Source organism: Papio anubis, chromosome 2 (genome assembly GCF_008728515.1).
Source record: "Papio anubis isolate 15944 chromosome 2, Panubis1.0, whole genome shotgun sequence".
Lineage (NCBI taxonomy): Eukaryota > Metazoa > Chordata > Mammalia > Primates > Cercopithecidae > Papio > Papio anubis.
The window spans coordinates 45,017,395-45,236,093 of record NC_044977.1 but is presented as its reverse complement, the minus strand read 5'-3'; the positions used below and the strand labels follow the sequence as shown (position 1 = coordinate 45,236,093).

Here is a 218,699-nt window from a genome sequence, read left to right as displayed (position 1 = left end):
CTGCAGCCTCCACCTCCTGGGCTCAAGTCATCCTTCCGCCTCAGCTTCCCGAGTAGCTGGGACTACAGGCAGGCACCACCACACCTGGCTAGTTTTGTTTATTTTTTTGTAGAGGTGGGATTTCACTATATTGCCCAGGCTGGTCTTGAATTCAAGCTGGCCTCTTCCTTCGGCCTCCCAAAGCGCTGGGATTACAGATGTGAGCCACCATGCCCAGCAATGTAAAAGGACTTTTAAAACATCCTACCTTGTTTTGGTTCTGCCTGGATGGACCAGTGTTTCACTCCAGCCCTCCCCCAGCAGTGTCCCAGGCACGAGTCGACTGCCTGCCAGTGCCCTGTCCTCACACTGAAGGGAGGGTCCCTCTGCACTATGCACAAAGGTGAGCTCCTGACTGGGACCAGAGTTAGGGACCTCCAGATGGGGCTGGTCCTGGAAGAGTAGACAGGAGTGAGGCTCTAGGCTGCGAATCAGGGGACTCTGAAGTCACATTCAGGCCTGGTTGGACTCCTGGCTCCACCTCTTACAAGTTACATGACTTGTCAGTTACTTACCTTTGCTGAGCCTCAGATTCTTCAGGGCAAAGTGTAGATAGCACCTGCTTTGCAGATATATTATATTAGATACAATTGGCCAGGTGCGGTGACTCACACTTGTAATCCCAGCACTTTGGGAAGCCGAGGCAGGCGGATCACTTGAGGTCAGGAGTTTGAGACCAGCCTGGCCAATATGGTGAAACCCCATCTCTACTAAAAATACAAAAAATTAGCTGGGTGTGGTGGCGCATGCCTGTAGTCCCAGCTACTCTGGAGGCTGAGGCAGGAGAATCACTTGAACCCGGGAAGTGGAGGTTGCAGTGTGCTAGAATTGTGTCACTGCACTCCAGCCTGGGTGACAGAGCAAGATCCTGTCTTAAAAAGAAAAGAAAAAGAAAAAAGAAAGAAATGTTATATTAGATACAATAATGACAATAATGCATGTCAAGTGTGCCTGGTAGGTATGTGCTGGGTAAATAGCGTTGGCTATTGTTCAGTTGAGTAAGGGATCTGGGACATCTCACAGAATCATGGAATGTTGTTGCTGGTGGTTCCATAAGATCATAGGCTAGTTCTCTTAAATAACCAAATGTCTTGCTTTACCCATGTGAATGAAAATAACAAATTCTTTTTTAAGGTCTAGAGAAGTGACTCCGTGTTCCCAACACACTAATTATTTAAAATGTCCTTTTTACAAGGAGTGGTCTCTATTAAAAAAAAATCCTCCCTGGAACTCCTCCCATAGCCAATCTAGGGACCCTGGGTGCTTCCTAGTCATGGTTACTTCACCTCCCTGAGAAGAAACAAAGAGGCCTAAAAGGCCACTCTTTGTCATGGCTGCAGCCAACAAGCGGTTGGCCAATAGTGAACCATGGCCACTTGGGAACTGTCTTGAGGGCAGGGACCTTGTCTCTGCAGGAAGCTTCCAGGCTACTGAGGCCTGCCTCTCATGCCACAGCGGTTTCTTGGGGCTCAAAATGGGTACAAGGACTCCTCTGCACGGTTGTATTTAGCCTAGATCTAGCCTGGGCTCCGTGGCCACAGAGTTTTGGAGACTGAGCTCTTTGAACTCATGCACACACCGTGGGTCACAAGCCAGGCTCCGGCCAGCTTGGGCCAGTTCTCCCCATGATTCAGGAGAAGGAGCTCCAAGAACTCTCCCCATGATTCAGGAGAAGGAGCTCCAAGAACTGTTGGCATCGCCTTGAAGTGAGAGGCTGTCCCTCACCACAGTTGCCAGCAAAAACTAAAATGGCAACTCAGTGATGCCGCAAGTCTCCCTTCTAACTAACCAGGACCAGCTCACCCCAGTCCAGAGCTGCTTCCTGCCCTCCCAGCACTTCCAATTTCAATTCCCAAAGCCCCAGAGCAGGTCCTTCCTCTCCTGTCCCAAGGGCTGTCTCATTTCCTGTCCTGATTCCTCTTCCCAGAGGGCCTCCCATTTGCTGAGGAGAAACCACCCTCCTGTTACCCTCATAGGTATTTAGATGAGAAAACTGAAGCCTGAGAGAGGAAAGGTAACTTTGCCAAATGCATGCAGCTGGTTAGCAGGTGAAACCACATGTCCTGACACCCACTTTAGAGCACTTTCCCCCACCATAGTGGGCCCAGATTTAAATAGGAACATTGGGAGAAGAGGCAGGGGTCAGGGGTCAGGGGTCAGACAGGTGGGTAAATCAGGGTGCTGAGGAGAGTGGTTCTGGCAGCTGAGTGAGTCTGCCATTGGTAACGGGCGGAAATGAGTGAGGGCCGATGCCTGCGGGATGCTGGGTTTTCATTTTAGAAGGAACTTCCCTTATGAGCTGTGCAATTAGGCGCTCAATGAATCAGAAATACTTCTTTGAGGATTACAAGGAAATACCCAGTGCTGGCCCATGGGCTGTAGGGCTGTTTAAAAACGAAAACCAAAACCATGAAGTGTGGGGGCTGTGAATTTCACTCATTTGCATGTGAGCTGCCATTAGTTTGTAGATTCTCTTTTAGAGCACTAACTAGGTGCACATAAAATTAAATTAACTAATTAACGCAAATGTCTGCAACTGCTCTCAGGATGATCACTCACGGAGGGAGCACCCCTAGCAACTTTTAGACCAGGCTCTCCTTTTCCCAGACAGCTGTGTAAATGTGGGGCTACAAAAAGCACAAAGACCAACGTGAACTCAACAACGCCATCCCAGAAGCCCCCATGCAGACGGTGCGGCCAACAGAGGGATCAGAAGCCAGAGACCCTATCAGTGATGACCTTGCTAAGGCCTGACCCCTCCCTGCTGGAAAATCTTAGACCCTTTCCTAGGATACTCCTTCCTTATTGGAACGGGGAGCAGCGTAGAATACCTGCATCAAGATGCTTGGGTACAGGTGAGCAATGAGGGAATTTACTACGACTTGGAGTGTCTCGGGGTTGCAGGGTCAGGCAATCCAGCTGCTCAGAGCATTTCATCCTAGACTCTAACGGAAGAAATCTAGAGAAGGGAGCTGTTGCTTGAGGTGCCAGCTCCTTCCACCTTCAGGCGGTGAATCTCCAAGTGTGGCACTTCAAGTGTGGTACCGGGCCTGCAGAATCTGCTCCACCTGGGATCTTGTTAGAAAGGTAAATGCTCAGCCCCAACCAGACCTGCTGACTCAGAAACGGGGTGGGGCCCACCGCCCTGTGTTTTAACAAGCACTCCAGGTGATTTGGATGCACGCTGCAGTTTGAGAATCTCTGCCCTAAGGCATCCTGGGGCTGTAGTATTAATAATAATAGTTTTGTGGCTAAGGGTGTGGACTTTCTGCAGACAGATCTGTAATCCCAATACTGGCTTCGCTTTGGGCGGGTCTTGGGTGAGACCAAGGGTGCAGACTGGAAGGAGGCCCATGCTCTCTGGGTCACACAGACAGACGGGCACCCGACAGCGAGGGCCTCACCTGTCTCATCCCAGTCCCAGCCCTGTCTTCCCACTGGAGAGGTGTGTGACCTTGGAGCCTACAGAACTAAGGTCTGGTTCTGTTGGTCTGCGGGTGGGGCCTAGGAATGTGCTTTTTTTTTTTTTCCCCCGAGACCGAGTCTCGCTCAGTCACCCAGGCTGGATCTCAGCTCACTGCAAGCTCCGCCTCCCGGGTTCACGCCAATTCTCCTGCCTCAGCCTCCCAAGTAGCTGGGACTACAGGCGCCCGCCACCACGCCCAGCTAATTTTTTGTATTTTTAGTAGAGATGGGATTTCACCGTGTTAGCCAGGATGGTCTCGATCTCCTGACCTCGTGATCCGCCCGCCTAGGCCTCCCAAAGTGCTGGGATTACAGGCGTGAGCCACCGCGCCCGGCCGGAATGTGCATTTGAAGAGCTCCCCAGTTATTCTGATGGTCAGCCAACCTTGGAAATTGCTGAGTTAACCTCTCTGAACCTCAGTTTTCTAACTTGTAAAAAGGGGTAGCTTGTAAAAAAGGGTATCTGTAGAGCCCTAATTAGGGGAAAGGAGTCAGGCTGGTGGGATCAGGGGAAAGCAAAAAGAAAAAGCAGGTAAGCTATGAGTCTGCCTTTCTTCATGGTCCAGGACACATAGTCCTCCTGTGCAGATAACTCACAATCTTGCTGCACCCAACTGTCACCAGACACCTGCAGGTTAGCTCACTGCAACATTGGTGTTATCAGCACTGCACAGCCCTGTTCAGCACACAGCACAAGCACCATCCTATAAGTCTCCAGCAAGCCTTTATCTCCTTGTAGTCAGCTCCTCTCTTGCTAACTTGCTCATTGCTTTCTTGCAACTTATTTTCATACTTTCTCTAATAAATCTGCCTTTCTTTACCTACAACTGACTTGGTAAATTCTTCTTACTGCCCGTACCACCAGCCCCAGTAGTCACTGATCTGTGACAGTATCAACCCCCTGGGAGTTGTTTTGGGGTTAAATAAAATAGTGAATGTACAGCATTTAGCATCATTCCACAGTGATTGCAAGGGAACAGTAACCAGAGGGCTGGGAGAGGTTCCCAAACACTGGTGGGATCTCACCCCCAGCTAGTATCTGGGCTGTTGATACCATCACGAGAAGAAATTCAAGGATGAGTCAGAAAATAGTGAAAATACAGAGATATATTGCAAAGTGAAGGCACACACTCAAGAAAGGGGAGTGTGGGCAGACTCAAAAGGGTCACACTAGGAGGTTTGGGGTTTCTACCTTTATGGGTTTCTTTAACAAAGGGTGGAATATTCATGAAAATTCCTGGAAAAAGGTGGAGATTTCTTGGAACTATGGTGCTACCCATTTTTATACTAAATATGGGTGTTCCGGGAACAGTCATGGCACTAGTGGGTGTCTGATTTGTATGTGAATGAGCAGATGAGGTTCTAGGAGAAATCTAGGTCAAATCCAGTGCCATGTTGGGTCCAGTCAGTCTTAGCCAGCTGGTTTTCAGTGTTTTATCAGTTTCTAGCTTCTGCAGCTATTTCAACAGTTTCCTTTTGGTTAGTCATGTGAAATTGCTGCCTGACATTTTCTCTTCTCCTAGGACCACCCCGTATTATAACTTTCTCAGGAGGAACTCCCTGGGTTGTAGTGTGAGACTGCCAAAAGGGCCTGGGTTCATCCCAGCATTTTTGTGATCTTGATCCACCTTAGCCTTTCAGCCTGTGGGCAAGGAGGTGTGAGGGGTTGGCAACCCTTTTTTTACTGGGAATCTCGTTTCAGATTCCTATGGTAGGCCGTGGGATGGTCTGAGGCCTCTCCAGAAGAGGAGCTTGAAGTTGTCTGACCTAATGCCATTCTGCAGAGGCCTGGGGATACAGGGCAGGCTGTCCACTGAGCCCAGGCAGGAAAGTCAGTGTTGCTGTTGACTCGAAACATGAGTCAAAATGAAAGGAGAGAGAGCAAACATTTGTGGAATACAGCTCAGCACAGATTCACTCATGCTCTTCATTTCATTGAACTCTCCTAACTATCTGTGAAGTAGGTATAATTATTTATTATCATCCTCCACATTTTACAGATGAAGACACTGAGGTCAGAGTGGTCCACCTGCTCCAAAGCCAGGTTCTTTGCCTTACACTGGTGGTGTTCAAATCGCGTTCTGCAGAACCAAAGGCATTTACATCATTTTAGGGCTCACTATGGAAGGCAGGAAAGAGGCCCCAGGTCTCTTCAACTAGGGCATAGCCTCTAGCTAGTTTAAGCCTTCAAATAAAATTCTGCCAGGATTTTTCAGTATTGAAAAAAATTTGAAAAATTATTGCTCCGTGCAATACGTCTTCTGCCTGATGTCTAGCCAATCCTCGACTCAGTGTCATGGGATCTGAACATGAGGTTCTTGGGGCTTCAGATTTAACTGAGGACTAATGTGAAAGATATGACATTTAAGTGATTGTGAAACAGAGTTCCCATACATCCTACTTTTTTTAAAAAAATAAATAGAGATGAGGTCTTGCTATGTTGCCCAGTCTGGTCTAAAACTCCTGGGCTCAAGTGATCCTCCCGCCTTGACGTCCCAAAGTGCTGGGATTACAGGCATGAGCCCCCATGCCCAGCCAATACACCTTAAATTTTAAAAAGAAAATTTAAAGAACCAGTTCTACATCTTTTGTAGTTTTCAGGCAGATCAGGGATATAAAAAGGTAGTAGTTTGTGAAGAGGGAGAATGCCTTGCAAAGAGATTTCCTTGGAGAGATCTGTGGCCATACTGAATCCCCCATTCCCCCTAGTGGGAAGGAAGGGAGGTGCTATCTACTGTGCCTAAAACCTAGTGGGAAAGGCTTCCATGTGTCAACTGAAGAATGGAGGTTCATAAATTTGGAAAGGAGAATTTCATTTCTCATAAAGTGTTGCAGCCTGCAGGGTGGACATGTTGAGAGGCCGGGAAATGTAGCCTCCAACCAGAAGCTGGAAACACACTTTGAGGGTGGGAACAATAAGACAGGGATTTATGCTGACCAAGGTGGCTAAATCTACATATTCAATAAACTATAGGAGGAATCATGAATATTTATAAAAGGAGAAATGTATGCATATTCAATTGAGCTTCATGCCCCCTCATGCATCCCTTGTACAAAAAATGGCAGACTTAGCATGACCTGAGGTGGAGTTTATGGTGCTCTGATATGAAAAGGTGAAGCAGAGGACACAAAAACCCTCTGTGCATGTCCTCTGTAGACTGGCCAGGTTGGGGGTCCCTTATTAAGCAGAAAAGGAGGGGCAGTGCCGGGCGGTTGAGCCTTTTTTTTTCTTTCCTCTAGAAAAACCAGAAAAGAATTGATGGAATCTTTTGAAAGGGCTGGCTTCCGTTTAGCCCTTAGGGAAGAAAGCCAATAGGCGGTTAGTGGGGAAGGGGGTATAACAAGGCGTGTTCAACCTCCCATCCTGCCAGGGCAGGGAACTCAAATTCCAAAGTTTCTCTGGGGTTCCCTTGGCCAAGAGATGGTTCATTCAGTTGGTGGGGCTTGGAATTTTATTTCTCATATGGGGCGACTTGCGGAGCTTACCAAGTGTTTCAGTTACCTGTTGCTGCAAAAACACACACACATACACACACACACACATTACTACAAAAATTAGTGCCTTAAAACAATAATTATTGGCCAGGTGCAGTGGCTCACACCTGTAATCCCGGCACTTTGGGAGGCCGAGGCAGCAGGAGGATCACCTGAGGTCAAGAGTTTGAGACCAGCCTGACCAACATGGTGAAACCCCATCTCTACTAAAGATACAAAAATTATCCAGGCGTGGTGGCAGGCACCTGTAGTCCCAGCTACTTGGAAGGCTGAGACACAAGAATCGCTTGAACCCAGGAGGCAAAGGTTGCAGTGAGCCGAGATTACACCATTGCACTGCAGCCTGGGCAACAGAGGGAGACTCCATCTCAAAAAAAGAAAAAAAGAAAAAGAAAAAAAACCAATTATTGATTTGCTCACAATTTTACAATTGGGTTCAGTGGGGACAATTTGTCTCTGCTCCACATGGTGTGGGCTCCACAACGGCTCCCTCACATTTGGTGCTGGCTGATGGCTGGAAGGTTGGCTGGGATTGTTGGCTGAGGGGCTTGGCCCTTCCTCATGTGGCTGCCTGGGCTTCCTCACAACATGGAGGCTGGCTTCCAATTGGGAGAAGCAGGAAGCTGCCAACCCTCCTGAGAATGAAAATAAACTTTTAATCTGGGGAATGTGAGCCTCCTCTAAATTGTCAGGCCCAGAGAGGCATAGGAATGAGGCAGCCATTGTATCCCACATCCCCCTTAAGCTAAGCTGCTTGTAGTGTGGGCTCTAGACTGCCTGTCACCAGAAGTAGTTATAAATTTCTTTTTCTTTTCTTTTCTTTCTTTTTTTTTTTTTTTGAGAGGGAGTCTCACTCTATTGCCCAGCCTGGTGTGCAGTGGTATGACCTTGGCTCACTGCAACCTCCGTCTCCCAGGTTCAAGCGATTCTCCTGTCTCAGCCTCCTGAGTATCTGGGATCACAGGCATGTGCCACCACGCCTGGCTAATTTTTGTATTTTTAGTAGAGATGGGGTTTTGCCATGTTGGCCAGGCAGGTCTCGAACTCCTGACTTCAGGTGATCCACCCACTTTGGCTTCCCAAAGTGTTGGGCGTACAGGCGTGAGCCACCATGCCTGGCCTGAAAGTAGCTATAAATTAATCTAACAATGTGGCACAATGGACACCATTACTCATACTCTGTAGTTTAACCATGTATGTCCAAACACCAATCAATCTTATTTCAGTAAACCAATGAGAATTCCTGACAAGCAGTTTTGTATCAGCCCACTCCTTGTCACCCTTTTTTGCCTTTAAAAGCCTGCTTGTAACAAAGGTTGAACAGAGCTCAGCTCCACGGTGTCTTGGGTCTGAGTCTTCCAGGCAGCTGTTCTCATCTTGGCTCAAATACACTCTTTAAAACATTATATTTTGTGCGTCAGCCTCTTCCTTGAGGTCAACGCTCTTAAAGGTTAGAAGTGGCGCGGAGTCACTTCCACCAATGCTGTTGGTTAAGCAGCCACAGGCTAGCTCAGATTCAAGGGGGGATGTTATAGACTCCACTTCTGGATAGCTGGGTATTATGCATGTAACAGAGGGAGGAACTGATGGTGGCTGTCTTTGGAGACAATGATCACACGATCACACCAGGAGGCCTCTGGTGTTGAGGGGGTGCACAGGAGCCTGGGGCCTGATTCCCTTCTCCAGCGTATGACAGACAGATGAGCTGACTTAAGCTTTGTAGGACAGCCAAAGGCTTGCTGGTATCTTAGGATCATCTCAGATTTCACTTCATTTCATTGGAACAGTGTTAAAAGAAAATCCTTATCCAAATTGAATTTAACAGAATGTAATTGAGCAAAGAATGATTTACGAATCAGGCAGTCCCTGAGCCAGAGTAGGCTCAGAGAGACTCCACTGCAACCACGTGGTGGAAGAAGATTTCTGGACAGAAAAAGGAAAGTTACATACAGAAAACAGATGGGACGTACAGAAATAGCTGGATTGGTTACAGCTTGGCATTTGCCTTATTTGAACATGGTTTCAACAGTTGGCCCCCTTTGATTGGCCAAAACTTGGTGATTGGCACAAGAGTAGACTACAGTCTGCTTACACCTTCATTTAGATTATAGTTCACTATGTCCAGAGAAACCTTTAGGCAGAACTTAAAAAATGTAAGGAGGTAATTTTAGGCTAAACTTGATTTAACAATTCTTCCTTTTTGGTCATCCTGTCAATTGGGAGAGGGTGACCAAAACTTAAGTCATTGATGTCACTATCACTATCGTAACTGTACTTACTTGGTTTTGAAACCTACTGGGAATTAGTGGAACAGTGGGTTTTATAAGGTGGGAACAAGGACTTCAGGCTATTTTTTGTAAGAGTTAGAATAGAGGGTACCTCCTTGTGCTGGAATGTCCTGTTTACCGGAGAAAAACAAAATCTGGTCTGTTCTAGGAGCTATCATGTTTCCTTAAAGTCTTAGTCTGATTATGTCACATTTAGCATGAGTGACTCCATTTTGGTTTGATCTGGTCTGATGGGGCCCAGTGGATGAGCTTAGTCCAAAACAATGGCCTCCCATAATTTTGTTTAAAATTTCCCTGCTTTTGGTCATGTTCTCACTTAGGTGAGAGTGTGAGCAAAACTTAGGGCCTTAGCACCACTCTGTGACCAGTCATTCTGGGTTTCTGGTCTCAGCATATCATTCGTAGGTTACAGTGCCCTCATAGTCACACAGTTCTTTCAGCTCTTGTCATTCCAGTTGAAAAGAGAGCACTTGACATTCTAGAGATGACTGCATGCAAACATTTAAAACTTTTGAGAGAATATAGTCAGGAGGATAATACCAAGAGTTTAGAGTATGCTCCCTAGCCAAGGTTCCCATGAACCAAACCAATTAAAATAAAATAGATCAAAGAATGAGCTAAAGAGTCTACTCACTTTAACCAAGCAGCCTGTTCATTAATCCCCTGCAACTGAATCTCTGTAATACCTGATTTATTTCTCCATGGGCAACAAGAAGTGCCAGTAATGGCACAGATACTATGCTGCTTGGCCAGTAAGTAATCTAGAACAATTCTATTATTTAGGATAACTTTCACAAGAGAATTTTTTTTAATGTTTATTTTAAGTTCAGGGGTACACACAAGAAAATTTAAAGTCTGGCCATGTGGTGGCTCACACCTGTAATCCCAGCACTTTGGGTGGCCAAGACAGGCGGATCACCTGGCCAACATGGTGAAACCCTGTCTGTACTAAAAATACCAAAATTAGCCAGACATGGTGGCACATGCCTGTAGTCCCAGCTACTCGGGAGGCTGAGGCACAAGGATTGTTTGAACCTGGCAGGTAGAGGTTGCAGTGAGCTGAGATCACACCATTGCACTCCAGCCTGGGTGACAGAGTGAGACTCTGTCTCAAAAAAACAAAAAACAAAGTCTGATGTGTAACTATAGCTGATATGGTTTGGATTTGTGTCCCTGTCCAAATCTCATGTTTGAATTCTAATCCCCAATGATGGAGGAAGGACCTGGCAGGAGGTGGTTAGATCATGGGGGCAGACTTCACCCTTGCTGTTCTCATGATAATGAATGAGTTCTCATGAGATCTGGTTGTTTAAAAGTGTATGGCACCTCCCCCTTCTCTCTCTTCCTCCAGCTCTGGCCATGTAAGATGTGCCTCCTTCCTCTTCCCCTTCCGCCATGATCATAAGTTTCCTAAGGTCTCCCAGCCATGTTTCCTGTACAGCCTGTGGAACCGTGAGCCAACTAAACCTCTTTTCTTTATAAATTACCCCTTCTCAGGTAGTTCTTTGTAGCAATTCTATTGTACTAATATAATAGCCTTTCCATTAGAACCTGCTATAGAGCCTATCATGAAGGGTAAATTTCTAATCATTGCTTCATATACTCCAAATTATGGAAAAAAAGAGACGTAACAAATGATGCCCATCTAGAAAAACAAAGACCTCCTGGCAATGTCCTCTTTAACCCATGGTGTAGGTTAGGAAGAGTGGATCAATGTTCTGTTTCTGACTGATGATGAGGCAACAAATGTACCATTAAAATTTCTGTATACTTTGGGCCTTCATCTTCCATCTATCAAGGCATAAGATTGTGCATGTATAAGGCTGGCTGCAAAATCCTTCACAAATAAAAGTATACCCCATGAGTGTACACAACAGACTACCTTTTCACTTCTACTGTTCATAGAGGCAAAGCAAAGGAAAAAATGGACAGATAAGAGTCTGATGATAGTAGAGAAGTCTTGATTCATGATCTTGGGAAAAAGCTGTCCGAGTCAAGGATGCTGTCTTCTTCTGGGGAGAAACTTTCCTGAGTGTAGAAGGGCCTTTCTGAGTTGTGAGATAATGAATCCAAGGTTCAAGGTCCTGAAGTTTTGCTGCAGTGTGGATGGCAAGGGCAGTTTTTTTCTGATGTTCTCAGAACCTGAACCCATCTTCAGGTCCTATATTGTGAAGAAGTTGATTGTCCTCAGTCAGAGGACCATGAAAAGCCCTCTCTACGTGGTAAAAATACACTTTGGCATAATGAGCTGCTGTTATAACATCTTGATTGTCTCCCCAGGAATGTGGGTTTGACAAACCAAATATTGGTCATAAACTACTTTTGGAATGTATTTATTGTTTATTTTTTATAGAGACAGGGTCTCACTATGTTGCCCAGGCTGGCCTCGAACTCCTGGGCCTATGATACTCCCTCTTTGGCCTTCCAAATTGTTGGGATTATAGGTGTGAGCCACTGTGCCTGGCCTTTTTTAGCAATTTGGAACAGTCACCACACCAATATCTGTATTTTTAATTTGGATCGTTTTTTCTCTTCCATGATGAGTCACAAAATGCAGAGCTTTTAATAATGAAAGCTTTAAGGACTCAGGAAGGACAAGGAAGCCATCCAGAGTCTCCATAAGTCCATACTTAACATTGTATTTATGTCCTCTTAATTACCAGTTATTTTTCCAATTTAGGTACATAGCACTGATAACTGGTGGGTTATCATAGGTAATTTCACTTGGACCATGGAGTTCATTCAAATTGTATATCTAAATAATTTGTGAACTGGCTTTGTGTGAAAATCTGGCAAAGTATTTTCTTGGTATTCAATTAATTTTTGTCCTGCTTGGTTTGGCAGCTTCATGAACCAGTTACTCTCTTTATTAAGAGTTCTGGGAATTCTTACCCAGTACAAATGATATGATCTAAAGTTATCAGAAACCTGTATTCAAGAGTTCTTTTTACAATCCTTTCCATCCTTTAATGAACCTCCTTAAAGACTCAATACTTGGCCAGGCACCATGGCTCATGCCTGTAATCCCAGCATTTTGTGAGGCCAAGGCGGGCAGATCACTTGAGGCCAGAAGTTTGAGACCAGCCTAGCCAACATGGTGAAATCCAGTCTCTACTAAAAAATACAAACTTTTCCCAGGTGTGGCGGCTCACACCTATAGTCCCAGCTACTTGGGAGGCTGAGGTTGCAGTGAGCCAAGATCATGCTGCTGCACTCTAGCCTAGGCAACAGAGCAAGACCCTGTCTCAAAAACAAAACAAAACAAAACAAAAAACTCAATACCCTAGGATTTTTGCATGCTTCTGAAGTTTAATTAAGCAGTTAATTGTGGAAATGACTTTAAATGGTCATAGTTAAAGACACAATTGACAAGAAAATTTGGTTATATCTGTGGCCTACAAAAACTTAACATAATGACCATAATTATGGCTGATAGCATATACCCAGACATATTAGAATTTTAGAAATCCCATATAATTTTGGAACAGATATTAATAACATATTCATTTAAATATAACTTGAAGAAGATTAAACATCTTTTTTTTAAACATCATTTCTTATTTGACAATGCTTCCCATGTAATTTAATATGTAAAATAATCCTTTGTATCTCTCTTTTGGATGCTTTGGGCAACTTCTGTAGCATCCCAAAGTTAGAGGTCAAAAAAGACTTAATTTTGAAGCTGACACTTGATTTTGAGAAGCCTATTAAATATGTCAAAAGTTTAAAACATTTGACCAAAACAGCATCATGGGTCACTGTGAAATAATAGTCATTTATTTAGCCAAAGTGATAATTAAAAGATTTTTTTAAAAACCCAAAACCTGTAGTCTTAGATACAGTAGACTCAGTTTTCCAAACAACCAAAAGACCTGAGAAAGACAGTATGAGACAGAATCTTCTTCTCTCTTCTCTCTCTTTATTCTTTTTGCAGTTTACTCAAAGGATGAACAAAAATGTTTTACTGTATCTTATTAATACTACATGAAATTTTTGTTCAAAAGAGAAAACAAAATTTTACTTTTATATTAGTGAATTATCAATACTAAAGCTAATTTTAATACAACTATACAAATAAATTTATCAAATCTATAGTCTTTTAACCATACAAGATTTTTATTTTTTATTTTTTATTTTTTGAGATGGCATCTCACTCTGTCGCCCAGGCTGGAGTGCAGTGGCGTGATCTTGGCTCACTGCAAGTTCCGCCTCCTAGGTTCATGCCATTCTCCTGCCTCAGCCTCCTAAGTAGCTGGGACTACAGGCACCTGCCACCACGCCCGGCTAATTTTTTATATTTTTAGTAGAGACAGGGTTTCACCACGTTAGCCAGGATGGTCTCGATCTCCTGACCTTGTGATCCGCCCATCTCAGCCTCCCAAAGTGCTGGGATTATAGGCGTGAGCCACCGCGCCCAGCCTACCATACAAGATTTTTATAAATATTTTATGTTTTATATTTTCCCCCAACTTCCTATATTTATTTAGTTTTATCTATTTTTCACTGCTTTAATTTGAAACCTTTAAGTAACTCCAAACTAGACGAAATTTTTTTAACAAACACATATTTTTATGCCTTTATAACTTTTCTCATCAAAGCATATCTTGCTTTTGCTTATAAACTCTGTATACAGAATTGTTTATCTCATATCTAGTAGTATTAGTTACATATATTAACTACAGTTTTAACACTTAGTAACCTGGGCTGGGTGTGATGGCTCACACCTGTAATCCCAGCACTTTTGGAGACCAAGGTGGGTGGATTACCTGAGGTCAGAAGTTTGAGACCAGCCTGGCCAACACGTTGAAATCCTGTCTCTACTAAAAATACAAAAATTAGCCAGGCGTGGTAGAGCGCGTCTGTAATCCCAGCTACTCAGGAGGCTGAGGCAAGACAATCGCTTGAACACAGGAGGTGGAGGTTGCAGTGAGCCAAGATTGCACCACTGCACTCCAGCCTGGGCAACAGAGGGATGCTCTGTCTCAAAAACAACAGCAACAACAACAACAACTACAAAAACAAAACAAAACAAAAAACTTAGTAACCTTAATTTCTAGTGAAAACCCTATAAAGTAATTTTTTTTGAATTTTTAAAATGTTTTAATTTTTTCGACAGCATCTCCCTCTGTCGCCCAGGCTGGAGTGCAGTGGCATAATATCGGCTCACTGCAGCCTCTGCCTCCAGGTTCAAGCCATTCTCCTGCCTCAGCCTCCTGAGTAGCTATGATTACAGGTGCCCGCCACCATGCCTGGCTAATTTTTTGTATTTTTAGTAGAGATGGGGTTTCACCATATTGGCCAGGATGGTTTTGAATTCCTGACCTCAAGTGATCCACATCCCTTGGCTCCCAAAGTGTTGGGATTGCAGGCATGAGCCACTGTGCTTGGACCCTAGAAAGTAATTTTGAACTCTTTTATATCGGTATTTGTAGAGAAAAACCATTTTATAATTTTTTAGAAAGATACTTCTTTAAATTGTTGTTTATTAACAGATCTAAATTTATATTTAACTTTTCTGAAACCATATTAATAATTCATATAATAATTCATATTTTAGTATTTTAACCTCACTGCAACCTCCGCCACCCAGGTTCAAGCAATTCTCGTGCCTCTGCCTCCCGAGTAGCTGGGATTACAGGCAGGAGCCACTGTGCCTGGCCTTTTTTTTTTTTTTTAAGACAGTGTCTTGTTCTGTCACCCAGGCTGGAGTGCAGTGGTGCTCTCTGCTCACTGCAACCTCCGCCTCCTGGGTTCAAGTGATTCTCCTGCCACAGCCTCCCAAGTAACTGGGATTACAGGTGCCAGCCTACTACCCCTGGCTAATTTTTGTATTTTTTAGTAGAGACAGGGTTTCACCATGTTGGCCAGGCTGGTCTTGAACTCCTGATCTTGAGTGATCTGCCTGTCTCAGTCTCCCAAAATGCTGGGATTACAGGCATTAGGCATCACGTCCAGCTACTATACCTAAGGGATCCAACCTCTCCCAAAATAGCCAATAGGCGTGCAGGGGAAGCAGGGAAGAAGGGGCATATTGGACTTGCTTCTGCCTTGTAGCTGCTGGTCCAGGCACTGAGAGCACCCCTCCAGACCTCAGCATGGCCCCCTATCCAGACTCGTGAAGGTAGAGGCTCGCTCTAAACCAGAAACATAAGCTCACAGTCAAATCAAGCATCTAATTATATTTAATGATCATTTTGAAGCCATTTTTATTTTACCAACAATTTAAAAACTATCATTATTTACCAGATATTATCACATATACATAACACATCTAGACACACAAACACACAGAAACAGTCTTAGAGCTGTCATAAAGCTAGCTTTTTTTATTTGCTGGCTTTTAAATAGCTTTTCTTTTCCCCATTCAGACTATCAGTCTTCCAATTATCTGTTTCATTGCCCTAAGCAATTATTAACCAGGCAAAAAGTTTGCATTTCTAAAGAGACAACTCAGGTAAAACAAAAAAAAAATTATATTTCATAAGCACAGAGCTAAGATTTTAGGACTAAATATTATATCATTATTTGCTTAAACTAAGGAAAAACACAGTGCTCATGTAAAAGTTCAATCCAGACAAGATGGCCAGAAAAGCACCTTATACAAACATATGACTTCCAATGTAAACTTAAAACAGTGGTAAGAGTTTCTAATGTACATAGGCAGACATCTTCAAAAATTGAGATTTCCTTAATAGATGTAATTTTCTTTTACAAAACGGTTTCAAAATAGCCAGTTAAATTCCAGAAAGATGTATTTTAGTTTAGTTTAGTTTAGTTTAGTTTAGTTTAGTTTAGTTTAGTTTTTTGAGACAGAGTCACGCTTTGTCAGTCACCCAGGCTGGATCACAGTGGCGCCATCTCCACTCGCTGCAGCCTCCACCTCCTGGGTTCAAGCAATTCTCGTGCCTCAGCCACCTGAGTTGCTGGGATTACAGGTGTGTGCCGCCACACCAGCTAATTTACGTAATAGTAGTAGAGAATAATAGAGATAGGGTTTCGCCATGTTGGCCAGGCTGGTCTTGAACTCCTGACCTCATGTGATCTGCCTGCCTCGGCCTCTGAAAGTGCTGGGATTACAGGTGTGAGCCACCGCCCCCAGCCCAGAATGGTGGATTTTAGTTCAATAAGTGTTCTTTTTAATTTAGTCACTGTTTTTTAGCTAAAATTTACTGAGTTCAGGGTGAAACCCATTAAGGAATGAGGCAAAAAAAAAAAAAAAAAGCATTCTCTATATGTGGACTCAGTGTGAATAAATCTGAAAAAGAAGCCTTGCCTCTTATAAACACTTTATCTAGATTCGATTTTTTTCACCTTTGAGGTGGGATGGTAACTAAGCTAACAGATTAGCGGATTTAATTTTTCTTATCAGTTAGTTGTTTAAGCTTTTATTTGCCTTTTATAAAGAGTCTTTAAATACAAATATTAAAATCTCTTTAGAAGTTTTTTGGCTGGGCGTGGTGGCTTATGCCTATAATCCCAGCACTTCGGGAGGCCAAGGCAGGCAGATCACTTGAGGTCGAAGTTCGAGACCAGCCTGGCCAACATAACAAAACCCCATCTCTACTAAAAATAAAAAAATTAGCCAGGCGTGGTGGGGCATGCCTTGTAATCCCAGCTACTCTGGAGGCTGAGGCAGGAGAATCTCTTGAACCTTGGAAGGAGAGGTTTCAGTGAGCCAAGGTCATGCCACTGCACTCGAGCCTAGGCAATGGAGTGAGATACTCTGTCTCAAAAAAAAAAGAAAAGAAAAAAAACTGTATAGTAGCTTCTGCATATCAGTAAGCACCCCTAGATGAGACAACTTTGGAAGACCTCATTTTCAAACGCACTTCTTCCAGTGCAGTATTGTTTGTTTGTTTCTTTGTTTTTGTTTTCTAGAGAGATGGGGTCTCACTATGTTGCCAGGTTGGTCTCGAACTCCTCGACTCAAGCTATCCTTCCAAAAGTGCTGGGATTACAGCCTGAGCCACCACTCCTGGCCCAGTATTGTTTATTTGGAATGTTCTACTGTAACTTATCTTTAGTAAGATTTCATCATTTCCTAAGCCTTTGTTGCTTTCCTGGCCTAATACTTATGCATGTATAAACTGGAAGGTACTCAATTCTTCAAAAATTAAGGATCCAGTTTTTACCTAAAATATTGACTTTGGCTCTCAGATCCTCTCGACCAACTTTGCCAGTGATTTTTCCTAACCTAAGCATGCAAGAAGGAAGAAACAGAGGGGGTAGAACACAAAAATCCCCAAGAATTTCCAAAAGCTGAAGTTTACACCACCTGCAGTATTGGCACTTACTACCAGTTTCTTTCTGACCCAGTCAGAAGTCTATAAAAGGCCTCTAACTGGATCCAAGCCAGTTATTGATCAGATCCAATTCAATCCTAGACCCAATCCAATTTCTGTCATGACTTCCAAACCCAGTTTGGATCAGAAATTTTCTCAAACAAACTCAGAGAGCTCAAAGCACAAGTTCGTGGAGCTTCTGAATCTGAGGGAGAACTTACCACGATCCCCAGTTGCCGTGAGAGAGAGCAATGGACATAGTGGGCCCAGGGGGTACCTCGCTTGGTCACTCAGTGCTCTTAGGGGTTGCTGGAAGCTCTACATCAGATCCCACTTCTGACACCATCTGTTAAAGGAAAATCCTTGGCTAAATTAAATTTAACAGATTTAATTGAGCAAAGAGCAATTTGTGAATCAGGCAGCCTCTCGAGCTAGACTCAGAGAGACTCTACCACAGCGATGTGGTAGAAGAAGATTTTGGGACAGAAAAAAGGAAAGTTACATTCTGTACTGAGGTATGGAAACAGCCCAATTGGTTACAGCTTGACATTTGCCTTATTTGAACACAGTTTGAACAGTTGGCCCCCTTTGATGGCCAAAACTGGGTGATTGGAACAAGAGTAGAATACATTCTGTTTACACCTTCATTTAGGTTATAGTTCATTATGTACAGAGAAACCTTTAGGCTGAATTTAAAATATGTAAGGAGGCAGCTTTAGGGTAAACTTGATTTAACAAAAGGGTAGTGTGAATATTTCTCATGGGTCAAAAAGTGGGCAAAGGCCAGGTCTGGTGGCTCACACCTATAATCCCAGCACTTTGGGAGGCTGAGGTGGGAGGATTGCTTGAGGCCAGGCATTTGAGACCAGCCTCAGCAGCATTGCAAGACTCTGTCTCTAGAAAATCAAAAAATTAGCCGGATGTGGTGGCACACACCTATAGTTCCAGCTATTCAGGAAACTGAGGCATGAGAATCACTTGAGCCAAAAAATTTTAGGCTGCAGTGAGATATTAATCATGCCACTGCACTCCGGCCTGGGCAATAAAGTGAGATCCTGTCTTTTAAAAAAACAAAGTGAGCCAAGCTGAAGAGCGAACCTTTGAGGCCCAAGTAGCAAGACGCTGGGAGTAAAGATGTCACAAGAAACCATTCAGAAACAGACGCACCACCCTGGCCAAGGAATTGTGGAAGAAAGATCCCAGGGACGGGAGTCTCTGAGCAATCTACAAAGCATCCAAACAGAAAGTCAGTTTGAATTCTCTGCCAACCCAGAGAGTGCAAAGCCAGCTGGCCAAGTGGCATGTGCCCAGCCCCTTACCTCCTCTCCTGCCCTTTCCCTCACCTGGTGATGATGGAAACAGCGCTATGGAAGGAGAGAGGAGGAGACTGGATTGGAGGAAGAAACCGATGGTCACCCCTTTCTCAGAGACAGCAGCATCAACTACAAGTGTCTGCAGCAAGAGAGGGAGAAACCTTTCCTTCACATGAAGACTCAAGAGTTACTTATATTGAATTGAGACTGTCTTTCTGACTTAAAGTGACTGAAAGCCTCTCGATGACCTGAATCGGAGCCTGCTGCGCTTTCATTCTGTAGCAGAAGAAACGCTTCCCACCCTGCCTCAGGTTCAAAAGGGTAGTGGGAGACCAGGCATGGTGACTCACGCCTGTAATCCCAGCACTTTGGGAGGCCAAGGTGGGCAGATCACTTGAGGGCAGGAGTTCAAGACCAGCCTGGCCAACATGGTGAAACACTGTCTCTACTAGAAATACGAAAATTAGCTGGGCACAGTGGCATGTGCCTGTACTTCCAGCTACTCGGGAGACTGAGGCAGGAAAATCCCTTGAACCCAGGAGGTGGAGGCTGCAGTGGCTGCAGTGAGCTGAGATTGCACCACTGCACTCCAGCCTGGGGAACAGAGTGACACTCTGTCTCAAAAACAACAGTAACAAGAAAAAAAAGGAGGGGGGTAATGGGAGGCAAGAGATAGTTTTTTATTTCATCACAAGGCATGCTTGTTCAGCATACAGATACAATCAAGGAACGGAACTACTGAAAACTGTGGGCCCAGGACTGCGCATTGCATCCCCACAGCTGGGACACTGCCACCACCCCAGAGGCCCAAAGGCCACAATGTGAAACCAATGAAACCCTAGGATGATGCAGGTCATTTGTTCCTACGACCCTTCTTTGCTGAGGGCAGAGAGGCTCACCCGAAATTTCACCAAGATCCTGGGACAGGATTCAAGGTGGAGAGGATTTTAATTTCCCTGAGGGCCTTGTGTCCATCAGATAGAAGCTATCTCCAGCCCTCTGGAGTCTCGCCCTGGCCTGGAGGTCTCTTACATTTCTGCCCGCCTGGGTCTCAGGTCTGGAAATGACAGCACACCTCCATCTGGGGCAGCTGCACCCACAGGCCAAGATCTGGATTCCTGGCTGCTGTATTGACAGCTGTGGTTATGAGGTCAATCAGATTGAGGGTAGTTGGTAGTAAGGAAATGCCGGATACATTAATAAAATACCCATGAGAGCAGAATCTATTCCTTGGCATAAGAGCAGAATCTCTTGCCGGGAGGAGGCAGCTGGAACATGTGGCTCTAACGTGGAGCTGGAACCTTATCCTCTTCCTAGGAGTCTCTCTTCACCGACCCCTGACTCCCACACCTGCTTCACACTTTGATCCTCTGTCCCAAGGGTGAATATGTAACCTTTTTCTTATCATCCAGACAGTAGAGACAAGGCTACCCTACTTAAACAAGGTTTTAACAAAAGCTTAAGACACAACTGAGAACACAGTGATATGAAAGTGGCAGTCTGAGCTGGGCACCGTGACTCACACCTGTAATCCCAGCAGTTTGGGAGGCCAAGGTGGGAAGATTGCTTGAGCCCAGGAGTTTAAAAGATGAGCTTGGGCAACATATGAGACCCCACCTACAAAAAATAAAAAAAATCAGCCAGGTGTGGCGACACACACCTGGCGTCCCAGCTACTTGGGAGGCTGAGGTAGGAGGATCACTTGAGTCCAGGAGATCGAGGCTGCAGTGAGCCATAATCACGCCACTGCACTCCAGCCTGGGCAACAGAGCAAGAACCTGTCTCAAAAAAACAAAAAACAACAACAAAAAAAGGAAAATCTTGCTCACAAGGCAGGACTTGCTTTGTGACTCTCTCCAGAGGTCCCTCTCTCTCATCTGTACCTCCAAAATCCACAGACTGACAACCACCTTGACCCCCTCTACTAAGGCAGTCGAAAGTTGGGACAATGAGGCCAGTAGAGGGAAGTGGATTCCCCACTTCAACCTGTTGAGGGCCTCATTTAATGATCCAGGTCCTTAGATGAAGGACCTCCTCTTCTTCCCAGGGTATTAGCTGAGGAATTGCATCCTTTCAGGGAAGTCCCATGGATTGGGCTGCCCCTGTTCCCACCCCTAAGGATCTCTGGATGGGTGTTCTGTGGTATAATATAGAGCATCCTTGGTCTTTGCTTAGATTCCTATCACAGAGCACCTAAAACGCTTGGGTGTTCCTGACAGGAGTGTCTTTTGTTATTCTTTATTTCTTTTATTTTTCCTTTGTTCTTCTTCTTCTTCTTCTTTTCTGGAGACAGAGTCTCGCTCTGTTGCCCAGGCTGGAGTGCAGTGGCACAAACAAACATGGCTCACTGCAGCCTCGACCTCCTGGGCTACAGCAATCCCCCTGGCTCAGTCTCTCGAATAGCTGGGACTACAGGCACACGCCACCACACCTGGTTAATTTTTGTATTTTTGAAGAGATGGAGTTTCTCTATGTTGTCTAGGCTGGTCCCGAACTCCTGAGCTCAAGGGACCCTCCCACCTTGGCCTCCCAAAGCATTGGGATTTCAGGCATGAGCCACTGTATCTGGCCCCTTTGTTATTCTTAATGAGCGCCTTTTCATCATCCACAGACAGCACTCTAAGAGTCTTGCTCATGAAGGATGTGACCTCCAATTTCAGGAGAATACATCTTTCCCCAAATGATCTTGTGCCTTGCATCCAACCTTAAACGCCTATGGACAGCCTGGCCCAGCCCTAAATCTAACCAGAGGAGTTGCACAACACCAGCCCTCTGCCATTTAGAGCTGCCTTAACCCACCCTGGACTTTTGAAAGCCAAAAGTCCTAGCCAGAGAAAGGGCCAACTGAATAAGGACTGAGTTTCCAGGATAAATGACTCAATGTGCAGAAGTTCCTAGAGATGCTTGCTCTCTCAGGGAACTTGTTGCAAATGGGGGGTTTCAAGCCTTTCATATAGAGCCTTGTGACTGTAGAGAGGTCAGCCCTGCCAAGTGCCTGCCACCCAGACATGCTCTCCCTGGGACTTTAGGTAGGTCATGACCAATCATGAGCCCTAGAGCTTAAAAGATCCTTTAGCTCTTGCCTAATGTGGTCACCCCTGATGTTTGTACTTGTGTAGAACAGTAGCTTTCTCTGCTGTCTGTACAGGAAGTCCTACTCACAAATGTTCGCAAGGCAATGTTAAAAACACCTGTCAACCAAAGCTGACGTAGACCCTCTTCTCTATATGTTAGAAGAATATATGATGTTCTATTCCAGTACGTATAACATTGGAAAGAAGCAATTTACTCATCTAGACTTGGAGACTCTGGCTCAACATCAAATTAAAATCTTGATATGTCTGTGGAGGGTGGGGATTAGGTGGGGAGGTCCAGGGTAGCTTGCCGAGAGATACTCAAATAGGGTAAATACAGCCCATCCACCCGAGCACCAATTTTTTTAGAAGTTTTAAAGGGGAAAACACATTTTTATCTATAAACACATTACGAAACAGACTGTAAAATTCACATGAACTTTAAATATAAATTGCAAATTTTCAAAGAAATTTTTAGCTTACAGCTGGCCTTTTTGGGCTACAACCTCTTCTCACCCGCCCCCAGCTGGTGTTCACGTGAGGGTGCTTTTGTGCAAAGCTGGAGAAGCACGGGATGTGAAGGGCCTTCTCAGAGGCAGAGCTCTGCAGATGAACCAGAAGACCGCACCCGAACCCCCGTTCAGCTGCGTGGCATAAACACCTTCCCCTGATTAGGAGCTGATGCCTCACGGTGAGCTTGGATGACAAGTTCATAGAGAGCCATCCACGTGAATGGGTTTAATGGGATTTCTTTAGCAATTGTTTAAAGATAGTCTTTAGCGTCCCTCAATACGCTTTCCAGGAGGATACACAGAATAAATTCCTGCTTGACTTTTAGATCCCAGATAAAACTGCTCCCGCAGAAGAATTAGAATTTCTTTGTCTTATTGGACAATACAAATTATGTAACTTACTGTGTTTCTTTGTGCTTCATTGCCAGACATCTTAGAAGCAAATCTCTTTGTCTTTTAATACGTTCGGTCCTGGTGCCGGAAAATGCCTGCTTCTTCTGTCACCTTCGGCTGGACTCTGCTTTCCCTCTCCTGTATGTCATGTCCTGTTCTGGGCTGTAAATAGCCAGCCCACGAAGCAAGCAGGGCACACATTTTAATGTATATATTTTTTTCAATCAACTTTTAAATGAACATGACCAATTTATAAACAAAATTCACAACCAAGGCAAAAAACACAGACTCTAAGACAAGTCAAGCATTAAACAGAAACAGCTGATTTATTTATTTATTTATTTATTTATTTATTTATTTATTTATTCAAGACGGAGTTTCACTCTTGTTTTCCAGGCTGATATCCAATGGCATGATCTCGGCTCACTGCAACCTCTGCCTCCTGGGTTCGAGCAATTCTCCTGCCTCAGCCTCTGGGGTAGCTGGGATCTCAGGTACCCACCACCATGCCCAGCTAATTTTTGTGTGTGTGTGTGTGTTTTTAGTAGAGACAGATTTTCACCATGTTGGCCAGGCTGGTCTCGAACTCCCAACCCCAGGTGACCCACCTGCCTTGGCCTCCCAAAGTGCTGGGATTACAGGTGTGAGCCACCGCGCCCGGCCGGTATTTTTTAAGAAAGGAAAATCTATGCAAATTTACATTGTTTTGCTATTTTTTAAAACTGCCGGCTGGGGGAGGAGGTTCATACTGTAATCCAAGCACTTTGGGAGGCTGAGTTGGGAGGATCACTTGAGCCCAGGAGTTCGAGACCAGCCTGGGCAACATAATGAGACCTCCATCGTTACAAAAAAAAAAAAAATGAGCTGATTGTGGTGGCTCGAGCCACCTGGAGTCCCAGCTGCTTGGGAGGCTGAGGCAGGAGGATTGCTTGAGCTGAGGACGTTGAGGCTGCAATGAGCTATGATTGTGTCACCGTACTCCAACCTGGGTGACAGAGTGGAAAAAAAAATTTTAATGCTGCAATGAGTACCTACGTGCATAATTTTCTGATTGGTTCTTTAAGATATATTTCTAAAGTGAAATTATTGCCCATGTGGTGTGACTATTTTCAAGGACAAATTAATTTTCCATGTCTGTTAGGATGCTGTGAGTTGTAAGAGAGGCAGCATAGCACAGTGGCTGAATCTGTGGACTCTGGACTGCCTGGATGCAAATTCTGGTTCCACTACTGAGTAGAATTAACGGCAGATTGTCTACCCTTGAATTCACCTCAGGAGCTAATGGTAAATATAGGAGTCTACTCAGCAAAACATAGAATAGAAAAGAAAGAGCAAGGGAACATAAAAACTAGAAAGCATAAAAGAAAATGAGAGGCCGGGCACGATGGCTCACGCCTGTAATCCCAGCACTTTGGAAGGCTGAGGCGGGCGGATCACGAGGTCAGGAGGTCGAGACCATCCTGGCTAACACGGTGAAACCCCATCTCTACTAAAAAATACAAAAAACTAGCCAGGCATGGTGGCGGGCGCCTGTAGTCCCAGCTACTCAGGAGGCTGAGGCAGGAGAATGGCGCGAACCAGGGAGGTGGAGCTTGCAGTGAGCCGAGATCGCGCCACTGCACTCCAGCCTGGTAGACAGTGTGAGACTCCGCCTCAAAAAAATAAAATAAAATGAGAGAAGCAAAAAACCATCATGAATATAAATGTAGATTAGATAAACTTGCCTAGTAAAAGACAATGATTCTCAAACTGGCTCAAAAGTCAAATGAGACTGAATGCTTTCTCACCTTCAGTTAACTCACTCTTTATGGCTGGGTGCAGTTGGGCACACTTGTAATCCCAGCACTTTGGGAGGCTGGGGCAGATCACTTGAGCCCATGAGTTTGAGACCAGCCCTCCCTGGCACCATAGCAAGACCCTGTCTCTACAAAAATCAAAAGAAAATAATAAAACAAATAGTCAGGTGTGGTGGTACATGGCTGTAGTCCCAGCTCTCAGGAGACTAAGGTAGGAGGATCCCTTGAGCTCAGGCGTTTGAGGCTGTGATGAGCTATGATCATGTCACTGCTCCATCCTGGGCAATAGAACAAGACCTTATGTCTAAAAATTACAAACAAAACCCCCTAATTCTTTACCATAATATCTGGTCACCACACCCAATTTACCACGGCCACTCACTGCTTTCATCATGGTGACCAAGGTCATTTAGGTGGTCACTAAATCTAGTGGAATCTTTTCAGCCCTTGTCTTTCTTAACCCTTAGAAAATATTTCATGCTATTAGCCACACCTTTCCTCTTAACACAAGCTCTTCTCCTGGCCTCTTTTTTTTATTTTTTTATTTTTATTTTTGAGATGAAGTGTTGTTTTGTCACCCAGGCTAGAATGCAGTGGCGCTATCTTGACTCACTGCAACCTCTGCCTCCTGGGTTCAAGTGATTCTCCTGCCTCAGCCTCCCAAGTAGCTGGGACTATAGGTGCATGCCACCACACCTAACTAATTTTTGTATTTTTAGTAGAGATGGGGCTTCTTCATGTTGGCCAGGCTGGTCTCGAACTCCTGGCCTCAAGTAATTGGCCTGCCTCGGTCTCCCAAAGTGCTGGGATTACAGGTGTGAACCACTGTGCTCAGCCTTACTGGCTTCTTAAAGATGCATGTTCTCTGAATTTCTTTTCTCTGGAAAAGAAGCAATTGGAAAGAAGCCATTTACTCATCTAGACTTGGAGAGTCTTAAAAATCTTTTTCCTTTGCCCATCCCTTAAATGTTAGTGCTGCTCCTCAGGGTTCTCTCCTAGGTGCTTTTCTCTCTCCCTGTATATATGCTTTCTGGGAGCTCTCAACCATTCTCAGAGTTTCCATTATAACCCATATACTGATGAATCCCAAGTCTAGAATTCCAGCCCAGACCTCTCTCCTGGGCTCCAGATCTATATAGTCAAATGCATAATGGATATTTCCATTTAGGAGTTTTGTAGGAACCTCAAGCTCAGCATTACCCAGCTGAACTCATAATTTCTTCTATATGTTTCTGCCGTTACTAGTAAATGGCACCACCTGGTTTTCTAAAGTCAGAAACCAGAGAGCCAGCTTTGACTCCCCTCTCCCCTGCCACCCACGTCAAATGAATCAGCCTCTCCTAAATATATTTTTCCAGTCTATTTGCTTCTTTACATTCTCATTGCCAATACCCTCTTCTTGCCCACCACCCTTCCACGCCTGGGCTATTGACTCACTTCCTAATGATCTCCCTACCTTTAATTATGCTAGGCTATAATCCAATGTCCATTGTGCTCCAGATATCTTCTATAGCAAAAAAACTTGGCCATGACCCTCCCATACTGAAAATTCTTCAGTGGCAAGGCCCTTTCTGAGCTGCCACTGAATTTCTTTCATCTTGAGTTTGCCTTGCTCTCTCTCACATTCAGATCTTTGAACATGCTGTTCTCCCTCCTTAAAATATTGTTCTGCTTTTCTTTTCTTAGCTTAACTCCTCTCATTTTCAGGTCTCAGATTAAATGTCACTTTCTCAGGTTAGGTTTCCTGGCCATGTGCTTCCTTATCACCTGTATTTCTTTTCTCTACCACCCATCACAAAAGTATTGAAATTTCATACTTAATTGTCTTTCCCTGTCAGACCACAAGGGCCATGTAGATGGGAACTGTGTTCATCTTTTTCATCACCATGTACCTTGGCACCTAGTGCTGTGCCTAGTAATCATTAAGTGCTCAATAAACAGTTACTGAATGCGGGCTGGGCGTGGTGGCTCATGGGTGTAGTCCCAGCACTTTGGGAGGCCAAGTTGGGCAGATGGCTTGAGCCCAGCCAGGAGTTCAAGACTGGCCTGGGGAACATGGCAAAAGCCCCTCTTTACAAAAAAAAAAAAAAACTAGCCCTACAGGTGCACGTACCTGTAGTCTCAGCTACTTGGGAGGCTCAAGAGGGAGGATTGCTTGAGCCCGGGAGGGGAAGGCTGCAGTGAGCCATGATTGTACCACTGCACTCCAGCCTAGGTGACAGTGAGACCCTGTATCAAAAAAAAAAAAAAAAAGTCATTAAATTCGTGGGCACATGCACACGCACACGAATGCACCCTTTTCACATTGCTTATAATGGCAAAAAAGAAAAAAGTCTGGAAAATGCTTAACTTTCCAACATGAGGGTATATATGGTAAGTGAAGTGTGATCCTTCATATGTTGAATTATCCATGCAGTCCAGTCATAGAAATATCATGAAAACAGATAGTTAATGACACATAGAAAGATGTTTCTCATCTATTGCTAGGAGAAAACAACAGTATTGTATATATAAATATATAAGTATAATTTCGTTCTATTTTTGCCCTTATGTTTTTAATTTCCCTTAGAATTCTTCATCTTATCCATCTACCATTCGATTTATTTTGTTCTTTTTCTTCTCTGCTTGTTTTCTTCGTATGGCTGACTGCTCATGTTTTATGAAAGACATCTCTTCTTCCATTCTGTTGAAGATGTCAAACAATTTTCCAACATTTTCTTGTATCCTGCAGTAGTCTGCATTTTCAGGAATTATCCCCTTCCTCTTGCTCTTCAGGGAGGAAGAGATTTGTCCTTTCTCCTATTCAGTAGCATTTTGTCATGGGCTCAATTTTTTTTCTCTTTTTACTTACTTGGCATGAATGAAACAAAATTGTCCAGCTTGGCCCCTCACTCTCTGCTTGGGAGATAATAGCATCCTTTTCTTAGATCAACAGCTTGAGAGGAGGTTGGTGTGAATGGTTCCCAGTCAAACTCTGAGTTCTAGAGGACTCTAACACAGCTTTGCTTGCAGAGGTGGCATCTCCTTCGACACCTACTGCCTGGTTCTTCAATTCTGTGACCCCATATCGTGCATAACAACTTCAACTCCTTTTCCATTAAGAGGAGTCAGGGCTTCTAGGGGAAATGGCTGATTCCAGGTCTGGGTAGGAAATACACAAGATAAACCTGAATGTCTTTGAGTACCAGATAGTGAGGATTATTCATCAAAAGGACTCAGGAACCAACTTGAAGGGATTCCACTGGCCAATGATGGATAATTTGAGTGTCAGTGAGATAATTGCAATGGATTGAAACATGAAAGAATTAAGTCCATACATTCATCAGTATTCCCCTCCCAAAACAAAAACCCTAGTTAGGTTCTGTGGGAACATGTTAGAGGCCAACTCATTATTTTGAAAATTGATAGCTAAAGGTAAGAAATCAAGTGTTTACATCACCGTTCCTATGTGAACTTTATCACTGAGAAGCCATATACAGATTGTGGGGAAGTTTCTCCTTATAGAAGTATTACAGGTGATAAATGAAGAAGGAAGGATAGTGTTAGAACTGTTTTGCAACCCCTAACGTATAATGAATCTAGGCTTTGATCGTCAAGAGCTACCATCATCACGAAAAAGAGACATAACTAGACATTAAGGGACTTCTGGTGGAAGAAAACAGCAGCATCTATGAAGTAGTCTTGCCAAAAATATCTGACAAACCTGATCAAGCCCCTAGATTCAACTCCCATTTTACAGGAAATTCAGAGGTAGAGGAACATGTTAAACATTTCACCACTAGCAATATGAGTATGCAGTCATCAAAATCCAGACTGTGGGAAACTCTATAGGACAAACAACTTTCTCTCTTTAACAAATAATTTGCCAGGAGAAAAAATGATTTTATATATATATATATATATATATATATATATATATATATATATATTTGAGAGAAATGGTAGAAGGGGAACGTATAGAGACTTAAAAGATCCTCGGGCATGGTGGCTCACACCTGTAATCCCAGCACTTTGGAAGGCCAAGGCAGCCAGATCTCTTGAGCCCAGGAGTTCAAGACCAGCCTGGGCAACATGGTGAAACTCCATCTCTACAAAAAATATTAAAAAGTAGCCAGGTGTGGTGATGCACACCTGTGGTCCCAGCTACCCAGGAGGCTGACGTCAGAGGATCTCCTGAGCCTGGGATGTTGAGGCTGCAGTGAGCAGAGATTGTGCAACACACTCCAGCCTGGGCAACAGAGCGAGACCCTTTAAAAAAAAAAAAAGATTCTCAATGTATGTGAACCTTATTTGGATTCTGGTTCAAGCAATTAAAAAGTATAGTTATTAAATGAGTGAAAAATTTGAGCACTAACTGGATTTTTTTTTTTCCAAAATTAACCTTGTGCTAGCTCGTGTATTTTTTTTTTAATATTAAGAAATTTGGCTGGGTGCTGTGGCTCACACCTATAACCCCAGCACTTCGGGAGGCTGAGGCCGGTGGATCGCCTGAGCTCAGGAGTTGGAGACCAGTCTGGGAAACATGGTAAGACCCTGTCTCTATAAAAAATAAATAAAATAGAAAAAAGAGAAATTATGTTAACTGTTGGGGTGATAAAGGTATTGTGTAATGTAAAAAAATATTTTTAAAGATAACTGCAAAACTATTTATAGATGAAATGGTACAATGTTTGGAGCCTGTTTCAAATTGAATGGGGAGTACTAAATGGATTATAAAAGAAACCAGATTGACGATGAGTTGATAATTATTGAACTGGGTGATGGGAGCACAGAGGTTCATTATACTATTTTGCTAATTTTGTATACCTGATGTTCTCTATAATAAAAAGTTTTAAAAATTGAATTTGTTTTAAAAATGCAATAAACCCCTAATACCTGACTCCCGATGAAACACTGCTTCTGTCCCTCTAGTACTACGGAATCCTGCTTACACTTCATGTCCTACAGTGGGTTACCATTTGACCACAGTTTCGTTCTTCATTCAGCACTTCAATTGCCTTGAAAATCCTTTATATTTCCTGTGAAAGAAGTAATTAAGATATTATGTATTTACCTTGTAGAGTGATTCTTATGTATATTAGCATTTGAATAACACTTAGATAAACTAAAGGAAGATGCAATACCTTGGAATAATTTTCCACTTGTTTTCCTGGCACCATTTTTTCTGTTTTCATTAGTAGTATTTTTTTGTAGAGACCGAGTCTCACTATGCTGTTCAGGCTGGTCCCAAACTCCTGGGCTCAAGGGATCCTCCTGTCTTGGCCTCCCAAAGTGCTGGGATTACAGGCGTGAGACACCATGCCAGGCCAACTTTTTCTTGATTCTCCTCTTACCTATTGGCCACTTCTTCACTGCTGGAGTGTCCCAGGGTTTAATCCTGGGAGTCCCAGATTTAAACTGATGGGTCCCAGATTTGTATCTTTAGCCCAGAATCAATCCATGACCTGTGGTCTCATTGATCTAACTGCTTACTTGATACGTCCAGTTGGGATTCTAACAGGCTCTCAAATTAACACATTTGAAGGAATTCCTAATTTCTGCACATTCCCCAATTTGCTCCTCCCTGAGTGTTTCTTTTTCCTATAACTGCTCTGTCGCTCAGGCTGGAGTGCAGTGGTGGGAACATAGCTCGCTGCAGCCTCAGCCTCCTGGGCTCAATCAATCCTGCCTCAGCCTCTTGAGTAGCTGGGACCACAGGTGTACGCTCCCATGGCTGCCTAATTTTTAATTTTTTTGTAGAGACAGGGTCTTACCATGTTGCCCAGGCTGGTCGTGAACTCCTGGGCTAAAGCAATATGCCTGCCTCGGCCTCCTGAAGTGCTGAGATTTCCGGCTTGAACTACCGTGGTTGGCCTTGGCTTTGAATTTTTTCAATAGTTTTCAACTAAGTTTGGGCAACTTGGTGAGATCCCATCTCTGAAAAAAAAAAAAAAAAAAAAATCAGCTAGGCATGGTGGCATGCACTTGTGGTCCTAGCTACTAAGGAAGCTAAGGTGGGAGGATCACTCAAGCCCAGGAGGTTGAGACTGCAGTGAGCTGTGATTGTGCCGCTGCCCTCCAGCCTGGGTGACAGAGTAAGACCCTGTCTAAAAATCTCAAAAAACAAACAAACAAACAAAACCCACACACAAAACAACAGTTTTCAAGTGGTCTCATGGGCTTTCCTTGTTGCCTCCACTGACAGTCACTCAAACCTAGCAACCCAGGTGTGGTGGCTCACACCTATAATCCCAGCAATTTGGGAGGCTGAAGTGGGAGAATCACTTGAGACCAGGAGTTTGAGACCAGCCTGGAACGCAGTGAGACCCTGTCCATAAAAAATAAGCTGGGCACAGTGGTGTGAGCCTGTAGGACCAGCTACTCAGGAGGCTGAGGCTACTTAGGGGCTGAAAATCCCTTTAGGTCAGGAGTTCAAGGCTGCAGTGAACTATGACTGTGCCGTGGCACTGCAGCCTCTGTGACAGAGGGAGATCCCATCTCTAAAACAAACAAACAAACAAAAAAAACCAAAACCACACCCCCCAAAAAAAAAAAAAAAAACACAAAAAACTAGCAACGAATGTGATCTTACATCAGATTACATTGCTCCTCTTCTCCAAATCTGCCCATGTAGACTTTTACTCTATCTTAGAGTAAAATTCAAAGTCTTAAAATGATTTACAAAGCCCTTCAACTTATTGTGCAGTGAACCCCATTGCCCTCAACAACTAACCCTGTCACCATGTGCCTTGCTAGTCTCTGCTTCACTGACTTTCTTCAGCTCCACTGACTTTACTGCTGTTCCTTGAACATGCCAAGAACACTCCCACCCCAAGACCTCTATTTTCTTCACTCCTCTGCTCAAACGTCACCTTATAACCTCCCACCACCCACAACTACACTTACACCTACACACACACACACACACACACACACACACTTCTCAGCGCTTCCCCTCCCATTTACCTTGCCTTATTTTGTTCTGTAACACTTATCCTCCACTATACTCTACATTTCTTATTTATTTATTATCTTTTTTCTCTACTGGAATGTAAAGTCCTTAAGAATGGGAAATTTGTTTTGTTCACTGCTGTATTCCCAAAGTAGTGCTTGACATGTAGAGAGAGCCTCAAAATATTTATTGAATGGATAAATTGATGAAGAAAGTGATATGGTTTGGCTGTGTCCCCACCTAAATCTCATCTTGAATTGTAGCTTCCATAATCCCCATGTGTTGAGGGAGGGACCCAGTGGATAGTCAGTGAATCATGGGGGCAGGTTTTTCCCATGCTGTTCTTGTGATCGTGATAGTGAATAAGTCTCACAAGATCTGATGGTTTTATAAAGGATAGTTCACCTGCACACCCTGTCTTGCCTGCTGCCATGTAAGACATGCCTTTGCTCCTCCTGTACCTTCCACAATGATTGTGAGGCCTCCCCAGCCATGTGGAACTGTGAGTCTATTAAACCTCTGCTTCTTTATAAATTACCCAGTTTCAGGTATGTCTTTATTAGCAGCATGAGAATAGACGAATACAGGAAGGAACAAGAAGAAAGCCTAAATGCAGATGGGTAGCTCCTAAATATCTAAGATACCCATTGAATCGCAGCAGTGGTGCGTGATGGGTGGGAAGTCTGGAAGTCTTCTTGCTCATCTGCAGGTTGAAGCTGCCATGTTGTGGTACTTCCTATGGGGAAGTCCACACTGCAAGGAACAAGGGATATTCACCCCAACTCTTGCACAACTGAATCTTACCAACAACCACCTGAGTGAGGGAGGAAGACGTGTCCTTCCTAGTTGAGCTTTGAGATGACTACAGCTTTTTAAGAAATTCATTTGGGAGACTCACCTACTCTGTGCCTGGATTCCTGTCCCCTGGAAACTGGAGATAATAAATGTATGTTTTTGTTGTTGTTTGGTTTTTTTTTAGATGGAGTTTCGCTCTTGTTGCCCAGGCTGGAGTGCAATGGCACAATCTCGGCTCACTGCAACCTCCGCCTCCTGGGTTCAAGCGATTCTCCTGCCTCAGCCTCCCGAGTAGCTGGGACCACAGGCATGCACCACCAAGCCTGGCTAATTTTTTTTTTTTTTTTTTTTTTTAAAGTAGAGACGGGGTTTCTCCGTGTTGGTCAGGCTGGTCTCAAACTCCTGACCTCAGGTGATCCACCAGCCTTGGCCTCCCAAAGTGCTGGGATTACAGGCGTGAGCCACCCCACCTGGCCTGTATGTTGTTTTAATCCACTAAGTTTTGGAGTAATTTGTTAGGTAGCAATACTTAATTAATACAGAGTTTGGTCTACTGACTGGACCATAAGTTCCTTGCAAGCAGTAACTGTTTACTCAGCACTTGTCAGATGAATATGTTTTAAGTGTTTGAATGACTTAGAGTTTTCAATACTCTGCGTCTGCATGTATTTTAGGGGGAAGTTGAGAAAAGCTGCCTCAGGCGGCTGCTAACCAGATGCTACTTTAAATGTACTGTCTGTCTCTCAGCCTTGCCTCTCCGTCCCTAATCTATCATCCCACTGGATTGAACTTCCCAGGGGTTGTGATAATGTGGAACACTTTGAAGTTTCCTCAGTAAGTGATCACTTTCCACCCCATGTAGGATGTGGATTTCAGAGCTAGGGATATGCAGGGAGGGAATATCATCCCAATAACAATGGCCCCTTGATTAGAAATGTGAATGCTGCTCCTCTTAAAACATTGACTTGTAGTTAACAATCACGGTTATTGTTGGAAATCAAGCTGGTTGAATATTTCCCTCTTCAGTTAAGATGCATATCCCTAGAGGTATGATCCATAGGGAAACAATCTTCCTAGGCGAATTAATGCATGGATGGGACTTTTCTAGAGCCACCCACGAGGCTAGCATTCAGGTCTCCAGCATTTAATTCCTCATTTTGAATCTCGGCCAGAGATGGTGAGAAATATAAGAGACCCAACATATTAACTACTGGGTCCCAGCATCTGATCTTTCCATGTGCACACTGACACAGGCAACACCTACCCTGAGCCGAAGTGAATTCCTTTCATCAGAAAGCTGACTGAGCCTCAAAGTAAAAATTCCTTATTGTACCAGTCAGAGACTCGGGGAGAACTGCTCAGCTCTGCCCAGTCACACAGTTAGTGCCAGCCTACAGGGGGAGCTAAAATTCACTGGGTGTAGCTTTCCCTTTTGTAACAAGGCCCCTCTAGGGGGGTGATGTGAGAGCCGAGGAGAAAGAGGACCAAGGCAGAATCTTGTCATCAAATCCCACATTCTAGATTCTAGAAAGGATTTCTACTCTTCTTGGGTGTGTTCTAGGGCCCCAGCGATGGGGAGAATGCAGCTGCTTGGCTTTTTTTAAACTCAAACTTGTATGCTTCTCCAGCAGATGATTGCTAATACTGCTAAGGCTGGACAAGCCTCGTTCTAATTTTTTGAGTTACCAATAAAATGTTTTTGCCAAGCTACCTTCTTTGAGGAGGAGAGGGGCTTAATGATGCCTCACCCAGCTGGGCAGAGCGGGGTGCTATATGACTGGTAAAACTGGAATTGTGCAAGGAAAGGGGGCTTGGCCTTGAAATCTGGGCAAAATAAATGTATTAGAGAGGGGCTCTCCCTGGAGGGAAGTTGGTTAGTTAGGAGGGACATTAATATGGTTAGCAGCAGGGAATCCCTGGGTTCTGGGAGGCAGCTCTGCAGAAGGGGACTTTTATGATGCTCAGGCTGAAGGGAGTGGAAGTTGGAGGACTCTGCCAATGAGAGAGGCTGGTAACTTAGAAGGAGATCCAAGGCTTCTTATAGATTGACTTGTCTTTGTTCTGGCCACCCTGTTCCTCCCAGGGTCAATGTGTGAAGATGTCTGCAAGGCCTTCCGCTGGTATCTGAGCTCTTCTTTGAAGCTCTGGGGAAACCAGAATATGGACATAAATCTTTTAGTTAGTTGTTAAGTGACCTTGGTAGTCACTGGAGTTCTAGCAGAGCTCTGAGTATCATTTCATTCATTTACTCATTTATTCATCCAATGAATACATTTATCGAGCATCCACTTTGTGTCAGGCATTTTTCTGAGCTTTGAAGTTACAAAGATGGACAAGACCCATAAGGCCTGTGTCTTCATGGGGTTTTCTTTTGTGGGGGGTGACAAGGGTCTAGCACCATGCGAAATGGTGAATCTGCTGGCTTATGGGTTCCTACGGGCAGTTATATTTCAGTAGTCATGTGGGTGTGATTTTCCCAGTTGACAGCTCTTCTGGAATATAAGCAGCTGCAATCAGCATATCAAAAAGCCTCCCTAATGAAGTGCTGTCTCTTGGCTGAGACTTTGAAAGCTTCAGAGAAAGATGTTTTTATCTAGGCAGAGGGAAACTGTGTCTTGGCAAGGGGCATCCAAGGGAACCTCAAAACACCTGCAGGTGATTTTAGCTTGAGCAGAAAATCCTACTTTTGTCATTAGAGATGTAAAAATATCCCTCGAACTCCACCCCACTCTCAGCCCACCATGAGAGTTGGGTGCAGCGGACCTGAGACACAAGGTTCACTGAGGATCAAAGCAACAGGTTATCAAGAATTCATCCGTTTGTTCTGGAACAGTGTTTTGGAATATGATAATACTATGAATCCTCTAGAAACCAAGTAAACTGGCTTGGTCTGAAATAGCTTCTGAGGGGAATATGGGTCATATTTGACTATTGTGACTCTTAATTCCTCAAAAACAGTCTCTCACCCCTGGCTCCACACTGGAATGGCCCATGGCATTTAAAAACTTATTGATGGCCAGGTGCGGTGGCTCACTCCTGTAATCCCAGCACTTTGGGAGACTGAGGTGGGTGGATTGCTTGAGTCCAGGAGTTCGAGACCAGCCTGGGCAACATAGTAGAACCCTGTCTCTACTAAAAATACAAAAATTAGCCTGGCACGGTGGCATGAGCCTGTAGTCCCCACTACTTGGGAGGCTGAGGTAGGAGGATCACCTGAGCCTGGGAGGTCAAGGCCACAGTGAGCCATGATTGTGCCACTGCACTTCAGCCTGGGTGACAGAGTGAGACCCTGTCTCAAAAAAAAAAAAAAAAAAAATTATGCAGGAGTCCAATCCTGGCCCAATTAAATCAGTAGCTATGAGTGTGAGGCCTAGAATTACCTTATTTTTTTTTTTGGAGGCTGTTTGATGCTGATGTGCAGCAAGAGTGGGGAACCACTGCTCTAGACAACTCTAGATTGGAGGCAGACCTTTTTCTTTCAGAGAGCAAAGGTAAGTTAAACAGGCACTTGTACATGTTGGGAGGACTCTCAATCTAACCAGTAAATTGGTCAATAGGTCTACATTTGAAAAACAAATTTCCAAAGTGCAAGTCATTTTTCATATGGCTAGAAATCTTTAAAATTGTAAAAGCAAAACTTTATGTCCAAAGCAGCTTTGAAGTTTGAAATTGAAAGCTGGCAGGCTATGTCACCCTACAGAAGGGAATATTTAAAATTCCTGGAGAGCATGTCAGAATTTCAAAGGATAATAATAATAGTTGAAAGCTGACTGATGTCTAGAGCCAAGCAAGCAGCGAGGCTTAACAGGATCATAGTCACCAAAAAATTCCAGACCCTCTCTGTGTCTTCTTCATAGAAATAGGCAATTAAGCAGTTGGAAGGCAAGCCTCCTACCCAACAAAAGAATTCCTTCTGGAACATCTCTCCTGGAGGGCCAGATAATCTCTGCTAGAACAATTTAGGTAAAGAGGCACTTACCATTTTCCTAGAACAGTCTGCACTACTTTAGTGTAGTGGGGTTAGTATAGGAAGGGTATCCCTTCTGTTGAGTTGAAAACAGCACGTGTATCTCACCAGTCCTTGTTCTGCCCTAATCCAGAGTTGGAGTTTCTACAACAACCACGTCTATCCACGTCCACTCACTAGTTCTTTCTTCTCTAGCCTGTGTCCTCAGTTTCTCTGACCATTCTTGGTATAAGATGGTTTCCAGATTCCTCACCAGCTGGGTGTTCTCCTAAATCTGTCACCGTCCTTCTTAAATATGACACCCAGAACCAAACACTGGGTTTGAAATATCAGATGCATCACGAAGGGCTGGGGCAAGATTCAGACGCAGAAGAACCCAGGCTAGCTGCCCTGTAATTAGAAAGGGATCCGGGCCCTGGCCAGGTCAGCGTGGGGACCCTGGCATGGGTTGAGATAGACCTCACAGAGGAACAAATCACCCGTGACCATAACCATGTGGTCAGAAAAGGACAGACAAGATTTAGCACCAATTTGATTGTGTCTAACCGAGGATGCTACCTTGTAATTTTAGTGCTCTGGCAGAGCCCCGCTGGCCACTTGAGGATGCTGGCTGAGAAGTTAGAGGCTCTCATGTCAAACATAAGTGATATGGGGGCCCTGGGTGGTTTCCAGCCAGATGTTAGTGGAACAATCTGGAAGGCAGGGTGGGATTGAGACCGAGAGTGGTGCCCTGCTTCCTTGCCCAGCACATTGGGAAACTCGGTGTTCTTAGAATAGAAAAGAGACAGAGGTAGTGACCCAAATATATTCATCAAAAGCCGCCCCACTTGAGAAGGAAGGGGATAGTTGTCTCAGCTCCCTTGCACACCTGCTCTTTTCTTGTGTTATAGAGTCAGGGCTTTAGAGAACGCTCTGCAGAATACCATATCTGGAAAGAGAAAAGTTCAGGGAGATTTCCAAGGGTAGTAGACCAGAGGAGCTGACATCTAAAGGTGAGGATAAAAGCAAGCACATCGCTTCCTCATGTTGAGACCAGAAAAAAGAATCATAATTAGAAGTGATGTAATCATTTTGCTCGAAAATCATTTCTGCAGTTGTAAGAGTGGAATCTGGAGATTCTCCTCTGGAGTGGCGACGTCGTGTGTCTGACCAGCAGAATAGGCTTCTTTCAGCAAGAAGCTCAGGGGAGGGTCAAGGTTGCAAGTTGTGACAGGGAGGGGACTCTCTCACAAGAGGGGGCCTTTTTGCCTATGTGGCAGCAGCCACTAGCTCTTTGTCATTTGGTTTGTCTAGTCCTCAGCACATCACCACAATGACTATGATAAAAGGCTTCCTGGCTGGGCATGATAGCTCATGCCTATAATCTCAACTCTTTGGAAGGCCAAGGCGGGAGGATGGCTTAAGGCCAGGAGTTCAAGATCAGCCTGGGCAACAAAGTGAGATAATGCTGTCTCTAAAAAAATAAATCCTGATTTTGTGGGTGGTTGATGGCTGATCTGATCTTCTCCTTCCAATGTCACCATCTTCTCTGGAAATGCTCTGAGATGCACAGCAGGCATGAGAAGCAACTACAAAAACTGAGGGCGGGAAGTGGAGGCGACGGGAGGTTGTTTTGTTTCCTTGGTCTGAAATATCTGGATTCTTGAGTCCTCTCATGGCTTGCTTGGCATCTGAAATGATGTGACATTATGGCATTTGGAAACAAAACACAAAAGATTTCCATGAATGAATATTTTCCTTTTAAAGAGAAAAAAAGAAAACCAACCTATTGGTGATGTTATTTTTTTTTAAACTGGAGGAAGTCAACATTTAGCTTGAGTGGATCCCTACAAGCTCTTCTGACAACTCAAAACAGAAGGTCCAGACATTGCCTAGTAAAATCCACATCTCAGAAATTCCAGGGAACACAAAATTCTCATGTTTTAGAGAAGAAGGAAGCGGGTTTGGAAACGGAATCAGTTGAAATGAATGTCAGCCTGCAGGGAATTGTACTGCTTAAGAGAAATCTTAATGTTCTAAACATGTGCAACTATCCAAAATCATGGAGTAGGAAATGTGTTGGTTCATTCATTCATGCAATCATTCACATAACAAATATTTATTGAGGGCCAAGTCTGTGCCCACAGTGTCTCTTTGGTTTCCCAGGTTAGAGGCAGTTCTGTCAGGTGTTCTAAGTCTGTAGGAGGGAGATATTGCATATTCATTAACCTCCTCCTGGGAGGCAGGGTGCCCCTAGGCGATCAGATGCTAGTGAGGCAGATGGAGCCTCATTCTTAGATTTCATAAGTTCTCAGCAGCCTTCACATTTGGAAACACAGTTTACGGAGGGAGATGATCTCACCTGCATGGCAGGGATTGAGGACACCTGAATCCAGGTTTCTTCAACTTTCCTACTTTTTTTTTTTTTTTTTTTTTTTGAGACAGGTCTTACTTTGTCACCCACGCTGGAGTGCAGTGGTGCAATCAAAGCTCACTGTGGCCTCAACCTCTGCACCTGCCAGCTTTCCTACTCTTCACATAAAAATGTCTTTGTATCTTTACTCATTGCCTTCTCTCTTGTTTCAAGAAAGCGATGCCTAAGGCTGACCAAGCAAGGTCATGCCTATAATCTCAGCACTTTGGGAGGCTGAGGCAGGAGCATCACTTGAGGCTGGGAGTTCAAGACCAGCCTATGCAACATAGTGAGACCCCCGTCTTTACAAAAATATGAAAAAATTAGCTGGGCATTGTAGCACATGCCTGTAGTCCTGGCTACTTGGGAGGTTGAGGCAGGAGGATCCCTTGAGCCTAGGGGTTTGAGTCTGCAGTGAGCCATGAACGTGCCACTGCACCCCAGCATTAGTGACAGAGCAAGACCCTATCCCAAAGAAAAAAAGAAGTGCCCAAGGCTAACTTCTCCAACTGAACCTCAATCCCTTCTCACCCCAGTATCATTGGAGCCTTGCCCCATCAACTGTCCTCACCTCTCCAGCATCACCTCTTGGTTTCTCCTGCTCTCCACAAACAAACCTGCTTCCCTGCTTCTCTTGTACAAACTAACTCTCTATTCTGTTACTTCTCAAGCTATCCTGAGTTTCTCTATTTCCAGCAACACCAGCCTTCTCAGATGGTACTTCTTCCCCTCTATTCACTCCATCATCTCCCTGCTAATTTTATAGGTTCACACAAAACTGTAACTCCAAAGGTGACCAATGACCTTTATGACAGAGAGTTATGTCCCAACATCTGTCATCTTCTTTTAGAAATAGAACCCATTATTTTTAGCTGCATAGCAGAGTGCCCAGTTAAAGATTGCATTTTCAAGTTTTCCTTGCAGCTAAGTGTTGCCATGTATGTAACTTCTGGGATGTCCTCTGAAAAGAAACGGGACATGCTATTCACTTTTGCTTTTCACCTGCACCCTGGCTAGAATGTAGAGAGATGTCAGGGACAGTCATTTTTGACCTGAAATAGAAACCTCGTGTGCTGAAGATAGTAGAGCAACGAGATATAAGGAGTATGTGTCCCCATCAACGTGGCACTTCCATATTAGCCCTGAACTATTTATGCTGGGCTGTTGTGTGAGGAAGATACACTGCACACTGTTAATTTGGTCTTTATTACAGCAGCCAAATCTGTATCGTTATAGAGTAACCCATATCTTCAACATAAGCTTCTGATTGCCCATTGCAATGACCATTTCTCAGGCTCTCCTGTCCCTGCAGCACTGGATACTGTGGATCCCCTTCCTCCTTCTGCTGCTCCCCTGATATTGCATAATCCGATTCCCTTCAGTGGCTACCCCAGTGCCACCCCTCCTTTATCCATGGCCCTCTTTGGTAAGCTGATCCCAACTCATTATTTGTTCTTCTTCTTCTTCCTTTTTTTTTTTTGAGACAGAGTCTCACTTTGTCGCCCAAGCTGGAGTACAGTGGTGTGATCTTGGCTCACTGAATCTCCGCCTCCTGGGTTCTAGTAATTCTCCTGCCTCAGCCTCCCAAGAAGCTGGGATTACAGGTGTGCATGCCATCACGCCCAGCTAATCTTTTGTATTTTTAGTAGAGACGGGGTTTTGCCATGTTGGCCAGGCTGGTCTCAAACTCCTGACCTCAGGTGATCCACCCGCCTCAGCCTCCCAAAGTGCTGGGATTACAGGCATGAACCAGCACACCCGGCCCCAATTCATCATTTTAATCCTTCCTTCAGACCTCATTAGCACTGCTCCTGGACCAGTGCAAAGAGCACAGAGCAGCATGGCCTGATGGCTAAGAGCACAGACCGCCCCACTTGAATCCCAGCTCTGCCACCTACCCACTGTGGGCTCTTGGGCAAGTTACTTAATCTCTCCTTGCCCCAGTTTTCTCATTTATAAAAGGGGGATAATAAGAGTACTAATCTCAAATGGCTGTTGTAAAGAGTAGATGAGTTCATGGATACACAGTTTTCAGACAAAGCCTGGCACCTGGAAAGTTCTATGTCAAATGTTAGCTCTTGCTGTTGTTGGTGTTCACATCTGAGGACGCAGGTCCCAGTCCCTGAACATGGCTGGCCCAGACGTTACCTTGGAGCCACAGTCAGGTCATGGTGCTTTGGCGGCTAGAAATGAGATTGGATTTCTAAGCCTGCCTGATTCCTGATCTATTTGCTGCTCTGGCCTCTGGCAATTACAAGATGATTTTACTCCCCTCTGTGTCAATGACTTTTGGATGCCTCCATTTTTGTAGTTGCTTCTCATGTCTGCTCTGTATTCAGATCATTTCCAGAGAAGATGATGACATTGGAAGGAGACAATTACCCGCCTCTAGTCCTGACCCTTCACTCAAGCCCCAGGGCTGCCTCAAACAATCCATGGCCATGGCACCTTCAGCCTCTCCTTTGCATCACTGTCAGAGCTGTCCAGGTGGGTTCTGCTTGGTTGTGGGAATCACAGGCCTTGGACTATGGGGATGACTTGATGAGATAGTTCCCACATGGCCCTGAGAATTTTTACTGGGAAGCATCTCTTTCCTTCACCTGGATGATGGTGCTATAGGACTTGTGCAGATTAGGAAGGAAACCCCTGGTTTCAGAATCAGACTGACCTTAATTCAAGTCCAAGCTACCCACTAGCATTGGGCAAATTATTGTACTCAGAGTCTAATAACACACAACTCAGAAACACGTTAGCAAAAATTAGATACATGTAGATAATGCACACAGGAAACATTGCACATAGGAGGCATTCAATAAATTTCTTCTCTTCTGTTAAAAAGTATTGTTTGTTCTGTTTACATTTACTTATGTTTTGCATTTTTTTTTTCCTGTAAAACTTACATGTGGGGCCTGAGCGTTCCAATTTGCTTGTTGCCCTTACCTGTAGGGGAAACGGACCTTAGCAGGTTTGGTATCCAGTGCAGCAACCCAAAACTATTGCAATTAAATGAATGAATTTATATCAAACTGACTCCAGAAATGAGTTTTTAAATTTAAATTTAATTTAATTTTCGTAGAGATGACTGCGGGTGGGGGCGGGGGTGTGGTCTTGCTATGTTGCCCAGGCTGGTTTCAAACTCCTGGCCTCAAGTGATCCTCCCACCTTAGCCTTCCAAAGCGCTGGGCAGAAATGAGCTGAAGTGGCCCTTTTATTTATTTGTATTTTATTTACTTATTTTTGAGACGGAGTCTCGCTCTGTCGTTAGTCTGGAGTGCGGTGGCACAATCTCAGCTCACTGCAACCTCCACCTCCTGGGTTCATGCAATTCTCCTGCCTCAGTCTCCTGAGTAGCTGGGATTACAGGCATGCTCCACCACACCCAGCTAATTTTGTATTTTTAGTAGAGACAGGGTTTCACCATGTTGGTCAGGCTGGTCTCGAACTCCTGACCTCAGGTGATCCACCCACCTCGGCCTACCAAAGTGCTGGAATTACAGGCGTGAGCCACTGCGCCCGAATGGTAGTCAGTTTTTCATCTGATTATACAGAGCCAGCCCAGAAAGAGGTTTGCTTTTTTGCTTTTTTTTTTTTTTTTTTTAATAGGGATTGTTCCTGAAAGGTAGGTCACTGTCATCTAGCTCTGTTTCTTCATGCTTCTGAAGTCTCATGACCGATGCTGCAGTGGGGAAAGTAAGCAGTTGCCTCTGAAAACAACCACGCATAGATCCAAAAGAAGTCAAACAGGTTCTTGTCTCTTTCAACAAATAAGTGCATGACTTCCTTAATAAAAATAAACTAGCTGCCTCCACATTGGCAGTGGAGGTAGCCTCCAAATATTGTACGAGGTGTACTTATACCAAAAAAAATTTATTGTTGATCTGAAATTCAATTTTAACTGGACATCCTGCATTTTATCTGGCAATCATAACTAGGAAGCAAGGAAAAGTGGTGGTGATGGTAGGTTCTGTGTGAGAAGAAGGGAGAGGAAAACGTGGACGACGTGGGCAGGGCCAGTGCCCACTTGTGAAATAAACAGGATTTTTGTGGACAGACGATTTTAGTAAGTGAAGCAGTACACTCTTGCTGGGTTTGAGTCCAAGACTCTGAGCCATCGAGGGCTGGTGGGTTTTGAGTTCTCTTCTGCTTTTGAGATCGTGCCTGACAGAGGTCCTTTTCACCCCACTGTCCTCAGAGAATGAGACTCTTCATGCCAGCCCAGATCTGTTTGTTCTCTGAAGAACAAACATTCTGAGAAATGGAACATTGAGAGGAAAAAGAAGAGATATGCAGTGAAATGCCTAAAGTATAACCTAATCTGGGCCAAATGTAGCCCACAGGATCCTAAAATGAGACACGTGGGCACCTCCAGCCTCTAATTACACAGTGAGGATGACGCAGATTGGCTACAGCTTGGGTTGCTAGAGAGTACACAAAACCAGACATTTCTTTTCTTATGGGAAGTGGGGAAGCAGTCACTTTGGAGATGATGGGGTGGAGAGAAGGCATGCATTTAATTCTTATCAGCATGAACATGTTTATTTCGACCTAATATAGTTTTTGAGATTTAAAGCATCCAAAACGTCCGTATTTTACAAAATGAAATAAAGATGAAAGAGCTTAACATTGCTAGTTATTAGGGATAATGCAAATTTAAAACACAACAAGATACCACTATCTGCCTTCTAGAGTGGCTAAAATTAAAGTACAAAACAAACAAACAAACAAACAAAAAAACCAGACAGCACCAAGTGCTGACGAGGATTTGGATCAATATGCAAAATGATAGTTACTTTGGGAAAGGCGCTTGGCAATTTCTTACAAAGTTAAACATACAGTTAGCATAGGACCCAGAAATCCTACCCCTGTCGAATGAATAACCCAGAAGTACATCAACTCAACTAGTAACTTGATAAACAAATTGCGGTACCTCTAAACAATGGAATACTACTCAAATGAAAAGGAACAAAGCTACTGATACATGCAACAACTCAAAAGTATCATGTGAATGAAAGAAGCCAGACATAAAAGGCTATATTTCATTTACACAATATTTTGAAAAAGGCAAAAAACTATAGGGGCAGAAAGCAGATTAGTGGTTGTCTGTGGCTGGGTGTGGATGATAATTTTCTACAAAGGCGTATGAGGGAATTTTGTGGGGTAATGAAACTTTGATATCTTGATTGTGGTGGTGGTTATAGAATGGTATCTGCCAAAACTCACTGAATGTATGCTGTAAAAGGATAAATTATATTTTGTGTAAATTATACTTCAATAAACCTGACTTTTTAAATTTTATTTATTTTATTTTTTTTGAGTCTTGCCCTCTCGCCCAGGCTGGAGTGCAGTGGCATGATCTCGGCTCACTGCAACCACTGCCTCCCAGGTTCAAGCGATTCTCATACCTCAGCCTCCCGAGTAGCTGGGACTACAGGCATGCACCACTATGCCCTGATAATTTTTGTATTTTTAGTACAGACGGGGTTTGCCACTTTGGCCAGCCTGGTATCGAACTCCTGACCTCAAGGGATCTGCCCGCCTTTGCCTCCCAAAGTGTTGGGATTACAAGCATGAGCCACTGTGCCCAGCCAATAATCCCGACTTAAAAAAAAAAACAACTAAGGGATTATTTATTTGAGACAGGGTCTTGCTCTGTTGCCCAAGCTGAAGTGCAGTCGTGCAATCATAGCTCACTAAAGCCTCGATCTCCCTGGCCCCAGCAGTCCTCCCACCTTCCAAGTAGCTGGGACTGAAGGCTTGTGCCACCATACCCGGCAAATATATATATATATATACACACACATATATATATACATTTTTTTTTTTTTTGAGACAGAGTCTGGCTCTGTCACCCAGGCTGGAGTGCAGTAGTGCGATCTCTGCTCACCGCAAGCTCTGCCTCCCGGGTTCACGCCATTCTGCCTCAGCCTCCTGAGTAGCTGGGACTACAGGTGCCCGCCACCACGTCCGGCTAATTTTTCTGTATTTTTAGTAGAGATAGGGTTTCACCATGTTAGCCAGGATGGTCTCGATCTCCTGACCTCATGATCCGCCCGCCTCGGCCTCCCAAAGAGCTGGGATTACAGGCATTAGCCACCATGCCTGGCCAATATTTTTTATTTTTAGTGGAGACAGGGTCTCACTATTTTGCCCAAATTGGTCTTGAACTCCTGAGCTCAAGCAGTTCTCCTGCCTTGACCTCCCAAAGTGCTGGGATTTCAGGTGTGAGCCACCATGCCTGGCCCTAAGAGTTTTTCTTAAATATAATATTGCTATCACCTATATTAATGTCAGCTAATATTTATTGAGTATTTAATATGTACTAGTCATTGGGCAGCATATAATACACACACACATATGTGTGTGTGTATGTGTTTACACATAAGATGATTTAAAATATGTTAGACGATTATTATGTATATTAGATTATTTTATACACACATGGATAGATATTAGAGTGATTAGTAGATGAAACTAAGGCTCAGAAAGGTGGAGGAACTTGCTCCGGATCACAGGGGCAGTAAGTGACAGCACTGGGATTTGAGCCCAGTCTCTCTGATTCCAGAGCCATCACAGCTTGCTGCCTTAGTTCAAAGTGTAAGCATAGACAACTCACACATAGCTAGTCAGGGTTTCTCAGCCTTGGCACTATTGACATTTTGGGCTGGATAATTTTTTGTATGGGGAGTATTCTGTGCATTGTAGGATGTTTAGCAGCATCCCTGGTCTCCACCCACTAGATGCCAATAATGCCCCTTCAGATGTAACAACCAAAAATACCTCCAGACATTGCCAAATATACAATGGGGCAAAGCAGTCTCCACACCCAACTAAAAACACTGATATTTTAGTGTTTCTCTTGTGCAAGACTTCCCAAGAGAAGACTCGCGTGGAACCACTGAGAATACGGAAGATCCAGAGAATAAATGTGGTATATTTGGATAGCTGGGTTGATGACTTAATTGTAGCACTTGGGTCCTGGGTAAATCCCTAGAAGTAAATTAATTCTGCGTAAAACTTATGTGAATAAATATTTATGCACATGGACATAGAAACATAAAGATGAAACTATAATGTTTCATGAAAAACACCCATGCCAAAATGCACGTTTTTCCCTCTTATGCAGTCACCCTGGGAGGCTTTATGCTTCTGCCAGAGGTACATCATTCCCCAGGATGGTGCCAGGCCTGCCTTTGCGACCAACCTCTGCTTTGAATTCTCTACCTGTGGCAAGTCTTCCTCCTTTTGGAAACAACTAGAAGTTACCAAGGATGATGAGCAAGTTGGACAATCAAATTAGGTGATCATATTATGTTTTTCTCCCCCAAAGAAGACATGACTGTGAAGAAGTAAGATTGATCTTTCTCTGCAGTTTATTCAATGATTATCATACATTGGCGATTTCTTTAAACAAATCATACAATAATGACACTAGATGCCAGTCCCTGAGTGCTTACAATGTGCCTTGTAGTCTGCAATAATCATCTCATGGAATCATAAGAATTATCTGACCTATCACCATATACAAAAATTAACTCAAAATCATCAACTTCCTAAATGTAAGAGCCAAAATCGGCCAGGCGCAGTGGCTCATGCCTGTAATCCCAGCACTTTGGGAGGCTGAGGCGGGTGGATCACGAGGTCAGGAGATAGAGACCATCCTGGCTAACACGGTGAAACCCCGTCTCTACTGAAAATACAAGAAATTAGCCAGGCATGGTGGCAGGCGCCTGTAGTCCCAGCTACTAGGGAGGCTGAGGCAGGAGAATGGTGTGAACCCGGGAGGTAGAGCTTGCAGTGAGCAGGGATCACGCCACTGCACCCCAGCCTGGGCGACAGAGCGAAACTTCGTCTCAAAAAAAAAAAAAGGAGCTAATATCATAAAACTCTTGGAAGAAAACATCAGTGTAGATCTTTTTGACCTCAGATTAGGTAATAATTTCTTAGATATGACACTCAAAGCATAAGCAATTAAAAACATGTAAGTTGGGGCCAGGAGCAGTGGCTCACGCCTGTAATCCCAACACTTTGGAAGGCCAAGGTGGGCAGATCACCTGAGGTCAGGAGTTCAAGACAAGCCAACATGGCGAAACCTTGTCTCTACTAAAAATACAAAAAATAGCCAGGTGTGGTGGTGGGCGCCTCTAATCCCAGCTACTTGGGAGGGTGAGGCAGGGAGAATTGCTTAAACCTGGGAGTTGGAGGTTGCAATGGGCCAGATAGTGCCGCTGCACTCCAGCCTAGGTGACAGAGTGAGACTCTGTCTCAAAAAATAAAATAAAATAAGTAAAAAAGAAACTACATAAGTTGCCGAAGGTCATATAGTAAGTAAGAGGCCTCGGTAACATTTGAAATCAACCTCCAGGCCACTGGGTCTCAACCAGCAACCAGCAGCATCAGCAATGCCTGGAAATTTGACAGAAATGCACATTATCAGATCCTATCCAAGACCTACTGAATCAGATATTCTGGGGTTCTCAGATTGGGGTGGGGCCTAGTAATTTGCGTTTCAATATGCCTTACAGATAACTGAAGCAGCCAGTTTGAGAAGCACTGTGCTGTGCTAGGTGATACTGCCACTCAGAGTCTAAACTAAGGCAGGTGTGTTAAAGATGAAACCACAAGACAGATTGGAGAATTATTTAGAAAGGTAAGAGCCCTGTGGCCAGGTGCGGTGGCTCACGCCTGTAATCTCAGAACTTTGGGAGGCCAAGGCAGGTGGATCACCTGAGGTCAGGAGTTTGAGACAAGCCTGGCCAATATGGTGAAACCCTATCTCTACTAAAAGTACAAAAATTAGCCGGGTGTGGTGGCAGGCGCCTGTAATCCCAGCTACTCTGTAGGTTGAGGCAAGAGAATTGCTTGAACCCAGGAGACAGAGGTTGCAGTGAGCCAAGGTCACGCCGTTGCACTCCAGCCTGGGCAACAAGAGCGAAGCTCTGTCTCAAAAAGAAAAACAAAAAAAGAAGAAGAACAAGAAGAAGAAAAAGAGTTCTGGCTGGGTGTGCCATAATCTCAGCACTTTGGCAAGCCAAGGCAGGTGGATCACTTGAGGTCAGGAGTTTAAGATCAGCCTGGCCAACATGGTGAAACCCCCATCTCTACTAAAACTAAAAAAATTAGCTGGGCTTGGTGGTGGGTGCCTATAATCCCAGCTACTCAGGAGGCTGAGACAGGAGAATTGCTTGAACCCAGGAGATGGAGGTTGCAGTGAGCCAAGATTGTGTTACTGTACTCCAGCCTGGGCAACAGAGTGAAACTTCATCTCAAAAAAAGAAAGTTAAGGGTTCTGTTTAAAAGGCAGCTGGGATTACAGGCATGTGCCACCATGCCCAGCTAATTTTTGTATTTTTAGTAGAGACGGGATTTCACCATGTTGGCCAGGCTAACTCCTGACCTCAAGTAATCCGCCTACCTTGGCCTCCCAAAGTGCTGGAATTACAGACGTGAGCCACTGTGCCCAGCCAAGTATGTAGTTTCTCTTGGCCTCTTTCCTCTTCTGTAAAATGCTGATACAAGCCTTACCTCTGAGAGTTGTATTACATGAGATTATACAGGTAAAGCTTTTAGCATGTTAAGCCTGGACAAGTAGGGGCTTAATAAAGGGTAGTTTTTTAGGCCCACATCATCTCTCTCCTGGACTCACTACTGGTCTTCTCCATCCCTGATCACCCCACCCAAGCGATTCGTCTCTATCTCTGACCCCAATTATCTAACTTTCAGCTCTCTTACTCCGTTTTGCTCACTGTGCCTGGTTTTCAGTTGTATTGAAGGTTTGGCCCTTTTATTATCTCCCGTTAGCCCCATCCGCTCCCGCACGCTGAATGGGATTTCTCTCCTCTCTGGCTAGACCACAGGTCTGTCCCTTTTGCCAGCGCCATTGATTTCTTGACCCATATTCTTTGCAGTGCTGACCTTAGGAAACTTTGAACTCATTGCGGTTATTTGTTGGCCTTCCCACATTCCACCTGAGCTGCTGGATGCTGCTAGAGAAAGTGACATAACAAGCTGCTCCTTATGGGTCTAATCTCAGAGTCCTCAAGCTGCTCTTAATCTCTTTATTTTCCCCTTTGAATGCAGCCATCTCAAACCTTCTCCAAACTCTTCTGACCTCCTACCACAGCACCTTCCCGCTTCCTCTCAGCAGGTGATCTCGTGGTTTACAGAGGAAATAAAAGCGTCTATTGATTTCCTGTCATTGCTTCCACAGATTGACCTCCATCTACCCTTGTCCTCTCTTCTGCCCCTTTGCCTAATACTTCTATTGTGCTTGGAGCCCCTTTCTTCAGGCCTACGATCGCCCCATACACCTTTTTTTTTTTTGAGACAAGGTTTCACCCTGTCACCTAAGCTGGTGTGATCATAGCTTACTACAGTATGACCTCTTGGGCTCAAGCCATCCTCCCACCTCAGCCTCTCAAGCAGCTGGAACTATAGGCTCACATCACCATGCCCCACTAGTTTTTTCTTGTTTCGTGGAAATGGGGTCCCACTATGTTGCCAGGCTGGTCTCGAACTCCTGAGCTCAAGTGATCCTCCCTCCTAAGCCTTCCAAGGTGCTGGGATTACAAGTATGAGCCACCACACCCAGATGGGCCCAGTAGGGGCTATGCTAATCTTTTCTGTACCGTTCCAATTTTAGTATATGTGCTGCTGAAGCGCACACTCTACTGCCTTTTAAAAATCTTTTTTTAAATTATTCTACCTTAAATTCTAGGGTACAAGTGCACAACGTGCAGGTTTGTTACATAGGTATACATGTGCCATGTTGGTTTGCTGCACCCATCAACTCGTCATCTACATTAGGTATTTCTTCTAATGCTATCTCTCCCCCAGCCCCCCACTCCCCAATACGCCCTGGTGTGTAATGTTCCCCACCCTGTGTCCATGTGTTCTCATTGTTCAACACCCACCTATGAGTGAGAACATGTGGTGTTTGGTTTTCTGTCCTTGTGATAGTTTGCTTAGAATGATGGTTTCCAGCTTCATCCATGTCCCTGCAAAGACATGAACTCATCCTTTTTTATGACTGCATAGTATTCCATGGTGTATATGTACCACATTTTCTTAATCCAGTCTATCATTGATGGACATCTGGGTTGGTTCCAAGTCTTTGTTATTATGAATAGTGCCACAGTAAACATATGTGGGCATGTGTCTTTATCATAGAATGATTAATAATCCTTTGGGCATATGCCCAATAATGGGATTGCTGGGTCAAATGGTATTTCTAGTTCTAGATCCTTGAGGAATCACCACACTGTCTTCCACAATGGTTGAACTAATTTACACTCCCACCAACAGTGTAAAAGCATTCCTAAGTCTCCACATCTTCTCCAGCATCTGTTGTTTCCTGTCTTTTTAATTATTGCCATTCTAACTGGTGTGAGATGGTATCTCATTGTGATTTTGATTTGCATTTCTCTGATGGCCAATGATGAGCATTTTTTCATGTGTCTGTTGGCTGCATAAATGTCTTCTTTTGAGAAGTGTCTGTTCATATCCTTTGCCCACTTTTCGATGGGGTTGTTTGTTTTTTTCTTGTAAATTTGTTTAAGTTCTTTGTAGATTCTGGATATTAGCCCTTTGTCAGATGGATAGATTGCAAAAATTTTCTCCCATTCTGTAGGTTGCCTGTGTGGCAGCTCTGATGGTAGTTTAATTAGATCTCATTTGTCTATTTTGGCTTTTGTTGCCATTGCTTTTGGCGTTTTAGTCATGAAGTCCTTGCCCATGCCTGTGTCCTGAGTGGTATTGCCTAGGTTTTCTTCTGGGGTTTTTATGGTGTTAGGTCTTACATTTAAGTCTTTAATCCATCTTGAGTTACTTTTTGTATACAGTGTAAGGAAGAGATCCAGTTTCTTTCTTTAATCTCTTTTTTCTATACATACTTATCCAATAACTTATTTATTTTTATTTTTACTATTTTCTTTAGAGATAGGGTCTCACTCTGTCTCCTAGGCTGCAGTGCAGTGGCACAATCTTGGCTCACTGCATCCTCCACCTCCCGGGCTCAAGTGATCCTCCCACCTCAACCTCCCGAGTAGCTGGTACTACCTGCGTGCACCACTATACCTGGCTAATTTTTTAAATTTTTGTAGAGACAGCGTTCTTGCTAAGTTGCCCAGGCAGGTCTCAAACTCATGGCCACAAGTGAGCCTCCTTCCTTGGCCTCCCAAACTGCTGGGAGGCATGAACAACCACACCCAGCCCCCAATAACTTTTAAATGCATTTAAATCTCTTTCAAATAATAATCATAATAATAAAACACCATCGACTTTGACTCCATTCCTTCCTGCGGCCACCCTATCACTATCCTTCCCTTTATAGCTAAGCCTCTTCAAAGAATTGTCTGTGCTTGCCACCTCTACTTCTTCCATTCTGATTCACTCTTCAGACCTTCATCATCTGGCTTTGCCTCCACACTCTGCTAAGCCAGCTCTCTCTAAAATAACAAACGCTGCTCCTTGCTGCCAAGTGTCCTGGACGCTTGACCACTCTATGACTTTTAACACTACCGACGCATCCTCTGTAGGAGGCTGTTTCGAAAGCGACTCCTGGTATTCACTCCCTTTTTTAATCCCTTCCTTTTGTGTGGGCTGAGCCTAGTATCTTGCTTCTAATGACTAGAATAAGACAAAAGTGAGATGGAATGACATAGCACTTCCAAGATGAGGTTATAGAAGACTCGCTTACACTCTTTCTTGGATTCTTCTTTCAGGTTTGCTCTGGTGAATGAAGCAAGCTCCCATGTTGTGCGGTGCCCTGTACAGAGATCCCCATGAGAAAGATCTGAGGCCCTCAGTCCAATAGTCCTTAGAAAACTGAATCCTGTCAACAATTGAAACAGTTTGCCAACAGTTTGGAAGAGGATCACTATCTAGAGAAGCCTGCAGATAAGACCACAGCCTTGAGTGACACTTTGATTACATCCTTGTAAGAGACCCTAAAACAGAGGACCCAGTTAGGTAGTGCAGGACCTTGTACCCACAGAAATAGTGTGTGGTGTAACAAGAAATGTATTTGGTCTTGGTCTCTGGTTCTTGGGACAGAGCTCCTAAAGCCCTTGGAATTTCATGAGTTTCTTTTGTTATTCATAATGAAACCTTTTTGGTCACATCTGAGTTTACATTAATGAGGTAACTTGCCCCTAGATAGCCTCAGGATGGGGCTGGTCACCAGAAAGACCAAGTGATTATAAGGTTAGAACTTTCAGGCCTACCAACAGACCTCCTGGAAGGGGGTAGAGATTAAGCTCTTTGAAAACTCTTGCACAACAATAATAGTAGGATGACAGGAGGGTGGTGAACCCCAACTCCACAAGGACAGAGCTCCTATTCTTGGGATCCTTCCAGACTACACCCCATGTATCCCTTCATATGGCTGTTCATCTGTTCTGATTAAAACAACAACAACAACAACAACAAACCAAACTTCATGTAGTGAGCCAAGATTGTGCCACTGCACTCCAGCCTGGGCTGCAGAATGAGACTCTGTCTCAAAAACAAAACAAAACAAAAACTTCAGCCAAATTAAATTTAAAGGAGTTTAATTGAGCAATGAACGATTCACGAATCGGGCAGCTCCCAGAATCACAGCAGATTCACAGAGACTCCAGTGCAGCCACATGGTGGAAGAAGATTTATAGACAAAACAAACAAAAACAAAGGATATGACATACAGAAATCGGCAGTGAGGTACAGAAACAGCTGGATTGATTACAGGTTGGTGTCTGCCTTATTGGAACACAGTTTGAACACTTAGCTATCTATGAATGAAGTATGGCTGCTGGGATTGGCCAAGACTCAGTTATTGTAACAGGCACATACTCCTAAATTAGGTTTTCTTTTTTTCTTTTCTTTCTTTTTTTTTTTTTTTTGAGACAGAGTCTCACTACGACACCCACACTAGAGTAAAATGGAGCAATCTGGGCTCACTGCAACCTCTGCCTCCCAGGTTCAAGCAATTCTCCTGCCTCAGCCTCCTGAGAAGCTGGGACTACAGGTGTGTGCCACCACACCCAGCTAATTTTTGTATTTTTAGTAGAGATGGGGTTTCACCATATTGGCCAGGCTGGTCTCAAACTCCTGACCTCAAGTGATCCGCCCACCTCAGCCTCCTAAAGTTCTGAGATTACAGGCGTGAGCCACCACGGCCGGCCACTCCTAAGTTAGGTTTTCAATTTTGTCTGACTATTAAGCTAGGTTACGGTTCATCCACAAGGACTCAAATATAGAAGTATGGAATCTTTCTCAGGCCATTTTAGTTTGCTTTAGCAGTACCCTTTATGATAAACCATAAATGTAAATAGAGTGTTTTTCTGAGTTCTGTGCCCCATTTTAGAAAATTATTGCACATGAGGAGATGATTGCACCCCAACTTACAGTGGGTGGATCAGAAGCACAAGAGGCCTGGACTTGAGACTGGCATCTTTGGTGGGAGCAGTCTTGTGGGAATGAGCCCCTAACTTGTGGGATCTGACCCAAACTCCAGGTAGATAGTGTCAGAATTGAACTGTAGGACACCCAACTGGTGTCAGAGAATTTTCAGTGTGGAAAAAACCCTGTACACCTGGTGTTAGCAGTGTTCTGTGTGACAGTGTAGAGAGACAGAATGTGTTTTATCAGACAGTGAGATAATAAATGTGTTTTGCTTTCAGCCACTAAATTTTGGGTTATTTTAAATTTATTTTTTGAGACAGAGTCTTGCTCTGTCACCTAGGCTGGAGTGCAGTGGCACGATCTTGGCTCACTGCAACCTCCACCTCCCAGGTTAAAGTGATTCTCTTGCCTCAGTCTCCTGAGTAGCTGGGATTACAGGTGCCCACCACCATGCCTGGCTAATTTTTGTATTTTTAGTAAAGCTGGGATTTCACCATGTTGGTCAGGCTGGTCTCGAACTCCTGACCTCAAGTGATCCTCCTGCCTCAGCCTCCCAAAGTGCTGGGATTACAGGCGTGAGCCACCACGCTTGGCCTTAAAATGTATTTTTAATTGATACATAATAATTATATATAGTTATGAGGCTGGAATAAGTTTTACACAGGAATAGATATTAAATACACCTCCCTTCTTAAAACTACTCTCCCATGAATTTCCACAACTGCTTTTCATCCCAACTCCATCTCTTGCTCTCTTTCCTTTGTGGGCTCTTCTACTATTGCTGTTTTTTAGCTCCTGCTGCTTCTCCAAGGTCTTCTCTTCATCTCTGTATACATTTTCTTGCTGTCTCATCCATTCAAATGCCATCTATAAGCCAGTGATCCCTCAAGTTTATATCTGTGGCTCTCTGGAGGACGAGACCCATATATTCAACTGCCTAAAGGGAATTCCCACCTCGACATTGGTCTCACAAGACACGGACTCAGCACGTCCAAAAAGGAACTTGTCACTTCCCATCAGACCCTGTATCCTTCTGTGTTTCCTGCCTCAATGAGCCACAGTCACCCGGTTGCTCAAACCAGAAACCTGAGAGTTGTCTTTATTTGTTTTTTCAACAAATATTGATGGAGCACCTATAATGTGCCAAACTGCTTTAGGCTCATGGATAGTGACATTCCTGTGGGAGACAGACAATGAGGATAATCGACTATAATAGTATGTTAGAGTGCTGCACACACACACACACATACACACACCCCATACACACATCTCACAATAAGTGCTATGGGGAAAAATTGAGCAGGCAGAAGAATGCATATCAAGGTACATGAGTTGTAATATTAGGTGGTGAGAACAGACCTCTCCAAGAAGGAGACACTTGAAGAAAGAGAGGTCTATGCTATCTGAATATTTGGGAGAAGAGCATTTCAAGAGGGGGCAGTGAGTGCAAATGCCTTGACCAGAGTCTTAACTGGGGGTTTGGGGAACAGCAAGGTGGCCAGTGTGGCTGGAACAGAGAGAGAAAGAGGAAGATTTTTAGTGATGAGGTTAGTGAGGTACCCAAGTCCAGGTCATGGGCAGCATTCTTGGCCATTGTAAGGAGCCTGGGCTTTACTCTGAGTACAACAGGAAGCTGTGGGAGGGTTTGCAGTGGAGAAATCACATGATCACTCTGGTTACTATCTTTAGAGTAGGTTGTAGAGAAACGATTCATCTCATTTTTATCTCTTAACCCCCAAATCCTACTTTTCTCACTAAACCCCATTTATTTCACCTCTTAAATATATCTTGAACCCATCTACTTCTCTTAATTTCTATCGTAACTACCCAAGTCAACAGCATCCTTCATTGAATGATTCGTTCATTCATTCATTCAATGAATACTTACTGAGCAGCTATTATGTTCCAAGCACTATTCCTATTCTCCATGCTTGGAACAAGGCAATGAAAAAAAAAAGAAAAGAAAAAGAAAAGAAAAGAAAAGAAAAAAGAAGAGACTAGCCTGTATGGAGCCTACATTTCTCCCTCGGATTTATTGCTTTTTAAAGAACTTGACTTCTCTTAAGTTGTCTTAGGAACTTATTTGGTTACTTGCTCATTGTATCCTCTCCTCACCAAAGTGTAAATGTTGTGAGATCAGGCACATTATCAATTTTGTTCACCAGCCATATTCTCAGTGCCTAGAATAGCACCTGTTACATAATATGTACTCAATAAACACTAATTGAATGAATAAAATACTGCAACAGACTCCTAATTGGTCTGTTTCCAGTGAATTTTAAACTTTCTTTGACTTTGACCCACAGTAAGAAAAATATTTTGTGCTGTAACCTAGTAACACTTACACACATGCATGCATGCTTATAGGTGCATATGTAAAATTAAAAGTATTGTTATGTGTGGTGCCATCTGATTGTATGTGAAGCTGTCTGATACTGTTTATTGTATCCTATTATGTTTTACTGAAAAAACCCTGCCAGTTACAACTTTAAGAAAATTTAAAAATAATTTTTTTTGAGACGGGGTCTCACTGTGTTGCCCAGGCTGTGATCATGTGATTTCTCCACTGCAAACCCTCCCACTCTTGAACTCCTGGGCTCAAGTAATCTTCCCATCTCAGCTTTCCCAGTAGCTGGGATTGCAGGTGTGCACAACTGCACCCAGCACAACTTTAAATTTTATTTCAGAATCCACTCATGCGACTTAACCAGAAGTTTGGCAAATACTGTCCTTATCTATTCTCCACAACCAGTGTTCTTTCTAACCTATAAGTATTCTTATGCGACTTCCCTACATAAAAGCTTTCCATGGCAATCTGTCAGCCTCAGGCATTTTTGCCCAAACATCAGTCATTCATGGTTATTCATGTACCAACTATAATCTAGGTAGTATTCTGTCTGTCAGTTGAATTACTTTTGTCACTCAATCTCATCCTAAGCAATAATATAAGATAAGCCATGTGTTGGGTGTATGAAATATATATATATATTTCTATGCATGTTCACTCCATTAACTACGAAAATAAAAAACTGTATTCTGTGTACTATCTAAGATCTTCTTATCATCCAGCCACATTTTGGGAAAGCCTGTTCTTGGGATAAAGGAAGGTCAGATGCCTCAACTAAGTCCACAAGGCACTCTGGAGCTTGCCGGTGCTTTCCACTGCAGTATCAATTTTTTTTTTTCTTTTTTACCACTTCCTGCATGCATTCATTCGGAACGACTCACAGGTCCCTGAACACACTGAGCTCTCTTTGGCACTAGGACTCTGCACATGCCATCTTCTTCCTCTGCTCAGGACTCCACCAGTACCACCCCCTTTCATGTCTCAGCTAAAATGTCACATTGGGGAAGCTGTCCCAGCCCCAGGCTGCATAGGTCCTCCTCCAGTGTCCTCCTCCAGCGTCCGGTGCTCATCTCTACATTAGAATGTATCACCCTGCAGTGAAGCAGCTTATTCACCTGTTTTACTCCACTAACTGATGGTTGTAAGCTTCTGGGCTAGAAGAGTATTTCATTTACCATAGTATTTCTGGTATTTGGTATAGTACCAGATATTCGATAACAATTTGTTTGATGAATAAAAAAACAGATGTACGGATTTCTCAATGGACTGAATATCCCTGACACTCAGCTCATTGCCTGACACATACTAGGTATTCAAAAACTACGATTGAGCAATCGAAAGGAGGGCTCATTCTCACCCTAGTAACATTATCTATTTACTTATTTATTTTTTGAGATAGAGTCTTACTCTGTCACCTAGGCTGGAGTGCAACGGTGATCATAGCTCACTGCAGCCTCGACTGCCCAGGCTCAGGCAACCCTCCCACCTCAGCCCACCAAGTAGCTGGGACCACAGGCATGCACCACCACACCCGGCTAATTTTTTGTATTTATTGTAGAGTTGGGGGTCTCCCTATGTTGCCCAGGCTAATCTTGAACTCCTGGGCTCAAGTGATGCTCCTGCCTTGGCCTCCTGAAGTGCTGGGACTACAGGTGTGAGCCACTCCACCTGGCCATGTTATCTTTTTAAAAAAATTATTCAAGAGGTGATCTCAAGTTCCAATGTCTTTGCCTTTGTGATATTATTCTCTCCTTTCTGCCAGGAAAGAAGTCAGAAATGAGATCAAAATATGTATCTGTGGCGTAAGAGACTTTTGGTTCCTCCAAAAACAAGCCTGCTATGACAGAAGACAAAGTCTGTAGGAAAAATCACAGCCCACTGGGGATTATATCTGTTCTTGTTTCTCCTAACGTGTAGTAGCTATAAAGTAAACATTAAACATCTGAATTAACATTAAACCCATACTTTGTGTATGCTTTCAATATATTTATTGTTACTATGTATTCAGATTTTGATGCCATTATCTTCCTTTTCCGAGGTTCTAGAACACAACTTATGTGATTTTTAAAATTTATTTTTATTTATTTATTTTTTTTTGAGACGGAGTCTTGCTCTGTCGCCCAGGCTGGAGTGCGGTGGCCAGATCTCAGCTCACTGCAAGCTCCGCCTCCCGGGTTTACGCCATTCTCCTACCTCAGCCTCCCGAGTAGCTGGGACTACAGGCGCCCGCCAACCCGCCCGGCTAGTTTTTTTTGCATTTTTTAGTAGAGACGGGGTTTCACTGTGTTAGCCAGGATGGTCTCGATCTCCTGACCTTGTGATCCGCCCGTCTCGGCCTCCCAAAGTGCTGGGATTACAGGCTTGAGCCAACTTATGTGATTTTTAAAGACTGATGGTAACACTGTTTCTTACAACAGTCTGTGCCATAGGTATATATAATAAAGGTTTTATAGCAATTAACTTGTATTCAAATACTTTATTTTTCTTTTCTATAATAGCTCTCCTATCTGGCATTTTGGGGAATGTAGTATTTTGGATAAATGGAGCTTCCAGGATTAATTAACGTTAATCTTGTTAACAGCAAAACATTAAGAGGCTGGGTGTGGTGGCTCACACCTGTAATCCCAGCACTTTAGGAGGCCAAGGAGGGAGGATCACCTGAGGTCAGGAGTTCGAGACCAGCCTGACCAACATGGAGAAACCCCATCTCTATCAAAAAATACAAAATCAGCCAGGCATGGTGGCACATGCCTGTAATCCCAGCTACTCGGGAGGTTGAGGCAGGAGAATTGCTTGAACCTGGGAGGTGAAGGTTGCAGTGAGCTGGGATAGCGCCATTGCATTCCAGCCTGGGCAACAAGAGAGAAACTCTGTCTTAAAAAAATAAATTAAAAAAAAAAAAAAAAAAGGAAACTTTCTCAATATACTGCACACTTCCCTGGCTTTTTAAACAAAATGCCCCAAATATGAACAGTTTTTGCCTACTTGGGGCTCTCCTTTGGGATATCAGTTATTTGGGTGTCCTCCGTACAGGAAGTTTAGGGGTGGGCACAGGCAGACTTAGATGATGTGTGCCCTGAGGCTAGATGGTTAATGACTAACAGTGACAGTGCAACTTATTTTCTTACAAACAAAACGAAACCCCAAATCAGCTATTTTATGCGCTGTCTCGTATGCCCCACCCTACAACCACCCCCTTTTTATTATAAGGGAAAAATGAAGCTTATGTAGCTGCCTAATTTTCTTTGAGAAAGTGCAAAATGGTTACCTTTAGGAAATATCAACTAGTGAAAGAAAAGGTAAAATGGTCTCCTCCCACCAGAAAGTTATCTATTTTATCACTGTCATATCATTCACTACCACTGCTGCATATCATTTTCACCTGATTTTCAACTTGCATTGCTCTTCAACCTTACTTGCTTATATTTTGTTCATGGAGGGTGGAGATTATTCTGCAATCATTACAAGATGTGTGTGTGTTGGAAAGGACTTGCCTCAAAACTTACACTTTTTTAATGATCAGGAGATAAATGCTTCTTTCAATGTGAAAGTCCTGCATAATGTTTGATCTTTGTAAAGAATTTCATGTGTAGATTTTTAGATGTATAAACCTGGTGGAAAAGTATTATTTTGGTATCAGAAAGATACACCAATCTGTAGGCTACATCAGTGTGGGAACCCAAAGCACCCCTGATATCCTTCTATGTGATCACAGCACATAATGCTGAAATTGTCTCACCTTTTATCTGCCTCCTCCATTATTTATTTTATTTCATTTTAAAAATTTTTCTTAAGACAGTGTCTCACTCTGTATGCCCAGGCTGGAGTGCAATGGTGTGATCATAGCTCATTGCAGCCTCAACCTTCCAGGCCCAAGTGATCCTCCCACCTCAGCCTCCCAAATAGCTGGGACTACAGGTGCCACCATGCCCAGCTAATTTTTTGATTTTTTGTAGAGATGGAGTCTCACTATGTTGCCCAGGCCGGCCTCCGGCTCCTGGGCTCAAGCGATCCTCCCACCTCCCAAGGTGCTGTGATTACAGGCATGAGCCACTGTGCCCGGCTTCCTCCATTAGTTTACAGCTTCTCATGAACTTAGAACATGTCTTAATCTTCTTTGAACCCTAACACTGGGTTCTTACATAGCCACATACTTTTCTTCAGGAAGCGTAAAATGGTTGCCTTCGTGGAAAATCAAGTAGGAAAGAAAAGGTAAAACAGCGTTAACCCCAATGCTTAATTATTGTGTCTCTGCCTGTTTTGACCTTTTCCCCATATCTTCCTGTGTCCTCCAAACCATAGCTATTGCACAGCTGATGGGCTTCAGTGCAACCCTGTATCTGTTTTACCCCTTTTGTGGTGCCATTTGTAGCACTTGGCATGTGGGTTTTAAATAAATATTTAAGCCAAATATTGGCAAGTTAAAAGATAGTAATGGAGGGAAAATGAATCCTCTTTCTCTGTGTTGAATTGCTACATATAACAGGGTAGTTTTGACATACTTTGATGAGTCCAGAACTCTCACATGCTGTTTAATTCCAATCATATTAAGACAGTAAAAACAAGAAAGAAAAAAATCATTTTTGCATTATATTGCACCATCTTGGCAATAAGCAAATTGTGAGATCTCTGTAACACTTTGGGATGATACAAATTGTCATTATTTCTCTTATGAAAACCCACAGCTTTAATACATGAATAGTTAACTTGTCTTCATTCTGGTTAAACTTTGGGAAAGAAGAGGTAGGCACTTGATTCACTGGTGTTGGCTGGATAGAAAGTAGCAAGCATCCTTACAATAGACCAATGTCATCAGCTCATCAGCCTTATAAAATTGTTCAGGCAAAGATTATGCTCAGAAATAAAATATCTGAATAATGGCAGGTTTTTTTTTTTTTTTTTTGCAGGTTAATTTTTTTCCTAGTGTCATCTACCTATCGTATACCCTTTTTATTCCCCATGGTAAACATTCTGAGTTATTTTCCCATCTAAATCATTTCTCTCATCACTTTTTTTTTTGTCCTTGTCTAGTTTCTATTCTTTTCCTCACCCCAATCCACTTGTAGAAACTAATGTCTTTTCTCTATTGAATTTTATGTTTAGGAAATTTGCTTCATATTACCTTTAGGTTATTTTAAATAGTAATAATAGCAACTACAATATCAACACCACATAGAACATTTAACTATGTGTCAGTTATTGTTCTGCTTTACATTGCCAGGTGTGGTGGTTCATGCCTGTAATCCCAGTATTTAGGGAGGCCGCGGTGGGAGGCTCACTTTGAGGCCAGGGGTTCAATGTCAGCCTAGGACAATACTGCCAGATTCTATTGCTGCAAAAAATACAAAAACCAGCCAGGCATGGTGGTGCACACTTGCAGTCCCAGGTACTCAGGAGGCTGAGGTGGGAGGATCGCTTGAGCCTGGGAGTTTGAGGCCGCAGTGAACCATGATTGTACCACTGCCTTCCAGGCTGGGCAACAGAGACCCTGTCTCTAAAATAAATAAACACTAAGCTACTCCATGTTATTAATATTTAATAGCCATAACATCCCTAAAAAGAAGGTATTATTCTTAGTTCCATTTGCTAGATGGGGCACTTGATAGCACAGAGAGGTTAAGTAACTAAGATTGCAAAGCCAGTAAGTGGTAGTCAGGATTCAAACCCTGACTTCACTTGACTTCAGCTACAGAATCTGTGGACTTAATCAACAGACTAACCTCTAGGCACTAGTAGATACCATCCTTATATTATTTTATTTTTTCCTTACCCACTAATATCATCCTGGCCCAAGACCTCATTTTCATTCATTCTTGTGTATCTTGGCCTCTCGGTGGTGTCTTCCCTTGTGCTCCTCTAAACCATAGTTATCTCACAGCTGATGAACTTTAGTGCAACCTAGTACCTTCTTTACATGCTTCTAAGAGGTGCAGGGTTTATTGTCTCAAACTCAAGAAACTACCTACACTCTATATCCTAAGTAGGAGACAGTAGGCTATTCATTAATTTTACAATATATCAGTGATCTGGGATGCCCTTTGCGCTCCAGCGGAGGGCTAGGTAAGAGAGAATAAACAAAAAAAGCTAAGAAATTTCTGGCAAATAACCTTTCACCTAGGTCCCCAAACCTTCCATTTCCCCAGGCCTGAAGCATATCTGAAGCAGGAACTCAGGGGGAAACGTCCCAGGAAAAGAACTCCTTTAGAAATAGGAAAAGCCATGTTTTTCTGGGTACAGTAGGAATGATGCAGTAGAGGCAGGTCTAAACTGTAGCAAAGCTATGAATTTAGAGCTTTGCAAAGAAAAGGACAAGTTTATCCTTAAGGTAGAACCAGCTCTGACAAATGGCTAGCGCTGTAGGGAGCCACAAGGATACAGAAGACAGAACTTCCATCTAGTCCTGAGTCTGAGAATATTAGAAAAAAGGAAGCAAAGATGTTACTAGAGGAGGGTATGAAGACCCGGTGAAGTCTTTGCAGGAAACAGATGGAAGCACATTCTTCTCCTGGAAGGAGTGCAAAGACCAAGCCTCAGACCTAATTCCAGAGCCAGAAGAGAGGAAAGAGGCCATAGAGCCCCTGAGAATCTCACTCGTCAGAACAGTGGTTCCAGCCTCTGTGGGTTAGGTAACATCAGGGAAGATATATTGTGGGCTATGGGCTTAAACTGGCCCACAGGCCTGTTTTGTCTGACATGCTTTTGTATTCTTAAAAAAAAATGCAATGAGTTGTCAACATTTAATATTTGGGAGATTTCACCCCAAAACTCAGATTCCTGACTTCTCTTGATTTCCTAAATATCACATTCCCACTTGGAAACCATCAGCTGCAAGTGGCTGTGCCCTTTAGATTTGCTTGAGCTGTGGACCTTTATGTTTAGGTTAAAACATCAATCTCAAAAGTTTACATGCTATATGATTCCACTTACATAACATTTTTGAAATGATGAAAATATAGAGATGGAGAATAGATTAGTGGTTACTAGAGGACAGGCATGGAGTTGGTAGAGCAGTTGCAGTAGGGAGGGGGATTTGTGAATACAAAAAGGTAGTATGAGGGAGTTATTTTGTGGTGATGGAACAGTTCTATGTCCTGATTATAGGAGTGGTTACAAGGATGTGTAAATGAGGCAAAGTTGCACTGAACTACACACACACACACACACACACACACACACACTAAACAGAACACAGGTTAAGAAAATGGCAAATAATACATTCTGTAGTCTAGTAAACAGTAATGTACCGTTGTCGGTTTCCTGGTGTGAAAGTTGTCACAATCAAAATGGAGTCACTAATGTTAAGAAACCCTGACAAATAGAGCTAGGGAAGGCTACGAAAGACAGGGTTCTTACATTTGTATGCCTGATAACAAAAACTATCAAAAAAGACTGCAAAAACCACAACCTTGCACAAAGGCCATCACAACCTTACACAAAAAATACTTCTGCAAGGACATCTGCCCAGCAAATGCCTGTCCAACCTCGGACTGGCGTCACCCTTGTTATTGATCTTTATAGTCAAGGATAATTATTTCAAAACAATTATGTAATCCTTTCCATTTTTTCCTTTAAACACCTTTGTCTATGCAGAGAGTTAACTATGAGATGCATATTTTCATTGCAATGCTCTATTCCCAAATAAACATTTTCTTTTAGAAAGCCTCTCTGTTATTTAGGTTGACACTGGTTTTGATGTCTTACTAGAGCTTTATAAGATGTCACCATTGGGGGAAGCACGGGACTCTGGACTATTTTTGCAACTTCTTGTGAGGCTATAATTATTTCAAAATAAAAAGTTAAAAAAAAAAAAAAGGGAAAGTAAGTAGGCTGAGTACCCATGGGTGGTGTTTAGGGAAATGAGCAAGAGGAGCATGGAAAGCCAACCTGAAGCTGAGAAGTTTCTCCAGTTTAACTTACAAAGGACCTAAACTTGCTTCTCACCATTGCTTCTGCTGTTACTATCCCTGTAGTGCTCTTTATTCTGCCCATTTTAGACAGCTGTTTCTCTATTGCTTCTTCGTTAGGCTGCTGAGCAGAGACCTAGATCTACTCCTAATAGCAAACCAATCAGTTATTAGTTTTCCCACTGCCTAATACTGAGTCGGGTTCCTTGCTGCCAGAGGTGTTTTTTATTACGACATCTGAATTTGATGCCATTGCAGGTGCTAGAAGTTGCCAGAAGGCTGTCCTCCAGATAACTGTCCCTTGGCTCTAACTTGTATCACTGTTTTGTTGCAATTAACATTCAGAATATGCGCAGTCATCTTATTAAAATTTGTATTTTTTAATGGGAAAAGCACACAGAGCGAGCTGATTGTAGAGCTGTGGTTTACTCTTTCTCTTAGTTACCTGTGTCTAAATTAAGCTGAACTTCTGGGCCTTAGCTATTTCTAAACAGGCATCAAAATTTACTAAGGTTAATGCCTGAGGGAACATTAACCTTGCAGACACTAATCTAATTCAGTGTCATCACAAGTGCATAATGCAGGAGTTTGGAGTTTTGCCAAAAAGCACTATTCAAATGAACATTTAGTTGGCAAGGGGTGGGAAGGTGGGTGTGGAAAAGGGAAAGAGGACACCAGAAATGGCTCTATAGATATTTTCATGCCTTTTCTTTTTCCTCTCCCCTCAAAGGTTACGTTTAAGTACCGCAGAGAGGTGCTAAATGGAATCTTCAGATTATTATGAAGAAATCGCAATGAAGGCGTTTTATCCCAACTGCAAGTTCCAGATGCTCACAATTACTCAACATTCACTGAGCATCTTTTATGTTATATGGCTGACCTTGTGCTAAGGTGGGTACACAAAGATGAATAATTGTAAACGATGGCAGTATGCACAAGCACCTCAGGGCGCCTAATGTTAGTTGATGAAGGCACCATTAAGGAGGTCACAATTTGGCTCAAGGGCCCCCAAAGGATGAGACAACTGTGTAATCCTAGCTCTATAGAGATCATTACCAAGTCTTTGCCATACAAAGTTTGGGCTTCAGGTGAAATGAGAAGGGCAAAGTTCTGCCCAAGAGGGTCCAGGGCCGGATCTCTTGATCCGTCTCTATGCCCACACCCTGCATCTTAGCTTGCGGACACTAATAGGGTTTGCCAGTTTCAAGGACGCAGGGCTACGTCTGCCGGAAAAGGTGGCATTTGAAGGTGGTAGAGGCCAACCACTGGAGGTGGCGGCGGAGGACTAGTTAAGAGAGAATAAGTGAAAAAGCCAAGATATTTCTGGCAAATAACCTTTCATCTAGGTCCCCGACCCTTCCATTTCCCCAGGCCTGAAAAGCTCCCGAATCCCCGAGTCCTCCACTTCTCTGAACGCTGGGCATTGGTTAAGGCTGAAGGAGCAGGGAGTCCCCCGCTCTAAGACAGTTCCTCAGTTCCGATCTTTTTCAAACCGCTTTCTTCCCGGGCCCAGCCTGGGGGGCCTGCAGCTCGGGTCCAGCTTCCACGGCCACCCTGGGCTGGTGACACGCAGGCGCCGGAATCGAAGCCACGCTGTGTCCTCCCAGCCAGGTCTCTGCGCCAGACGAGGGCGGGCGCCGCGGAGCGCTTCCCGTGTGCGGGGCTTCCCACAATGCACCGGGCCGGCAGTGGCGGCGACCGCGGCGGCGCTCTAGCTGGGGCATGTCTGCGTCTCTACTGCTCTGGGAGGAGGAAGAGAAGGAGGAAGAGGAGGAGGAGGAGGAGGGGGAGGAAGAGGAGAAAGGCGCAGGGGTGGGAGCTGTTGCCGAAGCTGCCACAGCAAAAGTTCTCCCCCCTCCCCCCTTCCCCTCCTCTCAAGGCCCCTAGAAAGGTTGGAGCTGCCGCCGCCTGCAGTCGGTGACCGCGCGACTCGGCGCCCGCCCGCGGTAAAGCGCTCGGCCTGGCAGGCCCGGGCCCGGGGGAGGGCGGGGGAGGGGGAGGGGGCGGCGCGCGGGGGGAGCGCGCGGCGGTAACGGCCTGACCCCGGGGGGAGCGAGCCGTGGCGAGGCTGGGGGTGGCCAGGGGGCCGGCCGAGGCCGAGGGAAACGCTGGGGCTGGCCGGGGGACGTGAGGAAGCAGGGCGCGGAGGGTGGGTTGGGGGGTTGAGGAGGGATAATGACGGGGGTGGCGGAGGCGAGAAGGCGGCCTCCGAGGCTGGAGGCGGGTGTCAGAGGTAGGGGAGGAGGTGGGATGTTTGCACGGGGAGGACAGAGGGTGCTGGGTGTGGGTGTGAAAAGGCTGGGGAGACACCAGGGCTCTGTCCACCGTGCCTGGTGCAGTGCTTTATGCACCGCAGGCCTCAGTCACTGTTGCTGCCGGAGTGTGCTCTTTGGGAGAAGGGAAGGGCAGGGGTTGGAGAAAAGGGAATGCTTGCAGGAAACGTAGTGGGAGTGCGAACAGGGAGAGGGGCCGGAGGAAAGATGCCGGAGAGGTGGAGGAATGCGGGGAGGTGGCTGTGGAGGAGTCTTGAGGATTCTGGGGGGTGTTCATTGTGCAGATACGTTAGGTATTTCATTATGGAAATAACTGAAGCGTTTCTCAGGGAAGGAAAGAAGGAGATAGGAGTTCCTGTGAATAGAAAGGATCGCGTTTGAAGCAAGAGGGAGTGCTAAATAGTAGAGAAGATGCAGGGAATGCATAATAGAATAGACAGATGTAGTATAATTAATAAATACTGGCCTAAGGACTGAAGAGTTATTCCAGATGGGCCGGGATGGCCTAGTTCCGAACCTGTGTGGGCTCTTCAGTAGATGACATCTGGTAAGTGTGGGTCTGGGCTGTGGTTGGGGTCACTGAGAATTAGATTTTAGTCTGTAGTTTGGTCTGTGACATTTTAGACGTGCACCAATGAATATGAGAACCTCTGAAGCAGACCTTGAGAAAGGGCCGGGCCTGTGGGGATTCCTTAGGCCATGGAGCTTCGATTTTAGAAAATTTGAAGTATTAACACTTACCGGAGGTTGGGTAAATACTATCCTGGCAATTAAAATTAATTGACTTGGTGGTTTTCTTCACTGCCCAGTTTATCTGGTCCAGGAAAATTGGTGCTATTCAGCCTGGATTGCAGTACACAAGATTATAATTAATGGTGGGGGGAATACATGCACATGCTTGGTGGCTCTTCTTTGGATACTTCATTTGTAGCTCAAATTAGTCTAGTTGGCTGGATTGGTTCCATAAATCTGTGGCTGGTGGGAGATCTTCTGCCATTCACAGTTCCTGATGTGAACTGTGAGGGAGTTCTCCAGTGAAGAGAATACTCTCATTGAGGCATAGTGGTATTGAAGAAAACATATCAGCCAGCAAAGTGTGGGCCTGCAGAATGGAGGATCTAGAATATCTGTTTTGGTTTTAGGTTGCAAGGAGGTCAGGACTAGTTATCATAAGGTCTAGGGGAACCTAGGAGACTGGATGACTCTAGAGCCAGGTTGGAGGGAGGATTAGCATCTCTATATCAGGAAATGAACCAAGCTGTCTCTGGATTTGCTGAGCTCACACTAGCCCAGATTTCCAAACGGGAACTCTGGGCTAGAACCATACTCTTAAAAACTACCTGAGTATTATTCACCTTTTATTAAGAAAAAACTATATATACGGCCGGGCGCGGTGGCTCACGCCTGTAATCCCAGCACTTTGGGAGGCCGAGGCGAGTGGATCACCTGAGGTCAGGAGTTTGAGACCAGCCTGGCCAACATGGTGAGGGTCTCAAAACCCTGACCCTCGTGGTGATCCGGCCTACTGCCTCTCAAAGTGCTGGGACACAGGCGCGGAGCCAACGCTGCCCGCCAGATGGTATTTCCATCTTTTTTTTTGAGACAGGGTTTCACTTTGTCCCCTAAGCTGGAGTGCGGTGGCTTGGATCATACCTCACTGCAGCCTTGACCTCCTGGGCTCAAGGGATCTTCCTACCTCAGCCTCTTGAGTAGGTAGAACTATAGGCATGCATCACCATGCCCCGATAATTGTTTAGTTCTGTAGAGATGAGGTCCCCCTATGTTGCCCGGGCTAGGCTCCAACTCCTGGCCTCAAGCAGTCCTTTTGTCTAGGTCTCCCAAGGTGCTGTGGTTACAGGTGTGACACAGTGGCTTGGCCACTATCTTTTAGCGGGACTTATCCCCCCTACACCCCCCACACCCCCCACCCAACCCCTGAGTCTCGCTCTGTCACCCAGGCTGGAGTGCAGTGGCGTGATCTCAGCTCACTGCAACTTCTGCTTCTTGGATTAAAGCGATTCCCCTGCCTCAGCCTCCCGAGTAGCTGGGATTACAGGCATGCGCCACCATGTCCAGCTAATTTTTGTATTTTTAGTAGAGATGGGGTTTCGCCATGTTGGCCAGGCTGATGTCGAACTCTTGGCCTCAAGTGATCCTCCCACCTTGGCCTCTCAAAGTGCTGGGATTACAGGTGTGACCCACCATGCCTTTCTAGGGCTTTTTTTTTTTAAACATAGTATGCTGTACTCAATTGTATTGTCATCATGGCATGAGAGGGCTAGTCTTCCTTCCCTTTTCTCTCACCAGCACTGTATATTATCTGTTCTTTTAATTTTTGTAAGCAGAATGCCCTTAAATATGTCATTATTGTCTTTTACCCTTTAAAATTTTTTTAAAAATTATTTATATTTTTTGAGACGGAGTTTCACTCTTGTTGCCTAGACTGGAGTACAGTGGTGTGATCTCGGCTCACTGCAACCTCCACCTCCCGGGTTCAAGCAATTCTTCTGCCTCAACCTCCCAAGTAGCTGGGACTAAAGGTGCCTGTCACCACCCCTGGCTAATTTTGTATTTTTAATAGAGATGGAGTTTCTCCATGTTGGTGAGGCTGGTCTCGAACTCCTGACCTCAGGTGATCCACTCGCCTTGGCCTCCCAAAGTGCTGGGATTACAGGCGTGAGCCACTGTGCCCAGCCTCTACCCTTTTATTATCAAATTGTTCTGAGGGAACTTATAATGAAAAACAGCCCCTGTCTCACCTGTCTATTGCAGTTCCACTTTACTGAGGCCGCTACTTCTAAGCATTAATTTGTATTTCTTACCATGCTTTTTTCCATGTCTCCAAGTAATAGGCATATAATATTATTTCTTGATTTATCAAAATGACATTATCAGGGAATCAGAAGATGTCTATGAATGTGTCATTGACATTATCCCCTTTCTCCTCCTTTCTGACCTTTGATAGTTATTTTAGTTACTTTATTCGATGTGTTTATATTTTTAAATAATATGCTTAAACCTTGATTTTAGAGTCCAACAATCTTAGGCTGTATCTCTTGACATCCCCATTATATTATAGGGATTTAGCCTAGATACGGCTCTCCTGAAGTAGAAGGAACGTTGACAATTTTACTAAAAATGCTGGATGAGATGATAAAGGGAAGTTTGGATGGACCTATGAGAAAGACCATGTTGTAGGAACCATCTTTGCAGCATAAGATTTGCTTGTTAGAGATGAAGAGGAGTTGCTTGACAGTGATAGTTGTTCATCTTGGAATTAGCAGATTGCAGTATTCTTTGACAGTCTTCTGGAGAGTTTTAGTGTGGGAAATCTGGAAATGCATTAAAATGACCCTTGAATGTTATTTCTAGGCTTCTATGGCATTTTTTTTTTTGAGAGAGAGTCTTGCTCTCACTCAGGCTGGAGTGCAGTGGTGCAATCTCGGCTCACTGCAACCTCCGCCTCCTGGGTTCAAGCAATTCTCCTGCCTCAGCCTCCTGAATAGCTGGGACTACAGGTGCCCATCACCACACCTGGCTAATTTGTCTTTTTAGTAGAGACAGGGTTTCACCTTAGATGGTCTTGATCTCCTGACCTCATAATCTGCCTGCCTTGGCCTCCCAAAATGTTGGGATTACAGGCATGAACCACTTCGCCGTGCCCCCTTTTTTTTTTTTTTGAGACAGGGTCTCACTTTGTCACCCAGGTTGAAGTGCAGTGGCGTGATCTCAGCTCACTGCAGCCTCCACCTGGGCTCAAGCAATCCTCTTACCTCAGCCCCACAAGTAGCTGGGAATACAGGTGTGTGCCTCCACTCTCGGCTAATTTTTTTGTATTTTTTATAGAGACGGGGTTTCGTCGTGTTGCCCAGACTGGTCTTGAGCTCTAGAGCAGAGACTTCCTCTAGTCTCTAGGGAAACTCACAGCAGGTTGATTCTTGGGCTCAAGCGATCTGCTTGCCTCAGCCTCCCAAAGTGCTAGGATTACAGGCGTGAGCCACAGTGCCCGGCCACAATTCTTACGTTTTTATTTTTTGGGGGGGATGGATTGGCATGGACATGTATTTTTTGGGGGATGTGGTAGGGAGAGATGGGGAAATGTGGTAAGAGGAGGATGAGGAAGAGGAACAGGGTTTGATGGAGATGGTGATACATTTTGAGGAGGCTGAAGAAAAGGTAAAGAATTTTAAGGGGATTTGGATATAGTTAATGTGAAGGAGGTTTACCTTATGGTGATGAGACTAAAATTTTTGTCAATTTTAAGGAAATTAGCATGTTTAAGTCACTAATATGTTGGGAATGTGATAGGAAAAAACTATACTGGGCTCGATCTCATATGTTAGGATAGAGTCATAAATTATTAGTGTTCTTGAAATTTGTGTATGAGGTGCAAATCACTGTGGTGGATATTCGGAGAATAAATATTGCTCCACTTCTTTTTGGGAGTCTAAGTAATGGCACCTCTTGAGAGTTTTCCTTACTTTCAGTGGCAACAGTATTCACAAGTAGTTTATGTATTGCTAAATTTTGTATTTGTGACAGTTATTCTCTTTGTTTTGCAAATGGTACATTGTAACCTGTTCTAGAGCAGAGACTTCCTATAGTCTCTAGGGAAACTCACAGCAGGTTGATTCTTAAGTGCTTAATAAATACCTGTTGAATGACTGATAGAAAGTAGTGTTCACTGTTAGCGATAATAGTGGGATTGTATGAAATTGCTGAGTACTGCGCAGGTATTGTAGACAAAATTGTGTGTGTGTGTGTTTGACAGCGTACAGGACAAAAGGGATATCTGACTGGAGAGGACCTTTAGATTTAAGGGAAGAAGTAGAATGGATTAGAATGGAATTGCAACAGTTCTGTAACAACTTCGAAGAGGTGGGACCGGGGGGTCTCTTCTAAATTTGAGACTAGTTTAATCTGGAGTAAAATCTGGTCTGTAGCAGGGTGCTGGTATAATTTAGACTTTTTTATACCTCAGACATAAATGACTGTTTTAGGACTGTCTGATTTAATTCTTTTTTAGGAGAGTAAAAATAACATAAGCTTCTTCTCTCAAGGAAGTTATAGTATTCACAATTTTTTTGTTTTTGAGATGGGGTCTTGCTCTGTTGCCCAGCCTGGGGAGCAGTGGTGTGATCTCAGCTCACTGCAGCCTCTGCCTCCTGGGTTCAAACAATTCTCCTGCCTCAGCCTCCCAAGTAGCCGAGATTACAGGAGCGTGCCACCATGCCTGGCTAATTTTTGTATTTTTGGTAGAGGTGGGATTTCACCATGTTGGCCAGGCTGGTCTTGAACTCCTGACCTCAGGTGATCATCCTACCTTGGCCTCCCAAAGTAGTATTTACATTCTTTTGAGAGAGAAAGACAGTTGTGAAATAATTCAGTAATGGTACAAGATTTCAGAAAGTTGATTTTTAAAAACAAGTATCAAAATTATATCTCTGGATAAGAATTTTTATATTTTGCTGGTCATTTTCAGTAGCAGTGTTCAGAATGTTTTTAGAACGCCTTTCCTGAATTAACTTCTGAGTACAATTCTATACAATTTCCCTATTTATTGAGTACCTATTGTGTGCTGTTGGGGGAAGGGGTCTATAAAGGTAAGAGAAACACGGTCCCTGTCCGCTAGGAGGTCATAATCCCTCTGAGAGGCACACCTTTTTTTTTTTTTTTTTTTCCTGAGATTGCAATATTCTTTGTCTTCTGGAGAGTTTTAGTGTGGGAAATCTGGAAATCTGTTAAAATGACACTAAAATGTTTCCAGGCTTCTATGGCTTTTTTTTTTTTTTTTTTTTTTTTTTTTTTTTTGGCAGGATCTCACTATTACTCAGGCAGGAGTCCAGTGGCGCGATCTTGGCTCACTGCAACCTCAACCTTCTGAGTTCAACTGGTTCTCGTGCCTCAGCCTACCAAGTAGTTGGGACTAGAGGCACACACCACCACCCCTGGCTAATTTTTGTATTTTTAGTAGAGACATGGTTTCACCATGTTGGCCAGGCTGGTCTTGAACTCCTGGCCTCAGGTGATCCACCCGCCTTAGCCTCCCAAAGCACTGGGATTACAGGTGTGAGGCACTGCACCCAGCCCAAGAGGCACACTTTTGTTGTTTGTTTGTTTTTTGAGACGGAGCCTTTCTGTCACCCAGGCTGGAGTGCAGTGGCGCCATCTTGGCTCACTGCAAGCTCTGCCTTCCAGGTTCAAGCGATTCTCCTGCCTCAGTGTCCGAGTAGCTGGGACTACAGGCATGCACTACCACTCCTGGCAATTTTTTGTATTTTTTAGTAGAGATGGGATTTCACCATGTTGACCAGACTGGTGTCCAACTCCTGGCCTCAAGTGATCCACCCACCTTGGCCTCTCAAAGTGCTGCGATTTCAGGCATGAGTTGCCGCCCCAGGCCAAGGGGCACACTTTTAAATAATACATGGTATAATCTTATTCTGAATGGTCTCATTGATGACGGAACTTTTACTTTGAAATTTTGATTTTTAGAAATGCTGAAGGTTAGTCAATTTCAAATAGAGTGAATAAAGAATAGTTTTGCCTTAAATCCAGTTAATCACAGAAATGGGAATAATTTTCTTGGTTGACTTATTAGCTGATTTTGAAAACACTCCCAAGGAGGAAGTTGGGAATATTTTGAACAGGGGTGATAGCTTCACATGTAGTTAGTTAGGCACTACATAAATGTTGGTTGAGTGCATCAGCTGGTTGGATGGATGGAGTGAATAAATGAGTAAGTGGTAGCCTTCCAAAGTAACTTATTTTAAAGAGGACCATACTGATTTGAATATGTAAATAAATTCTTTTTAAAAAATTCATTTTTCTCAGATGAAATAAATTCTGAGGATATTTGTTAATAATTTTATTACCTTGAGCAAGATAGTTTAAGTTCACAAATGAGTTTTACAGACAGTAAGTGCTGTAGGAGTTCAGGGAATGGAGAAATGAACATTGGCTAAGGTTTGGTGAAATGATTTAAGTGAACCATACTTTAGCTTGATATTTGAAAAGATTCCTTAGGGATCTCAGAGAGGAACTAAATGACTCCAAATTTCTCTTGCAGCCCTAAAGTGAACCTAGAATCTGGATCTATTTTTGTATGAATGCTTTCTGCCTGTTTCGTTTTAGCTACTCCTACTGGTTTGTTCCTTTCAGATTCACATTTGTTTGGTAGATGTTGAGCCCCCTGAAACAACTGTGGGGTCTGTTTTCCATCTTTGTATAGTGTAACTTTTAGTTGTTCTTTTATGAGCCTGTACACCACAAATTACTTGGCCTTCATGAGAGAAGAGCATGAGTCAACTTGGCCCTGTTATCCTGGCATTTTCCTGCATGCTTTTCTGAAAGCTGCTTTCTGAATTACGGAATAGAATAGACAGAACTGAGGGCATGTGTCCAGTAGACACAAGCTTGTTGAATGAATGAATGAATGAATGAATGAATGAGATATTTGAAATAATTTAGATCTGAATTGTCTATATGTTTTATGTTTCTTTTTCATTTATTCATAACCTGCCTTTTTCTACAAAGGACTTAATGGGGCTGCCAGACTATACGCACTAGCAGTGAATTGAGATAATTCAAAAAGTCTGGTTAAAGAGATGGTGAAGAAAAGAAAAATCTGTTTAAAGAATATAGATCAATGTGTATGGATGTTAGAGAACTAGGAATAAGGTAGAAGATGAGCAGATGGGGAAGGAAAAGTGGTATCTGATAGAAAGGGTGATTCTGAAGGAAGGAAAAGATTACTGAAATATGACAAGCTATGTTTGGAGGAAAGCATGAGAAGATGGAAGGTAAAGAGGATTATTTGAGAAGGCTGTTCTGAGGAGGAAGATAGTAAGGCTATTTGAAGGATAAGAGTCAACAGAAGGTTGGAATATAGTAGAATCTATTAAATTATGTTGATTTGTAACTGGGGGTTTCAGAAAATAATGGAATGAGTTTTCTTTAATAGATAATGCACATTTGTTATATGCAAAAGCATATAATGCTTTGCTGTCTGGAATAAATCCTTTGGGATTTATATTCTGGTAGGGCAGCTGGGCTTGTGCACAAATACCTGTACTGTAATCACAAATATATCTATGAGTCACAAATATACCAAATATTACTGAATTTAAAAGACAGAAAATGCATTTGATTAGGAGAAAACCCTGAGACATCATTTTAATGGCATAAAAGTGGAATTTTAGCTAGTCTTTGAAGGGATTGATAGGATTCTTTTTTTTTTTTTTTTTTTAAAGTTTTGGATTGATAGGATTTTGATTTGCAAAGATTACTGAAAGAGAGCATTCCTGCCTGAGAGATTAGCATAAGCAAAGCTGTGGAGGTGAGAAGCCCAGGAGATGTGGGGAATGGTAAGTTAGGTTTAAATTTTTAAACTGTGACCTGTAGTAAGAAATACATGTCACATTTCCATCTAATATATGCATGTGTGAATGTTTTTGTGTGGGTAAAACAAAAGTTTCATAATACAGTAACTGTCCTTAAACAATGGTAGATGCAGTTGGATGTTGTCTATTTTGTTTGACTAAAAAGAAAAAAAGCTGGCCAAGGGGGAAGAAAAAAAAAGCTGATTGTTCCTCATTAAACTGATTTCATGACTGACAAAATAATTGATCACAATCTATAGTTTGGAACATATAGAGTTCATGAATAAGGTATAATACAAGGTAGGAGAGTCAGTTGGGGGTGGGTTGAAAATGGATGGCCTTGAAAGCTAAGCTAAGTAGTTTGTATTTGATATGATGTAGTGTTGTGCTTGGTAAGCAAACAGAAGCTGGGTTTTAGTCTTGGCTCTTCTGATTACCCACTGTATGATTATGGAGAATTATTTCCTTTCTGGTTTCCATTTTCTCATCAAATTGATAATCATACTTTCCTGGCAAGGGTTATGGTGAGGATGTGAGAATTAAAGTATGTTAACATAGGATTAAAGTATGTTAGCATGCATCATTAGTGTATAACTGTTGAACTTTTCTGAGTAGAGAATTGAGCCAAGGACTGTATATTAGATAGCTTCACCTGGCTGTAGCTATACCTTACTGGATACATTGTGGGTAATGTGGTGGTAGAGTAAGATTGTATGTGAAAAGACCAGTTAGGAAAAAAAAGCCCAGTTAGGTGGCTACTGGAGAAATTAAGAAGGGCTTGAATTAGTTTGATAGCAGTAAGATTAGAATATGGGAGTGGAATGCAATTGGAGGTAGGGAAGAGGGGAAGATGACTAGAAATGCACTATTTATTTATTTATTTATTATTAATGAATGAACGAACATCAGGCTCTTGATCTGTTGCCCAGGCTGGAGTGCAGTTATGTGAACACGGCAGCTCACTGCAGCCTCTACCTCATGGGCTCAAGTGATCCTCTTGCCTCAGCCTTCTGAGTACCTGGGACCACAGGCATGTGCCACCACGCCTGGCTAATTTTTAATATTTCTTGTAGAGATGTGGTCTCACCATGTTGCCTGGGCTGATCTCAAATTCTTGGGCTCCAGTGATCCCCTCCCTTGGCTTTCCGAAGTGTTGGAATTACAGGTGTGAGCCACCATGCCTGGCTGACTGGAAATTTAGAGTTGTAGAGATATTCAAATGGCAGCAGCTGAAATTGGGTTATATTTTTGGGTAGTTTAGTGGAGTACATTAGAGTATAGTTTCAGTTTCTTTCATGTAGTAGGTGCTCAATTATTTGTTGAATGACAGAAACTAAATATGTGAACTATGGGATGAATTGTGAGTAGAAGCAGTGATGGGTGGATATCAGAAGGAGGGTAAGACTGAAGGATACTTTGATGGACTGCCAGAATTAATTCATTCAGGGAATATTTTTATATTTACTGTGTGCAAGGTTCTATGGTAGGGAGTGTGAAGGATACATGTTTATATATGACACAGTCTGTGTGCTTCAGGAATTTATCCAGGGACAAAATATACACATCCGTCTATGACACAAGTACTATGGCAGGTTTGTTCAGGGTTGGCTTTGTGGAGAAATTAGTGGTATAGCTTAGACCTTGAAGGATAAATAAGATAATAGGCAAAATGGTGAGGGTTGGCCTTCCTAGAAGAAGGAGTGATATGAGTGACAGTGAGCAGAGTTCAGGGTATGTTTAGGGGTTGGTGGTCTAGATTAGCTATAATTTAGGGTTCATGTTGAGGAATGGAGGGAAATAAAACTGGAAAGTAGGCAGACTATCTCAAAATTCAGGCTAACTTGGATTTTGAAAATTTATTGAGATACATACAGTAAAGTGCTCCAATCTTAAGGGTACTTAGGTATAAATTTATGTAGCCACCACCCAGTTCAATATACAGGACATTTCCAACTTCCAGAAGGATGCCTCATGTGCCATTTCCAAGCTGATATCTCATCCAACCAAAAATAACTATTATTCTGACTTTTGTCATACCAGAGTAGTGTTGTGTGTTTTTGAATTTTGTATAAGTGGAACCCAATTTCTGTGTCTAGTTTCTTTTTCTCAAGGAGCATGTCTGTGAGTTTTATCCATGTTATGTTAGGCAGTTGTTTATTCTTTTTCATTGCTGTGTGATATTCCATCATATGAATATACCACAGTAGATTTATCTATTCCATGATTATTGGATGGTTTCAAGTTTTTTGAAGTCTGAGGATTTTTTTTTTTTTTTTGGAGGCAGAGTCTCACTCTGTCACCCAGGCTGGAGTGGTGCGATGTCTGCTCACTGCAACCTCCGCCTTCTGGGTTCAAGCAATTCTGCTGCCTCAGCCTCCTGAGTAGCCAGGATTACAGGCACGTGACCCCCACGCCCAGCTAATGTTTGCATTTTTAGTAGAGACAGGGTTTTGCCGTATTGACCAGGCTGGTCTCAAACTCCTCACCTCAAGTGATCTGCCCACCTCGGTCTCCCAGAATGCTGGGATTACAGGCATGAGCCACCATTCCCGGCTGAAGTCTGAGGAATTTTAACTTAAGTCCGTATGCAGTGGAGAACTGTTGTTGATTTTTGAATGGGTAAGTAAGAGAATATTTAAGAATACTAATCTAGTGACCTTTCTTTTTTTGTAATGAAGAGAACCTGGTGGCTGGGAGACAAAGTTAGGAAAAAGTGTGAAGTAGGCTGGACACAGTGGCTCACGCCTGTAATCTCAGCATTTTGGGAGGCTGAGGAGGGCAGATTGCTTGAGCTCAGGAGTTTGAGACCAACCTGGGCAACATGGCGAAACCTTATCTCTACAAAGATAAAAAAAAATTAGCCGGGCGTGGTGTTACATACCTGTAGTTCCAGCTGCATGGGAGGCTGAGGGAGGAGAATCGCTTGAACCCAGGAGGCAGAGGTTTCAGTAAGCCGAAATCTACACTCCAGCCTGGGTGACAGAATGAGATCCTGTCTCAAAAAAAAAACCAAAAAACAAAAAACAAAAAAAAACCCCAAAAAAAACCCCAAAGTGAAGTATTGAGGATGTAAGTTGGGCCATCATAGTGGGAATAAAAGGAGAGGGATAGATATAAGAAATACCTCAAAGAAAGAATGGGAAGGTTTGATGGCAGATAGGCTTTTGGGAAACAGCAGAGAAAAAAGAAAACTGAAGAAAAGCTCTAGGGCTTTTAATCTGGGTGACTGAGATTGATGGTGCCATTAGTAGAAATTATTAGATCACTTAGCAGAACTGTTTTGGGGTTTTAAGACACATTGACCTGTGTATGAGGCATCAGTACTGGATTGGAGCTAAGAAAAGTCCAATATAGAGTTGGGAATACATACATAGAGTTGATAATTGTAGCTACTAATTCTGGATTGAGTTAGGGCACTGACGGTTATGAAATCATTTGGACTGATAATTGAAGTGTTAATTGAAGTAATAGTTGAAGAATCTAGTTAAAAAGAAATCATTATATATTCCAATTCTAGTTAAAAAGAAATTATTATGTATCCTAATTCCTCGGGAGTAAATTGGATTGTAGGAGAGGGTGATGGTTTAAAGATTATTTTGGGTAGCTGGGGGAAGATAGCCATATGAAGAATGAAAATGTAGAAACAGTGGTGAGGGATGAGACCCTTAGTAGCTAAGAATTATAGGGGGCTCCAGGTCAGAACTTGGGAAGATATCCACAATTTGGACTAGGAAGAGCAGCAGTGATTTCAGATAGAAGAAACAACCAGAGACATCAGAGTAGAATCATGCGCTACAGTGACATAAAGCAAGGTGGATAGCTCAAGTGTCATTGCCAAAAAGAGGGTAAGGACTGGCTGAGCATAGTGGCTCATACCTGTTATTTCAGCACTTTGGGAGGCTGAGGTGGGCATATTGCTTGAGCTCAGGAGTTTGAGACCATCCTGGGCAACATGATGAAACCTCGTCTCTACAAAACATAATAAACTTTGCTGGGTGTGGTGGCTTGCGCTTGTAGTCCCAGCTACTTGGGGGGCTGAGGTGGGAGGATCACTTGAGCCTGGGAGGTGGAGGTTGCAGTGAGCTGGTATCGCACCACTGCACTCCAGCCTGGGTGACAGAGTGAGAGCCCGTCTCAAAAAGAGCAGTTCAGAGACCAGAGTGCATGGGGATTTACTGAGTGGGTTGGAAGAATATGGAAGCAATAAATACAGGAATTGAATAAAGAAGTTTAGTTTGAGAAGGAAGAACAACAACTCTTATTCTAAAACTGGAGGCAAGAAGTAACAGATGGGTGGAGATATAACATTTTAGAAACTGTGAAGAGGATTTGATTACAGGTGGAGAAGGTGTGATTTGAGGGAATTTTATAGAAGGGTTTGAGTATTTGATGAGATTAGGGATTTAAATATGAAAATGATTTGGATTAGTCAATGAGATGGAGAGTTGTATTTAGAATAAATGTGTTGTGGAAGATTTCATAGCTTTCTGGTGGTGCTTAACACCCAGTGCGTGGGTGTGGAGGAAACAGATGGTGAGGATTGTCTATCACTGGGGAGATGCATAGTGAGAATAATGGAAGGTCATGATATTCTGGAGAGGACAGTGTTAAAATGACTGTTGGACAGGTTTAAGTTATATAGGGAGACAATACAGCCAAGTGGAGGTAAAGAGCAGGTCTACAACTAGAATATAAAGTGGTTGTGGATAAAGAAAAGGGGAGTGGTCTCTGAAGTTATAATCCTAGTGGATTGTAAATTTTTTTTTTTTTTCAGACAGGGTCTCACTCTGTCACCCAGGCTGCAGTACAGCGGCATCAGCTCACTGCAGCCTCTGCCTCCCGGGTTCAAGTGATTCTCCTGCCTCAGCCTCCCTAGTAGCTGGGATTACAGGCATGAGCCACCATGTCCGGCTAATTTTCTGTATTTTTAATGGAGACAGGGTTTCACCATGTTGCCCAGGCTGGTGTTGAACTCCTGACCTCAAGTGATCCACCTGCTTTGGCCTCCCAAAGTGTTGGGATTACAGGCCACCACACCTGGCCTAGCACTTTTCAATTGATGACTCTGTTTTCAGTTTCTTTGTGGCTAGCTGAAGTGCAGATGAAGGTTTTAGGAGTTTTTGAAGGTCAGGGTGTAGAAAGTTCTTCAGCATCTTTGTTGAAATCATTGAGAATAATGTCTGAATTTGGGACCAAGTAGAATTGAAGTCATTGGGTAGGGAAAATAGGAGGATATTCTGGAAGTTGGTAGATGTTGCAGAAGGAATGGTTTTAGTGAGTAATGTGACTCCCAAGCGATTTTTTAGTGATAGGATAACAGGGAGTGGCCCTGGGGAGCAAGAAGCAGCAAGTCATTTTTTATCAAGCTGAAGGAGTAGGAGAATGATATAGCTAGTCATGAGAGAAGCAGATTGTCCAGGAGAAGCCAGGTAAGATGAGACAGATGGTCACAATAATTGGGCAAGAGTTGATAGTGATTGGAATCGTTGAGCCATGAGAATTGAGAAAAATAGCTAGATTTGTTACATTTACCAGTTCTCTTATTTATTTTTTTTTCTTTTTGAGACAGGGTCTTCTCTGTTACCTAGGCTAGAGTGCAGTGGTCCAGTCATGGCTCACTGCAGCCTTGCCTCCTGGGCTGAAGCAATTCTCCTGCCTCAGCCTCCTGAGTAGTTGGGATTACGTATGTGTACCACCATATCCGACTTTTCTTTTATATATATATATATTTTTTTTTTTTTCTTAATTTTTAAATTTTTATTTATTTATTTATTTTTAAAGAGATGTGGTCTTCCTGTGTTGCCCAGGCTGGTCTTAAACTTCTGGTCTCAAGTGATCTTCCCTCCTTGGCCTCCCAACAATTTGTTTATAAAATAAATAATACTTGCAAAATCATAACCATTCATTTGTAATATACTTATATGAATTTAGCTGAAAGATATTTGTGGGTTAGAAATGAGACATTGGAAACAAAAGATGAGGTGGACGTGTATTAAAGATAAAGTAAGCCGAATGTGATGGCTCACACCTGTAATCCCAGCGATTTGGGAGGCAGGAGCAGGAAGATCACTTGAACTCAGGAGTTCGAGACCAGCCTGGGCAACATAGGGAAACCCTGTCTCTACATAAAAATAAAAAATTAGCTGGGTATGGTGGTGCACACCTGTAGTTGCAGTTACTCAGGAGGCTGAGGTGGGAGAATCACTTGAGCCCTGAAAGTCAAGGCTTCAGTGAGCCATGATTGAAACACTGCACTCAGTCTGGGCAACAGAGTGAGACCCTTTCTAAAAAAAGAGAAAAGATGAAGGTAAAAGACAAAAGATGTTCTATTGTTGGGTGACAGTAGAACATGGACAAGCTGATAGGATCTAGTAAATAGATGGACTGGAAATGAATGAGAAGGTTGAAGTTGTAGGCATAAGAGAGGAGGGAGTAGCTTGCAGCAGAGAAAATATGGAGAGAACATATGGAAAGGGGTTTAAACAGGCCATGGTTTGTAGGGGTGAGGATATTGACAAGCATCATTAAGTGTAATATTTTTATTAAACTGGGAAGTAGGGAACCCTCATATTCCCTGGGCTTTTGCAGCCCAGGTCCAATTGTGCCAGCTGCACGAGCGGGACTGTGCTGGCGGTGCATTCAGCAGCTGGTGGAGCAGCGGCGTGGAGCTGCGTGGTGGCGGGTGGGCTGCCGCCCGCCTGGGTCCGTGTGCTCTTGGCCCATGGCAGGGCAGGCAGGTGGGCGCGCGCTCCCTGAAGTGAGCAGGAAATAACTGATGTCAGGAACCTATTCTTTCTCTGTGCAAATAAGAACAGTCTATGCCACCCATGATAAAAAGGTGGCAGTATGTCATGCCAGCTTTTAAAAAAATATTGTCAATGATAGAGACCTTGAGATCTCTATTTGTGTGCTTCAAAACCACATCATGTTTTCTGTTGGCAAAAACTTGCATAGGTATAGAGATTCGGGTAAAATGTGGAAGAATGGGGCACATGGTAAGAATGAGATGTCCTAAGGGAACTAAAGTGGACTCTACTTTCTTTTTTGTCTATAATAACTTTAATAATCCTGAAGTGCTGGGATTATAGACATGAGCCACTGTGCATGGCCCCTATCAGAGTTTTTGATGTTCATGGTTCAGAGAGAGAGAGCGCATATTTAATGTAGAAACATGAAATGGCAGTAAGAAAAATATGACAAGGCACAAAATATGTAGTATTGGTGTTCCATCCTAGTGTAGCTTTGCTTCAGGATTAGTTCCAGGATTTAGCCCTGGGCTTTCATCACTTTCTTCCTGCCTTAACTTCTACATCTATTTAGCCACCAAATTTAATAATGAAAGATCTCTGGAGACTCAGAGTGTTGAAGGCCTGAAGAGGGCCCAGGGTTCTCACTTTGCTCAACTCATGAAACTTGGCTGTACCATCATGTAGCAGCCCTGCCTCATTCAGTCTAGAGTTGTTTTTAGGACATGCCTCATACTGGACCTTGTTGAGGGAGAGCATATTCTGAATATTTGGGTGGATTGTGTGGGTTAGGCCAATGATGAGTATCTTAAAGAAGGTGATGGGAAGGATTATAGTAGACATGGAGAGAAGTGTGTTTTAAATGATAACTATATTAATTCAACATAGATAAATGTCTTCACTATACAGGGGTTTGACCTTTGAACATCTGGGGTGGCATGGAGAAGTTTCCCTGTAAAATTGAGAAGAGCCAGTATCCAAGAGATTAGAATGAAGTGCACGCTTGGTGTTCTGCAGGCCCCTGTATATGTGTGCTTGTCATATGTACACACCTGTATATGTAGATACATATAATATTAGAATTTATTTGATTAGATTATATAATTAGTCTTAAGGGAAGTGGGACTACTAGTCCAACTAGTTTTGAGTTATGAATGATTTAAATGAATTGTTACAGAATATTTGGAAAGATCGTTTTCAAGGTTTTGGGGACAGGCCTAGGAAATAGATTTTTCTGTAACTGTGGGGGCTTCTGGAATAGATGCACAAACTTTGACGGTAGTTTGGGGCAAATTTGTGTAAGTTGGAGAGTGTTAGCTTCGAAGAAATGAGAACAGACAATAAAAATGCAGTGTTTGAGAAAGTTATTTATGAATTGATTTGGTAGGAGCTGATAAAAATTATAAAAGTTGTGGAGAGATTTTGAATAGCTAAGTGGGAGATATAATGGAAGTGATTTATGAAGCTTTTCTTTTTCTTTTTCTTTTTTGAGATGGCATCTTGCTCTGTTGCCCAGAGTGGAGTGCAGTGAGGAGATCATGCCTCACTGCAACCTTTGCCTTTTGGGTTCAAGTGATTCTCCTGCCTCAGCCTCCTGAATAACTGGTATTACAGGTACCCACCACCACACCCGGCTAATTTTTTGTATTTGTAGTAAAGATGAGGTTTCATCATTTTGGATAGGCTGGTCTCGAACTCCTGACTTCAAGTGATCCACTCACCTCAGCCTCCCAAAGTCCTGGGATTACAGGCGTGAGTTTCCGCGCCTGTTGATTTATCAGCAAGGCAAGGAAAAACTAAAATGAATAAATTACGGTGTGGAAAAGTTAGAGAGTAAGAGGAAGGATTAAGGCAGAGTCTACTGAAAGATTTCTTACTGTCAGGCTGTGTGATAATACAAAGCTGTGTTCTGTGGTGCTTTGTTGGATACTATTGATAACTGGTTCTTTAAGGAAAGGGATTTAAACAGGCCATGGTTTGTAGGGGTGAGGATATTGACAAGCATCATTAAATGTAATATCTTTATTAAAGAAACTTAGAAGTAGGGAGCCCTGATATTCCCTGGGCTTTTGCAACCCGGGCCCTATTGGGCCAGCTTCGCGGGCGGGACTGTGCTGGCTGTGCGCTTGGCGGCTGTGGAGCAGCGGCGTGGAGCTGCGTGGTGGCCGGTGGGCTGCCGCCCGGCTGGGTCTGTGCGCTCTGGCCCCGTGGATGGGCGAGTGGGCGCTCCCTGAAGTGAGCAGGCCCTGGGGCGGGAAGGACGGGCTTTGCCCACTGTCTGGCGAACCCTGCACGCGTCCTTTTGGGGTGTGTTTGTGTGTCGCGCGCGAGTGTGCCCTGCGCGAGTGTGCCCGTGTGCAGGGAGCAGCACCTTCCATGACTTCCTTTTGTGTGTACGTGCGTGCGTGCGTGTATTTGTGCGCGTGCGCCCATCTGCAGAGAGGAGGCGGAGGGGCGCGGAGAAGGTGGCGCACTTGGGGCCTCGGCGGGGGCGGGGACGGGGACGTCTGCGGCGGCCAGACCTCCCAGACACCGCGCCTTCTGGGTCTGCCCCGCTGGCGCAGTCAGGGCTCCTTCCCTCAGCGGGATGGGAAACTCTGTGAGTGGCTTCTCCGCAGCCACTAACAAGTGTACGCCAGGTAGTGGGGACGGGGGGCAGCCGAAGGCTGATAATGGACACCCGGTTTTCCTCTTACTCCTCTTTTATAAATCTTCTGTTGAACTGCATTGTGTTTACAGTTTCATGTCTGTGAAAAGTTCAGCAGGTAACTTGCTTTACTAGACAGCTTTTTAACTGGGTATTAATAGCAAAAAATGTACACCTGTATCCTTATATTTAAAACCCCTGCCTGTCTAGTGATAAGAACAATCCTAAGGCCTTTCCAGAATTGGGCTGGGGGGCAAACTTTTGCTCTCCAGACTTTGTGAAACACCTTTTATGATGCCAGGAAAGAACTACTTGTGCAGTAGACTGAAAGCTAGAGTTGGAAATGCAAAAGTTGAAGCTCTTTCCAACAGCTTGAATTCAAAACAGCTTTTTGTTTTACATAATAATTGTGATTTGTTGAGTTTACATGAAGAATTTTGCAAAATTAGGCATGGTGTGATTAAAAAAGAGCGTTTCTTAATTTTATAGAGGGCAGTGGTAAAGGCACCACTCAGTTTGGAAATTTCAAGGATGTTAAAATGTTGCTATAAATAAAATCCTATTCAGATTTTTAGATTTAATAAATCTAAAAATATGTTTGCAGTTGTCCTTTGGGTGCAGGAGCGAGTCCTGGGTTTCTCTGTGCTTGTTTCTGGGCAGATTTTCAGTACTGTTAGCATGATACAGGTATAGAACCTTAACCTGACTGAATAATTTGCTTGAGATTACCAGTCTGTTTTAGAGCTGGGAATAGACTCTGGGTTTCTCATGCCCAGTCTGGTGACCAATCCAAGAATAGACTAAGGAAACTGGGTATTTGTCTGTTTGGTGGAAAATATGGCTGAGCCAAAAAGTGAACGTGTGAACGTTTACTTTTCTGTTATAACATTTAAATGTAATTTCTCCCCACTGGATTTTTTTGGCCTTTCTTTAAAAACAGAGGACTTGAGGATATTCCACAGTGTTACTTCTAGTGAGATTCGTACCACATTTACATTTTATTACAACAGGTAGATGCTTACGGTATTTAACTGGGGGAAGATATGTTTTTCATGCGAGTGTTCTCAGTGGTTAGAATAGGGAGTAACTTTAGCACTTTTAGCCTCCTTGAAATGCTAAGAGGAATTAAGTTAATGTCGTTAATCTCTGTTAAAAACCTTTGGACCTCTTTATTGAGGATTCTCTACAAGGCATGGATGGAATACCTACGGATTTCCCCATAGCTTATATACTTTTATTCTCATTGTTACTGCATTAGCCACACAATAATATTTAATTGTTTTCACTAGGCCTCATACAAGAGGGTACCTTTTTTTAGTATGTGAGTTGCAATTTTTTTTTTTTAGAGACTGGGGTCTCGCTGTGTTGAGCAGGCTGGTCTCGAACTCCTGGCCTCAAGCTGTCCTCCTGCCTTGGCCTCCCAAAGTGCTGGGATTACAAGTGTGAGCCACTGTGCCCAGCCTGACCTTTTGTTTTGCTGGAAAACATTCCTATCCTTTCTTATGCCTTTCCTCCTATATTACAAAACAAAAACAGTCTTTTTCCTTTTTCCCTTCTCCAAAAAACCCTGGACATTTTTAATCGAATGCAGTAGTTCTCAAACCAGAGGTGATTTTGTGGAATGTCTGGGGACATTTTTGTTCAGCATGCTGAGGGGGTTCCACCAGCATCTAGTGGGTAGATAAACCTCCTACAATGCATGTGACAGTCCCCATGATAAAGAAATTATCCAGTGCAAAATGTCAGTAGTGCTGATGTTGACAAAACCCTGATCTGATGTATTGAGAATAACATTCTCCCAAATGGTTTAAACCTGTGAAAGTTATTTGTAATGTAATTGATACCGCTATATCATGTATATTATAAATCTTTTTCCAGTGTTGTCATTAGAATGATCATGGGTCAAAGGTTATGAAGTATATATTAGAACATTAGAACACAGGATTGTGGAGCTGGAAGGTTAACAAGTGTAACTCCTTCAGTGTGTAGATGAAGAAATTGAGTTTTGGAGAGATAGTGACTTACCCAAGGTTGGACAGATAATGCAGAGCTCAGGTGTCTTTTTACTTCTACTTCTTAGTTTAAATCATTGCTGAGGGAAAGGGTGTGGCATCACTTTTGCTTCATACAGATAAATTTAATCAAATTACAATTTTAAATAATCGCGTTGTGAGAAATATTCTCTTTCAATGAATTACTTTTTCAGATTCACACATATTTTTGAATTCTTCAGCATGGTATTGTTACCACTGTAAACTTTTCAGTGGCTGCTTTTTAAGAAAATGTCTGAAAAATTTAAAAAGACTACATACACTTTTTAAAACAAAACAGTTAAAGTTAGTTAGCTTAGGCAAAATTTTGAATGCAAACTCAACTAGAATTACTGAAACATCTTAGGATATCTTGAACTTGACACATTTGTTCTGTTGTGTGAGGATCACTAAAGTGGTGAATTATTGTGCTGATTGTAAATGTGTTATAGCAAGGCCCCTTAGTTAATTTTAGAAAAAGATACTGAAACCTTCAGGTGAAATGTAATTGGGGAAATATTAATTGGATATTTAGATGAAATATTTTCAGATTGCTTAAGCAGTGTATTGTCAGAAGAAGTATCAATGGGGTTCTTTTTTAAATTAATTTTTTAAAAAATTGGGCAACACTTAATTCCATAAAATAGAATAAGTGTTCCCTCAATGGGGTTCTTTTATATTTAATTTTTTTTCCTAAAAAAAAAAAAAGCAAAAAAAGTGAACTAAGTTTTCCAGGCTCTGCATGTCTGAGTGTGATTTGTATGGCCCCAGGAGCAGTGGACATCTCCAAAAAGACAATAAGAGCAAAGATTTCCTTAAAAATTTATATTCAACATTTAAATTTTTTAAAATTTTGAAATTTAAAATTTAAATTTTATGTAAAAAATTTATTTAATAGAAAAAACTTAAAATGCATATTAGCATAAAGAAAAATGGAATCAAGAGAAACTGCTTTTAATATGGCTTTCTTATATTTCTATTAACCTTTTATTATGGAAAAACTGAATGAAAAATAGAATATTATGAACTCTCATATAGCAATTAATGGCTAAGCTTATGTCATCTATACCTCCACCTTACCCCTCTCTCCTCTCTCTTTTTTAGTTTTTATATAGAGATGGGGTCTTGCTGTGTTGCCCAGGCTGTTCCAAACTCCTAGGCTCACATGATCTTCCCGCCTTGGCCTCCCAAAGTGCTGGAATTGCAAGCATGAACCACTGAACCTGGCCTCACATGTTAATTGTTTTTTTTTTTTAACTTTATTCTGGGCCATGCACAGTGGCTCATGCCTGTAATCCTTACACTATGGGAGACCAAGGCAGGTGAATCTCTTGAACTCGGAGTTCAAGAACAGCCTGGGAAATATGGCGAAACGGTAGAATTAGTACAGAGTCCTGTGTACCCTTCACCTAGACATCTTAATAAAGTTCTAGTAAGACATCAAAACTAGGAAATTGGCATTGGTATATTACTGCTAACCACACTACAGAATTTGTCATTTTCACTGTTTTTTAACCCCGCACTCATTTTTGTGTGTTTACAGTTCTAGCAGTTTTATCCCATATATAAATTCATGTAACTACCACCAAGACCAAGATCCAGAACTATTGCATCATCACAAAGGAAACTCCTCTTGCTATCCCTTTATATTCCCATCCCATTCCAACACTCCTTGTACCCTGGCAAACTGTTTACTATCCATAGTTTCGTTCTTTCCAGAATGACGTACTTTGTTTATGTATGTATGCTTTGTATACATACTTTGTTTAGCCATTCACTTGTTGAAGAACTTTTAGTATGTTGCAGTATTTTGTTATTATGAATAAAGAGGTTATGAACATTTGTGTACAGGGTTTTTTGTAAACAAAAGTTTTCGTTTCTCTGAGGTAAGTGCCCAAAAGTGGAATTGCTGGGTTGTATGGCAAGTACATGTTTAGTTACTTAAGAAACTTCCAAACTGTCCAAAAATCAGTTGAACATACTTGTGTTGGTCTGTTTTGGGGTTCTCTGTTCTCTTCCATTGATATGTGTGTCTGTCTTCCCTCCAGTACCACGCTGTCTTGATTATTATGGCTTTATAGTAAGTCTTATTGAGTAGAGTGCCTCCTCTCACTTCATTCTTCTCTGTCAAGATTGTTTTAGCTCCTCTGGTTTTGTTGCCTTTCCATATAAATTTTAGAATAATCACATCTGTATCTACAACAGAAATCTTGCTGGGAGTTTGATAGGAATTGAATAAACCTATAGTTGAATTCGAGAATTTTTTTTTTTTATTGTATAGAGGTCCTTCAGTCCATGACCACAGGATAGTTCTCCATTTACTTAGATCTTCCATATTATTTTTGAAGCAAATTCCAGCCATCATATAGTTTTTCTTAAACGGTGTTATTGAGGTATAACTTGTATACCATACAATTCACCCACTTAAGCTGTACAGTTCAGTTGTTTTCACCGTATTTACACAGTCGTACAGCCATCACCATAATCAATTTTAGAACATTTTCATCACCCTAAAAAGAAACTACCCATTAGCAGTCAATTTCCATTCCCTGTTCCTCCTGGTCCCTGGCAACTACTAGTCTACTTTCAGTCTCTAGGACTTTGCCTGGACATTTCATATGAATGGAATCGTAAAGTAGATGGTCTTTTATGTCTGGCGTCTTTTACTTAGTGTAATGTTACATGATGTAGCATGTGTCAGCAGTTGATTCCTTTTTATTGCTGAATAGTAATCTATTATATGGGCTTACCACATTTTTTCTGTATCCATTCATCAGTTGTTGGGTTGTTTCCACTTTTTTTCTTTTTGGCCATTATGAGTGATGCTGCTGTGAACGTCCATGTGCAAGTTTTTATGTGAACATTTGTTTTAATTTCTTTTGTGTATATGTGTATCTAGGAGTGAAAAATTGCTGAGTCATGTGGTACCTCTGTTTAACCATTTGAGTAACTTCCAGACTATGTTTCAAAACAGCTTTACCATTTTACATTTCTATCAGCAGTATATGAGGGTTCCAGTTTCCCCATATCCTCGATAACACTTCTTAGTGGCTTTTTGATTATAGCTATACTGGTGGGTGTGAAGCAGTATTTCATGGTTTGATTAGCATGTCTCTGTTGGCTAATGCTGTGGAGCATCATTTCTTCTGCTTATTGGCCATTTGTATGTATTTTTTGGAGAAATGTCTTCAGATCTTTTGCCTGTTTTTTAGTTGGGTTGTCTTTTTATTGTTGGGTTTTAAGAGTTCTTTATATGTTCTGGATATTAGACTTATCAGTTAAATGATTTGCAGATATCTTCTCCAATTCTGTGGGTTGTTTTCACTTTCTTGATAGTGTCTTTTGAAGCATAACAGTTAAAATTTTCTTATTGTAATAAAAAATACATAACATGAGATCTACCCTTTTAACAAATTTCTAAGTGTGTAATACAGTATTGTTAACTATAAGCACAATGTTGTACAGCAGATCTCTAGAATGTTTTCATTTTGGATAGCTTAAACAACACCCATTGAATAGCAGCTGCTCATTTTTTTTTTTTGAAACATGGTCTTACTCTGTGGCCCAGGTCAGAGTGCAGTGGCGCAGTAACGGATTGCAGTCTCAACCTTCTGGGCTTAAACCAGCCTCTGACCTCAGCCTTCTGAGTAGCTAGGACTACAGGCGCCTGCCACCACGCCTGGCTAATTTTAAAATTTTCTATTATTTTTGTAGAGACTGGGTCTCATTCTGTTGCCCAGGCTAGAGTGGAGTGGTGCGATCACAGCTCACTGTAGTCTTGACCTCTTGGCCTCAAGCGATCCTCCCACCTTGGTCACTCAAAGTGCTGGGATTACAGGTGTGGACCACCACACCCAGCCTCAACTCCGCATTTCTACCTCCCGTCATCCCCTGGCAACCATTGTTTTACTTTCTGCTCCTATGAGATTGACTACTTTATCTTAGATCCCTCATAAAAGTGGAATCATACAGTATTTGGCCTCCTGTGACTGGCTTGTTTCACTTATGTTCTTAAGGTTCATCCATGTTGTCAACGTTACAGAATTTCCTTCTTTTAGGATGAATAATGTTCCATTGTGTGTATGTATACACATATGGACCGCTGCCAGTCCGAGGCCTGTTACAGATTGGGCTGCGCAGCAGGAAGTGAGCGGCAGGTCAGTGAGCATTACTGCCTGAGCTCTGCCTAGTGTCAGATCAGCAGTGGTGTCAGATTCTCTTAGATTCTCTTGGGAGCATGAAGCCTGTTGTTAACAGCGGAATCTATTTTACATGCTCCTTTTGAGAATCTAATGCCTGATGATCTAAGGTGGAACAGTTTCATCCTGAAACCATCCCTGATCCATTGAAAAAATGTCTTCCATGAAACCAGTCCCTGGTGCTAAAAAGGTTGGGGACCACTGCTGTAGTGAACATAAGTGTGAATATTTCCTCAGAAATCCATGGTGGTGGCTCACGCCTGTTATCCTAGCACCTGGGGAAGCTGAGGCCAGGGCGGGCGGGTCATTTGAGGTCAGGAGTTTGAGACCTGCGTGGCCACCATGGTGAAACCCCATCTCTAATAAAAATACAAAAAAATTAGCTGGGCCTGGTGACGCATGCCTGTAGTCTCAGCTACTTGGGAGTCTGAGGTGGGAGAGTCACTTGAACCAGGGAGATGGAGGTTTCAGTAAGCCGAGATTGTGCCACGCCACTGCATCACTGGGTGACAGAGTGAGACTCTATCTCAAAAAAACAAAAAACAAAACAAAACCCAAAACCCATTATCAATTCTTTTGGATAAATATGCAGAAGTGGGATTTCTGGAATGTATAGTAGTTCTTTTTTTAGTTTTGTGAGGAACCTCTGAACTTTAAAAAAAAAAAAAATAGTGTCTGCACCATTTTACGTTCCTATGAACAGTACGCAGGGTTTACACTTTCCCCATCCTTGCCAATACTTGTTATTTTTATTTTTGGATAATGGTTGTTCATACAAGTTCATGTATCTTTTTGGTAGAATGATTTCTTTCTTTTGGATATACACCCAGTAATGGGATTTTGGGGTCGAATAGTAGCTCTGTTTTAAGTTTGTTTGTTTTTTGAGACAGGGTCTGGCTCTGTCATCTGAGCTGTAGTGCAGTTGGTGAGATCATAGCTCACTGCAGCCTCAAACTCCTGGACTCAAGTGATCCTCCCGCCTCAGCCTCCCAAAGTGCTGGGATTACAGGTGTAAACCACCACATCTCGCCTGTTTTAAGTTTTTTGAGAAATCTCCAAACTGTTTTCCACAGTGGCTGAACTAATTTACATTTCCGCCAGCAATATTTAAGTGTTCCGTTTTCTTCACAGCCTCACCAATGTCTGTTAGTTTTTGATTTTTAATAATAGCCATTCTTACTGGTGTAAGAATTACATTCTCATTGTGGTTTTGATTTGCATATTCCTGATGATTACTGATGGTGAGCATCTGCTTATATACCTGTTGGCCTTTTGTATGTTGTCTTTGAATAAATATTTTTTCAGGTCCTTTGCCCATTTAAAATGCAGGCTATTTGTTATTTTTTGCTATTGAGTTGAGGAGTTCCTTATATATTGTGGATTTTAGCCCCTTAGCAGATGTGTAGTTGCAAATATTTTTTCCCATTCCGTAAGTTGCCTGGTTGCTCTGTTGATTGATCTCTTTGCTCTGTACAAACTTTTTAGCTTGATGTAATCTCACTTGTCTGTTTTTACGCTTGTTGCCCATGCTTTTGGTGTCAAATCCTAGAAATCATAGCTGTGTCATGAACCTTTTCTTCCATGTTTTTTCTAGGAGTTTTACAGTTTCAGCTCTTATTAAAGTTTCTAATCTATTTTGAGTTGACTTTTATGTATGGTGTAAAATGAGGGTCAAACTTCAATTCTTTTTCATATAGCTGCCCAGATTTCCCAGTACCATTTATTGAAGAGACTGTTCTTTTCCCGTTGTAGATTCTTGGCACCTTTCTTGAAGATCAATTGCCTCTGTATGCCTGGGTTTATTTCTGGGCTTTCTGTTCTGTTCCATTGGTCTGTATGTCTTGTTTTTATGCCAGTACCATACTGTTTTAATATGTTTTGAAATCAGGAAGTGTGAGGCCTTTAACTTTGTTGTTCTTTTTCAAGATAGTTTTGGCTACACTCAGGGGCTTTTGTGGTTCTCTTTGGGTTTTAGGATTGTTTTTGTGTTCCTGTAAAAAATGCCATTGGGATTTTCATTGAGATTTATTGAATCTGTACATCACTGTGAGTAGTGTGGACATTTTAACATTAAGTCTTCTAATCCATGAACATGGGATATGTTTCCATTTATTTGTGTCTTTAATTTCTTTCATCAGTGTTTTGTAGTTTTCGGTGTGTACAAGTCTTTTGCCTCCTTAGTTAAGTTTATTTTTAAGTATTCTTTTTGATGCTATTGCTGTTGTATAGCTTTTTTTTTTTTTTTAATTGAGACGGGGTCTTGCTTTTTTGCCTGGGCTGAAGTGCAGTGGTGCTATCACAGCTCACTGCAGCCTTGACCTCTCAGGCCTGAGTGATCCTCCTGTCTTAGCCTTCTGACTAGCTGGGACTACAGGTATGTGCCACCACACCAGACTTTTCTTCTGACAGTTTTATAGCTTTAACTGTTACTTATAGGTCTTTAATTCATTTAACTATTTTTTTTTTCTTCCTTAGAGACAGGGTCTTGCTCTGTCACCCAGGCTGGAGTGCAGTGGCACGATCAAAGCTCACTGCAGCCTTGATCTCCCAGGCTCGAGCAATCCTCCAGCTGCAGCCTACTGAGTAGCTGGGACTATGGCATGTGCCACCATGCCCAGCTAATTTTTGTTGTTTTTTTTTTTTTGTAGAAACAACAATTTTTTTTTGGTAGAAAAAATTTTTTTTTTAATTTTTATTTTTAAATTTTTAAAATTAATTTTTTTTTGGAGAGACAACCTTGCCCAGGCTGGTCTCAAGCTCCTGGGCTCAAATAATCCACCTGCATTAGCTGGGATTACAGGCATGAGCCACTGAGCCAGGTCTTCAATCTATTTAGAGTTAATGTTTATATATGGAATGATGAAGGTATCCAATTTCATTCTTTTGCATGTAGATATTCTTTGGTTCTAGCACTGGTTTGTTGAAAAAACTTGTTTCTCTACTTAATTGTCTTGGTGTCAAAAAATTGGTTGACTCAGCCTGGTGCAGTGGGCACACTCCTGTAGCTTCAGCTATTTGGGAGGCTGAGATAGGAGGATCTTTGAGCCCAGGAGTTCGAGTCCAGCCTGGGCAACATAATGAGACCCTGCCTCTATAAAAAGAATACATAAAATTAGGAGGCTGAGGCAGGAGAATTGCTTGAAGCTGGGGAGTGGAGTTTGCAGTGAACTGAGATCATGCCACTGCACTCCAGCCTGGGCGACAGAGCAGGATCCTGTCTCAGAAAAAAACAAAGAAACAAACAAAAAAACATAAAATTTAACAAAAAGGATTGACCATAAATGTAGTTATTTATGTCTGGACTCTAAATTCTATTCCTTGATCTATGTGTTTATCTTCATGCCAGTACCACAGTGTTTTGATTACTGTAGCTTTGTTAGTTTTAAAATCAGAATATATGCATCCTCTAACTTTGTTCTTTTCTTTCAAGATTGTTTTGGATTTTCTTGGTCCTTTGCAATTCCATATGAATTTTAGCATTAGTTTGTCCGTTTCTGCAAAAAAAGATTCTGGGGTTTAGATAGGAGTTGCACTGAATCAGTAGGTGATTTGGTGAAGTATTTTCATCTTAACAGTATGAAATGTTTCAGTCCATGAACATTAGATGTTTGTTTAGGTCTTTGTTAATTTCTTTCAGGGATGTTTTGTAGTTTTCAGTGTACATGTCTTGTACCTGTTTTGTTAAATTTATTACCAAGTACTTTATTATTTTTTTTTTTTGCTGCTATTATGTGTTTATTATTTTCTTAATTTTATTTTTGAATTTTTCATTGCTAGTGTATAGAAATATAGTTGATTTTTGTAAATTTTGAATCCTTGGTGAACTTGTTTATTCTAGTAGCTGTAGTGGATTCCATAGGGTTTTCTATATATATGTCATCTGGAAATAGAGACAGTTTTTTTTTCCCCCCAATATTAATGTCATTTAATTCAGTTTTTTGCTTAATTTACTGTATTGGTCCATTCTCACACTGCTATAAGGAAATACCCAAGACTGGATAATTTATAAAGGAAATAGATTTAATTGGCTGGGGAGGCCTCAAGAAACTTACAAATATGGCAGAAGATGAAGGGGAAATAAGGACCTTCTTCACGTGTTGGCAGGAGAGAGAAGTGCAAGTAGTGGAAATGCCAGATGCTTATGAAACCATCACATCTTGTGAGAACTCATTCACCATCTTGAGAACAGCATGGGGGAACTGTCCCTATGATCCAGTCATCTCCCTCCCTTGACATGTGGGGATTACAGGTCCCTCCCCTGACATGTGGGGATTACAATTCGAGATCAAATTTGGGTGGGGTACAGAACCATTTCAGATCATTTACCTTGCTAGAACCTCTACTATAGTGTTGAATAGAAGTAGTAGCAAGAGCAGACATCCTTGTCTTATTTCTGATCTTAGGGGGAAGCACTTATTATTTTACTTTTAAATATGATATTAGCTTTGATTTTTCATAGATGGCCTTTATCAGGTTGAGGAAGTTCCCTCTCCTAGTTGGGTGTTTTTATTGTGTAAATGGTTTTGTATTTCATCAAATGTTTTTCTTCATCTAAGATGATTTGCCAAAAATAAAAGTTTTTGGCCTTTGTTCTATTGATGTGGTGTATTATATTGATTTTCAAATCTTAAGCCAACTTGCATTTCTGAGATTGGTCATGCATAATCCTTTCTATGTGTTGGTAGATTTGGTTTGTTAGTATTTTGTTGAGGATTTTTGCAGCTACATTTGTAAGAGTTATAGGCTTGTCATTTTCTTTTCTTGTGATGTCTTTGTCTTGTGTTGGTAGTAGTAATGCTGATCTCATAAAATGAATTGAAGAATATTCTCCCCAAGTTTTGGGAAGAGTTTGTGAACAGTTGGTATTAATTCTTCATTAAATGTTTGGTAGAATTCACCAGTGAAGCCATCTGAGCCTGCAGGTTTCTTTGTTTGTTTTTGGCAGCATTTGAGGGGACTTTTAAATTAAGAAGTCAGTTTTATTTAATGGCTATGGGGTTATTTATATTCTCTATTTCATCTTGGTTATGTTTTGCTAGTGTGGTTTTGAGAAGTTGGTGTCAAATTTAAGAGCATAAAATTGTTTGTAATATTCCCTTATATTCTTTTAAAATTGCTATAGGATCTGTACGGATGTCCTCTGTTTCATACCTGATGTTTTGTGTCTTCTCTTTGTCTTTTATTGTTGTTGTTGTTAATTTTGCTAGAGGCTTATTAATTTTTTTGCTTAATTGATTTTCTCTATTTTCCTCTTTTATTTTTTCTTTTAATAATTCCTTCCTTCTTGCTTTGGCTTCATTTTGCTCTTTTTTAGTTTCTTTTGGTAATTCGGTTTCTGGTTTTAGATCTTTCCTCGTTTCTAATATAAGCATTTAGTGCGTCTGATTGTTGTTAGCTGCATCCCATGTATTTTGATATGTGTTTTGTTTTTATTTTCATTTATTTTTATGTATATTTAAAATTTTTGAGACTTCTGTTTTGATCCATGGACTTTTTAAAAGTGTGTTGTTTATTCCGCTATTTAGAGATTTTCCTGTTGTCTTTCTGTTACTGATTTCTAGTTTGAGTAGAGTATGGTTAGAAAATACACTGTTACCATTTCAGTTCTTTTAAGTTTTTTGAGGTTTGTTTTATGGCCTTGGTGAATGTTCCATGGGTGCTTGAAAAAAATGTGTATTCTGCTGTTATTGAGTGGAATATTCTCTGCGTATGTCAATAAGACCCTGTTGGTTGATTGTGCTATTAATGTAGCCACTCTGCTTTAAAAAATTTATTGTTATATCTTTCCATTCTTGTGCTTTTTGTTATGTTGCCAAATTTAAATTTCTTGCAAGCAACATATAATTGGGCCATTAAAAAAAAAAATCTACTCAGGCTGAGAGGAGATCCGGAGCCCAGAGCATCCAGGCCACTGCCCCACCTCCCCTGTGTCCCATCGCCTGCCACCTGCATCCTCAGTCCTCTTCCAACAATCTGCTAAAACATGTTGGATTACTATGAAGTTCTAGGTGTGCAGAGACATACCTTACCCAAGGATACTAAAAAAAATAATGAAAACTGGCACTGAAGTGGCACCCAGATTACATTCCTGAGAATAAAGAAGAAACAGAGAGAAAATTAAAACAAGTGGCTGAGGCATGTGAGGTGCTGTAAGATGCTAAAAGATGGTACATCTATGACAGATATGGCAAAGAAGGATTAAATGGTGGTGGAGGAAGTGGAAGTCATTTTGACAGTCCATTTGAGTTTGGCTTCACATTCTGTAACCCAGATGATGTCTTCAGGGAATTTTTTTTTGTTGGAAGGAACCCATTTTTATTTGACTTCTTTGAAGACCCTTTTGAGGACTTTTTTTTTGGAATAGGGTCCCTGAGGAAGCCAAGGGACAGAGTCATTTTTTCCACATTCAGTGGATTTCCATCTTTTGGAAGTGGATTTTCTTCTTTTGATACAAGATTTGTTACATTCAGGTCACTAGGTCATGGGGGCTTCACTTCATTCTCTTCCGTGTCATTTGGTGGTAGTGAGATGGGCACTTCCAAATTGATATAAGGTTCTACTAAAATGGCTAATGGCAGAAAAATCACTACAAAGATAATTGTTGGGAATGGTCAAGAAGGAATAGAATTTGAGGAAGATGGCCAGTTAAAGTCCTTAACCATACACGGTGAGGAGCAGCTGCTGCAGTTGGGTAACTCAAGTAATTCAATGCGTGCATTTAACAGAACTGTTAAACTATAATAAGCATCATTTGAGGATTAACATCAACTTTTTTTTTTTTTTAACATTTCAGATGAACTCAACTTTCAGTATAATTGTACCAAATCTAAAGTTTGTATAAACAGCTCAACAGAGTCCCCATTTGTCATAGACTTTTGAGTTTATTGTTAGTGTGTCCGGAGTTGGTTCCTGCCCGTGGGTTCGTGGTCTCTCAAACTTCAAGAATGAAGCCACAGACCTTCGCAGTCGGTGAATGTTACAGCTCTTAAAGATGGCACAGACCTAGAGTGAGCAGTAGCACGGTTTATTGTGAAGAGCAAAAGGACAAAGCTTTCACAGTGTAGAAGGGGACCTGAGTGGGTTGCCGCTGCTGGCTGGGGTGGCCAGCTTTTATTCCCTTATTTGTCCCCTCCCACGTTCTGTTTCTGTGCTATCAGAATGCCCTTTTTTCAATCCTCCCTGAGATTGGCTACTTTTAGGATTCTGCTGATTGGTGCGTTTTACAGAGTGCTGATTAGTGCATTTTGCAAAGCACTGATTGGTGCGTTTTACAGAGTGCTGATTGGTGCATTTTACAATCCTCTTTGCTAGCTACAGAGTGCTGATTGGTGAGTTTTTATAGAGCGCTGATTGGTGCATTTTACAATCCTCTTGCTAGCTACAGTGTGCTGATTGGTACATTTTACAGTCCTCTTGTAAGACAGAAAAGTTCTCCAAGTCTCCACTTCCCAGGAAGTCCAGCTAGCTTCACCTCTCATTGGGACCACATAATAGGACCTTTTTTTTTTTTTGTCTTTAAAATTGTAAATCTCTATGTGTGCTTTGCGTTTTTATTAAATGTACTCCAAGGTGAGCCTTGACACTTTAGTCATAGGGAAAGATTGCATACTAAAAAAGACATGTAAAAGCATGGATCTGCTTTTCCATCGTGTTTAAAATGTGAGCCATGTAGTGTTAGCCTGCTGTGAAGTTAACATTGCCAGGAAGAATCTTCTACAGAAATAGTTACATTTCTGGTTTAATATAAATTAAGAATTTTTCTGGTAGTGCATGAATGTTTGTTTCCTTGTCTTCTTGCAGATTACTAGAACCTTTATTTAGGATTCCATCTTGACTTACTTATATTGTTTTGAGTCTATCTCGGTTTTGTAGTGGCAGTTTTGGTTATTATATGCATACGTGACTTAGTCTACTAGTATCAACATTGATACTTCAACAGAAGTGTGGAAACCTGACTTTTATTTTACCTTTCACCTTCTCCAATTTTAAATATGATTGTCTCGCGTATCAGATGATGTTATAACTTTTGTTTCAATCATGAAATATGATTTATAAAACTAACGAAGGAAAAGTCTTGTTTATACCTATATTTCCATTCTTTCTGTTGTTTCTTCTTTGATATTTTGACATTCCTTTTTAAAAAATCATTTTCTTTATGTTCAGCAAATTTCCTTCAGCCAGTCTTTATGGATAGATGTGCTAGAGACTTTTTAAAAAAACTTTTCTTTATTTGAGAATATACTTTTATTTCCTTATTATTTCTGAAGGGCAGTTTCACTGGATATAGAAGTCCCAGTTGGCAGTTGTCTTTTTTCCCAATATTTGAAAAATACTGTGCCACTTTTATTTTTGGCCTCTGTGGTTTGAGATGAGAAACCTGGTGTCATTTGAATTGGTGTTCCCTTATGGGTAATGTGTTGTTTCTCTCTGGCTGCTTTCAAGGTTGTTGTTTTTTTTTTTTTTTTGTCTTTAGTTTTTGAATGTTTAATTATGATGTGTTAGCGTGAATTTCAGTAGGCTTATCAACTCTTTGTATTTGCTTAGCTATTTGGATCTGCAAGTTAGTGTTCCCTAAATTTGAGTATGTTTCAGTCATCATTTCTTCAAGTAGTGTTTGAACCGCACTCTTTCTTTCGTCTTTATGGGACTTTGATTGTGTGAATGTTGGATCTTTTTTTATTGTCCTGTAGTACCCTAAAGCTACTACTTTTTTCAGTTTGTTTTCTTCTCTTGTTCAGATTGGGTGAATTCTAATTTTCTGTCCTCAAGTTCAACGATTCTCTTCCCTGTCATTTCCATTTTTTTCCCCCCCGAAACAGGGTGTGGCTCTGTCACTCAGGCTGGAGTTAGTGGCACAATCTTGGCTCACTGCAACCTCCACCTCCCAGGCTCAAGTCATCCCCCTACCTTAGCGTCCTGAGTAGCTGGGACTACAGGTGTAAAGCCACCACGTCTGGCTAATTTTATATTTTTTGTAGAGATGGTGTTTCGCCATGTTGCCCAGGCTGGTCTTGAACTCCTGAGCTCAGGTGATCCACCCGCCTTGGCCTTCCAAAGTGCTGGGATTACAGACATGAGCCACCATGCCCAGCCCATCTCTATGTTTTTATTGAGCCCACCTTAAAAATGTATTGTAATTTTTAGTTACTTTTTTCTTCTTTTTAGTTTTTATTTGCTTATTTATTTTATTTAATTTTTTTTCTAGGTAGGAGTGCAGTGGTGTGATCACAGCTCACTCTCACTCTGACCTCCCAGGCTCAAGCAATCTTCATACCTTAGCCTGGCAAGTAGCTGGGACTACAGGTGTGTGCCACCATGCCCAGTTAATTTGTAAAAATTTTTTGTAGAGATGGGGTCTCACTGTGTTGCCCACGCTGGTCTTACAACTTCTGTTTCTTTGCTGAGATTTTCCATTTTTTCACTTGTTTCTGGGTAATGTATAATTGTGGAAACATTTTTATTATGGATGTTTTGTGTTTTTTTCACTTGTTGCGGTAGAATTTGTTAATATATTGTTGAAACTTTTGCTTAAAAATTCTTGTCAAATTCCAGCATCTGATTTACTTCTATTTTGGCTTTGGTTGATTTTCTTTTCTCATTTATGGTGTGATTTTCTTAGGTGTTTTTTTGTTACATCATGGACATTTTATCTGTTATCTTAGGAGGCTCTGGGCCCTATTTACATTTTTATTTTAGGAGTGGGCTGTGGTTCCAGTGGCAGTTTAATTTTTAGAGACTTTGCAGTCTACTTGGTTTGTTTGATCCTACTGCAGCACCCACTGGAAGGGGTTTCCCCATGCTGGGTTTCTGATTGTCTACAGATGGGAGAGGATTATGGTGGGACCCACCTACTGGTCTCTTCTTTTCTCCCCTGTCCTGGTAACTTCGGGCAAGTGAAGAGGTTCTTGGCCCAACCTGAGCCACTTGCTATGGCTGGGTCCATGAATTTCTCCTACTTGCTTCTCCATCTCTAGGTGGAAAGCAGAGTCTCAGGCCAAGTAAGGAAGAAGAGTGCTTCCTGTGGTCTTTATTGTCATTTGGGCTTCCAGTTGATCTCCTTCTCCTGATGTTTTCAGGACAACATCAGAGAGTTGTTGCCGTTTGTTTTCGGGGAGGAATCTGACTATCTGAGCTACTTTCTTTTGCTAGATTGGTGGTTGGGAAATGTCAGGTCTGGGTTGTCTTCTTCTGTTGGGTGTGAGGACATGAAACACTCTGCTGCTCTTTTGTTTCTCCATTCCTTGGGTCACAAGTTGGTTTACTGCCTTTTTACCACCTTTGGATTTTCCTTTGCTTGTTATTTCAATGGTTTACAGTTGTGCTTCGTGAGTAGTGGCAGTAGGAGAACAGATCTAGGCCATTTTGTCTGAACTGGAAGTTGAAGTCCCTGCATCATCTCAATCCAGCGAGTTATTTCAGCATTGAAAATAATGGTATATAATTATGTGTTTTGTGAACTTAACATTTATTTTTAATTTTTAATTTTTGTGGGTACATAGTAGGTTATATATTTATGGGGTACATGAGATATTTTGATACAGGCATAATAATCACATCATGGAAAATGGGGTATCCATCTCAAGCATTTATCCTTTGTATTACAAACAATCCAATTATATTATTTCAGTTATTTAAAAATGTACAGCCTTGTTTACTTTTAGGCATTATGTAAAATGTGTGCTTCACTTATAAACCACACTATCTGACCCTCAAAGTTTTTGTGAGGTCAGTCATATCCAGCTCAAGAGGTTGCTAGGGAATAGATGCATACTATTTTCCTGTGCATCTACACATAAACAGAATTTTGTTATTTAGTTAATTAAAGTGAGTTTTTGAATTCTGAGCATTTTCTTCAAAGATGTGTTTAATAGATTGTATTTAAGGTGTTTCAGCTGTTCCCGTAATACGTTACTGCATTTTAGTACTCTTAAACATTTTTCAGAAAAAGACTGAAAATCTTGTATTATGCAACTGATTTATTCTAATTAATAGATTGGAAAAGGTAAGATAAATTGTCATGCTTTTACATTGCCTAGTTTTCTAATGGAGAATAAATTGGCCCCAAATAAGAAAATGTTCACCGTACATTAATAGAAGCTAGTGTTTTTGGCTGGGAATGGTGGCTCACACCTGTAATCTCAGCAACTTGGGAAGCTGAGGTGGAAGGATCACTTGAGGTCAGGAGTTTGAGATCAGCCTGGGGAAATGTAGTGAGACCCCATCACTAAGAACAACAGCAACAACTACAGAATCACTGGGCTCCTTTGCAGCTACTTCTTAGTATTCTCTAATTGATTCTTATGGCAAATCTCAGTTTTCCTAATCAGATTTAAAATTATTCCCTTAGCTCAGGGACTATATGATTTTTTTTTTTTTTTTATGTTTAGGCACACCTCTGCATTGTGTTTAGTGCCTAGGGTAATTCTGGGCATGTATTCTAGACAGAGTAGATCAGATTGGTTCTGGCATTGAATAAGGTGAAAAATATCAAAATATGTACTGGAAATGGAGTATGGCTTTTTGTGGCCCACTTATAAGTTTTTAAATGATCATATTTAATTATATTTCATATTAAAACTAGTAATTCCATTCCTTCTTGTTATTTTTGACTTGTGATAGTATTTTTGTTGCTGTTGTTGTTTTTTTGAGACAGAGTCTCACTCTGTCGCAGAGTCGAGTGCAGTGGCACAATGTTGGCTCACTGCAACCTTTGCCTCCCAGGCTGAAGTGATTCTCATGCCTCAGCCTCCCAAGTAGCTGGGATTACAGGTGGGTACCAGCATGCCTGGCTAACTACTTGTAATAGTATTTTAACATGTTTTTGATCACAAAGAATTGACACTTTAAAAATCAAAGTTAAATGAAGTGTTAAACTTTAATTTTTAAATGGGCATTTCTATATTCTTTTCTAGGGTTCCCTTCATTATTACAATAACTTTGTGTAATAAAAATGATGAGTTTTCTCTGATAATATACATATGTATCTATCATTGTAAATAGCATCTTCATGTCAAAATTTATGTCTATTCGTGTTACGCTGAACTTTAAAGATGTTTACTTTTTTTTCTGATTCCTAGAAGATTGCTAAGAGTAATGTTAAATATATCTTAATTTGAAAATGACCTTACCTGTGGTGTTATGTTAGAGTAGACATTTATTAGGAGGTGGAGGATCTGGTCGATGGCTTTTGTTTTTGATTTGGAGAGAGTCTCACTCTGTTACTCAGGCTGGAGTGCAGTGGTGCAGTCCTAGCTCACTGCAGCCTCAAACTCCTTGACTCAAGTAATCCTCCCACCTCAGCCTTCCTAGTATCTGGGTGGCATGCACCATCTTGCCTGGCTAATTAAAAAAAATTTTTTTTTTGTAGAGATGGTTGCCCAGGCTGGTCTCTATGTTGCCCAGGCTGGTCTCAAACTCCTGGGCTCAAGTGATCCTCCCACCTTGGCCTCCCAAAGTATTGGGATTATAGGCATGAATTGCTGTGCCTGGCCTTAGTTGAAGTCTTTGTCTTGCCACTAAGATGGTGTATAATCTTCGTTACTTAACCTCTTGAACCTGTTTCATCATCTAAAGAACTGAGACAAACAATAGTACTTGCCCAGGTAGTTGTGTGTGAGTGTTTAGAGGGTGGGGAATGAAATGTCACCTGTGAAAGCACTTTGTGAACTCTAAAGTACTTTATCAGAATATGGTTGTTTCATCTTTGAGAAGATTGTTTCAAAGTTTGCCTGGGTGATCTTGATCATCATAGTACAAAATGTATCATGATTGTTTACAAAATGAATGTTTATTCAGTAAAAATTTAAGAATTAAACAGCGTTTCCTTAAGTTTTGTGGCTTACTAACCTTAAAAATTAATTTACGTTATCTGGGAAAGGATTACATAGTTGCTTGTCAGTGCAGCATCCTCACTGTGATAGGGTTAGTTTTGGAATGTTTCTTCTGGAAGCAGGTGATTTAGATTTAAAAGTTCTATCTCTTTAGTGGTTTGTAGTCTAAAGTTTATAAAATGCTTACTTTTGTAGCATTGTTTATAACAATGCTTACTTTTGTAGCATTACTGTTTCTAACATGGATGGACAGTTGGTTTCTTCTTTGATGAATGTTTATTGGTTAGTTGATTTGAAAAGATCAAGGGAAGGTGAAAATTTTCACTTGATGGCTTTATTTTTCTCACTTTGCTAAGCCAAGTTCTATGTATCTGAGTGCTCCTTTGTAGGATTTTCTTTCTCAGCTAAGTGCAGTAACCACACTAATTGCAAAGTTTTAAAGATTGTGACTTGATTTTTTTATTTTTTTGAAAGGTGATTTCTGGCCAGGCACGGTGGCTCATGCTGGTAATCCCACCAGTTTGGGAGGCCAAGGCAGGTGGATCATGAGGTCAGGAGATGGAGAACATCCTGGCCAACATGGTGAAGCCCCATCTCTACTAAAATACAAAAAATCAGCCGGGCATGGTGGTGCGTGCCTGTAGTCCCAGCTGTGCAGTAGGCTGAGGCAGGGGAATCGCTTGAACCTGGGAGGTGGATGTTGCAGTGAGCTGAAATCGTGCCACCACACTCCAGCCTGGTGACAGAGCAAGACTACATCTCAAAAAAAAAAAAAAAAAAAAAGGTGATTTCTGGGGTGGTTGGTTTGAATTTACTGGGCTGTCATCCCTCCTTGGGATAGATATGGTTATGAAAAATATACTATTAGCCCATTCAGATATCATTTAGTTCAAAATATATAAAGTGTAACTCTTTAGGGGGAATCTTAATAACTTTAAATTTCAAAGCAGTTATTATAAATTTAAAGAACACGTTCATCTGTTCTTTGCATTGTCACTCTATAGAGATTCAAAACAAATTCATAGAAATCTCTTGCCTGAAACAAGTTTTTATTCTTTTTAAAACATCATTCAGAAAGCCTCATTAAATCATAAAAGTAAGAACTAATTTAAAAATATAACTTGACTAATGTGTAAATGTATAATGTGTAAAATGTGCTCTAGTTAAAAGATGCTAAAGGACTGTAAGCATTTTTAGTTTCAGATTCTTATACCATGTGTGCTGTAATTTATCTTTTCATTGCTTTGGGCTTTTGATTTAAAGGGCAGAGGTAGCCTTTTTATTTGATAGAGCTCCTGGGAGTATAAATAGTTAAAATGTGTAAGCATTATGCATTTCATTGAAACTTTAAAAATGATTTTCTAGAAAGATTACCTTAATTAACCAAGAACTATGTTCTTTATCAATGAATGACTTTTCAAAGGATGGTCATACTTAGGAGTAACATTAAGGTTTTATTTATTGCCTTAGAAATTTATATTCTTGACAGAATTTTTGTAGGAGTTTCTTCTAACACATCTTTTATCTGGATCTTGCTACGTTAATTCATAAAACTTCATCTTTAGCAATCTTACTTTTCTAGGCAAAGATGACAGTTAAAACATAATTTGGTGGGCTAAAAGTATACTCTGCAAACAACATAAAGATATACTTTGAAAATATTGTATCAGTAGAAACTGTCTACATGAAATGTGAAATATTTGAAAACATGAAATGTGAAATATTTGAAAATACGAAAGAAGCTCTTCCTATCTGTTGCAACGTGCATGCAGTTTTTGTAGCTCTTCTGAAGGAGTGCTTCTGAAATTTGTTACTAGCATTATCTTTAAACAAAGAATGGAAATTAAGTTAGATTGGACTAACCTATTTATGTTGCTAAGAATTATCATGGTGCATTTGATACAGTGTTTCATAAAGTTCATAGTAGACTTATCAGTAGGTTGAATTTCTTTATTGTTAAGACAGTCAAGTCTTTTTCTGGAAATTCTAAGGGTAACGTAATGTTGCCAAACTCCATTTAGGCTGGTTTTGAGACCAAGTTTCACCATTTTATTAGGTTAATGTGACCTTGGGTGACTTTTCTGCATGCCTTAGTGTTGTTATCTATGATTCCATAATTAGAAAGAGAGTGTTGTATGGTGGTTAAGCTTCTAGAGCCTGATTTTCCTGGGAGGAAATTCCAGCTTTACTAATAATTTAAAAAATACTGCATCTCTTATGTGTAAGGCACTGGTTTAGGCACTTGGGATATATCAGTGGATAAAACAGGCAAAAATTTTTTCTCTTGTGTAGCTTATAGTTAGGGCAGGAAAAAAAAACATAAATAAGTCGGTTGTGTAATATGTTAGGAGGTGGGCAGTACTGTGCAAAATGTATAACAGGATAAAAGGGGGATTGAATGTATATGGTGGAATGTTGCAATTTTAAATGGTGTGACTGGAAGAGGCCTCATTAACAAGACTTTAGCAAGACTTTGTAGTAGCTAAAGGTTTTAGTTACAAAGATCTCTCGAGGAAGAGTGTTCCAGACAGAGGAACAGCCAGTGCAGTAGATTCTGCTGCATGCTGGAGATTCTGGGACAATAAGGAGGTCAGGTCACTGCTGCTGGAGTGGAGTGAACAAGGGGAGAGGATAGAAAATGAGGTCTGAAAGATGAGGGTGGATAGTGGTGGAGGTGGTCGTTGATGGGTGGGGGATAAGCACAGTAGTGCATGTAAGGCTTTGTAGACCCTTATAAGGAGTTTGGTTCTGCCTCTTACTACTTTCATATTCTTTGGTAAATTATATAACCTTTTAGTTTTGTCATCTGTAAAATGTGAATAATAACAATACCAATCTCATAGGCTTGTTGTTTTGATTGAGTTAATACCTATAGTGTCCTAGGAACACTACTGAGCAGAGTCCAAAGCATATATTCATTACTTATATATTGCATATATTCTTACATGTGGAATCAACATTAAGAGATCACCTTCTTCCTTTTCTTTTGACAAGGTAGCAAAGGGAGAGTTAATTGATCACTGCTTTGACTTTTCTATGATAAATTGCTTATGCTTCAATTGTATCACATTATTATCACAAACATTTACTCTGTATGTGCTTATCATCCTTGCTAAATTATGAATGCCTTTGGACAGAGACCAGGGTATTTTATTATGTCTTAGGAATCTTAATGTGTTGTAAATATATATCATGTGATAAAAAATGTTGACTAAATTAATGACAAAAATGTTGGCTTAATTAATACATCGGACCACCTGCTAGTAAGTATATTGGAACATTGCCAGTCTATCAAAGCTAAATAGTGGAAGGGTGGTAGCTAATGGCCTCTGCAAAATATTTATGTATTTTATTTCTGTGCCATAATTATTCAAATTGGTATTAGTAGAAAATTTCCTTAAATATTATATAGGTATACAAGTTTGTACCATGTAAAACGAAAAGTCTTTATGTATATTATATATCTATTAATATTTGCTGTCATTGGTTGATAGGAAACAACTACTATCTTGATTGATAGCATAGATACAATAAAACTCTTACTTTAAAATATAATAGTTCCCTACTTACAGTGGTTTGATTTAGGATTTTTTGACTTTATGATGATGCAAAAGGCATAGACATTTAGTTATAGGCATAAACTTGTTACTTATTGGGACATAACCTCTTTATAAGTCAAGGAACATCTGTATATTTTTAGTCTTAATCTGTTTATATCTGCCCAAGTGTTTATAATCAAAGATTATTTAGCCAGCAAAATGTTAAAAGAATTGCTAAGCAGGAATATTCACTGACTGCTGAAGTGGGGTAGTAGGGCAAGGAAAGAGTAAGATCTGAACTGACTTGGGTGGTTGTCCAAGTAATTTTATATCTGCCTTTTTGTATTTGCTTGGTTTCAGTTTCCAGCTTAGTAGGTTCTCTTCTCCCCATTCTTGGTTGAGAGGAGTGGAAGAGGAGAAAGGGGGATAGAGGCTTGAAGACATGAAATTAGTAGATGATGCTAAATGAATTAGGGTTCCAGAGACAGACTATGTGACAGGTGACTTGGGGGTAATTGTGGGTTTACATGGTAGAGGAATGGTTGTGTGGGAAAGACATTCTAGAATTTCTGTTTATAAATTTATACTTTGAGGTTATATTATTTTGTGTGTATGCATGTTTACTTTTCCTTCTTGCTTCACTATTTTATTTTTGTTTTCTTTTTACATATCTAAGTTATATTCTTTGATGTATGACAGCAGTAATCTAGTGCTTTCAATAAAATGTGATGCAAGAAGGTGAGTATGCTTTTTGTGAAAATGTGTTCGACTGAATATTAAGATTTCAAAAACATTTGTCCAGTCTGTAGATGTTACTAGCTCATGATGAGTTGTGTAATAATATCCTGATTGTGGAGTAGATACATCACTTTAAAAAAGACTCATAATGTTAAAATGCATAATGTGAAGACATTTTTTCCCCTTACATAGGTTTTGCAGTGTCCTTTTCTGTTCAATTTTATTCTTGTAATTAGCAATTCTAAAAGTTGGATATAGTAATGTATGTAGCAATATATGTACAGAATATATAATATTTTAATAGAATACTGAACAGCAGCAGTGTAATGCAGAAACAGTTGTTAAAAGAAGAACTTTAGGCAAATTTAGCAGAGCGTACATATCTGTGCAAAGAACTATTCATAAATCAGGCAGCACTCTGAACCAGAAGCGGTTTGGAGAGCTCCACCCAGCAACATAGGCAGGCAGTATTTATACACAGAAAAAGCAAATGACAAGCAGAAATAGCTTGATTGGTTACCTCTTGGCATTTGCCTTATATGGACATAGTCTTATCAGGTGACAGTCTGTAATTGGCTGAGGCTTGGCTACTGTGATTTGCTGAGACTCAGCTACTTGTTACAAAAATATACTCTTAAATTAGGTAGCAGTTTGTTTACATAGTAAGTTAGGTTTTGTTGGCTACCCAGAGGGGCAGCTTTAGACCTAATTTAATTTAACATAATTTTGCTTTACTTTACCCATTTTTAATAGTGTCTAACTTAGTAGTATAGTTTTATAGCTTTTATTATCCTTTTGGTACTCTTGCTATAGAAGTATGTACTTAAAATAACTTTGCATAATTGAGAGGAATGACATATATATGCTTTTGAATGCTTGGCTGCAAAACATTGAGGCAGGCAATTAGAAGCTTAGTAGAAATAAAGTATTTTAAAGTAGATTTTTTTGTAACTAGCTCAATAACAAAGCTACTGACTAGCTAAGTACTGGAAAATGCTAAATTATCAGAAAGACTGTACTGTTTGTAGTTTCTTGATAAAGCATATGTAAATACAACCTTGAGTTGATATACTTGGTTATTTTCTAGAGATTATCAATTTCTAGAAAATACCCTGCTTTTACATTTATGGCTTTTATTGATGTGCAAGGTATTTATGGATCCCTAAACTTGTATTAGGACTGTTACATAAAATGCTTTAGCTATTGTTTCTGAATAAAATTATATTTGGCTTGTTCTTTATTTCTGATAATTCAACTTTCAGTCTTCATTACTTTCATTTAATATACTTGGGAAAAATCCCAGTTACATGAATAAAGTGATCTGTGGTTGGTATCAATGCAGTACCAATGTGGAATGTTAATTTTCTGTGTTAGTCTCTGCTAAAAGGTTGGTTATAGCATAATGTTTAAAAAATATTGATGGACCATTTTAGCGTTATTAAATACCTTTTGCTTTGAACTTTTAAGATGCTTATGTTTGTATTTTCAAAAACTGCATCCTTAATATATTTAGATTTTTTCCGCTGAGGGAAATGTTACTATAAGAGTTTATCAAGAAAATAGTGCTATTTGAGTGTTGGAGAGTGTCAGAATATGATTTTAATGAAACACATTTGTGCTTTCCTTCCTATTTTAGGATATTTAAGATGATTGTCAAGGTTATTGTCCTGACTTCAAAGAAATCTTAATCCTTCACTGGAAGTTAAGTTTGAAAAAGTCCAATTTGTATCTGAGTCATTGTTGTAATATCATTTAGCATTGATGGGTCATTGTACTCAGACGAAGTGTTAGTTGTTACTAATTTTATTTAACAGTATCTACCATGGAAAGAATTTTGTTAAACTTAGGACACTTAAATGTAACAATTTTACCTGACTTTAAGACTGTGTTTAATCCTGATTCTTTTGGGGGATAACCTGTATTTGTGTACTTTTGTAGGATAGAGGGAGGAATCAGCAGTTTGAAAATTCAAGCACGTGATCTGGCGGGATGGGCGTTTGCCTGACATATTTAATGGAGGTAATTCAGCATTGTTTGACTCAATCTTTAATTTTTACCTGTGATAGATGCCCATGTTACTACACATACTTACAATAACTGTTGGGTATAAGTGTGCATTTATGGCCAATCCCTTTTCTTTTTATATTCATATAAATAACATCACTATTATAAATATTATAAATAATATGTAGATATGGACATATGTACATAGAAAATGACATTGTTAATTTTATAAGATGGGGTCCATTATCTTCTCTTAAGATTACTTGCATATCTTCTTTTAGGCCTCATTTCCTTTATGTTAGGAAGGCAAATGATCCTCTCCTTTCTTGTTGGCCTATGTTGGTGCATATATTAAACCTATGCTTTTATCTTTCATACAACGTGAAAGAAATTATCTAACAGTTTTCAAGGAGTTTACATATCTGTCGGTGGCACATACTCATGTCAATTTTTAATGATCATAAAAATTATTCTATTTGTTGTATTTTTAATTTTTTAATTTTTTTTATAGAGACAGGGTCTCAACTGTGTTGCCCAGGCTGGTCCTGAACCCCTGAACTCAAGTAGTCCTCTTGCCTCAGCCTCCCAAAGTGCTAGGATTACAGGTGTGAGTCACTGTACCTGGCCTGATCATAAAAATTCTAAAGTTTCTCTGTGCATTTTAAAATTTGTTTTTTGAGAATTTTTTTGTTTTTTGAGATAGGGTTTTTGCCCTGTTGCCCAGGCTGGAGTACAGTGGTGTGATCTTGGCTCACTGCAACCTCTGTCTACGGGGCTCAAGTGATCCACCCACCTCAGGCCTCCCAAGTAACTGGGACCACAGGCACAGGCCACCCTACCTGGCTAACTTTTGTGGGTTTTTTTGTTGAGATAGCATTTTGCCATGTTGCCCAGGCGGATCTTGAACTTCTGAGCTCAAGCAATCCATCTGCCTTGGCCTCCAAAGTGCTGGGATTATAGACCTGAGCCACTGCGCTCAGCCTGAGAATTCTTTTTCACCTTGTGTATTGAAATTATTTGGAGTTTCAGTGGCCATATTTTAGGATTTTCCTAGTTTTTCCTCATCTTCTGATAATTGTTATGGTCAATATTTTTCACTTCTTTACTCATGTTTATTATATTAGGTGTATACACTTAGGCAATAGAGAATGTTATAACATCGAAAAAAAGCTTTCCAACCCTTTCCTATTCGGTATAATCATTGTATATCCTTGCAGACAATTTCTATACATATACAAGCATTTATGTGTGTGCTTATATTTACACATTTTTTTACACAAATGAGATCACACTATATTATTCAGTAATATTAAAAAAATAAACTTCCACATTTTTGCAAATCATTGCTTCTCATTTTATGCTGCATAGTATTCTAATATTTGGACATATCATAATTTTTCTAACTAGTCATCTACTTATGGATATTTAGCCCCTTTTTTTTTGCTATTGTAAATGATGATGTAGTGAATATTCTTGGGTACACCTTTGCACATATTTAAAAATTTATCTGGCTAGGTGTGGTGGCTTATGCCTGTAATTCCAGCATTTTGGGAGGCCAAGGCAGGTGGATCACTTGAGGTCAGGAGTTCGAGACTAGCTTGGCCAACATGGTGAAACCCCAGCTCTACTAAAAATACAAAAATTAGCCAGGCATGGTGGTGGGTGCCTGTTATCCCAGCTACTCAGGAGACTGAGGCGGAAGAATTGCTTAAACCCAGGAGGCGGAGGTTGTGGTGAGCCAAGATACCACCACTGCATTCCAGCCTGGGCAACAGAGCAAGACTCTGTCTTAAATTAAAAAAAAAAATTATATATATATATATATCTGTAGTATAAATTCTGAAGGGAAAAATCATTGGACTGAAGATTATGTACATTTAACAATTTGGTGGATAAATTGCCTAACTCTAAAAAGAAGGCCAAATATCAGTAGTCTGTGAGAGAGCGGATCTCTGTATCTCTTTGACAACACTAGCTAGTGTCAAACTTTTTAATATTTGTCAGTTTTTTGTTGATTAGCTTTGCTTTTCTTACGAATGAGTTTGAAGATTTTCCCCCTTATTATTGGCCATAATGTATGTTTTCAGTTACCGATTTGGTCATGTGCTTTGCTGTTTTATGGAGCTCTTTATGTTTTTGTATATTAAGGAAAGGAGCCTCTTGCCATTTTTTTTAAGTTTTCCAGTTGACAATTGTATACACTTATGAGGGTGTAATGTTTTTTATTTTTACTTGACACATATATAGTGTATATTTATGGTAACATACATGGTGTACATTTAAATTTTATACACTATTAAAACGTTGTGTAATGATCACATCTGGCTAATTGGAGTATTTTCATCACTTTAAATATTTACCATTTCTTTGTGAGCCTCTTGTCATTTATTAGATTACTTTTGCTCAAGTTTTGCTCATCTTTTGATTTTATTATTTTGCCCAACAGAAGTTTTCATTTTTTATTGTTGAATATAGTAATCTCATCTTCCGTGACTGAGGTGGGCAGTGGAGAACAGTTCTGTGTTAGATTTAAAAGGTCTTTATCATTGATTATAGGGCTCACTTTTCCCTTCAGATTATGGCATCTCTGAATAACATGAATCTCTAACTTATCATACTTCAACTTTTGTTTCTTTTTCTTCTCCTTCGTAAATTAGTTTGGCCAGGTGTCTTTAGGAAGAAAATGAATATACATAAATAATTATCTTTTAAAATATAAATAATAGGTATTGGGACTCATAATGGAAGAAGAGGTATACATTCATAATGACAACTACAAAGATAGAAATGCCTGGGAGCATATTACTTAAAAAAAAATTGAAACTCTATGGAAGAATAAGAAAGAGTATTTGAATCAGTTCACATTTTTTGATAAGATACATATGAAATTCTTCAAATATATATTTAAAGCTATATATTTTAAGTATTGCTTTAGCTGCATCCTGTAAATTTTGATATTTTTCGTTTTCATTCAGTTAAAAATATTTTCTAATTTCCCTTTACATTTTGTCTTTGTTATTTAGAAGTTGGAAGTTTAATTTCCAAATGTTTGTGGATTTCCCAGTTTTTTAGTTGATATCAAATTCAATTCTGGTATGGTTAGAGAACATATAAATGTATTTGTTTATAAGACAGGGTCTTGCTGTGTTGCCCAGGCTGGTCTTGAACTCCGGGGCTTAAGCAATCCGTCCACCTCAGGCTCCTGAAGTGTTGGGATTACAGGCATGAGCCACCTTGTGAGGCTCAGACAACATATTTTTATGACTTCAATCCATTTAAATTTAGTGAGACTTATTTTGTGGCCCAGCATGTGGCCTGTCCTAGAGAATGTTTTAAAACAATATGTATTCTAGTATTGTTTGGTAGTGTTTTCAATATATGCCACTTACGTATAGTTGGTTGATAGTGTGGTTCTGGTCTTCTCTGTCCTTTCTAGTTTTCTGTCTAATTATTATATCACTTATTTAGAGTGAGACATTGAGATCTCCAAATATAATTGTTGAATTTTTAATTTTTCCTTTCAATCGTGTTAGTTACTGCTTCATTATTTTGGGACTCTTTTTAGATGCATACACAATTGTTATATCTTCCTGATGTTTTGACTGTTTATTATTATGAAATGTCTTTCGTTGTCTCTATAGTCTTAAAGTGTGTTTTATCTGATGTTAATATAGCCATTCTGTCTCTTATGGGTACTGCTTCTATAGTATATCCTTTTTTTCCCCGTCCTTTTACTTTCAGTTTTGAATGTAGGATATGTCTTTTGTTGATAGCATATAGTTGGAATTTGTGTTTCTGTCCTTTCTGACAGTCGTTGCCTTTCCATTGGACTATTTAGACCATTCATATTTAATTAGGGATATAGTTGGATTTACATTTGCCATTTTGGTACCTGCTACACACACACACACACACAAAATATATATATATACACACACACACACACATATATAAAAAGATATATATACATATATATAAAGCAAGTATATATAGTGTCATTTCACTATGGTTTATATATGATATGGTCCTTTATATATATATGTATCTACATAGATATAGATAGATATCTCCTATGTTTTTGTTCCTTTGTTTCCTCTATTGCCTTTTGTGTTAAATACTTTTTAGTGTGCCATTTTAATTACTCCAGTGATTTTTTTAACTGTATATTTTTAAAGATATTTTCTTTGTGGTTGCTGTCAGGATTATGCATTTTAACAGGCTGCTTATTATCAGTAAGATAAAGAAACTCCTCCAATGTAGGTCCATTTTCTCTTCTTTATTGTACCGCTATTGTAATATACTTCTCTATATATTATAAACCCAGTAGTACAGTGTTGTGATCATTGCTTTATACATTCTTAGGTGTTTTAAAGGAAGGAAGAAATGAGAAAAATATGTTTATAGAGTCTTTTTTGAATTAACCCACATATTTGCCATTTCTGGTGCTCTTCAATTCTTTCTGTGTATTTAAGTCTGATGTCTTTTCCTTTCAGCTTGATGGGCTTCCTTTGGTGTTTGTTTAAGGCAGGTCTGCTAGCAAAAACAATTGTCTCAATTTTTGGTTATCTGGGAATATTTTTTCATTTTTGAAGGATAGTTTTGCTGCCTTCTTGGTTGACAGCTGTATCTTTCAACTTTTTGAATATGTGATTTCACTGTCTTCTTGTCTCTATTGTTTTTAACTGGAAGTTAGCCACTAATCTCTGCATATGCTGAATCATTATTCTCTTCCTGCTTTCAAGATTTTTCTCCTTGTGTTTGCTTTCAACAAGTTTGACTACGTTGTGTCCAGTTGTAGGTTGCTTTATATTTTCCTACTTTAAATTCATTGTGCTTCTTAGATCTGTAGATTTATTTTCCTTAGAAAAATTAAATTTGGGGCCAGGCATGGTGGCTCATACCTATAATCCCAGCACAGGTGGGGATTTGAGAGGCCAAGGTGGTCACATCACCTGAGGTCAGGAGTTCAAGACCAGCTTGGCCAACATGGTGAAACCCTGTCTCTACAAAAATACAAAAATTAGCCGGGCGTGATGGCGGGTTCCTGTAATCCCAGCTACTTGGGAGGCTGAGGCAGGAGAATCGCTTGAACCTGGGAGGCACAGGTTGCAGTGAGCCGAGATCACACTATTACACTCCAGACTGGGGGACTGAGCGAGACTCCATCTTAAAAAAAAAGAAAGTAAATTTGTCACGTTTTGGCCAATATTTTATTAATTTTTTTTTCTTCCCTTCTTTCCCGGTACTCAAAATGTTGGTAAGCTGGATGTTGTTCCACATGTCTTTGAGGCTCTGTTCATTTTACTTCCATCTTTTTCCACTCTTGTTTTTCAGAGTAGATGGTTTCTATTGATGTATCTTAAAAGTCACTGATTTTCTTTTGCCATAAATCTGTTGAGCCCTTCTGATGAATTTTTTATTTCTGTTACTGTATTCTTAAACTTCAGGATTTCCATTTGGTTCTTTTACATAATTTCTGCATCTTTGTTGAGGATCTCTTATTGGTTGATTGCGGTTTTTCATAATTAAAAAACTTTAAAACATGAGTTCCTTTTAACATATTTAACATATCTATAATAGATATTTTACAAAATATATTGTAACAACTCTGGATTGTGATGAGCCCCTCCCCTTTTATTGTTACTGTTGTCATTTCACTATAGTTTATATATGATACAATCCTATTGAGGAAAAGAAATTTTATTTTGCATGAAAGTGTATCTGGAAAAAGATATACGTGAATATCCAGGAAAATTCTGAAATGTAAGAGTACTGAGAGGTGAATAGCTCTATAAGAATTTGGACTTTTAAAAAAATATGTAAACTGTTGAAATGTTTTTTAAAAAATGAATTAATATACTTTCTGAAGTTCAAAGAGGAAATCATTACTGATATGGATGTAGGTGGGAAAGACTATTCTTTTTGCCTTTGCACCATCCTAAGCTAATGTAAAATCATAGGATCTTTCATGTATCATCTGGTGTCCACACTTCTTGTGAAGGAGTGTTTGCAAACTATTCTTGATAGATAGGAATCTAATATTTTAAGAACCTCCAGGGTAGGAAATTCCATAAAATCTTTAGTCTGTTAACTATGCTCTGAATACTTACTGTCAGGAAGTTTTCTTCCTGTGTATAGCCTATACTCTGTTTTTGTTTTGAATGTGCTAAAAATTTTCCATATATTTTTATCTATCTTTTTTGTCAGCTTTTTCCTGTTGGTGGTAATCTTGCTGATAATATTTAATCTGATTTTATAACCATAATTGCTTCTATTGTTTTTGGCCACTAGAATTTTACGTTGAATTTATATAATAGTTTCTTTTAAGTTTTGGCATGCCATTAGTTCTGTTTGTTTGTAAGGCCTGCCATTGTGTTTCTTCTCTCTTCACTTCATAGACTTTAACAAAGCAGATATGATTAGTGTTTGTAAGTAGTTTCTTAAGTTTTGTTTTTTCTAACCTTTTAGGTCTGTAATTCTCTGAATTTCCTTGAATATCCTGTATCTTTGAGGCTGTAGATTCCACATCTAGGCAATTGTTTTTTGTTTTTTGTTTTTTTTGAGACAGAGTCTCGCTTTGTTGCCCAGACTGGAGTGCAGTGGCGCATTCTCGGCTCACTGCAAGCACTGCTCCCCGGGTTCATGCCATTCTCCTGCCTCAGCCTCCCGAGTAGCTGGGACTATACACGCCCGCCACCACGCCCGGCTAATTTTTGGTATTTTTAGTAGAGATGGGGTTTCATCGTGTTAGCCAGGATGGTCTCGATCTCCTGACCTTGTGATCTGCCTGCCTCGGCCTCCCAAAGTGCTGGGATTACAGGCATGAGCCACCGTGACTGGCCGGCAGTTGTTCTTTGTAAGGCCAAGTTTATTTCTCATTTACCGTCTACTTACTACTATTGCATTTTTTCAATTTCAAACATAAAAACAAGTCAGTACATTGATCATTGAGTCATAACTTACTATATTTAGAAAAAATTTTCACTTCAGTATTCATACCAATTTGCATATATTATATTTGTATAGTATTTTTTCCTACCATTAATAATGTTTGTTGTGTGTGTGTTTATTGTAGGAATTGGATGGCATAAGTGATTAAGGTGGTATTGAGGATTTCTGAAGTCTGTGAAAGGTGGAAACTCAACCATGATTTCTTTTTCAACTCTACAGCATTCCCTTCCTTGAAGTCTTCATTTTTACCTTAGTCTCAGGTAATTTTAATACTTGCATTTCATAATCTTGAATAAATAAGTTTTTTCAAATATGAAGTCATTGTATTTAGCTGCTAGAATTTTATACTGAATTTATATAATAGTTTCTTAAAGTTTTGGTATTTATATTTGGAAGAAACTAGTTTTTTTCTTGAGGAAACAAATTTAAGAGATGAATAATGGTGTCATTTTAGACTCTAACACACACAAAAATGTGTAATCTTAAGTGAAATTGAATTGAGAGTTATTTTCTTGGTTTAACACTTTTTCTCAACAGGATATAGCATTTTTTACCCTCTATCCTGAACACATATACACTCATATTAAATTTCCCAGAATTTTCAAAGAAACTGTTTTCACACTGAGGAAAGTTAGGCATGTTAGTCAAGTTTAATGGTGTTTGCTATATAATTTTTAAAATGTGAAAAAACATATCAGTTTCTATACATCTGTACATGTTGTGTGTATGCCTGCACTAATATAAGGAAGCAGTCTTATAGATAATTCAGTAATCACTTAAGTATATAGGCTTGGCTACTGTGACTGAGGCTTATAAAGGTAGAAATATATTTGAATTTACTTGAAAAGTATGTGTAAACTATCTTGAGAGTATATGGAGGCTGCAGAATCACTATATATCAGGGCTCCTTTGTCTTGCTCTGCTCTTATGTGCAGTTTCTATATTGTGGGTGAGAATGGTTACCATTGTGTCTGCTGATAAGAAGAAAAAGAGAATGGCATTCTGTTTACCTTTAAGAGGAGTTTGTGTATATCACTTTCACTCAGATCCCTTTGGTTTTAACTTTGTCACATGTCACAACCAGCTGCAAAGGAGGCTGGGAAGTAAGTGACTCTGATTTAGGCAGCCATATGTTGCACTTAATTTTTATTACTGGATAAGAAGGAGAGAACAGGTTCTGGGGAGATAGCCAGGTATCTGTCACATTAAGGTTTGAGTCCGATATATTTTCCATTAAAAAGAAGTGCTGTTGATTTAAACAGTTAACTTTTTTGTTGTTGTTCTAGAATGAGTCTTGGTTACTGTATAGTATGTATTAAAAATAACCATTAGCAATCTAGGCATAGTGGTATGTGCCCAGTCCCATCTCATTTAATTGAAAAAAAATTAGGTGTTTAACATTTGTTCATAGTATACAGGGACATTTTGTTTTAAGAAGTTTTTAAAAATATTTTTAAAATATTTCTTTTGATCATGTAAGAATACAGAAACTTTATAGTTTGAATATTAATGTTTGAATTGTTGATATTGGCATAAAATGTAATGGATGCAATAACTAGATCCAACAGAATGTAGGATTCTGCTTTGTGGGAACTTTTTTTTTTTTTTTTTAAACCTTTTTCCTCCCCCTCTTCTTGTTAAGATAAATTATAGCTGTTTCTTAAACTGTTTGAATTTCTGTAAATTTGATATTTTAGTATTTTAAATACTACTATCTTCTTGTTACATTGTTTTACAGAACAGATAATAAATATTTGGAATGCAGAATATGCCTAGATTCTGTTTCATTTGAGAGGGGCTTCAGTGTGGTATAGAAATGCCTATTAACTTTGGCTTATTCAAATATTTATAAATTATTTTTCTGTGGTGAAAAATAGTTTTTTTTTTTTTAACTTTTTAGGTTTTTGAAGTCGTATTATATAAAATGATTATTGTTAGTGTGTAAAGCAGCTATTGAAACAGGTATTTATTTAAACATCCTTTATTGTTGTTAGCACTGATCAGAGAAGCCTTTGTGTCCCATTGTATAAATGATGTTCCTGTTAGGATATTTTGAAATAGTAGTACTTTAAAAATTAACATAGTTTACAAGGTATGTTTTATAGATACAAAATGGTAGTTATACAGAAATATATCTGAAGAGGTCTTTGAATGTACTTAGACAAGAAATAGATTTTGTTTTTTTACTAAGAGATGAAGTAGTTTCTGCTTAGATCAAAACTGTACTTTTCAAGGATGAAAGCAAATGCAAAACTTCTTCAGAATAACAAATAGCAAATTTGTTAAAGGTTCTGGTATTAATCATGGGTTTCATCTCACCAAATGATTTGGAGGCTTATTGATACTTGTATTTCTAATGCTGATATTTTTAAGGTGTAATTTCTCACAGTTAGAAACATAGGTTAGAAATGTTAATATCCAAGTGAATGTAACTGGCATCCTGCAAATAACAAAGTGCTTTGGATCAGAAGTAATTTGTGAAATCTAGCTTTTTTTCTTTTACCTGTTTTCAGAACAGGTTCCTTTGAGTGCCTCTCTTTTGGCTTGCAAGTGAAGTTTCATTTTAGAATGAATAGGTTCTGTTACAAAGTCGGGGGAAGAGGTGTTACTGAATTTGTGAGAATATTTTAAGTTGAAAATTACTCTTTTTATACAGAAGACGATGATTAGGTTCCGAAGCTTGCCTATTATAACCTGCTTTGACTCATAGTTGAAGTTCCATATTATTCAAAAAAGCTTATGGAAAATAATATTACTACCAAACTCAATACATAGAAATGGAGGATCTCTAAGTGGGAAATATTTATTTCTTTCATGCTCAAATGCAGATTAATTAAAGGTAATAAGTGGCACATGGAAGGTCATGTACATTCTGAAAGGGAACTTGGTGCTTTAAAAAATTTTAGAGCATATAGCACAAGCCTTCAAATCTGTTTTCATTTTAAATTGTACAGCCCTCTTTTTTTGATACAGGTGTATCATTAGCACTGACTGGTTTTACATTTATTAGCCATATTTAGGATTATTTTTAAATTTCCAATTGGAAATGGGAAGGTAGAGAGATTTTCCTGGTAAGGCTTTGAGAAAACAGAGGAAGGAAGGTTGCTTAAGAAGATATATTTAAACCCATGAAAAAGAAAGAATGGCTGAGGAGAAATTCACTGAGATATGAGTAACAGATAGAAATTGGAAAACAGAAGGCCGGGCACGGTGGCTCACGCCTGTAATCCCAGCACTTTGGGAGGCTGAGGCGGGTGGATCACAAGGTCAGGAGATCGAGACCACGGTGAAACCCCATCTCTAAAAATACAAAAAATTAGCCGGGCATGGTGGCGGGCACCTGTAGTCCCAGCTGCTCGGGAGGCTGAGGCAGGAGAATGGCATGAACCCGGGAGGCGGAGCTTGCAGTAAGCTGAGATCGCACCACTGCACTCCAGCCTGGGCGACAGAGCGAGACTCCCTCTCAAAAAAAAAAAAAAAAAAAGAAATTGGAAAACAGAAAATGTGGAAAGTGTCGAGTCCTCCCACAGAAGAAAAGGGGATTCTGTGTCAGAACGTTCTCCCATGGTAGCCATGAGATGGAGTAGTCAGCTAAGGACAGTTTGATTGCTTTGCCAAGCCAAGCAATGATGATAGAGAGGCCTTAAGAGCAGGTGGTGAGAGGGCAATAAGAGTTCAACTACTTCCTAATGTGTCCAGGGCCTTTTAAAGTCAGGAAATAGTGTGGTAAGGTAAAAAGTGCATTGAGTCAGCTAAGTCTGGTTTGAAATCCCAGTTTACTTCTTAGCTATGCATCCTTGGGTAAGCCCCAGTTTGTCTGTTAAATGAGGATATGCTGTTACTGTCTTGAGGGTTATTGTAAGTATTAAGTAAGGCAATATATTTAAAGGTGCCCAGCACAGTGTCTTACATTTCAGCACACATTAGTTGTCTTTCCTCTCCAGGTTTTCATAATTTCTGAATTTTAGAATACAGACGTAAACATACTAATTTGGAAAGACCCCATTAATTGTATAAAACTCCCATTAAGAAAACCTCAGCAAGCATTTTTTTTCCCCGATTTTTAATTGGCCCTTGTAGAACAAGGAAGCATTTTTAAGAGCCTTGTATATTTGATTAAAAATGAGTAATAGTACCTAACTTGTCCATTTGTAATGCGTCTGTTAACTTTGTCCTCTGAAGACAAGCCCAGACAGTTCCCCAAGTTTTGGAAATAATTGTCAAAAAAACATTTGTGTTAAAAGCCTGTGTATTTAATTCCTTATTAAAAGCCCTGACCCAAAACTGTTTGCTCTGTTTCAACTTAATATAAATCTGTAAAGCTTAGTTTTTAATTACTTACACGTAATTGATTAGAGACATTAAATTCGAAGATGACCACAAGAAGAGTCAACTATTTCTTCTGGTAGACAGGAGAAAAGTAATGGCAGATAATTTACATTCTTTTTAAGTACCCCTCTGTCACTAGGCTTAAATGACTAGACGGTTACCTAAGTCACTACAGTTAGACTTTTACACAGCTGAACTAAACGTGTCAGTAGGAAGGATGTTAGGTGTGTGTGGGGTTGGGAGTGGGAGCGGGGAGGGGAAATTCAATGGAATTGGAAGTTGTGTTGTGGCCCCCTAAATACCCCTGTAGCCGGTTTCTCTCGCAGAGGGATGGTGATGAGGGAAGAATAAATCATGGAAGCGGGGAAAGAATGCAGAATTTGAAGTAATCTGTGAAAGGGAGATTTAGGAGAAATTGGCCTTAGTTGGTCTCCTTCCTTTCTCTTTCCTGCTCTGTTGTAGTTTTCACCATTCTCTGCTGTGGGTAACTTGAAGTGCAGAGGAAGGATTGCCTCTCATTCTTAGCTGAATTAGCCCTCGGACATCATTGTCCAGCCTGTCTTGGTTCTTAACAGTGCTGCCATTTTGTACTCTGTGGTGTCAGCTGCCTAAGGTCTCTACGAGATAAAGGGTCTTCACAAGGAGCTCAGCGTGGCTTATTACTCCACGTATTTTCTTTTCTCTTCAGTTGGACAGGGGTTCCTTGAAGCTGAAATTAATTGTTTAGTTTTTTTGCCCTTCCAAATCAGTCTTCCATGTGAGTAATAAGATTTAAAGGAAGCATTCTTTCTTTCCTCTTCTGTGTGGTATCCCTAACCCCTGACTTTCCATTAATTATACACACATTTGGATTAGAAAGCAGTTGGCTTTTTGAGGAGTTAACAGGAAGAGACAGTTAATTATTCACATATTAGTGTGGCTTGACTACCTCAGTTTTCTTTCTTTACACTTAGCTGATCCTCCCTAAAAATAATGAAATTAGGGGAGGGATATGACATGTGTTAGCTTTTGAGCTTGGAACCTTTTGTTGTATTTGGATTTTTGAATATGCAGTGAGGCACGTGAGAGCTTTGACTGAGACCACTGAAGAGTTTCAGTGGGAAAGGTTAAAACCGTAATGGCAGAGAAGGGAGGTGCAAGGACAATACAAGTGTGTTTTTTCTACTTTATCTTTTTTTAATTAATAAGTGTAGCTTTGTCCTGTTCCCTTTTTCCATGGACCTGGTAAAATTTCCTGGCCAGAGACAGGTTGAGGTATATGATAGAGGTATGACTCACTTTGTCTTTGAAACATGTCTTAAAATAACACTAAGTCTTTGTTTTAAAATAAAGAAGAAAAACAAGACCTAGAGTCAATTCTGTTACTCATACCCTGTTAGCTTGCTGTAACCTTAAAGAAAGAAAAGATGTTGGTACATGAAAAAGGAATAATAAAAAGTCAAAATTAGTCTTCTTCATGAAGATCCTTTCTTATTTCATTTTCCAAATTCCAGTTAAGTTTCTTACCAGGAAAATATATATATATATATGTGTGTGCGTGTGTATATATGTTTCTCTCTCTCTCTCTCTGTGTGTGTGTGTGTGTGTGTGTGTGTGTGTAGAAAGGATCTTACTATCTACATAGTTGTCCTTGATTTTTTTTCACTTAATATATCTTGGAGAACCAGCACATAAAGCTAACATCATTCCTTTTAATGGCTGCACGTGTTCCATTGTATGGTTGAGTCATAATTAATGTAACAAGTCCCCTGTCTATGGATGCTTAAATATGTTTCCAGTCTTTTCCCATTGAAGGGTTGTAGCAAACATCCTTGTACTTTCTTCTTTGATGAGTGTCTATGAATAAACCCATAAGGTTGTATACTATATATCTCTAGCAGTGAGATTGCTGAATCAAGAGTACATACAGTTTTCATTTTGATAGATATTTCCAAAGCTCAGTTTAAAGCTTTGTCTTATTTAAAACCTTGTATCCATTGATATTGGAGTTTGTTTTGATATCTTAGTACTTTCTGGTATTTTGGGGAAATTTCAGAGTATTTCGAAAACAGTTTCCAGGCCAGACAGTTTAACTCCCAATATATGCCTTAATTTGGGGCCATAGGAATAAGGAACTTATGTAAAAAGGAAGAGAGATTTATTTTTCTTTGCATGTGGTCGGTTTTCAGGAAGATTTTTAAAGAGGTCATTTGTTTTTCATTTGGAGTATTTCCACTTTACTACTTCTGTATCAAGGTGTGCTCTCTTCCTGTTCCAAGTCTCTCACTCTAGCACTTTATGCCTTTTTTCCAAAATATTATCTGTCCCTAGAATACTACTGCTTCCTCAATACTTATTGTTTTGGCTTGATGCTAAGCATACAATTAGGTAAAAAAAAAAAAAAATCACATCAAGCTAAAAATCTTCTGCACAGGAAAAGATATAGTCAACAAAGTGAAGAGACAACCCACAGAATGGGGGAAAATATTTGCAAACTACCCATCTGACAAGGGATTAATAACCAGAATATATAAGGAGCTCAAACAATTCTATAGGAAAAAAAATCTAATAATTCAATCAAAAAATGGACAAAAGATTTCAGTAGACGTTTCTCAAAAGACATGCAAATGGCAGACAGGCATATGAGCATGAAAAGGTGCTCAACATCATTGATCATCAGAGAAATGGAGATCAAAACTACAATGAGATGTCATCTCTAGTTAAAATTGCTTATATCCAAAAGACAGGCAATTACCAGTGCCGGTGAGGATGTGGAGAAAAGGGAACCCTTCTATGCTGTTGGTGGGAATGTAAATTAGTACAGCCACTATGGAGAAAAGTTTGGTGGTTCCTCAAAGAACTAAAAATTGAGCTACCATACGATCTAGCAGTCCCACTGCTGGGCATATACCCCCCCAAAAGGAAATCAGTATATTAAGATATTTGCACTCCTGTGTTTGTTGCAGCACTGTTTACAATAGCTAAGAATTGGAAGCCACCTGAGTGTGTATGAACAGATGAGTGGATAAACAAAATGTACATGTACACAGTGGAGTAGTATTCAGCCATAAAAAAGAATGAGATCCAGTCATTTGCAACAACATGAGTGAAACTGGAGATCACTATGTTAAATGAAATAAGCTAGGCACAGAAAGACAAATGCATGTTCTCACTTATTTGTGGTATCTAAAAATCAAAACAATTGAACTCATGGACATAGAGTTAAAGGATAGTTGCTAGAGGCTGAGAAGGGGAAGGTGGGGATGGTTAATGGGCAAAAAAAAAAAAAAAAGAAAAAAATGAATAAGACCTACTATTTGATAGCACAATAGGATTACTGTAGTCAATAACAACTTGATTGTACATTTAAAAATAAAGAATGTAATTGGGTTGTTTGTAACTCAAAGGGTAAATTCTTGAGGGGATGGATACCCCATTCTCCATGATTTGCTTATTTCACATTGCATGCTTATATCAAAATATCTCATGTACCCCATAAATATATATACTTATGTATATATGCACTGCCCCCAATTTTTTTTTTTTTTTTTTTTTTTTTGAGATGGAGTCTTGCTCTCGCCTGGGCTGGTGTGAAGTGGTTCGATCTCGGCTCACTGCAACCTTCACCTCCTGGGTTCAAATGATTCTTCTCCCTCAGCCTCCTGAGTAGCTGGGGCTACAGGCACCCGCCACCATGCCTAGCTACATTTTTTGTATTTTTAGTGGAGACACGGTTTCACCATGTTGGCCAGGATGGTCTTGATCTCCTGACCTCGTGATCTGCCCGCCTCGGCCTCCCAAAGTGTTGGGATTACAGGCGTGAGCCACTGTGCCCGGCCAATGTTTTATGTATTTAAAACATAAAAACATAGTTATTTTATATATTTAATGATTGTTTCTAAGTTTTCTTTAGTGATTTGTCTGGTAGTGTTCCTGTCAGTTTATTCTTTATTGAATTCATCTCTTCTTATTTTTAAGGTATTTTAATATATTAAGGATATGGAATTTTTGACTGATGTTACAAATACTTTTCACCAATTGATTTTTAAGGATTTCCAAATAAATGGTCAGAATAATCAAATTTTAGCCTTAAGGGAGTGTTTCATTTAGTTTTAGTTTATTTTCTAAGAAATGTGATAAATGAAATTTTTGAAGAGAGCAGATATTTGGTGATGTATGTAACATCTTTGACGTTTATTTTTATTTATTTATTTTTGAGACAGGGTCTTGTTCTGTCACCCAGGCAGAGTGCAGTAGTACAATCACAGCTCACTGCAGCCCCGACCTCCTGGGCTCAAGCCATCCTCCTGCCTCAGTCTCCCAAGTAGCTGGGACCACAGGTGCGTGCCACCATGCCCAGCTAATTATTGTATTTTTATTTTGTAGAGATGGGGTTTTGCCTTGTTGCCCTGGCTGGTCTCACACTCCTGGGCTCATGTGATACGCCTACCTCGGCCTCCTAGATTGTTGGAATTACAGGCATGAGCTACCATACCCAGCAATCTTTGACCTTTAGATTTTAACTTTGCTGCCTTAAAGATTTTGAAAAGTGAAATAAGGTGTTTTGTACAGATATACTGTATATATTCTAGGCTGATAACACCTCGTACCAGGGAAGAAAGATTAGCAAGTTTTGAATTATACATTTGTACATTTTGCTGTTTATGAGGTTGTTTTGAGCTGTTCATTTCAGTAAAGGTTTCTTCGTTAACAATAACCTTAGTAAAGGAAAAAGTATTTTGATTTCAGTAGTGTGTTGGGATTTAGCTTTGGTATTTGACTGCTGAAAACTGTGATCAAAGTTGGTCATTACTTATGTGATTAATTTGGGAAAGAAGTGAGTAAACTGAAATATACTTAACATTTTCATTATGGTAATGACTGCTGTAGTGGTTTTCTGTGTATACCTTTGTGTACATTTTTTATTTCATCAAGATAAATTCCAAAATGTAGAATTCCTTGTTCAAAGAATATGTACATTTTTATAACTTTTGATACATACTACCAAATGACTTTTGAAAGTAGTTGATATAATACATACTTTTATTATCAGTAGATGAGTGTCTTTTTTTAATACTTCAACATTGGATGTATTTTTTAAGAGTCATTATCAGTTTGGTAGTTGAAATATGATAGTGCTGTTTAATGGTAATTTCTTGGATTACTACTGAGACTCTTTTTTTATGTTTAATGACTATTTCTAAATTTTTAAAAATGATTTGCTTCATGATGTTCTCTGTCAGTTTATTCCTTATTGAATTCATCTATATTTTTATTTTTAACACATTTCAATATATTATTAATATATTAAAGAGTACGGATCCCTTGATTGATGTTACAAATACTTTTCCCTAATTTGCTTTTATGTCAGGCTTATTTTTCAATAATAAAGTAGTTAGGATTTTATGCCTTTATATCAAAATGAAAATTTGTGTTTTATTTTACCAGCCTTTGGAAACCGATCTTGGTATTATAATTTTAAAATTGGAGGCAGTTCCAAAGTACATGAATAAAATCTTTGTATTTGACTGTTCAAATTCTTAATTTGAAAATTAAAAAAAATGAAGTAGTCATATGAAACTAATTTACTATGTTTGGTTGCCAAACTTGGTCTTTCTAGGCAGTTATACTTAAGCATGAACATTGACGACAAACTGGAAGGATTGTTTCTTAAATGTGGCGGCATAGACGAAATGCAGTCTTCCAGGACAATGGTTGTAATGGGTGGAGTGTCTGGCCAGTCTACTGTGTCTGGAGAGCTACAGGATTCAGTACTTCAAGATCGAAGTATGCCTCACCAGGAGATCCTTGCTGCAGATGAAGTGTTACAAGAAAGTGAAATGAGACAACAGGATATGATATCACATGATGAACTCATGGTCCACGAGGAGACAGTGAAAAATGATGAGGAGCAGATGGAAACACATGAAAGACTTCCTCAAGGACTACAATATGCACTTAATGTTCCTGTAAGTAATTCCTTTATAGGATACTAAACTTAGAAACATAATTTCTTGTTAAGTAATACTGCAAGTCATCGAAGAAATTTCAGGAAGTGTTTCAGGGATAAATAGTGTTCTTGAATAGATATACTAAAATATTGACATAAATCATATTTGAAAGGCAAAATTAAGTTCTTGTATTATATTATTTTAGAAGCTTATTTCTTTCAGGATAACAGTATTTCTGTATCAGGATTACTTGGGTATTAAATTTTAAATGCTTAATTTTGAAAGATACTTTATTTAACTTCTAGGCATGTCCTTAAAGAGTAAAACATTTGAATCTTCAACATAACTAGAAAAAGATCACACATTCAAGGGTTTTTCCTTCGAATTCTGTAATTCCTGCCTTCTTAAATTTTTCTAATATGCTCTTATTCTCTGTTCTCTTTGTGTTCTCCACTTGCTTGATCTGTTTATCTTTTTAAAGTATATCAGCCCTTTACTTTTTCCTGTCTACCCCAGACATTAAGATGTTTCATAAGCGCCCATATCTTTTTCCTTCTTCTACCTTTATTTTTACCCAGTAATCAGTGAAACCACAACCGTCATGTAAATTCTTGTCTCTTCTTTCTACGATATCAAACCTGGGTTCCTTTCAGTTCATCTAACGTACTTTTTTTTTTATTTAAGACTTTAATATATCCTGCTTGAGATAATACCGTCAGTCATACCTCATACCTGTTTTATAACCTGTAGATATAAGTTGACTTCTTCTTAACTCTAGGTTGAGTCCCTGTGACAGGGACTTGTGATTTACTTGTACGATGTTTCTCTGATAGATTGTAGACTGTAAGGACAGGAGTTTTGTCTTACTTTTCACTGTAGTCCAGGTGTTGGCACATGGTGTGAATGAATGGATAACTACTTGTAGTTGTGCTCTGATATAGACGTTCACCAGCTTTACCTAGCCCATTGCAATAACTTTTTCCTCTTTAGCCTGTTGATGTGATGGATTACATTAATTGATTTTTTTATGTGGAAGCAACTTTCTTACCTGGAATAAATCCTGCTTGTTTGTGGTATATAGTTCTTTTTAAATGTGGTTGGATTTGATTTGATAATATTTTGAGGATTTTTACATTTGTGTTCTTGATAAATATTAGTCTATAGTTTTCCTGATGTCTTTGTCTGTTTTTGGTATTAGGGTAATACTGATCTCATAGAATAAATTAGCAAGTATTCCCTCTGCTTATGTCTTCTGGAAGAGATTGTAGAGAATTAATATAATTTCTTCCTTAAATGTTTGGTAGAATTCACCAGTGAACTGCTTTGGGTCTGGTGCTTTCTGTTTTGGAAGGTTATTGTTGATTTGATTTCTCCTATAAATGTAGGTCTCTTCAGATTATGTAATTCTTCTTGTGTGAGTTTTGACAGATTGTGTCTTTCAAGGAATTGGTCCATTTTGATAAAGTTGTCAAATTTGTGGGAACAAAGTTCATAGTATTCTTTTATTATCCTTTTAATGTCCAGGGGTTTATAGTGATGTCCTCTCTTTCATTTCTGATATTAGTAATTTGTGTTTTCTCTTTTTTGTTTGTTTTAAGACAGTAATTTTAAAAAAATTAAAAATTTTTAAAAAATTACTGTCTTAATTCCTTTTTTTTTTTTTGGTGAAGTATCATTTAACTGAGTTAAATTATATAGGGTTTTTTTGGGTCTGTAATTGATGTACATTTGATTTTAAAAAGACACTGTTTGCCTTATATCAGGACAAAGAAGATTTACATACAACTATCAGCAGAAAAACAAAGTTTCTCTGTGATCTAAGCAGAGGTACTCTTTTCCTTGATCTTAAGAAAATGCAGTATTTTTAGAAGGTAAAGCTATTAAGATTACAGAAGTTTTACCAAAATGTTTTAAGCAAAAACTCTTTAAGAAAAAAGTATGAGTTCTCATTTTCTATTCTTAGCATAAATTTTAATTCTTTCTGGTAGAACCTAAGTCTTCTGAATGCCTGTTAGCATCATCCAAAGCTTGAACTTCTTCTATTTCTGGATTAAAAATTCATTCACAAATGAGCTGTGCAATGCGATCACTTTTTCTGACTTTAAACTTTTCTTTGCCAAAATTAAACAGTACAGCACCAACATTTCCTCAGTAATCTTCGTCTATGACACCAGTTCCTACATCGATAAAGTGTTTTGCAGCCAAGCCAGACCATGGAGCCACTCTTCTATAAAACCCAGAAGGAAGAGCTATCTGAATGCCCATTTTCACTGTAGCTTTCTCCGTAGGTGGTATTGTATCATCGTAGGCACCGTCGAGGTCATAGCCTTTGGGCTGTGTGGATCCCGGAGTCAGGGTTGTGGCCTGCTCAGAGAGTGAGGCAAAACGGAGCTGCATGCTGCCCTCCTCTGCAAACCAGGCCTGTTTGCCGGGGGTAATGATGGGTGTCTCTTCAGAGCAGGGCATGGCAGAGTGAGAATGCGAGCAGAGGAGAGAGCAACAATTTTTAAGTGTCCATTTTAGTAGCGTAAACTATATTGACATTGTTGTACAACAGATCTCTAGAACTTTTTCATCTTGCAAAACTGAAACTGAAACTCATATTCGAATAACTCTGCATTTCCCCCTGCCCAGTGGTAGAGGCTTGCTCATTTTACTGATATTTTCAAAGAAACGGCTTTTGGTTTTCTTGATTTTTTTTTTTTTTTTTTACTCTATTTCCTATTTTCAGTTTCATTTATTTCTACTCTCATTTTTATTATTTTTTTCTGCTTGTTTTGGATTTACTTTGCTCTTCTTGTTTTACTTTCCTAAAGTGGAAATGTATTCATTTTAGATTTTTTGTTTCTAATATATACATTCATACTATAAATTTTCCTCTAAGCACTGCTTTAGATACATTGCACACATGTTGATAGTTGTTTTTATTTTCGTTTAGTTCAATATATTCTAAAATGTCTGTTAAGATTCCTTCTTTGGACTGGGTGTGGTGGCTCACGCCTATAATCTTGGTACTTTGGGAGGCTAAAGTGGGTGGATCACTTGAGCTCAGGAGTTTGAGACCAGCCTGGGCAACACAACAAAACCCCCATCTCTACTAAAAATACAAAAATTAGCCGGGCATGTGGCATGCACTTGTAATCCCGGCTATGTGGGAGACTGAGGCATGAGAATCACTTGAACTCTGGAGGCAGAGGTTGCAGTAAGCCAAGATTGCGCCACTGCACTCCAGCCTGGGTGACAGAGCGAAACTCTGTCTTAAAAAACAAAACAAAACAACAAAAAACAAACTTCTTTGCACCATTATTGTTTAGAAGTGTGTCGTTTAATATCCAGGTATTTTGAAATATTTTCTAGCTACCATTCTGTTATTTAGTTCTAGTTTAATTCTCTTGTGGTCTTAGAGCAGACGCCGTGTGATTGCTATTCTGTTAAGTTTATTAGATTGTGTTTTATGGCCCAGAATGTTGTCCACCTTGGTGAAATGTTATGTGTGAGCTTTTAAAGAGTGCGCATTCTGTTTTTGTTGGATGAGGTAGTCTATAGATTGCAATAGACTGACGTTTTTATTGGACTGACAGTAGCCTGAGCCTTCTCCAGTGTATCTTTCAGATAGTTTCTACTGTCATCTTTCCAAACGAGATGTATACATGTCATTCCCTTACTGAAACTTCTCTAGTGGTTCCTCATTACTAAACAGCTAAAATGTACTTATTTGCATGGGCGGAAATAGCCATCATACTCCTGTCCCTTATCCAACTTTTTTTTAAAAACTGTAGTTCAGCCCCTTTCCCCACCATTTTATGCTTTAAGCATATGAAATTAATTTAGTTGCCTAGGTCCACTATGGTTTTTTTTCTGTTACTTTTGTTAATGTCGTATATGCCTATAATATTATTTATTTGGCAATTTCCTGTTGTTCACGTTTCACCTTAAAAGATTTCTCTTTCTCGTGATTTTCTTTATGGTAACTACAATAACTTTGCATTTCCTTGCTTGCAGGACTGTCTTGTCATTATATTTTAAGATATTTTTTTCTGTATCGTGCCTTTAAATTTTGTGTTTTCAATACCTGGGTTATAGTAGGCAGATTGTTTTTGAGTGAAAATATGCATTCTGTTTTTAATTGAGGAAAAGTTTAAAGTGAAATGCTCAGATTCTGAGTTTGTAGTTTAGAGTTTTGACAACTGCATAAACTTGTATAATCCATAATCCATCAAGACACCAAATGTTTTCGTCATCCTGAGGAGTTTTTTTGTAATTCTTGCCAGTCAATTCCCTCCACAACAATTGTTCTCATATTTTTTCTTCATAAATTGTCGTTGTCCCTTGAGAACCTCATGTAAATGGAGTTATATGTAACTCTTGTGTCTGACTGCTTTTGCACAACATGTTTTGAGATTCATCCATGTTGGTTGAATGTATCAACAGTTCATTCTTTTTCCCTATTGATTAATGTTCAGTCATTTTAATTAATATGTTAAAATTTATTTATTCATTTTCCTTTTTGTGGTTATTTGTGTTGTCTCTTTCAATGATTATGAATAAAGCGGTTAGGAAAATTGTTGTACAAGTCTTTTTTTCATTTCTCTTGGTACATGTTCGTGTAAGTCTTAGTTCTCTTGGGTTTTCATTGATGGACCTAGTGTCTGTCTTTAAATCAGTATCATACTGTTTTGATTGCTGTATCTTTTATAGTAAATATTGAAATCAAGTTGTGTAAGTCCTCCATTTTTGTTGTTCTTTTGTAATGCTGTAGTGACTATGTTAGGACCTTTGCATTTTCATATAAAATATAGAATCCACCCTTTAGGGGTTTTTTTGTTTGTTTTTTTGTTTTTTGTTTGTTTGTTTTTTTGTTTTTTGTTTGTTTTTTTGTTTTTTTAAAGCCAACTGGTTCTGATTGAGGTTGCATTGATTCTGTCTATTGACTTGATACAAACCAACATCTAAACAATAATGGCTCCCAGTCCATGAACGTTGTACACCTTTACTTTTATTGAGGTTTTCTTTATTTCAGCATTGTTCTGTAGTTTTCAGTGTAAAGTTATTGGGCATATTTTGTTAATTTTATCCTTAAGTATTTCATGGTTTTGGTTGGATGCTGTTGTGAATGGTATGTTTTAAAATGTCAAATTCTAATTGTTACTTTCTAGAATATAGAAATGCAGTTGATTCTTTTTATATTGACTATGTGTTCTGTGACTTTGTTATCTTTACTGATTAGTTATAGTAGTTATGTTGTAGATTCCTTAGGTTTCTTCACTATCGTATTGTCCATATGTTTTACTTTCTTTCCAATCTGTATCTCTTTTATTTCTTTTTCTTATTGCACTGTCTGGGGCCTACAAAACAATGATGAATAGAAGCGATGCAAGTAGACATCTTTGCTTTGTTCCAGATCTTAAGGGGACTGCATTTACTCTTTCATCATTAAGAATTATGTTAGAGGCTGGGTGCAGTGACTCATGCCTCTAATCTCAGCACTTTAAGGTGCCAAGGCAGGGAACGGATTGCTTGAGCTAAGGAGTTGAAGACCAGCCTGTGCAACATGGGGAAACCCCATCTCTGCCAAAAAAAAAAGAAAAATTATCTGGGCATGGTGGTGTGCACCTGTAGTTTCAACTACTTGGGAGGCTGAATTGGGAGGATCACCTGAGTCCAGGAGGTGGAGGTTGCAGTGAGCCAAGATCACACCATTGTACTCCAGCCTGGGTTACAGAGTGAGACCCTGTTTCAAAAACGGCATTAGGTATAGGTTTTTCATAGATTACTTTTATTACGTTGAAGTGTTCTTTCTAGTTTTCTGAGACTTTGTCTAAAAAACGTGAATGGATATTTAACTTCAAGTATTTCTTCTGCATTGATTGAAATGATCATATGAATATCCTCTCATTCTCTTAATATAGTGAATTGTGCTGATTTTCAAATATTAAACAGCCCTTGCGTTCCTGAGATAAATCACATGTGGTCATGATGTGTCATCCTTTTTTCTTGTTGAATTCAGTTTACTAATTTAAACATTTGTATGTTTATGAGAGATGTTAGTCCATGGTTTTCTTTTTTTTTTTTTTTTGTAATAGCTATGTCATTTTTAGGTATATTGGCCTCATTTTAAATGGGTTAGGACGTATTTCCTTCTCTATTTTCTGAAAGAGTTTGTGTAAGATTGATATTTCTATCATACATATTTGATAGACTTTACCAGTAAAGCTAATCTAGAGTTGAGTTTTCTTTGTGGGAAAGGTTTTTTTGTTGTTCTTTGGAGACAAGGTCTTGCTCTGTTGCCCAGGCTGGAGTGCAGAGTGCAGGGGCACAGTCACAGCTCACTGTAACCTCAACCTCTTGGGCTTAAATGATCCTCCCACCTCAGCTTCCCAAACAATTGGGACTACAGGCACATGTCATCACACCAGGCTAATTAAAAAAAAATTTTTTTTATAGAGACAGGGTCTCACTATGTTGTCCAGACTTGTTTTGAGCTCCCGGGCTCAAGTGGCCTCCCACCTCAACCTGTGGGAAGGTTTTAAATTACAAATTTTATTTTAAAAACATAAGTAGGCTATTCATACTAAACATTTTTTTTTCTTGAATAAGTTTCAGTAAATTGTATTTTTAAAGGAATTTGTCTATTTCTTAATTGTTTAATTGACCAAAGTTCTATTAATATTTTCTTTTGTTGTTTTAAGGATCAATGGTGATTTCTTTTTTTCTCATTCCTGCTATTGGTACAATAATTTTTCTTTTTCTTGATTAGACTGGGTAGAGATTTATTAGTTTTCGTTGTCTCTTCAAATAATGACATTTCGGTTTTATCGATTTTCACTATTCACTTTAACTTTTGTTCATTTTTACTTTTTATTATTTCCTTCTACTACTTTGGTTTTCATTTGCTCTTCTCATCTTAACTTTTTAAAGTAGAAAGTTTGGTGACTGATTTTAGATATTCATTTTTGACCTAAACATGTGAAGCTCTAAACTTTTCTCAGCATGGCTTTTGATGTATTTTTATCATTTTAATTCAGTTAAAGATACTTTTAAACTTCCTTTATTTCTTTTTGATTCGTGAGTTAATTAGAAGTGTTTTGCTTAATTTCTGAATATTTAAAAATTTTCCAGATACCTTTTCATCACTGATATCTAATGAGTGTGGTTAGAAAATATATGCTGTATGATTTCTGCCCTTTTAAATTTATTGAGACTTGTTTTAGTGCTTGGCATATGATCTATTTGGTGAGCGTTCTGTGTGTCCTTGAAAAGAATGTGTATTCTGGCTATTGTTGGTCGGGTTAGTTTCTAAATGTCAGTTAGGTCAAGTCGTTTAGTTATATTCACTTTTTCTTTTTTCTTTTCTTTTTGTTTTTCTTTTATTTATTTATTTATTTGCCCATGCTGGTGTATGTAGCCTTCACCTCCTGAGCTCAAGTAATCCTCACAACTCAGTCTCCTCAGCTATCTGGTCTGTGGGCACACACCACCATGCCAGGCTAATTTTTAAATTTTTTTTGTAGAGACAGAGTCTCACTATGTTGCCCAGGCTAGTCTCACACTCCTGGGTTCAAGCAATCCTCCTGCTTTCACCTCCCAAAGTACTGGGATTACAGGTGTGAGCCACAATGCCTGTTCACTAATTGTATTCTTTAATTCTTTTATGTACTCAGTGATCCACATGTTCTGTTAGTTACTGGGAGAGAACTGCTAAAGTCCAGCAGTTAAAGTTTGTTAGCCAAAAGACTCAGTTCAAAATTACATGTTACATTTAATTGTCGTGTTCTTCAGTTTTTGTTAGTCTGGGTTAATTCATCACTTTTGGAATTTATATTTTACATTTGTTTAGGAGAATGTCCCTCAGGCCTTACCTGATTTTTTTTCCTCCTTATGATATTTAAGTTAAGCATCTTTGGCAGGAATATTGTAGAAATAGTGCTGTGTTTTCTTCCCATTGCATTCTGACAGGCAGCACCTGAGTTTTATTTGCCGTCATTCAGATGATGGTTCACTTTGATCAATTGACACCTTCCAGGCTTTGCTACTATAAAGTTATTCCTTATCACACTTTATGTGCATCAGTATGGAATTAGGGTTTTTAAAAATTTGCTGGGTTAAAATATATTACTGTGATTATTTTCATATTCAGTTTGTTTAAGATTTGGCTAAAAGAAGCCTTTTCAAGCTGGGTTTTATGTTCTTGGACATACCTTGTCAGTCGTTGAGTACTTCTTTGCTTTTTGGCACATTATGTTCTAGGCTTATCTTGTCCGTTTTCTGCTTCAGTTCTGGAGTCAGCCATTTCTCCATGGACCCCCTAGTTCATTTTAGTGGAGAATGGTATTTAGAAACCAGGGTCTGGGTGCTGAACATGCTGCTCCTTGCAGTTGGGGTATACCTGCTCCCAGGCCTCTCAATGGACAGAGCTAGAGAATGTATGTATGTATGTAATTATATACATTCGTATATAATGCACATATTCCTTTCTATAATAATTTCCATACCTATCAATATTGAAAACCGTAAGTTCCTAATGATACCTCCCATTACAGTCCAATAGAGTACATTAGACGGTGAGAAACCTGGCTTGTTATCTCAGCATATTTACTTATTACCCTAATGCCCGATGCAGATGCTCCTAGGCTTCTAAACCTCACAGGAGTACTTGCTACCCCTGCCCTGTGTGGATACCTTTCTCCTCCTGCATGTGCTTTGACAACTTGAACTAGACCTTAGCTCCAAGTGGACCCCTTCCTTAGGGCACTCTTACTTAGATACACTGCACTGGTCCACACCCACTCTTTGATACCTTCTTCATCCTACTTAGCTTTTGACATCATGCTCCAGGCTGCTCTTTTCCCACAGTCTAGACCCTTCCTTATGCTGCTTGGGCTCCAACACCTCATGCTGAGCTGCCCTTCTATATGGAGAACCACCTCACCCTTCTTGGGCTTTGATATCTTATATTGGGCCTCCTCCCATGTAGAAGCTCTCTTCCTTCTGTCTGGTATCTGACATCTTGCTTGGCCCCAGCTTATGGCTTTAGAACTGACTGGTTCCTGGAGGATAAGAGGATAGGCAAGAGCAGGAAGGGGAAAAGGACAAAATCTATCCTTTTTTATTTTAAAATTATATAGATTTATGGAAGGTGGCAAAAATGGTACAGAGAAGACCCCCTGCATCCTTCATCCAATTTCTCCCAGTTGTTACATTTTATATAAACGTACTGCAATGTCAAAAATCAAGAATTTCACATTGCTACAGTGTATCCCATGTTGAGTACTTTATGCAAGAACCCCTAACTGTTTTTGGCACCAGGGACCAGTTTCCTGGAAGACAGTTTTTCCACGAATGGGGTGGGGGTGGAGATGGTTTCAGGATGATTCAAGAGCATTACATGTATTGTGCACTTTATTTCTGTTGTTATAATATATAATGAAGTAATTATACAACTCGCCATAATGTAGAATCAGTAGGAGCCCTGAGCTTGTTTTCCTGCAACTAGACCGTCCCATATGGGGGTGATGGGAGACAGTGACAGATCATCATCAGGCATTAGGTTCTCATTAAGGAGCAGGCAACCTAGATACCTTGCATGTGCAGTTCACAATAGGGTTTGAGCTCCTATGAGATTTTAATGCTGACAGTGACCCAACAGGAGGTGGAGCTCAGGCATTAATGCGAGCAGTGGGGAGAGTGTGTAAATACAAATGAAGCTTTGCTTGCTCATTGGTTGCTCACCTCCTGCTATGCAGCCAGGTTCCTAACAGGTCCATGGCCTGGGAGTTGGGGACTCCTGTTTTATAGCACGTGTAGATTTGTGTAACCACCAAAGCAATCAAGATACAGAACTAAGCCGGGATAACAAAGGTATCTCTGGTGCTATCTGCTATAGGCACACCTCTTGTCTTCCTTCCACCATTCCTAACCCCTGAATACCCCCGATCTGTTGTTTATCTCTAGAACTTTGTCAGTTTTGAGAATGTTGTATCAATGGAATCCTACAGGATGTGACCTTTTGGACTTGACTGTTTTTTCACTCAACATAATGCTCTTGAGAGTCATCCAGGTTGTTGCATATATCAGTAATTTGTTACTGTTTGTTTTATAGTAGTGTTGCATAGCATCGATGTACCACAGTTTACCATTCACTTATCGAGTTTAGTTGTTTCCAGGTTTTGGTTATTAAAAATAAAGCTGGTGTTAACATTTGCGTGCAGGTTTTTCTGTGAATATAGGTGTTCATATCTCTAGAATAAATACCCTACCATACCGCTATCACCCAGATATAGTCACTCATAAATTTTGGCGTATGTGCTTTATGCTTTTTTGATAAGCATGCCATACATGAGATGGTATTGCTTTTTATGTAGTCTTTTCACTTAACAGTATATTTTGAACTTTTTTCAACTCTGTATTCTTCTAAAACAACTTCAGTGTCTGCTTGATAATTCCATTTTTATGGTAACCCATAATTCATTCCTTATATTCCCAATAGATAATGATAAATTTGAGTCCATTCTGAAAATGAATCAATGAAAAGCTGTATTATGCCATATACCAGATGGGCAGAATTTGCGAAGTGTTTGCATAACATTGGTTTATAGTAGAACATAAGAGACATGAGAAATTCTATCCCTTACTTCTTACTTATGTTGATAAGGTTGGGGGGTAAAGGTAAAGGGCAGGTCTGGGTTTCATTAATGTACTTTCTTTCTCCTTTTTTCTTTTTTTTTTGAGACAGGGTCTTGTTCTGTCACCCAGGCGGGAGTGCAATGGCGTGATCATGGCTCATGGCAGACTTGATCTCTTTGGCTCAAGTGATCCTCTCACCGTTGCCTCCAAAGTAGCTGGCACCACAGTTGTGTGCTACCTTGCCTGGCTAATGCTTAAAATTTTTTTCAGAGATGGGATCTCAGTATGTTGTCCAGGTTGCTCTTGGACTCCTGGGCTCAAGCCATCCTCCCACCTTGGCCTCCCAAAGTGCTGGGATTACTGGTGTGAGCCACCACAACTGGCCATGAATGTACTTTTTCTTTCTTTTTTTTTTTTTGAGACAGAGTCTCGCTCTGTCACCCAGGCTGGAGTGCAGTGGTACGGTCTCGGTTCAGTGCAACCTCCACCTCCTGGATTCAAGCATTTCTCCCTGCCTCAGCCTCCCAAGTAGCTAGGATTACAGATGCCCGCCACCATGCCTGGCTAATTTTTGTATTTTTAGTAGAGACAGGGTTTCCCCATGTTGGCTAGGCTGGTCTTGAACTCCTGACCTCAGGTGATCCACCCACCTCGGCCTCCCAAAGTGCTGGGATTATAGGTGTGAGCCACTGCACCTGGCCGAATGTAAATTTTTGAATTGAAGAGAGAAATTGATCTAGAATAATATGATCCAGGTCCCCAAAACTGTAGAAACTTCACAGTCCTTTACTCAAGTGTTTTTGTAGATTGTGCTAAAGCCTTTTAAAAATTGATACTGAACATGTTAATGATTTTCTTCTTTGATTTGCTTATTCATGTGGAAGGTACAGATAACTTTATATTTAACTTTTTTTGGTCAGTTCAAAGCAAAAAATTGAATTTTTAGTTTTTTAAAATTGTAGCTTATGTAAACTCGCTAGTGTCTGGTGACATTTGAAATATAAGTCATCATTTGTGATAACTACCAATTTTCAGGATTTATTTTGGCTCTCTAAGTCAGTCACTCAGATTTAGCTCAATGGCACTATGTTTTCAACAGCAAAGTATAGGCCAGCTGTTTCTTATTTTAATAAACTTTACTAATAGTGATGGGGTCTTGCTGTGTTGCCCAGGCTGGTCTCAAACTCCTGGCCTCAAAGCAGTCCTGCTGGGATTACAGGCATGAGCTACTATGCCTTGCCTAGGCCAACTTTTGAACATCTACATCTTTCTCATTAGAATTTTGTTTTTAATACTTTAAATATTCAAATTAGATTTTAATAAAATTAATTTTTCAGTTCCTTGGTCACACTAGTCACATTTCAGGTTGTCAGTAGTCACATGTAGCTAATGGCTTCTGTATTGGATAGTGTAGATAAAGAATATTGTCATTATTTCAGAATATTTTATTAGATAGCACTATATTAGAAAGCCTCTCAACTCAGAAACAAAATTTTATTTCAGCAATTAAAAAAATTATTTGGCCTATCCATTTTACACTTATCAGACCCATTCAGGAGGATTTAGCAAATCATAATTTTTATGGTCTTTATTTTTTCAGTTTGGTGGCAAGCATGTTAACAGGAAGGACTGTGTTCTGTATTAGCAAAATAGGGCAAATTGTAATTCACAGTGATGTATGCGACATTCATCTTCTAGAAACTATTGCTTTGTATCACTTGAGTGAAAGGATTTTATAAAGTAGGAACTATCTAAAAAATCATGCTCCAGTCACATAATGATGTAATAAAATATGAAATATTTCAGGCATGTATATAATTCCTTAAAAAATGCTTCAGCATTCGTGTAGCATTGTTACTCATGAATTTTTGTGCTATAAAGCAGCATGTATAAAATTGCAGGCATACTGTTATGCATTTTTGTGTTTATGATTAATTCATTTAATGGCCTAGGAAACTCAAAATATATTTGGCCATTGGTGTAAGACCTCTGTTTTGGTTTTTAGTTTTAGATTTCCTTAAATCCTATTACTAGTTTAGGGAGGAGGGTATAGATAATTCTCCCAAATATTTCATGCTCCAGTCAATAAAAACTTAATATACAGATGCTAGGGATTGGTGACTTTTTTCTTCCTATTAGAAAAAAGGAATTATTTTACCCATTTCAGTGGCTTTGTGGTATTTATTATTTTTGACAAATATTTTGTGCTTTGCTTTAATTGAGGAATTGCATTGCGTTTATTGGTGACGAATGATCTTTCAGAATCATTCTGGGGGGTGACAAATCAGTTTGCCTTTGTATTTGTTGGCTTAAATAGCCATTTATAGAATATGTTTCTTCCCCTCTCTGGCTAACTTCCAACTTGTTATTTATTACATTATGTACTTTTTCGAAGTCTTTTATAAGTTATACGCAATTCTTAACTACCATTGCATTTCTTTTAAAGTTTATTTGAGGGATTCAGTAGTAGTTTTGTTTTAAGGAGAATAGATGGTAACTAACTTCAACTCTAGTTTTTTCACAAGATTTTACTCTCATACCACATGGCTCTTTAAAAAAGTGTATTATCTACCAGCAATCATCATTTGGGCAGAAAGCATGTACTGAGTACTGTTCCTTTCCTGGTGGGAGTCATGTTTATTGCTTATTATTAATGATTTCAACTCAACAGGCAAGTAGATGAATCAGATTGTCTCTTCCAGTAGATTGTTTTAGGGAGTTGACCCAACATGGTCTATTTTTCAGTATCCTCACTTGCTCTTAAGGTTGTTTGACCCAGTTTATATCTTTTTTTTCCCCCTTAAGTGGACATAAATTGTTGGTAGAAGATTTCTTTATAGATGACTTTATTATTTTTATTTTTAAATTTTTTATAGAGATGGAAACTTGCTAGGTTGCCCAGACTGGCCTTGAACTCCTGGCTTCAAGCCAGCCTTTTGCCTCAGCCTCTCAAAGTGTTGGGATTATAGGTGTAAGCCACCACAGCTGGTTTCTAGCTGACTTTAATAACATAACCAGTCTCCTAACACTCTTAATATAGTTCTCTCTGACCTTTGATGTCTAATTGCTTCATCTGGAATTGTGAGACAGTGGTACTGAAGGAGAGTTATGCTCTTAGACTAGTAGTACAGTACACAAATTGGAAATCATTTAGGACAGGGTATGTAGAGTCAGCCTAGCTACATTAGTTTCAGAGAGGTCTACTTTGGTGTTTTTATATTTGTATTTTATTATAAAAGGACTACATTGTCATTGTAAAAATTAAAACAAGGTAGAAGAAATAATAAAGTGAAAAGTAAAAATTTCCTTGTTTCCGATGTCTGTCTACTACTCTAATTCCAAAGAAATAGCTACTAATGTTAATACCTTTCTGGAAGTTTTACATTTATAAAGAAACATATTGTGTGCATACATTTTTGTCTATATAATACATTTTGGATATATAATACATATATTTGACTGGGCGCAGTGGCTCACACCTGTAATTCCAGCACTTTGGGAGGCTGAGGCGGGTGGATCACGAAGTCAGGAGATTGAGACCATCCTGGCTAACACGGTGAAACCTTGTCTCTACTAAAAAAAAAAAAAAAAAAATTGGCCGGGCGTGGTAGCACGCACCTGTGGTCCCAGCTACTTGGGAGGCTGAGGCAGGAGAATGGCATGAACCTGGGAGGCGGAACTTGCAGTGAGCTGAGATTGCGCCACTGCACTTCAGCCTGGGCGACAGAACAAGACTCTGTCTCCAAAAAAAAAAAAAAAAAAAGAGGCATATTTAATATAAATATACAATATTTTGTTTTACATAAATTGGATAATGCTGTTTGTGTGCATTTGAAATTTACGTTATTCATTTAATGACACATCTTGTGGAGATTTCCATGTTTCCAGTTTAAAACTGCCCTATTTTAATGAGTGATTAAAGGATATGCCATAATTTTTTTAATCACACTCCTCTGTTGATTGACATTTGTTATTACTGGGTTTGTTTGAGTGAAATAATTGGAAAGGAGCGTGTGTGTGTGTGTGCATGCGCGCACATTTATATCATTGCTCTAGGTATATGTCTTTTTATTGAAATGTAACATCTATACAGAAAAGTGCACAAATCATAAGAGTACATCTTGGTTAAATTTCTCTGAAGTGAACATCTCATGTAACTACTATCAAGATCAAGATATAGAATCCCTTTTGGTCACAGCACTCCTCTAGTTCCTAAAGACTACTACTACCCCAACACTTTTGTCATAGTCTATTAGTTTTACCTGACTTTGAATTTGAAATAAGCAGAATCATAGACACTATATACTGAGTATCTGGTTTCTTTATTTTCATTGTTTATGAGATATACCCATGTTATTGCATGTAATTTCTGTATAATCATCAGTTGAATGAATTTCATTTATTCTAGTCTAATAGGCGTTTAGATTGTTTCTAAATGTTTGGTATTAAGTGCTGCTGTGAATATTCTTGGATGTCACTTGTATGTGTATGTATTCATTTCTGTTGGTTATATACTTAGAATTGAATTTACTGGATATGCATATGTTCAGCTTTAGTACATACTGACAAGTTGTTTAAATTGGTTTTGCCAATTTATAATGATTGCTCTATATCCTTGCTATTTGATCTTGTCAGTCCTTTTAAGTTTAGCTGTTTTGGTGGTATGATAGTGGAATTGCAATATGGCTTAATGTTTCATTTCACTGATAACTAATGAAATTGAATGTCTTTTCATGTTTATTGACAATTCGAATATTATTTTTTAGTAAGGTAGATGTTCATCTTTTGCCTAATTTTCTATTAGGTTGTTTCTTTCTCTTACAGATTTGTAGTAGTTTTTTATCCACTGGTTGGATGTATGTATTGCAATTATCATTTCTGACTCTGGCTGGTCTTTTTGCTTTTTTGATAAACAGGAGTTAATAAGGTTCAATTTATTGTATAAGTCTTTTCCTTTTGATATTTTTTGTGTCCCTCTTAAGAAATTTTTGCCTGTCCCAACATTGTGAAGGTATTTTCCTTTTTTAACTTCTGGAGGCTTTATGGTTTTCTGTTCCCATTTAGATCAGTAATCCACTGGGAATTGATTTTTGCTGGTGATGTGAAGTGTGGAGATTAAGATTTATTTGATAGCTCTGGTTTCTTTCTCAAACTTACTCATAGAGATTTTCTCTCACTTTGCTGGGTTAATGTTTCAGTTTTTAGAACAACTTAGTATATTAAGATAATAATATGTTTTTAAATTAATGGTAAGGATTTGTACTAGGATTGGATTTAATTTCTTTTTAAGGTTGAAAAATGTAAAAATTTTAAAACTATAAAGAGAATAAAAATTGTTATAATCTTACTACTCTAGGATAACTGCTCTTAACATTCCATTGCTAGCATTTTAATGTTTCTTTTTTGTTTTTCTATGTAGGTAGTTGTGTGTTTGCATAAAATTTGCTCTATTTATATTTGTGTTTGTATAAAATTGTGAAAAGGTGTTTATCTACATGCCTATTTATATTTATTACTTTAACTTACACCATGAGCATTTCATCTTGGTCATTAAAAGTCAGATTTCTAATATTTGTATAATGCCATATAGCTGCATTATAACTTATCTCACTATATCTTTATTATTGGGTATTAGACATTTGCACCCTTTTCTTACTGTTGTAAATAATATTGTGGTGTTATATATGTGCTTTTTTGTCATGTGAAAGCATTTCTTCGGTGTAAGTCTCTTAAGACTTTTATTGTATATTGGCCAGATTGTAGTCTACAAAAGATGACCAATTTAGTTTCCCTCTAGTAGTATATGAGAGTCCCAACTTAGTATCATCATAAATAATCTAAAGAAGGAAATATGAAGTATAATTTCTAGATTTGTATATTGTATTTAGGAAGAACAGCAACAACTGGACTTTGTCCTGGGTGGAAGGTAGAAAAGAAAACTAAAAAGTAGCATTGGCTGGGCATGGTGGCTCACGCCTGTAATCGCAACACTTTGGGAGGCCAAGGTGGGCAGATCTCTTGAGGCCAGGAGTTTGAGACCAGCTTGGCCAACATGGCGAACCCTGTCTCTACTGAAAATACAAAATTAGTTGGGTGTGGTGGTATATGTCTGTAGTCTCAGCTACTCGAAAGGCTGAGGCATGAGAATTGCTTGAACCTGGGAGGTGGAGGTTGCAGTGAGGTGAGATTGCACCACTGCACTCCAGTCTGGGTGATAGAGTGAGACTCTGTCTTAAAAAAAAAAAAAAAGAATCTTTAGATAGGATACTGGGATAACATATTGAAAGGCAGGGAATTTAGAAGGAGGATCTAACGTGAAAGGAAAGATTATTTTTTAGGCATATTGAGTTTTAGATATCAAGATGTCTAAGTAGAGATATTTTATAGAAATTGCTAATCCTTTGTGTATCCAAGCAGTTACACACCTATTAATTGTATGATAATTAATAACTATATATATTCATTTAGTGCTTAAAGGTTTTCAAGGTGCTTTTCATGTAATCTCATTTGATTTTCTGATGTAAGATGGATTTTATTACTACTACCAATGAACAGATGAGTTTATTATAATACTAAGAGGCATCAAGAACTATTTCATAGTGCTCTGTACTGTAGTTAGTACTTTACAGAGTTATCTTGTTTAACTCTGTAAAAATCCTATGAGATTTTCCCCTCTAGGTTACAGGTGAGCAAAGTTCGGCATGATTCAGTTTTAGTTGTTCAGTGTCACACACAGTTAGTATTACTATTTGAAACTGGATTTTATTTCTTTGAATTCCCAAGCCTGTGCTTTTCTTGTTTTGCCATACTACCTCTGGAAGCCAGGTTTACCTAGCTAATAATTGGAAGAGATAGATTTGAAACCCAAGTCTTCTGTTTCATCTAAATATTCTTGGCATTTTGTCTTTTTTTTTTTTTGAGACAGAGTCTCACTCTGTCGCCCAGGCTGGAGTGCCGTGGCACGATTCCAGCTCACTGCAACCTCTGCCGCCCAGGTTCAAGCGATTCTCCTTCCTCAGCCTCCCAAGCAGCTAGGATTATAGGTGTCTGCCACTGCGCTCAGCTAATTTTCGTAGTTTTAGTAGAGGTGGGGTTTCACCATCTTGGCCAGCTGGTCTTGAATTCCTCACCTGGTGATCTACCCACCTCGGCCTGCCAAAGTGCTGGGATTACAGGCATGAGCCTCCGTGCCTGGCCTATTTTTTTTTTTTTAACATTTTGTTTTCCTTTAGTAATAATCACTACGTGTTCTAAAACCACTAGAAGTTTTTTTCTTATTTTGGAAGCAACCAAACTATAGTTCATATATGGAAAAATACAGTATGTTTGTATAAAAAGCATTTTTAAATAAGTTTGAATAACTTAGATTTATTGAAAAGCAGTCCTGGACTGAAAGGTATTTGATCTTAAGTCCTAGTTTTACAACTTAATAACTGGGTAAGACACTTACCTCCCTGAAATTTTAGTTTGTTTATTGGTAACATGAGGATAAGAAAGAATTCATAGATCACAATCGTTAGGATCTTAGTCACTGGATTCAGAAGACTTTGGTTTAAATTTTATCTTTCTGTCTTAATTAATGTGCTTTAAGGCAAGTAACTCAACCTTCCTGGGCCTTAGTTTTCTATTTTTTTAATGAAAATTCTTAATATAGTGTTACTGTAGGATTCAGTGCAATAGACTATACAGGCTGGAGACCATGTCTTCCCCGTGTATTGTATTTATGTCTTCAGCACTTAGGACAGTGCATGGCACATAGTAAATGTCTGATAAATCTTAGTTTATGCTGAGGAGGCAGAATCACAAACTCATAAAAATGCCATGTAAATGTTGAGTATTTTTGTAGTTAGAAAAATCAGAGTCTAGTTTAACTTTTCATTTTGAAATAATTTTATACTTAAAGTTGCAGAAATAAGAGTTTGCATAAACCTTTCACCCAGCTTCCCCTAATGTTAAAACTTATGCAACCGTATGGTACAGTTTTCAAGACCAGGAATTTACCATTGGTGAAATACTATTAAACTGCAGACCTTGTTTGAATTTTATGTTTCCCTCCAAATGCCCTTTTTCTGTTTGAGGATTCAATTCAGGACCCACCTTTCATTGAGTTATCCTGTTTTTTTAGCCACCTCCAATGTGTTTCAGTTGAATGCAGACTTTTCTTCGTCTTTTGTGACCTTTATACTTTGATGAATATTGGTCAGTTGTCTTGTAGGCTGTTTCTTAATTTGAGCTTCTCTGGTGTTTTCTCATGGTTAGATTGATGCTCTGCACTTTTGACATCCCCACAGAAGTGATGTTGTGTCCCCCTCGGTGCATCATATCAGGGGCACATAATGTGGATAGGTCTTAAAACTGGTGATAGTAACCTTGATCCTTCTTTACTGTGATTATCTGCTGGGTTTCCCCACTGTGAAGTTACTATTTTTTTCTCTCTAATTGACAGATACCTTGGAGGAGATACTTTGAGACCGTTTAAACATCCTGTTTCTCAAAATTTTGCCCACTAACTTTAGCATCTATTGGTGGGGACCTTGCCTGTGATGGTTATTACCATGATGTTTACCTAATTGTGATTTTTGTCTTTTCTTCATTCCTTCTATATTGATGTTCCTTGTAGCTGTCCCATTTCCTCCATTTATTTGTTGTTTTTACTATTTAATTTTGTATCTGTGGATATTCATTTTATTCTGTGGTTTATAATCCAGTACTGTTGTTCCTTACCTTCTTGCTCAGATCACTCCATCTTTGGCCATTAGGAGCTCTTTTAGTCTGGGTCTTATGTCCTTTTGACATCCTCTGATCCGTTTTTGAACACTTTAGCTTCTGACATTATGATCTTCTAAGGTAATCTTATATTTTTCCCTGACTCAGCTCTGGGCTCAGCCACTTCTCAGAGGACTCTGGTTCTTTTTTATTTGGATAATGGCATTTAGAAACCAAGATCTGGGTGCTAGGTGTGTTGGGTGTCGTTGCTTTTTAGTGACCTCAGCAAACAAGCTAGGAAATACATGTGTGTCTACTAAGCCACACATGCACACGACATCTATAGTAATTTCTTTATATTGGTGGGGCCCAGGCATCTGTATTAAAAGAGGTTGAGTGTAGGAGAGAAAGGGATTGTATAGTTAAGATATATCTAGATTAGCAGCTCTCAAATATTCTGGTCTTAGGGTCCCTTTATACTCTTAAAAAATGCTGAGGACTCCTGAGAGCTTTTGCTTATGTTGGTTATATGTATCAGTATTTACCATATTCAAAATTAAAGTTGAGAAATTTAGAGTTTTACGTATTAATTTGTCACAATAAAACTCACTACATGTTAGCATGTAACATTTGTAAATAAAAAATAACTGTTTTCCAAAACAAAAAATTTAGTGAGAAGAGGGAAATTGTTTTACATTTTTTGATATCTCTTTATTATCTGGCTTAATATAACTGGATATAACGCATATCTTTGGTGACATATATTCAGTCTGTGGTGATATCACATTTTAATTAGCCTCTGTAAAATGCCACTGTATACTTTTGAGAGAAAGAGAGTTTTAAAAATCTGATACTATTGTGAAAGCAGTTTTGATGTCATGACCTAAAAGGGTATAAGGGACCAGGAGTCCCCACACTATGCTGACTGTTTTTTGCAAGTTCTAAAACATCTCTTGATTACCCTGACCTTTTTCTCATTTTCAGTCTTTCCTTTTTTATTCTCCCGACTTTAAACATAAAGAGTTAAGAACCACTGATGTAAATTTACTGAAACTGTTACAAAATACAGGCACATATCACTGGAAGGATGGATCCAGAAGAACTGCTATGAAGAAAAGGAGAGAACTTAAATTAGGTGATTTTATGGAACTTGGAAGACTAGAATTTCCAAGTAGGATAGGGATGGTCAGCACTGATTCAGGTAAGGTAACTTGATTTGATCAGTTCATCTAGTTCATCTTTAATTATATAAACTGTAAGATGGTGATCTAGTAACCAGAATTTACATTTATAGTGAGAAATGTAATAGGTATATAGACCAGAATGTTTGTTTCCAACTGTGGCTCTCTGAACCTTTTCAAAATCAAAGGATAGCTATGGACTTTCGCCTGACAAATGTAGCTCTTTTCCAAATTTTGCATGCAGTCATGGATCAGGCAAACGGGACAGGTATAGTTCATGATTCACACAGGCCTGTCCATCAGTGTATTGCTTCACCTCCCTGTCCTGTTCTGTGGCTTTGTGAGCTTAGAATTTGAAGTCTTCCTGTTGTCTGGTTACATCAAACTGTTCTTGCAGTTCTGTGCTGGAAATATACATGCAAATTAAAACTTAATCTTAAATTTCTCCTTTTCTGGACTCCATGAATACCCCCATATTGCTGACATTCTTTAGACAGTACATTTACAGTACCGTTAATTGTGTCATACCTTTCCTTTTATATTTAAACCTGTTATACTTTCAGTCACCTTGATTCAACTTGGGTGTTGCCTAGGCAGTATTTTGAACAGGTTCCTTCTAGTGATAGTTAAACACATCTTTTTTTATACAGCGGTGTGTACTACTTTTACTCTCAGAACAACCATTTCTCTAAATTTGGGCACAATTATTTTATCTCTATGCTGACTACAGATTATTCTTTCAAAATATTTGGCCAAAAGAAGGAAGATAGTAGCTGGAAAAATTTTGGTCCACAAGAACTTATAGGGGAAATTTCAGTGTGCTTTTAAGAAGAGAAGAAGTAGCCAGTAGTGTCAGGGAGACTATAAAATAGATAGTGAAACAGCAGAGCTGTGGAAATGGGTGGGAATGGAATCAGTAGTAGAGTATAGGAGAAAACAGAAAGACCACCTTCGTTTTACTCCAGTGGGTTGGGAGATGAGAGAGAACATCAAAATTTGAAATTGAAAATTGATAAGAACATGTGACTCTAGAAATGGAGAGGAGTGATGGTAAGGTCATATCCTTCTGCCAAGTACCTTAGGTCTTTTCTGTAAAGTAGATCATATAGAATTTTGAAAGTTGAGCTGGGGAGCTGATAATGGATACTATAGGCAACAGTCTGAGGAAATGATAAGGAAATAGTTTTATATTAATTTATTTGTAGAAGAATACATTGGGAGATGATAATGCTCTAAGTCAGTGAGGTTGTATGGTTAATTGGAGGGAAGTAGATGTCACTGGGTGTGGGTGCAGGATGTTGGGAATAAAGAGAAGGAAGAGTCTAAAATGATTCCAAGGAGTCAGTCATCTTGTTTGGAAGGTGGGGAGAGAGGGTAGACCAAAATTTGCAACTGTAGTGAAATACTTATTCATCATATTATGTCTGGCAACGTTATTTTAGTTAATTTATATTTGTTATATCACTTATTGAGACTAGATGAAGTTGAGAAGAGTAGCAAATTTGCAAGAAAAAATTAAAACGGGAGATATATGTGATAAACTTGCAGCTGTCATCATTTGTTGTTTTGTCCCTAAAGTCTGATGCAGTTGTTTCACATTGTCTTTATTTCTCTCTTTGAATTTCTGCCCTTATTCTCTGTTCCGTTCAGTTTGAGTATGACATGTGCTGTCTGTATTAGGTGTTTTTTGTTGTTGTTGTTGTTGTTTTTTGTTTTTTTTTTGGTAATGCATCAGAACTCTGCATCTACATTTTAAGACCTTTGAAAAGGAAATCTCATATTTAGAATGTAGTATCTAGAATGTATGTAGAATGGCACTTTGCACGTATTACAATCTCAGTAAATGTTTTTGTTATAGTATTTTAGCCTGACATAGCAGGCACTTAATAGCCATTGAATGAGAAAATGAATGACAGCTGTTGTAAGAAATACCAATAAAGAGTATCTTACTTTAAAATATCAAGACAGTATACATGTACACTAAATAGTTAAATATAAAAGTAAGACTTTATTTTGGGGTGAGAAATAAGTCTTGATAAAGCAAGTCATTCTGGAGTTGAGTTAATGATTAGAATCAAAGGAAGGATATTTTCAGTATAGGGAGGACTCTTTATATTTAAAGTCAGGAGAATAAAGAGGGAAAGATTGAAAATGAGAAATAGGGTAATTAAGAGATGTTTTAGAACTTGCAAGAAAGAACCAGCATAGGGAGTGGCAAGAGGAGAGGAAGCATGACACTATAGATCTCTACTTCTGTCTTAACTTGGGGAAGAAGTTAGATGAGTATAGAAGGGAGATGTGAAAAGGAAATCATGTCTGGTAGCTTCGGTAGTTTCAAAGTGGGAAGCCCAGAGGGAGATTGGCTCAGTGGATGAGCAGGGGCCTTAGAGTTTTAGGAGAAATGTCTGCGTTTAGGCATATCTGAAGAAGGGCAGGTAGGGTGGTGGTGGATGGTGATGGTGGTGGCATTTCTGGACTGGTAATAAGATCAGCATTGAAATTCAGGCCTGCAAATAGGCATGAGGGTACTAATGGGACTAGGTGAAAATCATAGTATTCATATAATCACTTTCCATATATGTGGAAATAACAGGTTCAGATATATGTATTAATCTGTTTTACTGTTTGCATATAAAGACTCTTCTTTGGTTTGTGAATGGCAGTTAACAGCAGAACTTATTTATGAATTTATCTTACACTCTTGACACTTGCTAAAAAGAGTTCCTCTTTTTTATTGCCGCATGCTACATTTCCATGGTTTATTTGGAATTTACACGCTGACAGAAATGTTTGCACTACTTTTTGGTACTCTTTCAAAATAGGGCAGAAAAATTCCACAGCTGCTTACATAGTCTGTTATCTTTTCTTGTCTCATACTCATTCCCAGTAATTGTTTTTCAGTAAATATCACTTCAGAGGTGATAAGAGGTCTGTATTCCCAAGTCTTGTAGGTGGTGATTTTACCATCCTATTTCGTATTCAAAATAATTGATACCAACAAAGCCAGAAGAGTGGTCACTGCACCCTTCTGTAACTTGGTAGAATTACTAGCTAAATAAATCATCATTTATATCATGTTTTTGTGCCAAGGTTCTTGATTTGTGATTCTCCCATGGCCTGCATTTCAGGAATTCATGAGAACTTCCAGTTTTTATTTGGTCAGTCTGAGATTCCTGGCTTGGGTTGCATTTTTCTTGTGAACCTCTTCTACACAGCTGTTTTCCACCTTTACACTGTGAATCTGTAAGATGTTGATCATCTTTTGCATCATGCTTTTTAGTATGGTTATTGAAAATGTAGCCATTAGCATATTGTTCTTACTGAATTATTCTCAAGGATCTTTAGTGTATTTTATAGCCTGAGTTGAAAGTTTCTTAGTTTTAAGGTTCTTGTTTAACTTCAAGGATAGATTGAAAATGTAGCAGTGAGGAGGGGATGACTGAACACCATCAAATCTGATGAGAAGTGACGACAGTACCGTTAGTGATCTTAGAACCTTGGTTTTTCTTTTCTTTCTTTAAGGACAAGTAACTCTGAGAATTGAGATCTGAAAATTGAAGAACATTGTTGAAATCTTAATGTTTCTTCTAGTATTTCTCTATTATGTAGTTAGTATCATGTCTTGTACAGTGTAGCGGCCTAAAATTATACTTGCTTCTGTAAACACATATTTGGTGATGGTTTGTTGTAGAGCCCAGGAAAGTAGTGGCTAAGATCTTGAGTCATATGACAAAAATGTTGAGCATGAAGATGAGTAGATTTTCATTGTTAATTTGTCCTTCTTTTGATAAATTATCTTTTAGAATTTTGTGTGGTTTACTTGATATTTTATAAATACAGAGCCCATTTAGTATTGTGATTTTTGGAACTTAACCTGTTTTGTGTGCTTTTAAGTATCAGTTTCCTTAAATGTGGGAATGAAATTGATGTTACGATTTCCTGACTTCTGCTTGGTCTTATGATCATGTTTTCCCAGGACGTCTTTAATCTTTTTTCTCAGGTAGATTTTTAAAAAAAATTGTTTATCCCTCAATTTATGTACTCTCAATTCTTATTACTCACTGCCTATTGATGAATTCTATAGCACAGTATATAGTTAGCACACACACAAATAGATCATCATTCTGGGAGCACCTACCTATATGTGGGTTTAGCAAAGGATTAAACATAAAATGGCCTTTTGTCACAATGAACTTTTTATTTGTGTCTAAAATTGGCTTTTCTTTTTTTAAACAGATAAGTGTAAAGCAGGAAATTACTTTTACTGATGTATCTGAGCAACTGATGAGAGACAAAAAACAAATCAGAGAGCCAGTAGACTTACAGAAAAAGAAGAAGCGGAAACAACGTTCTCCCGCAAAAGTAAGACAATATATTAAGGTGGTAATCACAAGCTCTTAATTCCAATTGTTGGTTAATTCTATAGGCAAGAACCTGGCTGGACCCTAAGGCAGATGTAAAAGTCTTGTGTGGTTTAGTAGGAAGGGGTGCATGCCTGCATGGAGGTGGTGGGCCTTGCTTTCAGTTTTTCTGCTTCTCTTTCACCATGTTCCTGACTTGTCTAAAAATGAACTTTTCTTTTTCCATATCTCTAACAGATGGCATGCATTGCCCTTTCTTCTCATTTGTGTTAGTTTTCCTTATCTTTATATGAAGGTTTCAGGAAAATGTAATACCAGTTACTCATCAGCAAAAGGTATAGGATCCCTGTTAATAGGATGTAAACTTCATGAGGGCAGGGACTTCATTTTGTTCACAGCTGTATCCTAAGAGCCTGGAATAGGAGACATAATAGATCTTCAATAAATATTTTATGGGTTAATGAATGGGTTAGTAAATCAACAAGTAACCCAGGCTGGAGTGCAGTGGCATGATCATGGCTCACTGCAGCCTTAGTCTCCCAGTCCCAAGGGATCCTCCTGCCTCAGCTTCCTGAGTAGCTGGGACCACAGGCATGTGCCACCATGCCTGGCTAATTTTTGAATTTCTTACAGAAATGGGGTCTTCCTATGTTGGCCAGGGTAGTCTCCAACTCCTGGTCTCAAGCAGTCCTCCCACCTCAACCTCCCAAAGTACTGGGATTACAGGCATGAGCCACCACTCCTGGCCTGCTTTTTTCTCTTTAGTATAGTGATAGCTGAATGTATGCAGCATTTTTGGTATTCCTAGAAATTCTCTGAACTCTCTGCAGTATATTTGCATTTTTATAGTTAAGTCTTATTTTTTTCTTCCCTCGTGTGGTGAGAAAGTCCTTTTAAAAAAGATCATACTGTAATAGATTTTTTTGATGGCTTTTTAAATATTTGTGTTTTGAAATTATAATCATCATTATTATTTATGTTTTTTATACTTTTAGACTTACTGGAGTGTTGGAGCCAGCTCGAGCTGGCTTGCAAGATTTCATTTGCAAACTAGTTGCCAAAACGATTGGTAGCTTATAATTAGCTATGGTGGGAATATTTACACCCCAGAAATCAGCAAATGCTTCTCTACCCCCTGATTCCTTAGCTGGTGGTTAAATATTTGCCAGCATACCACTATTTGGGGGCTATATAAGTATGCCTGCGATAGCAAATTTTGAAAAACATAGAGACTAAAATAACCCATAGTTACATTTCCTTGAGATAACTACTTGGATTTTCTGCCATATTCCCTTTCTATCTTTTTTCAAATATGTGCGGATAGATATGTAGGTATAATACAGATTTAATTAGCTGATTTTTAACACTTAAAGTGTATGTAAGCAATTTTTGTGCTTTAAATTCTTAGTGTTTTTTGTAATCATTTTATTAGCTACATAATCTATTTTTTGATAGATCATGTTAATATTTAATTATTGCTTTATTGGACATTATTATGTTATTTGAAAGTTGTAGTCCTTTTGTTTCTGTTTTAAATCCTGCTGCACTTAAAATGTTTGAGTATGTATCTTTGTGCACTATTGATCAAAGGGTGTGAACTTTTAGAAAGATTTCTTGATAATGTTACTCTTTTCAGAAATGTTTTACCAGTTACATTTCTACCTGCAGTGAACCTGAGGTGTATCTGTCTGCATTCTCACTGGTCTTGAGTGACTTTGCTTAAGATGGGAGCCTCATTATAGTTTAAATTTGAATTTCTTTAGTTTCTGGTCACACTAAACTTCTAAAATTTTTGTTGGCATTTTATATTTCATGTTTTGTGAAATTCTCCCTTCTTTTCTTCCCTCTCCCTCCACTTCTTTTCTTGGGGTTTTAATGTTTTTCTCAGTAATTTATATCATTTTTGGGGGTTCTTTACATTAATGAACAAATCAAGTTCTTCAAATATAGAATGATACCAGGTTTTGTGTACAAAATTATTTCTAAAATCGTTTGTGATAGTGATTGATTGTTACTTTGGATTCATTGCTGATCTATGGGGTATCTATTTCAAGTGTGCTCTCTTCTTGAAATTCTGACTAAAACCCAGATTATCTGCTTATTGGGTGTTGGACTCTGTTTTTGGTGATATGTTCTAGGTATTTGTAAATATAGATAGGTATTTACAGACTTTAAGCTATTTTGCTTGTCTAATTTGAGATAAAACTCATTTATAATGTATCATTTTAGAATATTTCTAAAGGTATTATTTAAGTATTTATATACCTATAGTGGCCAGATGACAGAGTCGTCCTGTTCTAAGTATAGTATATATAAGAGAATGTTTTAAGGAAGCCCTTTAGAGAAATTCTTAGAAAGATGAAGTGACTAGAAACAATATACAGAAGACAGAGGTGTAAGAATAACAAACAGGCCAGGTACAGTGGCTCACACTTGTAATCCTAGCACTTTGGGAGTCTGAGACGGAAGAATTGCTTGACCCCAGGAGTTCAAGACCATCCTGGGCAACATTGTGGAACCCTGTGTTTGTTTGTTTGTTTTAATAAAGAACAAACAATTATTTTTCAATTATCCTGGCATGTTACATGTAATGGGACAGGGAATGGTTGTGAACTGTTTTTAACCACTGGTCTGCCATCTCCAGATGAATGGGTTTTTTGTGTCTGGAGTCTTAGAACTTTAAGGTATAATCAGTGAGTAATTTTACATTTTCTCAGGAGTGTGTATAAAAATTTATGCTTCAGAACTTTTGTTAAAGTAATTTGTTCTGCTCTTTGGTATGAAGAGAAAGAGAAACTCACCCATGTTTGTAAATCAGTAAGTGTTACTTGTTTCAAATTCCTTAAAAACAATTTTAAGTTCCTCAAAGAATTATGATTTATTATGCCTAGAGGACTCCATTCTCCCCCAGCACCTTTTCCAAATCTTAAAATCTTGCTATTGTGAATATTTTGAGTTTGTGTCACCATTGTGTAGTATTAGATTGGGGACCTGCACAAGAAATATAACTAATGCGATAGAGTTTTAGTAAAAATATCAGAGCTTATAAACATCCATGTAACTATGGCTCCCTTTATAAGTTTTGTGAAGTACTGTGTTGTTATGTCATCTTTTAGCGCCATGGATTTTAAGCAATAATTGCTTTCTGAACCTTTCTCATATGGCAAAGCTGAGTCTTTTTTTTTTTTTTTTGGAAAACTTAAATGCAATGGGAAAGCCTGATCATCTTAAGGTAGGTTTTGATACTTGAAAGCTGCCTAAATACACTTGGCAGGATGCCTGATGAAGAGGATAACCGAGCTAGGGAACATCATCTAGGTCAAGCTATTTGCATCTGTTGTGGAATTAGCTGTTTTATGAAAGTAAGTTTTCTACATAATAGAAGCTTACACCTTTTAAATATCAAATTTCATTTTCACCATTTTTTGGGAAATCTTTAATGTGTTGTTTTCCTTTTAAATATAGTGTACTTCAACGTAATTCAGTGTTTAATGTCTTGAAGCTGACATAAACATTTTTTAAAATCGTGTATTGCAGTTGAAGCCCTCTAGGAGAACAGAGATTTTAGGGCTCTCCCCCACCCACCTGACCCTGAAAATCCTTACTGTTAGACTTTAAGTGTTATACTGCTTATTATCACTTCACTTCTCATTCCTTGGTGACATGCTATTCATTTTTACATTGCTGTATATTTGGGTGGCCACTTAACATCACTTTCCTTTGCCCCTTTGAGTCTGTTTTTGGTGATTGTTATACTCTTAAGCTTGAAAACCTCAAATCTTGACACTAGAAGTTTCTGAATAAATGAAGTATTACTACTGGACTTTGGTATTCACTTGTTACGTGAATTAGAAGGTAACATTTTCCATCTCAGAAGGGTTTTAGGAGGATTGTTGGGTTAACATTAATGAATTCTAAGAATTTTTTTCAGTAAAATGTAACAATATTATCTAAATCCCATGTCGTATATATTATATAGGTCTTTTCAAGCTCCTTAGTAACAGAGAGAGAGGATATTTTTAATTACATCTTTTTATTCTGAAATATATCTCTCTTTTCATTTATTCAACAAATAATTTGAGTGCCTGTTATGTGCCAGGATCTCTCATCAGAAGAAAGGAACTGGGTTGTTTGTTGTAACACTTTAGGTGATCTGAATAAAAATTGATTATTCAAAGTTATGCTGAACTGAGGAAGAGTACTTTTCATGCATCAAATAGATTATAAACTGTATAGAGAATCCTTTCCCAACAATTTATTATATATTGTTGGTTCCCAGAAAAGATTTTGGATTTTGGTATAAAAAAGATTTAAGATTGAATTATGTAAAATAAGGAAAATTTAATGAAAAGAAACAGAGAAGTAGATGTACCAGACATTTGTCATGCTTTCTTCTACATGTTACCTTGATTTAGGAAGAAGTAGCTTTAAAGATGAACTGATTATAAGACTTGAGGATGAAAACAGGAAGTATGGAATAGTAAGAAAATGAAGGAAGAAGATTGGCAAAATAATAGAGTTTTATTTATCTAATTTTCCCAGGAAATTGTGTGTTTTGGGCAAATTGTTTTCCCATAGAACTGAACCCTAACTTTGAAAAAAAATCTGATGTAAATCTTTCGTTAGAAAATATCACCTACTTCTTTGCCTAATATTCAGGAAACAGGGAAGAAAAAGCCTTTACTAAAACCCAGGGTCATTTTGCTTAACATAGTTGTTGTACCATGGTTATGATACAGTGAATTGCCATTTAAAAATGAAATTTGGTGATGAGAAAAATGTAGTACTGAGAAACAATAAAAAAAACTCGATGAATGAAAGAAAGTGACAATGTTAGAATGGGTTAATAAGGATGACCAGGACAGTCAAGTTGCCATGATGGGTATTACTCAGGGTGACTGTTAATTGTGTTATCTTTGGACTTGCACTATTTTCCATTTCTCATTGGATTTGGAGAGTAAAGACAATTGTCACAGCTGTCATTCTCCATCCCCAGTTGCAGTAGAACATCTCATAATAGGTGAGAAATATAAACTCTCTTATCTAAGTTGTCTTTTGAGTTTTGGTGGCTTAGAAGCTGATTTTGACTGATTCAGGAATATATGATAAAACTGATAGTGTTTAGTTTAAAATATGCTTTAATAATTTTAGTAGTACACATTTGAATGTGAAAAATCGTGTCTGCCTTTTAGGAAAACAGAACTTTTTCTCAGTAAGGGGTGTCAGGTTTCATTTAGTCAGTGGCAGTGATCCTTATGGAGTGAAAAATCTCTGAATTTGAATAGGCAGACTTTAGGGCTTTGCCTGATTAAAATGGGTATATTATTTAAGATAACATTCACCATATGTGTATATTTAGGTAGCTGGCTGGTAATGGATTTGTCTTAAAACAGAAAATATATCACAATGAACATGAGATTAAGAAAGCAGATTAACTGAGAAATTCCATTTGATACTCAATTTTTTTTCTATAAAATCTTGTTTTAAATTTACTGAACACATAAGAAATAAAAATCTAGTGTGTTGAGAATTAGAGTATTACTGATTTCTCCACTTGCTAAAGCCTGATTACTTGGTGTATGTAATATACCATATTTCTCCTGAAGTAGCAATGACAAGAGGCAAGATAAAGCATCTGAAAATGCTATAGCAGGCATCTTAGAATTTAACATTTTAAACATAAAATTCTTTAATTGTAATGGTGTTCATATGTTGGGGGAAAAAGAAAAGCAAAAATATTTTATGGAACCAGTTGCAGGTAAGACTGCTAATCTCCAAGGCAAACACGCTCAGCTGGTAGATCACATTCTACATTAAAGGTCTTGAAAAGGTGTGAGCAAGAAAAGAAGGCAAGTCAATACCAGGGAAGAAAATTTTGCCTGCGTTAATGTGCTAGTTTTGTTCTGCTAAGGGATTTTATTCTTTAACTACACGCTTCTCTCACTACTCAGTTATCTGAAGACTAAAAAATTGAAAAGTAAAGTTTTGCTTTTAGCAACACATTTAAAAAACAATAAAGTGGTAAGCTAAGAGGAGTATTTGATATGAACAGCAGGCAGCCAGGTCCGTTGACAGGAATAGAGTCCCCACTATGCTCCAGATACCATTTTGGACACTGAGATTATAAGGGGGAATAAAAATCATTTAGATATATTTAAAACAGGCTACAAATTGGAACGGCCATTGATGCTCGTCTGAGTCAAGATGAGTTTACTCTGTGTCCTTTAAACAAAGATGTTTGTTACTCTGGCCTAAAGAAAGAAAGGAAAATATAAAATGTCCAAGAATTTGGTCTTTCTGTCTTTGAACTTTAAAAAAGCTAGATTTTCCTGTGTGTTTATCCACAAGACAGTGGTAGCTGTTTCATCCACAAAATTCACCTTGAATTAAGGCTTGAATCTACAAAGAAAGGCAGCAGTACCAGAAAACAATGACCTAGAACTCCTCAACTCTTCATAAAAGGACTTTGTACAGTCAAGGATTACATCCGTTTCACATTAAGCAACTTGGGCCAGATTTGTTCCTTATAAAGCCTTTCCTTGCAGTTGCTATGCCACAGAAAGCTATTGAAGTGCCATGTTTTTTGGCAGTTGGATTTTCTTATTTGTTATCAACATACATGAAAAAAATACCTGCTGCTGTCTTGTTTTTAGTTCCATTTTATATAAGTATTTAACATCTTTTTGTTTGTTTTATGTCAAAAATATTTTGAGTCATATTTTAAAAGATTTTGTGTGTTTTCCTTTTGCACAGTGTTAACTTGCTTATTATTATGTGACTTGGAGGGGTTGAAAAAATTTAAAACGGACTGGCCCAGAGATGAAGCTTTCCACTCTCTTTGACTCTCCTCAGGAAGCTGTGACACCCACTTCCATTCTCCTGCCAAATGTTTCCCTTCCATGACTTTGGTGCATAGACTTTGAAGCATTGTAGACCACATTGGCTGTTTGCCCAGAATCCAAATGCCCTGTATAATTTGCATAATAATCACTGCTGATTTGCATATAGTATAAACTAAACTGTCTTCTTGAATTTAAAGTAAAAATGTTTTAAGGATTAAAGCCGTTTTCCTTTACCTACTACCCTTTTCTAGGTTTGAGAAGGCGTCATAGCTGTGTGTTTGCAGGCCCTCATCAGTTTCCACAGTTCTTTGTTTCCCAGTTTTCTCTACCTATGTTGGACAGTTTCTTAGCTCCCATTCTGTATGCCCGCACCTAGAGCATTGTTTCCCTCTCACTGGGCATACTCCTCCTGATCAGATCTTCTGGTTTTCTTTGCTGCTTCAACATCATATTCTGCTTTTTTTTTTTTTTTTTTTGCTTTCCTCAATAATGAAAAAGGAATAATTTTCACTCTTCCATATGTCTGATGAAAGGCAATTTTTTTTTTTTTTTGAGACGGGTTTTGTTCTATTGCCCAGGCTGGAGTGCAGTGGGATGATGATGGCTCACTGCAGCCTTGACCTCCTGGCCCAAATGTTCTTCCCATCCTCAGCCTCCCAAGTAGCTGGGAGTACAGGGATGTGCCACGACACCTGGCTAATTTTTGTGGAGACGGGGTTTTGTCATTTTGCCCAGGCTGGTCTTGAACTCCTGGGCTGAAGTGAGCCACCTACCTCAGCCACCCAAAGTGCTAGGATTACAGGCTTGAGCCACCATGCCTGGCCAAGAGACAGCTTAATGTTGCACATTGAACAAGTTGTTGATAAATTGGAATACATGCAGCCTAAGGTGAGTTTTTCTCTGGTGCCATCCAGACGAGACTCACAATACTGTTAATCTCAATAAGCTCAGAAATATAAGGTTGCTTTCTTTGACTCCTGTCTTCCTTCCTTTTACCCACTTCTATTTTTAAAAAAAATTTTTTTAAGGAATAATTTTCCTATTCAGTACTTATGTCCCAGATGGACCCCATACCCACTTGTAATTTATTTGTTTGACAAATATTCTTAGGAATATGTTTAACAATAATTCAGTAGTTCTAGAATAACCTTTAGGGTCTGGAAACAGACCCTAAATTCTACATATTACAACTTAAAAACTTAAGTGTTCTCTTTTTTTTTTTTAAGTGATAGGTAACCACTTACATGGTTCAAAAAAATGTGTTAAGTATACAGTGTAAAACCTCCCTCCCATTTTATCTCTTGTCTGCACAGTTCCCCAGCCATCATAATCAAGGATATATACTTCTCTCTATATATATATCCTTCTCAAGTAGTTTTTATGCCTATACAAATATATATTCCTGTATGTACCTTTTATATACAAAAGTTAGCAAAACTATACACTCAACTTTGCAAAACTAGCAAAACACTTCTAAACTTTGCCTTTTTTTAACTTAACAAATCCTGACACCCTTTTCATATAAGTATTAGAAAGCTTTGTCATTTTATTTTACGACCACATAATATTAAATTGTATTCATTTTCCATGATTTATTTAATTAGTCCCATACTGATTGATGTTTAGATCATGTCTAAAGGCTTTTTTCCCTGCATATATGAGAATTTGAAATTGAAAATATACCTGTGCTCACCCTAACTGAAAACTTAGGACCTCCATCACGCATCAGCATTACAGAGGAGAAGGCTGTGATGAGATCTTACTTAACCAGCTTCCAAGGTTTTATTAGTGATTTTTGCTCATTCTGAGTCATGTTGTACTTTCTTACAGTTAATGGTAACATTATTCTAATAGTCTTTTCAAGATTATTTAAAAACAAAATATTTCATAATCTCTGGTGACCGTTGTTTGCATTATCTTTTTAAAAAAGTACTATTTAATTACGTTTTTAAAACTTATTTCTTTTGTTTTTGCCTTTTTTTTTGAACTAGATCCTTACAATAAATGAGGATGGATCACTTGGTTTGAAAACCCCTAAATCTCACGTTTGTGAGCACTGCAATGCTGCCTTTAGAACGAACTATCACTTACAGAGACATGTCTTCATTCATACAGGTATTTCTTGAATTGAAATGGGCTTGTGGCCATAAAGTTATTATCTTTGTTATTTTCATCTTCGTGTAAACGTCATTCATTCCTAAGACCACAGCTAATCTGGCATTCCAAATCAGAGATTTTGTAGGCCAGAATGTCAGAAGGAAACCAGGAAAAAATGTTGAGTGAGAAAACAGTTAGCATGGATGTGTAAAATTAATTAAATAGTCTTAATTGGACACCTGTTTGGCTTAATGTGCTCCATTTAGCTAGAGAAATGATTAGAGAATGTATTATTAAAAGCCTGTTTGTCAATGTTCATTTTTTTGTGTATGCAAAATATCCAGGCAGAGTTTAAAACATGGATTTGGAAATCAAATATAAATACATGATAGCTAAGATAATGAAGTTGTAGAGAACAGTATTAAAGATGGCAGACCTTTGGGTAAACAAACTAGACATGTAAGATGAAATGAGGAATAAAAACAGTTATAAGGGAGATTTGATGAATTAGGAAAATAGTGTCCCAGAAGCTGAAAGAAGCTAGAATTCCAAGCAGGGTGTGACCAACAGTGCCAGTGTCCTAGGGAGGATAGAGGTTAGAGAACCGAGAAAAAAATCTTTGGAATAAATAGCAAGGACATCACAAGTAGCTTTTCAGAAAGCAGAGTATAAGGGTTAAACCGCAAGTGGGCAGTGAAGAATTTGACTTAGAGTGGACTATTCTTTTAAGGAGGTGTAGTGAAAGGGAAGGAGAGAAAGTACTAAGGTAGAAGTGTTTCAGGACCGAAACAAGGTTTCTCAGCATAGAACAGTCCAGAGAATACTTTCCTTAAAAGGAAAAGCCCCAGCAGAGAGAGAAAGTTTGAAGAGACAAGATCTTTTTAAAAAGGGATGTTTAGAAAGTTCTGAAGGTTCTGAAGACAATATGTAAAAGGGCATAAATGGATAGTTAACTAGGGAGAAAACAGGATGGGCACACCTTCTTCCAAATAAAAAGAAAGAAAATATGTTTAAGACACGTGAGAACCTATAGAGTTCTTTCTTACCCCATGATTTTAAAATTTAATTTTAAATTGTTTTATTTATTTCCTTTTCCCCCCTTGAATATATAGATCAAATTTAATCTCATTTTTATGTGATTGTGAGAATATGAATTTTTAAATCCTGGGAAAAAAATGGAGAGGAAATAAAATTCTGTTAATAACATCAAAAATTTGTATGGCTATTTTGTAATTTTCCAAAATTTGGGCATCTAAGATTTTTCTTTCCTCAGAAACAGTAACTAAAAACTGTTGTTTTATTCCGTAACTAATTTGTGGATGTGAAATTATTTTAAGGCGAAAAACCATTTCAATGTAGTCAATGTGACATGCGTTTCATACAGAAGTACCTGCTACAGAGACATGAGAAGATTCATACTGGTGAGTGTTAACCACCCTTACTAGGTTCATTAAAATGATTATTTCAGATGGAGGGAAGAATTTTTAATAAGTGGCAGTGACTTGCTGCCATTTCCATTGGTTTAGACTCTAAATCACAGGTTATCTTTTTTATCCCTTCAATAAATCAATGTTAACTGTTAAGACTTAACTTTAATGTCCAAGCCCAAGAAATTACTTTGAAATAGAGTTGCATAATAACCTAAAATATATGTTTAAAGTCACAAAAGGAAGGAAGATTTTCTGAAATTGCTATTTCCTTAGGTGTTTACTAAGCTTTAAGTTATCATTCATTAGTCTGAGGTAGGAAGCGAGTTCCTGACTACTGAAGCAGCAGTACAATTCATTCTCTTTCTTTGCATTTCGTGTATATACCTTACCCTATCAGTAAACATGTAATCTTAAAAAGTTGAGAATTGCCGATTTCTCAGTCAAGTTATTAATGATTTAGAAATTAAATATTCTAGAGGATCATTATAAAGGAACACATACCTTAAAAACCTAAGTCTCATTTTAGAGCAAATATTTATTTGCATCTATTTTTGCCAGTGGTAAAACCAACTTTTATAAGTAACTTTGATTTAATAGTCTGTTGACTTAACCTTTGTTGCCTCTAAGCATGTTGAAAAGTGTTTCTTTAGAATTGATTTCCAGTGTTTTGCTTTTTGTGATGGAATAAAAGCAGAGTTGGTAAATTTGTATAACTTTGAATTTTGCATTTGAATAGAATTGAGAATTGTGATAATATGAGAATATTGGAAATATTAAAGTTCTTCATATTTTTCTGTTTTGAAAGTACTCAAGCAAGTACCTGCCCAGTGTTGTTATTTAGATGTGTTCTCATGGAACCTGCAGTATTTATGAAAGGACAGTTTGTCATATAGAAGCAACCTTTTCTGTCCGATAACTTTTTTTTTTCAATTTTCTTTGCCCCTAAAAAGAAGCATGAATGTGTCTGATCTGCTTAAATAAAACTTCAGCCGGGCCGGGCGCGGTGGCTCACGCCTGTAATCTCAGCACTTTGGGAGGCAGAGGCGGGTGGATCACCTGAGGTCAGGAGTTCGATACCAGCCTGACCAACATGGAAGAAACCCCATCTCTACTAAAAATACAAAATTAGCCGGGCGTGGTGGCACGTGCCTGTAATCCCAGCTATTTGGGGGGCTGAGGCAGGAGAATCGCTTGAACCTGGGAGGCAGAGATTGCGGTGAGCCGAGATCGCGCCATTGCACTCCAGCCTGGGCAATAAAAGCGAAACTCTGTCTCAAAAAAAAAAATAAATAAATAAACAAATAAATAAAACAATAAAACTTTAACTGTGCAACACGTCTGTATGCTTGGATGTACTACTTTTTAACAATCATTTTGCACATTACTCATTTCAGTTTTTTAAGTAAATGTATTCATCTCTGTTAGAAGGGGCTATACTATGCACTATGGGAGAAAAAATTTATATTAGATTTTGTGTGACTTACAGCTAAATTTAAATTCCTATATAACAATAAAACCTGATCAGATAAAAATGAAAGTGATTATTTTTGTGTGTTCTTAATACCTGTTAGGGTTTGATATTTTACTCATTCATTCAACAAAAATTTATTGAGCATCCAGTGTTTTTCAAGCGCCAGAAATAAATAACATAAGGCAGTTTTTTTCTTTGCGGTTTACATTCTTGTGGGAAAATAGACGTGGAAAAACACACATATAAGCAAGCACAGTGCAGTTAAGTGTTCTAGAATTTTATACAAAATTCTGAAGATACTATTGTGCCCTGAGGAAGAGACACATGTGCTGTCTGTGGAAGTTACTTAGGGAAGGTGTCACAGAAAAGCTAAATGAGGCCAAGTTAAGAATATATGTGTGTGGGTGGGTGTGTATCTGAAAAAAATATTTTTGAAACAGTACTTACCTTTATTGCGCTACGATATTTTGTGTGTGTGTGTATGAATTTTTTTTTTTTTAAAGTGCTGGTCACAATTCTGAAATCAACTGCACTAGACCATGGGGCATCTTGGATTTAAGCAGAGTATAATAGGTTGTTAATGTTTATTTAGAATTTACTAAGTACCAGAAAACTGTGTTAAATATCTCATTTCATCCTCACATTAATTGTGAAAGGCAGGAGTTATTACTATCCCCATTTTATAGATGAGGAGGTAGTAAGAAGTGCACAGAAGTTAAGGAACTTTCCCAAATGTGTATATCTAATAAATGATGGAACCAAGATTTCAGCTCAAGCCTCTGTGATTCCAGAGTACACATGTGAAATCACTGGCTATGCAGAATGGGACTAGAAGCAGAAAGTTATATTTGGGCCTTTTTGAGTTTTTCTTGCTCTGCTACTAAGCCAGTTATGGCTTAGCCTTCCTATAGGTATAGTAGCATCTAAGAGCGGTAGAAGCAAAGGCTGGAGTTCTCAGATTATAGAGAACAATGTAGAAGAAGATAAGGAGTTGAGAGGAACCAGGGCAAAGCAATCACTAGGGTTCCTTAACAAAGAAAAGTTCTTTTGAAGAGAGAATCAATTCTGCCCTATTGTTCCCTCCCCACTAGGTGGAACTGATATAAGGGGATAGTTTTCTCTTCTTTACTTCATATTCTTGATTCTTTTTGTAGATTCTTTTTAAAGGCAGTAAAATGTTTTTTGTTAAACCTATTTGGGAATATATATCTAGAACCACAAATAGGTCTCCATCATTTATTATTATGTTCTTACTGTTCTTTCATTTTCTAAATGGCTTTTATTTTTGGAGGAGGGTAGTGCCCTAAAGTTTGCCCACGTGAAGGCTTTCTTTCTCTGTAGGCCCTTAGTTTAGAAGAATACATTTAAATAGTTACAGCATTAAAAAAGATTTTCCATATTTCTATCCATTTTCTAATTGTCAAGTGAGTAATGAGTCACCTAACTGACCCTCAAAGGTTGGTGAAAACCATCAGCCCTTAAAGGCTCCATTTTCCATACATCCTTCCTTCTCCCTTTAGGTCTCATTATACTGTCTCCTCCTGGTCCCTCAAGCCTCCAAGCCTGTTCTCTGCCCCTTTGCAACACGGTTAAAAATCATTCCTCGCTTGGTAGCTATGGCCAACCATAAAGAAACCTGTGTCTTACTAAAACTAAGAACATAGTTGATTTGGTTTCAAAAGGTAAAATGTTTAACGTGCCCTAGACAGGCTATTATTTAATTTCATTTCCTAAATTTGGGCTTGGCTATGAAATACCATTTTAGGGGAGTGTACTTTTTCATCCAAAGGCTGATCCCTGAAATTCTGGTTTAAGCTTTATTCCTTTAGATTAAGGCACTGAAAACTCACATTTTAAATACCCTCAGGACTGCTATTTTTGGCAATTATGGGAGATTTACCTTTTTTGTGAATATTATCTTTTTTGTAAATATCACAGATCCTTTATTTAGGTGATGTTTTGGGTGTGCGAGAGAAGATGAGGACTTGAGGCTAAGGTTGAAGATAATTCTAATTGTTCATTTTGTTTAGGGCCAGAATTACTGATCAAGTGCATATCAAGGTTAAATATTTATCATCACTGGCAGATTTCCTTGTGGATCAAGTACTTTTGTCTGACGTGCCCTTTCCTTGTCTAAGGTGCCTATTTTAAAAATGCATGTATAGAATAAATGTTAGAATGGCATATATCCGTAGTTGTGTTATTTTCTTCTCACCCAATGAGCATTTTACTCTAAGAAACTTCCAGTCTTATCACCAAGAGGGATTGAAGAGTAAAAAACCTAAGTACCATTTTTAATTTTAGTTTTGTAAATTCCTCTAAATAGTAAGCCACAGAATACCTACCCTGATGTTCTGTTATACAAATTATGGTTGCTTTTTAGTTATGCCAGGTTTCATAATTTATTTTTTATTTTAATTAGTAAAAATGTTACGAAGCTATTTCTATAGGGAAGTTTTTATAAATGATTCTCCTCCTGGCCGGGTGTGGTGGCTCACACCGTAATCCCAGCACTTAGGGAGGCTGAGGCAGGCGGATCACGAGGTCAGGAGTTTGAGAACAGCCTGGCCAACATAGTGAAACCCGATCTCTGCTAAAAATACAAAAATTAGCCGGGTGTGGTGGCACAAGCCTTTAGTCCCAGCTACTCGGGAGGCTGAGGCAGGAGAATCGTTTGAACCTGGGAGGCAGAGGTTGTGGTGAGCTGAGATTATGCCATTGCACTCCAGCCTGGGCAACAGAGCCAGACTTCATCTCAAAAAAAAAAGAGATTCTCCTCCCAAAAACAAAAGAAATTTTTGAAAAAACGAAATCACTCAATTATATATGTTCACTAGGTTTCTTTTTCCATAAGGTTCTTTTTTGAGCCTTTAGTTCTTAAATGTATACAGTTCTGTCTTTAAAAATACAAAAATACTGGAAAACCTGTCATCTAAGTTGGTGTTCTTCATGCCTAAAAAATACAGCAGTCCTCTTTTCCTCTTTACTATGACTTTTATTCACAACTTATTAAATAGCTGTATTAAATAGCTGAATAATAACGCACTTTTATTTTTGTAAAACAGTTGGGTTAATGGGATGGGGTTAGAGAGAATGTTGATTTACCCTTGACTAACGTAGCTTAACCCTTTTTATTTCCCTTAGTATGGTTCAGTTATTGATAAAAATTAGTTTTCTGCTCACGTTTTTCAAGCCCTAATTTATAGTTAATTAGCTTTAACAGAGAAGTCTTAAGAAAGAAAATGTTAAAGACCTACTTAGAGTTTAACTCTTAATTTGTGAGGATGAAGGAAATGAATACTGTTTGTATAACTGAGAATGTTGTGTGCACTACAAGCTCCTGGCATTGTGATTGCTAAAGCCCAGACTGCACTGGCATGGACAGATCTTGCCAAGGAAGTATTAAGCAGAGAAGTATGGATTGCTGGGACTGACATTTTCTGCTTTAACAAAGCTTTCAGAAACCATTTTTTAAAAATCTGCAAAGCTGTTAATAATTCCTACTAAAAGATTGGTTATACATAAAACATACAAAAGCTTAACACTGTATATCAAAATATCTCAGTAAAGACAATAAAAGAAATCATGTATATGTGTGTGTATATATGTATATAATTAAAGTATGGTGTAATTATATATATAAATTGATAAAAAAACCTGATATATGTATAAAAATATTAAACCATACTTAAATTTTTTTTTTGTTTAGGAGGATAGGAGAAGTCATCCAGAAGATTGATTCCATTTTATTATTATGTCTTACAACAGAAATATGGCAAATCAGAGGCTTTATAATGAAAGTTGCCCAGTTTTCAATTAAATGTGTATATTTTATGGATGAGTATCCCTACCCCTCAAATCTATATAGAATGTTCTTTGTTAGTTCATAGCAGCTATATTTAAAAAAGATGTTTAGCATTTGTTTTAATAAGTCTTTAACAAATTGAGACTTGGTTGAAGTGGTCTCATTCTTCTATATAGTCATTGAGTGAATGAACATGTGTATCCTGTGACTCACAGTTTGATGAAGCATATGTCAAATTTCCAACACAGTGGTGCAGACAACCTGAGCTTTAGAATTTCATTGAAATAGACCAGACAGGATTCAGATTGGTGGCTTCATGGAAGAGATAGAATTTAAGTGACCCTAAGAGTGAATTTGATTTAGGCTTTGTAATCCATGTGTTGCATGGGAGTCAAGTGTCATCACAGGAACCATAGGTAGTAAAGCAAAGGCATGATGGAAGCCAGGACCAGAAGGAAAATCTACAGTGTACTGAGGGAAGTTGGGAATCGTTGAGCAAGAATAGGTAAACAGATACTCAGATAATAGATTCAGAAACACACACAGTTAAAGTTAAAACTGAGGCAGACAAGGCAAACACCCAGACACTTGAAGATGCTGGACAAGAGGCCAAGCAGTGTGTCATATATGCTGGCTTAGAAGAACCAGAAGGAGGCAGGTACTTCATTGTAGTTTTAAAAAAACTAGCAATTCCTAAGAATTCATCATTATCATAAGCCTAGTGATACTCAAGTAAATTTATTGAGTACCTGTTCTCCACCAAGCACTGGTAACCCCATACATAAATTGTCTCACTTTATCCACACAACAGTCCTGTGAGGAGGGTACTGGTATTCCTGTTTTACAGATGAGGTTCAAAATGATTAAGTCACCTCCCTCAGTGTGTATAACTGGTAAATAACAATCTAGCTCTTCAAAGTTTGTGCCCTTAACCAATATGCTATTGAAAGGGTAGATCAAACACCAAGGAAATTTCGAAGTGACATCAACTTTTGGTTTTAACCAGGGAGATTTTTATTTTGTTCAGGTAAGGGCAAAGCCAGTCCTGGACCTGGCCTGTAACCTGTATGTATGTAGCCTTCTATGCTTCACTGAAAGGAAGTCTGTGGGTGGAGGGGTAAGACCGGATTTCACAATGGAGTGGGCAGAGACAAGATGTGCATGTAAATAGCCGTTCTGAGGAGAGCAGGAAGGACGGGGAGAGTGGGGGTGAGGAGATAAGTCTAGAAAGCTTGATTTTGGAATTGCATTGTCTAGCCTTGATGCTAAGCTAAGGAGTGTCAGATTTATCTTGTAAAGCATTACAAGATACCAAGGCATTTAACTGCCATGTTAAAAAAAATACTGTTTTGTGAGGAAAGATGGAAATTTGGAAAATATGTTACTGTTTTGTTAATCATAATATGAAAAAAATTGTATAATATTTAATATTTTTATGCAAAAATATTTAATCATAATTACAAATGTATTAATCAAATTTAGGTATTTAAATTTTTCTAAAACAAATGGAACAACATAGTTAACCTTTAAGGAATGTAATATTACTTTAGTTTTGGTCATTTTGAGAAAGTAGGCAAAACTTAAATACTTTTTTTGTTTTCAGAGGTGAAGTTTCCCTCTGTTGCCTAGGCTGGAGTGCAGTGGCGTGATCATAGCTCACTGCAGCCTCTACCTCCTGAGCTCAAACAATCTTCCCGCCTTAGCTTCCTTGAGTTTCTGGGACTACAGGGGTGCACCAGCATGCCTGACTGAAGTTACTTTTGACAGTAGTTTCTTATTTTTCTTATTTGACCATAGTATGGTTTGATTTCCCGTTTTAAAATATTTTCAAAAACTGTAGAAAGTATACTCTAAAACAAGATAAGTTTCTCTACTCTTTGACTTGTTAACCTGCCTTCCTTTAATGTAGGGCCCCTTGAAAAATTATTTTACATTCTACAGAAGATGAAACATTCGTTCAGTTGGGTCTCGATATAATGCTTTGTTTGACAAATTATTTCACGCCATATTCTTTTGGAAAAATAATTACTTCTTTAAACTCAGACTCCTGAAGACCTCAGGATTTTTGAATATTGGAAGCATACCACCATGCCTGGGTAATCTTTTTTAATTTTTTGTATTTTTTTTTTAGAGATGGGTCTCCCTATCTATCCCAGGCTGGTCTGGAACTCCTGGGCTCAAGCGATCCTCCCATTTTGGCCTCCCAAAGTGCTGGGATTATAGGCGTGAGCCACTGTGCCTAGCGTCAGTGTACATTTTTAATTATTCCAGAAAATATACTCCGGTAATTATACTATTTGCAATTATACTATTCCAGAAAATATATTCTGGCAAATATACTAGGTAATTAAGTTTACTCTTAATTACCTAGGAGTGAATTGACAAGGTTGTAGTTTGATTATTACAATTTTTTTTAGTTAAAATTTTTACTTTAGATTCAGGGGGTACATATACAAGTTTCTTACAAGGGGATATTGCACAATTCTGAGATTTGGGCTTCTATTGATCCTGTCACCCAGTCAGTGAACCTAGTACCCAATAGGAAGTTTTTCAGGCCTTTCCCCCACTCCTCCTCCTCTTCCTTTTGGAGTCTCTAGTGTCTGTTGTTCCCATTCTTATGTCTGTATGTACCCAAGATTTAGCTACCACTTGTAAGTGGGAATATGTGTTACTTGGTTTTCTATTTTTTACGTTAACTCACTTAGGGTGATGGACTCTAGCTGCATCCATGTTGCTGCAAAAGACATGATTTTGCTCTTTTTATACCTGTGTAGTATTCCATGGTGTATATGTACCCCATTTTCTTTATCCAGTCCACTGCTGATGGATACCTATGTTGATTGTGTGTCTTTGCTGTTGTGAATGGTACTGCCATAAACCTATGAGTGCATGTGTCATTCAGTAGAATTTTTTTTTTTCTTTTGAGTATGTACCCAGTAATGGGATTGCTGGGTCAAAAGGTAGTTCTATTTTTACTTCCTTGAGAAATCTCTAGACTGCTTTTCACAGTGGCTGAAATAATTCACATTTCTACCAATAGTGTATAAATGTTCCCTTTTCTGTGTAGCTTCACCAACATATGTTATTTTTTGACATTTTAGTAATAGCCCTTCTTAGGGGTGTGAGATAGTATGTCATTATGGTGTTTTTTTTTTTTTTTTTAAGATGGTGTTGCTGTGTCACTTAGGCTGGTGTGCAATGGCATGATCTGGGCTCACTGCGGCCTCGACCTCCTAGGCCCAAGTGATCCTCCCACCTCAGGCTTCCAAGTAGCTGGGACTGCAGGTGCACACCACCACTCCCAGCTAATTTTTGCTTTTTGTAGAGATCAGGCTTCAACATGTTGCCCAGGCTGGTCTCAAATTGCTGGGCTCAAGTGATCCACCTACCTTAGCCTCCCAAAGTACTGAGATTACAGGAATGAGCCACTGTGCCTGGCTTTTTTCATATATTGACTGCTTGTATGTCTTATTTTGAGAAGTGTCTGTTCTCATGTCCTTTGACCAGTTTTTAATGAGGTTAATTGTTTTTTGCTTGTTGATTTAACTGCCTTACAGGTTCTAGATATTAGTTTCTTGTTGAATGCGTAGTTTGAGAATGTTTTCTCCCATTCTGTAGGTTGTCTGTTTACTCTGCTGATTCTTTTGCTGTGCAGAAATGCTAGTTTCTTCAGGTGTCACTTGTCAGTTTTTGTTTTTGTTGCAGCTTTTTTGTAGATACCAGGTCTTGCCATGTTGCCTAGGCTGGTCTTGAACTCCTGGCCTCAAGCAGTCCTCTTACTTTGGCCTCCCAAAGTGCTAGGATTGCAGGTGTGAGCCACTGTGCCCTGCCTGTCAGTTTTCGTTGTTTTTGCAATTGCTGGACTTAGTCATAAATTCTTTGCCAAGGCTTATGTCTGGAAGGGTATTTCCTAGGTTTTCTTCCAGGATTTTTATCGTTTTATGTCTTACATTTAAGTCTTTAATTTGTCTTGCGTTAATTTTTGCATATGGTGATAGGTAGGAGTCCAGTTTCATTCTTCCCGATATGGTTAGCTAGTTTCCGCTGCTCCATTTATTAGGAGTCTTTTCCCCACTGATTATTTTTTGCCAACTTTCTTGAATATCAGTTGGTTGTAGGTGCAGCTTTGTTTTCTGGGTTCTCTGTTCTGTTCCATTGGTTTGTGTATCTAATTTTGTACCAGTACCATGCTGTTTTGGTTACTGTAGCCTGTAGTATAGTTTGAAGTCCTGGTTTTATTCTTTTTGGTTAGGATTGCTTTGGCTGTTGGGGCTGTCGTTTTGTTTGTTTGTTTGTTTTTTGTTTTTTGATTCTATATAAATTTTAGAATAGTTTTTTTCTATTTCTGTGAAAAATGACATTGGTAGTTTGATAGGGATGGTGGTGAATCTGTAGATTGCTTTGGGAAGTATGGACATTCTAATGGCATTGATTCCTTCTAGTTCATTAACATGGAACATTTTTTTCATTTGTTTATGTCATCTATGATTTCCTTCAGCAGTGTTTTGTAGTTCTTCTTATAGAGATCTTTCACCTTGGTTAGATGTATTTCTAGGGTATGGGGGTGTGTGTGTGTGTGTGTGTGTGTGTGTGTGTGTGTGTTTGTGTGCGTCTAGTGTAAATGGGATTATGTTCATGATTTGTCTCTCAGCTGAATGTTGTTGGTGTATAGAAATGCTGTTGATTTTGTATTCTGAAACTTTACTGAAATTGTTTATCACGTCTAGGAGCCTTTTGGCAGAGTCTTTAGGGTTTTCTAGATATTGAATCATATGGTCAGCAAAGAGAGATGATTTGACTTTCTCTTTTCCTGTTTGGATGCCTTTTATTTCTTTCTCTTGCCTGATTGCTCTGGCTAGGACTTCCAGTACTGTGTTGAAGAGGAGTGATGAGAATGGGCGTCCTTGTCTTGTTCCAGTTCTTAGGGGGAATGTGTCCAGCTTTTGCTTGTTCAGCATAATGTTGATTGTGGTTTGTCATAGATACCTGTTATTATTGTGAGGTATGTTCCTTTGATGCTTAGTTTTTTGAGGATTTTTATAATGAAAGGATGTTGGATTTTATCAAAAGCTGTTTCTGTGTCTATTGAGCTGATCATATGATTATGTGATTTTTGTTTTTAATTCTGTTTATTTGGTGAATCACATTCATTGATTTGCATATGGTGAGCCAGCTTTGCATCCCGGGAATAAAGCATACTTGATCAAACTGAATTAACTTTTTGTTGTACTCCTAGATTCAGTTTACTAGTATTTTGTTCTGGATTTTTTGCATCTATTTCCATCAGGGATGCTGGCCTTTAGTGTTTTTTTTTCTCATTGTGTCTTTGCCAGATTTTGGTATCAGGATGATACTGGTTTCGTAGAATGAGTTAGGGAGGAATCCCTTCTCCTTGATTTTTTGGAATAGTTTCAGTAGGACTGGTACCAGCTGTCTTTTGTACATTTGGTAGAATTCAGCTGTGAATCCATCTGGTCCAGGGCTTTCCCCCCTCCCCCTGGTTGGTGTGTTTTTTATTAGTGATTTAATTTTGAAACTCCTTATTGATCTGTTCAAGATTTGAATTTTTTCCTGATTCAATCTTGGGAGGTTGTGTGTTTATAAGAATTTAACTGTATTCTCTAGATTTTCTAGTTTTTGTGTATAGGGGTGTTCGTAATAATCTCCTTGGAGCTTTTGTATTTCTGTGGGATTAGTTGTAATGTCAGTTTTGTTGTTTCTGATTGTGCTTACTTGAATTTTTTCCTTTGTTAATCCAGCCTAGTGGTCTGTTAGTCTTGTTTATCCTTTCAAAAAACCAATTTTTTGTTTTGTTGATTCTTTGTATGGTTTTGGGGTCTCAGTTTCATTTAGTTCTACTCTGTTTTATTCCTTTAGCCTTGGGATTAGTTTGTTCTTGTTTTTCTAATTCCTTTAGGTGTGATGTTACATTGTTAATTTGAAATCTTTCTGTCCTCTTGATACGGGAGTTTAATGCTATAAACTTTCCTCTTAATACTGCTTTTGCTGCATTCTATAGATTTTGGTAGGTCGTGTCTCTTGTTTTCATTTGTTTCAAAGAATATTTTGATTTCTGCCTTAATTTGATTGTTTATCCAAAAGTCATTCAGGAGCAAGTTGTTTAGTTTCTAGTAATTATGTGGTTTTGAGGGTTCTTCTTGGTATTGATACCTATTTTTATTCCACTGTGGTCTGAGAATGTGCTTGGTATGACTTCCATTTTTTTTAATTTATTGAGACTTGATTTATGGCCCAGCATGAGGTTGATCTTAGAGTATGTTCTGTGTGCAAATGAGAAAAATGTATTTTCTGTGCTTGTTGGGTAGAGTATTCTGTAGAGGTCTATTAGGTCCAGTTGGTCAAGTGAGAAATTAGACACTTGTCCAGAATTTCTGTGTTAGTTTTCTGCCTCATTTAATGCTGTCAGTGGGATGTTGAAGTCTCCCACTATTGTATGGCTGTATACATCTTTTCCTAGGTTTAGACATATTTGCTTTATGAATCCAGGTGCTCCAGTTTTGGGTGCGTATATATTTAGGATAGCTAAGTCTTTTTATTGAATTGAATCCTTTGTCATTATAAAATGACCTTCTTTGTCTTTTTTTACTGTTGGTTTAAAGTCTGTTTTATCTGATACAAGAATAATGACCCCTACTCTTTCTTGTTTTACATTTGTGTGATTAGTTAAAATTAAAGAGACAAATGCATTCATGAAAAAAACAAAATGACTGCAAACACAAAAAGAACAACCTATTTGTTGCTGTTTGAAGACCCACAGTATTCTATATGGGCCTATTGTACTTATATAATGGAGGAACTCTACCTTAAAAATCATATATATTCTTTCCCACTTCATCTCTCTTCACCTTAAAAATCAGTCATATATGGTCTAGCCCACTTCACCAACCTTTGAGTTCTTTATCAATGGATAGAGGGGGAGGACATGGAGTTTGATCCACTGTGACTCTAGAGTCCTGAGAAAGTCCAACTTTATCCCAATAGAAAAATCTTGTGCTCTACCTGTTCTTCAGACATTTTGTTTTCTTAAATGATGTTTAGGAGAAATAGACAGTGGACCTATAGGAACCTGAAAGGTATTATTTTAAAATGTTAGGATTCTGTGACAGATCCAAGGGGGTTTGGCTTATGCAGGAACCTTCAACAGAAATACTAGAGACAGGCTGGGAAACTTTTGAAGTGCTGTTGTTAAGAAGATGAGATACCAGGCAAGGCTGAAGAAGCTCTTGATTGTTACAGGATGGGTGGAAGCTGGCTACTAAAAGCAATATTGATGCTATGCTTTAATCATCCAGACTTCTGCTAGATTATTTAATAGGAGAATTTGCTCAATGTCTAACATTATCTAGGCCTTTTCTGACATTAAAAAGTAAAATATTGCAGCAAAAAAATAAGTAGTAGTAACGTACTGTCTTAGCAGAATAGAAGTATTTTTGTTCATTTACCCCCTTGTATTTTACGTGATATTTTGTATTTGAAAGCTGAAGTCATCACTCTTTTGAACTGAGAGTTAAAGCTACTTACTCTATAACAGTCTGGATATATTTGCTCATCAGTGTTTGTATTGTAGATCTAATTAATTAGCTATTAAATTTTTTTCCCCTGAAGGAAACTAACTTCTGAAACTAATCTTAGTCTCTCTTTCCCCTGCCTCATTGAAATGATTGTTTTATAATGAGATTTCTTAGGAATACTACTATCATACTCTAGCAAAGTATATTTTATTAAGTGATAAGGGTCTGAAAAAGACCTTAAGACTGAAAATGGAATGAAATGGACATGAAAGACATTTCAGAGGAAGAATAATTACAGGTGAAATTTAATAGTAGTATAAACAGAAGAAATTGGAGTGAAACTAATATAGGAGAATGGCTTTTAAACTTTTTTTGATGGAACTCTGATTCTCAAATGAAATCCTACATGGTATCAACATCAATAGTCAATTAAAAAACAAAGCAGATGATTTCAAGTGGCTTTCCTTGGCTATTGATGAGTTGACAGATGGTACCAATTACTATGATCTGTTTCTACCCACTTCTGACACCAAATGTGTGGTTTTTCCTCATACCAACAAACACTTCTCCAACTCTGGACACCGGCCGGTGTCCTATTATACAGTTTAATTAAATGCTGACACTAACTACTTGGAGTTAGCATCAGATCCTGCAAGTTAAGGGCTCAGTCCCACAAGGCTGCCCCCTGTTCAGATGCCAATCACAAGTTTAGGCCTCTTGTACTTCTGACCAACTGGCTATAAATCACAGGGGGAGGGAGTTTGAATAATTTGCTATAACAGTTTACAGAACCCAGGAAAGCACTTTACTTACATTTACCATTTTATTATAAAGGATACAGATGAACAGCCAGATGAAGAGGGTCCACAGGACAAGGTCTGGAAGGGTCCCAGGTACCGGAGCTTCTGTCTTGTGGATTTAGGGTGTGCCACCATCCTGGCACTTGGATGTGTTCACCAACCCAGAAGCTCTCAATACCTCATTACTTAGGGACTTTTATGGAGGTTAGTAATGTAGGCATGATGGATTGATCATTAACTCAGTTTCTAGCCCTTCTGTTCCTGGAGGTTGAGGAGAATGGGGCTGAAATTTCTAGGCTTCTACTCAAGGCCTTGTCTTTCTGGTGACCAGCCCCTATCCTGAAGCTATCTAGGGTCCCAGAAAGAGTCTCCTCATTAGAATGAAAGAGGCTCCTATCACCCAGGAAATTCCTAGGGTTTTAGGAGTTCTGGTCAGGAACAAAAGACACTCCTATCACTCAGGAAATTGAAAGGATTTTAGGAGCTCTGTCAGGAATCAGGGACAAAGACCAAATACTAGAACAAAAGATGCTTTTATCACCCCAATCACTCAGGAAATTACTAGAGTTTTAGGAGCTCTTTGTCTGGACCTGGGGACAAAAATTGAATGTATATTTCTTTTTCTTTTTTTGAGACGGAGTCTTTCTCTTATTTCCCAGGCTGGAGTGCAGTGGCACAATCTCGACTCACTGCAACCTCAGCCTCCCAGGTTCATGTGATTCTCCTGCCCCAGCCTCCTGAGTAGCTGGGATTACAGGGGCATGCTACCACACCTGACTAATTTTTGTATTTGTAGTAGAGACAGGGTTCCACCATGTTGGCCAGGCTGGTCTTGAACTCCTCACCTCAGGTGACCCACCCGCCTTTGCCTCCCAAAGTCCTGGGATTACAGGCAGAGCCACCGTGCCCAGCCTAAATATATATTTCTTCTTTTACTACAATATTACACTGTTATTTATTCAAGAAGTCAATACAAGGTTTGAAGTGACTGAAGAATTCGTCTCTGTGCAAGAACCATAGGCAAGAATAGTTTCAAAATGGAATTATACACTTTAAATGGATAAATGGAATGGTATGCAACTTAAATGTCAAGGTGTTTTCAAAAAAAATGAATATTTTAAAGAACTTGACAAAACATTATTTTAATATAAACTGAAGTGGATCTGCTAAGTTGTGTTACAGCGAATGGTGGGGAAAAAAAATACATGTGGAACAGAATAGTTTAGTTGGACTAATTTACGAAGCTTGAGAAATAATACAAAGCATTTAAAGTTTATGGCCTTTCATGGTAGTATTTGTGACCAGTACTTTGTGAGAAACATTTGAATACATTATGTGTCATTGAACCAATAGTGTGAATAGTGAACTTCATTTGCTCTGGTGGACTTAACTGTTATCAATGTTCTGTGAATTTCTGTCAGCTATGGAAGCTGAATGTTCTGACTTACTCTACTGTATAGCGGTTTAATATCTTAGAAGTGGTAAAGTCTTATTGAGAGCTTTTGAATGTAAAGCCAAAATTAAACTTTTTCTGAATTAATAGCACCAGTCTCAATCACTGAAGAATAGCTTTGGAAATTAGCTTTTGCTGAAGACTTGAAAATGTTTCTTAATAAATTCAGTCTGTTATTACAAGGGAAACCAGTGTCTATATGTAAAATTTCTCCCATGATAAAGTTATCTTGACAGCACCTGATATTGAATCTCAAAATGCTGCTTTATGTACTTCCTGTGATATAAGTTAGAACAAGAAGCAAAATCTCCATTCTCACACAAATAGGCAGTGGATATATTTTCCAAGCTCAAACTACAATTTCATCAGATTTTGGACCTTGATGCAAGTGCAAAGAGAATTTTCATATTTCAGAATCCACTTAATTCTGCAACTCTACCTGCTCTTTAATTGGGAGTAATTAATCTCCAGTGTAATACATGATAAAAGGCAAATATCAGGGATCTAATAAAATTTTTTGTAAATGCCTTCTAAGTGGTAAATAATGCTTGATAAAATAACGTTTTCATGGATTGTTATCAGTATGTCTTTGTGACAAGATGGTTTCAAAGATGAAATGCATAAAATCTCATTGCAGATCAGCATTAACATACATTTACAATTGACTTTAATGATAGGGAATGCTAATTTTGAAGCCCTATAAAAAAGAATTCCAGTGTTTTCATTAGTAGACCTGTATGGTGAAAAGTTATGCATTGTTATTAGAGTTTGCACTTCATTAATAAAATTGTTGTGGAAATTGTTTTCTCTCTTATTACATGAGTTTGTATACAGTATCCTTGATATTTACCTTTTGGTCTACAAAGTTTAATATTATTTAATGTGTGGCCCTTTGTGTTAAAAAAGAAAAAGAGAAAAATAGCTTGTCAACCCCGTCAGGTTATTTTGAATGCCCCACCCTCTCAGTTCTTAGATCTCTGTTTTGTTGGTGACGCTGTCATTTATTCTTCCTCTGTCATAGTCATACTTTAGACCATTGCTCACCAAGCTTTAGTCTTCCTGTGACTTTAGTTTCTTATTTCCCAGACACACTCTCCTATCATTCCTCCTCATGTCATGTAGTGCTTAGGTTTCAACAATCCTTCGTCTTCAGGAGGACTCACAATCCAGTGATTCTACCTCCTTTTCACTATCCCTCTTTTTCCTTGTATCTTCATTTTCCTTATTTAATTTAAATTGTCATCATTTATCATATTCACTCCCTTGCTTACATTCATACCCTTGCCCTCTCATACGTAGTACTTAAGTTGGCTAAATTACAGCCATAAGTAAATTTAATGATCTTTTTATTCACCTGACTGTTTTACTCCAACAGAAAGCCACAGTGAATTAGGGTCACTTTAGATTTTAAGTGGACCCATAATGACTTCTGGAAATGATTTCCTTAGTCCTTTCATTCTCCTGCTCATCCAGATTGGATCTTTAGTTCAAACAATGGGCCAGCTCCACCTGTCTATTTTCGTGATTCAAATTTTATTGGAACGGAGCCATACCAGTTCCTTAATGTATTATCTGTGGCTACGCAGCAAAGTTGAGTAGTTGTGACAGAGATCATATGGCCCCACGAAAGCCTAAAGTATTTACTGTGTGGCCCTTTTAAAAACTTGTCTTTCTCCTAAACAGATGTTTCATACATTCTCCTTTCCATAAACCTCCGACACTTCCCTTACCCTGTATCAATCACTGAGCAAATTGAAGTCATCAGATGAGAAGTTCAGTAAGTTTTTAGTGCATCTGCTTATCAATAAATCAGGAAGTTTTGATCTTTTGGAGAAAGATGGGCAAATGTTAATTTATTTTATTTTGCAGAAAAGCTGAGGATTTTTTCCAGTGTTTTGTTTAGATATGTTTAGATATACATAGGTAGTTTAAATCTTCCTTTTCCATGAAGGGAAATATGTGTTGTTGATCTCAGACTTCTTTTAACATACAATTTACATACAATAAGCTTTACCATTTTTAGTGTATAGTTTTGTGAGTGTTGACAGTTTCATAACTACTGCCACAATCAAGATACAGACTAGTTCTGTCACTCCCCGGGAGTCCCTTGTACTTTTTGAAGTGAGCCCCTCTCCTGCCAACATCCTGTGACAAACACTGGTAAGATTTTTGTCTCTGTAGTTTGGCCTCTTCCAGAACATCATATAAATTGAATTATATGGTATGTAGCCTTTTGAATCTGACTTCACTTAGTATAGTGCATTTGAAAGTCATCTGTGTTGATGCACCAATAATTCATTGCTTTTCATTGCTGAGTAGTATTCCACTGGGAAAATACCTTGGAGAGATATTGCTGGGTCATATGATGAATGGACAGGCATACCTCATTTTATTGCACTTCACTTTACTGCAGTTTGCAAATTACAGTTTTTTTTTTTTTTTAATTGAAGGTTTATGGCAACCCTGTGTTGAGCGCCTTTCAGCACCATGTTTCCAGCAGCATGCGTTCACTTTCTGTCTCTGTGTCACATTTTGATAATTCTTTCAATATTTCAAACCTTTTCAGTATTATTTTATCTGTTGTGGTGATCTGTGATGGGTGATCTTTGATGTTACTATTGTAATTGTTTTGGGGCACCACAAACTGTGCCCATATAAGACAGCGAACTTAATGGATAAATGTTGTGTGTGTTTCAGCTGCTCCACCAACTGGCTATTCCCTCATTTCTCTGCCTCTACTGTGACCCCATTTCCAGAGATACTACAATATTGAAATTAAGCCAGTTAACCCTATAGTGGCCTCTAAGTGTGCAAGTGAAAGGAAGATTCGCACACCTCTCGCTTGAAGTCAAAAGCTAGAAATGATTAAGCTTAGTGAGGAAGACATGTTGAAAGCCAAGAGAGGCTGAAAAGCGAGGCCTCTTGTGCCAGGAAGCCAAGTTGTGAGTGCAAAAGAAAAAGTTCTTAAAGGAAATTAAAAGTGCTACTGTAGCCTCCACCTCTCAGGTTCAAGCGATTCTCCTGCCTCAGCCTCCCACATAGCTGGGATTACAGGTGCCCGCCACCATGCCCAGCTAATTTTCGTACTTTTAGTAGAGATGGGGTTTCACCGTGTCGGCCAGGCTGATCTCGAACTCCTGACCTCAAGTGATCTGCCCTCCTCAGCCTCCAAAGTGCTGAGGTTACAGGTATGAGCCACCACACCCAGTGCAATAAAGTATTTTTAAATTGTGATATGTATGTTTGTTTTATTTGGATGTAATGCTATTTTACACTTAATAGGCTATAGTATAATGTAAACATAACTTTTACTTGTTTTGCATGCACTGAGAAACAAAAAAATATGTGTGACTTGCTTTATTGTGATGTTAGCTTTATTATGGTTGTTTGGAACTGAACCTGCAATATCTCCAAGGTATGCCTGTATGTTTAATGTTGTGAAAAATCACCATAGCATTTTCCGAAGCAACTATACCATTTTACATCTCCACAGTATCTTATGAGATTTCCGGTTGATCTGTGTCCTTGACAGCACTTGGCACTGCTATATTTCATTTTAGTCATTCTAATAAGTGTGTGCTAGTATCTCGTGGTTTTACTATAAGGACCTAACATGTTGAGCATTTTTTCATGTGCTTATTTGTATATTGGGGGGTAGAGGAATAATGTGTCTGTTCAGCTATTTTACGCATTTAAAAAATTGGATTGTTTCTTTCCTTATTGTTGATTTTTGAGAGTTTTTCATTTATTAGATATGTGATTTGCAATTTTTTTCCCATAGGTTGTTTTTCAAATTGATGAAATGTTTTTTTTCTCAAAAGGCCTCTTAGTATTTTCCAAGATATAACATCATGTTTAATTTTATTTTTCTGTGCGATGTACTATTAACTTCATATTTCTAACTGTAATACAAAATAAAAAGCAAAAAGGTAATGAGTTTACATTAACATATTTTTTTGAAATAGTCAGAAATTCAAAACCAAAAATTTGGCATATCAGTTAGATTTAATTTTTCTCTGCTGAGTTTGGAGCCTAAGTTTTATTATATATTTTAAAGAACATTATGAATTTTAAAATATTCAGTGGGTAATGTAAATATTCTTATATAACATCTGTTTCTTAAAAAATGGGTTAGACTGTATAAGTAAAATAAAATATTTAAAATAAAGGTTCGCTACCAAACAGAAACACTAAAAGATTTCACTTACATCATATGGGTAATAAATTACATTTGGAAGATATCTTTAACATATGATTAATTTGTATTTATTCTTACTAATTTTCAGATTCATGCTTTGCTTGTAACAATTAAAATGTAGTTACAGCCAGGCGCGGTGGTGCACACCTGTAGAGCCAGCTACCTGGGAGGCTACGGTGGGAGAATCACATGAGCGATTATTGAAGCTAGGTGATAGATGAGTGAGGGATCTTTATGAATTCTCTACTTTTGCGTATGTTTGAAAAGATCCGTAATGATAATTAACATAAACTGTAGGAATAGAAAGCAGACAGTTTGTTCCTGGAGGGGGATGACAGAGAGGAGCAGGAGAAAGGAAATATAGAGAATAAAAGGAATAGAAAGCAGACAATTTGTTCCTGGAGGGGGATGACAGAGAGGAGCAGGAGAAAGGAAATACAGAGAATGAAAGGAAATATTGTGGTTTAAGATAAATGTATTGTCTTGATTGTGATGATGCTTTCAGAACTAACCAAATAGTCAAATAGTGCAAAAAACAGAAATAAACAAACAATAAAACCGGAAAACTTAGGTTCAACTCATTCCAACTGCTGTCATCTACCTGGAAGAAGACCAGACACTGGTAACAACTTAATACTTGCTAAACGAATTAATGACTGGGGTGCCATTTGGCATATTATTGGTCTACATTTTTTAACTATAGAAAATATTGAACATTAGTTTCTTATAGGTAAGTTACAGATTATTTTAAAGAAGTATGTACATGTAATCAGAGGTCCACACTCGGGGATGCTCTGAGATAAAGTATCTCAGATGGATAAGGCTCTGAAGCAGCTTTTCTGGAGATGAAAGGCAGCCAGCCAGAGTTCATTCCCAGGCTTGGTTTATTAGCATCATGACCGGGGCAAAACTTTCATCACCTGGTGAGGATAATTTATTCCTCTCCCTAGCCTCATCAAGGTGTAATTGACAAATGGAAATTGTATATATTTAAGGTATACAACATGATGTTTTGATATATGTATACATTGTGAAGTGATTGTCACAGTCAAACTAACATAACCGTCACTTCACATAACAATCTTGTGTGTGTGTGGTGAGAACACTTAAGATTTACTCTCAGCAATTCCGTGTGTACAGATTATTAACTGTAGGTCCCATGCTATATATCTCCAGAACTAACTCATCTTACAACTGAAAGTTTGTAACCTTTGACCAAAATCCACCCATTCCCCCTTACCCCAGCTCCTGGTGACTACTGTTCTACTCTCTGTTTTTTGAGTTCTGTCTCTTTAGATTCCATGTATAAATGACATAATGGGTGTTTATCTCTCTGTGTCTGGCTTATTTCAACTAACATAATATCCTCCATGTTGATCCATATTGTCACAAATGACAGGCTTTCCTTTTTTAAGCTGAATAATTCATTATGTACACACACACCCCCCACATTTTCTTTATCCATTTATCCACTGACAGACACTTGGGTTGTTTCTGTATGTTGCCTATTGTGAATAATGCTACAGTGGCTGGGCTCGGTGACTCACGCCCGTAATCCTAGCACTTTGGGAGGCTGAGGCAGGTGGATCACCTGAGGTCAGGAGTTTGAGACCAGCCTGACCAACATAGTGAAACCCCGTCTCTACTAAAAATACAAAAAATTAGCTGGGCATGGTGGCAGACACCTGTAATTCCAGCTACTAGGGAGGCTGAGGCAGGAGAATCTCTTGAACCTGGGAGGCAGAGGTTGCAGTGAGCTGAGATCGTGCCATTGCACTCCAGCCTGGGGGACGAGTGAAACTCTGTCTCAAAAAAAAAAAAAAAAGCTACAGTGAACATTCAGGTATCTCTTTAAGGTAATGATTTCAGTTCCTTTGGATATATACCCAGAAATGAAATTACTGAATCATATGGTAGTTCTATTTTTAGTTTTTTTTTTAAGAGACCTCCATACTGTTTTCCATAATGGCTCCATCAGTTTACAATCTCGGCAACAGTGTGCAGTGGTTTCTTTTCTTCACATCTTCACCAACATTTGTTACCATTTGACTTTTTGATAATAGCCATCCTAACAGGTATGACGTGACATCTCATGCTTTTGACTTGCATTTCCCTGATTATTTGTGATGTTGAGTACATTTTTATATGCATGTTGGAAAAATGCATGTCTTTGGAAAAATGTATATTCAGGTCCTTTGCCCATTTTAAAATTAGGCTATTTGTGGGTTTGTGCTATTAAGTTGTATGAGTTTCTTATGCATTTTGGATATTAGCTTCTTTTCTTGATAGATATATGACTTGCAAAGGTTTTTTCCCATTCTGTAGGTTATCTTTTCATTTTGTTGAGCGTGCTGAAACTTTTCAGTTTGACGTCCTAATCATTTATTTTTGCTTTATTTGCTTATGGTTTTGTTGTCATATCTACAAAATCATTACCAAGACCATGTCAAGGAGCTTTCCCTCATGCTTTCTTCAAGGATTTTTATGGTTTCAGGTCTTACATTTAAGTCTTTAATCCTTCTTGAGTTGTTTTTTTGTGTATGGTGTACAAGAATAGAGATTTTAAGCTTTAAAGACAGAAATAAGACAGGTATTCTAGATTGAAATGCAAATTACACTTGCATTTTAAAGATGATACTTTAAGAAATAGAGCTCTTGTAGCAGAACACTTCGTGTTCTGGAGTCTGTAGTGCTTGTTTATTCTCTTTAGATATTTAATTGACAGCCAAATCCAGAAGAGATAGCTGCTGAATTTGTCACTAATTCTGAGTCTGACTCTCATTTCTTTGCATAAAAGTAGTGTTATTGCTCCGTGCTCAAATTAGAACACCTAAACCATGTTTCTGAAATACAGTGTATATGAAATTAAAGTGTAATGTCCAGCTAGTATAAAAAGAGCAAATCATTTTATTGTGGCAGAATAATAGTGACATTGTACGGGTGGGCAAAAAGCCACAGGACCCTGATTAGGAAAATGATTTTAGTCATGAAAAAAGTATGCTTTCTGAGAGAATGGTCCTTCATCTTTTATACCCTAGTTAATTTTTTTAAAAGGGAAGAAAGCTGATGTGCATTTTTACAGTTTTATATGCAGAGTAAGCTGATGACAAGGGGCTTCTTTTAAGGGGACTCAACATAGAGTCATCTGACTTGGTAAGTCCATTATGGGCTTAATGTAGCCTTCACTGTTGAGCTTTTATTATAGGGCACTTGTTTTCAAGAGGTAGCTGGAAACTGGGGGCTTATATCAAGGTCAGAAATAGACATGACTAATTTAAAATGTTAGAAGTCAGGATACTTTTTAGTAAACATTGTTTTTTAAAATCTGTTGTACGTTTTGGGATTCTAACTCATTTGTGTTTGGTAGGAATTCACTGGTGCCTACATGTCCAGCCATTTTACTGATTTTACATGTGTCATATTTAGATGGTGTTTACAGTAACTGCTATTGCTTTAATTTATGTCTTGTACTGCCTAGGTGCCATCATTGGAGCATCAGTTATTTAGTGTTAATATGCTTAGGTGCTATGCTAGTACCAGTTGTGTACTGACTATATAACTGGCTGATAGAAAAGTGAGATGTGGAAGTGTCATAAATGTATGGTGTTCAGCTTATTTTGGAATTAGGACAATGGTTTGTTTGTTTGTTTTTTTTATTTTTCATGTATGCTTCCTAGACCAACTCTCAGATCTTTAATTTGTGAACAGGGCTTCCTTAGGATGTTGCTCTTACTAGAGGTAATTGATCAGTTTCCATTGATGGCTCCTTCATAAAGTGGAAGTTTAAAACCTAAGCTATGGAAGCCACGAAACGGTTTCCCTCAGCCGGTCGTGGTGGCTCGCACATGTAATCCCAGCACTTTGGGAGGGCGAGACAGGCAGATCACATGAGGTCAGGAGTTTGAGACCAGCCAGGCAACATGGTGAAACCCTGTCTCTACTGAAAATACAAAAAAATTTGCCTGGCCTGGTGGTGGGTGCCTGTAATCCCAGCTACTCAGGAGGCTGAGGCATGAGAATCACTTGAACCCAGGAGGCAGAGGTTGTGGTGAGCTGAGGTTGCACCACTGCACTCTAGCCTGTTTAACAGAGTGAGAGTCCGTCTCAAAAAAAAAAAAAGTTTTCCTCCTCTCATTTGCTGTTTCATCCTAAGGAACCTGAGAAATAGACTACTTTAAATATTACAGTGTATATAAATGTGTAATTTCATAGCTCTGCAGAAGAAAACCCAGAAAAAAGGAAGAATTTTTTAAACTTTCTTTTTGGGGAAGGAAAGTTTTTATTATCTCTTATTGTAATCTATTATTTACAAAATGGGCAAACATTGCCAATCTTTCTGAAGTTTGAAATGCAGAATTTGAAGTTTCTCACGGCCCTGCATTCTAGTGAAAGAAAACCATTCTATACTAGAAAGGTGTTATTTTAAAAGTTTGATACCCAGAAAAATTACTTATTTCATTAGGTACCTTAATGCCTTTGAGTTTTTTGTCAGTTTGATTTAACTGACATTGACATGTCTTTGTGTTAGTGTTGCAGCTTCTCAGGTTTTATATCTTACTTCATTGGTTGTAATTTAGTCTCAGATGATTTCCTATATGATGTAATTTCCTGCATGGTATATGAGTTCTACTTAGCGTGATAAATGATCTTTCTAACCTTCTGGAAGGACTATATACCAAAGATATTCTGATATTTTCTAAAGTTTTAAGGAAAATTATTGGGTATGTGGTTATTAGTCCATGGATTTATTTTAGTAATTGTCATTGTTACACCTTTTCTCAAGTTTATTGTTTAGCTTAAGGATATTTTCATTTAGGATATATAGCCCAGACACTGGGTTATAATTACAATCAATATGTAAGTATGGCAGTAATCATTTTTTATCAACCTCATCATTCCTGTTCTTAATAGTTAACATTTTTTGAGCTGTTACACTACTGTGCTAGGCTTCATTCTTAAATTACTACTTCGCATTAGTTATCTCATTTAACATTTGGGTCTGAGGTATATTCTATTAATATTTCCATTTTGCAGGTGAGAATATAAAGTCCTCGAAGTTTAAATACATGCTTATTTCTCACAATAAGAAATGCTGAGACCAGCATTAAAACTCAGCTCATCTGGCTGTAGAACCTGTACTCTTAAGTACTATTTTATATTGCATCACATAATGTACATGATCTTTTTTGGTTAGGGTAATATTTATGATGCTTGTAAATTTTATTGTCTATGCTTTGTAATGATTTATTAAATATGGATGTTTCCTTTTGTTATCAAGTATGTATTACTATGCCATGTGAACTTTGTCATAGTTTCATTTTAAGTATTTTTCACCCAGATTTTATGAAGACCCTTTATTATTAAAATAATTTCCATATACATTCTGATTAATACAACAGTGGCTACCATTTTTTGAGTATTAAGTGCTTTACATTTGCTGTCATAACAAAGAATTGATTTGGGTAAGTTTTGTAGAAAAAATTTAGCAGAAAATGATTATAGAGGTAAGAAAAAAGCATGGTAGTTTAGGAATCGAAAGAAAGCCATTTTGATTAGAGCTCAGAAAGCAGAGTGGGGAATTGTGAAGAAAGGTCAGACACAAGAAAGGTAGGGGCCAGATGAATAGAGGACCCCATTTTAATTTTTATTCTTAGAACAACAGAAGGCCATCAATATGCTTTAAACATGATCAGATTTACTTAAATAAACAGAGTCTGACTGTAATGTGGAATTAGAAGAAGATAATAGATCCCAGAGAGACTACTCCTTAGGAGGATATTATGTAATAGGCTAGACCACAGGATGATGGTGTCTTGACCTTTGGGTGATGACAGTGGGAAGTGGAGAGAAGTGAACAGATTTGATAGGTATTTAGTAGGCTGAATCAGTAGGGCCTGTCAATTGCCCAAATATGGAGAGAGGATAAAGAAGAGAAAAATTGTACAGTCCTCTCGCTTGTGCAGTTTAGGTGGGAGAAGAGTGCCATTTGTGGCGTAACCTGTAAGTTGAAGATTGTATTAGTCCATTCTCACGTTGTTGTAAGGACATACCCAAGACTGATGATTTATAAAGAAAAGAGGTTTAATTGGCTCACCAGTTCCACGTGGCTGGGGAGGCTTCAGGAAACTTGCAATCATGGTGGAAGGGGAAGAGGCAAGTCTTACATGGTGGCAGGTGAGAGAAAGTGAGCAAGAGCAGGGAAAATTGCCTTAGGCCTCAGATCTTGTGAGAACTCACTATCAGGAGAATGGCATGAAGGAAAATGCCCCACGATCCAGTCACCTCTCACCTGGTCCCTCTTCGACACATGGGGATTGTGGGGATTACAATTTGAGATGAAGTTTGGGTGGGGAACAGAGCCAAATCATGTCATAGTCCCTAAGTTTATTCTGAGATATGATGTATTTGAGATCCTTAAGTGTTATAGAAGTGGATATATTATATAAACAGTTTGGATATGTGGTTCTGGAGCTCAGATTTGAGAGTAATTAAAGCTGTGGATAGATGGGCTTCCCTTCATGCCAAAGAGAAAAATTATATAATGAGATAAGCAGAAAGCTTGTTTTGAAGAACTAAAAACATTGCACATTTGGAAGGAAGAGGGTGAACTGGAAAGACCACTGAGAAGGAGCAGTTGGAGAGGTTGAAGGAATATGGATGTCATAGATGCCAAGGGAAAAGTGAGTTTCAAGAAAAAGAAAGGGATCACTTGCGTTGAATGCTGTTGAGAGGACTAGTAAGATTTCTGGGCTGGGTGTGATGGCTCACGCCTGTAATCCCAGCACTTTGGGAGGGCAAGACGGGTGAATCACTTGAGGTCAGGAGTTCAAGACCAGCCTGGCCAACATGATGAAACCCCATCTCTACTAATAATACAAAAATTAGCTGGGCATGGTGGTGCATGCCTGTAATGCCAGCTACTCGGGAGGCTGAGGCAGGAGAATCACTTAAACCAGGGAGGTGGAGGTTGCAGTGAGCCGAGATGGCCCCATTGCCCTCCAGCCTGGGAGACAAGAGCGAAACTCTGTCTCAGAAAAAAAAAGAGAAAAAAAAAGATTTCTGAGGAGACTTGGTTGTATTGGTGACCTGAATGTGATTTACAAGAACCATTTTGATAGGGTGGGTCATTGCAGCAGCCAGATGGAATGGTTTGAAGAGGGAAAGGAAGGTTTGCAGTTGCCAAAAATCAGATTAGTATGTCAAACCATAGTGAGCTAGATTATACATAGATGTCTTTATAACTCTCTCACATATATAGTTTACCCTAACAGTTACTCATATATTATAGTAAAAATTTTTATCCATAAACAGCTGATTGTGTGCAGTGTCAAACTTACCAGGGAGAAACATCACAGTGGGGGAAACAGTCTCACTGGATGACTGTTAGAAGAGAAACTTCAGGGCCCTTGGGTAGGAGAAAATTACCATTTTGTGGGACACCTGGAAATTGTTTTTCCCTTACCGTGTTATTGCTTTCCTGGATGTAAAAAAACATTTAAAACGTCTTGATACTTTTCAGGTAAGCTTTCTGTGTCAGTCTTGAAATCACTCAAGTGCTGTATAGATTTATCTTCCTTTTCCAGTAGAGAGGCTTTAGCCCTCAAGGGGAAAAATGATAAAGGGATTTTCTCCACAAGGGAATTTTTCATTTAAGTGTTTCTGTTTTTCTTAGGAAAAATAGGTATCAGTCATTTTATTCTTATTTCAAGAATGAAGAAACAGGCCAGACGTGGTAGTTCATGTCTGTAATCACAATATTTTGGGAGGCTGAGTTGGGAGGATCACTTGAGGCCAGGAGTTCGAGACCAGTCTGGACACCATAACAAGACCCTGTCTCTATAAAAAATAATTTTTAAAAAATTAGCTGGGCAAGGTGATGCATGCCTGTGGTCCTGGCTACTTAGGAGGCTAAAGTGGGGGAGGATCACTTGAGCCCAGGAGTTCACGGCTGCGGTGAGCTATGATTGTGTCACTCCACTCCAGCCTGGGTGCCATAGTGAGACCCTGTCTCTTAAAAAAAAAAAAAAAAAAAAATCTTAAATAAAGAATCAGAAGCATACCAAAGTATACATCAGGAATAACATATAGAGCCCATTGTCACTACCACTTTTTAATTATTTGAGAATAGTAGATGAGAAAAAATAAGTTAAAAAATATTTTTTGTAAGCAATATGATTATAAACTTGGAAAACCCAAGAGGTTCAACTGAAAAATTACTGCAAACAAGTAAATTCATTAAAATAGGAGAAAACCATACCCTTTGTATAGCCACACACACACAGGGAATAGAAGATACAACAGAAGAAAACACTCTTCACAATATCAACGAAAAGATAAGCCCAGGAATGAATTTAAGAAGATGTAGAAAATCCCATATGAGGAAATCATTCAAAGCACTACTGAGGATACAAAGGTTTGTGAAATGGGAAGACGTATCTTTTTTCTTCCTAGGAGAAAAGAGTAAACGTCATAAAGAATATCAAATTGTTCATAAGTTAACATAAACACTTCAAAGCACTCTCCTCCCTCTAATTCCAGATAAGCTAATTCTGAAATTTATATGGAAGTGGTCCAGCAGGACAAATGAGAAGAATGCAGAAAAAGCAATGAGGAAGATTAGCCTTAGCAACAGTAAAGGATGTTATAAAGGCTTATGAATTAAAGCATTTTGGTTCTGGCTTATGAACAGTCACACTAGTGGAACAGATTAGCAGGTCTAAGGATAGACCCATGGAACTTAATTAGTGTATGATTGTGATAAAGGAATGGTAAGAAATGTGATCAAGAAAAGCTGAACATTTCAATTAATGGTGTTGGGGAAACTGGATAGCCATCTGAAAAAACAAAAGTTTTATCCATACCTCACATTCTGCCTCAAGGTAAACTCCAAATATATGAGAGTTTGTTTTTCATTTTTGTTTTTGTTTTGTTTTGTTTTGTTTGAGACAGTGTCTCACCCCTTTGCCGAGATTGGAGTGCAGTGGCGCAATCTCGACTCACTGCAACCTCTGCCCACTCCCCGACACCAGGTTCAAGCAATTCTCCTGCCTCAGCCTCCCAAGTCGCTGGGATTACAGGCACATGCCACCACACTTAGCTAAATTTTGTATTTTTAGTAGAGACAGGAAATGTTGTCATGTTGGCCAAGCTGGTCTCAAACTCCTGACCTCAGGTGATTCGCCTGCCTTGGCCTCCCAAAGTGCTGGGATTACAGGCATGAGCCATGGCACCCAGCCATATGAGAGATTTAATGTAAAAAATGAAACAGTTTAAACACGTGTCTGAAAATATGAGCAGAGTGGAGAAGTCTTTCCTAAAAAACACTCGAAATCCAGTATCCATAAAAGAAAAGATTGATAAATTCAACTACATAAAAATGAAAACCTCTACTAGCAAGCAACTCTACCCCTACCATTCAAGGGCAGGGGAAAGGCCAGGAAAAAGATTCTGAAACTCATTATAGACAAAACTTCTTAATAAAGCTCTTTTAAGTCATCAAGCAGAAAACCTGGAACTACAAAAAAGTAGGTGGAAGATATGAGCAGACAGTTCGCAGAAAATGAAATGTGAGATGACTCCACCTCCTACTGAGATAGTTTTTTCACCTATTAGATATGTAGTCATCAGAAAGTTTGACAACATGTGGGTTATAGGGAAACAGTAACTCATCCATGGCTGGTGTGGGAGTACAGATTCATAGCATCTCCTGTGAAGACCAGTTTGGTAATACATTTCAGAATCATAAATATATGTTTTATTTGTCCAGAAATTCTATTTCTAGGTGTTTATTCCACAAATATACCTGCATGTATGTGAATTAATATATTTACAAAGTTATCCATTACAATATCATAATAGCAGATGTTGGGAAATAATAGAGGATTGGTTAAATAAATTGTAGTATGTCTTTCCATCGTGAAAAAAATAACATCAGCTGTGAGAAAGAATGAGCTAATTCTCTTTTTGCTGCTAAGATCTCCAAGATACATTGTTGACTGAAGGAAAAAAAAATAGTGAGTTAAATATGCTATCTTTGTAAAAGAATGAGGGAAAAGTAGAAAAGATTATGTATTCATTTTTACTTAGGTTGTGTCGAAAAACCTGGCCAGGTGCATGCCTATAATCCCAGCTACTCAGAAAGTGGGAATATCACTTGAGCCCCTGAATTCAAGACTAGTCTAGGCAATATAGGCGAGACCCTGTCTTTAAAAAAAAAAGAAAAGAAAGAAACTCTGTAAAGAAACTGGCTCAAACAAATAAATGTAGTTACCTTTGTCAGGGCCGAAGATAGGAGGAAGATATTTTCCTGTATACTTTTTTTAAAGTGTTTTGATTTTTTTTTTTTTAAACTCTGTAAATACATTCCCTAATCCATAAACAGAGATCCTTAAGTGGCAAAACTTAAATTTTAAAAATTTCTGGAATGGCTGGTTTTAAAAGGAAGGAATGGGGACGAGTATAAGAATGGGAGGGAGAAAAAGGGGTATGAAGAAAGATGGTACAGTAAAAAAGGGAGGAAATCGGTACTAAAGGAGAGCAAAAGACAGGAATAAAAAATGAGACCCAATCAAAAAATAATAAATGGTCATAGAAGATGAATTTATGTCGCATTCAGTTTTGGCTGAGTTAGCCATCATAATTGCTGTATTTAGTTGGGAGGAGGATTGTTTTTAGCAACAAAGGAACATTTGTACAAATCACTTTTAAGGTGTTAATGTTTCTGGTTTTGTTTTGGTTTTGGTTTTTGGTTTTTTTTGCAGGCAGGATCTTGCTCTTGTCACCCAGGCTGGAATACAGTAGCGCAATCACAGCTCACTGCAGCCTCAACCTCCCAGGCTCAAGTAATCCTGCTGCCTGCGCCTCTGAGTAACTGGGACCACAGGCATGTGCCACCACACCCTGCTAATTTGTAAAAATTTTTTGTAGAAACAGGGTCCACTGTGTCACCCAGGCTGGTCCTGAACTCCTAGACTCAAGTGATCTCCCGCCTGAACCTCTCAAAAGTGCTGGGATCAATGGTGTGAGGCACCACACCTTTGAATCTTTTGTTAAAGGAAATGCCGTAGTGTTGCTTTTAGTTAAATAAACTGTTAATTATTGGTTCATCTATTAGAATGTAGCAAGTAATTTAAACATGGGTTTTCTCCAGTTTATGTATGTATGTATGCATTCATTCAGAGACAGTGGGTTGGGAGTGTTACGCCATGTTGGCCAGGCTGGTCTTGAACTCCTGGCTTCAAGTGATCTGCCTGCCTCATCCTCCCAAAGTTCTGAGATTACGGACGTGAGGCGCTGCACCCGGCTTTCTCCAGTTAATTTATTTTTAATTAATCTTGAGCTCCTTGAGTGAAAAAAATAACTTCTCACTTTACATAGTATCAATTGTATTACCATGCATATTTTAAAATAACTTTATTGAAATATAATTCACAGTATCAGAAAATCCACCCATTTCAAATGTATAATTTAATAGTTTTTAGTATGTCCACAGAGTTGTACAACTATCACCACTATCTGGTTTTTAGAATGTTTTCGTCACCCCCCAAAGGAAAACCAATACCTGTTAGTAGTCACTCCCCATTCTCCACTCCCTTCCAGCCCTGGGTCACCATTAATCACTTTCTGTCACTGTGGATTTGCCTGTTTGGGGCATGTGTGTAGCTTGTACTTTATTTCTTTTTATAGTTGAGTAATACTCCATTCCAATTTTATAGTTGGATATGTCACATTTTCATTCATTTATTGGTTGAGGGACATTTGGGCTGTTTCCTCTTTTGGCCCTTGTGAATAATGCTGCTGTGAATACTTGTGCATGAGTTTGTGTGTGAACTTACATTTTTAGTTCTCTTGGGTATGTGCTTAGGGGTGAAATTGCTGGGTCATGTTTAACATTTTCATGGTCTGCAAAACTGTTTTCCAAAGCACTTAATACCATTTTACAGTTCTACCAGCCATGTATGAGGGTTTCAATTCTCTACATCCATGCTTTTGTTATTGTCTTTTTAATTATTATATTTCCCTAATGATCATGATGGTGAGCTTCGTTTCATGTGCTGATTGGCCATTTGTTTATCTTCTTTGGAGAAATGCCCATTCAGATCCATTGCCTATTTTTAAATTAGTTGTCTATTTCCCGTTGAGTTGTAAGAGTTCTCTTTATATTCTGGATACATGTTCCTTATCTGATACATGATTTGTAAATATTTTTTATTCCATTCTGTGAATTATGTCTACACTTTTTTACAACCATACCATGAAGTTTATCCTAAGTGTACAATTCAGTGACATTAAGTACATGTGTAATGTTGTGTAACCAAATAGAAACTCTGTACCCATCAAGCAATAACTCTTTTTTCCCCTCTTCTTCAGTCCTGATAATCAGTATTCTACTTTGTATCACTCTGAATTTTCCTGTTCTAGATACCTCATATAAGCAGAATCATTCCATGTTTGCCTTTTTGTATCTGGCATCTTACATTTAGCATAATGTTTTCAAGATTCACTCATGTTGTAATATGTATCATAATTTCATTTTTCTAGGTGAATAATACTTCATTCTTTGTATGTGTCACATATTTCTATCCATTCATCTGTTGATGGACATGGGTTACTTCTGCCTTTTGTCTATTTTGAATAATTCTGTGATCAGTGTTGGCATACAAGCATCTGTTGGAATCCGTGTTTTCAATTCTTTTAGATATGTACCTAGGAATGGAATTTCTGGGTCATGTGGTAATTGTGTTAAACTTTTTGAGGAAGTGCCAAACTCTTCCTCAGTCCCAACAGCAGACATATTTCCTAAATGTCATTTCATTTGTGTGGGCTTTTCTTTTTTTCCCTTTAGACAGGGTCTTTTTCTGTCACCCAGGCTGGAGTATAGTGGTGTGATCTTGGCTCACTGCAATCTCTGCTTCCCAGATTCAAGCGATTCTCCTGCCTCAGCCTCCCGAGTAGCTGGGATTGCAGGAGTGTGCCACCACGCATGGCTAATTTTTGTATTTTTAGTAGAGACGGGTTTCACCATGTTGGCCAGACCAGTCTTGAACTCCTGATCTCAAGTGGTCCACCCGCCTCTGCCTCCCAAAGTGTTGGGATTACAGGCGTGAGCCACAGTGTCTGGCCTGTCTTTTCATTTTTTTGATAGTGTCCTTTGAAGCATGAAAGTTTTAAATTTTGATTAAGTCCAATTTATTTATTTTTTGTTTGGTTGCTTGTGCTTTTGGTTCTATCTAGGAAACCACTGCCTAACTAAGGTCCTGTATTATCTTCTAACATTTTTATAGTTTTAGGTCTCACGTTTAGGCCTCTGATCCATTTTCAGTTAACTTTTGTTTATGATGTGAGAGGTGCGGGAGTTAGTGGGAGGGTGTCTAACTTCATTTTTTTTGTATGTGGGTATCAAATCTGTTGAAAAGACTATTCTTTCCCCATTACCTTGGCACCTTTTTAGAAAATCTGTTGACCATAAATGTAAGGATTTACTTTTGGACTGTGAATTTTATTCCTTGAAATGTATGTCTTGTCCTTAAGCTGTTATCATATAGTCTTGGTTATTGTGGCTTTGTAGTAAATTTTGAAATCTGGAAGTAAGAGTCCTCCTGCTTGGTTCTTTTTCAAGATAGTTTTGGCTCTTTTAGATGTGAATTTTAAGATTAGGTTGTCAATTTCTGCTTTAAATTTGTAGATCAGTTTGAGGAATTTTGCCATCTTAACAGTATTAAGTCTTCCAATCCACAAATATACAGAATGAATTGACTTGTAATCAACTTACTAATTTTTCTCGTTCATTCTTTTTCACTTTTGATAACTAACTTCTGACGTTAATGAGCTCTATCATCTATATTCTTTTTTAAATTTAGTTTAACTTTTTTTTGAGATGGGGTCTCACTCTGTTACCCAGGTTGGAGTACAGTGGCACGATCTTGGCTCTCTACAACCTTCACCTCCCAGGTTCAAACGATCCTTCCACCTCAGCCTCCCGAGTAGCTGGAACCACAGGCACACACCACCACACATGGCTAAATTTTTGTATTTTTAGTAGAAACAGGTTTCCCCAAGTTGCCCAAGCTGGTCTTGAACTCCTGAGCTCAAGCAGTCCATCCTCCACAGCTTCCCAAAGTGCTGGGATTATAGGCATGAGCCACTGCACCCAGCTTTACAAGCTCTATTTCAAAATTTGCACATATTCTTTCTTCCCCTGTCCAACAACATTACCTGTAATCTCCTTCCCTTCGCATCTTGGTTCCTCTGGATTTTGTTCTTTTGATTGTGCACCATTTCAGCAGTATTCAGTATTGATAATCAATTTCTCTTCTTCACTGGCTCCTCTGCCTTCAGTCAGTGCAGTCTCCCTGTCAAACAGTGCTTATTCTGGAATGGATTGCCTCTCAACTATTATTTCCCTTCTCCATCTTTTCATTTCTTTCACTTCCAAACTTCCTTTATAAGTGACTTTCTCTCCCAACTTCCATTGCTTCAGTAGTTAATGCATTCATTAACCCCTTGACCACGTGCCTTAACTTTTTGGCCTTCAGTATTTCCTTTCTATAAAATGAGTGAATTGGTCTGGATTTGTTGTCGTAAGCTATCTTTCTAGTCTCTGAATCTTTGGAACCCTTACTTGGAGCCCCATTTTATAAAAGTGAGCTATTCTATACTGATTTTGGGTGACAAACTTTGAGCCTTTTGCCACATCAGCAGCCGTCCATGTGGGCCTCTGGAACTTGAAAGAGCACAGTTCGAAAGCCACTGGAAACCCTTTAGCTCTAAAATTTGGTAGCTCTACAGTAATTACTGAAGTTACATTCCTGAAAGTTTTAAACAACTTACTTGTTGCCAATTAAATTATCTTCTTAGACACCATTTCTCCTGCACATTTTATAGTATCTAAACACTTAGAGTACTGTTATTTCCTTCCCCCCACCCCCGCCAACATTTTTTTCCCCCTTGGCTTTAATCTCTCTGCTACTCAGCTTAAATTTCAACACTTCCAAGAAACCATTCCAAATCATACTAGCTCATAGTAACATTTTCCCTTTAATAATCCACTGTAATGGTCACCATTGGCACTTAAAAAATATCACAAGGGGCAAGGCACAGTGGCTCATGCCTGTAACCCCGACACTCTGGGAGGGCAAGGCAGGAGGATTGCTTGAGCCTGGAGTTCGAGACAGGCCTTGGGCAACATAGTGAGACACCATCTGTACAAGAAAAAAAATTTTTTTAATTGCATAAGGTACTTTGAACTACATAAATATACTTTAGACCTGGATTCTGAGCTAAAGAAATACAATCTAGTATAAGAATAGAGATATACAAAGTAATTAAATAATTATAATTATGTCAACTCAGTAATTTGAAATTTAAAAAAAGTTTAACTCAATGCTTATTGAGTTGAAAGTAATGAGTGCCGTAGGAGAGGTACAGATAGAGTTCTGTGGAAACTGAAAGATACCTTTCACCTGGGAGAGTAGGACAGAGTATCCCAAAGGAGATGAGTTGGGTCTCAAAGGGAATAGAGTATTTGAACACCCAAAGGTGGGCATTCCTGATCGAAGGAGCAGCATGAATCAGGGCAAAAGTAGGAAAGCACAAGATGGTAGGTATTTTGGTTTGTCTGAAAGGGTTACAAAGAGAAAGAGTGAAATATAAAGATGTAAAAGTAAATCAGAATAGACATAGTGTTAGTTGTCTTTTTAAAATGTGTGTATCGTGTTTTCCCAATTATGTTACAAACTTTGAAGACAAGTAGTATGTCTTATATTTTTAACCTCCTACAACAAGGGCTATGGGTAGACTAGTAGTCTTTGGTAAAAATTTTGTTAAATGTTTGAAAGGTAGAAACAGTAGTTTCCTCAACAAGCGTTATTCAAAGTAACTTCTTGTCTCACCCTTCTGTTTACTTAGACTGTGGTTTTATCAGTAAAAACTATTCTAGAGCTTTGTAGTAGTGGTTCTTAACAGCTTAGAAATCATTGCTGGGGCCAGTGGCACAATGGATAGCATGCCTGACTATGGATCAGAAGATTCTAGGAGTCATTAGGGAATTTTAAAAAATGGGGGTGGGGGTTGTGTGTTGTGTTATATGTCCAATTAACAATACTCTGTTTAATTCATTCCCTAAATGACATAGGAAGTGCTGGCTTGAGTTGAGGAAAAGAATAAGTATAAACAAACTTAAGACTCTAAGTTCTTTTTATATTTTATTAAATTAGATTTTTAAGGATGTTTTCAGGATTCAGATTTTATTTAACCACAAACGTTTTAAAAAAGAAATTGAGTTAAAAAGCTGTCCCCGGGAATTGTGTTGTACTGTGCATGGGTAACTTTTTGTTTTTTACTGTTACACAATATTTTATATGATTGAAAAAAAGATTAGAAACATCAGCTAGTCTGTTCATATTGCTATAAATTCCTGGCACTGCTGTTCTCCTTGGAAAGAGTATATTACATACGTATATAACAAAAAGACAGGAAAATGGACTGTGCCTGTATTCATCCTTTTCTTTCCAATAGCATATGCTAATCCTTTTCATTTTTATAAAGCAAAATATATTTGACAAATGAAATTGGAAGTTATAACTTTCAAAAGCCATTTATTTTAGAGATTCTTATGGCAAAGCAATTCATTATTTTACAATATTTGTTTTGTTTTAAACTTTCTATATTATGTGCTAGGTGAAAAACCATTTCGCTGTGATGAATGTGGTATGAGATTTATACAAAAATATCATATGGAAAGGCATAAGAGAACTCATAGTGGAGAAAAACCTTACCAGTGTGAATACTGTTTACAGGTAAGAGAGACGGCTTGAAATTCTTCTATTGTAATTAAATTATACAATAATTATAAATTAGATTAGAAAATATGACTACTTAGAACTATTTGAGGAGCCTTCTAACTTACGGATTAGATTTATAATAGAAAATTGGCTCAGTGAATTTGTTTGGAATTATGTATGTTATTGCATTAATATATCTTTATATTAATTGTTTTGTTTCACTTTTTCTTTTCTTGGTTGACCAAAAACACAACCCACTACCATCCTCCGAATTCAACAGTATTTTTCCAGAACAGATCGTGTATTGAAACATAAACGTATGTGCCATGAAAATCATGACAAAAAACTAAATAGATGTGCCATCAAAGGTGGCCTTCTGACATCTGAGGAAGATTCTGGCTTTTCTACGTCACCAAAAGACAACTCACTGCCAAAAAAGAAAAGGCAGAAAACGGAGAAAAAATCATCTGGAATGGACAAAGAGAGTGCTTTGGACAAATCTGACCTGAAAAAAGACAAAAATGATTATTTGCCTCTTTATTCTTCAAGTACTAAAGTAAAAGATGAATATATGGTTGCAGAATATGCTGTTGAAATGCCACATTCTTCAGTTGGGGGCTCTCATTTAGAAGATGCGTCAGGAGAAATACACCCACCTAAGTTAGTTCTCAAAAAAATTAATAGTAAGAGAAGTCTGAAACAGCCACTGGAGCAAAATCAAACAATTTCACCTTTATCCACATATGAAGAGAGCAAAGTTTCAAAGTATGCTTTTGAACTTGTGGATAAACAGGCTTTACTGGACTCAGAAGGCAATGCTGACATTGATCAGGTTGATAATTTGCAGGAGGGGCCCAGTAAACCTGTGCATAGTAGTACTAATTATGATGATGCCATGCAGTTTTTGAAGAAGAAGCGGTATCTTCAAGCAGCAAGTAACAACAGCAGGGAATATGCGCTGAATGTGGGTACCATAGCTTCTCAGCCTTCTGTAACACAAGCAGCTGTGGCAAGTGTCATTGATGAAAGTACCACGGCATCCATATTAGAGTCACAGGCACTGAATGTGGAGATTAAGAGTAATCATGACAAAAATGTTATTCCAGATGAGGTACTGCAGACTCTGTTGGATCATTATTCCCACAAAGCTAATGGACAGCATGAGATATCCTTCAGTGTTGCAGATACTGAAGTGACTTCTAGCATATCAATAAATTCTTCAGAAGTACCAGAGGTCACCCCATCAGAGAATGTTGGATCAAGCTCCCAAGCATCCTCATCAGATAAAGCCAACATGTTGCAGGAATACTCGAAGTTTCTGCAGCAGGCTTTGGACAGAACTAGCCAAAATGATGCCTATTTGAATAGCCCGAGCCTTAACTTTGTGACTGATAACCAGACCCTCCCAAATCAGCCAGCATTCTCTTCCATAGACAAGCAGGTCTATGCCACCATGCCCATCAATAGCTTTCGATCAGGAATGAATTCTCCACTAAGAACAACTCCAGATAAGTCCCATTTTGGACTAATAGTTGGTGATTCACAGCACTCATTTCCCTTTTCAGGTGATGAGACAAACCATGCTTCTGCCACATCAACACAGGACTTTTTGGATCAAGTGACTTCTCAGAAGAAAGCTGAGGCCCAGCCTGTCCACCAAGCTTACCAAATGAGCTCCTTTGAACAGCCCTTCCGTGCTCCGTATCATGGATCAAGAGCTGGAATAGCTACTCAATTTAGCACTGCCAATGGACAGGTGAACCTTCGGGGACCAGGGACAAGTGCTGAATTTTCAGAATTTCCCTTGGTGAATGTAAATGATAATAGAGCTGGGATGACATCTTCACCTGATGCCACAACTGGCCAGACTTTTGGCTAAAAAAAAAAAAAAAAGTGTAAATAATACTGGCACTTTAGAACAGATTAATCAAGAGTGGGGTTACTCTGTGTAAATGGAGTGCTGTACAGATTTAAGAGCAATGCGTAATAACAAGTTAAGCTGATATGAATAGCAAGATAATCCAATAACTGCATTTCGTTTGGTTAGTCAGCATTCTTTGAACTGCCTTACATGTTGTCACCTTTATAGAAGCAATGCATTACTTGTTTTAGATCAGAAACTTGCTATTCCACCCACACCAAGTTAAAAAGGAAAAAAAAAAAAGACTTTCGCACAATTGTTTCCTAACTGATAACATTGTACATTCTTAGGAGATTAGTAATTGTGTGAAATTTACTCATACTGTTTCTAAGTTTTTCAGCATAGTCATTGCACTTCAGCAGGGAATCTGAGTATACTTTACAGACAGAGTGAACTTAAAAAGTTTAATGTCAAGAGATTATGGCTTAAATAAATTAGTGTGTCCTATGGGGGAAAAAAACCAAGAAACCACCTTTTAAAAAGAATGATATGCCATATACCCTTGATTTTCATTTTGCATTATATTGACATGTGTTTTTTTGAAGAAAAAAAGTAATAAAAATCTGATAGTCTAAGACTCCACTATTTAAAAGCCTAATTACTTTAAAAATATGCATACTTTCAAAACTTTTACCAAAACACACAACTGTTGAAGCAGTCACTTCTCTATGGAAGTATGCATATTGGTGTCAGTTTCTTTGTACAGTTGTACCTAGATATTTTTTATGATTTTTCATGTGCAGGTATCAAGGTTTTGAAGTTTTAGTAAAAAAATTTCTGTAGATTACATTCCCAAGAACATAATGCTTACACAAAATGTATATTCCACGTTTTAAAGCTTAATTGTATTTTACTTTACATATACACTTCAGTTAACATAGAGCACTTAGAATCTATTTGGTATTTTTGATTTCTCAAAGTAAAAAAAAAAATTAGATTTTTAGGTTTGATATGGTTGTGTCATAATCATCTCATAATTGACAATTTTAACTTTTGGCAATAAAAGGAAATTGGGATATCTTTGGAACTGTAAAACCTGGTTTAATCTTTTTCTTTCTAGACTCTTGATAGATTGGATAATTAAACAGCATCCAGAGAAACTAAAGAAATGGGCATTTTAATTGCTTATTTTATCTTGAGTTACTTTTTAATGAACACTGCTCATTACAACTTTACAAACCAAAAGTGTTTACTAATTCCAGTAACTACCATTTCTTTTTCAGCTAGATGAGTGATCGGAAAATTTTTGTTGCATTTCAAAATCTAAATAAACTACAGACTTTATCCTATACCATGAATGTTTTTTTTTAATACTCTGTCTTAAAATAATACAGCATGGTACAATAAATAGTGCTTTTATATATATATACACACACACACTTTTCTGAAGAATGATGGTTTGAGTTATGCGTTGGGCAATTTTGATTTTTGGAAGTTATATTAGTTATTGACTCTTTGTTCCAACTTTTTCATTTTTACATTTTGAATTTCTGCCATCTTCGTCACAATGCACATACTGATTTAGCACCAGTGAAAATCTAAAATTAATACCCTTGGAAAATGGAACTATTCTTAATTTCCATTTTGACTCTTATACTGGCCCTGTAGATCTGCAGTCTTTGTTTCAATATAGAATATGTTATCCATTTAAATTATTTTTGCTTTTATTTAATGTTATCCGAAGACTGTTCTCATAAAGAAAGGGAAGAAATAACTATCCACCCTTAACATCCTTCATTTATTTTGAATATATTGGTGTTTTTATGATAAGGAATATAAATTATATTTAATGTGGTTTCCTCTATACTTTGGTTATTAAGTTTTGCTTGAAATACTAGTTTTCCCATTTGACAGCTTTCTTTGCTGCCAAAGTTTTCAAGAATTTTAGACTTCTTTGAAGTAAATATTTAAGTTCTGCCATTATTGACTCTTAAGATTGTGTGTGTTGTGCATTACATAATTACAAAAAGGCTTCATTCAGGTGATATGTTAAAAATGGAACTGTGCTCACCCTAGATAGGCATTGGTATTTTTCTCATAGTACTTTTGATGAGAGTAGGCATTTATTTCTTGAGTTGTTTTGGAGCCTGATCAAAAATTTTGTTCCATGGAGAACTTGATGTAATTTTGATACAGTGTAGAGGTTTTTTCAGTTGTTTTAACATCACCAGCACAGTTTTTAGAATGTGACTCTTGCTGAGCACTTAGGGTAAGCTTGGGAAGGAAGGCCTTTGAAAATGGTAGTTATGCAAGCAGACTTTCAGGTGTTGCATTCCTGTTTTCACACATTTCTTTAAATCTACATAATGGCAGACTTTTCTACCAGGTTACAAGCATTTTTTAGATAAGTGATACTCAGCCAGCATAACTTACTGACTTACCATTTACGTATAGTCATCAGTCTCTTACTGTGAAATTCCAAATGCCTACCAGAGTTACCTTGTTCTATCATAATATGATAAACATCTCAACAGTTTTGGGTTTCCCCACTTTGGTTCAGAAGGTTATTTAATTTCTATCTGGGCATTAATGGAGAAAATAAGTAGCCTTGTGTGCTGCTTTAGATTGAAATATGGAGGATATATCGAGATACTATTTTGCAATTCATGTTTCTCGTTTCTCAAAGTGAGCACGTTGTTCTATAAAAACATGCTGGTACACCCTTAAACTTTTGATCAATCTGAGTGAGGTGTGCTTTTCCTCTTGGGACCTACTCTCACGTTTGAAGATTGGAAACATCACGTTAGATGAGGTAATATCTCTTGAACATCTTCTAAAGGGTTTTTTTAAAACCTTGTTGCACACATATTTCATTTGTTTTGAGTATTTAAGTGGCTCTTAAATGTTTTGGGTCTACATGCAAATATGGTACTTGATAAGGTAGGAATCCATCTTCGCAGCTGTGATTGAGGGTGCCAGCCATCGGTCAGGTCATTTTTATATCAAGAGGCAGACGGCAGTTATGTCAAGGCAGGATTTCCTTTCCACAGAGGAGAGACACTTGCAGAGTGCCAGCTAGGGTAGATCTTTTGCCACTTCTTTCATTTGATTAATTTGGGTTTTTAAAGGGCTGTTTAAAAAAAAAAAAAAAAAAAAAAAAAAAAAAAGGCCGGGAAACTTTAAAAAGTAGGCATTACTGTAGTACTGCATTTCTTAGACTTAGAACATTTTAAACTAGAACTCATTTTTTTCACAGTATATTTACTTGAAGAAGCACTATAATAATCAGAAATATTTTGAGTCTGAAATTTAATTTAAAACCTTTTCCGTTTCAAATTGCTTTATTTCAGGGAAATAATTTTCCAGTTGTTTTGCTATATTCTGCAAATAAAAACCGTGTTTCCTTTTTTCACTTAAACTTTGGTAGGAAACAAACTGAAGCAGACAAACATTTCTTGTTATGTTTGTTGCTTTCTTTAATCCAATGGATAAAAAAGTAAAACCCTGTAAACATTATTTTATTTTTTTATGCAATACCATGCTGTAAATATGGTTCATCAAATAAGGATGTACCTATGATCGAATCTTTAATTCTGCACAGTTAGAGTTTATATATAAACGTGTCTTGACAATCAAGGACTTTTATGTGAGTCTTCCTTTATGATGTTTATTAATGTTATGCATTCCATTTGTTTTGAAGTGAGTACCAATGTGCTAATTTGTATTGTCTGAAAGTATGTAATGTTTTTACAGCTTGTTTTTAAGAATCTGTAAATATGTACAAACAAATCACAGTACTGCTTTATGTTAGAAGGCATATGATGTTGTACTGTATGTAAGCAATAATACATAGCAGTGCTAACTTTACAAGTAGCATCAGGAAAGTTCTAAAAACATTTCAGAGTTATTAATTATCCTTATTTCATTTAATGATGATTATCTTTAATCAGTTTTTATAAGCAAATTCCATTGTTCCTCCTATTGGAACGTAACACTGTTTACACAGCATAATTGAAGTTGCAGGGGAGACAGGCTAAATCTGACTTCATCTGTACTCACTTTCACTAAGCATTGAATGGCCTTACCACTCTTCTGCAAGATGGAGGAAGACCGCAAAACTTAGTGCCCATCACACTGAAGGAAGGGATGTGGTTTTTTTTTCCTGCTTCTGTACTGCTACCTAACTTTGTGATTTGCTTTGGATTTTAATATTTGTTTCTGTTTTAGATTCAAGCCCGTAAGTTTTGAGGTGACTTCAGCTCCATTGTGAAATAGATAGTTCTCTTCATATTTCATAACTACATTTCAATAATTCTAAACTTTCTACATTGATTTTTAGATACTTATTTTTCCAGCTTGATTTCTCAGCTGATCAGATGAATTTATTCAACTTCAATACAAAGAAAGACAAACCTATTATAGTTTCAAGTGAGTAGATATTATACTGTACAGAACAGCTATTTGAACACACACATCACTGCTTTAGAAATAAAACCGCCAATTTATAAATGTATATGACCTACATTTTATAGGAAAAAAATGTTTTTAAATGCTAGTCATTTATATAATGTGCTTTGAAGGATTTGCTAGTCCACTTCTGTCACTTTTTAGTACACTGGTATCTTTTATATGTAATGTATGCTTTTTATTATTGTAGCAAAGCATTTCAGTAGAAAGAATTTTGCAACAATATGGGGGAAATTTTTCATTGTTGGATTTGAATTATACTGGATTTTATCTGTGTAGTCTTGTCTTTATTTTAATGCTGTCTGAAGGGAACTTGGTATCCAAATAAAGCAGGTAACCTCATTTTACTTCAAGGGCATACTGTGTAGTGCTGAATTTAATCTGAAAATCTGATGGTTTTGAAAAGAAAAACAAGTTTATAAACATTGTACAGAAGAAATTAAATGTGTGATGGAAATCCTGATGGTGGAGCACGTTGAATTTTCTGATATATAGTGTTATTTTCCTGGGATCCCCTATGCCTTCTTTGTATTTCAACTAATAAAGGAAAAACCCTGTCATTAAAACTGGTAAGATAATAGGATATTCTGATTATACAGTATTACGATTCCTATCCCATTTTCTGACCTTTTCTCAATCACTGTAAATTTTTATTTTCTATTTCCTATTGATAATTAAATATGTACATAATATAGACACTGTTGTATAGAACTGAATGAATTGGGTTGCTATGCTTGAGTGGGTAGTGAAATGGAAATATTTGATGAATACTGAGAGTTCCTAAAATGCCAGAGCAAATTTCCGAGGGAAAGGGGGCATCGTGTGTCTTGGGAAGGTTGCATCAGGTTGTTTCTTCAACTCCCTAAGAAATTGTTGTGAAGGACTCAACTGCAAACTCGGGATCAGATACAAAATGGGTCTTTCCTTCCCCTCTCCCCCCAAAAATAGGAGCACTAAATTTTAAAATCTACTCAGGTGACAATTGCTTTGCAATGAAACTTATCACATTGAAATTTTCACTGTTAAATAAAAAGATATTTGTGATATTTTTAAATACAAACTTTTGCATCAGTAGTCAGCATCCTGACAATTGAAATTTGGTAAGTCGATATATTTTAAAATATTTTGCTCTCCAAATAGAATTGTTTTTAAACAATTGGGAGGATTTTTTGTTTCTTTAAATCTATTTTAATTGTCATTGTAAAAACAAAATCTTGCTTGACCCTATATTATGCCATGAATGAATTGCTGAGCCTTTATGATACAGTGAAAGCTTGTTTCATGCATAGTCATGGAACATAGAGATATTCTTTAAACTGACCTATTGATAAGAGGTTTAATGAGTTTCACGGCTTTCAACACTATTGTCATATAGTTATCTTTGCCATTTGGAGTTTATAAAACCATTTTATGTATTGTGATACTAAAGGAAGTTGTTTTGCTTTACTTTAAATTGAATTATCAGACTAATATTTGCAAATTCTGCATTTTAAATGTGGACACTGGCTGTTTGAAAAATAAAAAAAATACAGAATACAGTTTTATGGATAATTTTCGAGCTGAATTTTTCACAATATTCTGAACCAAATAACGAATGGTAAATATGCAAAAATCATGGTGCATAGATTTAACAGTAAAGAGAAAAGTATGTCTGTGTGGAATTAACAGTTACACAAATTGGGTAACAATTATCAGGGCCTTTATTATAGCTTTGTGTGGAATGTTATTTATTAGACAGTTCTAAAATGCAAGAGTCAAATGTTACTGTCATTGAATATTTTAGACTTGAAACGTGTTTATCATAGGGCTAAGAAAATATGTGTTTTTTTCTTTACAGATAAGATTCTGTTAACCCACTATCAGCATACGTGGGATTTCTTTTCTTTTTTCTTTCATTAGTGGAGATTTGTTTTCATCTATCTACCACCTTGCCAGTACCCTAGCTTGTGACCAGTGGGATGCATTGTAAGAAAGTTGTCTGCAGTTAGGAGTGCAGTCTGGGTCCATGGAACAAATTTAAACTAATTGGCCCTTGCAATGATCAGTCCTAGGACCCTGGCCTTATTAGCATGGTGCTTTAACCAATTGTACATAATAATACCACTGATAGTCTACTAATGCATTTCCTAGATCCCAGTTTTTCTTGAATGATTAGGAATGGTGGGGAGAGGGGTGGGGAGATACTCTACATGATACTTCTCCAGTCTTCTAAAGATTATAAGAAAAAATAAAACATTGAAGTCACTTGAATTAATGTGTTGTCATTGAGTCTTACTTGACAATTTATCATGCACAAAGTGAGTATGAAGATTTTTATGATTATATGTTTGGATAGAATTTAATTTTTTTTCAGAGTGCTGGTTGTTCTGTTTTCTCTGGTGAACCTGATAGGATATAAATTATATTCATATGATGCATAAAGAACAAACGGAGGTGAAAAGTTTTAAGTGAACTAAAGCTAAAATTTGGGTCTCATAATTTTCATTATTTTGTCATTTTCAAGTGTAATTAAAAGGAACATTTTACCCAGACACTCACACCGCTGCATATGTGTATGTGTAAGAGCTGGGATGTGAAATGTGATATTGTAAATTAGAATGACATCTCAAAGTGATTTTCAAGTGACTGGGAAACTCAGGTTTAGAAATGGATTTGAATTGTTGGAGAACATTTGAGTATTTACATATTTACCTACTAATACAGATGAACTTTTAAAGTTGTAACCTTAATTTTCCCTAGCTTCTCATTCTTAATAAGGTTCTGAAAATACGATGTTGTGTCAAGGTGGGGAAGGGAGCCAAAGAAATGCTTTGCCCATGGTAGGAACTGTGTTTTCTATTGCTTTGAATCCTATTGGGGCTGACTTCTTTGACCCTACATTCATTCAGCACCAATCACCTGTTTAGTAACAGGCATTGTGCTCCATGTGTATAATAGATGGTTGAGGCCATTAGCATCTTTATTTGACCATGTGAAAGGTATTTATAGTGTTATCAATTGCAGGTTGTTGGTTCTTTAGATTATTCTTTAGATTATTGTTCTAAACAATACCTATTGTTTAGGTATTGTTCTTTAGATTATTCAAGCAAACAATGAGTGTTAAGATGTGTTGAATGCTATGCTGAGTAATCTTACCCTCGAACTTGTAAGTACATTTATTCTCTGTTTTAGGATAGGATTAGAAAATATAATCTTAATAAATTCCACAAGATAGAAAATACATACAAACTAAAAAAGTGGAAATAGGGAACATCGTCAAAAATTATATTCTACCTAAAATAACAAAGTTAGGGATAGGATTCAAGCCTGGACTGTGCAAATGAGAAACAGACTTTGTTTTGAAGGAACTGACCTAACACAGGACTGAGGTTCACACACGTGAGAGTGAAAATACACTAGAGGGTCACCTATACCCCACTGCGGGGTTGGAAATGGGTGGTGAGAGATGGTTTCCTGGAAGTGGAGAAATAACTAAACCAAAGCTGATTCGTCATTCTAGCACAGTCTTCATGGAAAGGTATTAATACTTTAAACACCTTGAAGCCATATGCTACTTGTTCAATCCTCCCAGACTACAATTATGTTTATGGTACTTAATGTTAAATAACTTCCAGCTGTCCCTATGTATGATTCTCTCTCTTGGCCATTTCCTTCAAGGTGTTTTGGCCTCTGAAACTTACCTTTTAAACTTCAGATATGGTAGTTTCCCCTATGGGAAAACTATGGGAGTTTCAGCACCATCACCCTAACGCAACTTCTGTGAAGACAGTATGAGGGTTAAGACTGATTGTTAGATCATGAAATGGCTGAAAGAGGACAAGGCGGAGTAAAGGCATGCAGAGTAATTTGCATAAGATGGCTGAGAGCAGTTTGTGCATTGTTGGGGGGTGGGGGAAAGGGGGAGAATATACACAGAGTCTAGTAATATGTGTGTAAAAAATAGGGTTTTCTTTTTTTGTGGATTGTTTTACGGTTTTTTTGTGGGGGGAGGGGGATGGAGTCTTGCTCTGTGGCCCAGGCTGGAATGCAATGGCATGATCATAGCTCACTGCAGCCTTGTACTCCTAGGCTCAAGTGATCCCCTTGCTTCAGCCCCCCGAGTAGGTGGGACTACAGGCATGTGCCACCATACCCAGTTATGTTTATTATGTTGTATAGAGACAGGGTCTTGCTGTGTTTCCCAGGCTTGCTGTTAAACTCCCGGTCTCAAGTGATCACCCTACCTTGGACTAAAAATATCCTTTAAGAAAGTACTTCCAAGGCAGCATATCCAGTGCTGCATGGGACAGCTTTAAATGAGCTATGCATGTTTTTTGTTGAGGATTATTGTGAGACAGTAGAGCTGTAGTTTGATAATATTCTATAGGCTGCATGGGCAAATAAGGAACAGTGAAATAAGCAGAGGACTTAAGAGGATTAAATCACTGCTCTGCCTTGATCGATCTGTGTAGCCTTGCTCAAGTCACATTTTTCTGAGCCTCAACTTTCTCATCTGCAAAATAAGGATAATAAATGCCTACATGAATTGCTGTGAATGTCAAATCACTTGAGATAATTTGTAAACTGTAAAGTACTAAATACATACCATATTCAGATTTTATGTATTTATTTTTTTAAAGGGGTCTTGCTCTGTTGCCTAGGCAGAGTGCAGTGGCATGATCATAGCTCACTGTATCCTCGAACGCGGGCTCTAGAGATCCTCTTGCCTCAGCCTCCTGAAGAGCTGAGATTTCACGCTTGCTCCACTATGTCTAGCTAATCTTTGTTTTATTTTTTATGGAGACAGGGTTTTTTTGTTTGTTTGTTTATGTTACCCAGGCTGGTCTTGAACTCCTGGACAGAAGCAGTCTTCCCGCCTTGGCCTCCCAAAGTGTTGGGATTGCAGGTGTGATTACACTGTGCCCAGCCTGTCCAGATTTTGAAGCGGCACAAAAGCAAGATAGAGCAGAGTTGGACAAGTGTATTTACTGTATTCAGTAATACAGTATACAGGAGAAACTGTGTTCAGTAAATACAGATTCCAAATACTTTGGAATCTGGTGGGGGTGGGGTGGGAGACAAATAAGAAAATTAACAAACAACGTGGAGTAGATTGTATTTCCCGTATGCTCTTCTTACAATATGATGTTGGGATTCCTTCAAAACAGTTAGGGTCTATGTTACCTCCCATTGAGCCTGAGTGGACCTTTGTAAGTGCCCCAACCAATAGGAGAAATGGTAGAAGTGACACTAGATGACTTTTGGGCTAGGTCCTAAAGGCAATAGGGAGCCTGGCTTCCTCACAATTGGAAGCCTCATTTCATGTAAAGCAGAACATGTAATAACTTTCACTTGTAGACAATATTATCTTTCAAAAGACTGAAGAAGATATGAGAGTCTGTCTGGATTTAATTGACCAAGGAATAACTAATTAGTGAGACAAGTGATAGGAATTTTGTAAATGAGTGATTACTTATCTCATAATTTGTGTTCACTGACAAATGGAGTATGGGGTATTATAAAGCACATGCCCTAAACCTTAGGAACATAATTCAAAAAGCTTCATTAGAAAACTATGACTGTAGCCTGGGCAACATACAGAGACCCCCATCTCTCAAAAACACTTTTAAAAGTCACCCAGGTGTGGTGGTGCACACCTAAAGTCCCAGCAGTTCAGGAGGCCGAGATGGCAGGATCACAAGCTCAGGAGGCTGGGGCTGCAGTGAGCCGTGATCGCGCCCCTGCACTCCACCCGGGGTGTCAGAGCGAGACCCTGTCTCAAAAACAAGTATGATTTCATTATCACATACCCTGAACGGGATGGAACATTCTGGATGAAGTCTAAACAACACTGACATACATTGCCACAAATGAGAAACAATAAGCAGAAGTGTCATCCTACAAAAGAAAGGGAATATACTGGGGTGGAAGTCCCCAGTTTCTCACTCCTAAGCTATTGGTTAATCATGAACAGGAACCTGGCCAACCCGTGATTCAAAAGCACAGTTACGGGCAATGAGGTTAAGACGTTGGAACCACTTTCTTCTCTCTCCTTTTTTTTCCTCTTACATTATTTTTCTTTCACTATTTCTGTTCCTTCCTTGCTATTCTTTTTTCTTTATTTCTTTCTTTCTCCTGAGTGTCTATACCATAATCACAGGTATACATCGAATAGAAGCAAGCAGCAGATGCTACCTGATGAGATTTGAAGCCCTGCCTCTCATGCAGGTTAGGCTTATTTGTTTTTTTAGTATCCGTATTTCAGGAACATTCAAAACTAAATTGATCATCAGGAGAAGATTGTGAGACCCCCTGGATTAGTTTGTAAGCTGCTTAAAGGCATTAAGTTCAGAGAGCATAAAGCTACCTCACACAATGAGCAAGTGTGAATGAATGAGCAATGCTAGGGGGTACAGGAGGCTTTCAGAGGCCTATCTGAAGGTATTAGAAGTATGGGGGAGATTCAATGGCATTAAGATGATGCTATGATCCAGGGGACTGGAAATGCCAGAATTCTGCACTCAACTACAACTTGCACTTGCCATAAACTTAAAAAAAAAAAATTCCCTAAAGTGGCACACAAGAATCAATGGCCAGTGGGAAACAAGGCACCCTCTTAATATAATATGTGCTATGCCCATTTCCCAAACCCTAGTGTAGAAATGAGCTAGAGGATGTGGCTGGAACTATAAGGCCTCTAGAGCCACTTCCTTCCCCGTGGCACCTTACCGTCTCACGCTGATGGGGGCATTTCAGTATATGAGAATCGAGTGAATAAGGAGTAGGATGGCCAGGACTCATCAGTGAGCAGGTGGGCCCCAGCCCTTTTCTCACTGCTCCAGTTGCATAGGAGCAAAGAAAGGAAGAAGCAAAAAAGAGACATGTCCACATGTGAGGGCTAGTAATGGAAAATGCTCACTGCTGGATGGGGTTCAGTAAGTATTCTACGATCTGATCAGTCAGGCCACTCCTGGAGAGCAGGGCTTGTGAATATTTCTCAAATTCTTTGGAACCCTCCCTCCCTTTACCTCTACCACAGCCCAAACCACCTCCAGGTCTTGCCTGGGTTTCTGTAAGTTCCTGTACATGCACTCTTGTTGGGCTCTGGTTCTTGCTGCACATAACAGCCATGCATCAGCAGCTTCCCAGTTGTTACTTAGAGAAACATGGCATTCCTTACCTTGGCCCTGTGTAGTCATCAGCTGCCCGTAGCCCCCGCCTTCCCTACAGTAAGCCTCTCATCCTCCCTGCTCTTTCACCACTGGACTGCTTTCAGCTTCGGATACTTGGTCATGCCCTCTTGCACTACAAAGGTACTATTTTCTCTCCACACTCTATTAAACCTCATACTCCCACCCCATGCGTCCCTTGGATTTCAACCCTAGCATCACTTTCCCAGAAAAACTTATCCTGATTTTCCTGATTGGGTCACGTTAACCATTTCAGAATCTCTCTCTCATCACTCTGTACAGTTTCTCTAGCTTCTAGATGGCTGTTTGTAATGTGTGAGAATTTGATGAATGTCTGTTTTGCCCACCTGCCCAGAGCAGTCTTGCTTCCCACTGTGTGTTCTGTGTTGGCCACAGTCCTTGGTGAGCAACAGATGTTTGGTGAATGTGGTCGAAGGAGAGGATGCAGGCCCCCTGAGTTATATCCAAGGATGCAAAGAGAGCTTGCCGGTCCTGCAGAAGAATCACTGCTAGGGAGTTTGAGGCTCTGGATAACCGCAGTAAGACCAGAAAACTGGACATGGGATTTTCAAAATGGGAGGGAAAATAGTGGATTGTGAAACCAAGAGATAGCTGATCTGGATTTCAGTCCCCAGTAAAATTCTAGAATGTTCATAACCACTCTGCCAGGTAGGGTCAGCAGGTCTTAATCATAAACTCCATGCTACAAGTAAGAAAATGGAAGCTTAGACACATTGGAGACCGTGGGCAAGGTCACACAGTGAAGAGGGAGAACCAGGTCTCAGATCCAGACCTGACTTCTCTCATCTACACTCTTGACAGCCTGTCACTGGGTCTGCCATAGATGGTATTTGAGTAAAAGCTACTGCTAATCACTTTGTTGTCACAGTCTAGTGAGGCTGCCACTGTCATCATAAAATAATCTGGACCCTGTTTCTCAGGCTCCTTTCTGCATCACATTTTGTTTTGTGCTCCCACCAGGTCCTAGCCCATGACAGATGCCAGGTGGCTGATAGAGGCAGAATGACTTTCTCTTGTCAGGGCAAACCCCCAGAATCAACAAATAGCCTAGATCCTGGAGGAGAGACCTGCCCAACAGGAGCTGAACGCCTGACACCAGGAAAGCTGCGGCCCCTCCCTCTCCATTCTGTCTTACCAGGGAAGCCAGAGGAATAAGACTGGCCCACCCCAACTTCCCTGGGAGCCGGGGGCTCTCAGCCCGTGTTGTTCAGGCCTGCATCTCCCGAGTCACCCCTCCCAACTCCCCACAATGCTGGGTGGCCCTCTGGCAGGACACCCGCTTGGACCTGGGGCTCTTGGAAGTGCTTTTCAAAGTCCATGAAGAAGGAAAACCTTTTTCTGTTTTCTCTCTTTGCCTGGATTAAACAGGCTGCATTGTGTAGAGGAGAGAGCCTGGCATTGGCATGAGACCTAGGTTCCAATCTCGGCTCCACCCTCAGAGCTGGCAAACCCTTGTGAGTGTGTGCAGAATTCCTGTGATTTTTTTAAATAGGCAGGCTTGCCCTAGGGAGGTGCATCACAATGAGCAACTAAAACATATATGCAGTTTATATAAGTACTCTGTTTAAATAGTAAATTACTTGTGCTGCCTCAGTGATGTATCCACCTTCTCCCTGTCATTGAAAATTGTAACTACAATAAGACACCGCTGCCAACAAGACATATTCTATCTCTCAGGTGTTTTGAAGAGGGGGAAAAAAAACTTGGGCTAGGAATCTCATGATTTTCAAACCTTGGCTGAGCATTAGAATCATCTGAGAAGTTTAAAGAAAATACTGATTTCCAGGCCCCACCCCAGACCAATTAAGTAATTAAGTCAGAATATCTGGAGGTGGGTCCCCCAGGTATTGGCATTTTCTGAAACCACCCCTAGGTGATTATAAAAAGTGCACCACACTAGGGAAGCAACCTCTCGAAGCACTTTTGACTGTGGTTCCAGGGCCTAGGTTATGAGATAGATATGTTTTTGTGTACATACCTATTCACATCATGACTTAATGTTTTCAACCTGCTTTCCCATTCCCGTTCTGGTTGACCTTGTTGGAGCCCTGATCCCTCTCCAGGGTTCAGACTTTCTGACAAATGACACTGTCTTTCAGGTTATGATTTTGTTGCCAGCCTTCACACAGAAGGCAGTTCTCAGTGCCAGCCACTGGAAGGAAAGAGGTGAGGGAGCATCTGTCTGTGGCTGAGCTGGGTGAGACGCACAAAGCAATAGGCTCACTATTGTGTGCTTCACCTTGACCTTAAGTTGTTACTGAATAGAGAAAAAGGTGAGTTTAAGGCTGGGCGTGGTGGCTCATGCCTATAATCCCAGCAGGCAGATCACCTGAGCTCGGGAGTTCAAGACCAGCCTGGCCAACATGGTGAAACCCTGTCTTTACTAAAAATACAAAATTACCTGCGCATGGTGGTGCATGCCTGTAATTCCAGCTACTCGGGAGGCTGAGGCAGGAGAATCTCTTGAACCCAGGAGGTGGAGGTTGCCATGAGCCGAGATCGCGCCATTGTACTCCAGCCTGGGCAATAAAAGCGAAACTCCATCTAAAAAAAAGTGAGTTTAGTAACAACATTATTTTTTTATGTATAACTGGGCTTCAAAAACAGTGAATTCAAACAATGAAATAAATAGAACTACTTTGAAAGGAAATAAAATGTTTTAATTTTTTAACCTTGGTTGGATGCTCTAGGTATTCACTATCACTGCGTAACGATTACCCCAAACCTTAGTGGCTTACGACAACGACAATAATTTATTTTCTCTTATGGTTTCTGTGAGTCAGGAATTCAGACAGAGCCCAGCAAGCACAGCTTATCTTTGCTCTACAACGCCTGGAGGAGCCTCCACCGGGAACTGGAATCATCTGCAGGCTTGTTTCACTCACATGTCCAGTGGTTGACACTGGCTATTGGCTGGAATACCCACAAGTGGCCTCTCCATGTGGCCTGGGCTTCCTCACAACATGGTGGCTGAATCCCAAGGGTAAGTGCACTGACAGTGAGGAAGCCAGGCTCCCTATTGCCTTTAGGACCTAACCCACAAAGTCATGTAGTGTCATTTCTACCATTTCTCCTATTGGTTGGGGCACTTACAAAGGTCCACTCAGGCTCAATGGGAGGTAACATAGACCCTAACTCCTTTTGAAGGAATCCCAACATCATATTGTAAGAAGAGCATATGGGAAATACAATCTGCCAAACATTGTTTGTTTTTAATTTTCTTATTCATCTCCCACCCCACACCCTCCAGATTCCAAAGTAACATATGCTCATTGCAAGAAAAAAAAAATTAAATAAAAATCCAGAATGGACTGGTTTGGTGGCTCACGCCTATAATCCCGGCACTTTGCGAGGCTTAGGCAGGAGAATTGCCTGAGACCAGCCTGGGCAACATAGTGAGACCCTGTCTCTACCACAACAACAACAAAAATTCAGAATTTGTACTCCAAAGTCTATACTCACTATCTCAATCCCTCCCTGGAGATAACCACCATTAACAGATTGATGTGTATTTTTCTTTTTTCTTTTCTTTCTTTTTTTTTTTTTTTTTGAGATGGAGTTTTGCTCTCGTTGTCCAGGCTGGAGTCCAATGGCACGATCTAGGCTCACCGCAACCTCCGCCTCCCTGGTTCAAGCGATTCTCCTGCCTCAGCCTCCAGAGTAGCTGGAATGACAGGCATGCACCACCACACCCAGCTAATTTTTTTGTATTTTTAGTAGAGACGGAGTTTTTCCATGTTGGTCAAGCTGGTCTTGAACTTCCAACCTCAGGTGATCCACCCACCTCGGTCTCCCAAAGTGCTGGGATTACAGGCATGAGCCACCACACCGACATTTCTGGCTGAGGCACATATATATATTTTATATATATATGAGTACATATATATGAATTATTATATATATACTAATATACATATATATTGTATATATATGTATATAATATTACACTGCACTTTTAAAACACTATACATTATTCTTCAACTACTATATTTATTCATTATTATGTAATGAACAGAGTTCCATGTTAGCACATATAGAAACACTTAATTCTTTGTTTCTTTTTTTTTTTTTGAGATGGAGTCTCACTCTGTCAGCCAGGCTGGGTGGTGGCCTCTCAGCTCAGCTACAACCTCTGCCTCCCAGGTTTGTGACAGTTCTGGTACTCAGCCTCCTTTGAGGCTGAATTGGTACATGATGCCTAGCTAATTTTTGTTGTGTTTTATTAGAAATGAGGTTTTTAGGCCGAGGCAGGTGGATCACCTGAAGTCAGGAGTTCAAGACAAGCCTGGCCAACATGGTAAAACCCCATCTCTACTAAATACAAAAATTGCTTGGTGTGGTGGTGGAATAATCCCATTTCCTCGGGAGGCTGGCCTTGGGAGGAGAATCACTTGAACGTGGGAGGCAGAGGTTGTGGTGAGCCAAGATCATGCCACTGCATTCCAACCTGGCAACAGAGTGAGACTCCATCTCAGAAAAAAGAAAAAAAAAAAAAGGAAAAAAAAAAAGAAATGGGGTTTTTGTTTTTTGTATTTTTATTAGAAATGTTAGCCAGGCGGCCGGGCACAGTGGCTCACGCCTGTAATCCCAGCAGTTTGGGAGGTTAAGGCGGGTGGGGGGGGGGGGGGGCGGATCACGAAGTCAGGAGTTCAAGACCAGCCTGGGCAATATGGTGAAACCCCATCTCTACTAAAGATACAAAAATTAGCTGGGCACGGTGGTGGGCGCCTGTAATCCCAGCTACTCAGGAGGCTGAAGCAGGAGAATTGTTGGAACCCCGGAGGTGGAGGTTGCAGTGAGCCGAGATCATGCCATTGCACTCCAGCCAGGGCGACAGGGTGAGGCTCTGTCTCAAAAAAAAAAAAAAAAAGAAATGTTAGCCAGGCTGGTCTCAAACTCCTGATCTCAGGTGATTCCCCGGCCTCAGCCTCTCAAAGTGCTAGGATTGTAGGTATGAGCCACTGCACCCAGCCCCAAAACACCTAATTATTTCTAATGCCAGCTGTCATAGTATGGCTGTACCATAACTTATCTAAGCAGTCTTCTGTTGATGGACATTTAGGTTGTTCTCATTGTTTAAAGTATTACAAATTAATGATGCAACAAATGTGCTTTTACTAGTTCATGTAGGGCAGTATCTTAAAAATGGCAATGTTTAAAAGATATGCAGGATACTATTTCTTTCTCTCTTTTTTTTTTTTTTTTTTGAGACAGAGTCTTACTCTGTCGCTCAGGCTGGAGTGTGGTGGCACGATCTCAGCTCACTGCAACCTCTACCTCCTGGGTTCAAGCGATTATCCTGTCTCAGCCTCCCGAGTAGCTGGAATTACAGGTGCCTACCAGCACACCTGGCTAAATTTTGTATTTTTAGTAGAGATAGGTTTTCACCATGTTGGCCAGGCTGGTCTCAAACTCCTGACCTCAGATGATCCACCTGCCTCAGCCTCCCTAGGTGTTGGGATTACAGGTGCGAGCCACCTTGCCCAGCCAGGATACTATTTTTCAACACGAGTATTTTTTTTTTAAGGTTAGTGTCATTGTTATAAGAAAAATCTACATTAAGCAGGATATATATATTTTTTCTTTGCAAAGGGCAGGTTTCTGTAGCCTTAACACGAAGAAAAGAAACAAATATATTTGTTCCTGGGTTTAGAAGGTGCTTATAAACTTTGAAGGGGACTTCTCATTTATTTAGAAAATGACGAGTGACAGGAAGTAGGTGATTATAAAGCAAGAGGTAGATTTCCTTTTCTAATGTTTTTAACTCAGGCTGATATGGAATTGAATGTAGATTCTTCAAAATTCATGTTGACACTTAGAGGGAGGCTCATCGGAAGGTGACAGCCAAGAGGAAACCAGCTTGAGGCAAAAAAAAAAAAAAAGTGTGATGTGTGACCCACCAAAAATGAATAAGAAAAATGACTCTGCTGGTCATACTGATGGATCATGGAAATACAGTCAGCCCTTCATATCTGTGGATTTGACCAATGGCAGGTCAAAAATACTTGGTTAAAAAAAAAAAAAAAAGCATGGTTGCATCTATACTGAGCATGTACAAACTTTTCTTCTTGTCATTATTCCCTAAACAATACAGTATAACAACGATTTACATAGGTTTTTTTTGGTTGGATTGTTTTTTTTTAAGACAGGATCTCACTGTCACTCAGGCGTAATGTAGTGGTATGATCATGGCTCACTAAAGACTCAACATCCTGGGCTCAGGCAATCCTACCACCTCAGCCTCCCAAGTAACTGGGACTACAGGTATGCACCACCATGCCCAGCTAATTTTTAAAATTTCTTTTGTGGGGAAAAGAATAGGCTCTCACTATGTTGCCCAAGCTGGTCTCGAATTCCTGGGCTCATGCAATCCTCTTACCTTGGTCTCCCAAAGTGCTGAGATTACAGGTGTGAGCTACTGTGTCTGGCCTTGAATTAGGTATTGTAAGTAATCTGCAGATGACTTAAAGTATGTGGGAGGATGTGTGTAGGTTAAATGCAAATACTACATCATTTTATATCAGGGACTTAAGCATCTATGGATTTTGGTATTGGTCGGAGAGCCTGCAACTAATCCCCTGCAGATGCCAAGGGGTGACTGCATAATGGATTCCAGTAATATGACTGTGTCAGCCTGTCCACCTCTTCATCCTTTGTTCACAGATGGCTAATCTGTAATTTTTGGGGGGTCTTTTTTTTCTGGCAGAGATGGGTTATTAAAAACTTCTTTGCTGGACATGAAATTCTGACACATGCTACAACATGGATGAACCTGGAGGACATTATGCTGAGTGAAGTAAGCCAGACACAAAAGGACAAGTATTGTATGATTCTACCTACATGAAATATACAAAATAGGTAAATCCATAGAGACGGGAAGTAGAGGCCGGGCGCGGTGGCTCAAGCCTGTAATCCCAGCACTTTGGGAGGCCGAGGCGGGCGGATCACGAGGTCAGGAGATCGAGACCATCCTGGCTAACATGGTGAAACCCCGTCTCTACTAAAAATACAAAAAACTAGCCGGGCGTGGTGGCGGGCGCCTGTAGTCCCAGCTACTCGGAGGCTGAGGCAGGAGAATGGCCTGAACCTGGGAGGCGGAGCTTGCAGTGAGCCGAGATCGCGCCACTGCACTCCAGCCTGGGTGACACAGCGCGAGACTCCGTCTCAAAAAAAAAAAAAAAAAAAAAAAAAAGAGACGGGAAGTAGATGAAGGGAGTTATCTCTGAGGGTAGGCGAAACGGGAGTTAGTGCTTAGTGGGTACAGAGTTGCTACTGGGGACGATGAACGTTTTGGAAATAGCGGTGATGGCTGGACAATATTGTGAGTGTGATTAATGCCACTGAACTGTACACTTAAAATGGTAAAAATGGCAAATTTGATGTTCTATATCTTCACACACGTCTTTGCTGGAGCAGAAGCGAGAGGTTAGGTTCTGTCAGTGTTCCCATGGCTTAGCCTTCCCTTTTGTTTTTAAAAGAACAACCTCTATTTTTAGGGATTTTCACACAAAGGCTTGTGGGCGTGGGAAGTTCTCCCAGCTGCCCTCCTGTTTCTCAGAAGCCCACATGGAAGCCTCACAAGTTATTTAAGGTTTAGGAAATATGCCAGATTGGGAATGGAGATAATTTAATCTCTCTGTATGTTAATTTAGGGTTTTTTTTTTCCTGCAACATGAGGCCCTGGAAACCTTACTTCACCCCTAGGAAAGGCAGTTCTGGGTCTTGCTGAAGGTGGTAAGGGTAATTCACCCCTATACAGCATGCCCAGAGCACTTTCCTGGCAAAAGCACTTCCATGCCCTCAGAGTCCTGATCACGCAGCCAGGCGCACATGGAGACCCCCGGTACCGGGGTCTGGGTCAGCTTGTCCAGACGCTTCTCGGCACCTGCCCAGGGTGTTGCGGGTTTCCCTGCACTCCGGGCTTACCCCGGG

General features: G+C 39.2%; 1 protein-coding gene, 1 long non-coding RNA gene and 3 pseudogenes across 11 annotated transcripts; 3 read left to right on the top strand and 2 right to left on the bottom strand.

Moving 5' to 3' along the window:
* Nucleotides 1-33,848: 33,848 nt before the first annotated feature.
* LOC103881888 lies at nt 33,849-51,857 on the top strand. Of its 2 annotated transcripts, none has more exons than XR_001899628.3 (3): nt 33,849-34,163; nt 41,082-41,229; nt 51,462-51,857. It is a non-coding gene; the product is annotated as an uncharacterized LOC103881888 (long non-coding RNA). The 2 variants fall into 2 exon arrangements; XR_002520302.2 differs by lacking the exon at nt 51,462-51,857 and adding an exon at nt 47,265-47,499.
* Nucleotides 49,342-49,403, bottom strand: LOC116273968 (annotated as a pseudogene).
* Nucleotides 51,858-65,065: 13,208 nt separating the features above from the next.
* ZNF148 (zinc finger protein 148) lies at nt 65,066-205,827 on the top strand. Of its 9 annotated transcripts, none has more exons than XM_021934144.1 (10): nt 65,066-65,318; nt 108,694-108,774; nt 115,835-115,970; nt 124,242-124,358; nt 125,639-125,987; nt 150,716-150,841; nt 159,674-159,797; nt 161,117-161,200; nt 197,146-197,264; nt 197,530-205,827. In XM_021934144.1, the coding sequence occupies exons 5-10, from the start codon at nt 125,655-125,657 to the stop codon at nt 199,126-199,128; spliced, it is 2,385 nt and encodes a 794-aa protein (XP_021789836.1). In that variant the 5' UTR covers nt 65,066-65,318; nt 108,694-108,774; nt 115,835-115,970; nt 124,242-124,358; nt 125,639-125,654; the 3' UTR covers nt 199,129-205,827. The 9 variants fall into 9 exon arrangements, with proteins under 9 accessions (XP_021789836.1, XP_021789834.1, XP_021789838.1 ...); XM_021934145.1 differs by lacking the exon at nt 65,066-65,318 and adding an exon at nt 65,711-66,192; XM_021934142.1 differs by lacking the exon at nt 124,242-124,358 and having other exon boundaries at nt 65,071-65,318.
* Nucleotides 94,929-96,906, top strand: LOC103881887 (annotated as a pseudogene).
* On the bottom strand, nt 128,118-128,366 carry LOC103881886 (annotated as a pseudogene).
* Nucleotides 205,828-218,699: the final 12,872 nt, after the last annotated feature.

Excerpts from the sequence above, each read along its gene's own strand:
- ZNF148 (XM_021934144.1), top strand. The coding sequence starts at position 125,655 with ATGAACATTGACGACAAACTGGAAGGATTGTTTCTTAAATGTGGCGGC. Across the intron at positions 159,798-161,116 it reads ACATGTCTTCATTCATACAG|GCGAAAAACCATTTCAATGT; the intron begins GTATTTCTTGAA and ends AATTATTTTAAG. Across the intron at positions 197,265-197,529 it reads AGTGTGAATACTGTTTACAG|TATTTTTCCAGAACAGATCG; the intron begins GTAAGAGAGACG and ends CGAATTCAACAG.